At 40.2% G+C, this 288,358-nt stretch overlaps 1 protein-coding gene and 1 long non-coding RNA gene across 2 annotated transcripts; both read left to right on the top strand.

Moving 5' to 3' along the window:
- Positions 1 to 10,801: 10,801 nt before the first annotated feature.
- LOC105945453 lies at positions 10,802 to 11,826 on the top strand. The gene is made up of 3 exons (XR_001169018.3): positions 10,802 to 11,219; positions 11,375 to 11,451; positions 11,626 to 11,826. It is a non-coding gene; the product is annotated as an uncharacterized LOC105945453 (long non-coding RNA).
- A 46,994-nt stretch (positions 11,827 to 58,820) lies between these two features.
- Positions 58,821 to 220,170, top strand: bsn (bassoon presynaptic cytomatrix protein). Its single transcript, XM_031901109.1, has 12 exons — positions 58,821 to 59,222; positions 88,304 to 88,706; positions 109,388 to 110,536; positions 190,178 to 190,783; positions 191,205 to 197,936; positions 204,653 to 206,858; positions 207,246 to 208,153; positions 208,726 to 208,822; positions 211,591 to 211,734; positions 213,082 to 213,136; positions 213,688 to 213,761; positions 217,075 to 220,170. The coding sequence occupies exons 1-10, from the start codon at positions 59,062 to 59,064 to the stop codon at positions 213,120 to 213,122; spliced, it is 12,447 nt and encodes a 4,148-aa protein (XP_031756969.1). The 5' UTR covers positions 58,821 to 59,061; the 3' UTR covers positions 213,123 to 213,136; positions 213,688 to 213,761; positions 217,075 to 220,170.
- The last annotated feature ends 68,188 nt before the right edge of the window (positions 220,171 to 288,358 follow it).

Raw genomic sequence — 288,358 nt, 5'->3', positions numbered from 1 at the left:
TGGCCCCCGCTAAAGTCACTGACTGACTAAGAGGTTAGAGAGCTGAATGCAGGAAGTAGTATTCTGGCTATTATGTAGACATCTGCTCACTCCAGTCTTTATATCTAGTATAAATAAATTTAAAGCAACTGGACTTGTTTGGTAATCATTGAAGACGTTTCACTACTCATCCGAGCAGCTTCTTCAGTTCAACTGTCTGGTATGGTATTAACCTTTCATTGTCCTTTAAGTCTGTACACTTGAGTCTCTATCCCGAGGCGTTACATCCAGGAATCTAATCCTTCTACTTTTCCTCGTACAAGCATAAGGCTGTTAACGATAATAACTTATTTATTGGCAGAAATGTAACACTGATCTCTTGGGGAATAAGCACAGATGATACAATACAGCTGTTCCACATGACTCACCTCTCACAACTCTGGTCATGCCCATTCCCACACCTTGTGTCTCAACCCTTTCTCCTTGTAGATTGTAAGCTCTTTTGGGCAGGGCTCTCTTCACCTCTTGTATCGGTAATTGGTTGCTTTATATGTAACTCTGTATGTCCAATGTATGTAACCCACTTATTGTACAGCGCTGCAGAATGTTGGCGCTTTATAAATAAATGTTAATAATAATAATAATAATAATGACTCACATATAAAGCCTTCAGAGGTGTTTGCCCATCAGGGAGCAGTTACCAGTCTGTGGAAAGTCAACTTGCAAATGTTCAACCCCAAGCTTCAAGTGAAGTTTAGACATAAACTCATCTGCCCCTAAGTCTGTAGGCTTGAGTCTCTATCCTGAGGTGTTATATCCAATCCAGGACTCTATCCTTCTACTTTCCTCGTAGGAGCATAAGGCTGCTCACTAAATACCCTGAACCTTGCTTTTACACTTAGGGCAAGCTATAATAGGCACATCCTTACAATTAACTTTCCCTACTGGGCCTATCTCCCCACAGTGGGGTTGCCAACTCTCCAGCCTGGGTACTCTGGGCAGGGAGGAACGGTGTGATGTCACGGGGCAGGACGTCATATCACGGGGCAGGGCTATGACATGGTGATCGGCCAATGCTGCAACAATCTTTGAGAATCGTGCCTGGTTTTCCAAATTGGAAAAAATGGACAGGTAACAACCCTACCCCACAGGCTCCAATCTTCTTCCACCTACCTGCCTAGGTAGATGAGCCCCATCAGCTTCCCTCCTGGTCAGTTATAAAATGGCCAGAAGCATACTTTTACATGGAACTGAGAAACAATTTTACCTCCCAATTGCGATTTAGGACCCAAACTTAGCCATCTATAAACTATAGGAACCTGCCTGCAAAATAATAAGTAACTAATTTATCAGTAACCTTACATTTATATTATCCACAGAGAAAGTTGCCCACTGCTCTCTCTCTCTTCTCTCTTTTTAAGAAAATTCCCTCTTGAGTGCCGCTGAGGAGAACCTGCTCTAGACATTCTTCAAGGGGATTCCCTACCTAACAGTGCCATCTAGTGACTGGAATAAGAAATGCATAACATATGCAGTCAAGGCCAGCACTCAGGGGACTTCAAAGCAATATTAACAGAAAAAATAAAAGTTTTACAAAACGTATTGTAGCATGGTTTTTTATTTATCCAACGTTTCAGTTCCAAACAGGAACTTTCTTCAGGGATTTTCCCTGCATTTGTTTTGTATTTTTTGCATTAGCACCCTGGCATTTACTCCTTTGTATGTGGTGTGCTACCTTTGCTGGGACTATATACTGTATATATATATACACACACAGTTAATGACATAAAAACCTTATGGTGCTGTAATTGCTAAAATTCTAATGCATGCCACCAAGTTGTCTGCTTTTTGTAAAGGAGCTGCCATATCAGTAACACTTTAGGGCACATGTTCTTCTGCAAGTACAGTGACCAAAGTACAATTATGAGTGCAATTGCCATGTTTTTTTCCCACAATGCAGTGTTTTCTTTCCCCCAGAATCCAAGTGTCATTGTAGTTGCAAGGGGCAAGTATTTGGTGCAATGCATGCATTTTACTACAAATCGGATGCAATTTGTATAATTTCCAGTGTTCGGCAAGCAAGTCATTTCTGCACCTGATTCTTTTGATGCTCGGTGTGAAGGGAACCCTGGCGCTGCTGCCTGGTCAGTAGGCAGAGGTAGTTCTAGGATGCCCCTGGGTCAGTAGGCAGAGGTAGTTCTAGGATGCCCCTGGGTCAGTAGGCAGAGGTAGTTCTAGGATGCCCCTGGGTCAGTAGGCAGAGGTAGTTCTAGGATGCCCCTGGGTCAGTAGGCAGAGGTAGTTCTAGGATGCCCCTGGGTCAGTAGGCAGAGGTAGTTCTAGGATGCCCCTGGGTCAGTAGGCAGAGGTAGTTCTAGGATGCCCCTGGGTCAGTAGGCAGAGGTAGTTCTAGGATGCCCCTGGGTCAGTAGGCAGAGGTAGTTCTAGGATGCCCCTGGGTCAGTAGGCAGAGGTAGTTCTAGGATGCCCCTGGGTCAGTAGGCAGAGGTAGTTCTAGGATGCCCCTGGGTCAGTAGGCAGAGGTAGTTCCAGGATGCCCCTGGGTCAATAGGCACAGCAGTTCTCGATTTGAAACAGAATGCAAAAAGGGCTGCGTTTAATGAAAGTGGCTTTACACAGAGCTTACTCCAGGGAGATTGTGGGGACAGCACTTGAGGACATACATGAGCCTTTTTGTATCAGGGCCATTTCACCTTTTACCAAACAACCGCTTCCAGAATGCTAGAGTGTAAGCTCTAGGGATCAGTGCCCTCCCAGTTTTGCTGGGTATCTGTATGTAATCTGCATGTTTGCTGGGTGCATCCAAGGCAGCCTGGGACTGGGGGAGGCAGTCTCACTACTCAGTGTTTCATCTTTCAGTACTGAGTGGCAATTGCATGTTGTGTTCATGTTGTGTTCAGCTAGCAATTAGCCTTCTGCATGCAAATGATCCCTTATTTCTTCCATGCTGATTAGATCCATACGACAACAAGTCTGTATCAGGCTGCTCACATGGCCATGATGGGAATGAGACATTTGCATACGGCAAATCAAAAGGTAATTTTCTGTGCTCATTGAGAACTGACGGACGCGGCAATCTCTCTCTCTCTCTCTCTCTCTCTCTCTCTCTCTCTCTCTGTGTGTCTCTCTCTCTCTCTGTGTCTCTCTCTCTCTCTGTGTCTCTCTCTCTCTCTCTCTCTCTGTGTCTCTCTCTCTCTCTGTGTCTCTCTCTCTCTCTCTCTGTGTCTCTCTCTCTCTCTCTCTCTCTGTGTCTCTCTCTCTCTCTCTATCTCTCTGTCTCTCTCCCTCTCTCTTTCTCTCTGTCTCTCTCTCTCTCTCTGTCTCTCTCCCTCTCTCTTTCTCTCTGAGGCTCTTGTACTTTTAACACAGAAATGCAAAATAATTAGACCAAGCCACAGTTCTGCGTCTTTTCAGCTGCCCCACTTGCTTATCTGCTAATCTAACTGGCATGGTGGCTTTATAGGGGTGAGATGCTCAGGTTTGGGCCTCTTCAAAATGTAAAGGAAACAACCCCCTTGCTCCCAGTAGGGCCTCCTGCTAAATAAATCAGTCTTTCTTTATAACTGAGACTTGACATAACATTTACTAGTTTAGTTGCCCTTCTTTGGACCCTGTCTAATTCCATAATATCCTGTTTGAGCCAAAACTGCATGGTATATTCTATGTGGGGCCTTATCAGTTCTCTGAAAGGGCAGGAATTACATTGTTTACACAAACACAGGGTCAGACTGGGCCGCCGGGGCTCACCAGCCCAGACCCGACCCTTGCCAGCTCCCCCCCAGCCGACCATTCCTCCCCTGTGCCCCTGTGGGCCCTGCACCCCCCAGTCCGACCCTGCACAAACATAAAGTCTGGTTTAGCCACTGTCCCATCAGTGCAGCTATGTGGCTTCAACAGATCAGAAAGAGGAAGGGGCGGTGCTGAGGTGAATCATGGGTAAAGGTGGGCTGAATAGAGGACAAGGTTAAGCACCACCCGGGGCCCTAATAGAACCATTATGTTCCTCCAGTTTAGCAGTTCCACCCACCTCCCCTATAACTCCCTTTCAACTCCACTTTTGGTGCATGGACAAGACCAGTGGCAAAACTACAGAGGAAGCAAACCCTATAGTTGTGGGGGGGCTGGGGAAAAGGGGGGTCCGGGCTGCAGCTCCCCTACCTTCTCAGCGCTGTCTTACCTTAAAATGTGTGCACCTGCTGTGAATAAGCCAGGCCTGCACAAGCAAGCGGGTGGCAAGGGGGTGCTGAGCGTGCCAGGCCCCTCCAAAGGTTTCTTGCAGGGGGTGAATGGTGTCCCATAGTTACGCCTCTGGACAACACTGTTGTAACTGGGACAATGCTTGGTACGTGATTCGGGAATACAGCTATAAAGCCATAGAACATGGAAAAAAAAAACAATAATTGGTACAAAGTGTACAAGAGTAGTTGACCTTTAAAATTAATGCCTGTCTGTCAGGGTTAATTGGACCTTAGCAAGAGTCGCCCTCTTGCTTCTATACCCAAGGTAGATCGATATTGCAGACACATTTGTAGGCGCAGACTGCGTCATGGTGGACATACAGTGGCGTTCCTGGACTATGCTGGGACCCCCTGCAAAAAAACATTTGGAGGGGCACGGCATGCAACTCAAGCACTTCACTCGCCCCCTGTACTGAACCTGCCTCTGAGGTCCCCCCTCCCACCCCTTAAATCTACCATTCCCGCCGCTAGCTCTCAGGTAGGAGAACATTGGGGAGAGGGGTTCACTAAAGCTATAGGGAAAGCAAGCCCCATGGTCTGGGCCTCCTGGGCCCACCTCTGACCGCAGGGTCTGCTTCCTCCTCAGTTACACCCCTGTGAATATACATTAATAAGGGGGGTTACAGTCTAACCTGGAAAGAGAGAAATATGTGATTTCCATTCCCTTTAGCATAATGCTAACCTCCTGTTTATATCTCGCCCCCTCCCCAGTTAGAAGCCATCACTGCACTGCAAATGCCCAGACCCTCACCTTCCATTTGCTCTGCATATTGTTTAGTTGACATTTAAATTACACAGCATGCTCGGAACACTGGTGAGATGTGAGTCACGGGGAAATGTGTCAGAAATGCTCTGCTCGGCAGACGCTGCTGCAGAAGTTTCTCTTCCGATATCCTACACATCTTCATCAATTCATTTTTTAGCTTTAGTTATTCTTGAAACCAAGCAACAAAGGATAAGTTCACCAAAGTTTTCTTTTAGTATGATGTAGACATTAGTATTCTAAAACTATTTGCAACTGGTCTTCATTTTTTATTTTTTTTATGGTCTTATTTACTTTAGCAACCAGGCAGCAGTTTAAACTAGTGATAGGAATATAAATAGGAGATGACTTGCCTAGAAAGATAAAAAGCAAAAAAAAAAAAATAAAATCGTAGCCTTACAGAGCAATAGTTCTTTGCTGTCGGTGACCCCCATTTATAAGCTGGAAAGAGGCAGAAGGGGAAGAGGAATAATTCAAAAATGATACAAAATAAATAATGCAAAGCTGCTAGCAACAGAGCATTCTGTAACATATTAAAAGTGTACTTGAGTGTACAGATTTCAATATATATATACAGTATATATGTAAGAAAAAATGTCCAGGTAGGAGTATTGCTGCACTCTGCATCTCACTCTGAATAAAAATTGGGTACATGGTACAGGGGACAAAGTCGACAGGTACAAGCCACCCCTATGCACCCAGTGCTCAGTGGCACCCCCACAAAATCAGTACTGAATTTCGCACCCTGATCTGCACTGTGTGAAGCCTATAGTCTGTTCTGCCTGCAGAATAAAACACAATCACAATATGTTGACCAATCCTAATTGCATGTGTCCTATATCAGTGCTTTAAACAAAAGACCAGAAGATGAATACTTCTTCTTATTTGTGAGCCACAGTCAAATGTAAAAAGACTTGGAGAGCAACACAAGCACCAAGTTCATGGAGGAGCCAAATAAGGGCTGTGATTGGCTATTAGGCAGCCTCTGTGCACACTATCAGCTTACAGGGGGCTTTATTTGGTAGGAAATATTGTTTTTAATCAACCAAAACTTGCCCCCAAGTCAGGAATTCAAAAATAACTCCCTGGTTTGGGGGCACTGAGAGCAACACCCAAGGGGGTGGTAAGCAACATGTTGCCCTGAGTCGGGGTTGGGGATCACCGCTGTAGGCTGTTGGCAGTGGCATAACTAGTGGCGGCCGGGCCTGGGCGCACATACAGAAGGCCTTCCTCCGGATTTGCACTCCAGACGTATACACACAAATACTTCCCTGCCTTACTGCCTGCAATAAGCTTTTTAAGTAGTTATGCCACTGCCATTGCCTGAAGAACAGAAATAGCGGAGCTTGTGCTGTAATACCCAGGCATACACTGAATAGAGAAGGCCAGGCTTACAAACGTGCTTTATGCAATAAATGCTTTATGAAGGGAAAATGCACAAGTTCCTAAGAGTCCACCTACTCCTGGAAAGTAATTAGAAACATACATCAGTGCAAGTTGCAATAATCCTTTGGGTATCTGGGAAAGAAATTCAACTGACCCTTATTTGTCTTCAGGATAGGCTTTACAGACAGGCTCTCCCTGATGTAAGCTGAAAAGAAATGGTCTCCCACAGTAACAGATCTGTCTCCAGCTATCAGAATCACCTAAAACTCAACATATCCATCCTCGGCAGGGGTGGAATGGGGGAGGGTCAGAGGCCGGCAGGTATGGCCAAGATACCCCCAGATCACTTTGGATTATTATTATTAACATTTATTTATAAAGCGCCAACATATTCCACAGCACTGTACAATAAGTGGGTTTCATACATTGGACATACAGAGTAACATATAAAGCAATCAGTAACCGATACAAGAGGAGAAGAGAACCCTGCCCAAAAGAGCTTACAATCTACAAGGATTCAGGTTAATATCTCTGAGTTCAACAGCCATTTCTTCATCTCCTCTGATGCAGGAGTTTCAAATAAACCTTATCATACATTTATATATGAATATTTATATGTATGTCCAGTTTAGTATTATGCTCCATATGTGTAATTCTATGTTAGATATATTGTTTATGTCATGTATGTATGTATGTACAATATGTGCGTATAACTTTATTTATAAAGCGCCACAAGGGTACGCAGCACTGTACAATCTTACAGAATACAAAATTACACACAGGGAGGACAAGTGTTATAATAAATAAATACAATAAATATATATAAATACACAGGGAATAAGTGCCATGTGGTATGAGACACAGTAGGAAGGAGTTCCCTGCCCCGTAGAGCTTACAATATAAATGTTATTTATATAAAACACAGGATTGGGTCTTTTAAGTACAATACATTTGCCTGCCATAGGAATTTGCTTTCTGTAACAGAAATGGACAAGGGGTATCAGCATCCTTGTAGGCTATTGTTAGACTTTGCTACGCGACAAGTAGTGAGTCTATAGTGTTGTTGTGTTACTGTACTGTATGGATTTGAAGCTTTATGTTGAGGGTTAAAGAGAGGCAGTTGGTCAATGGCTGGAAGAAAGGTTACACAGTATGGCAATGATATTGGGGCAATGTAATAACAGTCACAGTTTATTCCAGGTCTAGTGTCACAGAGCAATCAGATGCTTGCTTTCAGATAATGTCACATGATGCCCTTACTGCCCAACTGCTGGCAGACAGTTGGCTGCAAAGCTAGAGATCCTGCCTGTTGCCTGCTCTCTCTGTAAGTACATTTTCCTGCTAAATATGGAAAGAATCCTGTTATTACATTGTTAATTCCTTAATAGGGAGGCATTGCCAGTTCTTGGGCTGCATTGAATAAAAACTAAATGCACGTGCAAGTATGATTTTGTCCATATCCAGTGGGCTCACTGGCACGTGACTTTCTATTATAATTACAACAATACTGGCACTTCTCTATACATTTTTCTTAATCCCGATAATATTTCCTCCTCATATTTTTACTTTATATTATATTTAATGTAATATTAGTGCTGATTATATCAAAGTTATGGGTTCCCTATTCTTTAGCCATTACTGATAATGGATGGCAGGTTGGCAGTTAATGACAGTTAGGTGCCTGCAGGCTGCACTGGCAATCTGGAAACTCTGGTAAATGCCAAAGGAGCTGCTGTAAGCTGCCATAGACTGATGCTTTATATTGTCTGAGGGGAGTTGTTTGGACCTTGGTGTAATTGAAATGCCAGAGCCTATTTTGAATCCCAGCCCAGACATGGGCAGCTGGGTAATGATTGAAAGAAAGGGAATGCAGTATGGCTGCTTTATTAGGACAATGTAATAATAGTCACAATGTTTGTAATGGGTCTATCATGACATAGCAACCAATCAGATGCTTACTTTCCAATAATATTCCATGATGCCCCTAGTGCACTAGCTACAGGTGAGTGGCCAACTGCTGGCAGACAGCTGGCTGCAAAGCTAGAGATCCCTGCCTGTTGCCTGCTCTCTCTCTCTGTAAGTACATTTTCCTGCTAAATATGAAAATAAATTCTGTTATTACATTTCTAATTCATTAATAGGAAGGCATTGCCAGTCCCTGGGCCAGTGTACTGAGACCGACACTAGAAATATGGTTTTGCCCGTGTTTTGATGCTTTCACTGGCACGTGACTCCCTATTGTAGTTGCAGCGATACTGACACTTGTCTATATATTTTTATTAATCATATTCATATTTTTTCTGCACATTATCCCTATATAATATATTTAGTGTAACATTAGTGCTGCTTATATCAGAGTTATAGGTTCCCTATTCTTTAGCCATTACTGATAATGGATGGCAAGTTGGCGGTTGATGACAGTTAGGTGCCTGGCAATCAGGAAACTCTGTGTAACCTTTGTGTAATTGAATACTAGTCTAGACATGGGCAGCTGGGTAATGATTGGAAGAAAGGGAATGCATTATGGCAGCACTTTTGGGGCAATGTAATAACAGTCACAAAGTTTTTACCAGGTCTAGCTTCACATGGCAGCCAATCAGATGCAATCCAATGATATCCCATAATGCCCCTAGCGCACTAATGTGAGTGGGCAACTGCTGGCAGACAGTTAGCGGCACAGATACAGGTCCTTGCCTGTTGCCTGCTCTCTCTCTGTAAGTACATTTTCCTGCATCATTAAGCAGTTTCCATGAGCTGTTTTTAATTCCATGTTCTTTTCTTTTACAGGAGAAAAGGTGATGGGTTGTTGTCAAACTACTTCATCTAAATCCAAGGTAAAGGGATTCTCTTCTCTTTTTCAATATATGTATGTAAGAGAATGCCCGTGCCCACTGTCTTAATGCCCATAATGGCACAGGGCAAAGTGTGCACTATTCACATACAGGCATAAAACTTGCACTTATGTTATAGCAAAGCTTGTGTATAGTGGCAAACACAACATTTTAGTGGGCAAAAATTAACATGGTCACTTGCACAGATTTTTTTTGTACTCAGCACATTGCCCACATTTATAAATGAGCCCCTGTGTGTTTGTTTAATATTCTGCCTGTCTTCACCTCTACAGAACTATTCCAAAACTGAACTTACATTTGTGAAGATTCATGAAATAACTGATGTGTGGGAGCCTCCGGTGGAGTTCATTGCCACTGTAGAGATGCCCGAACACCCGGTGCCATTATTGGGTAAGTGTGATCATAAAGAGACTAATATGCACCTGTAATGTTTATACTATGAGTTCCTGGCTCATTCACTATTGATATTTTTGGTAAAACAATAAGAAATGGGGTGACATTATATATAACAACCAGGTTTAGCATTCACTAATCTTTCTTATATATTGAGTAATATCTTTCATAGCTCAATACTCATCCATTTATGGGAATATTATAGTCTATTATTTCCTGATTATTTATATTTTTGTGGGGTGTCCTGGTTACATTAACAATCACAGGGTACATTGCTAATGATGCCATGTTGTTTAATTGTTATAGATTCTCCTGAAGTGATTGAGCCACCTGATGTTGGAATGTCTCACACTGTTGGACAAATGATCCTAGAACAGGAGGAGGGTGGATTTGAGCCGGAAGGGGACACGGTGGCAAACTTCACTGCCACCTCCTTTAGTGTCCCCTCAGCTGTAAGTACATTCCATGTATTCTTCAGAAATGATTCACATATATATATCGGTCTTTTTATGATATATAATTCCCTTTGTTCTTTAACAGTGTGAAGAAGCTTCCAATGGCTCAGAGTCAGTCACCGAGCAACTAGGTGCAGAAGGACCCTCTGATAGGTATTAGTTTGGACTATATTCTCACTATTATTAGTATTCTGCTGTTATTTTTTTACCATTATTATTATAAAATAACTATAACTCTCTGCCTGTAACTCTTTTCATTTCAGCACCATGCCCAACTCTCTGGAAAACTTCAATCTGGGAAAAGTATTGGGCGAAGGCACCTTTGGAAAGGTGAGTTGCTGTGTCCCTAATAAGGGTTAGTACCCTGCTAAAGCATAGGCACTGACCTTACTGTCTCATTCCAGGTGTTCCTGGCAGAGTACAAGGACACAAAACAACTGTGTGCCATAAAGACCCTCAAGAAAGAGAGGATTATTGCCAAGAATGAATTCGAAAGGTCAGTTAAAGAGTGGTCATTACCTGCTCTCCATTGTCTAATGATATTTTTAATATATTTAGTCATATAAATATAAATATATATATATATATATATTTGATAATAAATTGTCAGTATTATTAATGTCGATTGCTACTTTCAACAAAGTGTAAAAAGTGGTAAATGGTCTATTTGTGTACAAGTTCCCCTGTTCAGGGTTCATGTGGTCATGTAATATAGTTTTATACCCTCTCCCCCCAGTGTTTTCAAGGAGAAGCGAATCCTTCAGAAGGTTACCAGCGCAGAGCACCCATTCCTGGTTTCCTTATACGCCACATTCCAGAGTGAGAATCACCTCTTTTTTGTAATGGAATATCTTCCTGGAGGTGATCTGTGCCATCTGCTCGAGCATCAAGGAGCATTTGAGGAATCAAAAGCCATGTAAGTGGGATGGGATTAGGATTTAGGGTTGATCCATGTGAAATATTGGGGTGTCTGACTGGCACACTGACAATCACATTCACATAGGTAGCACTCACATATATGTCCTGAATCTATCAAATCACTTACTGAATTATTTTCCTCTTTATGTAGGTTTTACACTGCCTCTATAGTGCTCGGCCTGGAGGAATTGCACCGGAACAATATTGTTCATAGGTAAGTGTTACAGCTCTTATAGCACTGTACAAACCACATTTTCCAATATAAAATAAAGAATAGTGTGATTTATCTGAGTCTTTATAGCTAATATATCTGTCTTTCCTCACTATGGTGTCTACTATTGAACAATGTTCATTTTTCTTTAAATTCAGAGATCTGAAACTGGAAAATCTAATGGTGGATGTACATGGCTATCTGAAAATCGTGGATTTTGGCCTGAGCAAAGATGGTAATGTTTGTTATAATTGCAAAGCATATAATGGAATAGTTGGGGTTTATTTGGATGATTTATATATATATATATATATATCTGTGTATGTGCAGTATGTATGCAAGCAGCTGAGGGAAGTCTCTCACAGATAGGGTATACGGATCATCTTACTGTGTTTTTTTTGTCTTTAAGATTTCAGATATGGAGATCGCAGTAAGACCCGGTGTGGAACAAACTGCTACATGGCCCCAGAGATCATTGATGAGATGGCATACAGCAGGGCCGTTGACTGGTGGGCCCTTGGGGTTGTGTTATATGTCATGCTCATGTTCCAGGTAAGCATAATGCCTAGAAATCAGCTATCACTGTCATTATAGTGATAAATGGGATTTTAAAAAAACTTTATTGATATTAAATTAGAACACTGGTTTAATAAAGGAATAATATTTTATGTTTCAGTTCCCATTTGATGCAGAAGACGACATGGAATTATTTGAGAGCATCAGGAACGACAAACCTGCCCTGACAGAGGAATTGTCAGAGGAAGCTCAGTGCCTAATACTAAGAGTAAGTCAATGATGATTTGGCTGTGGGACTGGGATGGGGCCTGATGGTTCTGTCAATTTAACAATTTTACATTTATTGTAGTTACTGGAGAAAAATCCATGTGATCGCCTCGGATCCAGAGAGGCCGGTGCTGAAGAGGTTAAAGCCCATGAATTCTTTGAAGTAAGTTTATATTGTAATTATTGTGCATCAAGCCAGGAATACAGTAGGATCTCTAATAAACATAACCCTTTATACTTCCTGTATCTGTCAGTGTTTGTATGTAATCTGTATGTTTCATGTGTATAGGTATTTAATATCATCTATTTTACAGGATATTGATTGGGAAGAATTTCTTGAAAGAGAACTGGTGCCTCCATTTAAACCAGATGTCAGTGGCCTTACAGAGAGTACGAGGCAATCTGAATGCCAAGCCTGGGGATTAATGCCACCAGCTGAAGCCATATCACCAGAGGCACAGGAGCTATTTGAAGGATTCGACTATTCAGCTGAGTGAGAGGCAATTGCAAGGGGCAGATATATGACTGGAAAGGGCGGGTGGAGGGCCAGTCCATATACAAATCAGAAGCCCCATTGACGTAAAGTTAATATCAGATGCCCCAAGTCATCAGTTTCTGAAGAAAGAGTCTAATGGTGGTGCCAAAGTATCTGTACGTCAGCCCTGAAGAGCAGAGTTCTGGACTGAGTTTGAAGAGACCCTGGCATTTCACGTACCAAGAGATCCAAACAGCCCCCTTTGGCATTTGCCAGAATTTACAGATTGCCACTCCTGACCTGATTGTGAAGGAACAGCCTAATGGTGGAACAACAGTATCTGCAGGTGGCTCCAGAGTATCTGTATATCAGCCCTGAAGTACAGAGTCATTCAAGTGTCACTGAGTGAGCTACAGGGGCTAATATATGACTGGAACAGTGGGAGGAGCCACCATATATCAATTTTGGACTGAGATTTAAAAGAAACCCTGGCATTTCAAGTCTAAACAGTCCCCGGTGGCATTTGCCAGAATCTACAGATTGCCACTCCGGGCCTGCCCCAGATACACATGAGAAGCCTCATCGGAACAAAATGGATTTCAGATTCCCAACATCAACAAGTTGTGAAGGAACAGCCCAATTGTGGAACAACAGTACCTGCAGGTGAGCCCACATTCTTACAGATAAAACCTTAGTTCAGTTACTGATACACAATAGTAGATGTACATGTTATTAAACAAATTATTGCACCATTTAAAAAAAACAAAAAATGTTTCCACAGCAAAAATGTTGCAGATTATGTCACCATCTGTGTCAGACAAGAAATGTCTAGTAACGAGGTAAGAACCAATGCTTTTGTTTCACAACAAATATTTCAAGTCAGTCAAAGTGTATTTTCACATTGGACCAATTTGTATCTCAGGTTTAATGGGCGTTTAGTTGAAATTCTTGCTGTGTTTCTGTTTTTCAGACGTGAGATGGAGCGACTGGGTCCAAAGGGAATCTCATGGAGTTCTCCTCTACGCTCTCCTAGGAACCCGGGACAAGAAGGAGCTGCTCTCATATATTTCAACATTTTCAGAATGAATTTTCTATTAGATCAACCTGGGATATAATTAAAGGGGAACTACTCTGAAAACTGAAATGTAATATATAAGCTTTATCTCATGGAAATAAGAAACTTTCTACATATAATAAATATGGTACTTCTTCTGAAATTACCAAGTTACTCTTAACTATCCCTCCAACTGCTGCATGGAGAGAGACATATTGCTGAGAGGGGGATAGAAAAGAGGACTTGTCAGAAACTGTTAATATTTGAAATTGATTGTACTTAAAAAGTTTCTTATTACAAAAAGTAGAAGCTGATATTACATTTTCATTTTCACAATAGTTCCCCTTATTGACCATTTATATGTAATTCTTGCTGTTTGTTTTCCAGGTATGGGACGGAGCAGCTGCAGGCAAAGGAAATCTCATTTAACCCCCTACTGAGCTCTCTGAGGAACCTCGGCCAGGAAGGAGCCATTGCTGCCGAGCTCCACCAGGCGTCTCATCTGCAACCCCATCCAGAAATGGAGAGAAATGACAGGATGTGCTGAAGAGCTACGTCACCTGATTAATATGACAAGTAATCTGTGGGTGATGCTGCATTTAAGTGTTATTTCAGATAAAAAAAAAGTCTGTGGTGGCTGCCCTATCCTGATGGTGATCCTGATGCCTGTTTATTACACCTAAATGTATATTTGATGAAATAAGAACAATGTAATTTGTAAAAATAAAAAAAACTTGTTTTTGAAGACTTTGCTCTTTGTATTTACTTGAAATCTCAGGTGGCATCATAAGGTGCCAACCTACCCTGCAGGGAAACAGAAAGAGATGGCAATACATTTACACTGATACAAAGGGAAGAGTAAAGCTTAGTGTAAAGCCCAGTGTAAAGCTTATACTTATCTTATACAGGAAGTGCAGGGGTAAGAGGGAGTTTTATGGTGGAGGCAACAGGACACTAGGGGTAGGCAACATATGTATGTGCCTTTAAATGCAACTGGGTAGGTGGGGATGCAATACCCAGAAAAAATTTGTAGCATAGTTTCCATATTCCCCCACTATACCAGGTGGGCAGGTGGGTACAGGTGCAGCCTGGTAATGGCAAGCAAAGGTGGGGTGGTTTAGGCAGGGACTGGTGGGGTAGAGGAGACAATGGATGAAGGTACCTCCATTTGCACATTTGCCCGGCACAAAACCCTCATCCTTCCCAGTTCCTTTTGCATGTTTGTTTAAAGGAAAATAAAGCCTCCCAGGCAAACTTTTAGTTTTAGCAGCAGTGCCCCCTCTTTAACCACTTCACTGACATTTTTCCCAACTTACTGTATCTGCGCCCCCATAGCATGTCCAGAACTACAGAGCTGCTTGACAACATTTGCCCCCACCTGTTCCCGGCAGCCATCTTGGTGATCAGCAAACAGCAAATGCACACTGGCACCCAAACTGGGACACTGGGGTACAGGGTTGGACTGGTCCAACAGGGCACTGGATAAAAACCCGGTGGGTCCCAGTCCTGTTGGACCTCTTTTTACCGGGCATGTTGGTGTGTGGGCCGGATTGCTGCTGCCCAGTAATGAGTAGGGGCTAGAGAAGAAGGTATTTAGACCCTTAAATCTCGTTACAGAAGTGGAATTACACAGGGATATAGAAAACATTGGAAAGCCCAGATTGTCCTGAAAAAAATGATGTATAGTTTCCCTGGGCAAACTAAAATGACCCCTAACAGTATTATACCTATTACTGGCAAATGGGGGGGTTTAAGTGGATTATGATCTATGTAAACCTATGACCTATACAAACCAAGCCCAATTTACATTAGTGAGGAGAGAGGATGAGAGAGAAGAGACTAGGAGAGAAGGCCAGATGGAACATCAAAGCCTCAGAACAACATCAAAGTCATGTAATATAATAGGCCAGGCAAGTTAGAATACCTTATTTATGTGCCAATTGAGAACTGTACTTTGTTAGTTATATTCCATTGATGCCTAAAGGATTAAAATATTCTTCCTGTATTAACACTCATAACAATTCATTTTTTAAACTTCATGCCCCCTGGGGGTGGGGACACCAGTGCCTTACCGATGTCTTACCAATGTCTGAAATTATGCCAGTGACGTAGTGAAAAGTCTTTATTTTCCAGCATAGCTGGGATTTATGCAGTTGTGGTCAATAAGGTGTTTGGATTTTTCCCAAAATCCACCTGATTTTAAGACATTCCTAAGTGACTAACATTGGCATCAGTAGCAAGTCTATTATCTAAATTGCACCAGTGCAACAGCCAGATGTGGCTTAACTCCTCATTAGGAGCTGTGCTTTCCCCCCTCCCTACCTTAACCAATGACACTGGGCTCCCTGGAAAAACCTGGAATGATTTCTGGACAGGGCCATATTTTTACATAGGCACCTGCTATGAAAGTGATGCCACACACCACCGGAACGTAGGAGGCACATTTAAGCCTGGTGTCTAGGATGGCAGCAGACCTATATATAGCCCTGTACCTGGATAGGACTAATGAGGGTCCACAAAGGCCAATTTCATTCTGCCCATAACTACCAATCACATTATTGCGTTCTGTCTCTAACTGGTAGGTGACTGATGAAAAGCTTTGTTAGTAAATGAGCTTTAAGGTGTAGGTGTCTTGATTGACAGGTAAGAAAGCCCCCTATGGTCATGGTTCTGGGGATCTGAGTCCATATTCAGTATCAGAGGCACGCATACTGTCTTCCTGCTACAAAAACACTTTTTATTACCTCCACACTGGCGTGCTCCATAGACCTGCGCTTGGTTTTATGTAGCTTTGATGTAAGCGATGCTGCCGTATGGAAACAGAGGGTTGCTCCTTCAAAGGCATCAATCATTGCTTAAGTATTTATGTGCTGGGGTCTTTCTTTCTGCACCTTTATTGTCTGAACAACTGCTTGTACTGTAGTACTCATAAAGAATAGATGATTTCTCTGTCAGTAGCACTGAGCTACAGTTTGCTGCCGTACAAGGGGGATATGAAAAATACTAATAAGTTAAGCCTTGCCCAGATAGATGTCTTTACCAAACGGGTCATTTATCACTAAGGGGTGAAAAAGTGAACACCATAGTGCACAATCTAAAAGCACTTGCCTCCAGGCTTTGCTTGCATAAAAGCTGACATTTTATTAACACCGGAGACAAACATCACCAGGGATGTTGCCCATAGCAACAGCATCAGATCTTCTCATCGGGTGAGGCACCAGTGTGTGCAAGGAAGCCGTGTCATAGGACAATGGGCAAATGAAAGGCTTTGTTGCACCCTGTGCCCGCATCTTTATAGTATTGAGTGAAACTGCCCAATTTCACTTGGCTGAACAACTCCTGAAAACTGCTAAAAACAATTTCCTTGAAATTTTCCCAAAGTCAATGAGCATTTTGTTTCATATTGTTTCTCCAAAATCTTTGGAGTCAATGGGCGTTTTTTCTAGCACCAAATGCATTGGAGTCGATGGGCGTTTTTCTATCACATCAATGGTGCTTTTTTCTATCACCAAAGGCTTTGGAGTAAATGGGAATTTTTTTCAATCGCCAAATGCACTAGAGTTAGTAGGTGTTTCTTCTTGCGTCACATGATTTGATGTCACGTTTTTTTCTTGCACTTTCTTTCCCATGCAAAAAAAAGCCATTTTTTTTGCCCCTCTGAAACATAAGGCATGTTGGAATTCTAGCTGTAAATCTGGATCAGTTGGAAAAAATTAATCTCTTCAGCTGACACTCAAGCTAGGAGACTGGCAAGGTGCCTCCACCCATCCCTTATGAATACAGCACTGCCAAATGCAGGTAGCTCTGTATTCATTGTGGGAATGTAGATCTCTGAAATCCATTTTGGAATACACAGACCTTTATATATCCAGATAGCTCGGCAGGCCCCACAGTGCAGAAAATTGTCAGAATATGCACATTTTTTTTCCACCTTGCACCCTGCCCTGAGCTTAGTAAATAACCCTTTCTTTCATTAACTGAAGATTCCAATCAGCGCAGAGAGAACCCAGGCACGACTTGTTAAGCGCTTGGAGCAAATGAATCACCCTCCAGTCTTTAAAAATATCAGCAGGTTTTAAGTGTTAATTACATTCTCAGTTTGATGCTTTCTTAATAGAATATAATTGGCTTGGTGCAAGTTGTGAATAAGAACTATAAATATAAAAGGGCAGACACAATTAAATACATATATCCAGGTTTCTTTTTATATTAAATAACAATATATAGGAGACATGCAGACATGATAATATCTTAATATGAAAGGATAATTACCCTACAATCTATTATTAACGTGCAGACTAACTTGTCTTCATGTTTATTGGTGGCTTCTGCGCTGTTTTACTTTCTGTGCAGCTCTGTCCCTCTGACCCTAGCGACCAGGTTATGGTTTGAATAGACAAAAGGGGGGGTTGTAAGGTTCCTGACCACCGATCTTAGATTTAGTAATCCGTGGGAGCCCTCCTGCCAGGACAAAGACGTGTACGGGAACAAGAAGGACACAACCAAATGGAAGTTCAAACTTGTTCAATTTATTGTTAGGTGATCATCACTTTTATAACCTTTGGTGCACACGTAACTACATAAGGGTGTGTTATAGCAAATAAGAAAAAGACTATTGTTGCTTCAAAGATGGCCTTCAAGGATGGCTAATGCGGGACATGAATTTTTAGGAGGACACAAGGAGTAGAAAAGGCGTCAGTGCATAGATAAGATTAACTTGTTTCTCAAGGCTTATATTTCGTAAGGTGCAAGCTGTGCCAAGGTACTATTTGGGAAAAACAACTATTATGGGATGTTCAAACCTTGCTGTTTGCTGTTACAAAATGGAGGTACATTTCTAAAATGGAGTATGATATGCTAAGCATCAAAGTGTATCAAAGTATCAAAATACATGCATATATGAATATATGATTATATGAATATGAGAATATAGGATATTATATCAAACCTCACAGGGGTTGGTGATGAAGAGAAAGATAGGAAGCACAAAAATGAATACAATGAATACTTTACTTTTCAAAAAAGGAGAAAAGCAACTGAAACTTGACTTGGGAATATCAATACTAAAATAACTCATTTCTGTATGCAAGTTCAGTTTGCACATTGCAGACATAAAAACCTAATTAAAATAATTAAACCATAATTAAAGTCCTTTCTTAAATACAAATAAGAATCCTTTATGCTTGGCTAGATCCATTTCTACAGGGGGCCGGTTGAAAGACCACCCTCTCTACTAACTCACATCAAATGCTTAGCCTGCAGGATGTGCCATCCCATTTTGTGCATTGCAAGGAACACAGTGTTTACCCAATATGAGGCCTCTCATTGATTGCAGTGAGTGGCCACTGTTATGGGTAAATCTGTTCAGCAAGGGTTAACCTGCAGATTTGTGCACCCCTTCGCTGGTCAGCCTGCATTCCTGAGTATACGTATCTCCAGAGGGGGCCTTATCAGCTACTATGTACTGTGTTATTGTTTTACTGTTGTAGAGCCCAGCTGCAAGCACAACCCCCCTGAAACCCCTTTTAGTTCCCAAGGCTTGCTGTACTCCTACAGGTACTCCCTATACTCCCTTCTGCAAAGCCTTGGTATAACGTGTGTTCGTAAGAGGTACAAAAACCCTCTCAGTACTTTGATTATTCTGACTCTGAATCACACAGAACCCGCGATGAATAAACTTCTTCCTCCCCAAATGACCTTAGGTGTGAGAATTTCCATAACATCACAACTGAGAAGTAAGATAGAATAGAATATGCTGTAAATGTGAAATAAAGTAAGTTGGACTGTCATGCGATATAATCAGCCATTAATTCCTTCCCTGCAAAGTAACGGGGCTGTACGAATGTCTCCGCATTGCCAGGGAACAATATCAATTTGCAAGTGACGTAGGGAATATGACAGATTTTACAAGACAGTGACATTGTTCCAGAAGGTGGTGGGCGTATTTCACATGATGCATTTTAACTCTGCGAGTCTTGATCCCTCTTCTGAGCACTCACAGCGGATTTTAAAACCCAGTGAAGATATTCTATAAATACATGTTCATTTCAGACTATATCAGCTCTCATCATGACAATTTCATTGGCCTTAATGGAAATGCAAGTGCAATGTACCGTACGTTCCTGTAGGTTTCAAAAGTTCTGAGATCATAAAGGAAAGTTGGATTTTTCTGCCAGACAGAGGGGTGAGCACGAGTGCAAAGGTAAATATCTCATGAAGGGTTATTTACAAAAGCAGCTGAAAGCATTGGCACTAAAATGTGGCACACATCATTCATTAACATTCATTGTGTCCAAACCCGCTTCCTGCCCTCTGTATAAGTGCCATTGCATTCGTTCAACATCTTCAGTTGCATTGGGAACGTGTCCCTACTAATGCTGGGGTGAATGGGGTCAATAAGTGTCCCTTCTAATGTTGGGTGCAATAGGTGCAGCAGACTTGTGCCAAAAGAATCACTCACTATTACATTGCAACACACTCACAACTGCAATTGCGGAACAGGCGGAATAGAGGCAGGTACAGCTTCCTGCACACAATTACACTGGAATTCTGGTTAAAAAATACTGCATTGTGGGGCAAAAAATGGTGATTTGAGTGCAGTTTGGCTACAAATCCCATGTTTTTTTACCCACAGTGCAGGGTTTGGCTCATCACTATTTAAGAGCAAGTGTGCTGGGTCAAGAAACACAGGCCGCTTTGGAAACCCTGGAGCTACTGCCACCTCCAGACACACTTAAAAAATTCAAGACTGGAAGTGGGGGTGGAGGGAATGGTGCTGACTGCAACTATACAAAAGTGCAAGTAGATTATGTATTTATTCTTTAATAAATGGCAAAAATTCATACAACAATTGTGCCAAAAGTTGTGTGAGTGAAATTGGAGAATTGACCGCTTTAGTGTCTGTTTCAAGAAAGACCACAGAGCTCTGAAAGAGAAAGTACAGTATGGAGAACTGAATTGGAATTGGGAATTAAGGATTCGGATGGGTGTTGGCACCCAGCACTGCTGCTGACCCCCTAACACCCCATAGAGCTAAATAGTGTCCAACTGATTAAAGCAGCCAAACACATTCTGACAAACATCAATCTGATAAATGTTCCAATTAACACTTTCCTAAAGGTCTGGATTCTTCAGTTCACATATGAGAATGAGCAACTCATTAAATTGCCGGCTGAGCTGCTTATAAAAAGCCTATGAAATAAATCAGCTGGGTAATTTTTCCCATTTTGCGTATGGCCCTTAAACTGCCTTGAAAATCCATACAGTGGCCTTCATATTAAATCATTTGCATGCTGGGATCATTCCTGTGCAGTCTCGCCAGGGAAGTTCCATTAGAATGCTAACAAGGAATTATGTGCTGACCTAGAGGATTCTATTCTGAAGGGTGTGGGGGGAGCAATGATAAAAACAACAGTTTTATTGGGAGGGATTGCACTTTAACTCTGTTGTCATACCTCATCATCACATTCACATTGTCAGCATATACATTTGTAACGGTATTTTGGGGTAACAGTTCATAGCTGTTTCACTCTAGAGCAGAAAATTGACCGGCACAACGAGTGTGATGCAAGCGGGGCTTAGCCCCTGCGAGTTTATTCAAAGTATAGCAGAAATGCTTTGGGGGCATTTCGGGGGGGGGGGGGTGTTTTGCTCTAGAACACCATGCTTTACATTGATCTGCTAACACACAACATGGAGTAAGTTGATAGTCATGTATAACAGTTTAGGCCTATAACAGTTTAAGAGATAAATATGGGCACATTAGGGCAGCATGGAGGCTCAGTGGTTAGCCCTTCTGCCTTGTAGCCCTGGGGTCCTGAGTTTGATTCCTTTCTAGGGACTATCTGCAAGGAATTTATATATCCTCCTGTGCTTGTGTGGGTTTCATCCACATACCCCGGTTTCTAAAAATATACAGGCAGGTTAGTCCTTTTTAAGATATTGACCCTAATGTGTAGGGAATGTGATAGGGACCTTTGTGGGCTCCACTGGGGCAGGGACTAATGTGAATGATGAACAAACTCTGTAAAGCGCTGTGTAAATGTGTCAGTGCTATATAAATAATATATAGAGAGTGGTTTAAAGGTATGATAGGCAGAACATTTGGAGCATATGAAATAGATTTTTGCCTGATTCTCATTAATTGTCATAAAAGAGGGATTAAAAAGACTAACTAGGATTCAAGTTAATAGAAATGCCTGTCCCTGATGGACTCCTGATTGGGCAGAACACCCATACATTTATAAACTGGGCCACCATTCTGGGTCCTGTGCTTTATTTAGTAAATAACATTGTAGACTGCCAATTGACCTAAATTGCAGCTGATATCCCCTATGTTTGCCTTTAAACAGGTAAATGCTTCCTGCTGATTGGTTGCTATGGATTACTGCTCCTGGGCAGACTTAGTGGGGCTCATTTTTAAACACTGGGCAAATTTGTTCCTGGGCAATAACCCTTAGCAATCAGTCAACAATTAGCAATTTCCATCCTGCTGCAGGTAGAACAATGGAAGCAAACATCTGATTGGTTGCCATTGGTTACTGCCCAGGGGCAAATTTGCCCAGTGTTTATAAATAACCCCCATTGAGTTTTATTACATAACCCTGTTCTGAGAAGCTGTAGCATCAGAGGCTCAGAGCTTGACTATAATAAGACTTGGATGCAGCAGAAGGTTTGGAAGAGCTGAGGCCATAATAACAAATGAGATAATAGTAGGTAGCAACCTTGATGGCAGCATTTGCCAATGAATTGACATGCATTTGAGTCAGTAAATCAGCCCCACATTATTCTCCAGCGCCAGGATCAGCATTTGGTATTAGTCTACAAAGCGGAAATAATATAAACATCATATGTAATTCCTGCCAAGCTGTCAGCCTCAGTGACCATCGATGAATTCATTCTCATCTACATAATTTCCCAGAACGATATTGGCCTGTTTAATATGATTAATACTCTGTTCTTGTGGATTCATTTCTATGCAGGAGGCAGTAGAAAATACAGAGATACTTGCTGAAATATAGCTATAGTATTTAATGAAGGTACATTTTCATTTGCATCGCTAAGACTAGTTAGTAAATAAACCCATTTGCCTTCATTGTATGACTGGTGCAAAATGAGATAATCTGGCGGATAGAATCCATAGCTCTTTCTTGGAAGCTGCTTCTACCTAATTAGATTTAAAATGCCTGGTAGCCAGACTTAATAAACAAGCTCGGAGGTGCTAAAAACGTAATTATCGCTTGCATCTCCCTCAGAATCCCCTCTGTTTAGCAGAGACTTTGCCTGTGAAAAAAGTAAAAATAGTTTGATGAACCACCAGAGCACAGAAATATACCAGGGAAAGCTACTGTACTGGGAATGTAGAGCAGATTGTTACATTCAGTTTAATCAGGGCCATGTTGGACATCTTTATTATAGAACATGTAGAACTGACAAGATATATACAGGAGGGGATTATATTGTCTGTTTGTCATGCACAATGCACTCCATTTGTTTTAATGGTGGAAAGGGTGTGTATTTGTGCACTGGATGTTTTACTTAAACCTGCTACATTTGTAACCTACCCTAAGGTAGCTGAGAAGAACATGAGTTGTATTCCATCAATAGAACCTAAGAATATATATATTTTTTTGCTTATACTTTAATTTTTTCTAATAAAACCTTCTTCAAAAAATGTAGCTGCACTGGTGAAGATTCCATCTATAGTTGCACTGTACCAGTACTGCAGTAATATCACTTCATGAACTAGAGCAGGCACAGTTGCCCCTAATTGTACTGTGCTTCTAGCAGGTAAAGGCCTAGAAAACGAGGGGTTGGTGTAGCAACTCCAGGTGGGATGTCAGCTTCTGTTGGTGTAGATTTGAGATTCATTGGTGCATTCAGGGTGTTCAGGAAAAGTTCAGCTTCATGGACCCCACTCAGTGAAAAAGATAAATGTGTTGGGAGTCTAGGGTGGAGCATCCTCACAGGGCTAGAGATTCTGCTGAAGGTGCTTTAGTAACATGATATTAAAGGAGAAGGAAAGACATTTTGGCATTGTACTGCCAATAGATTCGCCACATTAGTGCCACCCAGAATGCTATATTTATTCTGCCGAAAGCTTTATCATACCTGAGTAAACAGCCCTATAAGCTCCCTCCATTTGTTTAAGGTAGCAGCTGCCATTTAAGCTTGGTCTCTGTAGCTTCCTGCTGTAGCTCAGATCACACATTCTGATGGGAGAGGGAGGGAATTATTATGAATTCTTATGGGAGAGGGAGCAAAAAAAGGGAGGTGGAGAGGGAGAGAGAAGAGAGCTGTGCCGACTCGTGCCCCAAACCTGAAGGAGCCCTAAAGGAGAGGAAGTCTCATACCAAAGAACATGTTTACATAAAAGAAGACAAGAAATCCTGGTTTTTTTTTGATAGAGAACTCAATCCAGCCTTTCTTGGAGTGCTTATGGCTGTACTTACATAGACCTTTCCAATAAAGCTTACTTAGATTTTACCTTTACTTTTGCTTTAAGAGGGCTAATGAGCTGGGCATCCCCCAAAGAACCAATGTGTCCTTTCCTCCCCTTCCATTGCCCCTAGCTGCTGTGATCCTAACCTTATCATGCTGTTATTCTAGTTGTGCATTTCTTCCACAGAAGATGTTGGGTGGTACTCCAAAGTAGGAATACATACATGCATGCCCACTGCAGAGATATTAATCATACGCTTGCTGATTAACAAAGCAACAAACATCATTGGTTACTAAGGGTTTCTGCTCCTGTGCAAACATAGTACCTTTTATTATGAATGGGGACCACGGCGGGGGTCCCTTGGGGGTGCGGGGCCCCTGCAGTGGCAGCCCCGGTGGGCATGGTAGAATTTTTAGAAATGCAGGTGTCAGGGACCTGTTACCTTGCTACCTTCCCATTGTTCTATTAAAAGGTTACTGGGGGAGGAAGGGAGGGGGGTGACATTACTCATCATATCAAACTTGCAGCACAGCAGTAAAGAGAGACTGAAATTAACAGAGCACATGTCACACTGTTGAGGACACCTGGAAAACTAAGAACATGTCAAACCCCATGTCAAATTTCACAATTAGATATTAAAAACAAACAGGGTCGGAATGGGCGGCACAGTCCGACCTTTGCTGGCACTCCCCCTTCTGACTGTTCCTCCCCTGACGCGTTCAATTTATACGCACTCAGGGAGGACGTCAGGTGGGGGCCCTGCAGGGGGGTAGGGCGGCCCCGCGGGTGGTAGGGGACACGGCTGGCTGGGGCACCTGCAGGGTGGGCCCTGCACCCCCCAGTCCGACCCTGAAAACAAATCTGTTAACTCTTTTAAAAAATGGATTTCAATGCAGGATTCTTCTAGAAGAGCACTATAAACTGAAGCGTTTTGTAAAACAACATGTTTTCCTGTGACAGAATTCCTTGATGTAATGCAGTCTCTTTACCAGTTTCATCCAACAATTTGAGTGTGAGGAGGTACACTGACAGCTTGTCCTTCTCAGTGGAGTGTATGGGGTTCCACTGTTACCAATAGCACTTCATAATAGGGGTCATTTAGAAAGACTATGGACAGAAATGCAAGAGCCTACATGCCTCCCACCCCCCCCCCCCCTTTCCCGCCGCCTCTCAGGAATACAGTGCTGTCAAACACAGGCCTCTGTGGAGCTCAGAGACCTGTGGTAACTCATCTAGGTTTAAAAGCAGGGTGCAAAGGGCAAAAACATGGCAGATTGTCCTTATTTTTTGCAGTGTCTTCTATGTCATAATTGGCCCCTCATGTATACAGACTTGCACTGATGTTACTACAGAAATGTAGAGCTGATCATTGTAGATATTTATAGTATGTAAAGTGTCTTCTGCCTCAACAGTTTGAACTGCAGTTTGCCTGGGGTTGTGGCTCAAATAGCTGCCTGTCCCTGACTAAAATAATCTGTTCATTACAGAATTGAAACATGAGAGCCATAGATTTATAATATAGCCCAGTTCTTCAGCTGGAATTTCAGACCGGGCATCTCAAGAGCAGGTAATGCTGTGTCAGAGGATCTAAAGCGCTTCTGAGAAATTCTGCAACCTGGTGTCATTTTACCCAGGGATCAATTCATGAAATATTAACAATTAGTATAGATAGACATATAGTTCATACTGCTCATTTTCCATATTCTGATCATAAATTAAAAATGAGGATATTTAATTTCTAAGATTATATTTTAGGATACAGCATTAAATATAGCAACAATCTGGGGAAAATAGCTCAGAATATACTTACCTGTTGTATGAAAGAGCATTGCTCTGCTTCTGAAGAAGGGCTGAATGGCATATGCACTGTGTACAGCAGGGATCCCCCACCTTTTTTACCCGTGAGCAACATTTAAATGTAAAAAGAGTTGGGGAACAACACAAGCATGAATAAGTTACCTGGAGGTGCCAAATAAGGGCTGTGATTGGCTATTTAGTAGCCCCTATGTGGACTGGCAGCCTTTAGAAGGCTCTGTTTGGCTTTACACATAGTTTTTATGAAACCAAAACTTGCCTCCAAGCCAAGAATTCAAAAAAATGAGCACCTGCTTTGAGGCCACTGGGAGCGACATCCATTGGGTTGGTGAGTAACATGTTGCTCACGAGCTACTGGTTGGGGATCACTGGTGTACAGTATATCATACTGACCTGCAACTTGTAATAACCAAACCTGGGTCTAACATTACTGAGACTGGAAACAAAGATCTATTCCAATCCCACATGTAGACTTCAGTCTGTTGGTTTGTGTAGCACAGGTAGGCCCATAAAAATGATCCATCTACTTGTTTATCCCCCTGAACTGCTGCAAGGATATCCAGATTACATTCTGTGTTGTTGAGTCTTGGGACCAAACTGTTGAGACCAGTTTGGTTGCCTCTTAATAAGTGTAATAGGAGAACTTGAAAAAAAAAAAAAAAAAAGATGTTTGCGTTGAGAGGTCACCCTATCCTGTCTATGGAAAAGTCATCATACCAGGCAATACTTTTATGTGTAGTGGACCAAAAGTACAGAAGCATATTGTAGTACTAAATACTACAAAAGCTTAAGGAAATAAGGGCACCAGTGGTTCTTAACCATGAAATAGATGTTAGTTTAACATAATTTATCATAAATTGATCTATATAAGGTAATCACCTTATATAGAATGTAGTGACAATCAAGTAAACATGAAAAAATGCAGAAACAAGCAGCGGAAAGGAGATGGAACTTGGTAAAAAGTTTGCCAGTTGAGGGACGCCTGGTATTGGTCTGGATTCCTTCCACTGGAAACCTCTGAGGGATTAAAACTAGTCAGGGTCTGACTAGTCTCTTCACTTTAGTCAAGGTATCACCTTGAAGAGCTGCCTCCAGTCTATCAGTCCTTGTTGCTGCTCTTACTAAACTTTACTAACAATGTACAATTAATGGGTCACTACTTTAATGAAAGCCACAGTCCAATCATTTCCTAGAGTTGTCACACAATACTTTCCTTACTCCCCCTTATGGTTCAATCCACATATTCCCCATTTTAAAGTAATTCCAGATCCCCAAATGTGGGCTGCCCATAAAATCAAGTACCTTGGCGATATTATTGAAGAGAGGAAACTCTTATCTTTTACGGCTCTAGGGGAGAAATGGAATCTCCCACATGCCATGATTTTTTGGTACTTACAATTGAGACATGCTACGGCAGTTCATTTTGGTAATGGCAACATTGACATAACACCTAAGTAAATTAAAGTGTTAATCCATCAGGAAGAATTCCGCAAACCTATTTCAAATCTCTATAACCTCCTACTTAAATCAAACCCTTAGCCTCTACCAAAGTTGAGGGACAGTTGGATACAAGATATATCCACAATTACCCCCTTGAATCTGTATCATTGAATCCTTGACCCCACACAGGTTGCACCTGATGAATCATAATATACCTGGGAATTGTCCTAAATGTGATGATTCCCCTGCAAGCCTATTCCATATGGTGTGACAATGCCCTCTAATTCAACACTTTTGGAGATAAACAGAAACAAAGATAAGCCAAACCTTGGCCCTCATCATCCCCCTTCATCCACTGATATTATTACTTAATTAAATAGGGGATACAGCACCCTCTACTCCCGAGAAACACTTAGGGGGGAATTCACAAAAGTGGAGAGAGCCCTTTTTTGGAGTAAAAGTGGTGGAAAAACTGGTGGAAAACACTTTCTCCAGATTCACAAACAGAAATCCGCCTAAATTCCGACTCAACCGCAACTTTTCTGTTTTTGGTGAAAGAAAGACAGTTTACAGACACCTTTGTGAATTTGTCGTTTAAACAACATTTATATAACGTTTTAACGACATCTTTTCCCGACATTTTTCCCCGATATTTTCAAAATGGAGTAAAGCTCAGTGTAACTCAGTCAGACCAATTCTAAGCTCTTCTGTTTTGTTTTTTTTCCCCCAGTCTCCATTTCACACCTAAGGTAGGGGCCCCATTGGGGGATCAGTAACATATTAATGGGGATTAGCCTATTGTTAGAGGACAAGTTTCTGTCTAACCCTAGAACAATAGGTGCAAAAAGCCTCATTAACATTTTATAAACAAGTAAAACACTGATTAAAAAAAGTTCAATTTATATCTTATATATAAAAAGTTTTTACCTCACATTTGCATTGCTACGCTAGTTTTAGCTTAATCAATGAGGCAATAATACAAATTTTGTGTGAATATATTGTAAACATTTTTATTAAAAGGAAAAGTAAAGCCTCCAAGGCAAATTTTTAGTTTTAGCACCATCAGTGCCCCCTCTTTAATCCCTTCACTGACATTTGCCCCAACTTATCTGTGCCCCCATAGCCTGCCCAGAACTACAGAGCTGCTTGACAACATTGGCCCCCACCTGTTCCCAGTAGCCATCTTGGTGGCACATGCACACTGGCACCCAAACTGGGATATTGGGGTACAGGGTTGGACTGACCCCAACAGGACACTGAATAAAAACCCAGTGGGCCATAGTCCTGTTGGACCTCTATTCACCGGGCATGTTGGTGTGGGGGCCGGATTGCTGCTGCCCAGTAATGAGTAGGGGCTAGAGAAGAAGGTATTTAGACCCTTACATCTTGTTACAGAAGAGGAATTACACAGAAATATAGAAAACATTAGAAAGCCCAGCTTGTCCTGAAAAATGATGTATAGTTTCCCTGGGCAAACTAAAGTTACCCCTCAGGAAATGCCCCAAAGTGAAATGACAAATGCTATATGAAATGCAAAATCCTGCTGGTAAAATCCTTACCCCAAGGCTCCTGTAGCTGTGGGACTGGGGTTGATGGCACCGACAGCTAAAGGCAAATTCATAAAAAAAATGTCAGGAAAATGACAAAATCTGAAAACTGTCTGTTTAAAAGACAAATTCACAAAAGTGGAGATAGATGTTTGTGAATTAGGTGGAAAATCCGACAAATCTATCTCCACTTTTATTTTGTCGGAATATCACCACTTTTGTGAATTCCCCCCTTAGGGTCCAAGAAAGAGCCACAGGCTCCCTCCCATTATATTAACTATGGACAGGAATTTGTCATAACACCCCTGGTACAATAGAGAATACTTCCCTCCCAAAGGGCATAGGTAACAGTAACTGGGACTTCCTGAGCCTGATCCCTATGAGTCCCTACAGTTCCCAGTGCATAAATGTGCAATAGGTGTCCATAAACTGAAAAGCACTGTATGAATTTCTAAAGTATAGTTTTGCCTTGGTCTACACTAAAATTAAGGGAACAGTCCGAAAGCTTAATGAAATCAAATATTTTTGAACTAAATATTGTTTGGGGCAAGGGAATATAATTTTGCTGCCTGGGTGGGTGCCAAGAGGACACAAGCGTTCAATTGCCCAAAAGTAGTAAAACGACCAGTCTCATATTACCCAGAGGGAAAACCTGTTTCTTCTGGTTTTCAAATTCTTATAAGATAAATGAAATGACAAATAAACTTAGGGGGAAGTTAATGTGATCACATCTGTGTAATTCAAAGACTTCTAAATGTCATTCTAGCACATAATCAATCTGCCAGAGAGTAAAGCTGCCTATGATATTTTCAGCTATTGCGCTGGGTCACAGCCCTGTGTTGTAATGACCTTGTACTGTACGTGTTTTACCAGAAAGACAAATCATGTAGAAACTAACATCTAAAACTGTAGGCCATTAGGTGTCAAATGACTCCATATCAGCCAGCCTATCTAAATACAGAATGAACAGAACATTTAATGGTCTGAAACACCGGCGGTAACTGCACGGTTTAACTGTCTCTGAAGCAAAGTGCAAAAGGTGAACTGCAGCTTAAGATCAGATGGCCAGCTAAACCCGTAACTTGTTAATCCAAGAGACCATGCTCACAGATGGAAAACTTATGGATTTTAAAGTTGAATGAATCGAAATTCTGAACAAGAGCACAGCTTTTCCTTTGGAGGGAAGGATGTTTCAAGAAACATGGTTCCGCCAAGTAAAGCCTAAAGGGGATAAAATGATCTCACTTTAGTCTATTTCATTGCTCAACAATGCAGAGTCAGGCAGAGTTTATACAAACAAAGTGTAAGTATTGTGGTTACGGAAGCCACAAATCAGCTGGCTTGTTGAGAAAATGTAATTGGCTGATTTAGAGCAGGGCAAAAGGGGCATCTACCTAGAGACCACTGATTTGGGTGGCCTACCGTGCAACTCTTTCTTTTGTTTTCTCTCCCTCCTGCCGCCATGGACTCTTCTGTGTAAAGAAAATCCAAGATGGCCATGTGTTTCACTGTGAAATGCACAGCCATCTTGGATATTTCAAGCTAGCCAGGTAGGTACAGAGAGAGCAATCAGTGTGGGAGCACAAGGTATTCTGCTCGTGCAAGTCTATCCACTGACTTACTGGCATGTCTGGAATAAATTGAGTGCTTATTGGTTTTTCACTGGTCTTGGAGTAACTTAATAAAATAATATATATGAATTCCAAAGCTTTCATTCTTACATGTGAATATTAGATTATAATTATTCATAGAGCTGGTTAAAGTTATTACCTGTTTAAAAGCCCTACCAGCCAAAAGGTGAACCATTTGGGAATAATTATGGGGGAGTTTCTAGAATTTGCTAGAGGTTTCCTTGAATAAATTGTTCGCCTGAAATAGCCCATTATTTCTAAGATTTATTTTCAGTTGGTTTATGTGTCAGTTGGTTGTGGGTTGTTAAATTTGATATCACCTCAGTGCAATACAATCTAACCTTTTTATGTTCTTTTAATATGAAGCAAATATTATTAGCTCTTGCTTTGATTCCCACTAAACATTTATAATATTACAAAATTAAAAACACTTTAATGGGCACACGGAGAAGAGGGAATCCTGCACAAAACACTACAAAAGCCTGTTCAAGAGAAGAAGGTTTTGGGCTAGCTCTGAAATGTGGCAATACCATTTCCCTTAGGGGCCTATTTATCAAAGTACGATCAGCTCCGAATAAAAAAAAAACATATTTTTTTCTAAGTTTTCGTACCTTGCGTATTTTCACTGATTTTTTCGTTACTTTGCGTGACTTTTTCGTACTGTGCATCAAAAATTATGTGACAAAATCGTATTGTCGCAGCAAGTATGAAAGCTTCAGACACATTCAAGCTTCGGTATCATAACTTTCCTTAGGCCAGGTTGGAGCTGCAGAGTGCCATTGAGTCCTATGGGAGACTTTCCTTGGGCCGGGTTGGAGCTGCAGAGTGCCATTGAGTCCTATGGGAGACTTTCCTTGGGCCGGGTTGGAGCTGCAGGGTGCCATTGAGCCCTATGGGAGACTTTCCTTGGGCCAGGTTGGAGCTGCAGAGTGCCATTGAGTCCTATGGGAGACTTTCCTTGGGCCAGGTTGGAGCTGCAGGGTGCCATTGAGCCCTATGGGAGGCTTTCCTTGGGCCGGGTTGGAGCTGCAGAGTGCCATTGAGCCCTATGGGAGACTTTCCTTGGGCCAGGTTGGAGCTGCAGAGTGCCATTGAGTCCTATGGGAGACTTTCCTTGGGCCAGGTTGGAGCTGCAGGGTGCCATTGAGCCCTATGGGAGGCTTTCCTTGGGCCGGGTTGGAGCTGCAGAGTGCCATTGAGCCCTATGGGAGACTTTCCTTGGGCCGGGTTGGAGCTGCAGAGTGCCATTGAGCCCTATGGGAGACTTTCCTTGGGCCGGGTTGGAGCTGCAGAGTGCCATTGAGCCCTATGGGAGACTTTCCTTGGGCCGGGTTGGAGCTGCAGAGTGCCATTGAGCCCTATGGGAGACTTTCCTTGGGCCGGGTTGTAGCTGCAGAGTGCCATTGAGCCCTATGGGAGGCTTTCCTTGGGCCGGGTTGGAGCTGCAGAGTGCCATTGAGCCCTATGGGAGGCTTTCCTTGGGCCAGGTTGGAGCTGCAGAGTGCCATTGAGTCCTATGGGAGACTTTCCTTGGGCCAGGTTGGAGCTGCAGAGTGCCATTGAGCCCTATGGGAGACTTTCCTTGGGCCGGGTTGAAGCTGCAGAGTGCCATTGAGCCCTATGGGAGACTTTCCTTGGGCCGGGTTGGAGTTGCAGAGTGCCATTGAGCCCTATGGGAGACTTTCCTTGGGCCGGGTTGGAGCTGCAGAGTGCCATTGAGCCCTATGGGAGACTTTCCTTGGGCCGGGTTGGAGCTGCAGAGTGCCATTGAGCCCTAAGGGAGACTTTCCTTGGGCCGGGTTGGAGCTGCAGAGTGCCATTGAGCCCTATGGGAGACTTTCCTTGGGCCGGGTTGGCGCTGCAGTGTGCCATTGTGCCCTATGGGAGACTTTCCTTGGGCCGGGTTGGAGCTGCAAAGTGCCATTGAGCCCTATGGGAGACTTTCCTTGGGCCGGGTTGGAGCTGCAGAGTGCCATTGAGCCCTATGGGAAACTTTCCTTGGGCCGGGTTGGAGCTGCAGAGTGCCATTGAGCCCTATGGGAGACTTTCCTTGGGCCGGGTTGGAGCTGCAGAGTGCCATTGAGCCCTATGGGAGGCTTCCCTTGGGCCGGGTTGTAGCTGCAGAGTGCCATTGAGCCCTATGGGAGACTTTCCTTGGGCCGGGTTGGAGCTGCAGAGTGCCATTGAGCCCTATGGGAGACTTTCCTTGGGCCAGGTTGGAGCTGCAGAGTGCCATTGAGCCCTATGGGAGACTTTCCTTGGGCCAGGTTGAAGCTGCAGAGTGCCATTGAGCCCTATAGGAGACTTTCCTTGGGCCGGGTTGGAGTTGCAGAGTGCCATTGAGCCCTATGGGAGACTTTCCTTGGGCCGGGTTGGAGCTGCAGAGTGCCATTGAGCCCTATGGGAGACTTTCCTTGGGCCGGGTTGGAGCTGCAGAGTGCCATTGAGCCCTAAGGGAGACTTTCCTTGGGCCAGGTTGGAGCTGCAGGGTGCCATTGAGCCCTATGGGAGACTTTCCTTGGGCCGGGTTGGAGCTGCAGAGTGCCATTGAGCCCTATGGGAGACTTTCCTTGGGCCAGGATGAAGCTGCAGAGTGCCATTGAGCCCTATGGGAGGCTTCCCTTGGGCCGGGTTGGAGCTGCAGAGTGCCATTGAGCCCTATGGGAGACTTTCCTTGGGCCGGGTTGGAGCTGCAGAGTGCCATTGAGCCCTAAGGGAGACTTTCCTTGGGCCGGGTTGGAGCTGCAGAGTGCCATTGAGCCCTATGGGAGACTTTCCTTGGGCCGGGTTGGAGCTGCAGAGTGCCATTGAGCCCTATGGGAGACTTTCCTTGGGCCGGGTTGGAGCTGCAGAGTGCCATTGAGCCCTAAGGGAGACTTTCCTTGGGCCGGGTTGGAGCTGCAGAGTGCCATTGAGCCCTATGGGAGACTTTCCTTGGGCCGGGTTGGAGCTGCAGAGTGCCATTGAGCCCTATGGGAGACTTTCCTTGGGCCGGGTTGGAGCTGCAGAGTGCCATTGAGCCCTATGGGAGGCTTCCCTTGGCCGGGTTGGAGCTGCAGAGTGCCATTGAGCCCTATGGGAGGCTTTCCTTGGGCCGGGTTGGAGCTGCAGAGTGCCATTGAGCCCTATGGGAGGCTTTCCTTGGGCCGGGTTGGAGCTGCAGAGTGCCATTGAGCCCTATGGGAGGCTTTCCTTGGGCCAGGTTGGAGCTGCATAGTGCCACTGAGCCCTATGGGAGACTTTCCTTGGGCCGGGTTGGAGCTGCAGAGTGCCATTGAGCCCTAGGGGAGGCTTTCCTTGGGCCAGGTTGAAGCTGCAGAGTGCCATTGAGCCCTATGGGAGACTTTCCTTGGGCCAGGTTGGAGCTGCATAGTGCCACTGAGCCCTATGGGAGACTTTCCTTGGGCCGGGTTGGAGCTGCAGAGTGCCATTGAGCCCTATGGGAGGCTTTCCTTGGGCCAGGTTGGAGCTGCAGAGTGCCATTGAGCCCTATGGGAGACTTTCCTTGGGCCGGGTTGGAGCTGCAGAGTGCCATTGAGCCCTATGGGAGGCTTTCCTTGGGCCAGGTTGGAGCTTCAGAGTGCCATTGAGCCCTATGGGAGACTTTCCTTGGGCCAGGTTGGAGCTTCAGAGTGCCATTGAGCCCTATGGGAGACTTTCCTTGGGCCAGGTTGGAGCTGCAAAGTGCCATTGAGCCCTATGGGAGACTTTCCTTGGGCCAGGTTGGAGCTGCAGAGTGCCATTGAGCCCTATGGGAGACTTTCCTTGGGCCAGGTTGGAGCTGCAGAGTGCCATTGAGCCCTATGGGAGACTTTCCTTGGGCCAGGTTGGAGCTGCAGAGTGCCATTGAGCCCTATGGGAGACTTTCCTTGGGCCAGGTTGGAGCTGCAGAGTGCCATTGAGCCCTATGGGAGACTTTCCTTGGGCCGGGTTGGAGCTGCAGAGTGCCATTGAGCCCTATAGGAGACTTTCCTTGGGCCAGGTTGGAGCTGCAGGGTGCCATTGAGCCCTATGGGTGACTTTCCTTGGGCCAGGTTGGAGCTGCAGGGTGCCATTGAGCTCTATGGGAGACTTTCCTTGGGCCAGGTTGGAGCTGCAGAGTGCCATTGAGCCCTATAGGAGACTTTCCTTGGGCCAGGTTGGAGCTGCAGAGTGCCATTGAGCCCTATGGGAGACTTTCCTTGGGCCGGGTTGGATCTGCAGAGTGCCATTGAGCCCTATAGGAGACTTTCCTTGGGCCAGGTTGGAGCTGCAGGGTGCCATTGAGCTCTATGGGAGACTTTCCTTGGGCCGGGTTGGAGCTGCAGAGTGCCATTGAGCCCTATGGGAGACTTTCCTTGGGCCAGGTTGGAGCTGCAGAGTACCATTGAGCCCTATGGAAGGTTTCCAAAGTCATGCACAGAAGGATCAAAGTCAGAAAGGTTTTCCTGCCGTTTACGATCGTTCGGATACGAAAATTTCATTGCTTTCGAAACGCCAATACAATATTATCGTGACTAATACAATTTTTTCGTAAGCATTTTCGTGACATTTGCGATCATCAGAAATTATTGTATCTAATCTGAATTTTACCCATTTTGGGATTCCAACTCGTACTTTGATGGATCAGCCCCTTAGTGTCACTACAGAATCTAATAATAATTCTTTTTTGATTGCTTTGCTTTTTCTCAGTAAGAATTAGAGAGTACCTTGCACTTGATGTTAACAAAGATTTGCAATATCGAGGGCAGTTGCCATGTTTTTTTCAAAGACTTGACCATGGTTCTAGATTAGTTGGGTTGCTGGGGGAGATAGGTCTGCCTTTATTTCCCCCGATGCATTCAAATTAGCAAATTGCACTTCAAAGCAAATTGATGCAATTTGAAAATTTTGTATGGTTGGTGTAACGATGTTCGCCGCTCTAAGCGCTTCCTGCACTTGCGTCCAGTAGCCGGCATACAGGTGCGAGCGTGCGCGACGGAAGGTTGCGTGCGTTTAGTGGCATGCCGAGCGATGGAAGGTTGCGCGCGTTTAGTCGCACGCCTCACGGTGAAAAGTTTCGCGCATGTATGCACGCTCCGCCGTGCGTCCTGGCGCAGCACATACTTGCGACTTGTCGTTAGCCTGTAAATAGTCGCCATGTACATGCATTCTTTGCTTGGTTATCAAGTTTACTCTGGTGCCTGGCGTTTTCCCTATCCTGATTCTGCTGTTGTTGAACTTCTGCCCGAAAACCGCTTTTGAACCTGTTCTGCCTGCCTCGACCCGGACCTGTCTGACCATTCTCCTGCTTGACTGTTTTGTTTCTACGTTTTGGCTCTCTGGCCTCTCTCCACTTCCGTGCTTCCTGTTCTCATCCTCTGGCAAGCCTCCAGTTAGTGTGAGACGTTTGTGGGCTTGCTCGCTACGACTGATCCTGCGGCTTGAGCTCCACCTCTTCGGCCTGACAGGTTGGTGTCATTTCCAGTATTTGCTGAGAGAGTGATGTGTATGTATTTGTGCTGCATCGCTGTGGGAACCATTTAGCTACCACCTTGTTTGGAGGTACTGGTAGCTTCAGGGTTCCTATAGCTACTTACATTAATAGGTGGAACACTGATGTTCCACCTATTGACGCACTAAAGCACCACAGAGAGCAACTATAGGGTTTGGGATTTTTTTGTGCAACTGGCTGTGAAGGTGGTTGCTGGAGTCCACCTGTGACATTGTAAGTAAATGACCCCAAGGACCACTCTGTTTGTTTTCTGGGGTCAGTGACAAGGAGCCACAAAGCAGACTCATTGTGAGGCTAGATTCCCATTATCACTGTCCTTTACTTGTTATCTTTCTTTGCAGGCCCTCTTCTTTCATTTTGTAGTCTGGTATTTGAGCTGCTCTTTTGTTGCAACCTCGTAGGAAAATGTTGATGAATGGGGAAAATATAAAACTGCTGAGATTCCTCATTTCGATATTTATTTACTCTGTCTCTAAGTGTTTGGCCACATCAACAGCTAAAGAGTTGCTGATATTTTTCTCTAATTATCACATGCTGTATGGGTAAAAACCAACTCAGGCATGGGATAAGCGCAGTTAGCCTCAGCCCAGTAACCAATGGTGACTAATAATCAATTAGCTTTGGTTGGTCTATTCCAGTTACAATAATGTGTAATAAATGGTACTCTCTCTGGCCTCTCCCAACACCTGCACACATATAACAAACTACCTTTGAGAATCAAGTGGGGTACCCCCAGATTTATTGATGGTGATAACCTCTGCTAATGTTGCTGAATATGGGGTGCAGTGCATATAGACTCTTGAATAATGATTTCCAGTACATATAAAGAACACTGTATATGTGTGTATGATTGTTCTTTTGAATAAGGGTCCTATTGAATAAAACCAGTTCGTACATAATATATCTTCTATATGTTTTTGCAAACTGTGGGTAATGCAAGGGACCAGGTTCAGTTGAATTATTTATATTTTTGTAATACCCCCTTATCAACTATCCTTTTAATGACAATATGGCAGTACTCAGGGATGATGCTGCACAGTACTTGCCTATGGAATGTTAAAGTGGCTTGAGAAATATTCATTGACTTTGCCTTCTCACAGAAACTGGTTGTAAAACACAGATATATTATGAAGGTACTGTCTTAATACATCATTTTAACTTTCTCACAGCACTATTTATTTATATCCCCCTTCATTACGCTGACAAATGTTGCATATAGATACAATACATCTGTCTCTGTGCTGCGTATCTGCGAACGGTCTCTGTTCTGCAAATAATGTGCTATTCCTCATAAAGATGATTAGCTTTCAGCCAGAAACTGTGTGAAAAAAAAGAAAATTACAAGATATTAATGTATTCATTGTTTTTAGTTATTATATAATCGCCCAGCAATACCTATATCTACATTCCCGACAAAAAGCTGAAAGGGATAAAACAATTAGCTTACAGACAGAAAACTCTGATTCAGTTTGTCTTCTATTGTCTTCTAGTGGACAAAGTTCTACTTTTCTTTTTTTCCCGAAAGATGCAATGAGGCCTTCACGGGCCCGGGGGCAATCACACCCCCTGCACCCTCGGTAGTTATGCCCCTGCTTACTAGCAAACATGGTGGTGCTATCTTTGCCTTTTGGAATAGTTCTTATTTCTTATGTATACAAGGAATACATAAATACAAGAGTCATCTACAACCCCGGGGGGAGCAAGTGCAAGAGCGCACCCCTAAGTGCTCATTTATTTTCACCCCCCCTCCCCCGGGTTGTATCTCTCTGCATGGAGCGCAAGATCAAAAATCCAACAGAGTCCCGGGAGGCGCAGTACAGCCCTTACAGGTAGGTAGTAAGGACAGGACTCAGAGCGGCTGGGCCTCAGAATGATGAGCAAGGTGGGTGATGCTACAAGGCTGCATGAGTGTGTGGGGCATTGTAAATGAGCCGTATAGCCTTTTAAAAGCTAATTTATGAGTGCCTCCCACACAACAGATTCTTACCATATAAAGCTTGAACATCTCAGCAGCCTGGCAGAACACTTGCATTTCCACCCACTTCTGGGCTATAGGGCAGTGGGGATTATTTATAGGGGCAGCTGCTCCCCTTTCCATTCTATGCTCCTCTTTACCACCTCCTGTCTCCCATGCCCTTCTCTCTGCTCCCAGCACGTTCTTTGCAGCCCAGATGCCCCAGGCCACTTTGACTGCCTTTGACACATCAAGTCATGTCACCGCTAGCTCAGAGTGTCCGCTGACATGTATAGAACACCAGGGAATGCCACCACATAGGTGGTAAAAATAAGGGCATTTTAGATATTCAAAAAAACTTCCTAAAGCAGCAATGTGAGGCAATCATTGCTGCAGATTCATAAGGCTATTAACAAATGAACCTATTGTATGGAGAATGTAAAAATGTGATTTCTGTTCAGACGTTGAATCCTACATGGCTACACACAAGTCAACAACACTTGTATCATAGAACATGCCCAAAATGACAGGGGGGGGGATGTTGATAGATCGAATAAGCATGAAAGAAATGTCATACATAGCCCCCCATTTGCACACACTATTTATTAGCATGTTGCTGTCACTTAGTGCTCCTTATAAATATCATTATCCCAATATAATCCCCCCTCACATAAGCATAGTATTCTTTCCTTGATTGTGAATTAATTACCTATCTATAAATCATAAGGGCATGGTATTCTATTGCCAAAGAAAGAAGCCACATTGCTTGTTATTCAGACTGCTTGCTGCCTGCCATACACACAAGGTGCAAGCTTTAATGCACATAAAAGCTCTTTGTGGTAACCACAGGCATTTCTGTAGTAAGCGTGCATGGTTACAGCCATCATATCTGTCATAGGTCTGAAATAGGCTCCATTGCTTAATAGGAAGATTGTATCTGCATCTCCATTGCACTCACCAGCAGAACTGTGTCTCCTTATCCGTAAGCTCCATCCTGAGCTGGCCAAGCCAGGTTTTGATTATCACCGTACATTTTTCAAGTAACTATAATGGATTTGTGTTTATTCAGCAGAGCTGGAAAATGTCGAATCACATTAACACAGTATCATTTGGGCAGGCTTTGTGTAGGGTAGGTGAGTGATGCTGCCTGTAGAGCCTGCCTTCATCTGCATCATTCTGCTCTGTTTTCTTTAGACAATTGTGCATGGCGTACAGTCACCCCCCTTCCCCCCCGGACATTCACTCTTGTCTTGTTATGCTCATTTCATCTAAGCAGCTAATGGCTTCTGTGAAAAATATTACATAAAAATGCTCTTTTGTTACTCAATCTCATTGTGTCCTCAGATATGCCATAAACACACACATACAGGCATAGAGGATATTGTACCCCCTGCAGAAATTAGTAATTAGTTTTACTAAATGGTCATTTAAATGGTCAAAAAAAATACATTTAAAGTCCCCTATTGCACCCGAAGGCCTTCAATCACATTAGCACAGTAGTAGCTTCTGGAATAGGTAGTGAGTAATTATTGGCACGTCAGTCATATCACTTCATAGGATAGTGTCAGTAACACATACATTCAGGAAATCTGCCTCAAAATAATATACAAAGCTATGTCTAAGCCTGCATTGGGATAACTAATAAAATGTTTGTCATCTTTTTTCTCTTAAAATAACTGGTCTGTGATGCGTTATAGTGGTGCTTCTATCTTTATAATTAAGCATTGTGCTGCCCTAGGCCACAAATCCGGGCCTGTATAATGCAAGGTAATATCAGTCACAGGCCTAGGCAGGCAACAATCAGCATACTTAGGCAACAAGACCTGCATCAAGCACTGAACCCAGCTCTGGATGGCCTTTTATTTCGAACTTGGTACCGAAAGTGCTGAAATATTTGGGCCCATATAGTGATATCAGTGGGTTGCGACAACTGGCAAGATTTGCTACAGCTAGCTGAAACGAAGTATTCACAGGGTTAATTCACAGAGTAACCAAAGTAAGGAAGCTTAACAAGGGCAAGGAAACACCTCCATGGTAGTTTTGGTGTTCTTCTAAGATAACTGAATATATTTATTAACAGAAGAATGTTTGGTCCTAACACTGCCCAGCACTAATTGAATGTGCATACAAATTAAAAAGAAATATACATCAAGTATTATAAAGTAATTTATTGCATGTATGTGCAGACGTTCATGAGGTTCTCTAAGGTCCATACAAAGGGTGCAAGGGCAGGATGGGGGCTTGGAACGTTTTAGAAGTAAGGTCAGAATATTATTATTACATGGGGAGCTTTATTTATAAAGTTTTTTTGTGGTAATTGAATCCCTGTGATGTATTTTTGGCACCCTTTTCCTTACATATGTATGTTGATATAAACACTTTGTATTTACTTGTATACTGTAAATATGTAAAAGACAGAGTTTCCAGCTCCAGTTGTGGCATATGATAGTTGCACTGTAGCAATTGTGGCCTATAATAGGTAAGTAGAGTCACATGTTCAGAGGACACTTTAGCCACATATATTATCAGGGCCAGAACTAGGGGTGGGCAGAGGAGACTCAAGCCTAGGGTGCAGTGGTAGGAGGGCACTAGGCACATACCACTTCAGCACCCCATTCAGCCCATTCATAAGTCATTAAAACATTTTAGAAATATATAAACCCCCCATATATAAAAAAAAGCATTAAATTTGCTCAGGAGCTGTATCTCATAGTGACCAATAAGATGTTTGCTTTTAAACAGGTAACCAGTAAATGCTTCCTGCTGATTGGTCGCTGTAGGTTACTGCTCCTGGGCAAGCTTAGTGCCTCTTCTTACATAATCCTTAGCAGTGTAACTATAGAGGAACAGACCCCATAGCTGTGAGGGGACCTTGCTCTGCATCCTCTATACCAGCGATACCCAAGAGGTAAATAGCGGTAGATTACTTTAAAGTTTCTGGTAGACCACAAGGCGGGATGCCATCCTTCTACTTCTTTTTTTCCCCCAAAATACCAAAGTTGCTATATGTATTTGGTTATTAAACATCACACAACCTGTTTATCTACTATATCTAGAGGCATATTTGGCTTTCCCCAGCACCTACAATACCAGTAAAATGCTATCCATGTTCCTGGATGCAAACTCTTTATTTGGGGTTTGTGCAAGAACCAGTGAATTTCATAAACTTAAGGCATCAGAAATATCTCATTTTTCTTACATTTTTTTTTATCTCTTTAGGGCAGTCCGCCCGCTAAGTTACTGTATTTATGTTATGTATTTGGAAAAAAAACAATAAATAATAAAATACTTTGATTGAAGGCATTTGGCCCCTTGGCCTGCTGCCACTGGCTTATTTGTCATTCTGCCACGCTGGGAGATGATCAACAAGACAGAGCCGTGTTTCAGTGTTCTCCCAGCTCTTGTAAAAGGCTTGTAGCGAGATTCATGAACAAGTTTCTCCTTGGTGCTGACACTTGTTCATGAATTAATTTCTTAGTGGTTTTTTAAGGATTACAAAGAGGAGATCAAACTATATGAGACAGTATGTTTTACTTGTTAATATATCTATTATATATATATATATTACAACCAAGGCTTGCCTGCTTCCTTTTATTTGTTGTTTCATTACATAAACAGCATTGAGTGAAAGGTGCAACTGCAACTGACACTTTATTATGGAGCAAGCAAAGGTTGGCAATCAGGGGGAGAAGGGGTACTGGTGTGCCGGGCCTGCTGAATTCTGCTTCTAAATGGGGCCCAGCTGCATCACGAAAGTTACGCAAATTACGTAAGTTAAGTATAGAGTTATAGCACTCAATTTATGTAACTTCCACAAAAACTAAACATAACCTGCCTAGAAACTTAGGAAACATGAGTATCAAGCAAAATACAATGCAGAGAAGCTTGATAGGGGCAGAAAGAGGGCAAAATCCACTGACCCCCAATGAATTAAAACCTGAAGGTAAATTCCACTGCCCCCAATGAACTAACTGACTTATTAGCACATTAATTATTCACTGTAACTATTTATATGAACTGCTTATTATAGAGTAACATCAGCTGTTTATATTGCCATCTATTTACTGAATTTTATCAGCTTCTACATGAACTTTCCAGAAGGGGATTGACTGGTTATTGGGCCCCATCGCAACATCATTGGGCCCCCACATGTACACAATTTACGTAACTGACGCAAAACTGTACGTTTATGCATCTGTAAAAAGCTTATGCAACTTACTTGTGAACCCTACTGACCCGCCCCCAATTAAAAGACTAACTTATTAGCACATTTGCTGTATTTATGTTATGTTTTTGGAAAACAACCAATAAATAATAAAATACTTCATTTTAAGGCATTTGGCCCCTTGGCCTGGTGTCACTGGCTTATTTGTCATTCTGCCACGCTGGGAGATGATCAACAAGACAGAGCCGTGTTTCAGTGTTCTCCCAGCTCTTGTAAAAGGCTTGTAGCGAGATTCATGAACAAGTGCTGTCCTTGGTGCTGATACTTGTTCATGTGCCAGGCCCTATAGGGCTACAGAAGTCACTTGCCCCTGGTCTATAACACTAGCCTTATATTTGCTTCTGCAGTACTTCTCTCACCAGATGGCCTGACAGTAGTGCAGCATCTCTTGTTATTGCCTCCATTCTGCTTTCTCTCTTGTGCTCAGAGCATCTTGATATGGAAAGGTAGCTATGAAGTTAGCAGGGAAAACAACACACCGCTTCCTTAGAGTGAGACCTTGTAAGCAGTGAATCCAATGAGCTTTTTATTGCAACTAAAGGAAACCAGCTCTGTATACAGGCCGGGATTTGTGGAAAGGCCATTTGTTGGGTGGCCAAATTATGGGGGGCATGCCACCCAGCTGCTTCTGCCAGTCTAATGAACTGGACACACAGGACTTTCCAGCAGCTGCAATAATTAGCATGCTATTGGGTGGGAGCGCATGTGTGGGGGGTGGACAGGCAGCGTTGGGCTGCTAGGTTACAAGATTACTAGAAGGGTGGGCTGCTTGTTTGACAATGGACTAGGGATGCCCATTTTAGAAAAACGGCCCTGTCTGTATATGAACGCCGTCTTATACTGTATAACACATCTTGTTCCCTTTTGCAGAACAATTAGATTTGTGTTCCATTTTATATTAAAATAAGAATGTTTGGAGCTGGGTAGGCTGGAGCCATAGAAATGCATAGGAAACAAATGGTCTTTATTTCTAAATACAACAATTTCCCCACAGCAACTTAAATATATTAATCTAATTGTAATTTTAACAAACCTATCAGTTCTGAAAATTGGGGTGATCAGCAGTAGATTAATACAGTTAAGGTGGCCATACTGCCTACAATTCCAATCTTTCCTGCGTCAGTGGTGGCAGCAAAGATCGTTCCCACTCTCCACTAACGTTCAGGGCTGAATATAGATATGGAGGTAGAAACAATAGGGATTCTACCTGTACCAGACCATTCAGCCCTAAATGCAGATTTTGCGCCTTCAATGGCACCCAAGCAAAATCTTTTTTCCCACCTAATGAACAAGACGACAGATATCCGAAGCTTTTGCAATATCAATTGTCTCACTGATCCGCCATACACGCACTGAATATCGTAGGAAACTAGGTTTCGTACGATAATATCTGTGCATATATGGCCAACTTAAGCTTACCAGATATGTTATTTGAAGGCCCTTGATTCCTTAAAGGAAAAGGTAAAAACTAAGTAAGCTTTATCAGAAAGGTTTATGTAAATACAGCCATAAGCACTCACAAAATCGCTGCACTGAGTCATCTATCAAAAGAAACACAGGATTTGTTGTCTTCTTTTGTGCATACATGTTCTTCAGTATCAGACTTCCTCTCCTCAGAAAACCTTTCATTCTCTGGGCCAGAGTCTTCCCAGCTTTTTCCTCTCTCTCTTTCCCCCTTGCCTTCTTCTGCTCCCCTTCCCATAAGAATTCACTCCCCCTCCCATCAAAATGTGTGAACTGAGCTACCAACTGCTAGAGCTTCAGCACGGAAGCTACAGAGACCAAGCTAAAATGGCAGTTGCTATCTTAAACAAACAGAGGAAGCTTCTAGGGATGTTTACTCAGGTATAATAATGCTTTCTGCAGAATAAATAGTGTTCTAACTTGCACTAATGTCGCTAATCTGTTGACAGTAAAATGCCAAAATGACTTTCCTTCTCCTTTAACATTCTCTTTGTCCTAAATGTAAAGAATGGAATATACATATTTTTCATTATTTCTGGTCATGCCAGCAGATAATTTCCATAGATTTTTGCAAGTAGCAAACACATCTGCTCTAGAATGTCACCGTTATTTTGTTGTTGCTGGAAAAACGCCCACTGACTCCAATGCATTTGGCTTGAGACAAAACACTGTAAAAAATGCCAATTAACTCAAATGCCTTTGGTGTTAAAAAATTGCCCATTGACTCCAATGAATTTGGAATGAGAATAAACGCACATTGATCTTTGCATCTTAAATCTGTTTTCCTTTCTATGGTTCTTTGGGTTTGTGGTTTAGTAGGTTATAAAATCTCTGAATTCCGTGCCTTCTCCAGCTTTGTGGTATCCCCAGGGATTAGACAGCCAAATGAAAGATAGGATTTACTTTGGGGATAACTCTACCGCCTGTCAATTCTCATTTCTAAACCCTCGGCTCAATCAAGGTGGCTGTTGGTATATGAACACAAGATATGCCTTTGGTATATTGAGTGCAAATTAGTTTTTAGCATTGCAGTGTGTGTTTCCTTTTTTCACTTTTTTTAAATTTGCAACTGTATTCATGGAAAATAAGCACTGATGCCTTTTAGCATGTTGGAGAATAAGTCCAGGAGTTTTAAGCACTGGTCACCGTACAAAGATTGATGAATTAAGCATTATAAGGCTGTAGATTGAGGAGGGTTTGGAAAAATAAAAAATCTTTCTATGAATTTATTCTTCCTTAATATTTGCTGGAAATAGCAGAACGTTTTAGTTATGGAATAAATGTCTTGTTGTTACACAGAGTAACTGTATAAAGAGGGTTGTCTATCTATTTGTCATTTTGATGTTCATTTATACCCTCAGCAGTTATTCTCCATAATAGTAAAACAGTACCTTGTACAGCTATGGGGTATGGGACCTGTTATCCAGAATACTCGGGACCTGGGGTTTTTCCAGATAAGGGATCTTTCCGTAATTTCTAGCTCCATAATGTAAGTCTGCTAAAAATTATCTTAGCTGGGATCAAGTACAGGTACTGTTTTATTATTACAGAGAAAAGGGAATCATTTAACCATTAAATAAACCCAATAGGGCTGTTCTGCCCCCAATAAGGGGTAATTATATCTTAGTTGGGATCAAGTACAGTTCTGCCCCCAATAAGGGGTAATTATATCTTAGTTGGGATCAAGTACAGGTACTGTTTTATTATTACAGAGAAAAGGGAATCATTTAACCATGAAATAAACCCAATAGGGCTGTTCTGCCCCCAATAAGGATTAATTATATCTTAGTTGGGATCAAGTACAAGGTACTGTTTTATTATTACAGAGAAAAAATAAATCCTTTTAAAAATTAGAATTAATTGCTTATAATGAAGTCTATGGGAGATGGCTTTTCCATAATTCGGAACTTTCTGGATAACAGGTTTTTCAGATAAAGGATCCCATACCTGTACCTGATCCCAACTACTGTAAGTACTTACTAACTATAATTAATTCTTATTGGAGAAAAAATAATCCTATTGGGTTGATATAATGATTAACATTTTACCTGTATTTTTTTGTGTTTCCAAATAAGTTAAATTTAATTTCTTCTTTCTCTCCAATTCTAATTTCCGCGTTTTGCCATTGGCAGATTTTTTTACGAAACAGGCGACAAAATTTTTCTGTGGGAAAATTCGGCACGCAACAAAAAAAGTGTTAAAAAAAATGATGCATGTCAAACAAGCGATGCATGTGACACTTTTCTTTTGTTGTGTGTCATTTTTGTATGCGTGCAACACTTTTTTTGTCTCGCGTCAAATTTTCCCACGGCAAATTTTCTCGCCCATTTCACAAAAAAATCCACCAATGGCGAAACTTTTTTTTTTTACATGCAACGGGACAGATTTGTTCATCACTATTTACAAAAGACATAGACATAGATTGATCATGGGCAGTAGGTCCACTTATGACTACATTTTGCTTGACAAAGTTATAAATTTAATTTACACTTCTTGTCTCCTTAGCCCTACATTTTCTGGTTCTTCATTTGAACTGACTGTGAGTCCTACACCCAGACTGCGTTTCTTGTAAGCCATATAGGAGAGAGTATGCATGGCCGGCCCAGGAGAAATTCCTAATGGCACAGGCACAGTTTTTAAGTTCCATGTTCTAACATTATATGAACTCTGCATCATGGGCAAGATTTTGCATGGATTTCATTTAGCATTGAGGGAAAAACATGGCAAGTCCATGATCCTTATTAAACAAGGCACTATACATCCTTTGTACTCTTCATCTACATTTTTCCTCTAGGGACCCTCTCTTGCTCATGGCAAGGCTCTATCTACGATGGAACCAACTAAGAATATTTATTGCTGTAATTAGTAGGACGCACTCAAGCTTGTACCTCCACAATCGGACAGCGGGGTGTTTGCAGCTCCCAGCAGCTGGATATCTGGATGTTTGACCTTGTTATCAATGTCTCTTAGAAATTCTCATTTTAAATTTACAAATGTAACTGAAATTCATATTCTTTATTTTATGTAACTATGTAACCCAACTAAATAACCTAACTTATTTATAACCTAATTATTTTGATTCTCATCCTGATAGCTAGTCAGTGACAGGTCGGTTTGTTATGGAATATGTCTAGTTTAGCTCTACTTGAAGGTAAAGCAGATACTAATCCACTGAACCCAGTCTGGAAAGCATGGAGAGCTCCCCACCAGATGGGCCCCAAAATGGCCTTTTACACTGAATGAATACAGCAATGCTCAACACAAACAGAGCTGTATTCATCAGGAGAAATGTTGGTCGTTGTGCTCCTTTTTGGTTCACAGAGACCTATGGCATTATTAAAAGTGCAAGGAAGGGTGCCAAGTTCAGAAAACACAAGGGACTGGGCTTGTCTTATGCCATTTGCACCCTTCACTGCACTTGATAAACAAATGGTATTTAAGTGTTTGCAAATATTTTCCAATGATTGCAATTCAAAATGTCTCTTTAAACAGAGACTGTAAAGAAGTAACAACATTCAGTTTTCTTTAGATTTGCAAGGCAACAATAGAGGTTGGTACAGAAAAGCCAACCCCTCCCCCAATAAAAAACAGTGCCAGGGTCCAAGGGGCATGGGCTCTACTTATAGGTAAAGAAGATACTAGTCTACTGAACCCAGGTGGGCCCCAAAATGCCCTCTTATACTAGACCTAAGAACAAATTTGTTGAGTTGTTTAAGGTTCATTTGCAAACATTACTGATCCCAGCCCAAATCTTGTATCACTCGCACAGCACCAATAAATGTGTCAGTTAGGGCAAATCTCCAGGTTGTAGGGCTCCTGTCCTGCACAGAGAACCTGCTGTTGTGCCATCATATATGACAGTAACTTATATATCGTGTTTTGGTTACATTCTGTTTGCAAAATCCCAGGGGGAGAGATGTTTATCATGAGATCCTGCTTATTTACTTATCCTTTCTTATAGTGGCTACTAAATTATTCTATATTGGCCACCATTTATTTTTTATTTAACAGCAGACAGGGTGCCTTTTCAGTGCAGGTCCTATTTTTAAGGTTTGTGTTCATTTAAGCTGCACACTGTCCCTTAAAGGAACAGTAACATCAAAAAATTAAAGTGTTTTAAAGTAAATAAAATATAATGTGCTGTTGCTCTGCAAAAAACTGGTGTTTTTGCTACAGAAAAGCTACTATATAAATAAGCTGCTGTGTAGCCACGGGGGCAGCCATTCAAGCTGGAAAAAAGGAGAAAAGGCACAGGTTACATAGCAGATAACTAGTAGATAAGCCCCATATAATGGGGGTTTATCTGCTATCTGCTAAGTAACCTGTGCCTTTTCTCCTTTGAATGGCTGCCCCCATGGCTGCACAGCAACTTATTTATATAAACTATAGTAGTCTTTCTGAGGCAAACACACCAGTTGTAGCAATGCAGGGCAACAGCACATTATATTGTAATTATATTGTATTATATTGTATTATATTGGTGTTACTGTTCCTTTAATGCAACATTTATTCATATCCTAGTTTGATTTTTTATTCTTTTCCATAATTTTACTGTCTATGTTACTTGTATTATTTCCCTAATGGGAGATGACTTGTCAATGCCGTCTAATGTAATCCTACCTAAGGGAAAATTACAAAGAGCTGTAAGTTATCTGATGGCATACTAATAATATCTGCTGTCTTTTATTAATCATGTCTGTGATATCTATTCTCTTTGACCAACTGGTTCGATCCCCAGCCATTAAGAACGACTCGTGCGCAGTTACACTTTAGTTTTTGTAGCAAGATACACATTTATTTGGTTCTATTTTCTGTTCTTATATTATATCTGGCAATATTCTTTGTGGAATATCCACACAACAAAGACACCCATAATATACCTATCACTGAAATTTGTTCCTTCAAAAAGTATGAATACATATAATTTTTATATGCTGAAATCCAGCTGCAAAACAGTTTTGTCTTTCTGCATCATTTGAAATCCTGGCAGGGGAGGAGGGACTAAAACACCGATGTTACAAATTGTAGCAACTTCTCCACAGCTTACAGACAGCATGCAGGAACTACATAACCCACAATGCATTGCACTGTGATGTTGTGGAGGGATTTGGAGGATGCAGGCTGAAGGCAGGCTGAGGACAGGTGACTACTGTTACATTTTATTTGAGTCTCAATGCAGTCAGCCAGATCAGCAGGGGAACAGGGGGCCAGGCTAAGGTATCTGTTCCAAACCATATCATTACATTAAAAATCATAAAAGGGTGCATATTATTTAACTGATGTATATTGAAACGTTTCTTGAAATTATGTTTACTTTTCAAAAAACATATTTTGTATTTGTATGGAGTTCCTTTTTAAATAACGATGCAGTATATCTTCTTGTGCAGAATGAGTGCAATGAATAGGGCTTTTCCTGAAAATACCTTTTAACTACTGTTATCACACACAAGTATGCCCCTTAGTACCCATTTAAAGACAACTTGTATCCAGGGTCTGGATGTGCTCTGCACCTTGTACCAGGTTAAAAATGATCAATTAATTAACTTATCAATTGCCAATGGCTGCGTCATAGCCCTGCCCCGTGACATCAGCGGCCCGCCCCATGATGTCACACCATCTCCTCCGTGCCTGGAGTTCCAGTGCAGCAGTGGTGCTAACCCTATCTACACTCCTGGGGCTCCATGCAGCCACAGGGTCTGGTTCCTCTGTATTTATTCCCCTGTCCAAAAGCATAACAGTGACAAGGCTGATCTACTGTGCCCTATATACAATTATATACACGCTAACTCTATGTCATTACATGTTTCCAACCTTGGACAAACTCAGCGACTGCCATTTGGGCCTAGAACTGTACAGAACCCACATTACAGTAATATCCAAGTCTCACCATGCCCTGGGATAAAAAGCAGCTGTAACAATGCTTGCCTCTGGTGTTATAGGCCTGGAATAGGCTAATAACATTTTTCTAGGGACCTATACTCTTAAGGCACCCTGTATAAAGATGTAGCTGAGCTGTGCGCGATTCTGTATATTTTAGTATATTTTCTTTCCAGAATTTAAATGCACCAAATCTTCCTTTTAGATTTGCTTCTAGCACGACCGCTTTGTCAACAACCTTCAGGTGACAGATTTATTTTTGCTGCACATTGCTCCCTTTTGTGTCTGTGCATGAGTTATGTGACTCTGAGAATAAAAGTGGAAGCCGGAATTGCATTCTCCACACTTGTATTTATGCTATTCTCATTGATAGAAAGGCACTTCTTTTTTCTCTTCTGACACAAATGATGGACTGAAATAAAGGCATTGTTGGGCAATTTTAAAATGCTAACTTTTTTATACTGCTATTAAAGGCAAATAGCACCAGAAAAACTAAATGCAATTAAGGGCACAGGGCCAATTAATTCTGATTCATATTTATGCTTGTGACTTTCTGCCCTACTCTGTACTTGCACATTACCTCACTGATTTGCCTGCTTTGATACCTATGAAAGTGCAAGGAGTGCTGTTTAACCAAGAGTTAGATGAGAACTAATTACTAAAAACAAATATGGCTAGAAATGCAATATTTTATATACTGAACTTATTGCACCTGGCTAAGGGCTAAACGCAACAGGAGATTTTGTAGGATGACAGACAAAACACATCCTACAAGTCGGACATAGTTACAAGGGCTAAAATATAATGGAACTGATAGAAAAACCTGATGTGTAAGCTACACCAACTTTTTTTTCACACTGAATTACATTAACTGCTGAATGTAGATGCAGGAATAAAACACACCATCAGACTGTATCTGATCCAGCTTTATATTACAGCCTATGTAAATCAAATTTTGTAAGATCCTTCAAAATCTTGTGCTGTTGCATGAAGGATCAGATTAAGTCTGACCCACAAAATCTGATGAAAATGTCCTTCAAAGTTAAAACAGGAGCTCCTCAACTTGGGTTAAAAGTGATAAAAGTGTCAGTGACAATGTACATGCTCAGTGAGCTGTTGAGAAAGTAAGCTTAGGGGTTGTCACAAATCAAGCAGAAAACAAGGTTTGCCTGTAATATAAGCTGATGCTACTGGTCTGATTATTACATTCTGATGCCAATTGCACTGGAGTTGCCAATTAGTAATAAACTGTATTATTTACTAGCCTTATAGTGTGACATTTATATTCTATATACAGAATGTGAGTGGGCCCCTAAGCTCAGGTAAGTGCCAGCAGCACAGAACATGTGCAGGGAATCAGCAGAAAAGAAGATGGGGAGCTACTGGGGCATCTTTGGGGGCACAGATCTTCCCTGCTAAAGGGCTGTGGTTGCCTTGGGCTGGTACAGAACATAACGTACAACATTTCTGCAATACTTCTTAAGTTAAGCTTTAGTTCTCCTTTAACTCCAATGCCCCCTTTGCATGTTGCACCCACAAGTGCTTCCATGTTGGGATAACTGAATTGCATACAAACAACGTTCCTGAAGCCACTTGCTCCATGCAAGTGCATTTCCATAATGCCCACACTGATGCTGAGGCCACTTACTCTTAATTCGCCAAACTGGCATTGGTGCATTTATATATATATATATATATGTGTGTGAGTGTGTGTGTTAATATATGACAGTTGATCTCTTTTTAGACAGGCTAAGGGGCTGATTTACTAAGACACGATTTCGAATCCGAATTGGAAAAATTCCGATTGGAAATGAACATTTTGCGACTTTTTCGTATTTTTTGCGATTTTTTCGGCGTCTTTACGATTTTTGCATAAAAACGCGAGTTTTTCGTAGCCATTACGAAAGTTGCGCAAAGTCGCGATTTTTTCGTAGCGTTAACACTTGCGCGCAAAGTCACGCCTTTTTCGTAGCGTTAAAACTTAAAAGGCGCGACGTTTCGCGCAAGTTCTAACGCTACGAAAAAATCTCGACTTTGCGCAACTTTCGTAATGGCTACGAAAAACTTGCGTTTTTACGCAAAAATCGCAAAATTACCGATCATTACGAAAAAAACGCAATCGGACGCATTCGGCCCGTTCGTGGGTTAGTAAATGTGCCCCTAAGTCTTCACTGTTCTGTCTTTATGGGTGATTAGGGCTTAGTTAGTAAAATAGTTCTGCATGCAGAGCCCTAACTGGGCACTAACTGCATATCTTTTGGCAATGCAGTATTTTGATTTATTATTAAGGATGCAAACCTTCCGCCCATTTATCAAATATGGTATTAGTTGCAGTGGCGATGCTGTGACCATGTCATAGCTAGTAAGTTAATAAGGCATTTGTGCGCTACTGAGTTGGTAGAAATAGTAGTAGTGCCTATTGGTGCAAAAGGCAAAGGGAATACAGGACCTACTCAAGGCAAGTGTAATGTACAGGGCACCCTTGTGCATAACGTTGCTGCACCTTGTATCCAATTCTCCCAAGCAACAAAAAATATATTTTAGGTATTTAGAAAAGCACTAAAAAGGCACAATTTTACTTCAGGTTTTCCAGCTACCACTGTCGCTTGCAACAGTAAATTAAACTTTTGTCTTATTAAATGTTATGATTTAGCAATTACGTTTCTCTTTCCCGTTCAGTAAAGAATTTGAACACTAATGTTCTGCACTTTATACCCAGGTGTGACTTCATGCCATTGTTATAGGTATTTAAAGTACAAAATAAAATCAGCTCTTCCTCTTTCATGGCCATGTTGGCAGCATTTTGAGAGAAAAACGACCTTAAAGAACACAGCGTTACACAGTTCACCTTACAGCACACATAAGGTTACCCTGCTGTCCAATTAATAAAGAAACTGAGACCATGCTGGGCCAAAAATAGACAGAACCTAAGCCCATCTATTATTGTGTTGATAAATCCTACAGTTGGACTGCACACTGCTCTGACAGGAAGCCAGCACAGCAAGATTCAGCCGTGATAATGTCAACTGGAAATGAAGAATAAGAATCAAAATCACCCATGAAACTCGGCATGCTGCCTCCTGAACAAAAATAGAGTGGCTCTACAGTAACAATATGTCATTAATCCTGCCATTAACTGAAAATAAAGGGACAGAATGAGTATTAGCCATTTTTTAAGGGATATATTATCAAAGGATTCTATTTAAATAGGTGATTTATCCTGAAGGCAGACAGTATTATTGGCTAAAGAACACCAAAATGTCCCTTTTATCTGCAAACTGGTTATATAACCAGTGAATCTTGGAAATACGGTATGGTTATTTGTAAGAAAAACTGGTGGGCAGGAAACATTGCTGCCACTGTGAATCTATCCCTATTATCATATTGAATATATACAAATAGTTTCATTCATTTTATTTCACAGTTTATTGTTCATTTGGGCCAAACTGGTCAAAAATGTCAAACCTGCTTGATGAACCCAAGAACTAATATCCATGGAATGAGGGTGTCTGTTCTTCTTATTATTTCAACACCCAAGTGGCAAAAATTAAATGAAACCTTGTACCTAATGCCAATATCTGTACATGTAGGGCCAGTTACAGGAAGGATTGTAGTAAGGAGCACTAGCATCAAAAATAGGAAGAGTGTGCTCAAACATGGAACACAGACAGTTTTGTTTGCATTTCTTGTGAATGTTTCACCTCTTGTTTCACTCTAATACATTTAATTACACCCCTCCCTTAATTTCTGCTTGTGTATATTGTGTAGCACATAAACATAGACTAGACTGCATCTGCAGCTTCCCCTAGATGGAGCTTGTTGGGCTGTGAGATAAGAAGCAGCTCAATGTACAGAGGCTTCTCAGTGGACTGCTGTTTTGTTTTGATTGTGCTTCCATTAACCATGAAGTTGAATCTGCAAAAACCATAGATATTTCTAATTAAAAATGCCCTATTCATTGAACTAATGTTAATAAGGGTATACTGCACCGTTAAAGGGACAGTAACACCAATATCAGTTTAAATGTATGATGCTGTTCCTTTAAATGGCTTTGGAGGAGAGGGATAATGTGAGGTATACTGTAGTTAAGCTGCACATGTTAATAAAGAAGCCTCTCTACTGACTTTTGCTTTAGCCCTCACAAAGGAACGCAGGCTGCCTGTTTTCGGGTTCTGTACCAGCCCAAGGCAACCACAGGCCTTTAGCAGGGAACATCTGTGCCTCCAAAGATGCCCCAGTAGCCCCCCAGTGCCCCCCAGCTGGCACTTACTGAGCTTAGGGACCCACTCACAATATTCTGTATATATAGAATATAAATATCACACTATAAGAATAATAATGCAGATAATTACTGCATGGCAACTCAGAAAACAGTGCAATTGGCATCAGAATGTAATAATCATTCCTGTAGTATCAGATTATAAAACAGACAAATCTCTTTTTCTTCTTTTTTGAGTTTCTGACAACCCCTAAGCATAGCTCTCAGCTGCTCAGAGCACACTGAGAAGACACTTTCCAAGATGGGCAGCTTCTGTGACAAGTTTGAAATCCTGGATCATTGCAGCTATTGAGATGCTGAAACGTTAGGCTGGTGTAGTGAGTACAGTATGTAAAATATGGCATTTTTAGCTTTATTAATTTTTAGTGTTTAGTTCTCCTTTAATGTCTGAAGTCTTTTAAAGGAAACTGCTCCATGGCATTGCATTAACGCAGAAGGAAAGGCTAAGTCACTTGGGGGTGCCAAAATGTTAGGCACCCCCAAGTGACTTTAATCGCTTACCTTGTACCCCGGGCAGGTGCCCCTGTTAGGAGAAAACGGCAACAGCCCGGGGTACCTGTAGCGAGCGCTTCCTCCTTCCTTCTGTTGTCAAAATCCCCGGGCCGGCGCATGCGCAATAGAGTAAAAAGCCGACTTTTCACTATACTGCGCTAGAGTGCGAAGAAGGAAGAGGAGACCACGCTCGCCGCTACCCCTGGCTGGTGCGGTTTTCGCCTAACACGGGCACCAACCCGGGGTAAACATTTTGGCACCGCCAAGTGACTTAGCCTTTCCTTCTCCTTTAACCTGGAGGGAAGTGATACAGATATTAAGAGGGGTGGTCTCAATGTTGCCTGGGGCTTTTATCAAGTTTTGTCTGTTGTTAGTTTTAAAAGGATAAAGGTAATTCTAACTAGTATAAAGGCTGTGTTAGATTTATAATAGGCTATATTTTATTAATCAAAAACCTCAGTATTAAATGGATTGTCCTCAAGCATCCTTATACAATACTGATAATGGCATTTAGAAGTTTGAATAAGGCCTTAAACTTATCATAGCTCTATTGTAGTCCTTGGAGCTCCAGCAAAGCCATGTTCATATCCATAAAATAAGACACAATGATAATGATTAATCTATATATATATTTATATAATTATGAAACTGCTGCTTAGGAACACATTGATTGGAATGCTCAGGAGAGTCTGCTCTAGGAGGGAAGAGAGAACATTCTTACTTACAACCACGGGCCATTCCGTGCGCTAAAACCTTCCCAACATGACAAAGTGCCCTCATATCACTGAGTTCCAAAAGACCAATTGCAATGTACAGTAAAAATTAAATAAACCAAGCAATTAACTGGTCTTGGTGAGCACTAAATTAACAAACATCCACTGGTATTTAAATTAAATTCTGCATTTTCAAACAGTTTCTCTTTAGAAGAAACAAGTTCACCCCCCTCTCTCTGGGATGACGGTAAGAAAGTGAACCCAGTAAGTGAGGCAACTTAAATATTGCTGAAGGGAAAATAACAACTTATAACTTAGTTATTTGCTTCTGTGTAACTACAACTCTACATGCAATTTCCAAATTCAGATGTAGAAGACCAGCATTTCTTTAAGACACTTTACTCTTTCCACTAAAATGCTGCACGAGGTGAAGAAATACAAGAACAGGTCATACATAATTCACATATTTTCAACACTGTGTGCATTGCAGTCGCTTTCATGTGCCATTACATACACTGCATCAGAATGAGGGGATTGGGTGGAGGTGGGAAGGCATTTTTAGGTGGCCCTAAAAATGAAACGGCAGAAAAATTAATCATCTCCAGCATGTATGTATTGCAGTAAACCTATTAACTTGATGGTTGAATAACCACTGCCGACACCATGGTTGGGGCATTAAACACAAGCAAGGTTTATGCATACTTTCTTTGTATGAATTTGTGTTGAAGCACAATATTCTTAGGTGCAGCTGTGCCTGTTGACTGCAAAGACGCTGGAATTATGGGAAAAAAATCCCTCTGTTTTTCAAATCCAATTTTCTACCTTTGCACCACAATGCAAAGTGCAAATTTCTGACGTAGTTCAAGTTTCAAGTTTATTGTCATATACAAATAACAATGAAGCATCATTACTGCAATTAAATTTTTTTGACCCGTGTTCCTCCCAACTTTACATAGACAAACAAAACAAAAAAAAAATACAAATATTAAATATAATAAAAGTGTGCAATAAAGGTACAAGTATTTACAATAATAAAATGCAATGCAATATTTGAAATTATGCAGTGAGGATTTAAAGTGGCTTTGCTTAAAGTGACACTGGGAAGAGTCCGGTAGTTATGGGGAGTGTGTGTTGGTTTGTGCAGAATGTCAGCAGTTCAGAAGCCTGATGGCTTGTGGGTAGAAACTGTCTCTGTATCTGCTGGTGCGGGTCTGGATGCTCCTGTACCGCCTGTCTGATGGTAGGAGCGTGAAAAGACTGTGGCTGGGGTGGTCGGGGTCAGAGAGGATCCGCTGCATCTTCCTCCTACAGCGCTGTCTGTACAGGTCCTGCATGGCCGGCAGTTCAGTCCTGGTGATGCGCTTTTTAGTTTTAGTTTTACCACGTTTTTTACACACAAGGCAGAGGGATTTTCTTCCCATAATTCCAGCATCTTTGCAGTCAACAGGCAGAGCTGCACCTAAGAATATTGTGCTTCAACACAAATTGATACAAATATCATTTCTGCTATTTGGTGTTCCCACCTGCAGCCGATAACAAAATGCCAAAAGGATGTGCCACTGGAACTCATAACAAGATTTGTTACAATGTTCCCATATTGAAACTCATATTAAGCCCCAGTTGCCCTTTACAGGCCAAAGAAAGTAAAGAATCAATTAGTTAGATGTCCTGGTGACAAATATTCCCCTTGTAAAACTGTCACACGTAAAGAAACGCGCTGTTTTCTTTTGGAAACAGGCAGTTTGTTTGTAAGCCCTGTGCAGGCTATGAAAACTATGGGCTTACAAAATCTTTGGTCTAGAATTTCTGAATAAAGTCAATACTGATGACAGAACTCATTCTAACAGAGCGCAGAACTACAGCCTTTTTTAACTAAGCTTAGTCCCCCCTCTGGCATTTCAGCATGGGGTAATTACCAATATTTTAGAAGGTTTGTTGTAATCCTGGCTTTTGTTCTGCTTTCATGAAAGTTCTACCTCCCAAAGAAATCAAGGACATTTCCCATCCAAAACACACAAAGCCTGTTTCTGTCCCACAACCCCATCACGAGGGCATAAAACTCTGGGATTTTAGTCGTTGCTCTCTGTAGCGCCCACTTAAAGCCCAAAATAGCTCAGTCTATCAGGTTAATTAAGCTTAAATTGGTGCTATTGTTGGGTATTAGTGGCCACACATGTGGAACACAGTTACTAGCAGATTCAAGAGAGTAGTTGGCAAAAGAATAAATATTTCCTGCTGTTCAGGCAGTTCTTCTAGCACTTCAGGCCAGTGAATGATTTGGTTACACTGATGGCCTTGTAATTAGGGGGTGTAACTGGTAAGATCATCTCTAAGCAAAACAGAGGGTGAAGTAAATAGGAAGGTTCATTTAAATTCTAAGCCAGACAGCAAGTGAAGCGGGTTGGGCAAAGGCAAAAGAGGTCTGAAAGTCTCTAACCCCTGTAGAAGGTGAGATTGGGCGCTTGCAAGAAGCCCAATAAGAAGAATCTTCACACTGAGAAGTAAAGGTCCCTGTACTGGTGGCTCTCTTCACCTCATTAGTTTAGATGCCAGCCCTTTACTTCAAGAGCACCTCAAACAATCTTTGGGGCCTCTTCTATTAGGGTCAGTCAGGTTATGGCTATCCAGATATTAGTTTAAGGGCAGTTATTTTAACTAATGGAATCTTTGCCCCGTACCAGGAAGTGGCTCATCGGTGCTAGAGTCAACTGCATTGTCACACGACTGTGCCATTTGCTCGGCTGAGTAAGCCAGTGCTTGGGCAGGTAACAATACATGGCTCGCAGCACCTTACAGATTGGCTCCTTCGATAGTGCCCCTTACAGGTGCAAGATAGGGCAATGTAACACAATGGAGCCTTTCTGCACCTAAAGTGAAGATTCATTTGCTACAATCATGGAAAGTGGCTAAGAAATAGCAGCGCTTGCCAGGAGCTTTGGGGCATATATTGGTGCCAGGCTACTAGCTCCAACCCTCAGCTACTAGCCCCATCCCTCGGCTACTAGCTCCAACCCTCAGTTACTAGCTCCATCCCATGGCTGCCACCTCCATCCCTTGGCTACTCGCTCCATCCCTGGGCTAATAGCCCCATCCCTCAGCTACTAGCCCCACCCGTGGGCTACTAGCCCAATCCCTTGGCTATTAGCTCCATCCCTCGTCTACAAGCCCCATCCACTAACTCCATCCTATGGCTACTAGGTCCATCCCTCATCTACTGGCTCCATCCCTCGGCTACTAGCTCTATGGTCCATCCCACGGTTGCTAGCTCCATCCCATGGCTGCTAGCTCCATCCCTCGGATGCTAGACCCATCCCCAGGCTGATAGCTCCATCCCTCAGCTACTAGCTCCATCCCTCGGCTGCTAGCTCCATCTTCAGGCTACTAGCCCCATCCCTCGGCTGCTAGCTCCATCCCTCGGCTACTAGCTCCATCCCCAGGCTACTAGACCCATCCCTCAGCTGCAAGCTCCATCCCTAAGCTACTAGCTCCCTCCCTCAGCTACTAGCTCAATCCCCAGGCTACTAACTCCATCCCTCGGCTGCTAGCTCCATCCCCAGGCTGCTAGCCCCATCCCTCGGCTGCTAGCCCCATCCCTCGGCTACTAGTCCCATCCCTCGGCTGCTAGCTCCATCCCCAGGCTGCTAGCTCCATCCCCAGGCTGCTAGCTCCAACCCCAGGCAGCTAGCTCCATCCCCAAGCTACTAGTCCCATCCCTCGGCTGCTAGGTCCATCCCCAGGCTGCTAGCCCCATCCCTCGGCTACTAGTCCCATCCCCAGGCTGCTAGCTCCATCCCTAAGCTACTAGCCCTATCCCCAGGCTGCTAGCTCCATCCCTAAGCTACTAGCCCCATCCCCAGGCTGCTAGCCCCATCCCCATGCTGCTAGCCCCATCCCTCGGCTGCTGACTCCATCCCTAAGCTACTAGTCCCATCCCTGGGCTTGTGGAGGACGCGGGGACAGACACGTGAGACTGTAGGGTACGCGCAGAGCGCCGTGCACGCGCGCCGGGAGCAGCAGCAGAGTCGGGAGCGCGCCTGGGGGCTGGTGATGGCGGAGGACAGAGTGAGTGAGTGAAGCGCTCGTCTCTTGCTCTTTAGCAGCAGCCCGTTCGGTGTGAGTGCCGCTCGCCTCCCGCTTCCCTCCGGCCCCTCTCCCCCTCTCCCCGCACACACTGACTGAGGCATGGGGAATGAGGCCAGCCTGGAGGCGGGAGAGGGAGGAGGGGGTGTCGGGCAGCCTCTTCCCAGCCCCGGGCCCGGGGGTTCAGCACCAAGCCGCGGACAGCTCCCAGGGCCCAGCAGCGCCGGAGCATCTCCTGCCGGGACTCGCCATGGCGAAGCCAGGTAAGGGGGGGGGGGGGGCTGGTACCCACACGGGGGGGGGGAGAGGGGCATCAGGCTAGAGATGGGCAGTGGGGCATCAGCCAGGAGGGCAGGAATGCTCAGCCCCTAACCCTCCGCTTATACAACTACACCTTCCGGAAGTCTCCTGCTGCTGCTAGGGATGCTGGGAGTTGTAGTCAGTTGTAGCTTGAGCAGCGGAGTGGGCACATTCCTGAATATACACCCTTTGGTACTTCCAGGAACAGGCACATTGGCAGAAAGGACAGGGTTATGCTCCACCCTCGGTGGGAAAGTGGGGCACCGGGCTGCAATCCAATGGCAGCTTCATGCCAGCCAATGTGTGTGAGCCCAGCAGGGCTGAAAGCTTCCATTACTCCTAATGTATCAGACGGTAGATGGGAATACTAACCATGAACCGAACCAGTACTGGGCACTCTGACAGGGTGGAACGATTTTTAGGGACTGAGGGATCCTACAATTTTGCCCCAGTAGCTGTCACAGGATTGTAATAATGTGTGGCCCCTCCCCCTCTCTCTGTGCCACTGCCTTATCCCAGTTATGGGCCTTCCACCCCCACCCATACATGCAATACTATATTATCTACACACATGGGCCTCAGCCCCCACCCATACATGCAATACTATATTATATACACACATGGGCCTCAGCCCCCACCCATACATGCAATACTATATTATCTACACACATGGGCCTCAGCCCCCACCCATACATGCAATACTATAATATATACACACATGGGCCTCAGCCCCCACCCATACATGCAATACTATTATATATACACACATGGGCCTCAGCCCCCACCCATACATGGAATACTATAATATATACACACATGGGCCTCAGCCCCCACCCATACATGGAATACTATTATATATACACACATGGGCCTCAGCCCCCACCCATACATGGAATACTATAATATATACACACATGGGCCTCAGCCCCCACCCATACATGCAATACTATAATATATACACACATGGGCCTCAGCCCCCACCCATACATGGAATACTATAATATGTACACACATGGGCCTCAGCCCCCACCCATACATGGAATACTATATTATATACACACATGGGCCTCAGCCCCCACCCATACATGGAATACTATATTATATACACACATGGGCCTCAGCCCTCAATAATCTACTCATGGGCACTGCATTCACTAACATACACATTCTAGTTATATTCTGCACATTCACTAACATACACATGCTAGCTAAGGCTCCTCCCACTATCAATACATTCACTCACACCCATGCTAGTTATGCAGTATATCCATTGACATACACATGCTAGTTAGGTCTCCTTCCGCTATCAGTACATTCACTCGCACACATGCTAGTTATTTCACTCCTCCACTATCAGTATTCTCTTTTCTTTTAGTACATGCAAGGGACATACATACAGACACAGACTGCAAGCTCCGCTAACCTACATTATGTCATCCTCCATCCATCAATACATTACTCATACACACATTCTAGTAATATCATCCTCTTTCCGTCAATACACTCACTCACATACATGCTAGTTATATCAGCCTCTCTCCAGTAACATGCTCAAGGCTCATTAACCTCACTATAACCCACAGGCAACTATCTCCATTTGCACCGAGATCAGCTCCCATTATATTAGCTATTACATCCATTTATATAAGCAGGTACACTCCCTGCATTTACACAAGTGTTAGTGGGGTGGGTAATGTGTAGGTTTGTGGGGCTCGGTTCCAGTTGCTAGTATGTCTATATCATGTAACACACCCAAGGATCAGCACCATACAAAACACCCGAGTAATTTCTCTCCCCAGTGCCAACAGTAACTGGCCCCACACCTTAATATAATGTGCCCATGTTTGGCACTGGGACCTTCTTTATAGGCAATACAATAAACACCATATCACCATTAGATTATTTCTAAACAAATCTCTTTACAATGCTGTACAGTTTTGTGTCTATCTGTACACATCCCCACACTGCGCAGGCTGTGTACTTCAGTTTACACACACCTACACAAACACACAAGGGTGCAGCACAGAGATGGGTGCCTTCTCTGGAATGTGTTTATATAACTGTCCAGATGTGGGGTTTGCTACAGGGGCTGGCCTGGCAGTGCCCAAATCATACCAATCGCTCCTGGTTATTTTGTACACTCCTCAGTTCCATACTGAGTATTTACCTTGCAGCCATAGTGTTTGGAATTTTTCTGTGACAGTGTAAATGTGCATATGAAGTGCTTACTGTTTCCTATTTCTAAATCCTTTCATGGCTATCAGAATATGTTATTGGAATAGCATCTCTCTCATTGGCAAATCTACTTGCAATTTGTTGTCATCATTAAGCTGAGCGATTTCCACTGACATCCATATGTTTCACCTGAGCTTTATATGTGCAAAGTGTCCCTTTAATATGGGCTGTCAGAAATCCCATCTACCATTGTACAGTGAATTATCAATACTCCAAAGAGCTTGTTTTTTTCCCAGATGACCATTAGTGCTGATTCAACAATTCTGCATAGAGGCAAATCTGTTGCATGTTCAGGGTTAATCATGCATATTAAATATGGTATAGTCCTGTTCCATAGGCTTTTGACAGTATTAGAGCGAGCATCGTACTGATTCATAGGTTGGGTTCATTTGTTCAGCAGCCAAGCTTTCAGATGATGGATCCTGGGAAGTGGGTTGCGGTGTAATCTCTCCTTTATCCCTCTCTTGATTTTTCCATTCATTGGATTTTTATGGAACTGATTGTTGACAGAGGGAATTAGCCCACGGCAGTTCTAAGCGAAACTGGTCAAATGCATGTTCCATTTCCTTCATCCCTCTGAGCCGGATGGGAGGGGGCTGATATTTCATTTGCAGGGAAGAAAGACTGAAAAAAAGACCGAAAAATATAAAAAGGAGGGGAAAGAAAATGAACAGATGAGAAACAGAGAAAAGAACGAGTAGAATTTACATGAAAAAGAGGAGAGCGAGGGAGGAGAGATCTGAAATGCATTGGTAAGCAGATAGTGTAGAAGCAGAATTAGATAGCACTAAAGGTACGGACAGATATATATATATATATATATAGTAAAATAAAGGATAAGCGGCTTAGAACAGTGACATCGTGAGTTATAGCATAATGATATAGCACTCATGCCTTAGCTACTATTCACAATCCAATTATAAATATAAAAACATGGTTTATGTTCAGTTATAATACCAGGTAGTGTTCTGGGATCAGTGAAAAGGCTGCTGAGTTGCCATACAGAGCACTAGATCCCACTGAGATCTGGTTCTGATATGTGATCACATCATTTAGAGAGCAAGAGACATTTCAAAAGATGAACATTGCAGTTGGACTTTATTAGCCAGTGCAGCCATTCAGCTTTTTGCCAGTAATGGGAAAGAGATCAGAGAACGGAATGCCTTTAAAGCAAGTCACCTCCATGCCCAGCCCCCCAATCATGTATTTGGAATCTCGTATTTCACTCTCCCGTGTTGGTGCTATTGGCTGTCCATGCTGCAATTCGATGGCTATTTTGTCCACTTTCCATGCTGCGTTATCTATGTCTTATTCACCCACCCAAAGATTTCTTATGTTATTTGTATGGCTGTTTACAGCTAATACCTAAAATGTTTTTGAAGATTAAGGTAAAAAAGTGTTTTTTGTAAAATAAATATTGGACCCTTTAGAGCAGGGTTCTTATGTATGTACTGCGGTTAGCTGGGGAGAAGGCTAATGGGAGAGAGTTCTGAGAGTGGGGCCGAGGCTGCCTGGCTGCAATTTCAGCACCTCTCAACCTCCCTGCTTTTGTACTTGAATTGTAATTGAAGTGAACAGCTACTAAAACTATAACAAGTATGTTTATTGCCTATATGGTCAATCTGGAAATGGTACATGTATGGGACCTGTTATCCAGATTGCTTGGGACCTGGGGTTTTCTGGATAAGGGATCTTTCCATAATTTGGATCTCCATAACTTAAGTCTGTTAAAAATCATTAAATATTGAATAAACCCAATAGGCTTGTTTTGCCTCCAATAAGGATTAATTATATCGTAGTTGGGATCAAGTACAAGGTATTGTTTTATTATTACAGAGAAAAAGGGAATCATTTTTAAAAATTAGAATTATTTGCTTATAATGGCGTTTATGGGCGATGGCCTTCCATAATTCGGAACTATCTGAATTACGGGTTTCCGTATAAGGGATCCCATACCTGTACATGTTGTCAGAATGTTGTAACTCCGGAAAGCCTCAGTTAAAATCCATCCACTTGCTTACCGCTACAGGAAAGCTTCCATCTTTAAAGGCGTTGTTTACCTTCAAATTCACTCTTAGTATGATGTAGAAAGCAACATTCTGAGACAGTTTGCAATTGGTCTCTGTTTTATATTATTTGCAGTTTTTGAATTATTTAGCTTTTTGTTCAGCAGCTCTCCAGTTTGGAATTTCAGCAGCTATCTGGTTGCTAGGATCCAATTTAACCTAGCAACCAGGCAGTGGTTTGAAAAAGAGACAGAAATATGAATAGAGTAGGGTCTGAATAGAAATAGTGATAAAAAGTAACAATAATAATAACATTGTAGCCTCACAGAGCAATAGTTTTTTGGCTGCCAGGGTCAGTCACCGCTTTTTGAAAGCGAAAAGGAAGACAAATAATTAAAAACTATAAAAAATAGAAAATGAAGACCAACTGAAAACTTGCTAAGAATAGGCCATTCTGTAACATACTAAAAATTAACCTGATGGTTTTAACATGACATTGAACCGATACTGTCACGAACCTTAACATTAAACCCTGTAAATGGGTTACATCACAAAAGGGATTGGGTAGTGGGATGTGGGGTGCGTTTTGGTCGTGCCTCAATATCGTGCCTAGCTGATTACCAAAGTCCCCCAATTAAAGTTGCATAAATTGGGGCATTGAAATCATATATTGCTTTACACCAAAAGATCCACTCGTTTGGCAATGTCGCCAAGCGAGTGGATCTTCTCCCGATATCCCCCACCTACGGGTGGGCGATATTGGGAAAATTCAGGGTAATTCGATCGTTTGGCCCTGGGACCAAATGATCGAATTATAACGGCGGGTATAGGAAAAGTCGGTCCAGGGACCGCATCAGCGAGCCAATGCGGTCCCCGATCCGACTTGATTTTCTATCCTGCTTGATTGATATCTGGCCCATTTCAGGCCAGATATCGGTCGGGCAGGCCTGTCGTGAGTGCCCATACACGGGCTGATTAGCTGCCGAATCGGTCCAAGGGACAGATATTGGCAGCTACTATCGGCCTGTGTATGGGGACCTTTAGGTCGTGTATATATTCTAGATTCACTAGAATCCTACCAATAAGGGTGTGGCGCTTACTTTTCTACTATAATAGTGACCTGAGCTCATCTCTGATTGCAGGGAGAAACAATAGCAGTGTACCACCTCCATTGAGAGCCTTTATATTCTGAAGAACACAAAGAGGAGACATCTGCAATGTGTCATTGTTTAGCATGCATACAGTTGGTATTATGCAAAGAACCAGTATAAGGGGTATCTTTATTGGCTTTAGGACATAAAAGAGGGGAGGAAACATATATTGTACAGGTATGGAAACTGTTATCCAGAAACCTATTATTCGTAAAGCTCTGAATTATGGGAGAGCCATCTTCTGTAGACTCTATTTTATTCGAATAAGTCAGATTTTTACAAATAATTTCCTTTTCTCTTTATTAATAAAAACATGTACTTGATCCCAATTAAGATAACATTGATTCTTACTAAAGGCAGAACAATCCTATTGTGTTTAATTAATGTCTAAATAGTTTCTTCAGTGGAGTGGAGTTAAGGTATGGAGATCCAAATTACAGAAAGATCCCTTATCTGGAATATCCCAAGTCCTGAGCATTGTGGATAACAGGTCCCATACCTGTACTATAATGGGTAGAGTAGATTCCCCTGTGTATGGTGCCTGGGTTGTGTAAGTAAATGTGCCTACAGGAAGTATGTTCAGCTGTAATGGCTTTACTGGGCATTTATGAGTTTTCCTGTAGAATTTCCTCTAGAACAGTGCTGTCCAACTTCTGTTGTACCGAGGGCCGGAATTTTTCTGACCTGCATGGTGGAGGGCCGATAATGGAAGCCAGTTTTTACCACTCCCCTTTTTGAAACCGCACCCACTTGAAACCACACCCATGTTATCACATGACCATACCCATATTAATGGTTGTAGTACAGCAAAAACCTGCCATACTCTGCCTGCCTGTGTGCCATACTTGGCTGGTTTGCGCCATACTTGGCCTGTGTGTGCCATACTCTGCCTGCCCTACCCTGCCTGTGTGTTCCATACTCTGCCTTCCCTATCCTGCCTGCGTGTGCCATACTTTCACTGTGTTTGCCATTCTTGGCTGGTTTGTGCCATACTTGGCCTGTGTGTGCCATACTCTGCCTGTGTGTGCCATACTCTGCCTTCCCTACCCTGCCTCTGTGTGCCATACTCTGCTTGCCCTATGATGCCTGTGTGTATGGCACACACAGGCAGCCTACAGTGACACAATGCTGGCACTGTTCCTACAGTCTGCACAATAACTATATATTAAAAAACTTTATAATTGCAGTACCACCTCAGTATATGTTCTTTTTGTAGTGTGCAGGGATTATTTGTGGGTTTCTACTGCTCCTGAGGTGTGAACAGGGGAACAATGGGGGTGATTACAGCCTGAGCCTGAGGTGTGAACACTGCAGGGGGTGAACAGTGCAGAAACTAAAAGGTGTGAACAACACAGGGGATTACATATTTAAACAATACAGGGGGATTACAGCCTGAATCTGAGGTGAGAACCATGCAGGGGGGGCAGTTAATCACAGTACTGATACCATTTAAAGCTTACACAAGAGTAAGCCATCAAAGCAGCCAGACAGGTGGGGGGCCACACAGAGGGGGGTCGCGGGCCGCATGCGGCCCGCGGGCCGCCAGTTGGACAGCACTGCTCTAGAATAATGTGCTGCATACAGTATGAGCTGTATATCTAGTATCTGTATAATCTATGAATATTCAGATTTTTAAAGATTATCTTGCTATCAGTGGGAATGGAAAGCAGCTGTGGAAATTGCAGAGAAAGGCCGTCAATGTCATGGCACATTCAGTGCATCTTAAGCATCTTTATCAAACTTTAAATAGCTATTTAGCGTGTTGTTGATTTGCATATATTAGTATAACAATGTCTTCGCAGCTCGTTGAAGGAAAAAAAAAACACAAATGGATTTTGTAAAGTGTTTTCCAGAGCCATTGGGGCCGTGTGATGCTTTTTATACATTAAATGGCAAGCTTTTAGGCAGTGGCATTTCCAAATGAGGAAAGGAACACGCACTGGTAAACATGTTAAACATTATAGTGTCAAGGCTTTCTGTCTCCCCTTGAAATGTTTCATTGATTATGAAGTAAGGAGCTAATGATGGGTTGGGAGGGTAAATAATGGTGCACTTTGGGATGGGGTAGGACTTGTGAATGTGCATGAATGGGAGTGGCAAGTTATTTGGATGTAATAATAAGTCATTAGCTTTTTTTTATATGATTAGCATTAATATACTGCTGCACAGAATAGATATTTACTGGATAACCCACTGTGATCACAGAATACATTATTCCGACATTTTTTTTACAGATCTTGGCTACTTATGGGATTTGATATTTACTATAAATAGGAAAGGGTTATGTAGGGCATGATGCCAGGTTTATTTATTAGCAGATTTAAGTTGTTTTTGTAAATAGGCTACCTTTCTTAGGGCTGTTCCCTAGAATTATCTTTAAAGTAAAGACACATGGAGCTACTAGTAGCAGCTACTTGTAACGGCTACAGAAATAGACAATGCTGATCATTTACAGATGACTGTCTCTATGTGTGTTTTAGCAGAGGCAATTCTCAGTATTGTCTATGGCAGGGCATTTTCTGGCATTAAGTAGCCGTGACAAGTAGCTACTACTAAGTAGCTTCGTGTGTCTTCACCCTTAAGATCAAAAGTTAGATTGAAAGGCTGAGAACGGAAAGAAAAGAATGTAATTGTAAATGTAATTACTGTAACATTGATATGACAGGCTGCTGCAGCTGACCCAAGAGGTAATACCCCCACCTCAAACTCTTAGTGACACAGAGAATGCAGACCTTAACCATGCTGACCCCTTGTTATATTCTCTGATCCCCTCAGTACCTCTCTATAGAGTTGTCCTACAGCCCCTGTCCCATAATAATCACCAACCATATATATATATATATATCCCATAATAAACACAAACCATATATATTCCATAATAATCACCAACCAATGTATTCCATAATATTCACAAACCAAATATATCCCATAATAATCCCAAACCAATATATCCTATAATCATCACCAACTAAACATATCCCATAATAATCCCAAACCAATGTATCCCATAATAATCTCAAACCATATATATTCCATAACAATCTCCAACCATATATCCCAAAATATTCACAAACTAATTATATCTCATAATAATCACCAACTATATATATTCCAAAATATTCACAAACTAATTATATCTCATAATAATCACCAACTATATATATCCTATAATAATCACCAACCATATATATCCCATAATAATCACAAACCAAATATATCCCATAATAATCACCAACCATATATCCCATAATAGTCACAAACCATATATATCCCATAATAATCTCAAACCATATATATCCCATAATAATCTCAAACCATATATATCCCATAATAATCTCAAACCATATATATGCCATAATAATCTCAAACCATATATATCCCATAATAATCTCAAACCATATATATCACATAATAATCTCAAACCATATAAATCCCATAACAATCTCAAAATTCCATACAATGGAATGGGTTTCATGTTTAATTTGTAAAGGACTTTTATTATACAGCTTTTTATGTGGGGGTGACAGGTCCCGTTTAAGATAGAAATCACTTTACAATGTCCTACTTTTTTCCAGCGGGGGTGGGTGCAATACATGAAATTAGCACAGAATTTCTCTTACATAACATTTGGGGGGGACATAAATAAAACTGGCAAGCTGTTTACTCTGGATGTGACAGGGAATCCCAACCTTTTTGACCTGTGAGCCACATTCAAGTGTAAAAAGAGTTGGGGAGCAACACAAACATTAAAAAGGTTGGGGATCACTGCTCTAACATAACTCGTATAATCCTGCATTTCATTTGATAAATTGTGCCTGGTGGGGGGTCAGTACCCACTGCCTTAAGGTTCATGTGTAGTGCCCGGTGTGTCAGTGCCGCTGCCTCTAACTGTACATAAAATGCTTGTATCCACTGCATTTCTTAGTATTCTTTGAAGGAAAAGTAAAGGCTAGGAAAGTTCTCTCAATAGTGCCCTTAAGTCTCCCCATATTTCTGCCGTTCAGATGATCAGAAGCCTCATAGGAAAAAAACACTGAGCTCTGTAAAGAAAGTTCCCATAATGCCTCACTCCTGCACCAAGACCGGTGAACATATGCAGTTAGTAAGACTATGAGGAAGCTTCCTGCTGATTGGCTCAGATCCACATTCCTAAGTGGGGGAGGGAGTTCTTAGCATTCTTGAGGAAGGGTGGAGCAGGAGAGGAGAGAGAGGAGAGAGCTGCATGTCTCTGGCACAGGAAAACAAAGAGACAAGAAATCCTGTTTCTTTTGGGCACTATTGAGAGAACTGAAGGTATGTCTGTAGCTTGAGATTAACTCTTTATTAGCCTTTCTTTCTCCTTTAAGTCAGCCCATGTATGGCCAACTTTAGCCTCCCCAAACAAAAAAAAAAACACCTTCCGCCTATGAGTTACATAGAAGGGAAATTAGGTCCTTCAGCACAAACCATTTCATCATCAGAACCTAAACTCAAACCGGCACCATCTCTGAGCTTTGTCGGTGGCTGAATTCATTTCTACCCGCCCTAGGACCTAGTTTAGTATCTTTACTTTAAACCATTCTCCAGTCCTGGGGAAAGTCTGTGTCGCCTATACTGTTGAATCCCCCCCCCCCCCCCGCCTTCCTTCCCGACAACAATTTATTGGTGTCAGCAAAACTATCCTCTCTAGAAAAAGCTTAAAGTCTGTTACTTTTGTTCAGCGGCACGTGACTAAAAGGGTAAAAGTCAAAGGATCAATATGAGGTTGGCTCCACCATTCAAGCAGAGCAAGATGAGAGGAAAGACACTCAGCTGCATGATGTGGAGTACATTTTTTCAGTTACAAATAAACACTATTTCAAGTGATAGAAATGGCAGTTTGAAGGTACCAGACACAGGGCTGATTTGCTAGGAATCCAGTTGAAGCTTCAGTAAAATGTGTTCCAATGGTGCTTTTAGTGGTGGATACCATAAAACAGAACAACCAGCTTTCCAGAACACTGCATTAAAGGTGAAGGAAAGTCATTTTGGCATTTTACTGCCAATAGATTCACCACATTAGTGCCACCTAGAACACTATATTTATTCTGCAGAATCCATGACCATACCTGAGTAAACAGCTTTAGAAGCTTTCTCCCTTTGCTTAAGACAGCAGCTGCCATTTTAAGTAGCTTCCTTCCTGCAGCTCTAGCAGTTATAGCTCAGATCATACATTCCTAAGGGAGGGGGGAGGGAGTTCTTTGCATTCTGGTGGGAGGGGGGAGCAGGAGAGGGGAGAGAGGAGAGAACTGCGCAGACTCTGGCACTGGGAATTAAGGCTGTTTCTGAGAGAGGAAGTCAGACACTGGAACATCATGTTTACAGAAGAAGAGACAAGAAATCCTGTGTTTCTTTTGATAGAGGACTCAGTGCAGCGTTTCTGTGCTTATGGCTGTACTTACATAGACCTTTCTGATAAAGCTTACTTAGTTTTTACATTTCCTTCTCCTAATACCATCTTGCCTGTTAGTTGTGTGTCGCACTGCCAAAAATAAAGTTTTACCAACATAACAGAAAATATTGCAACTTTCTACTACATTTATTGCAAAGTTTCAACAAGTGTAACCATATTTGTAATTGCAGTTGAAAGCAACTCCCATAATGCCTTGCATGCTACTTCAGAGGGATGTTAATCAGTTGGCTTTCAGAAGATGCAGTACAGACACTAGCAAGGGAATTTAAAGCTCTATAAGTGTGATCTTCCCGTATATCTTAACTGACAGCCGTGGCCCAACATGATTTTAAAGGATGCCATTCTAATTTAAGTTTTTCTAATCTAAGTTTTTTCTATAGGGGATCTAAAGTTCTTTGCCATTTACAGTGATTTAGCTCTCTAGTTCCCGTGACAGTGGCTGTAGGCTTAATTCAAGGGTGAACACAACTTAAGCTTTTTGGAAAGTAAACATAATTTCAAGCAACTTTTCATTATACATTAATTAAAAATATTCAAGTCATGATTTTTAATGTAATAATATGGTTTGGAACAGTTACCTAAGCCTGGCCTTTGCGACCCCCCAAAAATATAACAGTAGTCGACTCTTCTCAGCCTGCCTTCAGCCTGCATCCTTCAAATCCCACAATTCCCTACACATGTCATGTCAATAAGGAAAGGAACATTGTGTGTTACATAGTTACATAGGGTTGAAAACAGACCAGAGTCCATCAAGTTCAACCCTTTCAAGTAAACCCAGCACATACAAACCTATACTTACCTATCTATACACTCACATACATAAACTATATATACAACCAGTAATACTAACTGTAGATATTAGTATCACAATAGCCTTGGATATTCTGCTTGTTCAAGAACTCATCCAGGCCCATCTTATACGCATTAACAGAATCTGCCATTACCACATCTCTAGGAAGGGCATTCCCCAACCTCACTGCCCTCACCGCGAAAAACCACCTACGCTGCTTCAAATGGAAGTTCCATTCCTCTAATCTAAAGGGGGGGCCTCTGGTGCATTGATTGTTTTTATTGGAAAAAAGAACATCCCCCAACTGCCTATAATCCCCTCTAATGTACTTGTACAGAGTAATCATGTCCCCTCGCAAGCGCCTCTTTTCCAGAGAAAACAACCCCAACCTCGACAGTCTCACCTCATAGCTTAAATTTTCCATCCCCTTAACCAGTTTAGTTGCACATCTCTGCACTCTCTCCAGCTCATTAATATCCTTCTTAAGGACTGGAGCCCAAAACTGCACTGCATACTCAAGGTGAGGCCTTACCAGGGACCTATAAAGGGGCAAAATTATGTTCTCATCCCTTGAGTCAATGCGCTTTTTTATACAAGACAGCACTTTAATTGCTTTAGTAGCCACAGAATGACACTGCCTGGAATTAGACAACTTGTTATGTACAAAACCCCTAGATCCTTCTCCATTAAGGAAACCCCCAACACACTACCATTCAGTAGATAGTTTGCATTTATATTATTCCTACCAAAATGCATAACTTTGCATTTATCAACATTGAACCTCATTTTCCAGTCTGCTGCCCAGTTTTCCAATTTTGTCAAATCGCTCTGCAAAGCGGCAGCATCCTGTATGGAACTTATAGGGCTATGTAGTTCCTGCATCCTGTCTGTAAGCTGTGGATAGGTTGTTACAATTTGTAATATCAGTGTTTCAAATGATGCAGAAAGATAAAAGAACTATTTTGCAGCTGGATTTCAGCATATAAAAATGGTATCTATTCATACTTTTTGAAGAAACAAATTACAATTATAGGAATATTATGGATTTCTGTGTTGTGCAAATTTTGCTTCAGAAGCTGGAGTTCCCCTTTAAATATGCAGTGAGATGTGATAAATCACTAGTGCTAATGTAACATTGCTGCTTCCTCCTGGCTGTAGCCCAGCGCTAACATCTGTAGAGGGCAGACAGAGCAATATGGAGAGCAGTGCCTCACTGGGGGACACCACCTGCATATAAAGGTAACCCCTAGTATAAACACCAAACTAGAAAGAACACATTTGCTCACCTCTAGTGCTGCTTAGTGTGTCTTCTAGCTAGCTTGGACCTGTAAAGGGTTAAGGTGGAGCAGAGAATTGTATTGATTCTAGAAAAACTGAAGAAATTGGCATTCTGCTCGGAGGCAGTATAAACTCTAAACATTATACATCTGCTGTGTATCTTTACCAAAACACCAAGGGACGGTACAGATGTGACTCGCATTCTTATTTAGCATTTAACTGAGATTCCTGTGTGGTTCATTGTTTTGCTGAAAATCCTTGAATGACCCTACAGAGCCCAATATCATTTTAAGCTGTGCGTGTATCTTGCAATAGTGCAGGACTATTTTCAGACCCTCAAGGACAATTAGAGACAATGCAACAGATTCACCGGTACGGTAATATACAGCACAAGGTTCTGGGTTTTTGTTTCTCTTCTGTACTTTCAAGCAAGGTCACCAGCTTGCAGGGTTTGAGCTATTTCATCTTCTCCCTCAATCACAGTTTCTCAGGCTTTTGATTGAAGCTGAATTGGCCCAGAGACAATACAGAATACCAGAGTCATTGTAATCATATGCATTGATATGGTATTCAGCCCACTGGCAATGAAAGGAAGGAAAGAAATGCCTTAGTACCCTTAGTAGTTCTTATGTGTTGCTTTCAATGTGTGTGTGTGTGTTTGTGCTGAAGAGCCACCATTACTCCAGATTTATCTTCAGAGTTATACTTTGTCCAAGGTAATACCTTAACTGACTAGATTTGTCATATACAGGTGTAAGATCTATTATCCAGAATTCTTGGGACCTGGGAATTTCTGGATCACTATACTTTAGGGGGGAGTTTTATCAACTTTGAGTTTGATTTTTTTTCACAATTCAAGTTTTTTTGTACTAAAAAAAACTCGAATTATTGTTCAAAAGCTCGAATGGCTGGTATTTATTAAGTGCACAAAAATTCAAATGTAAAAATTTGCCATCTAAAAGCTAGAGAGTTTCTATAGAAGTTAATGGGAGTTGTTGTTGGCAAATCAAGCCATATTTTCAGGTTGAGATATTTAAGTTTTGTGCACACTCAAAAATATGAGGTATTTGAGTTTTTTTAACCACACACATTTTCCTTATTGATAAATAAGCAACCATTCAATATGCAAGTTTATTTGATTTAAAAAAACACAAACCAACTCGAATTCACAGACTCGAAAATTTATAAATAAGCCCATAAGTCTACATAATATATATAAACATGAACTAAACCCAGTAGGATTGTTTGACCACCAATATGGATTCATGCAGCTTTGTTACCATCAAGCAGAAAGTACTGTTTTATTGTAAAGGAGGTAATTTTTTTAAAATGATTTGCTTTTAATAAGCTCTATGGGAGATGGCCTTCCCATAAGTCAGAGCTGTCTGGATAATGTTTTTCCTGATAAGAGATCCCACACCTGCACAAGCTCTGAGAAAAGCAAGGAATTTTCCAGTGATATGTAGAGTTCCACCTATTGCCCTAACCCTGCTTTTATGCAAACCCCCTGGCTTTGATGGGAGTTTATAAAGCAGTAGAAGAACCCTCAAAGGTGAAGGGCGATATGGCCAACATGCTCTTCCTTCCTATATAGGATATGCCTTATTTGTAATAAGAATTTCCTTTTCCCCCAATAGGGTACTCCCATTAATAAAAAAAATATTATGGTTGCCAGCACTTAAGGAGTTGAAGGAACACTAAAATATGAATTAATTTTATATTAATGAATTATTTCTCATACACTATCATTCGTAATAATTTCAATCTTTCTATATATCACCAGATCAGATTCTTCTGGAATTGAGGGCAGAAGTCTTTTTTTAAATTGCAACTTATTATATATTTATGCATCTATAAAATTTGCTTATTGAAGAAAAATTAAATTTTTCCAATAAATCACTGACTTTAAAGCTATTAGTAAATGCAATTGCTATTAAAGGGGCTTTTAGTATGATGTAGAAAGGGCTATTCTAAGAGAGGTTGCAATTGGTCGTCATTTTTTATTATTCGTGGTTTTTTAATGATTTCCCTTTTTGTTCAGGAGCTCTCCCGTTTGAAATTTCAGCAGTAGTAGTTTGAATGAGAGATTTATATATGAATAGGAGGGGGTCTGAATAAAAAGATAAGTAATAAATAAATAGTAACAATAACAATAAAACTCTAGCCTCACAGAACAGTAGTTTTTTGGCTGCTGGGGTCAGTGACCCCCATTTGAAAGGTGGAAAGAGTCAGAAGAAGGCAAATCATTCAAAAACTGTAAAAAATAAGAGTAACTGAAAAGTTGCTTAGAATTGGCCATTCTATGACATACTGAATGTTCACTTACAGGTGAACTTCCCCTTTAAAACCAGTATCTGCCTGGCTATTTTGAGTCTCTGCACTGCTGGTTCTGATTCCTAAATCAATGTGGCAGAAGCAGCTCATAAATGCTGCTTTCAGTATCAAATATATTTACAAATAGCTTTAAAACCATTGGACGTACTTAATGAATGTATATTGGAAAGTAGCTTAGATTTTTATTTTGGTGTTGGGCCCCTTTAAAGCAACTATGACTATTATTAATGCAAGATGTAGGAATATAGCAGACTACAGAATCCTGTAAAGAAGCCATACCAACAGCCTGTAGGACTTTTGTTGTAAATCTGTTTGAGGAATATAATTAGGCTGGCAGTGTTAAAAATACCTCTGCTTGTTCTATTCACTTTTTATTAGGTCCCCAGAGATACATATTGCATCTGTAGAGTAGGTGTGTTAGAGAAACCGAGCCAACATCCCTCATGGTTTTATTGTACAAAAATATATTCTAATATGTGAGGCTGGCACAGAGAGAATGAAACATTGCTTGTTGGGCATCATAGAGCCTGACTCCCACATTAAGGAGACGTCAGCATTGATGATTAAAATGCAGCCATGATAAACTCTTCCTCCAGTCATTTATTGTGTCATAACTGGAAGTTGCAGAATACAGGAAATTACTTTTATGGAGTTTAAATTGTCTCAATTATAAAAAAAAAAGTGTTATAAGTTTGTGCATTGCAGAAAAAATGGTACATCTAAGTCAGTGATCCCCAACTAGTGGCTCAGGGGCAACATGTTGCTCACCAACCCCTTGGATGCTGCTCTCAGTGCCCCCAAACCTGGTAGTTATTTCTTAATTACTGACTTGGGGGCAAGTTTTGGTTGAATAAAAACAAGATTTCCTACCAAATAAAGCCCCTGTAAGCTGATAGTGTGCATAGCGGCTGCCTAATAGCCAATCACAGCCCTTATTTGGCTCCTCCATGAACTTTTATGATGCTTGTGTTGCTCTCCAAGTCTTTACATTTGCGTGTGGCTCACGAGTAAGAAAGGTTGGGGATCCCTGATCTAAGTATTGCCTTTCCCTGTTATTTTTGCTAAAAAATAGCTGTATTACAAAGCGCCATTAACCTGAAATAGAATAAATATGGGAGTGAATGGGAGACTTCATACAGCTGGTGATTTTAAATACACATAGGATTTATTACCTGGAATAACTGGTACCCAGGGCTGTCTGGATAAAGGGTGTTTCACTAAAATGGAGCACCATTCAAAAAAAACACCCACAATAGAATTGTTTTGCCATCAGTATGGTTTTGAATTAGCTTAGTCCACATTAAATGCAAGGATCTCTTATTTGGAGACCTAATATTCAGAAAGCTCAAAATTAGAGGGAAGCCATCTCCCTTAGAGTCCATTTTAAGGTTCTAATTTCTTTTTTTTTTTCCAGAAGGTTATGTATAGAAACAGAGAAAAAGATATTTAATACTCTTTTAATTAATATTTTCGTACAGAATATATCCTTATTAAGGAATTGTGTTAATAATGGTGCTCTGTATTGTGATACTTTACCGTAGGATGATATTTTGAAGAAAATATAGTACATCATTTGTTGTGTATCATTATGTCATTTTTCATTTTGAAAGATTTTTCTGCACAGCTAATTAGTGCTGGGCAGCTCTCTGTTTCTAAATGTAGCAGTGTCCATTAATATTTTAAAATATTATTGAATGTTTGGGCTCACTTAATAGGAAAAAATATTGGAAACAAGCAAGCGATTATATTTTTGACCAATTCTAAATGGGCATAGATTTGCCACTACTGTAAATGGCATGCTGGCTGCTTGATCCCAACATGTAAGGGGCAGAACATGAGAAGCCAATAGGTGTCCACATGAATGTTCATTAACTTCTAACATGCAAATACTTGCAAGGTTGTACTTGTAGTGCTACACTCTGTGCCTGTTGTAGGATGTGCCAACAAAGATGCAGCTGACACAAGGGTGGAGCATACTTTGTACTCTACCAGGGATATGGGCAAGTGCTAAGTGCATGGTGCTATAGAGGGGGGGGGGGCATTTTGCACCTGTCCTTTATGAAAAATAAGCTTTAAAGTCACCGTATTGTCTTATTCAAGTAAGCTTTATCAGATGAGTCTATGTAAATACAGCCATGTTTACAGGGTAACCCTTTTAAAATAAAAAATAACAAAAGTGGTATAAAGGTGATACCTTTATTGGCTAACTAAGATAACCATAGCAAGCTTTCAGAACATTTTAGTTCCTTTTTCAGGCTGATTACCAAGCTAAATACAGCCATAAAGACAGAAATGCTGCTCTGAGTTCTCTGTGAAAAGAAATACCACATTTCTTTCCTTCTGTTCTGTACACATAACCTTCTGTGTCAAGTTTCTTTCTCTCAGCAAAGTCCTTCAGGGCATGGCAGGAACCTGTGCAGCTTCCTCCTCTCTCCCCTCACCTTCTCCTCCTTCCCCTACATTCTCCATCCTCCCTTTTCCCATTAGCAGAAAGAGAAACAGACAGCAGGAGAGATGCAGGCAGGGAAGTGATGTCAGAACAAGCTAAAATGGCAGCTGCTATCTTAAACAGAGGAAGCTTCTAGGGCTGTGTACTTAGGGTTGGTAAAACATTCTACAGAATAAATATACCATTCTAGCTTGCACTGTAGTGACTAATCTATTGGCAATAAACTGCCTCAGTTGCTTTCCTTCTCCTTTAGTTGCTTGCATTTGACAGAAAGAAACCTTTTGTCCCTAAGAATTTAGGTTATCTTGAGCCTTTCTAAAGCAAGCTGTTATAGGGATAGCTGGGTGCAATAGCCTAAGATATCACTCTGAATAACCATTGTTCCATTTGTATGGGATAGAAATGGGACAATACTGTAATAGTGCCATAAATTCCATGATAAAGCAGTTTATCTGAAAGACATTTTGAGTTGTCTACATCTGTATTTACATAATTGTAACCAAGACAGCCTAGACTTTAAGACACAAGACTTCTCTGCTTAACTGTGCTGGTCCAATTTTTTTGAATTTTAAATTTATGATTGTTTTTTTGCACCAAATGACTGTTACATGTGTGATACTGCCTGCCTACCATTTGTTTTACTATGCCTGGGCCATTTATAATTTTTTTGTTCTCCCGCTCTGCAGACAGTGAGCAAACATAGGGTTTTGTGTTTGTATCACTTATGTTTGCAGCCTGCCATTTTTATGTTTGTCAGCTTCCTACCCAGTTTGTTCTGTATAGAGGTGTTGTACTGACAGGAGATAAGGTGAATTATTGTTATTGGACAAAGGAAACAAAGGCTCTCTAGGGCAGACTAAATAAATGTGTATATAATATTATATATATATATATATATATATATATATATATATATATATATATATATATATATATAAATATACACACATACACGTGGATTGCACACACCAGAGATACTATTATATATATATATATATATATATATTATCCTCCCCCTTATCCTTTAATCACCAGCAGTAAAGCATTAGTGCCCCTTAGGACATGGTTTTGTATAAGTGTTGGTGAGGGGTGGGGAGTGGTAAAGGCACAACATATAGGACGTGTCTTGTGACTGGGTTTGATTCCTCTTACTAAGGAGGATACATGGTTCTAGGAGCTTAGGGTGGAAAGAACGCACCAGGTATGAGTAACCCAGGTTAGAAAAAAGGCTTCATTAAAAGTTATTAAGAGAGTACCATATTAATGAAAATTAGCTAGAATAGGGCAAGATCCCAAGTTCAGTCAGCAGTCTAAAGCTCCATCATGTGCGTAACTAGTTAGTTTGTTTCACCATTGCCATTACTCAAATGTGTAGTAGTGTGGACTGCTTTAAAGAGGTTATTTAACTCTAGTATGTTGTAGAGAGTGTTTTTCTGAAAGAATTTGCAATTGGTCTTCATTTATTTGTGGTTTCTGAATTTTTTAGCTTTATATTCAGCAACTCTCCAATTTGGATCTTTAGCAGCTATACTGCTGCTAGGTTCCAAGTTACCCTAGAAACCAAGCATTGGTTTGACTGACAAACTGGAACATAAAAATGAGTGGGTCTGAATAGAAAGATAAGTATTAAAAAGTAACAATAATAAAATTGTACCCTCACACACAAATTTTTTTTGGCTGTGTCAGAAAGGCAAATAATTAAAAAGCAATAAAAAACAAAGATCCTTTGAAAAGTTGCTAAGAACTAAATGTTAACTTAATGGTGAAATCTGCCTTGTCACGGGCGACTAATCTCCCCGAACTACCATCCCACCGCCGAAAATGTAAGACGATTTTGGCAAATCTCCGAAATTGCCTGCGCAGCGTGTGCCATCCCACCGGCGACTTACATTTTCGGGGAGATTAGTCGCCCGTGACAAGGGAGATTTGTCACTAATCTCCCCGTGTGCCAGAGCCCTTAGTAGGTTGCACTTTGGAAGTCTTTATTATGCTGTGACTGATGAATTCTGTAAAACTGCCTGGGGTATTAAAAATATTGGTTCTTTTATGGGACCTGTACTTTCCAAACATTTGTTAATAAAAAATTTTCACCACTGGTGCCCATAAGTGTGTGAATAAAGTTGTATGAGGTCCATGGAAATCCCTCTTCTAGGATTTGTTAAATAAATGGATTTATATCAATATGTTTTATATGAAAACCAGATCTTGCCATGCCAGATATATCACTACATAATTTACATTTTCACAAAAGGTGAATAGTATAGAAACATTCATTTTATGATTTAAAAGTATCAATTCCAGGGAAAAATGAACATAACCCTTCCTTGCACGATTTTCCGGGTGTCTGGGTAATACTCTTTCATGGCATCAGCAGAATATATTGTCAGTATAATTACATGCACACAAATAATCAGCCAAGTCCTAAATTGGCATAGCTTCTCTATTATTGGGGGCCCTTAAGGTTTAGCCTCCAGGTATTCTAACCCAAAGCTTGAGCTCCATTCAGCCAAATACCACAACATTTTTTTCACATGACTAATGACTTTGCCTGTAACCCTCCCCTGCAGATGTGGTACAAGCTTAGACCTCCCCATAAACCTTGACAAGATCATGTATAAAAGATATCTTCCTCTACAGTAGCCAAGAGGGGGCTGAAAGTCATGCTGATTAATCCAAATGTGTTCAAAAGAATAAAAGATTAGCCCACGGTCGATAATTTATTTCATTTAATAGCAGGGATATTTTTGGAGGCAGAAAATGTCATTCTTAAGCACGGCAGAAAATAACATCCCTGGCATATTTTTAAACATGGATTGAACATTTGGTTTATAGAATTCAAAGCACTTTTATATATATATTTATAATAATGTGACATAATAGCTGCTAGATGTTTACATAGGCTGTGGATTTTATTAGCCTATTGACAGCGTCTCCTGAATGGAAAGGCCGATGAACTTTAATATAATTACAGTGTCCAAAAGATTTGTTCATTAGATAAATTGGTCAAGTGAGTCCTGAAATAAGGGCTGTGCGAACAGGGTAAATTAGCACCTTGTCAGGCCGAGCGTTAAGCTAGGCAGAATGGCACAAAGGTGGGAAAAGGGGATTCTAAATGGCTAAATACATATTACACATTGCCTTTGGGATCTGTGATTATGTTGTAACCTTGTTAAAGGACCAATGATAAAAAAAATTTGACCACTATATTAGCAGTAAAATCATATTTTTCTTCTTATGGACAAAATCCTGATTTTTATTGTCATATGTTTTCCCACTGTTTACAAGACAAGGCTACCCATGCAATTTATAAGGTAAATGTCCTGTAGGTAGGAGATTTCTATTTATTTTTGTGACTGGACCTTTATAAATGTCAAGCTGCAATCTGAGATGTCTACTAACCCTGTGCCATTTTTGTGATAATGCGCCACTCCAGGCACTTTTGAGACCATATTTCATTTCATCATGGGCAGTGCCGGGCCAAGCTGGCTAGGCGCCCTAGGTAACCCAGAATGCCAGGCTACATTTGAAACTGAATGTTATATATATAGGCAGCCCGAATGCCAGTTAAATTTGAAACTGAATGTTTATATATAGCCAGTCAGAATGCCAGGTTACATGTGAAACTGAAAAACTGAATGTTATATATATATATATATATATATATATACAAGTATGGGATCTCTTATCTGGAAACTCATTATCTGAATTACAGAGAGGCCATCTCCCATATAAGCAAATAATTCTAATTTTTAAAAATGATTTACTTTTTCTCTGTAATAATACAACAGAACCTTGTACTTGATCCCAACAAAGATATAATTAATCCTTATTGGGGGCAAAAAAAGCTTACAGAAAGATCCCTTATCTGGAAAACCCCAGGTCCCGAGCATTCTGGATAACAGGTCCCATACCTGTATACTGTATATATATATATATATATATATATATATAAAAATACATACTGTATATATATATATATATATATATATATACACATATATATGTATAACTATTTTTAGATGTGAAGTTTAATAATTGATTATTATTACCCATTTTAAACACTGCAGGTAATTTATCTGCAGCATCATTATAGAAAAGTGCTCAGCCCTGATCAGAAATAAAGAGAAAACCAAGTCAGCTGCCAAATAATGGCATAATACCTACAGCTAAACAAACTACTGGATAAAATATAACCCTGCAATGAACGGAGGAAGCCAATTTGTGCACTAAGAATTACCACAGACAGATAGCATGAGATCCCACCCACTTGCTAATAACCTCATAGGTCCAGGCTGTCACTGGTCTAAAGTGACAGTATACCCCTTGTTCAGCACAAATGAAATAAATGAGGTTTGTGTTGATCTTAATATTTGCCTATTGTTTTCATAAAGAAACAGCTATGGTTTTTGTTATGTTTTTTTTTTTCATTTTTCTGGTTCTTCAGAGCAATTGTGGGAAAAGGCAGTTGAAGGGAAACTGTTATAAAGAGAAGGAAAAATGTTAGGTTGAGGGTTCACATTAAAAAAAATCAACATATTTCAAACTATAATAAAACCATAATTAAACCTGTTTGTGAAAAATAATTAATAATCATTGGCTTTAATAATAGCAACCATTTCTTTTTTTAATAAAATAACTAGTCTATTCATAAAACCCCCATGCATTGGGAAGACCTGGTTTGTCAACAAATAGACCCACATCTGACCCTAATCGCCCCATAAATATAGGGGGCCTATAAATAGATGCTAATATTCATCAACACAGGAAAAGCAGTAATCTTGGTCATCTTTTTAAATGTGTTAAAAGTGTGTACACTATAAGCTGTTCATCCTTATTTAGAGGCATTGCCAACTGCTTGCAGGGTAGAAGTGATGTTCCAATTGGACTTAATGAACTTGACTTGGAACCAAGGTATTAGGGGTCGCACTGTGATGAGATCTGTGCTATAATGAACCCACGTGGCCAGTCCACTAATCATGCACTCCACTCCTTCATCACACATGAGACTTATTGTGCATACATGCACTGCAGCTTCAGGCAAGGAGGGTCTCTGGGGCCCGGCTGGACGGCTAATGGGTTTAATTCAAGAACAGGCCGTCAGCAGGCAAAGTACCTTGGGTGTCTGCATTGCACAGCAGACACATTGCTTAAGAATAGCTAGATGATTTCTGGCCACGTGCCAGTACTTCCAGCTCTCTATTGAATATGGTTGAAAGTTAGCCTGCAGCCACCTGCTTCATGGGTCCCAATGGTATTGATGCTGTCTCCTTCTCACCTTGCCAGTGCAGCTGTAATGGTTGCGCATTTCTTGAGAAAAGGGAAAGTGATGTAATTGCCACCTCCCACTGCCGGCTATGGGGCTGCACCTATATACATCATCGGGCTAATAATTACATTATTTACTTTGGTGCTGTGTAGTCTCATTGCAGGCAGGGAGAAATAAGTTCACATCAGCTCTCTGTTTTGGAGAGATGTGCATTGTATTATCATGTAGTTGTGTGGGGTATGGTAGAATTAAGCTAAAAGGAACACAAACCTAGGGCAATCAGATGCAGGAACTATTTGCGCTACTAGCCTGTGCTTGTACACAACTCCCATATTAGCTAGACATCAGACCATCCTTACCAACACAGGTCTCTACGGCAAACTTCCACCATTATAGAAAATTATATCCACAGGTCAAATGAAACACCTGAAACACTGGATGACATGGATGCTTTACTTTTAGCCAGAGTTCCGCAGAACAAACACCAGACATGATCCTACCAAAAGGCAGCTGAGTACAATAGCTTTGTTCAGATGGATCATTGTCAGTGGTGCCCTTAAAACATGCACAATGACTGGTATAGTTTGCTGTAAACAGAATAGGTGTAATGATAATTGTTCCCTTTCCTTAAATACAAAGTCTTTTATTCTTCTTTTCTAGCTTAAATTGTTCCCTCTATTCCATTGATTTCATATGTGTGCCTAAAATAGAACTTAATGGATTTTGTATAAGAACAGGGATGTTTCCTAATTGTGGAATCAAAATGACACAGCTGTTGTCAAATGTGAGAGGAAGGGTTCTTCCTGTAGTGTAATCCCAACTGGTATTTTGGTTTCTATCCATAGGTTAAAGGAGAAGGAAAGTTATTTTGGCATTTTACTGCTAATAGATTTGCCACATTAGTGCCACCTAGAACAATATATTTATTCTGCAGAAACCATTACCTTACCTGAGTAAACAGCTTTAGAAACGTTCTCCATTTGCTTAAGATAGCAGCTGCCATTTTAAGTAGCTTCCTGCTTGCAGTCTAGCCGTTATATCTCAAAACACACATTCCTAAGGGGGGGGGGGGGAGGGAGTTCTTAGCATTCTGGTTGGAGGGGGAAGCAGGAGAGGGCTGAGAGAAGAGAACTGTGCAGACTCTGGCACCGGGAATTAAAGATGTTTCTGAGAAAAGAAGTCAGACACTGGAACATCATGTTTACAAAAAATAAGACACAATAAATCCTGTGTCTCTTTTGATAGAGGACCCAGTGCAGCATTACTGTAAGTGCTTATGGCTGTATTTACATAGACCTTTCTGATAAAGCTTACTTAGTTTTTAACCTTTCCTTCTCCTTTAAGGTAGTTAAAATGTAATTTATCCGATGATGTACATCACGAAGAGTAAACTTTCTTTAAAAAATCAACTGCAGAAAGCCAAATTTCATTGGTAACACATTTGTCATTTGAATTTCTCCTTGGCATATCCATGTAAGTCCATGACACACAGCAGCAGTGTATGTGTCCCATTACCAGTATATTATTATATTTCATATTCAGTTTATAGTTCTTTAACACTGAATAAACCTGCTTGGGGTTTCATGTGTCTCATCCACTGGATATAGAAGACAAGAGAAAACCCAAATAGTTACTGGGATGCAAGCCTGCACCCTGATAACACAGATTTGTATGTTCCGTGGAAAGTGATGGTTTCCTTGATATATTCATTGTAATACTTGCATGACAGATCAGAAGGTGAGACACTGTGGGGGGCATTTTGCAGTCTTGTGCAAGGTAATTATACAGTGGTGATACGTCAACACATGGAAGAGTTAGTAGGGCAAAGATATGTAGCAGCTGCAAAAATAGGTGCTGATTATTGGGGTAATGAAGCTAAGTTAATGCACATATAGATTTACATTGCTCATTAGTGTGTTGTTAAAGGAAATGTAAACCCTACATTGTCCTACCATGTAAATAAGATGGTACATCTCCCCCACCCAAACCATCTATACTGCATACATTCCTTCTGTTAACCAGCACCATCACATTTTCCTATAACATACAGTAGCTTTCACCTGGCGGCCATTTTCCCTCTCACACATCTGCAGTAACATATATATCTGCAAGCAGTACATGTGTGCGGCAGAGTTCATGCAATGAAGGATGCGGGCTTACACAGTCAGAACTTACTTTGAAAAAAAGTCCTACTTCTACTGAGCACTATAACGGTTAAACTTAGCTCAGGACAGGAGGTTAGGAGAAAAACATGTTTCTCCAGCAGAGTGCACAGCTAGAGTAGAGTTTCTATGGAAACCAGCAGTGCCATCTCCTCATTGGCTGCTAGACTGGAGGGTGTGTTTGGTAAACTGAGCTGAGAAGAACTGAGCATGCTTAGATAGCCAAGAGCCAAAGTCAACTAAGGGCAGGGGCAGAGAAGGTTAGAGGAGGAAAGGGAATCCTAGGTGATTAAGGGGATACTGCAACCTTACTATTAAACTTTGAACAACAGGAGTGGCAGGTATTTAATGATTTCCAAGAGTCTGTGCACTTTGTAGTGGCTTTACTTGTCCTTTAACATTAAAACCAGTCTTGCTGTACATTGATAACTTGGGAATTTCTGCCGCTCTGTTGTTGTCATTAAAATAAAAAGCCCATGCAAAAATGTGGGTTCATCAAAATTCTGTTGTGGAGGTGCCCTGTTAATAGAGTTGCCATGTGGCCAGTAAAAATGATGCCTGATCAATATGTTATTAATAGGTAAAAACAAATTAGGAAGGCCAGCATATTGGTCCTGAAAAGGTGGTAACCCTACCTGTTAACCAATGATAAAACTGGAAAAGGTACACATACTGCCTTTATTAGTTAATATATCTGGTGGTAGTCCAGTAGTAACAACAGCCCTAGGCCTTTAGGCTGATGGCTGATGGGATGTTTTGTCACACGTGATTTACTCTTCCAGTGCGGGCAACAAAGTGTCTGAAGTTACTTTTCTACTGGCATTAAAGAGATTAAAATCATAACATTGTCTTTGCATGCTATTTATAATTTTACCTTAGAAGTATTTGCCCAATGCAAATACCTATCTGACCCCCATGTTCCTCTATGAGGGGGCGGCCATATTTGTGCAGCAGGAGGCCGTTAGCATTAGAAGCTCTAACTGACAGGCTGAGAAGGGACAGTCAGGTTGGCAAAAAAGTCAGGTTTAGGAACTTCCAGTAACAATTACTTACAAAGGGGGCCTATCAGTGAAAAATGAACTTTTTTTTTTGGTCAAAACCAGACAGATGCCATCCCTACTCAGCACTGTGCCATATGCCATGCACTTTTTATTGCACCTTGCACCATACATTATGCAGCTGGCTCCATCTGTATGCAGCTGAACTATAGTCTCTCTCTTCTCCGCCTCCTCTTATATAACCAGCAGTTCTGCATTTCCCTCCTCTGCACTATATGTTTTGCTTTATTTCAATAATTTACAATTATGATCCCTAGACTCTTTACCTTTATAGCCGATAACAGTAAATCATGATTGAGTTTGGATTTTTTTTTTTGCCTTTTATGCATTCTTCTCTATTTGGTGCCAATAAATTTATTCCTCTTGGAGTTGCTCCAGTTTCCCTGAATCATTCCTCATCTGACCTCCTCTGCTGTGTCAGCCCAGCTGCGCTCAGTTATTGTATACAGACACACCTCATAAATTTATTAGGCAGAAACAAGGATCAAGTATTGGTCACTGAGGCGGGCCTTTTTGTTTTCCCTTTGAGCTTACACCTTGTCAAGTCCTGAACCCTGTAGAATTATATTTATGGCACAACCTTGGTCTGTTGTTGATTCATCTAATTAGTAAAATCCACAACATTTGGCAGGTGTGATCATCCAGCACAAGCACAGTGCCTTGTAATTTGACTATAACATTTATCAAATCTTTTTTTTATATTTCAAAGATAGCAAATGGGATGTGGCCCAAATGCACTCATGTATGTATGTATGTATAACTTTATAAAGCCACAAGGGTACGCAGCGCTGTACAATCTTACAGAATACAAAATTACACACAGGGAGGACAAGTGATATAATAAATAAATACAGTAAATATATATATATATAAGTGCCATGTGGTATGAGACACAGTGGGAAGGAGGTCCCTGCCCCGTAGAGCTTACAGTCTAAGTGGTACTCATGTACCCAATTCTGGGAAAAGCACACAAAAAATTGTGTTTGGAGGTGCAGCCCAAGGAAGGGGGAGTTACGTTTATGTTAACTTTTAATATAATGTAGATATGAAATGCATTATTCCTATCAGCTTTGCAATTTGTCTTCATTATTGATTTTTAATAGTTTTTGAATTATTTGCCTTCGTCTTATACATCTTTACATATTTCAAATAGGGGTCACTCCTCTCCTATTCATATCCCAATCTCTCATTCAAACTGCTGCCTGGTTGCTAATGTAAACAAGACCCTAACAAGCAGATAGCTGCTGAAATTTCAAACTGGGGAGCTGCGGAACAAAAAGATAAATAACTAAAAAAAAAATAACAAGAAAACAATTGCAAATTGTCTCAGAATATCATTGTCTACATCATATTAAAAGTTCAGTGAACAACCCTTTGAAGGTTGGCAGAGGACAGGGAATCTATTAAACCCTTTGGAAGCCACTAATAAAATCCAGCAATACTTCTTTTGGCTCATTCATCAGCACTGGGCAAATGTGCAGCTGGGCTGTGCCCAATGGCATTTTATAATATAACCCAGAGGCTTGAAGCTACATTTACTTCTGGATGCAAAAAATCCATCTATAAAGTGTCAAAGCATATGTCATGGATGATGCCTTGCCCATATCATAAGCCTAACGGCTCAGTTGACCATATTTTTCATTTCTTCTATAAGCATTTACTTGTAATGGAAAAATTTCACTTCTGATGAAAAACTCCCCATTGTAGCAGTTTTAGCATAATGTATTGGCATATTATAGAAACTGAAAGCAGCAGGGTTGGAGCCCTGTAAATCTTCATTATGCTCCACCTATAAAAAGCAAAGATGTTATTGGATGGATGGACAACTGCATTGGTGCTGCTATGTTAGTTAACCTGTCCCATTTATGTCTGTTATGCTGCAATTGTTTTTCTTCAAATGTTGCACCTTTAACTGTAAAATAAAGCTAAAATAATTATTCATGTAATTGGCAATAACTTTGTTACCGTGACTGTACCCCTTTTTTTTCAATGTACTTTTTATTACTTATTATTATTATTAACATTTATTTACAAAGCACCAACATATTCCGCAGCATCAATTAAATGAAGCAGCCGTTGATATACTGTAAGTCAGTGCTCTAATTACTTTTTACAATACATGTAAATCATAATAATTACACTGCTTACTTTATCAATATCTTCAGAGAGAAAAGAAAAACACCATAACTTAACATAACGGTAGCCCCCCCCAAAAAAAGACAAAAAAAACCCCCAGACACATCAACCATAAGTATAAATGATCAAGACCAGAAATTCCATATTCCATATTTTTTGAGCTTTGTATCTGTATCCCTTTTACTGGAAATTTTTCCCCTTTTTTATCTGTTATGTACTTAGGAAAATTTTGTCAAAAATTTGGATTTCTCTGTCTCTTCCTAAATTACAAGGTCCTGATACCTTGGTGCATTTTAAATGCCCTTTTCTAGTATATTTCATAACCTGTGCACTACACCCATCCCAAATACTCCGTTTGTCTTCCAAACTGCACCTACTAAACATAAATCTGTCTGGGTGCATTGATTATTCTCTAGCCTGAAATGTACCAGGCTTATGTAATAAGGCTTGTGTCTCCTATAAAACATTGCCTGCCAGAACTTTCCAGATACTCTTAATATGAAATGCACATTTAAGAGAACAATGACTCACAAAATCCCTGTGCTGAAGCCATTTCTTTCTCAGTACCATCGGGATGCCAACAGTTCACTTCATCTTGGTCTTGTACCTGAATTGCAACTTTACTCTCAGAAAATAAATGTATATTATTTGTTGCAATGTGCTCCTTACAGCTTTTAAGTTAAAGCACACTTAAATTACATTATTAAAGTATGATATTTCAGTTAATTGTTTAAACTGTTTATTTTAGTGCCTCCGGAAGACTAGAAAATCCTGGACGTCTGGCTGGACAGAGTTCAGCTCCGCAGTCTTTTAGACAGACGACTTCAAGCACAGAAAGCACAAAAGATATGAAAAGCCATGCTTCACCTTCCCACCAACAAGCAGATAGCTCCAGGAGAACTCTGCAGGTGGAAAGTAAAGGTTCAAGAACTGGAAGATCACCTGCAGTTTCCCCAGATAGAGGCACCACCCCAACATCTCCGTATTCTGTCCCACAGATTGCTCCACTTCCCAGCAGCACTCTTTGCCCTATATGCAACACTTCAGACCTCACCTCCTCTCCTAACCAGCCAAACTTCAATACTTGTACTCAATGTCACAATGAAGTGTGCAACCAGTGTGGATTCAACCCTAACCCTCATCTTACAGAGGTAACAGTCGTTTTACTTCACTTTTTACTACCATTCTTAACATGTGTGCAGTTGTTTATGGGAATGAAACATTCATGTCATAGGTTACTTGACTGTATTGCCTTAGTTTCAACTAATGTTCTTATAAATCCCGTCCACTGAATTATACCATGCTATCATAAGAATTCTGTACAATAACTCTGTGCCTGAGATACTAACATTAAGATAATTATATGTGCATTTAAGGGTTTTCTAGGACTAAATAAGAAATGAACTCCAAGTAGACCCTTGTAGTAGACCCTTGCAGACTCCATGCCTTACACGTTTGGCTCCTGACTGTGGCTATGACTAAGGGCCTGGAGCCTGAAACATGTCCACAGGGGCCCACTGAAGTGCCATTTCTTTTACCAGAATGCCCTCCATGTATCTTTTTACAATTATGCTATAGTGGTTGATGACCTTTTTTTTACCCAACGCCTACATGCCTACCAAAGGAATTCCCCTGGGCTCATACATCTGAATCCTCACTACCAACAGTACCATTAGGGTTATATTACCACCTTGTAAGTAATTACAGTTGTGGCATTTATAGGATTAGGATTTTGCCAACATATGCAAGAACTGAAACTGCTTCCATCCATTCACAGTACATACAATTTGATTGGAATATAGATTTCTATCATATCTTATGGGTCGTGGGAGGATCGACACAGTTGCAGTTCTTGCTAATCTGTACAGTGCATTTGGATAATGTAATTTTTTGTTTAGGTGCTAAGTTGCAGCAGTACAGTTCCTCATAGCAGCCAATCAGCAACTGGGTTTGATCAGTCAACTACTCTAGACAATGAGCATAACTGCTAGTATATTTGCCCATGACTCTCTGAACCTGACTTGGGGTCAAATCCTAGTGGTAAGAGTGTGCCCCCGGGCCAGTGCCTTGTTATCCTAGTGAAATTATGGTACTTATGTTGGCTGTCTGGATTGCTACAAATTGCTTGTTTCTGAGCCAAATGAATCCTATTGGAGAAAACTGACATAAAACCCTTCCCTTTCCTTTTATTATGCCTAAAGTAGGAGGGGTTTGTTGTTTTGTGTCTGGGCGAGTCAGTCTGATGTTTCTGAAATTGTGAACTAATCAGCCCAATGAAAATCTTTGTAAATCGCATGCAAATCACAGATAAGCACAGACAATCATTGTGATTTGTGCCATTCAAATTGACCCACAAATCGATTTATCTGGCACAAATTGCAGTAATTAGGATGAAATAACGGTCGTCCCATTAGCCGAGCTCTGTTTATGATTTCTGTCAAATACTTAATGACCTTCCTGTATGGTATAATGGCTTTATTCTCAAACGCCTAAGGATGAAATTTTTTTTCTAGTGTTATCTAAAATATAATAACAGACAATTTGCTAAATTATAACAAAAACTCTTTTGGAATTATATATTTTTCTATAGATTTTTATGCCTCTGTTTGTACATATAGTCCGTGCTTAGGTGTATTTCTGTGCATAGTGGCCTTTCCCTTTTCTTCAATAATCAGCGCTTTAGGTACGCCCTTCATGCCTGACAGAACATTCTTGGAAGACTCCATCCAGGTCTTCTTGACAACTCGGTAATTTACTGATTGCGTCTGTAGTCATTACGGCGTGCACATTAACACCTGCTGTTTACTGAGGGAACTGAGAGATGAATGGCAACAAGCATAACGGGGATGCGATTTAATTAAGACTGTTTTGGAGCAAATGTAAGGCCTTTAGCTAAGCTGCTGATTTTTTCACTTGGAAGGAATGACTTTTTTTTTCTTATGCCAGAGAAATTGGTCCAGAAGAAGTGGGAAAGCCAAAATGCCGGCTTAGTGTTTTTTCCAAGAGACTAATTCTTCTGCAGCTAACTGTCCTCTCTCACATGCTTCATTACCGTTTTGTTAGTGGCAAAGGAAGATTGTGTCTGACGGTGTGCAAACCTGCAGCAGAGAGTAGGAAGAAGCATTGCTGTATAGAACAATTGTCTTGTTGAATCACAGACAATCATCAAGAATAGATAGATAGATAATAGATAGATAGATGCTAGATAGATAGATGTGTATTTTGTTACAAGGAGCTTTGGCCTGCAAGTAAATATATATAGCATTACTCTTGAAATTCATTGTTTTATGCTGTAAACACATTACACACAGCTGATCCTGGGCTTCAGAGTTCACTTTGATTCAAGATAAGAATGAGGAAAGGGTTATTCACTGGGGGTGTTAAGCTCACAGCACTTAGGCCATGGGCACATGGAGCATTGCCTCCTCTGCTGTCAGCCTGTGTTTTTTTTCTGCAGACTAAGAGAAGGGGATCTGCTCCCTTCCACAACTCTGGTTATCTGCACTAAAAAATTGCAGGTTCCTTTTGTGTGCAGGTACACACATCATTGCAGAGGTTGGCCCAAGAATACTTTCTTTTGCATTATGTGGGCGACCTCCACTCCACTCCATGTAGCTGCACTTATGTCTTTAAAATTGCTCTAAAAAGTGCCCAGAATAACATACCTTTCTACATACATTCAGTTTCATCTGCTCAAGTGCAGCTCTCTCAGCTACTTCCTGATCTAGCACAGCTCTCTCAGCTACTTCCTGGTCTAGCACAGCTCTCTCAGCTACTTCCTGCTCTAGCTCTGCCCTCTATTTTTTGCTGAGGAGGTGTCTACTGTGCATGCTTGATTGATTGCCATTGCAGCAGAGGTAACAAGCATAGTAACATAGTAACATAGTAAGTTGGGTTGAAAAAAGACATACGTCCATCAAGTTCAACCATAATGCCTATATATAACCTGCCTAACTACTAGTTGATCCAGAGGAAGGCAAAAAACCCCATCTGAAGCCTCTCTAATTTGCCACAGAGGGGAAAAAATTCCTTCCTGACTCCAAGATGGCAATCGGACCAGTCCCTGGATCAACTTGTACTAAGAGCTATCTCCCATAACCCTGTATTCCCTCACTTGTACTGAGAGCTATCTCCCATAACCCTGTATTCCCTCACTTTCTAAGAATCCATCCAGCCCCTTCTTAAAGTTATATAACGTATCAGCCAGCACGACTGATTCGGGGAGGGAATTCCAGAACCTCACAGCTCTCACTGTAAAAAATCCTTTCCGAATGTTTAAATGGAACCTCCCTTCTTCTAAACGGAGTGGGTGCCCTCGTGTCCGTTGGAAGGACCTACTGGTAAATAAAACATTAGAAAGGTTATTATATGATCCCTTTATATATTTATACATAGTTATCATGTCACCTCTTAAGCGCCTCTTCTCCAGTGTAAACAGACCCAACTTGGCCAGTCTTTCTTCATAACTGAAACTTTCCATACCCTTTACCAGCTTAGTTGCCCTTCTCTGGACCCTCTCTAACTCAGTAATGTCCCGTTTGAGCACTGGAGACCAAAACTGAACAGCATATTCTAGATGGGGCCTTACCAGCGCTCTGTAAAGGGGAAGAATAATCCCCTCCTCCCGTGAATCTATACCCCTTTTAATACAGCTCAATACCCTGTTTGCCCTTGCAGCTGCTGCCTGGCATTGCTTGCTACAGCCAAGTTTATTATCTACAAGGACTCCCAGGTCCTTCTCCATTATGGATTTGCCTAGTGCAGTCCCATTAAGGTTATACGGGGCTTGCATATTTTTACATCCCAGGTGCATGACCTTACATTTATCCACATTAAATCTCATCTGCCACTTAGCTGCCCAGATTGCCAGTTGGTCAAGATCCTGCTGCAGGGATGTCACATCCTGGATAGAATTGACTGGTCTGCAGAGTTTTGTGTCATCTGCAAACACTGATACATTACTCATAATACCCTCCCCTAAGTCATTTATGAACAAATTAAACAAAAGTGGACCCAGTACAGAACCCTGAGGGACCCCACTGAGGACCTTATTCCAAGTAGAGAATGTGCCATTAACAACCACCCTCTGTACCCGATCCTGTAGCCAGTTTTCTATCCATGTGCAAACGGCTTCACTAAGACCAATAGACCTTAGCTTAGAAAGCATGGGCTCTGACACATGCAGATGAGCTATTGGAAATGAAAATTTCCATCACTGTAGACTAAGATATAATGGGATTACAGTACAGTCAGGTATAGGTGCCATTGCCAGGCAGTATACATATAGTGGGCCAGACTGCTGAACAAAACTTGTGCATGTAGAATTCTGTACTTTTCTACTGAGCGCTACATACATGGTTCTCTTTAAATCTTCTGTATCCTAATTTGCTTATGAAAATTAGAATTCGGGATTCTGCCGAATATATCACAATGGATCCAGGATTCGGCTGAATCCCAAAATAGTGGATTCAGTGCATTTCAGCAGCTGAGGAGTTGCCTTTTTGTGTTGCTTCAGTGAAAGTGCAAGTGAAATCCAATACTTCTATAAAGGGAAAGTTAAGTGAGCATGATCACCTAACTATTCAGGCAGTATATTGCAGTCCTCGCAACTACAATGCTTTTCAGTTGTGACCTCATTTAGGCAGGCCAAAACAGCATGATACTGGAATTCAATTACATTTCTTTTCCACGACAGTGCTTCTTTACTCGAAATAGCCTTTGAAAAAAAGTCTTGAAGCGACGTTTGGAGAAAGTGGAAACAAGGGAAATGACATCTGACAAGCTAATCATTTATAGCAAGCATATTCTAAAAACTCCACGTATAGCAATAATATAAGAGAAAGTTTAATATTTTTAACCTCATTGCATTGCAGTCAGCAAACCTCTGTCTACCATTACAATATATATTTATAAAAGTCTGGAGAGGCCTCAAAGCATTTTTATCTTAGGCCTATGATTATGTACCCAGACCATGCACCCCATGCATATCTCTCTGTGACCTAGTAAGGCTTTTTAGAGTAAAAAAAATGTGTAGATTTCATAGCTGTGTTATGAATAAGCCTTTAATATAGGCCTCTTTAGGACTGAGAGTCGGTGTACAAAGTGTTCCATTGGCCTTAGGCAGCAGTTATTTGTCATTAGTCTATTATTATTATTTATTTATAAAGCGCCAACATATTCCGCAGCGCTGTACAATAAGTGGGTTTCATACATTGGACATACAGAGTAACATATAAAGCAATCAATTACCGATACAAGAGGTGAACAGAGCCCTGCCCAGAAGAGCTTACAATCTACAAGACTATGGATATTTGCAGCTAGGTTTGGCACCTTCCTATATCTGTTATCTTTCCTAACTATTCCTAAATTGCCATAAAATCTCATTATAAGTGGTCAGTGGGTCAGAAAAGGTGGCATTCCAAGGAAGGTAAAGTGCCAGCCTTTTCTCAGCTGATGCAAAGTAATAAACAGAAGCCATAACCTTTAGTTGAATAAAGAGCTAGCACTCACTACATTCACATTACATTACACTACATTAACATTTATTTATAAAGCGCCAACATATTCCGCAGAACTGTACAATAAGTGGGTTTCATACAGAGTAACATATAAAGCAATCAATAACCGATACAAGAGGTGAAGAAAGGGTTGAGACACAAGGTGTGGGAATGGGCATGACCAAAGTTGTGAGAGGTGTGGCACAGGGTGTTGCTAAACTAGATTAGGGTAAGCTTCTCTGAATAAATGTGTTTTTAGAGATCTCTTGAAGGCAGAGAGATTGGGAGAAAGTCTGACAGTTTGTGGGAGCGAATTCCAGAGAAGGGGGGCAGCCCTTGCAAAGTCTTGAATGCGAGTGTGTGAGGAGGGAATGAGAGAGGAGTTGAGGAGCAGGTCAGTAGAGGATCGTAACAAGCGGGTTGGATGGTACCTAGAGATGAGTTCAGAGATGTAGGGTGGGGCAGAGTTATGGACTGCTTTAAATGTGAGAGTTATTAGTTTGAATTTTATCCTGGATGGTAGGGGAAGCCAGTGCAGGGATTGGCAGAGTGGCATGGCAGAGGAGGAGCGGTTGGAGAGGTGTATGAGCCTGGCAGCAGTATTCATTATGGACTGGAGAGGGGACAGTCTTTGGAGGGGAAGGCCAATTAATAGGGAGTTACAGTAGTCCAGGCGAGATATTATAAGAGAGTGAATAAGAATTGACTACAAATTTATATACACAGGAGGAGCCAATTGGCCATCACAGTGTCACAAAAGGATGTAAAGCAATGCATTGAATTATAGTGCATGCTAAACATTTTGTTAAAGGACAAGTATGAGACTGCTGTAAGATGCCATAGACAGTCACTAGTTAGTGGGCTGATAGGGGGCTGTTTGGGCCTCTGTGTACTTGTTATGCCAGGCCTGAAAGCAGACCCAGTAAAGCTCATCATCAGGCTCATGTTCAAGCCTTTGGTGTGAAGTCTTGTGTATGCTCCATGCTATCCAAAAGCAGGGAATGACATAATTGGCAGGATTAGCATAGAGGATAATAAAACCAAGAGCATTTCTGTTTATCCTGCCCAGTAAATCAGATTTCAATTTGATAGCTTGCCCTTTAAGCACTATTTCTGCACCAGATTGGGGGCAGCCCAAAACAAGCACAAGAATAAATGGTTATTCCTTTCCTCAACATCTGGAGAGCACTGACTGAACCAAGGAACACTAGCACTAGCCAGCCATCCCTTTTGCCCCAAGACTCTCTTGGTAGCTGCTTTAGTACCAGAGATTGTGAAAGTAGCAATAGAATAAATATATCTGCTGTGCACCGTAGCTTTAAAGTAGCCCCCAATGGTTTCCATTAAGATTCATATCTTTACTCTGTCTTTTAGGGAGGTTGCACGTAGTGTGTTGTTATAGCAGCACCACTAGCTCTAAAAATTCATTCTTTCAGTATCAATTATGGAAATATTTGTTTTCAGATGAGTAATTGTAAATGCTTTTTTTTAATGGAGTTGAATTTGTCAAGGCTGCAGCTGACTCCCACATTCAAACGCTTCCTGCTGCGCAGTTTCTGTAATCAATGGCAGATATGGAAATGACAATTTTTCCCCGTGACCAAGCCGTAATAGACTTGAAAGAGGTTATTTGAATTTACGCAAAACATTGCGAGTACCACCTACCTAAATTGTTCTCTCAGTGCTCTAACCTGATTGAGTCACAGCTACTTCAAATGAGCAGCTCCGCAGAAAGCCGTGTAATGGAACTGCATCCGTCCCTGCTCTGCGGGGTGAATGGGAAATCTTTCAATTGCATAAAAAAGCCAGTTTTATTACTTAAATATGCTTTATATTTGTACTACAATAATATATTGAAAAAGTAATTGGTTAAGGTTTGATTAATCAAAAATGTTGTACATTGACCACTGAACATATTAATAATTTTTAGGTAATAAAGGAAAATCAAATATAAATAATGGAACTCATTTCTGTATTGAACCTCAACGTGGATGAAACTGTTAACTGTTTTGCCATTTTCCAGATATAGAAGTTATTCTTTTATTTATAAAGAGCATTATTTTCACCCCAGTAACCACAACCTTTGAGTGACTTCTGCACCCTATGAAAGGGGTTGTTCTCCTTTGAGTTAACGTTTAGTATAATGTAAAAAGTAACATTCTGAGACAATTTGCAATTGGTCTTCATTTTTTATTATTTGTAGTTTTTTTTTTAATTATTTCACTTTTTGTTCTGCAGCTCCAGTTTGGAGTTTCAGCAGTCATCTGGTTGCTATGGTCCAAATTACCTTAGCAACCAGGGAGTGGTTTGAATGAAAGACAGGAATATGAATAGGATAGGGACTGAATAGAAAAATAAGTTATAAAAAGTAACAATAACAATAATATCATATCCTCATATCCACAGTGATGACCATTTAAAAGCTACATGGAGTTAGAAGGAGAAGGCAAATAATTAGAAAAACTATTAAAAAAAAATAATAAAGTTGATTAGAACTGGCCATTCTATACATACTCAAAGGTAACTTAAAGGCGAACACCCATTTAAGCAACCCCAAAGTACAGGGGGAGACCTGTTATCCAGAAAGCTCAGGAAAGTCATCTCCCATAGACTCTATTATAACCAAATAACTAAACATTTTACAAATGATTTTTTCTTTATAATAATAAAACAGTACCTTGATCCCAACTAAGATAGAATTAATCCTATTGGGTTTATTTAATGCTTAAATTATTTTTTTAGCAGACTTAAGGTATTGAGACCCAAATTACAGAAAGATCCCTTATCCGGAAAACCCCAAGGTCCCAGGCATTCTGGATAATAAGTGCCATACCTGTACATCAAAGTGTATAAAGCTTGGAGGGAGTGAGCTATATAAAATGCACAGAGGAACAGTAGAGCTGCCTTATTAATTGTAATAATCATTTGCTATAAATACGACTTTGTGATTCCTATATGTATATAAGGAGGACTGACTCCTTGCTGAAAGGGTGCCTCTAGTAAATCCTTCATCACTTCAAATTATAGTAATATTCCAGCCAAGCTAGAAGATTCCTATATGTATATACGGAGGACTGGCTCTGTGCTGAAGGGGTGCCTATAGTAAACCCCTCATCCTCTTAAATTATACGTGTAGTAATATCCCAGCCAAGCTAGAAGATTTCTATATGCATATAAGGAGGACTGTCTTCATGCTGAAAGGGTGCCTCTAGTAAACCCTTGGTCCCTTCAAATAATAGTAATATCCCAGCCAAGCTAGAACAGAGCAGTTATCTGAGGGGGGTCTCTGGGTGCAACCATAGTGCCCTAAGGAATAAAAACAAGGTCTCAGTTACCAGTCTGGTCTTCTGCACAAAACTGCAGTTGCAATACCTTTATGATCTTTTTTTCTACTGGTAGTAGATGAGGTGCTGCATTTCTACACCTAACATTGGACTGTCAGTTTTTAGGTCTTACTCCACCTTGATCTTATAGCTGTTGTTAAAGCTGGATACCACCATTCATGCATCCTGAGCCCATACTGGGTAAGCAGGAGAAAGCCATTTATACCTCCCCAGTGGTTTTCTGCTCTGTGCATAGGATCTAAACCTTACTAAGAAACTCATTGATACCCCTTAATCTATTTCCAGATCACCAGCCATATGTGTTTTGTACAGGTATGGGATCTGTTATCCGAAAACCCCTTATTCATAAAGCTCTAAATTACAGGCAGGCCATCTCCCATAGACTCCATTTTGATCAAATAATTCATATTTTTAAAACTGGTATTCTTTTTCTCTGTTATAATAAAATAGTACATTGTACTGGACCCAAACTAAGATAAAATTCATGCTTATTGGAGACAACACAAACCCATTGGATTTATTTAATGTTTTAATGACTTTTTAGTAGAAGTAACAATACCCGGTGGTCTAGTGGGGCGGCGGGGACGCCCGGCATCTTCTTTTATTCAGCATATCTTTTCTGGGATATCGTTTCTGGTAGTATGGAGATCCATATTACGGAAAGATACCTTATCTGGAAAAAAACAGGTCCTGAGCATTTTGGATAACAGGTCCTTTTCCTGTACTTTAGTGGGTACTTAAACATGGCCTCCTGACAACTATATTGTCTTTCCTACTATGAATATTAACTGAGCATCTACTCTGAAACAGTTATTTGCTTTCTTTATCCACTATCAGTCGATAGTTCTTGACTGATATATCAAAACACCCAAACTTTTGAATGCCCCTTCTATGCACATCCTGGAAAATAATCCATTCCACCTACCATTGCACAGGACAAGATTATGGTGAACTTTGCAGCATTATTACCCTTATCTCTTTTGAAAAGGAAAATAACTGGCAAACCAGAATAAAGTTTAGCCAGACACTCGGAAATAAATTATTTCTAAGCATAAACAGTACTTACACCTTGAAAGAACATATGTTGTTCATGTACAAAAATGGCCGGCGATTTGAGAAACTGGATGTTTGTTACCAATTTGAGAAATGGGATTCTTGTCTTCCAAACAAGGCCACGCCAGATGGGTTCCTAGTCACAGTAGATCCTAATTAAATATGTTGACTCATTTTCTGGTGGAAAATAATTTAAAAATTGTGTTAAGAGAAGTTATCTTGTAATCTAGTAACGTTGCAAACTCTATAACAGTCCATGTGTCTCCTATGGGTGTTTGAATGAGTGCATATATCTGGGAGCTGCTACACTGAATGATTGTAAAGATATTTCTCCATAATGGCACCCCTAGAAGGCATAAAGACATAAGACAATGCTTCCAGTAAAGGCTATATCTGACATAGCTTACTCGGTTGAACCATTATCTGCTTTAGTGCAGTATTTTGGTTGTTGGGGTTTAACATTGTCACAGTTGCATAGTTTTACCGAAATCATCCTCTCCCCTGCTTCCTTGCGGTTGAATTGATTTCATGTGGCTATAAGAATGGTCCTATAGGCTGTAGACCACAATGGGCAGCAGATGTTGTTGCTTTTTAGTTAAACACTATGGTATGCTCAGTAAAAATGTTGCTTTTGCTTGAAGCCCATCATGCAAATGAGTCCCTTTATGTCTAATCTAAATGGGTTAATGATGCTAGAAACAACCCGGCAACTATGTTCACAACCAAATGTGGCGGAACAGTATCTATCTAAATAACAGTTAGTAACTAACAAAGCAAGTAGCTAAGTTACAAAGTCTATGGTTGTTGAAGCTAGTAGTGATGTGCAGGTCAGGAATTCCTAACCCATGATAACTTAACCTACACCCAACCTAGCCTAACATTTATTTAGCAGCACTATTTATACCTGAGCCTGACCAACCCCCTTTTACCCACCCCAGAGGTAGGTGGGGTATTTACTGACACTTCACTGGTGGGGGTGGGATGTGTGCCTATAGACCTGTCCCCAGCCCACAACCCACAAATAGGGGCCTATTTATTATGCTGTGTAAAATAAAATTCACAGAAAAAATAGTGTAAAAAGCTGGTTAAAATAAATGTTGAATTTTTCCGTCAGAATGCCAGATTTTACGCTGTTATTTTACATAAATTCTTGTGGAAAAAAATGGCACACACAGGCAGCATAGGGCAAGCAGAGTATGGCACACACGGGCAGCATAGGGCAGGCAAAGTATGGCACACACAGGCAGCACAGGGCAGGCAGAGTATGGCACACACAGCAGCACAGGGCAGGCAGAGTATGGCACACACAGGCAGCATAGGGCAGGCAGAGTATGGCACACACATGCAGCATAGGACAGGCAGAGTATGGTACACACAGGCAGCATAGGGCAGGCAGAGTATGGCACACACAGGCAGCATAGGGCTGACAGAATATGGCACACACAGGCAGCATAGGGCAGGCAGAGTATGGTACACACAGGCAGCACAGGGCAGGCAGAGTATGGCACACACAGGCAGTATAGGGCAGGCAGGGTATGGCGCATACAGGCAGGCAGAATATGGCACACACAGGCAGTACTCTATCTGGGTTGGCAAAGGGGGCTTAGCCTCAATGCTAGCTAGGGTGAGATTTGGGTAAACTGTCCATTGCTTATCTCAGATACATCTAAAAGAAACAGTTTGGTCAGTTAGGGTGCGATTTGAAGAGAAATTGTAATTGCTTCCCTAGATACTTCTGGAACTGGAACTAAATAACTAATACAGTGATATATTCCTGTATCAATAAGCTTGTTGTGAGCGACAGAGGCCCCAGACCAAATGTTGGAACTTTAACTGGGGCATTAATGAAACCCTGGTGTTGCCCAAAATCTAATTACTATGTGTACCTTCTGATAACAATTATCATTAATTATGATATGTTTAACACTACAACTTCACTTGTATAATAAATGTTCTGCAGCCTTTTCATCCCACAAGTTGGTGTCGGTTGTGTTTAAGGGGTTGCTGGTGGGCACGTAGTTGGCATGGGCTGGGCAGGATCCAATGATGCCTCTGTCAAGTCGCTTGATGCCTGACATACTAGTAAGTATTTAATATTAGCCAAATTTCTAGGAGTTTTCCAAAGTATTTTAGATATATATATATTGCTTTTAGCACTGTTTTCTGTTTTCTAATGCTACAAGCTGTCAGAAACTGAAAGCAAATAGGCTGCTTGATTGCTCCTTTTGTATAGCTTGCTTAGTCACCTAATGGGTCTGCTGTCTAAAGGGAATCATGGAGCATCCTAGTACAGTAATAGGCCCAATTTTCTTCTGCTACTATTATGCAGGCTTCTGTTCTGCAGAACAAGGTGGGACTTGGCAGTAAAATGCTTTTGAGAAGCGAGAACAAAAACTCTCTTTTTTACATATTGATTGATCTGCTGTGCTGCTGCTATGAGCAATGCAGGTTTTTAGAGCTTGCTTTATAGCCGCACTGGCAACAGTTGCTGAGAAAGCCATTTGCCACTGAAGGCTAGTAACCAGCTGACCAAATACATTCTTAAAATGTTAATTAGATTGTCGCTATATTTGCCCACACCCATGCACATACATTAGGGCCCATTGGGATAGTAGCTGCTTCTTTTCCCCCTACACCTTGTCTAATGCATTGCTATCTGGCACTGCTAATCATATAAGGCCGAGGGACATCAGCAAGCTCTTGGCTTATCCTACAATCATGCTTTGCTTATATTTTGCTTGCATGATCTAAATTATTTATCAAATATGACCCCTTCATATATTTTTTTATCGGGGCTGTAGTCAGGGATGTTTTTTTAGGTGTTGGAGTCATGTCTGCAAACCCGAGCATTGGTTTTAGAATGAATTATCAACCTCATTTAAATTATAAGTGCGTTTTAGGCAGAAATGTCATTATTTTAAAGAGGATTATAGGATCATGGAGTCCGACACTAAACAGCATAGGTACACAAGTTTGGGACCCAAACTATATTTTAAGAATCCCTGCCTTGCCTGTACAGTGGGAGTTATTTTGCTCAAGGAGATTTCTCATGGATCAAATCACATTGTCTCTAGTCTTCTTGCAGGCAGTGTAGGATTGGGGCTTCACACAGACCCCCCATTCTTCATTATGTTAAAGGGGTGCTTCAACTTTATGTTAACTTTTAGTATGTTATATAATGCAATTGGGTCTCACTATTTATTTTCAATAGTTTTTAGTTTTTAGATTATTTGCATTCCTCTTCTGCCTCTTTTCAGCTTTCAAATGGGATCACTGACCCCGGCAGCCAAAAACTATTGCTTTTTAAGGCTTTCATTTTATCATTATTGTTACTCTTTATTACTTATCTTTCTATTCAGGCGCTCTCTGATTCATATTCCCTTCTCTTGTTCAAACCGCTACCTTGTTGCAAGGGGAAATAAGACCACAGAAATCAGATAGCAGCTAAAATACCAAAATACAGAGCTGATGAACATAAAGCTTGAACTGAGTTTGGCTGAACACTAAAGGGTCAATTACGACCACAAGCACAGTCGATCTTCCACACTTTTATCATTAAATCCCATTCATTAAAGGTACTTGCATCAAAACTTGCCCTTTGCACTTAAAAATAGTTTCCAGGCCTGGACTGGCAATCTGTGGATTCTGGCAAATGCCAGAGGGGCTGCTGTAAGATCCCATAGACCAGTAGTTCTCAACCTTCCTAATGCCGCGACCCTTTAAAACAGTTCCTCATGTTGTGGTGACCCCCAACCATAAAATTATTCCTAAGGCCGTTGGAAATATGTGTTTTCAGATGGTCTTAGGGGACCCCTGTGAAAAGGTTGTTCGACCCCCCAAAGGGGTCCCGACCCACAGGTTGAGAACCGCTGCCATAGACAGTCACTATTTATTGGGCTGGTGGGGGGCTGTTTCGGCCTCTGTGTACTTGAAATGCCAGGGCCTATTTTGAATCCCAGTCCAAACCTGAATCTGGATCTGTGGCCAGCCACTGACCAGGCGGTAGCTCCAGGGTTCACTTTGCACACAATGTTAATAGGTGCAGTGCACAGTGCCTAAAGAATCATGCACAGACGTCACTAGCATGGCAAACACCGGAAATAAGACCAGTCTGACTTCCACTCAATTGTGCCCTATTTATAATAAAATTCTTGCACAGTTGTATGAAATTTGTTGAATTACACAGTTGTGTTATTGCTACCAAAATGGCACTGGAATTTTGGGAAAAAATTATGCATTGTGGGGAAAAAAATGGTGATTGTGCTAAAAAATGCACTTTGCTTAATGCACATGCGGATGTTAATGAGTCCTAGGGTTTTTGACCAAATTTGAATCCTGCAAAACATGGTGAAACACCAAACTGAATCCTGCATTTGGTGTATCCCTACTTCAAATATATTTAAAATAAAAAAAGAGAAATTTCCAATGTAATTTTTATTTTCAATCGTTTTTTGTTAAAGTTTTTCATTTTTTAAACATATACAGAAGAAAAAGGAAAGACAATGTTAATCTTATTTAACATCTCACTTACATGGCATTTTTAACAGTGTAGTACAAATTCACATTTACCATATGTTGTTATTTCACTTGTTTCATATTCTCCTTTGTGGTCCTTTCAGCTATCCATTGATATATATAATCTAAGTGAGTGTAATTATAGAGAACGAAAAGAAGGAAGGGTAGAGGGCAGGAAAGAACAGGGATAGGTAGCAGGGAATTTTAACTGGGAAAGAAAAGGGGAAGGAAGGAAAAGAGGAAAGAAAGAAAAACTGAATTAAGTTTGTTGCCTTGCCGTTGCTTTAGCTTATGTCCTATACACTTTGTTCATCTAATATATTCAGCATTACTCATTTTGTTAGATATGTTTTAATAGGTTAATGCAGAGTTACCAAACCCATTTGGGTATCTATATTTTATCCATGGGTCCCATACCTTTATAAATTGTTTCTGTCTGTCCAATAATATGCTGGTTAGTTTTTCCATGGTTAGAACTATATCTATTCTTGCTTTTACTTCTGGGAAGGATAAATGGGGGGATAACCAAGCTTTTGCTATAACTTGTTTTGTTGCTGTAAATATATGCCTGATTAAAATACTTTGTTCTCTGGAAACTGTGTCTATTGTCTTATTCAAGAGAGCCTCCTCGGGCCTTTTAGTTATATTAACTTGTAACACCGTATATATCAAATGGTAGACCCTGATCCATAGGCGCTGCGCTGTACCGCAGTGCCAAAATATATGTGCCATCGTTCCTGGGTTATTACACCCCCTATAACAGTTCGGATTTGCGCCAGAGATCCATTTTGCCTTCCGACTTGGAACTAAATACCATCTACTCAACACCTTATATGCTGTTTCTTGTGCTAAAACATTTATAGAGTTATGCATAGTGTTTTCAATAATTTCTTGCCAGTCTTGTTCATTTAATGTAAGCGACAGCTCTGTGTTCCAGTTCTTCACATACGTTAAGGAACTCACAGGTTGGGTGTTAGTACTTTGTTTATATAAAAAACTAAGTGACCCTTTCATAAGGGGTCGATGTAAACACATTGCTTCGAAAAAGGTATGTGTCGTAAAGGAAAACTTCTTTTGTAAAAGTACTAAAAAATGCTTTATTTGTGCATATCTATATAGTTCTCGGTCTGATATACTATATCTATCTTGTAATACTGTCCAGCTGATAACTTTATTATGCAATATGTAATGGTGAATATGGGTAAGTCCTTTATCTATCCACCATTGGAACTGTCTTGGTTCTAGACCCGTTTCAAAATCCTGGTTTTGAAATAAAGGTGCTAAAGGGCGGTATTTAGATATCCAACCGGATTTTGAGCAAATTATACGCCATATGGTTAATGTATGCTGTATTGTAGGAAAAATTTTATATTGCAGAATTGCTTTCTGAGTCCAGAGAAAATCTCCCAAATTTTCGTTCTGACACATAACTCGCTCAATTTCTACCCACTTCGGGGGGTTTATTTGGACAAACCAATTTAGCAATTGTGTTACTTGCGCTGCAAAGTAATATTCCTGAAAATTTGGAACACTCAACCCTCCCTGCGTTCTATGCCTATACAGAACTTTACGGGCTATACGTGGATGTTTATTACCCCATACAAATTGTAAACATGCCTTCTGCAGGCTAGTCAGTTGCTCAGGTGGCGGAGGTAGAGGCAAAGTACGAAATAAATAGAGAATTCGTGGGAGAATACTCATCTTTATAATGTTAATTCTACCAAACCATGAAACCGTAAAATTTTTCCAGGAGTCTATATCTTCCTTTAGTTTCTTAATGAGAGTTTTATAGTTAAGTTCACTCAATGTGTTATATGAGTCTGTAATAAGAACCCCTAAATATTTAATAAAGGTATGGGACCAGCGGAAGTCAAAGTTAAGTTCCAATAATTTTATCATATGTGAGTCCATATTTAATGGCAACGCTTCAGTTTTAGCGACATTTATCTTTAGACCTGAAAGCATACTAAATTTATCTAAAACATTAAACAGATTCGGTAAAGAGATCAATGGTCTGGAAAGCGTAAGTAATAAATCATCAGCATATAAACTACATTTATATTCTTTATCCGCTATTTCTATACCTTTAATATCCACATTGCTGCGTATTAATAAGGCTAAGAATTCCATCGTTAGGACAAAAAGGGTTGGCGAAAGAGGGCACCCTTGTCTTGTGCCCCTTTCTATAGTGATGGGGTTTGAAAGTATTCCGTTATATTTTACTTGTGCTTTTGGGAAATTATAAAGTGCCTGTATATGAGATAGGAAGCTTAAGGGAAACTTGTATTTAGTTAGAGCATACTTAAGGAAATCCCACGATATTGAATCAAATGCTTTTTCTATATCCAAAGAAATGAGTGCTGACGGTATGCCTTTTGCCTTGGTCCATGCTATTATATCAATGACTCTACGGATGTTGTCAGTAGGTTGCCTAAAGGGCACAAAACCTACTTGGTCTCGGTTAAGCAAAGTTGTAAGAAATATATTAATACGTTTAGCAAATATTTTCCCTATAAGCTTCATGTCATGATTTAGAATAGTAATAGGTCTATGGTTTTCTACTAGGTTGTTATCTTTATTTGGTTTAGGGACAGCCGTGATAAACGCTCTCAGAGAGTCTGGGGCATAATCATTCCCTTCCCCTATAAAATTAAACAGCGCTACTAGATGTGGGACCAGGATTTTAGAAAAATGTTTATAATATGGGGCAGTAAGACCGTCCGGGCCTGGCGCCTTATTTGATTTTAAAGACTTAATTGCCCACAAAACCTCTTCTGAAGTAATCGGCTGCTGCATTAGAGATATTTGCTCTGTATTTAGAACTGGGAGTGATATATTCCGAAAAGTATGTTCTGCTTTATCCTTATTCATATTTCCTTGTCCTTTATATAACTGTAAATAATATTCCCTGAATGTTTCCACAATTTTAAGTGGGTTGGCCGTAATCGCACCAGTTTTTGTGCGTATACTACAGGTAGGGGGGAGTTTATTTAGATGCCTCAGTTTATTAGCCAACATAGTATCTATTTTGTTAGCTTTTGCGTAAAATCTTTGTTTCATCCACCTAATTTGTTTTTCTACATCTTCCATAAGATATAAGTTTAGTTCTGTTTTTAATTGTCTAAGTTGTTGGGATAATCTGTTAGATGGATTTGTTCTATATAACTTGTCCTTTTGTTCTATTTGGGTTGTTAAATCTTTGACTTTTTCTAGTTTTGCCTTTTTTTTTATAGAGCAAATTTTAATAATAATACCTCTAATATACGATTTATGTGCTTCCCAGATAATGGATTTTCTAAGATCAGGGGTATCATTATACTGGAAATACGTTGTAAGTTCCCCTTCGATTTGCGTGCGAATTTGTGGGTTTGTTAGAATTGCTTCATTTAATCTCCATATAGCGGTATACTTTGGTAACCCTAAATCCTTTAGAATTATCTTTACTAAGTTATGATCTGACCAAGAACACATCTGTATTTTCTCTGTAGAGACATTTGCTAATAAAGGAGAACTAAGAAGCACATAATCAATTCTGGAGTATGTTCCATTTGGATTTGAATAAAAAGTATAATCGTTCTTAAAGGGGTTTCGCTCTCTCCATGCATCAGTTAAGCCCATATTTTTTAATTTTGCTCCTATATATACGGAGAGGGTTTCTGAATGTTTTTTACCAGGATTTTTAGGATCATATCTATCTCTGTTTGCATTCAACACTGCGTTTAAATCCCCTCCTATCATTATTTGTCCTCTGTTATGCTTAGATAATGAGGTAAAAAACCTGTAATAAAATGTTTGTTGTTTATCATTAGGGCTATATACTGAGGCTAATGTAAGGAGCGATTCCCCTATAGTGCATACTATTATAATAAAATGTCCCTGTGGATCAGGTACACATTTCAGCAATTTAAAAGGCACATTTTTGTTAATAAAAATACCAACACCCTTTTGTTTCTTATCTGCTGAGGCTAAAAATACATATGGGAATGATCGATGAAAATAGTTAGGTATCGAAGTTTTGGAGAAATGAGTTTCTTGCAGAAAAATAATGTCACTACCTAGAGAATTATAATAACGGAAGGCCATTGAGCGTTTCTGGGTGCTGTTAAAGCCTTTTACGTTATGTGTTACAATCGTAATCATAATTCTACAAGGGAGCTATTTCTATAACTGTATTCCTTTTGTGCTTTACATGGGTATCTCTGTTTGATGGACCATTCTCGCTTAATAATCTGCTCAGCAACCAGTAGGCAAACAAAATATATGAACCTTAATAAATGCTTATAAATAAAAAGGGGAAACAAAAAAACAAAACAATGTATAACAAAAAACAAAAATCTGAGTTGGCTCATCAAGCCCAATAACAACAAAATTTACCGTTCGGTACACTAGAGCCTTGTTCAGGGATGTGCTCCCTATAGACTCTATAGCAGATTTAGGGTGTTTTTATGGGGCACTTCCACCCTCCCGAGGATGTTTTCACAGCATTATTTTGTTAGGCGAAGAGCGCAGAGCTCCTGGATAAAGTCATAGTAAAGTCGCAGTTTGTGATCTATATACTCACAACGATCTCAATCCTGAAGATCTCTCCCATAGCAATGTAATTTTTAACAACAATAAGCATAAATAGATGTAGCTGGTAGGAAGAACATACTTAAAGACAAAGCAGGGGGTACGATATGTAAATATATATGAAATGTATCACAATATATCAGAAGAATGCTAAATGGATTAATGATTACCTGATTCAGAAATAGCAATTAAATCTCTAATATATAATGTGATGAAATACACAGATAGGTAATTTTTCAACTCCCATCCTAACTTGTATGCCTTAATAACATTCCAACTAGGGGGCAGGAGGATGAACATATACTATATGGGTCTCCCTATGTCCACCTCTCATGTATATAGCACTGCCAAATGCAGTCAGAAATGTATTTATATGGAAATGTAGGCCCTGCTCCCACTGGCTCAGGGAAAAGACGCAATATCTGAATAGCATGGGCAATTATCCCCCATATGTAATAAAAGACTCTAAGTTTGCCCAGGAAAAGTACCCAGATAGCTGCTATAATTCCAAACTGGAGAACTGCTGAACAAAAAAAAAAAAGCTAAATAATTAAAAAAAAAAAACAGGAAAAGATAAAAAATGAAGACCAATTGCAAGTTGTCTCAGAATATTTCTGTCTACATTAGTTAAATATGAACATCCCCTTAACAAGGAGACAGTGACACAGACAGATATAGAGAGAGCGCCCTAAGTACTATGCCTGCGAATGTCAGTGACATGTATACATATGTGCCAAGTGTTAATTATCATCATCTGGGATTACTCTTACTTTCTGCTTCAAAATAAATGGTGACAGTTATGGATCATTTGTTTAGAGCAAATTGTGATTGGCTTCAGTACCACTGAGATGCCCAGCTTCTCCGGGAATGAAGAGATTATATGTGGGGCCAAGTATTTTTAAAGAAAAAAAAAACCCTAATTGCTCATCTTTCAGTGAAGTCCCATGTATTTAGTGCTGATTATCCTATAAACTGCATTATATGTCAATATTTGTACATCCGCTCAGCTTCTTGGGGATTATACTAATCAAAAGACTCGCACTTTCCATGCAGCCTCTTTAATTAAGTTAATTCAGACATTAGTGTTTTACCGAGAGAATCTCTCAGGGGGCAAATATTTCATTTATTGCCACTTATTCAAAATGCTTTATACATTTGAATTTGTAAGCAAGTGCAATGTCTTTTTTTCCAGAATGACGATCAGACTTGCATGTTGTAAAGGGGGGCTCGGAATGTATGAAATGTGTGGAACTTATATTGTAATCATAATTAGAGATCATTTTTTTCCACATACAGTGCTCCTTAAATGGGTTTTCGACCTTCAAATTAAGTTTTAGTATGTTATAGATTGAGCTGTTTTTAGCAACTTTTCACTTGGTCTTCGTTTTTTTTATAGTTTATAGTTTTCAAGTTAATTGTCTTCTTCCTCCAACTCTTTCTAACCTTTAAATGGCAGTCACTGACCCCGGAATTCAAAGAACTATTGCTTTGTGAGGCTATTCATATTCCAGTGTCTCACTCACACAACAGCATGGTTGCTAGGGTTATTTGAACCCTAGCAACTAGATAGCTGCTAAAATTCTAAACTGGAGACCTTCTGAACAAAAAGATAAAAATCCACACATAATAAAAAATGAAGACCAATTGCAAATCACCATGAATACAAATTGTTTTTTCAAGTGAATTTACCTACATGCATCGTTGGCTCAAAAAAAAAAAAGGAGCGGTGTTAAGAGGGAGGGTTGTTCCGTACATGTTTGCAAAGCTTTGGTGTCTTCTATTTACAGCATAAAAAAGAATACCAAGTAAAGTATCTCAAAAAGTAAAAATACATTTTTTGTTTTTATTTCAAAGGTGAAGGAATGGCTGTGCTTGAACTGTCAGATGCAGAGGGCTCTGGGGATGGACATGACTACTGCTACGCGATCAAAAAGCCAGCAGCAACTGCATTCTCCAATTCTCTCTCCATCCCAGTCCCCTGCCAAACAAACAAAACCCCATGCTTCCCCTCAGCACACACAGCCGCACACACAGCCGCACACACAGCCGCACACACAGCCGCACACACAGCCGCAAACACAGCAGCAAACACAGCAACAATCACAGCCGCAGCATCAACCCCTGCCCAAATCACAGCATCAGTCTCAGCCTCAACTGCTTTCTCAGTCTCATCTACAGCAGCAAGTGCACCAAGTCCAGCCACATCAACATCCTCCGCAGCAGCCGCCTCAACCAGAAACCCATCAACAGAAGCCCCAGTACCAGTCACAAGTCCAAAGTAAATTGCATGCTCAGAACCAACAAGCTCAGAAACCTCAGAGCCAGCATCAGTCGCCATTGCATATACAAGCAGGTAAAGAAACATCACATGGAAGTGCACGGATAGAAAGCATCCATAGTTCCGCTAGCCCATTGCCTCAACAAGCAAAAATTCAACCAACCCAACAAAGAGAACAGATAAGCCAAGCATATCCAAAATCCTCTGTCCCTCAGGAAGTTCTGCGATCTTCACCCCAACATCAACCGGCAGAGCAAAGAAAAACTGCCGGCAGCTCTCCAGCAAAAACTCCAGCAGCTTCATCACATGGAGCCCAAGATCAAACCCAGGAAGGTCTCACTGGAAAATTATTTGGCTTTGGGGCTTCACTTTTGAACCAGGCGAGCACACTTATCTCTGTTCCAGCAGAAACTGCCCCACAAAGCCAACAGTCCCCTGGCAAAGTGCCTCCAAAAATAGTCTTTAGTGATGCAAGCAAGGACAGTGGCACTAAACCACAGGGACCCATGTCTGCTGTACCGAGCAGAGTCGAGAGCTCCCCTGTTCATAAACAAGGGAAAACTGAACCTGTTAAGCCAAAGGATGTGCCGAAAGTCATGTGCCCATTATGTAAAACAGAACTTAATGTGGGTTTCAGTGAGCCCGCTAACTACAATACCTGCACGTCATGTAAAAAACAAGTGTGCAACATGTGTGGATTCAACCCCACCCCTCACCTGCAAGAGGTAAGGAAAACACATTTACTGAAATCTATTGAAATGTTGCTTCTTTATATATTTATGCTGCAGATTATAGGTCAAGTGCATTTATTTAGACTGTAGGATTTCATGGAATTAATGCTGAAAGGTAAACAAAAACCAGTGTGACGGTATAAAGGGGATTATCAGGTGACACAGCCTTTCAACTCACAAATAATTCACTCACTACTCATAAATCTCGCTGTGATCGACCCCTTACATTTCTTTTCAGCCAAGTTTTCTCATGCATTTTAACATTTGTATTTCTGTGTATTGTGTTCGGTCTGGCTAGATCTAAAATAGGCAAGCTCTGTAGCATTTCTTCGAGTAAAGCCGGGCGCATATAAGTCTTTCCATCCGACTGCTTTTGTGCGTTGCAAGCTTTAAGAAGAGTCGTCATGGATTTATTTTTGCAATACCTAGATTTATTTTCTCATTTGCTGGAAATTCTTTGCAATTTACAAAGGAAAACTATGGCAAATGAATATGAGGAGAAAATGAGAACTGTATGGTTATTCAGGTGCCATTATCTGGAAACCCATTATCCAGAAATCTCCAAATTACAGGAAGGTCATCCTCCATAGCCTCCATTTTCATAAATTCACACTTTTATAAGTAATTTCCCTTTAATAATACCAACTAAGAAATAATTAATCCTTATTGGCGGTAAAACAATCCAATTTTGTTTATTTAGTGTTTAAATGATTTTTAGTAGACTTAAGGTATGGAAATCCAAATTAGGGAAATACTCCTTATCCAGTGGGGTACAGGTCCTAAACACCTCTGTAATGCCTTTGCTCACCCAGAATGTATTATGTTCTGGTACTTTGAGAATAAACTTCTGCCAAATCAGAGGCTGCAGAGCTTTCTACTCATGATTTGCAGCAAAGCATATAGCACTGACACCTACAATAACTCACTTTAGGCACAAAGTGAGATCTGAGAAGCTGGCACTTGGCATTTTGTAGAATATAATGGACTTTGGCCCTTTGTTTGCTTGGATTTTATTTTGTATCCTCCCACCCCATGTCTTACAAGCAGCAGAGTTCTTTAACAGTAATTTCCCAATTTAATTAGCAATTGTGGTAAAGCACTGCTGACCTTTGTAGTAATTACTTCTGATAAGACATGTTAAATTCACTTAGCAGGTCAATATCAAGACTTCAGCACAGATTCGGAAGAGATAACCTAATGCGGTAAAACGAGAGCTGGTCAGACATTTTCCCGCAGCCGATATCAGGTGTTTCCACTGATCATTTTGCTTTGCTACCTTGCAGTGAAAGTAAACTTATTATTATTATTAACTTTTTGAAACTGCACATGATAGATCTCTGGTTCTTCTCTCTGCTCAAGATTCTATATGAATGAAGGAAAGCTTAGGTTGCTTATCAAACATCACTTCTTTGTCCCTTGGGGACCTGGTAATGGAAGAAGACTGTTGCCCCCATCTAAGGGGGGAAATGTATAAACCAAGCATGAATTCATTTCCTGTTATTTATATAGTGTGGACACATTTCCACAGCCCTTTATAGAGATTATACATCAGTCCCTGCCCCATAGAAGTTTACAGTCTAAGGTTTCTATCATATTCACTTGAGTCAATTTGGACAGCAGCCAATTAAACTGCCTGTGTAGTTTTGGAGTGTGGGAGAAAACCATAATACCTGGGGGAAACCCAAGCAGACATGGGGAGAACATGCAAACTCCTTGCAGATAGTGCCTTGGGTGGACCCCAGTGCTGTAAGGCAGTAATGCTACCCAATGAGCCACCATTATAGTCCTTAAGCCTTCAGATGTTAGTTGGACACTGAGAGTTATGAGGCTATGTAATAAAAGGGCACTACATTTGCCCAGAAACAGTAACCCACAGCAATCAACAGGTTTGCTGGTAACCTTTTTAAAAGCAAAGATTTTATTGGTTGCTATAGGTTACTGCACCTGGTCAAACTTAGTGCCTTTTATTACATATGGGGGTATTTGTTTGCTGGGGCCCCAGGGTTGTTCTACTTCACTTGACCATTTACAAAGTGCAAACTTGGTAGTATTTTCAGTTGTGCTTAAAATGCACAATGGAGCTGTGAAGGCCAGTTCTGTACTTTACTACTGTATCATAGCTTGCCCATTAGCACCAGGAATTGATTCTCATTGTGGTTTAGGCAAGTGCAGAAGCTATTGCAGAGAGCAATCTTGGTAGTAAAGGTGTTTACAATGTATAAGGGATGCACAATGGAGTTTTGAAGGGAAGTGATGTAGTTCTGTAGTTTAGTGCAGTCACTGCATGTAAGTATTGCCCTTTTACATCCTTTCCCTTGAGCCACCATTTAGTGATGGGCTGTGTGCTCCCTCAGAGATCAGCTGACAGGAAATAATGCAGCTCTGACTGTAACAGGAAGTAGTGTGGGAGTAAAAAGCAGAACTCTGCCCATTCATTGGCTGATGGGGCCTAGCATGTATGTGTGCCTTTGGTCAGGGCTGTATTTAGGTCCAGTGCCACCCTAGGTACCGGAATTAACAGTGCTTCCAGTTGGCAGAAGTGACATTACACACTTGGCTAGACAGGTATAATCTGGCAGTGGCTGGGGAGGTTTTTCATTCATTTCTTTTGTAAAAAGTTATTAATTATATAGGCTTGAGTGTTTCCCCCTAAAGCTGCCGCTCTAGGTACAGGCCCTTGGGTGCCTATATATAAATATGGCCATGCCTTTTTTTTATTTATGAGCACCATGAATTGTACAGTCCCATGGGGGTGAACATTAGTACTTAAAATGGCAATTTTCTATTTAGGAGTACCCAATGGCACATACTACCTAAAATCATATTTATATAAAAATAGTTTATTTAGATGAAGCAGGGTTTTACATATGAGCTGCTTTTTCCATTTCTTTTAATAAAACCTACATATAGTTTTTCTAGTACAGGTATATGACCCTTTATCCAGAATGCTCGGGACTAAGGGTATTCCAGATAAGGGGTCTTTCCGTAATTTGGATCTCCATACCTTAAGTCAACTAAAAAATCAATAAAACATGAATTAAACCCAATAGGGGTTTTGCATCCAATAAGGATTATTTATATCTTAGTTGGGATCAATTAAAAGCTACTGTTTTATTACTACAGAGAAAAAGGAAATTAGTTTTAAAATTCTGAATTATTTGATTATAATGGAGTCTATGGCAGACGGGCTTTCCATAATTCGGAGCTTTCTGGATAATGGGTTTCCGGATAAGGGATCCTATACCTGTATAAATAAATCTAAAGCAACTGGACTTGTTAAGTAATCATTGAAGATGTTTCACTACTCATCCGAGCAGCTTCTTCAAGAATCAGTGATTACTTAACAAGTCCAGTTGCTTTAGATTTATTTATACTAGATATACCATGACCTGGATGAATAAAATCTTCATAGTCATACATATAGTTTTCCTTTAAAAAGGACAAGGGATGCACAATGGAGGTGTAAAGGCCAGAAATGTACATCATTACAGTAACTTAGAGGTTCGGACAGAGGAAAAGCTTTTGCTCTGAGTTAAGAAAGTCAAGATGACGTGTGTAATGGAGAATGAAGTATCAGTAAGAGTGGGCCAAGTATTCTGATGGTCAGAAGGGCAGAAGGGTACCACATGCTGAGAGCAGATCATTGGCACCTTGTAGTAATGCAGTCCCAGTGGCATTTGGTGAATGGAAAACAGATTGTCAGGGATCAAGTAGAGCATGTGAGGTCAGAAATTGAACTAGCCTTAAGCCGAGTAGGCAGCTATATACTGTATCAGCTTTTCAAGAAGCTTAGAGGAAGCAAACAGATGAACCATTCCACTTCCCCTGTTTGTATTGTATAGGAAATACTGCTCACATAAACCTGGTCCAATTGGGAGTTTCCATCTCCAACCTGTTTCTTAATCATATGTCTTTCCCTAAGCATCAATGGGGATGTGTCATGCTGGTTACTTAAGGTCCCTGCTGGCTTTGCCTTACAATGTTGTTGGTTACCTGACTGTAAAGAAGCACTTTCTGTTGCATAATGCAGTGTCATTGACAGCCACACTTATAGGCATGAAATGTTTAAAAGCACCTTATTCCTCTGTGATACTTTCCCTTAAGGGACTAGTAACATAAAAAAACACAAGAGCTTTGTAAAAGTTATTATGTATTGGTAAAAACGTTTTATTTGCTTCAAATGTACTCTGACATTGTATAAAAATAAGCTGCCTGTAGCCATGCTGAGATTCAGCTATAGTGGAAACATTTCTATAGCAAATATCAGATGACAGATAGATAGATAGATAGATAGATAATAGATAGATAAATAGATAGATAGATGATGATAGATAGATAGATGATAGATAGATAGATAGATAGATAGATAGATAGATAGATAGATAGATGATAGATAGATAGATAGATAGATAGATGATAATAGATAGATAGATAGATAGATGATAGATGACAGATAGATGATAGATAGATAGAGAGATAGATAGATGATAGATACATTTCCTTTGGCATTACTATGGCATTACTGTTCCTTTAATGAATCAAATGACATTAGAAAGGAAAACTTTTTTTAGAATTATTCCCACCCACAATGAATTAGAACAATGAGATGGCTCAGAACATGTTTTTCTTTACAGATAATAAAAACAGTAGTCATTGATTGCCTTCATTTCTTTCTGTATTGAAAGTCTGAGCACAATCAGCTGATTGTCTGCTATTCACTTTAATGAAAGAAAACTCCTAAAATGCTGTTATTTTCTGTGTTGAAATAACTGCAAAGAAATGATTTTGGCAATATACTGTAAAATCAGTTTATCCTCCTGTGTTTTGTCTCAGGCTCACTTATCAGATTCACTCATTTTAAAGTCCATGGACCCCTGAGTGCAATGTCCAGACTGAGCTTCAAAATAGGCCCTGGCATTTCAATTACACAGAGGCCCAAACAGCCCCTCTGCGGGTCCAATAAATAGTAACTGTCTATGGCATCTTACAGCAGCCCCTCTGCCAGTCAGAGCCTGGCAATGTCCTGCCCTTAGTGGATACAGATAATTAGGGTATAGTTGTAGAGCTGTGGAACACTGGGCATAAGCAAACCAACATCTAAATTCACATATTATTTGTAAATATTTTGTATATACTATAATCCGTTAACATCTAGCAACATTTTAAAGGTGAGATTTCCCTTTAATTAAAAAGCCAAGGTTGAAGACTCGGAGACCAAGGGTAACAGTTGTGCTGCACAATCCCCTGACAGCAGGAAAAAAAATCGATGCAGATTAAGTAGTTTAAAAACCGCTCTAGCAGCTTTGTATTCTGCAGTATAATGTGCATCATACACATTGCTGCAACTTTCCTTTGCTCTTCTATTTGCAGGCATGTCTGCCCAAAAGTGACATAGAGTTAGTTCCTTACAGCATTGCTATGGATCATAAAGCCTTAGTTACAGGAAATGCTGTTACCTAAACTCTAGAGCAGTGGCACCAAAAGTGTCTGGCTGGCTCCTTAGTGGGGCCCAGAGCCTTGGCTTGAGGGGGAAGATTATAGGCCACTTGGAGAAATTTGGGGAAAATGCCCATCTTTTTCCTTAGATACTCCTGGAAACCCACCTTAAAGGAGAATGCAAGTCAAAATTTAAAAAGCATACTGCCCAATAGTCCTCCTATTGTTTAGTAACAACGCCACACTTTTGGCTCACCTAATCAAATATTTACTCACTCCCACTTACTTCACATTTTCTAGAACAGGCAGCCATCTCTAAAAAGGTATTCTCCCTTCCTTTCCCTCCTTGCTTCATACTGCACATGTGTTTCATTCACTCCCCCCCTCCCCTCTGCCAGATCCGCTTCTGATTGGCTGGTGGGCATGTGTAGCTCAGAACAGGAGACAGGATCAAGTTACACACATGCTCAGAGAATAGGAAGGCTGCCGCTGGCACCTACAGGAAGGGGAGAGAGATTTCAGTGATGTCACTGTAGGCTTCACACTGCTGTAGGCTGCCAGCACCATATCTCAGAGAAGCAAGCAGGGATCTGGGAATTTAGATATGCAGTAAGTACTTAAAAAGAATGCCTTTAGACTTACTTTTAATTTATATTAACCTTTCCTTGTCCTTTAAAGATAAATTAGAGTAAGATTTGGGGGTTGAACACTTATTTGGTGCCCTAGATATTCGTGGAACTATGGCTGAATGGCTGATACAGTAAAGCCTTTATGTGGCTATAACCTCCCTTCCTCACCTTAAAATTATGTTCCAGATAATGACCACCTCACGGCGCCAGTGTGACAGCTGCCAGTGCCTCATCTGCAGTATAATGTATACATTTGTCTGCTGGAATCTTATTTTTTTTGTTCTTATTTTTCTTTGCTTGGACATCCTCATCGTCAAAGTGTTCTTCCTCCTCCTGCATGCACACTCTCATTTCCCAATCCAATGCTTTCAGCCTTTATTTTCAGCTCTTATTTTCAGCCCAATACAGGATCAGTTATGTCTCCTATTCACCTCTTGAGTTCATCCAGGCAGGTAACTATTCCCATTAATTAGATGACTTCTCTAGAACTGTCTGTCCTTTAATACTGACTGACCATTTTACATAATTTATTAGGCACTGCTTTCTTAAAGGAAAACTAAATCTTAACTAAAGAAGTAGGGAAAAAAATTGTACTTTATGTTTTGGGTTTCTGTACCAGCCCAAGGCACCCACAACCCTTTAGCAGGGAAGATCTGTGCCCCCAAAGATGCCCCAGTAGCCCTCCATCTTCTATTCTGCTGATTCCCTGCACATGCTCTGTGCTGCTGGCACTTACCTGAGCTTAGGGACCCACTCACAATATTCTGTATATATAGAATATAAATGTCACAATATAAGGCTGATTAGCAATTTATTCAGATTTACATTACATGGCAGCCCTAAAAGCAGTGCAGTTAGCATCAGAATTTAATAATCAGCCCTGCAGCATCAGGTTATATGACAGACCAGCCTCATTTTCTGCTTGATAATTTGCGACAACCCCTAAGCTCGGCCTCTCAATAGCTGCTTAGAGCACACTGAGCATGTGCAGTGTCACTGACCCTCTTATTAAAATCCAAGATGGGGAGCTCCTGTGACAACTTCAAGACCTGGATCATTGCTGCAATAGAGATGATGAACATATAGGCTTGTGCAGCAAATTCAGGAAATAAAAAATGGCAGTTTTAGATATATTCATTTTCTAGGGTTTAGTTCTTCTTTAAAAAGACTGCTATTATCTGCCTTCTCAAAAAGTAAGTGACTCTAGGGAGAGGAGAGATAGTTGGGAACATCAGGGACTAAATAGGTGTGGTGTAGGGATAGTAGGGTTGCTATTGGCTAGGGAGAGTTAGCTAACATTCAAGGCAGAAAATTTGCTTCTGCTCTGGTAGAAATTTGTTTGCATTGAAACATTGTTTATATGCATATCTGCAAGTTGATACCCAAGATTTTTCTATCTTGTGGGACCCTCCTACAACACATGCAGTAGACAGCTGGCATTGAGCCTGGGGGCACAACTTTTAATTGTGTATAGCTACTGTTTACTTTGAATACAAAACATGTAGAATAGTGAGGCTTAAAGAAAAACTATACCCCAAAACAATGTAGGTCTCTATAAAAATATATTGCATAAACGAACTCATATGTAAAACCCTGCTTCATCTAAATAAACCATTTTCATAAAAATATACTTTTTAGTAGTATGTGCTATTGGGTAATCCTAAATAGAAAATTGCCATTTTAGGAATTAAGGGCCGCCTCCTGGGACCATAGGATTCACAGTGCACACAAACAAGCCAAGGCACACATACATGCTAGGCCCCATCAGCCAATAAATGGACAGAGTTCTGCTTTTTACTCCCACACTACTTCCTGTTACAGTCAGAGCTGCATTATTTCCTGTCAGCTGATCTCTGAGGGAGCACACAGCCCATCACTAAATGGCGGCTCAAGGGAAAGGATGTAAAAGGGCAATATTTACTGATATATATATTCCAGTTTGGTGAGATTCTTTAATAGGTCACTTACCATAATATAAACTATCTGCTGGTTAGGTATTCATTCTGGGGGTATAGTTTTTCCTTTAAGTGGCCCTTTAAGTTAAACATGTAGGATTGCCACCCTGTTGGTATTTGACTGGCCCAGCCAGTAACTCACCAGCTAGGGCCAGGGTCAGAATTATAAATTTACCGGCAACATAATAGCTGGTAAGTTTGTAATACCCCATAAATCCCTACCTTCCCTGACCCTCTATGGTGCTGGATTTCCCACTGTAAGGATTGCATTGTCCCGCTTATGCCCCGCCCATTTCCCAACTCCATTCATTTCGCTTCCCACTCTGCGGATTTCCTGCCCCTGTGTGACATCACCTCCTATTCCCCCACCCAAATGCTGCCATTTAATTACAAAAACGTGGCAACCCTATAAGCAAGTCATTTGGGACTAGCTGATACTGTTAGTAAACAGTTTTGAGGGTGATACTATGTAATCTAATTGTTAGCATGGGCTATGCGTATTTAATACCATTGGACTGTGGCCTTTCTACCCCCACTGCCTGAGTATTGTAGAGGTGTGTGTCGGGGGGGGTTTGCATATAGACCGTATGGTTGACGTTGCTCCCATCAGAAGTCCCTTAACACTTTATATTACTAAATGGCAATGTGTGGCTGTAGGACCCAGAACAAATGCTGACTCTTTCATGCACATAACTGCAATACCTTCCGAGTGCCGTGTAGGTCCCCAAGGTGGAATCTCTGCTAGAAGCCAAGTGGACTGCTGCCTGTCACTGTTCTATGTGTGGTTGGAGCCATTTACTCGGTTACTTTGATTTCCCCTGAATACTCCATTTTGTCACAAGGTTTTCATCAGATGCACTTAATATATCACTAATACATCAAATGAAGTGAATTCTGTCATCTCTGCCATTTATTCCCTGCAGACTTTAAACTTTGATGCCTATTACCCTTAGCCCCTATTGCATTGATTACCTGCAGTTACATGTCACATCGAATACACTGGCCTTGTAACAGCCTGGTAAATACATTCATGCCTTCCTTTACTGCCTCAACAACAAAAGGAGAAACTAAATAATTGATTATGCTATGTTTATGCTATCTTTCAGGGATGTAGCTATATAGTATTATAACTCATTGCACTGACAGGTAACCTGCAGGCCATAGATATTGTTGGACTACAATAGTAAGTACCCTTAGGGAGCTTATTTCTGTTGTCAACAACATCTGGATGTCCATTTGTTGCCAACTAATCTGGTTATAGGCAAATAAACACACAAGGGCACATACACAGGCTTGTTACCTTGCATTCTGGTGCTTGCCTAATGAGTACCCCTATTACCTGGCATGCTTCGGGGAAAACCTAGTGTTTATGGTATGAACAGTAAGCTTTTCGTTCAGTGAGCCTGGTGATTTAAAGGGCATACTCGGTGGTAGAACCAGTGCATGGGTAAGTGAAGAAGCTCAGTGAGCTGCTCTACAGTATTTGTTCATCAATTCTAATGGGTACTTTACATTCATTCCACCCCACCAAACATTTTTATTGTTTTTTTGGGCAGGTTGTTCCTGATTATTTGCACTGCTATACAATGCACAGGGCAGAGTTGCAGGTAACTAGGCAGTCATACTTACCTCAGCAACAAGTGCTCTATTTTCTGAACTTGTGCCCAATGTAAGGAGTGGCATAAAGACCAACATATCTACTTCTGAAGGATTCACTTCCAGTGAGAAAAAGGTGAATTCTTTCCACTTAGTCGGACCTTGTGTACATATTTATAGTAGCATACATGCATACAGTGATGTTGGGCACCAGTGGTCCTCAGATTCTTTTTTTATAGGTCAACACAAGCATTTCCAAGTTCTGCCACTAGAAATATCCACATAGGAAACTTGAGCCTAACTGGGGAATCCCATTCCTCCTAAGGTTCGCTTACTGCTGCATCTATTGTGTTTCTTTGATGTCTGTTCTACCATGGGTATATGTAGGAGACTTTATGAAATTATAATGCAGCAGATACTTCTGTCTGTGCTTAGTTTATGAGGCTAGCACCATTAAGCATACTATTGGTTAACATCCCCCCCAATAAATTCTTATGGCTTCCAGATTTGTAATCAGTTAAGCTAAAGGGGATGATGTACTATTCATATATAAGGGTGGCACTTGGCGCATGTTAGTGCAGTACTACAGTGTTGCAGGGTTTATGAACACTACGTTCCCTTACAGGACTGATATGGAGCCTGCAGCACAGAGCAATTAGTTTAGACACAGCCAGAATTCCCCATAACTGATAGAAATAAATCTCTGACGAGCAGACATCACACAATCCAATTTATATGAGACCAATATGTTAGACATGTTTCTGATAACAATAGAATGTTGGATAGATATGAAAATGAACAGAGCTTAATGGGGGTTTGAACCCTTATTAACTGCTCCCAAGAGTAATTAGTAGACATTTTCAATAGATATTAGGGTTTAGAATCACATAAAACTACACAGATTGCTGTGGTTCATGTTCCAAATAGGCAAAGTCACGCGTCCATTCTGCAATATCATCTTTGCCCTAAGATGATAGGGCCAAAATTACAGAATACGGGGCCCATGGAGATGCTATAACTGTGCGGCCCCCTGTTAGCATCACCCAGCAGCCTTCAGCAGCAGGTTGGATGTTCCTGATGTGTGTACTGGAAATATTTAAGCATTGAATACTTTACTATTTTTTAGTGGCTCCTCTGATACTTAAGGCTCATAGCTTATTCTCCCTCTGACATACATTAGGGGGCAGATTTATTATGAGGTATAAAAAACAGTGACAAAATTTGCCAGACATAACCAGGCTTCGCCTTGTAAAAAACTGCATCATTTTTTAAAGCCTTTTTTCTGTGACTTCTGGCGGAAATTACACAAAGTCTGAAGGGACATGAAATAACAACATCAAAACTGGCGTTCGGACAGCGTTAAATAAAACACATTTTGATAAATTTGCCATTTTCTTAATACAGTTTTTCACCCAGGATTTTTTGTCGAATTTATTTTACACAGAGTAATACATAGGCCTCTAAAACTAGAGCCTGACAATTACCGACAGTCATAGTGTGACAGGTGCCATTTATGACACAGGGACAACATACAGCTAAAACACACTTTTGCTAAAAATTAACACAATAAATAGGGTTTGTGTTGAAATTACATTCTGTCTATTTTAATTAGAATCCACATTGCCCTATTTTCTTTGACATTCTAAAGCACTAATTTAAAAGACTGGGCTATTTTCACTGACCTTTTTCCTGCTTCCTTTATAAACAGGGTTTCTTTTATAAACAAAACAATTTGTTCAGAGCTCATTATCTACATTTGTACAAACAAAGCCCTCCTTTTGAGCATCTCATTATCAGGGGCCTCTCAGTGGACTGATCCCTTCAAAAGTTCTTTGGGATCAGAAAGTGACAGGAGGTACTCAAGTGAAACTAACTTCATATTCTTGTTTAGTGCTAGACATAACAAAAACCATTGATATTTCTTAATGAAATCAATAGACAGTACAGGTATTGGATCCCTTATCTGGCAAGCCGTTATCCAGAGAAATCCAAATTACGGAAAGGCCATCTCCCATAGACTCCGTTATAAGCAAATAATTCTATTTTTAAAAAAGTATTTCCCTTTTCTCTGTAATAATAAAACAGTACCTTGTACTTGATCCCAACTAAGATATAATTAATCCTTATTGGAGGCAAAACAAGCCTATTGGGTTTATTCAATATTTACAGTAAATGATTATGGAGATCCAAATTACATAACAATCCCTTATCCGGAAAACCCCAGGTCCTGATCATTCTGGATAACAGGTCCCATACCTGAACTTATATTTAGCACAAGCCCTATTCATTAAACTCATGTTGAAAAGGGGTGTATACTGTCCCTTTAAGTTTAACACTGATTATCTAATAAAGGTACAGTAATAGAGGATTCCTGGCCAGATTGTGCTAAAAATAAGGTCATAATGAGATATCTATACAGCTTTTTGTCATACAGTTTGTGAACACGTTTTATTGTGATATTAGCTTATGTTTTGAGCGAGAACTCACCTTCTTCAAGTGCCCCTCAAAATATCACTCCCTGTGGACTATCACTTGTGGTTGTGATGCCCCTAAATGCCTTACAGCAGTGATCCCCAACCAGTGGCTCATAAGTAACATGTTGCTCACCAACCCATTTGAGTTGTTCCCAGAGGCCTCAAAGTAGGTTTACATGGGGCTACCAGATAGCCAACCACAGTCTTTATTGGCATCCCCTAATAATTTTTTTCATGCTTGTGTGGCACCCCAACACTTTTTACATCAGAATGTGGCTCATGAGTAGAAAAGGTTGGGGATCCCTGCCTCAGAGGGTCACAACTGACCATTCATTGTTCCAGATACACGTCAGGGGTGTTTTGTGCTTTTTAACATCCATGTTTGTGATTTTCTTTTTCAAGGGTTTCATTTGGGAAAACATGACCAAGCGCACAATCCCACTCATATCCGCGACTCCCACTGCTGTAAACAAAATATGTGCACCAGTTCCGAAAACCACCAATAACAATAACAAAAAGCTCTAAAAATACATACGGAAAAAAAAAACACAGATGGAACAGAAGCAAATAACATAGGAATTTCAAGCCATGATACTAATTAACTAATTAGTGATAATATTCAGTTATCGGATGACTTCATATTGTGTCATCGTTTGCAATAACCCTGTATTTAGTTTTTTTTCCCATCATTCTCTAGGCCACATAGCTTTATGCCTTTCTGTTCCTGTGCCGTTACTTCTCCAGTATGACGACTCCTCGTACAAACGATAAAACCTTCACCCCAATCATTGTTTTATTCCTTACACTTTATCATTATCTGTGGCCTAAATACATACGGCTGTTTGACTCCGATAACAGCATTAAAAATGAAAGGCAACGGCAGAAAAGAAGCTGCGGGATTAAGAGGAGCCATATTTTGCTGATGTAGCTATGAGCTTGAATGGCAGCCTCATAACCAAAAGCATTTAAAGCCTAAGTATTCACACACACAGATTCATGGCTGCCGTTAATACTTTCCTCTCTGCCGTTAATACTTTTCTCTCTTTTATGACTGAATTCTTTCCCTAGATTTTTATCTGAAATGCAATTACTATAGTCTGAACTGAAGATACATCTAGAGATAACACATTGCATGTCATAGAATCCTGCCTTTATGGTGGATATTGTGCTTCATATTGATCCCCCAATAAATACACATAAGGAATAGGCAACCAGGGGCCTTTTGTGTCTGCAGTGTAGCCGCTTTTATGTTATTATGAGCTACACATATTTAAAGGCACTTTTTATAAGTAGGTACAATCTTGCTTTTATTTTTCTATGGATGTAGCCAGGGTTATCCCCAGATAGATATCTATGGTTATGGCTGATGGTTATAGCTGTAGCCATTTGCTAAGTTACACAACTAGGACCAATGTGATAGGTCGGCAGCAAGCTGTATGTACTGGTAATGGATCCTGATATCCAGAAACAATGAAATACAGAAACTCCATTTTCTGTAGTGTCACAGTTTAAATGTATATGCCAGGACAGGTGTGGGACCTGTTATCCAGAATGCTCGGGACCTGGGATTTTCCGGATAAGGGATCTTTCCGTAATTTGGATCTCCATAACTTGAGTCTGCTAAAAATCATTTAAATATTGAATAAACCCTATAGGCTTATTTTGCCTCCAATAAGGATAAATTATATCTCAGTTGGGATCAAGTACAAGGTACTGCTTTATAATTACAGAGAAAAAGGAAATTTTTTTTTTTTAAAAATTAGAATTATTTGCTTATAATGGAGTCTATGGGAGGTGGCTTTTCCTTAATTCACAACTTTCTGAATAATAACTTTTCCGGATAAGGGATCCCATACCTGTATATAACTTCCCAAACAAATCTGTATACTCAGATGTGCGGAGAGGAGGAATGAAGACAATGATGTGACCTCATACAACTGGATAATCTAATGAACACTTTAGTGAATTGGAGAATACTTTCCCATAACATGAAAGTGCTTATAGGAATGGTGACGTTATTCCACTCAGCTGTCGCCCATGGGGATTAAAAGAGGATGGACCTCAGGGGAAGGGCTACTGTTTGCCTGGATATCAGTGACATTTGAGCTTGAACGGGTTTCTTTTGAGACAAAATTTCTGATTTTTTGCATCAACTTCTATAACAAAAAGCAATGGGTAGGAAAAATAGAAATCTATATTGTATACAGGCATTTTACTTTGCGCAGATTTGCATCATATTGAAAGTGCTGACCGAAACAGTGTAACTGTAGCAAAATAATTCATTTATTCTGCGTAATCATATTCATATTGGGCAAACAGCAGATGGAGGGGAAATTCAAGCTGGATATCAGGTGCAAATATGGTACATACAGTATATGGCATCTGTTATACCGAAACCCATTATCCAGAAAGTTTAGAATTACAGGGAGGCCGTCTAGCACAGGCTCCATTTTAATCAAATAATTCACATTTTTAAAAGTATTCTGTGTAATAATAAAACAGTGCCTTGTACTTGATCCTGCTTTGATTAAAGATTTATTTAGTAGTTTATTTATTTAGTTTAGTTTATTTATTTATTTATTTAGTAGTTTATTTATTTAGTTTATTTATTTAGTATGGTCATCCAAATTAAGAAAAAATCTCTTATTCAGAAAACCCCAGGCCCCAAGCCCTCTGGATAACAGGTCCTATACCTGTGTTTTTCTAACATTTATTATGTGCCTACCGCTGTCCTTGGGTGAGGAATTGGCCTTTGCTGCACGTTAGATATGATCATTTGTGTGGTAGGTTAACCTTGCTATATAATTGTGTTCAAATATTCTCATTTATAAACAAGTAGCCATAATTTTAGTATTTAGGCCTGCAGAAAAGAGTTTTCTATAGAGTGACAGGAAGCTGGGCTATACCCCAGGGTGATGGGAATGGAGAGAGGAAATGCAGCGGGGATTTGTGCGAGAAGAGGCTATAAAAAGGGAGTTATATTTAGATTGAGTAGAAATCCCTGAATGAGAATAAAGGATTAGGAATATTTAGTCGACTGGAGAGTTTGCCGGAGAGATATGCTGAATATAATGCACTGCTTAGATTCATGCTGTGAGTTTTATAGAAGGGTGGGCTTTACTGCAGCAGGATTGTGTGGTATCTGGTGTCCAGTGATGGGTAGCAGATAATCAGGTATAAAAGGCACTACACAAGCTGTTCATTCCCTGAATGGAGGAGTGGCATATGTGTCAGAGAGCAGCATAAGCTGGTGCACGTGGGCTAAACATTGGATTATCTGATCAGGCATCCCTTAGGCTCAGCAGTCACACCATATATACAGTTTAGCCACAAGCACAGGGATTCATTTGCATTGAGCCCTCAGCACACAGAACTCTATTTGCTCAGTCAACTCCCAGCTCCGTCCATTTGAAACAATACCATCATTTAGCTCTGTGATAGTCGCCTATAGGTTGTTTTTTTTTTTGTTTGTGACTTCTATGAAGCAGGGTCTTATCTTAACCTTCAGCTGTGAGGACCCTTATTCTTCCTGGTGTCAGTCAGGCTGCTGTCAGCAGAAGTAAGTCCTTCAGGAAAGGGAATTCTAGGGAATAGTATCTGACCTCCATTTACAAGCACTTGGCTAGGTTAAGGGCTGTGAGAGCAGTATACAGAGGCGGAGGCTGATAACAGGGACACTTCCACTTATATGACCCAGCACATATGGCATAACCCATATGACAAAACTCAGAACACATGACAAGATAATAGATACATCCCAGAATACATGGTACAATAAATGCAGAAATACAGTGCCAATTCTATATATAATACTCAAGAACGCTTTATTATTAATACATTTACATATATAATAACCCCAGAACAAATGGTAGTATAAACAGATAGTTTCATATATAGTAACCTCAGAACACATTACAAGATAATACAAACATCCCAGAACACATGGCAGGATAAATATAGTGCCAAATATATAATGACCCAAAACACATAGTAGTATTAATAGTGGCAATTTGATTATAATGTCCCCAGAGCACTTTATAGTAGAAACAGAGAGTCAGTTTCATATATAATAACTCCAGGACACAAAGCAGGATAAATTTAGTGCCAGCTTTATGTAAGAATATTAATTAGTGTTGGTTAGGGTAGACTTTGCCTCCTGAAGTTTCCATTAAAACTTGCCTGTAAATGTATAGTGGGTGAAAGAACAAATTGTGCTAGAAAGTATACCACTCATGTCAGTTAACAGGGGAAAACGAAAAGAATTGCCTAGTATTGGACTAGATATATTTAAGCCATCTTTAATAAAGAAATGTTAGCATGCATACATATACAACCTTAAGTACTTCTCTTATATAATGGCGGCTGTTCGTTTGTAAGATTGCTATTTCATTCCTTTAATGCCAGCCTTGTGAAACCCACATGCTGTATAAATGATTATATCGGTTCCAGTGAATGCTAGTGTAGCCTGCAGCATAAATCATTTCTGCTGATTATGTATTAGCCCTTCACTGGAGAATACTAAAGGGATATATTGCAACCGTACATGAATGCCTTACTGTAACCTTCTATAATCCCACCAAAGACCACTGATTATAGAATGCATAATCTGTGCAGGGGGTTAGTTACCAATACTTCTAAAAAATGAAGTTAGGGGATTGTTTAGAACCCAGGCCAATCTGCACTGGGCATATTTTATAGACATCAGCACATAAAGGGATGAGTTCTCAGTGATTTAAATAGATATTTACTGTTTAGCAATGAAAAACGCAGGTCTGCAGCTTCATTAATTGCTGAGATGCCATGCAGCTTGTGGGTTTTATATCAATCTGAAAAGTCTGGAAACACTATGCAGACATGCTAATGCTAAAATATATCTAGCCCTACATAAGGAAATGTAATATAATTTCCTCTGTAGTATAACCTTACTTGATATATATATAGTATACTTTACATATCCTGCAACATTCCTCTTTAATAACGGACATTTTTATAAAAAAGCAGCAACACAAGGGCTTATTTACTAACACACATTGTACCTAACTTGTTGTAAATTGGTCAAAACTAATTAATGAACGGTTGCTATGGGCAACCGCCCTTGTTCAATTTACCATTTACAGTATGTTAGAAAATGGGCCCTGTGGTGTGGTACAGTCACCACAGCCCCCAATATGTGTTCTGTTTATTCGTTGTAACCTTATCACAATACACCTGATTATAGATTAGTAGGAGGCATGTGAAAGCTCTAAAGCCCTATAAATAAGTTTATATCAGTCTTACTTCCACTGGCAGTAGCTTGACACCAGCCAGAAGAGGGTTCCCTTACATGAGCTTTAGGTATGACCATGCTTTATGTTAACCACGAAAAACTTCATAGAGGCTACAGTATGTAACAGGATGTTCACTGTTGACAGTATCCCTGTACACTTTGTACAGATTTACTGTTTTAATATCAAAGGAAATTACTATTCACAGGGGGCTGTTATGAACCCCTCAGCCCAAAACCTTGGACCCAGGGCCAGCTCTTCTGCCTTTGAAAAACCCACCAATCTTGGGATCCCTGGTAGGGACCTAGGAGATTTTACTATACTGCCAATGTGAACAGTCCCAGATGGCTGTAGCTTATCCTTGGGAAATAGGGTTGCTTGTTAAACACCAGCCAGGGCCGGTATTACAACTACTTCCCTTAGTTTGAGCACCTGGCCCACCCCCATGCTCCCCAATCTTGTTTTTTTGTATTCCCTGATCGCTGCAAAATCTGGCCTCCACCCATCCATTATGTCATTGCTGCCCTCCCTGTCATCATCACCCTGTCCCTTGGTGCCACTGTCCCACCCCATTACTTCACCACCTACCACTCTGACTGCTAAAACTATTTCTGGTGGCAACCCAATTGGGAGTGTTGGCTGAGGAACTACTGAAAAGGCAAACTGGACAGCTCTATGTTGGTCTGCTTTCTCTACTGGGCAAGGGCCAAAGCCACCACATTAGGCCATGGATCCAACAGGTCTGCATAGGCCTCTGAAAAGTGTGCAAAGTCATCATGTACCTAAATCAACTGTTATAAATAGCACTTATGTGTGCAAAAACCACAATACAAAATATGGCAAGTATCTGTTAACTTGCACAAAGCAGTGCGTGGGCCGCACAAGCAGACACTTAAAAGAATAGATTAAGAAACATTTAAAATCCATTATTAAAAAGGATGTCAAATCACCTATAGGCAAGTGTTTTGCATGTTCTCTGTGCATGTTCAATGCAGGGCAAAGGAAGGATAATTAAATCAATTAGTGATGGTGATTAAAAATGTGCCAACTTAGAGCCTTCTGTATCCATTAGCTTGTAACCACTTATTTATTCATTGGTGCTGAATATTCATTATTTATTATTGCTATTTCATTATATTTTTTCTAGCATGGTTTCAATGTAGTAAGCAGAATCTGTCTTTGATTCAGGATATTGGGGACATCCATAAAGAACACAGGGATTTCCAAGTTTTAAATGGATTATTAAAGAATGATCTTTATCAGAACAGCTTAGCTTCCTGTATTTTTTTCCCTACAGTCTCCAGATCATGACTCCTGTCCTATAGATTGTAATTTACGACCTTCAGTGCCACTTAAACACTTGTATAATCGGTATGAAAAGGAGCAGGGGAATGGATTTGGGAATGCAAAGAAAGATTTGGCAATAATTCGTCAAGGGAATATAGTTACAGGTACAGGTATGGGACCCCTCATCCAGAAACCCGTTATCCAGAAAGTTCCAAATTACGGAAAGCCCATCTCCCATAGACTCTATTATAAGCAAATAATTCTAATTTTTAAAAATGATTTCCTTTTCCAGTGTAATAATAAAACAGTGCCTTATACTTGATCCCAACTAAGATATAATTACCCCTTATTGGGGGCAGAACAGCCCTATTGGGTTTATTTAATGGTTAAATGATTCCCTTTTCTCTGTAATAATAAAACAGTGCCTTATACTTGATCCGAACTAAGATATAATTAATCCTTATTGGGGGCAAAACAATCCTATACTGTATAACAAGACTTCCTATTTCCAGCTCTCCTGTTGTGGAAGTCTGAAGCCAGATATCTTGTTAGATATATTCATTGCATTGGATCCATATAAATCTTAAGACGTTATTCATATAAATCTTGAGATGTTATGGAGTCATATAAATCTGTAATGGGTTCCTATACATCAGGACATTATTGGTCTTAAATTGTGCTTTTACAAAAGGTAGTGACTTATGGGGTACCTTTTAAGTTAGAAATGTTGTATAATCAGTGCCTTTACCAGCTATTGTATTGGGAATGTCCTAATTATCAATTATACTGTAGTGAAGTCCAACTTATTGCTGTTTTGAGCTATGCTACCTGAGTAATGACATTCACTACTGAGCTATAGATATACATATATGTTATCTGAAAACAAGTGGATGAAAACCAGTCAGATATCCAGCTAAGGATGATGAAAAGAAATATACATAAATATATAATATACCAGCAGCTTCCATGACCTTCACGCTCTTTCAGTATACTTGAAGCTCATTTACTTGCAGCCGTTGCTCAATGCACATTGCAGATTGTGATTGGCAAGTAATCATGGAGCGTCAACCATATCCCTTGGTAGCAGTGACAAAGTCTTCCCATTTCTGCCTCACCTTAGGTTATACAGTGCGAAAAGCATCAGTTACATGATTTAATTCTACACTTAGAGAGATACAGGATATAACGAACTCTGGAATCCCAGAATTCCCTTGTGTCAAGAGGCACATTTTAGTGTGAAAGTTCAGAATTACGGAAAGACCATCTCCCATAGACTCCATTTTAATCAAATAATTCACATTTTAAAAATGATTTCTTTTTTCTCTTTAATAATAAAACAGTACCTTGTGCTTTATCCCAACGAAGGTATAATTAATCCGTATTGGTAGCAAAACAATCTTATTGGGTTTATTTAATGTTTAAATGATTTTTTTTAGTCCACTTAAGGCAGGACATGCGAATTACGAAAAGATCCGGAAAACCCCAGGTCCTGAGCATTCTGGATAATGGGTCCTATACCTGTAAATGGGCCTTCTGGTCTATGGAGAATAGTGTGCCTTTTGTAATTTAAAATCAAACTTATTGCAAATAGAAGGGGTACCATCCTCCAAAGTTTGGAAAACACATGCCTTTTCGTTACGATGATAATTTTAGTGACTTTTTAAAAGTAAGTAGAAGGGATGCGACATGTAACTATTTCTGAATACTAATGCAGAGCTATCAATTTACCATTGGTTATTGGGTTGAGGATTATGCTCTTTGCATTTTTGAGACCTTAGCCCTGCCTGCATTCTGAGGAGGCCGTTTACCATATTTTCTGCAGTGTCTTAAAGGGGAACTCCACCTAAACACAATTGGCTAATACTTTGAGACTCAAAAAAAAAATAAAATAATAGTAGTTGACTGTCCTCAGTCGGCCTTTAGCCTGCATCCCACAATTCCCTGCACAAAGGAACATCACAGTGCAATGCATTGTGGGATATAATGCAGCTGCATGCTGTCTGTAAGCTGTGGAGAAGTTGTAACATCGGTGTTTAAGTCCCTCCTCCGCTGCCAGGATTTCAAATGATGCAGAAAGAGAAGAACTGTTTTGCAGCTGGATATCAGCATATAAAATGGTATTTATTCATACTTTGTGAAGGAACAGATTACAGTGATTTTGTGTGATTTTTTTGTGTTTTGTGGGGCTGTTTAACAAATTTTGGTTTGGGAGGCGGAGTTCCCCTTTAATACTTTTGATAACAATGATACATTTTAGGGATGCACAGAATCAAGGATTCAAATCCAAATCCTTAAAATTAAGTGACTTTTTGACACATGAAAGCGGAAAGTTGAACATTTTACACCCCGCGCACAGCACACAGTTGTCTTTGGTCCTTTCTTGGCCTAATTTGTATATCAGATTTGGGTTGGGATTTGGCCAAATCCCAAAATAATGGATTTGGTGCATCCATAATACATTTTAGGATGTGCTCTCCAGAACAGAATCGGAATTAGGATCCCCCTCACCCTACTGAATCATATCCCCATACAAGCTAAAGTCCTCCTCCCATCTTTTATTGTATACACATTTGTGAAATCATAAACACTACTTTTGGACCAACATGTCCTGTATACCTTATTATATACTTTGTGGCATTCGTGGTCCACTCTGGATCCTAGAGTTGCTAGGCAACATATTTGTTCCATTCATATAAATGGAATGCCAAACCATAGAATTCATGTAGCTTTCTTGCCAGTAATATACTGTAGATTCCACTTATCGGCAGGGAATGTGTTAAGAAGCACGAGAACCAATATAATTAATTCCTTTGGCTTAATAAGAGGTGTTCTCAGATAAACTAAATGACAGATATTGATATTACTTGCTTTATCCTGTGTAATTCCCTGTTATGTACCGTTTGTGCACGTGCCATGCATGTAAGTTTTCTCTGCTTTTCATCCATGCTCTAGGATTCTTGGGGATACCTATAATCCTTGCTAAGCCCCCTTGATATAATTTACACTCTCCTCATGTTTACCTGCTCTCTGGCATCATTTGTTTGTTTTAGATTCTCATTTCCCCTGTATGTATGTCTTGCATTCTTTCATTTATTTACCTTATCAGTCTCTCTTTATATTGCAATATTTGTTCTTTTGGTTCATCCATTCATCCCATTTCTTCTCTTTGTTTTGTCATTTCTTCTCTTTGTTTTGTCTTTTATCCCATTTCTTCTTTCTACCTTCTCCTTTTCTTATATATCATATCCATTTTCATTGCACATGTTTTCTTGTCCTGTCACTGTCACTGTTCTCTTCCAGTCTACATTTTCCCTTATCATTTTGTAAGATGCACCCAATCTTTGCTACAACATATTGGTATTGGTTTCCTTATATCGGTGAGCCTCATTCAAATGTAAAAAGTGTTGGGAGCAACACAAGCATAAAAAAAGTTCCTGGGGGTGCCAAATAAGGACTGTGATTGGCTATTTGGTAGTCCCTATGTGGGCTGGCAGCCTACATGAGGCTCTGTTTGGTTGTACACCTGGTTATTATGTAACCAAACTTACCTTCAATCCAGAAATTCAAAAATAAGCACCTGATTTGAGGCCACTGGGAGCAACATCCAAGGGGTTGGTGAGCAATATGTTGCCCCTGAGCCATTGGTTGGTGATCACTGCCTTATACTATGGCAAATGTATGTACTGGCGTTAGCAAAGTTGCAGAACTCCGTAATCTAAGCTGAACCAGTGAATGTTGAATTCTAGGCTAAATCTGGATTTATACAAAATGACTCACTTAATTCATAAATGTATGAAGTTATGTTGGGAAGTTCCAGATTTATGATCAGCCAGAGAAGGGGCTCTCATCATTTTTTAGCACCAGCACAGGGAATCAGGTAAGCAATTTTAATTACTAGGGAGTGCCTTATACTTTATTTTGGCTCCCCCCAGTGATTTAACCTTTAGTTCTCTGTCAAAAAGCAGGTTGTTGAGGTCTGCCAGCAGACTAATTTGTTCCAGTTTCAAAAGAAGGACCATACATTTGTTATTCTGCATAAGTTGTATGAATTGAACAGTGCCCTATGTTGCGGAAAACCTTACTGTGAATAAAACACAAGTACATACCTGCATTAAAAGCAGTTTGGCTGTCACTGTCTCCTCCTTTGGAAAAGGTATGGCCGCTTCTGGTATTTGAGTAACTTAATTGTACTACTGGAGTATACTTTATTGAGCCATCGTGAGTACACAAAGCATATGGAATACAATTCCTTTCACAGAAAAATGGGATTGGCTATTTACACCGTTTCTGGAGCCAGGTTCATCTCATCTCTAGAGGAGAACATAGATTCTTTAAATGCAACACTAGGCTCTTCAGCTGCTCTTGTAATTCCCTGCTCCTAGTGACCGGGAGGCTAACTATAGGGGTCCTTAATGATGGCCCCTGCCCAACAGCGCAACAATATGTTACTCCACATAGAGTGATAAGTACTATTTATCTCTTCTATATTTTGTCATGCAAAAATAGATTTTTTTTTAGGCCCACTTGTGTTTGTTATACAATACATTTCACTGGGTGAAAAAATCTGGGTACCCCTGCATTTATGTTTGGTTACCTCTATAACTGATTTTTTTCAGAGTCTCCTTAGATCCCCTTGGTTCGCAGTTGGTTTAGTTTAGATTCCAAATCTATTTAGAAGCCTGAAGGATTCCCATCGCATTATTTTCCCATTTAACAAAACATTTCTGGAACATTGATAATAAATGAACTCTCCATCAATTATCCATCAAATTATTTAATATCTCTGTCAATTTGTCATACATAACCCGTATTAACTGCCCTATGATAAATATGTACGTTGTCTCAGCAACTTCAGTTCCACTTGGGCAAAACAGCTGTTTGGGCTCATACACAAATCCAAAAAAATAAGAGGAGTCAAATACATTTCTGCACCAGAGCCAAGTAATGTATTTGTTTCTGCTACTGTCTATTCTCAATGTGCCTCTGACTTAATTCACCTTCACTTCCTACTGTTTCTCTGCTTACTGAAGGTGATTGATTCTTCACTCCCTTAAATAAACCCTTGTTTTATCTTGCTGGCATGCCTGAGTCTCTAACCTTTTCCAAAAATGAGATGTAAGGATGAATATATATATATGATGTTGGTTGGAGCTGAAGACATTTCAGCACAGTCTTGCATATAGCATGTTGTTGCTATGGGCTATCCAATACATACAGTAATGTATAGCCAAGATTTAGTTCACATGACTGGCTCCCACCACCTTCACCACTAGATCTCAACCATAAGCTTGCCCTTACATGCAGTATTTGCCAGACATAGCCTAGCAAACTGTGGATTCAGGCAAATGCCAGAGGGGCTACTGTAAGATGCCACAGACAGTCACTATTTATTGGGCTGATGGGGGACAGTTTGGGCCTCTGTGTACTTGAAATGCCAGGGCCTATTATCAATCCCAGTCCAGACCTGGTATAACACAGCTACTTCTTTACACAGTGTACCAATGGCACTGTAGCACAGAGCTAGATTTGCCCCAGGCCAGTTTTGACCCAGTTTTCAGAAGGGATATAATCAATCAACAAAGTATTCAGTGAAATAAACAACCATTTATTGAGCCAATAAATGGTTGTTTATTTCACTGAATACTTTGCTGATTGATTATATATATATTCAGGACCTATCAGTGGGATATAACTTACAGATTCTCTTTCTTAATCTACCATTAATATTATTTCAGAAGGGATATCTGGGTCAAAACTGCCTGTACAGTTTTCCTAATTTGGAAAACCGGATATAACTTTCCTAGACTGATATGATCAGCCAATCACAGATTGCTGCGGCATAACCTTACCCCAATAACATCACTGTCCCGCCCATGACATAATTGTTTCTGCCCCTTGACGTCACCGCCCGCCCCCCTATCCGGCTTCCAGCAGGCAGAAAGGTGGCAACTCTATACAGAGCAATGCTACCAAAGGCCTAGTGCAGTCTATGTATAGTAGCACATCCCTCTCAAGTCATGGAATTGGAAGACAAGGTAATGTATTGTACCTGGATTTGGGCATTTGCACCCAAATATGCATTGGGTTGTACTTTACCCTCAGGAATTATAAAACAAAGCTTAGTTGGTCATCTTAATTCTTATCATTAATTTACTAGGAAAATCATTTTGATATTGAAATTTGATCAAGCGGTCACAAAGCAAAGGTTGTTTATTCTTGAGAGTGTGCCTGTACGGTAGCACCAAAGCTAGAGCCTATAGCAACGGCACAAGGGGATGTGATGTCTGAGTGCCCATGTGAGTCGCTGGATCAGACGTTCCGTGGGAGCCGCCAGTCCAGCTGCATTAGCTTATTGGGATAAACCTCAGTCATTCCCTTTGTTAAGCAACCTTATTTTTTATTATGCAAATATAGCTCTGCCATGTGACTTCTTTGTAAAGCCCTGATTAGTTAATGCAGTTGCCTGCTTAATGTAACAACTCTGCCTTTAATGTGTCCTCCTGTAAATCACTGTCGCCAGGTTTGAAATAATATTGGCAGGGAGTGTGCATTTAAAGTAGAAGATAAAGGTTTCATGATTTATCCACAAGTGAAACTGCAGGCTGCTTCTTCCCAGTCTGGAGGCTGCCGGACCCATGGCGGCGCACACGCTTAGCGTCGGGGATACCGCCAGTCAGCTGGTCTAATGCTGCTCAGTATGGATATTAATGCTTATCTTGGTAGCCCAGTACACATTATCAGATCAATACTGTAAGTATATTTTGATATTTTGTCGTTTTCATGTCACTGAATCCTTTCACTGTCACGGCATTAAACGAAAGTGTTAATATTTCACGTTGGAATTATTGAATTATTCTCATAGCTGCAAAATTCCTATTGACTTGGCCAAGCTGCGCCGGGAGAGAGATGCCTTTAATTTGATGTTGCGGAAGCTAAAATCAATTAGTCATTAGCAAGGAAGCAGTAGCCGCTTGGCTGGGCACTGGGAAGGTTCTTTTAATTATCACATATTATAGTATTATTGAAGGGTAACTGGTTATTATATCTGCAACCCAATGTTTTTCAGCTGCAAACGCTGGTGTATTGTATCCTTTTTCCTGTGCTGGTTGATTTGGGAGTATTTCTGCTGAATCATGCCCTTTTTATAGAATTGTGACTGAAATACCCCCTTTTGTTGCCCATTTCAGTGCTTTAGTCCTGTTCATTCAGAAGCAAAATCCTTGATTATTATTATCAGACAATTGGATGTGATTAGGTGGAGAGTGACAATGTTCCCCCCCAATCAGTAATATGCAGAGATCTGCTGACTTTGTTATTAAGCTACAAATCCCAGCATGATACTACAAGGCTTGGTTGTAGGTCAGTTAATAGCCCAAAGTCTGTGGGTTAGATACTTCTGCCTTAGGCATGGACAACCTGGGTCCCCAGATGTTTTTAAAATATGACTTCTAGTGTAGAGTCCTGCAGCGTGCCAGAGACCCACAGGTTACCTGCAAGAAGCTGCACGTTCCAGGTAGATTTTTCAGATGCAGGTATAGATGTGGATCGGCGGTTGCGTATCTGCGGTTCGCAGTTAATGGTTCCTATTCATATTTCTTATATTACCTGTATTATCTATATTCTACTCCTTTAAACATTTTTATAAAGGTTTTTCTTGTCTACCCCTGCCTGCTTCGGATGATGTCACTTCTGGTTTGCAGCAACAGGACTTCCTGTTTAATTGTGGTCATCGGGTTGCGAATTGGGTTGCAGATCGGTTTGGGTAGCATGTCTAAGCGAGTAAAAATAAAGTCCGGGTTGTGGGCTGTGGGTCCGGGTCTCAAAAATTGGCTCCATGTGGGACTCTATTCTAGCGTCTCACTGACAAAGTTTTTTGGGGGGCTGCACTGGGAGCTGTAGTAGGCTAATACTATATGGAAGTTTCCAATCACTGATATGATATTGGCTGATGGAGAAAATCTGGCTGGTTTGGTTTCTCCGCCGACACGTACCCTGTTTGCGCATGCGCAGTTTAAGCAGATTTCCTGCTGCCTCCAACTGCGCATCCGCAAGCAGGTTTGTATCAGCCAAGAGACCCGAAGTTGGTAAGAAGATGTCGGGCAGGGACGCGGCTGCACTACTTTGCTGTTTTAGCTTGGGGTTAGTGATGGGGACAGTTTAAACTTGAACTATGCAATAAGGAAGAGGTGAGGGGCGTCAAGGCAGTGATAGTTAAGGGGGCTTTTTAGGGGTATAGTTCTCCTTTAATGTAATAGAAGTCTCAAAGTTTGCACCAGATGTATTAAAAACACATTTTTAGCCACAGAAAATTGTTCACTGTGACTCACTCTGGTCTAATTATTCTTGAAAACCATCAGAATTTGCTCAGAATCTATATACCATGCAATCAATATACCATGACGCAATTCCCAGGCTTACACATTATGTTAGACATTTTGCTCTTCCCTTTCTACTCTTTCAAGTTTGCTCTATTGGTGTCTGTGTATATCTTGCCTGATGCTCTCCATATAATTCCAACCTGTTCAGTGTATTGAAAAAGGCCACAAGTGCAATAAAGTATCCTTGGCAACTGTTTCCAATCATCCTACAAGTTCCTTAGCTGCCCATCAACAGCTGCATCTCATAACTTGCATTTATGGGGGTTGGATCATTTTCTGACAACCAAGTGATTTAAATCAGAAGGCTTTTTCTTCTGTTTGTTAAGCGTTTAGGATACCTTTAGAAGAGTTTTACCCATTAGGCAAAGTAGGAACTCTGGCAACTCACTGAATTGGCCCAACCCTGTGCCTTATATAAAACCAACCTTATGCTGTACCTGAAAAACTGTTAAATTGGTTGCTCAACTTTGAATGAACTTTTAGTATGATGTAGAGAGTAATATCTGGAGACAATTTTTAATTGGTCTTTTTTATTATTTGTATTGTTTTATTGTTTCACTTTTTTGTACATCAACTTTTTGGAATTTCAGCAGCTATCTGGTTGCTATTGTTCAAATTACTTTAGCAACCAGGGAGTGGGTTGAATGAGAGACTGATATATTTATAGCATTTGAAAGTTAAAAACAGTCAGAAAAAGAAGGCACATAATTCAAAAACTTTAAAAAATTATGAAGACCAATTGAAAAGTTGCTTAGAATTGGCCCTTCTATAACATACTAAAAGTGAACCACCCCTTTAATAGAAATTATAGGGAACAGCACAAAGGGAATCATGATGAGCACTTCCATTTGGTGGTGTTTGGCCTGCTTCAGGGACCACTGTGGTTCAAAATGTCTTTCCCTGTCTGCCAACACTTCCCATCAACATGAATAGGAAGCGATTCATTGGGGGCCTTGTAGTGGTCAGCATGCCCCATGTGCCATTGCTGTAAGCTGCCCTTTTACAATTTTCCCTTGAGCCACCATTTAGTGATGGGCTGTGTGCTCCCTCAGAGATCAGCTGACAGGAAATAATTCAGCTCTAACCGTAACAGGAAGCAAAAGATAGAATTTTGTCCATTCATTGGCTGATGTGACCTAACAGGTAAGTGTGCCCTTGGCCAGGGCTGTATTTAGGTCTGGTGCCACCCTAGGCATTAAACAATTGTACAATCCCAGGAGGCGGCCCTTAGTACTTAAAATGGTAATTTTTTATTCAGGATTATCCAATGCCACATACGTCTAAAAAATTACATATATATTTATATAAATATATATATATGGTTGAACGTGGTGATGGACGTACGTCTTTTTTCAACCTAACTTACTATGTGAGTATTGTATTTAAATGAAGTAGGGATTTACTTATGACCTCTTCTATGTAATATATTTTTATAGAGGTCTAAGGCTGATGCCACACCAGGCGTATGGCCTATATTTTCGACAAGCTGAGAAACACTTGCTGAATGTGCCGGAATGAATGGAATACGCTCGGGTGCAGGCACATGTAGCCAATATCCGCATAAAAATGTGAGACTTTGCATTCTCTCGCTTTTTTTGCGGATATCGGCTACATGTGCCTGCACCCGAGCGTATTCCATTCATTCAGGTGCAGGCACAGGTAGAGGCATATGGCGCATATTTTCGGCAAGCGTTTTTCAGCTTGCCTAAAAAATACGCCATATGCCTGGTGTGGCATCAGCCTAAATTGTTCGGGAGTATAGCAAATGTCAACTTTATTGTTCAGAACCTAACCCATCCTGAGACTGGAGCTTAAAAGCTTACACCTCTGACCTTGCACTAAATAAATAAGAAACAGACAATGAGATTGGCAACAAGTGACTTTGTGAGTATATACCAAGTGAGAACATGCAAGGTGGTTTTTTGTGTGCTAAACGTGCTTGCCACAAATCCACCCCAGCTGTTTAGAAAGTAAATGTGAGCTTTTGTAGGATTTATATTGCAGAGGTTACATATTGAGTAGTGATGCTGAGAAAAAAAATATAGCAAAAATTCAATAATTCAACCCCTGTTCTAGAGAAAAATCCAGTAATCCTGATGCTTTGCAGTTGGAAGACTAGCCTTACAGGAGAAAAGTGATATCTCTAAGGTCAATTTCTGGTATAGCATAAAATATTTTAAACAAAGGTACAGGTACAATTTTTACAATTTTTATTTGTTAAAAAAAAATCATTTTTTTCTCTGTAATAATAAAACAGTACCCTGTATTTGATGATAATCCTTATTGGAAGCAAAACAGTCCTATTGGGTTTATGTACTGTTTAAATTATTTTTTAGTAAAGGTATGGTTTAAGGTATGGAGATGCAAATGTCGGAAAGACCTCATATCTAGAAAACCCCAGCTCCCAAGCATTATGGATAACAGGTCCCATACCTGTTAATAAAATCGAAACAAAAAACACATCAGGTTATTTACTTACTCCAGAGTGCAAGTGCTGCCCCTCACCAAGTCAAGTCTGTATTCATGGGGAAAGCCACAGCTCCTGTGCTTCAAAATGGTAATAGCCAGCGGCCATTCATCTAGAGAACCAAGCAGTGTGCAAAACAATACCGTGGTGCATTCTAAATGACCACTGACTTTTGTAACACACATTAAAGAGGTTGTTTACCTTGTTTACCTATAAAAAAATGAAGACCACCTGAAAAGTCGCTAAGTATCAGCTCTTCTATAACCTACTAAAAGTTAACCTGAAGGTGAACCACCCCTTTACTGATACAATAACATATATATTAAGCTACAGTACATGATCAACATCATTGATATGTGTCTTTTCAGAATATTAAATGGTTCAGTGATAAGGATATTCCTTTAGACTGTAAGCTCTTGTGAGTAGGACCCTCTGATCCCATTTTTACTCCCTAAGCATTGTTTGTAAATTATTGTAACACCCCTGTTCATTATAAATAAACTTGCTTTTGCTATATTAACAGTTATGATGATGATCAAGGGAGTAGTTGGTTTGGCCCACACAAACCAATGTATAATGATCAATGGATGCCTTATATGCTCATGTTCCATCTGCAAGTAATGCAGTTCTACCAGTGGCATCATTTTTTGTTACTGGGCCCCACTGCCAAACATGTTAGGGCTCTTCTAGACTTTGGGAATAACATATTTTTATAAACAATTGTTTAACTGCTTATCAGACAGTGCCCACTGAGCACCATATAGCTACTGTGCTCTTGAGCACTGTCTGGATTAGCTTTCTCTTTAGTTGTGCCCCTGTGTTCTATAACCCCCAAATGTAATAAAAAGCAAGTAGCAGTAACTCACAGCAACCAATAAGATGTTTGCTTTTAAACAGAGGACCAGTAAATTCTACATGCGGATTGGTTGCTATAGGATACTGCTCCTGGGAAAATGTATGGCCTTTTATTAAATAACCCCCTATATGTCTAGCTGCCTTGAGGTGTACATTCATGGGATGGTTATAAGGCTTACTGATCCAAAGGAACAGGTCTGAATAGAGAGAGGGAGAAGTGGAGCTCTGAGGAGTCGGTTTTTGGTTTGTTAATTTGCCTAAGTATGGGTTCTTTACAGAAAAAGAGCTATTGAAGGTCAGGCTTATTGATGGACCTTACAAACTCTGTAGGTGCAGAGACCACACTATTATTGAATGGAGAGATCTGCTTCTGTGAACAAAAGTCCTTGCAACTCTTTATTCTGTCAGACAGGGACATAACACGTTTTTTAATACACTGCTATGAATGCAAGAAGGCTGGTTGGATAATTCCATTTCAGTACAAACACCCCCAAGATTATTTCCTCAACTTCCTTTATTGTGCATTTGTGGTTGAGCCTCTCAGGCTCTGTAATTGAACATTTCATAAAATATATACTCAGGGCAGTGCAGCGTGATTATCCACAGACGAATAAAGAGAAAACATGAACCACACTAAATTGCATGGCTTGAACTAAGTCTGTTCAAACATTATTGCTGTGATGGAGCCTTCTGTGTACAAGAACCTTCCAATCATTTGGTGCTGATGGATGGGAGAATATAATAAGTGATTAGAAGCCTTTTGGTGCTGGCGGGTGGATGACAGCAGAGGTTGGCAGAAATCTAGATCACATATGACACATGACATAATGTATAACAATATAATGTTCTTAATATTCCAAATTCCAGCAGATTTAAGACATTTCATGTTCTGAACTGTAGACATTAAGCTGGATTTTAAAATCTGATTCGTAATGCCAGATGAACAAAAATTCAACAAAAATGGAGTAGATGGCAAGCTTTGTGACTACATGCTATGCCCAGAACTTGATACACTACAGGTATGGGACCTGTTACCCAGGATTCTCGGGACCTGGGGTTTTTCGGGATAAGGGAACTTTCCGTAATCTGGATCTCCATAACTTAAGTCTGCTATAAATCTTTTAAATATTGAATAAACCCAATAGGCTTGTTTTGCCTCCAATAAGCATTAATTATTTCTTAGTTAAGATCAAGTAAAATGTATTGTTTTATAATTACAGAGAAAAAGGAAATCATTTGTTAAAAATTAGAATTATTTGCTTATAATGGAGTCTGTGGGAGATGGCCTTTCCGTAATTCGGAACTTTCTGGATAACAGGTTTCTGGATGAGGGATCCCATACCCATAAGCAAATCCATTCAGTTTATAGACATTTAGTAGTCATTGCTTTGACTATTCAAGAGAAATACTGTGTGAGCATTAGAGACCTTTCTTATGTTTGGACATAATAAATAAATAAATGAATGGAATATAAATATCAATATTTTTCACCCAGGGGACCTCATTTCTTTGAAGGCAGAGAAAAATAAGTGCATGGGAATTCCCATTGGAAGATCTGGCTCTTCACACGTTCTAATATGCAATGTAAATGAGTTCTAAGCACTGACAAGCTGAGCTGTGAAAAGCCTTTCGTTTCTTCTGTATTTTGAATGCTCCGTAGAGTTTTCAGTCATTAGTGTGTTTTGCAGAATGGTCTTGTGCTTTACTTAAATTAATGAGACTGACCTAGGGGTGGCCGACAAAAGAATAAGTGTGAGTAATGTAACCCCAGCATTGGTTTTGTTTTTGTTTTAATTTTTGGTACATTAATTGGAATTTTGTATATCATTTCTGTTTACTCATGTGTTTGCAAATTACAGATCAAAATATAGTGTAATACAAGTCAGCAATCACTGTGGGTCGAATAGTTTGCAGTTGGGAGGGCAGAATACACTCTTTTCCATCTGGCTTTGTTAAAGAGCCCCACACAACACAGAAACACCTAATATACCTATCACTGTAATCTGTTCCTTAAACATTATGAATAAATACCATTTTTATGCTGAAATCCAGCTGCAAAACAGTTCTTCTCTTTCTGCATCATTTGAAATCCTGGCAGGGGAGGAGGGACTTAAACATTGATGTTACAAATTGTAACAACTTCTTCACAGTTGCAGACAGCATGCGGGATCTACATAACCCACAATGCATTGCTCTTCAATATTTCTTTTTTGACATCATGTGTGCTGGGGATCTGGGAGGATACAGGCTAAAGGCAGGCTGAGGACAGTACTACTGTTACATTTTTTTTCTTAATCTTAAAGTAGCCAGATAAGCTGGAGAACAGGGGACCAGGCTTAGGTAACTGTTCCAAACCATATTATTACATTAAAATCCAGCTGCATATTTTTAACTGATTTATATTGCAAAGTTGCTTGAAATTATGTTTACTTTTCAAAAAGCTTAAGTTGTGTTTGGGTGGAGTTCCCCTTTAAATCTTTTATGGTCTCTCCTTGATACAGTGGTGTTGGGTTTCCTACATTTTCGAAAATAGGAATCACTGATTTTGATAGCTTGCCTCATATGTTGTTCCCTTTACCTTTCAAGTAGCCATTATTCATGCTATTACTATAAAATAACCTTACTTTTGTAGCATACGGTTCCCCGTCGGAATGGAAATGACAGTGGGTGGTCGTAGTTATTCCTTCTTCGATACAGTAGCCCTCCTGCTGTTTTCATCAACCATTTATTCCTAGCTGACCCCCCATTGGTTAAGTAGCTTTTTACTGCAAATTTCATAGTAAAACAGTGTTTCTACATTCACTAGCAACTGTATGCTTTTGCTTTCTGTTTTTCTTTGAGACGGCAATTTATATGCACCACTCGATTGAGACAAGTCGTGACACTGACCAGGGTGGGGTTGAAATTCTGAAAAATTCATTTAAGGACACATTAAGTGAGGATTGTGTTACTCTCAGAGTTAAAACTGCATTCATTAGCCAGTGTCCCGGCGGCCCAGTCTGACCCTGTTACTGGGTGCGAGTGAGTTGCTATTCTGGCCTGTGCAGCTGGTTCCTGACTTTCTGCCTTGTTCCTGACTATGTTGATTGCTGCCTGCCTCTACCTTTTTGTCTGAATACTACTACCCTTTGGACACTGCTAATTGGACTTTCTGTGTACAAGCTTTCTCCTTGGTCCGGACTTTGACCCGGTAAAGGTCTTGACAGGAATTGGCTTGTTTGATTGGCTTCTGAAGTAGTGGTAAGACCTGCCCTCTCTCTGTATTGTTCTTAACATTTTTGAATAAAACTGACATGACTGACACATGGATCCTCTCGCCAAGCATCTCTTGGTAGGGTCATTTGGACCCTAGCAACCAGGTAAATGCCAAATTCCAAACTGGAGAGCTGCTGAAAAAAAAGCAAATGCAAATAATGAAAAATGAAGACCAATTTCAAATTGTCTCAGCACATCCCTCTTTATATAACAGTAATAGTTAATTTAAAGGTGAACAACCCCTGTAACTGTGGCAAGAGACACTCTCCCTTCCAGTTGGGTTTCTTCTGAATAAAACTTCATTATTTATTAAACAAGAAGGAAAGGCTAATAAAGAGTTAATCTCAATAGTTCCCTTAAATCTCCTCATATTTCTCCCGTTCAGATGATCAGAAGCCTCATGGGAAAAAAAACGCTAAGCTGTGTGAATGTTCCTATAATGCCTCACTCCTGCACCAAGACTGCCGTACGTGACTATGAGGAAGCTTCATGCTGATTGGCTCAGATCACAAATTTCTAAGGGGGGGAGGGAGTTCTTAGCATTCTTGAGGGAGGGGGGACCAGGAGAGGGGAGAGAGGAGAGAGCTGCATGTCTGTGGCACAGGAAAACAAAAAGACAAGAAATCCTGTGTTTCTTTTGATAGTGCAGCTTTACTGTAAGTGCTTATGGCTGTATTTACATAGACCTTTCTGATAATGCTTACTTAGTTTTTACCTTTCTTTCTCCTTTAAGGGAGAGACAATCTGTGAAAGATACAGTGGTGCAATGAGATTATGATACAAAGACATCAAACTTTGCCTCTCCAAGTAATTTCTGAGGGGTATGTATATATATATATATATATATATATATCAATGCCTTGGGGTGTCCACACTCTAATGCCAAAAATAATTATTTGGGGGTGCACAGCCAAATTGAATGTATACCAAAATGATTTCACGACTGGCACACCCTATGTAAAAAATCACAACTTTACTGTGAGTAAAGCAGACTGTGCAATGTTCACAGTAAAGTTGTGATTTTTTACATAGGGTGTGCCAGTCGTGAAATCATTTTGAGCTATATATATATATATACACAGGTATAATATTTTTTGTTTTATTTTGGATTTTTTTGTTGTTTAGGTTTTTTTTAAAAAAAAAAAAATGTTTACACTGTATAATCTGTGGAATGTACATACATGATTGTGCTTTCAATGTCATTAAGCAAGCATGCCGCCAAAAATGAGAGGAGCAGATCACAAGCAGCTTAGCTGGGAGAGAGAGGGAGAAGCTTGTGATCGGCTTATAAATCACACTGTTCACACTAAAGCATCAGTCTGCCTACATGCATGTTCCCAGCCAGCAGCAGTGAAAAATGATTTCATTTCCGACGCTCCCCACTGGAAATTTTATATTGAAATTGCTTCAGGAGCTTCTGTAATTGATTATAGAAATCAGACAAGCGTTGCTGTTAATTAAGGGCTGCCTCTGATTCTCTAGATAATGCTGAGCTGGGTTGCCGAGCCCATACACTGTTTGTTGGCTATCATTTGCCATATCGGGGTTGTAAGTGTTACCAGATTTCTGTTGCACGGATTAATGGGGGTTTCAGGTAACTCATGTAGATTTCCAGTTAGAATACTGCGCATAAGCACACTGCGGGCATACCAACCAATGGGATCCCTACACCGACTGATGCAGCAGTCAAGAGATACTGCACTTTTAGATGATTGATTATCTGCTTTGTGACAAGCTAATCACATGGCTTGAATTTACAGTGAAGCAGAGAATCATTTGATCATTTGTGTAAATGTTCTTTTTATAGAGAGACAGATAGATAGATAGATAGATAGATAGATAGATAAATAAATAGATAGATAGATAATATTTCACCAGGGGGCAGAGCTAATGACATAGGGGTGGAGCTGATAATGTTCAGGGTTAGGCCAGTGATGTTGGTGGGGTGGCTATGACATGGTGGACTCTATTTGGCTGAAAAGCACGTCAATCAAAGCAGAGTCCTGTTCTGGTTTTAGACTTTCGGAAATTGGTTTCGAAAGGAGACATATTGGATAAATGTGAAAAACCATAATTTTGTAGGCAATTATGAATAATATACGGTGCTGGTTTCCCTTTGGGCTAAACATTAATCCTCTCTGTAACAATGGCCCCTTTATTGCAGCTCCCTATAAATCCTCTCACTTCTTTGTGTTTTAAATGAAGGGTAGGTGTGTCCTAACAGTCCCTGCCAGAAGCACAGTAGGAGGGGGGAGAGCCAATCACAGCCCTGCACTCACACAAGCAAAGACAGGCTGCAGTTCCCTATAAGGTCAGCCTAGCTGCTGATTGGTTCCTATCCTACAGTTCAGTGTACTGAGAGCCGCCGGCTCCCCAGCTCATCCAGAGAATTCAGCCAGCAGGAAGTGGAACAGATGGGCGGGGCTAGTGGGGTTTTGGGGGAAATTCTTAATAAATCAGTCAGAAACACAACTTTTTAAGCTCAATCCTTCTATATTAAGAGTATAATTCACTGGTATATTCTTAATTTTTATATGATAGGTCTCCTTTGAACAGAGCAGCAATGTATGAACCAGACAGATGGCAAACCTATTAGCTAAATACATAAATGATAGATAGAAACACAGCCCCCAGAATAACATCCCTTTCTCCCTGCAAGCAGATTTATTTTGTTTCTCTATTACCAGCAGATGGACAGCAGCTCTTTTACTGACTTCCTTGTCTAGTGTGAAGCTCCACCCCCTTTTGCTTTCTGAGCATCATGCTAGACAAGGAGTTCAGTAAAAGATCTGTAGCTAAACTGGCTGTAACAGTGTAACAAAATAAATCTGAATGCTGGGATAAAGGTGTATTATTCTGGGGGCTGTACAGAGTAAATTTAGAGTTTTAAATAAACCTGGGCTATGTGTGCGCCAGATGCATGTGTAAGATCCACCCATCTGCAGTTATGAATTTTGTAATGTCATTTTTGTAAATTCATTATAGTAAAAATCTTACAGCAAAACCAGTCAGGCCTGTTATTTTCCAGGGCAGAATATTTACTGTATAATCAGAGCTTTTCTAGTACTCTTCATAGTACTGCATTTCTCTGCTCCTCTCAATATATCTGCCCTCATCTTCCCATACACTTGCTCCTGGTTTTTATGCTCAACTCAGGAAAGTCTATAACAAATTAAATATATCAATGTAAATGTGTCAAAATGAATAGAGAATTAGCGCTCAGCACTTCACTGGAGCAGAGCAGAGCACTAACACCCATCTGGATGCGTTTCACAATTATTTTCCGAACTGGAATAAATCTGTTTAATCTAAAAGGATTGGTTTTAGTTTAGTAAGTAGTAATGCGCAGTACTCAGGGGTGGGCAAACGTTTTGGCTCAGGGGCCACATTGACTTACAGATGGGCCGGGCCAGCGCTACACTGTTTCGATGTGTCAGTCCCCAGGTGCCAAGTCTCGTGTGATGAGACTTGTGGAGTCGGTGGGCCGGATTACAAAGGCCAACAGGCCGTAGTTTGCCCACCCCTGCTGTACATGGATATATAAATATTTATGTATGATGCACTCATAGTTGACTTTACAAGGAAGTTTCCTGCGGAAAGCTAAACTCATTTCTATGAATGTTAGTCATTTATCGAAAGATGCAAATTGAGAAAGCATGAACAAAAAAAGATCAGAAAAAAACCCAAAACCCACAACTTTTTCTTATTGTTGTTCAAATGACAGAAAACCCCCAAACCTCTAAAACCATGAAGCAAAAAAAGATCTTCCAGTTTACTTCTACATGATCTCTACAGGTCTTAGATGGTATAGTTTTACTTTTGTATTTGTGGAAGCTTTGTCACATAATAAATTGTGAAAAATTGTGTCTTTTCTTGGCAAAGTGAAATTTTGGTGCAAAAAAAAAACACGAATTGTGAAAAAAAAAAATCGAGCATTAGTAAATCCCCCCCTAAGAGTGAAGTGATAGGTTAAAGGTTTCCATTTAGTTTTGGGTGAGACTTGCCTGTTACTACAGAGAAGTAGGGGCTGAAACCAGGAGGGTTTGGAAAATTTTTAGCTTGCCTGATTGTAGTTACCTTAGGGCTCACACACTGATCTACAACCAGTCAATATCAATATCAAAGACATCTCTTGTTGTTAAAAGAGAACAAGTACAGAGCCCAGTACATTCAATCAGCTGGATGCAGTTGAATCAGCACCATTTAAAAGTTTAATGTCTCAGTCTTGCTCAGCATTGTCACGATAACTTTAATGACTTGATGGCGATGGTTTAGGTTGCTACATAATATATATCAGGTTGGCCTGTTTGGTCACCTTTAACAAACTGGTCCTATATCTCTCATTTGGTCTAAAATAGAACATTTCCCTGATCAAAACCAGAATGGGACATGTCTGACATGTCTTTATTAGGTGCTAAGTTTGCCCAGGAGCAGTAACCTGTAGCAACCATTGCTGTATGGTCACCTGTTTGAAAGCAAACATGCATTTTTTTCTGGCCTTGAAACTCAATATGGTATAATGTTCATATTCTTTGCGCAAAATACATTTTTTTCGTGGAAATTTACTGAAAACCACGAAAAACTAGTGGAATTTTACAGAAATTTTTGCATACATTGTTTTGTAAATGGGTACCTTAGTGTCATTTACTACATATGGGGTTAAAGAGCTATTCATAAATAGGTCTTATTAGAAAATTGGTTCCGATATGAAATCCCTTATCTGGAAACCTGTTATCCAGAAAGTGCTGAATTACAGGAAGGCTATCTCCCATAGAGTCCCATAGATGCGTGTCACAAGCGTGATGTGCATGATGTCACACACGCAACATAAGGGCATATTTAGTGCAGCCTACAGCGGCGCCGGATCTAAATACACCTCTGGGTTTCAGCACAGAAAACAGCAAACTGCAGCAAAATACGAATAAACCAGTTACCATTTCAAAACCCATAAGTTCTAACAAATGGGGATTAAATGGTTGCTGTAGTTTGGGCATATTATAGCAGCTACTCTTTAAGCCAAGTGTGTGAATACAACACATAGGAAGTCCCAGCAGGATGATTTTGCATCTCCAATGTGTGTGGAGCTAGGGAAACTAGGGCATTAAGCTTCATTTAAATCTTTACCATTGGCAGCTGAATTTATAGCACAAGAGAGTTTTTTCGGCAGTCAGTGCTTTCCAGCATAAGGAAATGCTAAATTTGGCAGAGACAGAACAGAGTAAGTGCTCCTGCTCATTAGAAGTCAGTGGCTCAGCTCACGTGCAGCTTAACCTCACATTACATACAGATTGGAAGCAAAATATCAGTTCTAAAATGAGTTGATATAAACTTATTAAGAGTAGTCTTTTTTAAATGGTTTCTAATATATTTGCAGTTTTCAACAGATTTAGACTGCTCATGCCAGGCTTTCAGTGTCTTGAAAAGTGTCAGAGACCCTAACAGTCTGTGCACTTTCTATTCATTTCTCCAGTAGTAATGAGGCTACAACTGTTCTTTATTGCCAAAATGCCTTCCATGTTTCTAATTTTTGTCAAACACAAGGCCCGGACAGCTCCTTAGATAGACATAGGGAGAGCTGGGGAGGGCTCTGATCTGATTGGTTGATGTAGATGTAAGGGGCGCATAATAATGATGTCGGCATTTTTTCCAGCACATTGTTTATTTTTTTGGCAAAGCAACAATTTAAGCACAGATTCCTGAAAAGTTTTGCTTGGGAAACAAAGCAAAGATAAGAGGGTTGGGGGGCACAGGTGGAAATCCTGCACCAGGCCGACACCACCATAGTTACAATACTTTACTGAGATTTACTAAATATATTCAAAAATGTGGTCAATTTTTGTTACCATAACTGTTCTTACTTACAGTACTAAAAGGGTGTACCTGTCTAAATTGTAAACACCACAAAACTGTACCAGGCAAAAACATCACTCATCCCTAATATTTAATTAACCCTAGGGTCTTTGTTAGTTAAATCCCTCAATATTTGGTCTGGGCCTCCTATAACACACAACAAAGTTACAGTTATATGACAACTCCTATCGTTCTTTCAAGACAGCAAAGTTTACCAAAATTTACCTTCAAGCTAAGCTTTTAGGAGTATCTAGGACAGGGATCCCCAACCTTTTATACCCGTGAGCCACATTCAAATGGAAAAAGGTTTGGAAAGCAACACAAGCATGAAAAAAGCTCCCGGAGGTGGCAATGAGAGCTATAATTGGCTATTTGATAGCCCCTATGTTGACTGGAAGCCTACAGGAGGCTCTGTTTGGCAATTACACCTAGTTTTATGCAATCAAAGCTTGTCTTCTAACCAGAAATTCAAAAGTAAGCACCTGCTTTGAGGCCACTGGGAGCAACATCCAAAGGGTTGGGGAGCAACATGTTGCCCCTGAGCCAATGGTTGGGGATCACTGGTCTAGGAGATCGAACAGGCAGTTCCTAACTGGCCTTTAGGCTGAGCCCCCATATAGAGTGTTGCTATTTTATTCACTGCTATGTCACGAGGCCACAGACACATAAACAGATACACATTTCTTGCCTGAAAATGTAATTAAAAATGTAAATCTTATTCACATTTGAAATTAAAATGTTAATAAATTAACTGGGTGGCAAATAGTTGGATTGCCTTTGTCTTCTGGGGAGGTGCTTGATAATACCTTTTTTTCTTGGCTCCCTTCTATTAAGAGCTACTTATTTTCTGGTTATGAGTCCATTTTAACGTTTCATTTCTAACATGTGGTTCTGGGAACTGCAGAAAATGGGATTAAATGTTCTTGATTTCAGTAATTAGAATTTTTGGATCCATTGCTTTGATCTTATAAACCTCTTCGAGCATTTGAATGATTAATGAGTCTCAGTTACATGATGGAATTTGTGGGGGCTGGCTGGCATATTTTATATAGTTATTTTATGAGGAAATGAAACCATTGGTTAAAGGCTTTTCAACTGTGACGTAAGGTGCTGGAGGTCTGGAATATAAAACATTCATAAATGTGTTGTTAAGTCCTCCACACTGCTTACCAATCTGGGCAGATAAATGAAAGATAACACAAGATAAGGGCAAGTTGCAAAGTACTGAGCAAACCTAGGGATTTGTTTGTGCTGTGGAGACCTCTAGTTACGGCCCAGTTCAACTGACCACATGGGTTGCCAAATTTTCTGGAAAAACACCTTTGTCTTTTAACAATATTAATAACATTGGCAGCAAGTTTGATTTTTTTGTAGTTAGTAAAATACTGACCAGGTGGAAAAACTATGGATCAAACCTAAAATGTTATCAGGCCATATTCACATGAACTATGAAATAAAGTACATCACTGGAATCATTTATGCCCCACACAACTGAATGCACCCTCAAATGATAATACTATAATAATAATATATATCTGAAAATGATTCATACTAGAGTGGGAGCAAGGTTGGCACCTCACTACATTTACAACATTGGAATTGCAAAGCTGCTGTCATTGGGAATAGTCGTTCGATGTTTGTAGCTGCAGGACTGAAGCATTTGTATGGGAAATGAGTAGCAACTGCACCGTAGGCTGTACAGCGTCTCTTCTCTCCTGATATTTTTCTCATCGGCATTTTTTACTTCCATTTTTCCTTGTTTCCACTTTCCTTCCCTTTTTATTGCTTCCATTTTCACTTTTCTCTTTTTCATTCTGTACATCTTTCCTTTTTGCTCCTCAGTTGTTTCTCTCTTACATCTCTTCGTTCTCTGCATTTCATGGTTCCTTATTTAACTCTTTCATCATTTTTATTCTCTATTCACCTTATTATCACTTCTATTCACCTTACCATCCATCCTATCATGGTTTTCAGTCATTTAGTGTTAGGAGTGATGCTAAATCTGGCAAAAACAACTGGAGAAAATGCAGTTTTGTTTAATTCTCGTTTCTTCCTCTAGGTCTTGGACATTATAAGTAGGGATGCACCGAATACATTATGTTAGGATCCGCCAAACTCTAAATCCTTTGTGAAAAATGTGGCCAAATACTGAACCGAATTTTAATTCGCATATGCAAATTAGAATAAGAAAGGGTTAAAAGTGAAACATTTTCAATTTCTAAGTTTATGTGACAAGTAAGGCTGAATCTTGGCCAAATCCTGAACCGAATCCTGGGGTGCAGTGAGGCCTGACTATCTTATATTTATTTTTATATTCCATTACAGACACGCATATGTAAATTTTCTAAATAGACACTAATGACAAAATTTGTATTATAAAGATAAGCAAGAATGGCACACTTTTTTCCATTTTCAATATACCATAGACATTGTTCCTTCTAGCTCTCATGCTCTCTATCATGGTCCATCTGTAATGAGATTGATGCACATTGTTTGTTAATTAAGCCTATGATTAAAGGAGAAGGAAAGGTAAAAACTAAGTAAGCTTTATCAGAAAGGTCTATGTAAATACAGCCATAAACAGAAAGAGTTCTGTATCAAAAGAAACACAGGATTTCTTTTATTTGTTTGGGTACTCATGTTCTTCTGTGTCAGACTTCCTGCTCCCAGAAAAATCCTTCAAGGCATGGCACAAGTCTGCGCAGCTCTCTCCCTTTCCCCCTCCCTTCTCCTGCTCCCCCTCCAATGTCAACTCTCTCCCCCTCCCAACTGTGCTGTGTAATCTGAGCTACCAGCAGCCAGAGCTGCAGCACAGAAACTACTGAGACTAAAGCTAAAATGGCAGCTGATATCTTAAAGAAACAGAGGGAGCTTCTAGGGCTGTTTACTCAGGTATGGTAAAGCTTTCTGCAGAATAAATATAGCGTTCTACTGTAGCTTGCACTATTATGGCTAATCTATTGGTAGTAAAATGTCAAAATACCTTTCCTTCCTATTTTACTGGGAATTTACTTAATTATTCAAGATAATTGAGTTTTAGAAAAAAAAAAAACAAATTTTCATAATTTGAAAATTTAGTTAAGCAGTCTTGAGGGTAAGGGCTACTGTCACTTACAGAACACGATTCTCTCATGATAGGAGAAGTGTGAAATTGGAGGGGGAAGCACAAGTGTTTCTTCTCTTTAATGTTTGTCACCTCCTTGGGAAAGGCAGACACCTTTGTTCCTGTAATGTTTTTCACTGTATGTGAAAGGCAGAGAATTATGAAATGGCAGTGTTAGTAAAGTGAAGGATATGTCTAAAAACAAGTTGTTCCTGTTTGGAAGAAAAGCACAGAATAGACAATACAGTGGTTCATTGTCTAGCAATAAACTCAAAGCTCAGATTCATCATAGAAGTTCTTTTTTTCCAACACACTCTAGACCAGAGTTATAGAATGATCAGCTATGCTGTCTGGCCAATCAGCCCACAGTCTGATCACATGGAGAGTGTACTTGGGGCCACACACTGCATGGCCACTTTTCTGTTGTTCAGATGCAAAGGGCACCAACAATCAGAACTAAAAATTGTGAAGAGTATCTGGGACTCCTCTACACTTCCTCAAGTAAAGAAATGTTCAAACCTACCTGATCCCCAAACTGACCCATATCCATAACACATAGATATCAGTCTGAATTGGTGCTCCCATACATGTGCAGTTAATTGTATGAATTGTTATTTACTACTGTCTTATCTGTTTGATTATAGCTATATCTTAAAGTGATGCCGACACTGAGAAACCTATAGGTCATGTATTTTTCACTGATAGGGTTGCTTTTATTTTTTACTGCAATTTCCAAGACTGTGGAGACTTGTTCCCTCCCATTCTCACACTTGCCCCGTTGCACCTAGCTGACAAAATACGCAATGACACCGTTGTGTGAGTGGAGTTCGGCCACAGCTTTATTATAGGATACAAACTCCAGAATTAGTCCTTGCCATGTACAGTATATTCAACTTTTTCAAACATGTTAAACTGTTTTGTTAACGAATGCCGGCCACTGCGAACGCAGTGGGCATGTAGAAGCCATAAGACCACATCAGAGCTTAAATGGCCAAGGACTACCCCCCGCCATTTGCTGTGACAACTCAAATATTTATATTGATATGATAACTTTTTTTTTTTTTTTTTGTGAACAGAGTGTACTTAAACAGGGAGGGTGGGAGGGGGTTGCCGCTCGGTGGAAGCTGGAAGCAGAGTGGCAGCAGCAGCGCGGGAGATGCAGGCACAGAGGGGGAGGGAGGAGGAGCGAGCAAGGGGGGCTGCACTTTCCTGACTGCACTGGCTGGATGAGTTAACCCCTTACAGGCACGGAGGGAACTGAGCCACAGCTGGCTCCACGTTCCCTCCACACTTTCATTATTTATTTCAGCGCTCTCCAAACCTCACTGTCACTTCTCAAACTGTTATAGCTTCTAATAGACTACTGCTGCACAAATATGGTAGCCCCCCATAGCTGAACATGGGGGATCAGATAGGTAATGTAATAGCATCAGGCAAATACTTTCATGGCAAAATTCTAAATAGCATGCTGGTGTCGGTATCTCTTTGAGAAAAGCAGTATAAGTAATATTCCTTTTTAAATTCCATTAACAAGATTAAACCCAACATTAAAGACATTAGGAGTAATATAACTGTTAGAATGCACTTTCATCATAAGTGGATTAAACACTGTGATTGCTCCATGTAAATATTATCTGTATATGCGTTCTATACATCCCCACCCTATCAGCAGTTCTGGTTACCAGCTCCAGTGTATGCAGAGTTATAGATGACAAATAATAAGTACGTTTCAGGAGTGGAAGCCATATCTGTTATTATAATTGGTAATCGATCTGTTCAGTGTCAGGCAGGAGTTTGCATATAAGCCCTCTGAGACAGCAAGGTAAATTGAAATATGTTCAGCTGCCAAAACCCGAAGTAGTCAAATAGATAGGAACGGAATAGAAGAGATTGCGGTAGGAAAAATCAGTCGGGCTTCTGCTGGGTGAAATGAGCAACACTGGTAGAGAACAGGGGATTAATTGATTACAGATGCTCCTGTTGGGGAGGGGGCAGCATCCATCACTTTGTACCTTACATGTGAAATGGTCTGGCCATGTAGAATTAAATTAGTGTCTGCTGTACCTTCCACATGTTTAATTGCTTCAGTGTTACTGCTGTTATAGAGTCTGCTCTGGCAAATGGAATTTTATAGTCTTAGTGATTAAACATGCTTGCTTTACTGAATTCCAAGCACACAAACTCACATAACCAGCCGCTTCAGACCAGCTGTCACCACAGATGTGTCATTGATGATTTTTCCTTATACAGGTATGGGATCCATTATCTGGAAATCCATTATGCAGAAAGTTCGGAATTATGTGAAGGCCATCTCCCATAGACTCCATTATAAGCAAATCACTCTAATTTTTAAAAGTTGTTTCCTTTTTCTCTGCAATAACAAATCAATACCTTGTACTTGTTCCCAAATAAGGTATAATTAATCTTTATTGGAGGAAAAACAATCCTATTGGGTTTAATTAAGGTTAAAATGATTATTTAGCAGACTTAAGTTATATAGACCCCTAATGTGGAAAACTTCAGCTCCCAAGCATACAGGGTAACAGGTACCATACCTTTACTAATTAGATTTGTCCATGTGTTGTGACATTTTAATATACCTGGTACATTAATACATTCTTTTTTCTGCCGCTAGTGTGACCATACCCCTTTAGAATCCTTGGAAAATGACACTGCTGCAAGAGGAAAATCAAACCCGCCAAAACGATTTTCAGCCAGATATTGGTTGGGTAGGCCCATCAGAGGGCTCCCTACACAGACCAATAAGCTGCTGAATGGGTTCGTGGGGGGGATTTAATTGACCGTGTATGACCACATTTCAAAGTCCAGGGCAAATTCTCTGTCTCCCCTGCAAAAAAACGAAATGGTCTATTCATGAAATAATCAGTGTTGTGGGATGCTATATGCCTTGTTATACTTTGTACATACAAATAAATGGCAGACAATCCCTGCTTCTAACATTTCCATATAAGTAGCACAATCTCCCAACAATTTGGCACAATATCTCCAGAGCATCAGTGCTTAGAGTCAGTGGTTTTGCAGTGATGTTGATTCCAAAATGACAAGCTTCTTGGCTCCTCTGACTTAAGGCTGTGAGGAGAATATCAACTTTAGAATTGCTATCCCTCATTTTAGACGAGATGTTTCTACATTATTCCCGAATAAGCCGTATAGCTCTGAGATAGTTACCATGGGCAACAGGTTTGAGCTGAAATCTCTGCGACATTCACTGGGTTTGTGCTTCATTCATTCAGAAATTGGCAAGAGCAGAGAAATGCTCTTACACATCCTTAACCCCAGAGTGGGAGATTTTTTTTTTTTTTTAGGGAGACTAATAATATCCTTCCTGATAAATGGCAAGACCGTGCTGCCAAGCCTCCTCCAACTTTGATTATGTTATTTTATTCTCTATCCCAAGTTAACCCCTTGGAGTAGAGTTGTCAGTCAGACTTCTATATATCACCCTATCTATCCTATACTGTTCCCTAGGTAGGTGCTGTGTAATCAGCCCACCCCATGGGCACAGTTGGGATGCACTGCCTTTCAGTGGCCTTTCAGTGTTAACATTCACATCTCTGATTTCAAAAGTAGAAGACTTGGGGCTCAGACTCACAACCATATACAGTAACCTTATATGTACTGTATGTAATGCACCCACTTTATTCCATAATCTCCACTGCCTTTTCCTATTCTTTGCTCTTTCTACTTGCCTTTCTCTTTACTATTGTCTTTCTTAACTCCTTGTGTTTTCTCTCCTTTCCCTGTTGTTTTTTTTTTTCTTTCACCCTCTTCTTACATTCCTCTCTTTGATCCTCATCCCCTAGTGCCATATGTATTCTCTTCACATATCTCCTATTTGTCTTAAAGTTTTAATGTGGAATTTCCCACTGTATAGCCAATACTTGTGTGGCTCACTGCAGCCTGATATTAAATGCTCTTAATAGACACTCATGATTGAAAGTTAGGTCTAATATAGACTTTGGATGTGGGGTGCTACTTTTGCCTAGAAGATGTATTAGAGCTCACTCTTTTAAAATCATCAGAAATCCTGTCTCTCTACATGCAGGAAATGTGCTGGAGTCGGTTATTTTTGTGAGCGCTAATACAAAGAAACGGGGCCCCCACAAAAGATATATTGGTTCTCTCAATTCAAACTTCTGCTTGAAAAGGGATAGAAGAAAGATAGATGCTGAGATGGAGATAGCGAAGAGGAACCTGGTTATTTCAGAAACAGTACAGAATTTTTAATTGATGAGAAAGTTTATTATTTGACTGTTATGAAGTTCATTTTTGCAATAGCAAAATGCAGTAACAAAATGCTCTGTTGCATGCCACATAGCCGAGGAGCAGGGGCTTATAAACTGAAATATTTAGCCAACGCCCAAGTGCCCATTTCCACTGATGCCACAAAGTCAAAATCAGTCAACATCTGTGAACAAAATAAATTTTGGAATGTTACAATGAATTCTGTAAACATAAATATAAACATTCTGTAAACATACAAATGTTGGTTTGTCAACAGAATTTCCTATGTGACAGTAAATTCATTTTGTATTCACAAATATTCATAGGCTAAAAAGATAGTAAATGGAATATTTCAGGCATCATTTTGTGACTATAGATTATCTTAATGTTCACAAACTTTTTTGACTTTTTTTTATTTTTTTGAACATTTTGTGACCTTGTTTTCATAAAATTCCTATTATGCTGAAAAAATTAATTTTGTGATTTAAAAAAATAGGAAGCAACTAAAAAGGAATTCATTTTGAGGTACTGTTTGAAAACCACAGAAATTGAAATTGTGCAATAAACCAAACTTGCTAATGTGTAATAGTTTTCTTTTTTAACCTGTCCACCTAGGTTTTACAATACATACAATAAACATATATTATTATAAAAGCCCAGTAGTTACTTTACATATAAGGAAATAATCATAGATATCTATTTTGCAGCCTGCAGAAAGTATATATTATCCCGGAGATCCAGATTGCTCGCTTGTCTCTGTGGAGCTCTATACATATTTGAATGAGCATAACATGTATATAAATGATCTGTTCCAGGAAAATATTTGCCATTGTCTCTGTATGCGCTGTTTGGCATAGAGGGCATTATTTGACCTGCCTGGCAATTTCAAAGGCAAAAGTGTTATCTTATATCTGTAGCTCTGCCTAGAAACATTTATTGATTACAGAAGTCAGAGTGAGTTATTTGTGAAGCTTGTCAGCTGTTTGCTGGAAGACACAGTATTATATACCCAGGGCTGCCCTCCAAATAGATCCCTTCTCAGAAAGAACATATATATATATATATATTATGCTCATACAGAATAAATGCCTCACAGTTTTTCTACTGAGTCAAGTATAATTGTCCACATTATTCCATCTGTAGTCATGACAAAGGTATTATTTACTTCTGACATTCTTTTATAAAAGTAATTAGCCAATCTACTAATTTGGTCACTCCCTGCTTTACCTCTTAGTTCAGTTTCACTTAATGGAGAAGAAAAGCTAGTGAGGCAGTTTATTGCCAATAGAGAAGCTACAATATTTATTCAGTAGAAAGCATCTGCCATATTAGCTTGGTCTGACATCACTTCCCTGTCTGAATGCCGCTACCTGGAAGTTCTCCTCTCAAATTACAGCAGGAAGGGGAGGGGGAAGGAGGGAGAATGGAGAGGGAGTAGGGAGAATATGGGCGAGAGGGAAACTGAGCAGGCTTAAAAGAGAAGAAAGTGTGATACTAAAGCCCATGTGTACACAATAGAAGCACAGGAACGCACTGTTTCTTTTCACAGAGGATTCAGAGCAGCAGTACTGTGGCTGTATTTCCATAGACCATTTGATAAATCTTACTTAGTTTTAACCTTTCCTTCTCCTAGCAAGGAAGCTAGTGTAGTGGAGCATCCCCTCCAAACAATTTAGAAATAGCTCCATCAGTACATATTACATTGCAGGGTATGGTGTTATCCAGAATGCTCGGGACCTAGGTTTTCCAGATAAGGGGTCTTTTCATAATTTAGATCTCCAAACTTTAAGTCTAAAATAAAAAATGTAAACATTAATTAATTCCAATAGGTTTGTTTTGCCTCCAGTAAGGATTGATTATATCTCAGGGTCAAGTACAAGGTACTGTTATATTATTACAAAGAAAAAGAAAATAATTGATACAAATATGAATTATTGAATTAAAATGGATGGGAGATGGCCTTGCTGTAATTGGGAGGGTTCTGGATAATGGGTTTCTTGATGACAGATCTCATACCTGTATTATATGGGCTGACACAGGACCTGGCACAGAATCTCTCCATGCCAGCGGGCAAATCATTCTAATGCGCCTCAGTTACAGAAACAGTTACTGACTCACACAGAAGGTACAGAGGGCCCTGCTCAGTAGTGGCCACTTCCTGCCTTAGCCACTCTTCATTATCAGCTGACAACGCCCATTGTTATTTGCAGTGATTGGGGCAGTGGGGACTACATTCAAATGGGAGTTACATATCAAATATAAGACCCTAAATTGTTGCTATGAGCACATATAAGAAACAGGGCCAGGCTTGGACTAGCAATCTGTGGATTCTGGGAAATACCAGAGTTGCTGCTGTAGACCGTCACTATTTAGTGGGCCGGTGGGGCCTTTTTGGAACCCCAATCCAAACCTGTTTAGGGCTCAAGACTACACCCAGGCCCTGGACCTTTAGGTTATACCTGAAAGCACCAAGCATTAGGTCTTTAGAAATACAATACAATAAGAAATGTGCAGTTGTTGGAGTATACAGATGGATAGTGGGTGTTGAGCATGTGTGTTTGGAGGCAGGATACACTGGGGCCTCTCCCACCAGCCCCTGTGAAAAATGACCTATAATAAAGGAAAGCAGTACAGGTATAGGACCTGTTATCCAGAATGCTCGGGACCAAGAGGGTCTTTCTGTAATTTGGATCTCCATACCTTAAGGCTACTAAAAAATCAATAAAACATTAATTAAACCCAACAGGATTGTTTTGCATCCAATAATTATTATTTATATCTTAGTTGGGATCAATTACAAGGTACTGTTTTATTATTACAGAGAAAAAGGAAATCAGTTCTAAAATTCTGAACTATTTGATTAAAATGGAGTCTATGGGAGATGGGCTTTCCGTAATTTGGAGCTTTCTGGATAATGGGGTTCCGGATAAGGGATCCCATACCTGTACAGTGGATTGTACAAGCAGTTTCCCTTTAGTTGTGCATGTTAAACCCCCCCCATACCCACATTACTCTTGAGACAAGCAGATACTGAGTTTTTCAGCTGAATCACAGCACTTCCCAATGATAGCTATTCCTTTCACTACTTACAGAAAAGCACTAGTAATTCCTGTAAGCTTTTGAACAACACAAATAACATTTTCCTTTATGTATCTTTTCTGCCAGACCCAGAACAATTGAGTTATTTTGCTGGCTGACAGAGATAATGCTTGTTCACAAAGGATCTCATGTATAGTTTTGTCTATGCTGCAAATGGAAAGAGCATTGAAGTGAATGAGATTATTTTGCACGGTACAGCTCCCACTGTTCAGAGAACGCTTCTCAAGCCGGGTCTACATCTCTTTCATCTGCTCGAGTCTAGGACTAACACAGTGCGGATCAGTAAGGCCATATAATATAAAAAGCAGCCCCCCGTTCTTTCTTTGCTCTGCTCCCCTGCTTGCTAATCAAAGGGAACATTTCCAGGCTGCATTCAGCAATGCTACATTTATGAAAAATTACTTTGACAGAGAAAAAAGCATTTAGCAATCCATAACATAACAGCCTGCCAGGTACTTGCGTAGGAATCAGCAGAGATGTTATCTGTCCCTGCGCTGTGTCTTTTTCGTTATTCTTTTGTACTTTCATTGGATCCGCCCCCTTCAAGTCCATTTAATTTCAAGCAGGCGCCTTCTAAATATAGACGGATATACAGATATGCGCATTACCGTATGAAGAAAAGGAGGGAAAATGATTCACTTTATCGTTTACCCCCCACCAAAGCTAGATAGAACAATTAAAAAAGGAATTATTGAGTTAATTATAATTAAATGGCTATAATTTTCCCTAAGGGCATCTTTGATCATTAATCAGCAATTAATTAAGTAAATAATTAAGTATTAAAGCTGCCAATTGCAGTTAGTGACTGGCAGTGAGAGTGAGAAGCAGTGTCAAAGTGTCTACTAAAGATAATAAGTACATAGCACAATTTTGCCTCTGTATAGATGCCTGGTATAGCCTCACCCTGAATATAGAGTGCAGGTTTGGCCAATGCAACCAGTACATCACCTCAAGGGTGGTGAGGCTATCCAGTGGCCTCCCTGGAGAAGTTGTGATTACATATTACCCTTCTTGCTTTTAGGAGGAGCTTGAAAGTCTTACTAGACAGGCAAACTATCCAGGGCTCTAGTAATATACTGTATACATATATGTATATATATATATTTGAAAAATTATGGGGAGGTTGACAACTCAAAAACAACACAGTATAAACACACATATAGTTTATGATGGTTGAAGATCCTATAGTTCTGCCAGACGGGTCAAATACACTGGAGATCCCATAAAGCATCTTTGGTCTAGGACTGTTAGGGCCATGGCCTACATTGAGATTAGTCGCCTGTGGTTAATCTCAGCTACTGTGGGTGATTTATATCCCCAATATACCTTACCTGCGTGGATCCACTTGTTACGGCTATGGCCTACATTGAGATTAGTCGCCTGTGGTTAATCTCAGCTACTGTGGGTGACCTATATCCCCAATATACCTTACCTGCGTGGATCCACCTGTTTGGGCCATGGCCTACATTGAGATTAGTCACCTGTGGTTAATCTTGGCTACTGCAGACAACTTATCTCCCTAGTATACCTTACCTGCATGGATCCACCTGCAAGTGAATCGCCAGTGGAAAGGCATATGTCTTGCTATATTTTCCGAAGTTGTGTTTCTTCCCTCAGGAAGCTTTGCGCAACTTCAGAAAATGGAATGACGCCTATGCCTTTCCACATGCGATTCACTTTATTGCTGGTGGAAAGGTTTATTGAGGAGATAAGGCGCCTGCAGTAGCCAAGATTAACCATGAGCGACTAATCTCCCCAGGACAGTAGCTCATGGATGCTATATACTATGGGGGATAAGTAGTATCAGGTCAACTATGTGTATTTACTAATGGATTTTGAAAGCCATATTTAGTTTCACAGCTAAGGGTTGACTAGGTGTTTTGAGGTAGGTTGTAACTGCCCCCCCATCTGTCCAGCTGTGGCTTATGAACTGCAGCCTCCATAGTTAACTACCTGATTGCAGTGGCTTTCATGGCTACAGCTGTACCTGGCCCAGCATTTTAAGCGATTTGCTCACAGCTTTTTAAACACTATGAGATAAGTCTGGCCATAGCCTAAATGCTATTCTATTTACCACTGGGACTTTAAATATTCTTCTGCAGATATTATGTTCTCTTATATAAATGCAGAAAATGTTTATGACTGTTCTGTACAGATAATTGCTGAACAAATTCAAAAGATGAGTTTCCGTGTACCCTAAATGCTTTATACACAGCCGCTATGTGAGCTGTCCTGTCTTCCAGTTGCTGTAGAGATTACACAGCACCAAAGAAAATGACAGCTGTATAGTAGGAAATTGCATTTGCCTACACAAATTATTGCCCCAGGGAACATGATCATTAATACACTTTCTGCAGAACAGCAGATAAAAAGCAAGGCTGCTGCTCTCCTGACACAGATAAAAATCACATTTATTTAAGCAAATAAGGAGAATCTGAAGAAAACAATTAAAACACGGCTCCCCAAAGTGATTACGGCGCATTTAGGTGTTTCGCTGCTACGTAACATGACGTTAATTGAAAGAAAAAAATGGTGGGAAGGTTTAACTATGGGCTATTTTTGTCTTAATCTGGCACAAAACTTGATTTTTAAGCATTTTCATGTTGTTTTGCAAGACAGTAAAAAGTCAGGAGGGCTCATTTACAATGGAACGGCAAGGTGCAGTGCGCACAAAGAGACATTTTCCCCCATAGTGCACTTTGCCACCCCCAAGTTGTGTCTGGTTCTCATATGTGTGAATCTTTGCCAAGACTGGCACCTCTCTCTGTACATGGTACTGCCTGTGCCTGCCAGTAGTGCATATTTGGATCAGCATACACCAATGGCATAACTCTTTCTTGCAGGATTCAGGATGCTACGATACAAGGTGTAAGAGATTACTACTCCCTCCCTCACCTTCAAGCACAAGGCTTAGAGCTCAGTAGCACTAACCGTGGGTTATGCCCTTAGTAAATTATCCCTATGGTCATTAAGTGAATGTATTGTATTGCAAACCTGGGGTTCAATGGCATGGGAACTTCCCAGAGAAGATGAATCTTCTTCCAGCACTATATCTTATAATTTAAACCCTTTTAAATATGGCCCTTACTTGCTTCCTTGCTTTAAGGGACTTATTGCCACAATATGATTATTACTGAATATATATACATGGAGTGGTAGAATCCCAGTACCCCAGGAGTGCTCAGTCCATATATATATAATTAAGGGCAGGAACTGAAATTATAAACCTCCCTATCCATGTGTATCAACAAGGATCAAAGTGATCCAGTAATACAGAGTGTTCTTCAGATTATGGGAATATGGTAAAATGTTGGATAAATGGGTTGGTCAAGGGGAAGTGAGCCAGTACTTTGAGTACAAGACAAAATAGAAGCCATAGACAGTTCATTGTCTTTTTAGCTTAATTTGCCTACATCTCTGTCCATTGGTATCACTTGATTTTTACTAAGCAGTAACTTTCAGTTACTAAGCAGATGGAATATATGTAGACATTCAATATAGAAACAGCTACAACATGCAAGTGCATATAGTTATTTTTTAAAAGACAAGGTTTATATACCCACATATACTTTTCTTTGACTTTTATATTTCCATGTCAACTCTGTCTTAGACCTTTGCTCTTCATGTTCCTGTACAATAAGCCAACTTTGTACAACTCAAACCATACTGACAAATTTTTATCTAAGTGCCAGTGTATCTCTTTGTCCACAGTCAATGAGGTTGCTTTTTTTAGATTTGTTTTTATTTTGATTGGTACTGCTGGGCTGCACCACCCACCCAATCTCTCACCTTGAGAATACAGCTGATGAAGAGCTGGAGAGCCACTCGTGGGACCTGCTAGTCCCCAATATAATACAATTTACAACAGCTTTTTTTATTTGCAAAACAACGTCCAGTATGAACGATACCTTTTAGCACTCATACCATCTAGAATAGAGGCCTGGGTATCAGATACTCTGAGCCCTACACTATCGGGAAACCTATGGTACTAACCCTTTTGCTGCCCTGAAGAAGAGACAGGACTGTCTCTTCGTCACTGAAACTTCCTTTACCTCAGGTGCCCAGTTCCATCCAACCTTTCCCACAGTTATGAGTTTAAAGATCTCTAATATGACTGCTACCCTATCTGTTATAACCTGGGGGACTCTTTCTAACATCTATGTTCCAGTTGGGCAAACTAGGATTATATCTAACAGCAAGGAAAAGATAAATCCCTACACTCCTACAAAATATAATTATTATATATAAAACTGTTTTATTTAACACCTAAACAGTTCAGTGACTTTTCAATTACAGTTGAATATCTGTATGACTGTATTAATATTTTTATAGCGGTTTTTATGTACTGGACTGTGACTGTAAAAATAAAATGTTCATGACATCTAACTGGGAACCAACAACAGAGCAGTAACCATGAAGAATATCAAGAATATCCCAGAACGTTGACATTCACAGAAGAATGTTGCTGGGGCCATAGAAAGTGAGATGTCAGAATCATCTCAGTCCAGAAGTAAATAATGGCATTTGGCATTTCCAGTGCATCGATCCAGCAGCCCCCTTGCGAGGAAACTTTGGGCGACTTTGGAAAATTAAGCATCTGGCATCAAATAAAAGCAATCAGGGGAGATCTGCCATCCACAGTAGCCCAGTTTTAACCGTGGGCAACAAATCTTCCCATGTGCCATCACCCTAATTGCCTTTATTGAACTGTTACATTTACTCAAAGGCTTTTTTTCTTATATAGAGTACCTATCACAACATTCAGATGGGGAACTTACCATGCATTGTTGAGACATCTACCTAGAGGTGTTTCTAGGTGGGATGGTACTGTGTGTGCACCCCGGGGGCGATACCTGGACACCCCAAAGAAATAGCTCTGTCTTGCCTTGGCACTCTTCTTCTGTTAGCAGCACAGTTCTTTGTACCGTAGATGTTTCTATAAGAATACTAAACAGTGTGTGTGGGCTGGTAGATGAGTACAAATAGAGTTATACATAAGGCTTAAAGGCTAGACGCGGCCATTGATAGGGATAGATGTTTTCTAACAAAATGCCTATTTGCATTAATTCCCATTCCCAGTGTTAAGGCATCACAGTTTATTGCAAGAACACATTTATATTAATGAGTTTTTGTCTGTGGAAGGCACTTTGATTTCCATAAACATATATCAGGAAATTTGATGACTGCTGCAAAACAGTGGTGAATAATATTTATGAGGGGATAAGACTTTATTGAAATTTGTATTTGTATATCAAAAGCCTTTCGGAGAGCGTGGTGAATTAATATCCTGTATCCTAGTTATGATGGCCATGCAGTCAGTTTTGCTGTAGAGTAAAATATGAATTTAAAGGTACAATATAACATTCATATGTAGAGTTCATTAGCTGTTACATTTACCATATAAAGGCACAGCTCTGATTTGTGGCAGCAGAGTCCAACAGGGCAGATGCTGAAATAGTAGAAAAATTAAAGGCAAGTTGGTGAATGATATATTCCTGATATATTCCTGTGGTTGCAAGGTTGATGCTGCTAGTTTAACCATATTGCATATTGCAGTATCATTTTGTTAACCCTACTACTAACCCACTGCCAATATAACCCTACTCCTATCCTACCTAACCATCAGTATCGTGTGTGTTATATTATGGTTTTTACGTTTAATAAATCATGAAAAAATTGTGCTTTTTGTTTAAACGAAAAATAATCTAATTGTAAAAGGAAATTTGAAAATAAGCAAATGCCCCCTTAGTCTGCTTGTATGATGGTTAAGATGGTTCTTAATAGGGATGAGAGAATTTTTTCACCTGATAAAGATTTATGGCGAAATTCTAATTTTTACAAGTGTCACTAGAATGTTGCTGTACCTTTTGTTTTTTTGCAGGTGATTGGTTGTTCCAAATGCCCATTGACTTTAAGAAATTTTGGCATGAGAAAAAAATTGTTTCCAATACTTATAATACATGAAAAAATACACACTTAACTTAAATTTCACTTGTTGTGAGCAAAGATCCCAGTGACGCCGATTCATGTAGTGCGAAAAATAAAATGCTGTGAAAAAATATGTGGAGGAAGGGTGGGTGAGGCGGGGAGAAAGGGTGGCTGAGGCAGGAAGAAAACGCGTGGAGGAAGGGTGGGTGAGGCGGGGAGAAAGGGTGGCTGAGGCAGGAAGAAAACGCGTGGAGGAAGGGTGGGTGAGGCGGGGAGAAAGGGTGGGTGAGGCAGGAAGAAAGGGTGGGTGAGGCGGGGAGAAAGGGTGGGTGAGGCAGGGAGAAAGGGTGGGTGAGGTGGGGAGAAAGGGTGGGTGAGGCAGGAAGAAAGGGTGGGTGAGGCAGGAAGAAAGGGTGGGTGAGGCGGGGAGAAAGGGTGGGTGAGGCAGGAAGAAAGGGTGGGTGAGGCGGGGAGAAAACGCGTGGAGGAAGGGTGGGTGAGGCGGGGAGAAAATGCGCGGAGGAAGGGTGGGTGAGGCGGGGAGAAAACGTGCGGAGGAAGGGTGGGTGAGGCGGGGAGAAAACGCGTGGAGGAAGGGTGGGTGAGGCGGGGAGAAAACGCGTGGAGGAAGGGTGGGTGAGGCGGGGAGAAAACGCGTGGAGGAAGGGTGGGTGAGGCGGGGAGAAAACGCGTGGAGGAAGGGTGGGTGAGGCGGGGAGAAAACGCGTGAAGGAAGGGTGGGTGAGGCGGGAAGAAAACGCGTGGAGGAAGGGTGGGTGAGGCGGGAAGAAAACGCGTGGAGGAAGGGTGGGTGAGGCGGGAAGAAAACGCGTGGAGGAAGTGTGGGTGAGGCGGGAAGAAAACGCGTGGAGGAAGGGTGGGTGAGGCGGGAAGAAAAGGCGTGGAGGAAGGGTGGGTGAGGCGGGAAGAAAACGCGTGGAGGAAGGGTGAGCAAGGCGGGGAGAAAGGGTGGGCGAGGCGGGGAGAAAGGGTGGGCGAGGCGGGGAGAAAGGGTGGGCAAGGCGGGGAGAAAGGGTGGGTGAGGCGGGAAGAAAACCCGTGGAGGAAGGGTGGGCGAGGCGGGGAGAAAACGCGCGGAGGAAGGGTGAGCGAGGCGGGGAGAAAGGGTGGGGGAGGCGGGAAGAAAACGTGTGGAGGAAGGGTGGGTGAGGCGGGGAGAAAGGGTGGGTGAGGCGGGAAGAAAACCCGTGGAGGAAGTGTGGGCGAGGCGGGGAGAAAACAGGTAGAGGAAGGGTGGGTGAGGCAGGGAGACAATGCGTGGAGAAAGGGAGGGTGAGATGGATGGACAATGTGTGACGAACAGGTACAGTAGGAGAGTCTGATATGACCTTGATGTCCACCTCATTCACTGCAGAGCAATATGTTAGAGTTTCTCTTCATTTCTCTGATATGTTAAATGTTGTCTAGTTAACAGAAAACATATCTAAATATTCAGCCAATAATCCCTGCGAGCTATATCAATAGCCTAATGTTACCAGCTCTGCCCTTGTCCCAAATAACTTGCAGATTGCTATCTTTAGTCCAGTTCGATGTCCTAATGAATATGAATGACTGCACTATGATCTAAATTAATTATTGACATTCCTTCTGAAAAATGGCAAGGGATATTGTAAGCGAGGGCAACAATGGAAGCACGCGGGGTGGGGAATTTAGCGGCTTGCATTCAGGCCGTACCATCTCTCTCTATTTGATTAAAATGCATGGCTAAGCGGCTTTTGAAAAGCTGCAGGTCATCTATTGACAGTTGTCCCTAATTTTAAACGTTAAAACAATACTAGCTAATTATTGACAATATTGTCAATACGTATAATTCTGAAAGCTCCCTAGTCTAATAAATAAATATGGAAGGAGACCACTGGGAAGTCAATACAGCCATGGAGTAAATTTCTGGAATGTGAAGCTCATTAACTTCTTTTGCAGTACAAGCTACATAAGGGCCTTCTCATATAATGAAGAAAGATTTTCCACCGAAGATTAGCGCTAGAAACAGTTTAGCACCTAAGCCTCTAAGGAAGGGAGACAGGAAGCCCCCAAAATGTTTTACACACCACTGAATATTTCTATTGTGTGTAATAGAAGGAGAGACCCCCCCAATTTGAAGATTAGAGTTCCTGCCTCTCGTCAGTTGTTTCACAAGGGACAATATTTACCACAGAGCCACATTTTTGCTCAACTAATTTTATCACGGTTTATCTTATTGACTAAGAATCATTAATACACTATTGCAAAAGAAATGTGGTGAATTTTCTGCTGGTGTAAAAATTCACTGATGTATTTTCCCCATACAAATGAGATGCAAAAGTGGCAGCTCCATCTTTATAATTAAAGAATATTCATTGGATAATTTTCACCTGAAGAAGACATAGGAATGTATGCCATTGGGTACAAAAAATACTCAATAACTTCATAACTTCAACCATGGTTGCTGTTTAATGCCTATAGCTATACATAATCTCTTTGTAGCCACTCTGGCTATGATTCACTTCTGAATGTTTGCCCAAACTGTGCTAAAGGCATTTCCATTGTTTAGGATAACTAGGTGCCACTTTGCTATATATGTATCTACCTTGACATGTTCCATCTGTTGGATTGTATATTATAGATCCTACAGTTTCATAAACAAAATATCGGTGTGTCCTGGGATACAAATAACAGTGTAAGGCAGGGATCCCCAACCTTTTTTTTTTTTTTTACCCATCAGCCTCATTCAAATGTAAAAATAGTTGGGAAGCAACACAAGCATAAAAAAGTTCCTGGGGTGCCAAATAAGGTCTGTGATTTGGTAGACTCCATGTAGACTGCCAGCCTACAGGAGGTGATTTTTGTCAGTACATCTGGTTTTTATGCAACCAAAACCTCCCCCAAAGCCAGGAATTAAAAAATAAGCACCTGCTTTTAGGCCACTGAGAGCAACATCCAAGGGATTGGGGAGCAACAGGTTTCCCCCGAGCCACTGGTTGGGTATCACTGGTATAAGGGGCACAAACAGATTAAGAGAACTACCCAAGGGAATGTGCATGATAAGCCAGTTAAATATCCATATAATATGTGGATTAATAATCTGGCCCACCAGCAATGCTGGCGTGCTATTATATCCTTTTTACGGTTCTATGCCACGTCACTTACATCCATAGATTGGTATAAAATATGTATAGGTATAAGATATTTTCTGCCCATGTCTTGAGTGAATATAATAGTACAATGATAGACTCAATAAACAACTGCAGCCAAGCAAACATTAATAGTCATTTGCGCCACTAAATCTCGAGAGAGAGGGTTCAAAAAATTCCATCTGAAGTTTACTCCAGACATATTTTCCGTTGGCATTCCATTATCGAGTAAACCAGCAGAGCTCCTATAATCTCCTTTTTTACATTTTTTTGGTCAAAATGGAAATGTTGATTCCCTTTTTGAAAGGCATTGTTTAGGAGCATAATTGAGTTGCTTCAAACAGATGGGTTTGTCCAAAGGGAATATTCAGTGCAACGCACATAGCATGCTAAATAAACTGTCAGAGACTTTCCATCTTTCTTTCAATCACGCCGCGCAGGGACGGAAGTAAAATCAACACAACTTTTACTAATATGCACATACTGGCAGAGGGATACAAATGCACTATTTATAAAAGACTTATATCAACAGGTGCCGTTAAATCAACATTTCTTCCTTCTGTGCTTCACTTGCCCAGGATCAGTACAGGAAAATATTAACTCATTATGAGTTTTGAATTCTGCAGTGATTGGCCTGAATAGAAGGATCAGCGCTTCCAGAGCACCGCTGCATTTGGACACAAGCCAGCTGATAAAAATAGCCCCGTGGCTCGAAGGAAAAAGCAAGTGCTTTGGATGCATTAACAAGGAGCTGGGTACCTCATCCCTACAGCCATTCTGCCACTTACATTCTGAATCCCACAATGCATTAGGAAAAGCACAGCTCCTTCAAGCAAAGTTTCCTATAACATTAGAGGCACTGTTGGATGCTCCGGTGCGTATTGTTACAGGGGGGCCCAATGGCATATCATTTTAACACTGAATGTTTAAATTAATTTCTTAGTAGACTTAAGGTATGGAGTCCCAAATTAAGGAAGGACTCCTTATCCGGAAAACCCCAGGTCCCGAGCATTCTGGTTAACAGGTCCCATAACTGTACATATATAATTCCAAAAATGATGAAAGTTGTTTTGAAAAATGTGAATCTTTACTCAAGTGCCAAAACAACCGTAGTGCTGCTGTTTTCATCATTTTTGGATTAATTTGCCCGGGCAGTGGGTACAGCGTGTACCTGGGGCTACAAGAAGCTTTTTTCACTGTGTAAGCACATATTAACTGATTCTATTTGTACATATATAATTGGTTCCAAAGTACATCTAGAATGAAAATGAAAGGACAAGGAAACCCAAATGAACAATAATGTAGTGAATACAATTAAGGACGGCACACAAGGATATAATGATGTATTCACTATAAAGGAGGGGTACCCATCCCCCCTGTACTGTGCACCAGACCTAAGAGTGCATAGGAGCCTGGGAGCCTTCATTCCTATACTTTTAATGTTTCCCAGCAGCGGCTGGCCAAGCGACAGTGCACTTGGTCGTCAACTCTCTAAACTGACACAGTTTGATTCATTTCTAAGCAACAACTCTGAAATGCCAGCAGCTAATGAATCAAATTGTAACAGTTGCACTGTAATGGATTTTAGTGTGTCATGGCTGCATGCCCAGTAGGGGCTGAAAATATTGTGGAGAAATGTCAAATTGTAACAGTTGAGTGGAAAGCAAGTCTTATAAAGCGTGTCAGTTGTAGAAGAAATATAGAAAGTGATTGAAACACTTCATTATTTGTAGTGTATTATGTGAAAACTATAAGGAACTGATACTTTTTTTACCCCTCAGTTAAAAACAAAAATAAAGCTTTTTTTTCATATTTAACCGTTGCTGAATTGATTTGTTCAGTGGTAAATGATTTATAGTAGTGTTAGAGTTCAGCACTGCTCTAACACCCCATAGAAGAGAACTGTGTTCAGCTGTTCAAAAATGGATTTGTTTTAATTAATACATTATGGGTCATCTATGAGTATCTAATAACCTGCTCCAGTGGGAACCTGTGCTCCCTGACTAAGGAATTACAATAGCTTGTCAAAACATTACATTTCACCAGCTTCTTCTTATTCTTCTTTTACTGTTGCCAGATTTGATGTTAGAAATCAATTTGCATGTGCTGTAGGTGAACTAGAATTGCTGTGTTGTATTGGCTTAAGTTGCTTAAGGGGATAGAGCTTCTATGGACAGAGCTAGGGGCTTTCTGTTGTTGTACTCCTGGAGCCCAAGGGAGTTGATGTATGTCTTAGCAGGTATCCAGCAACTTCAAGGGTTTAGCCTTTGTTGAGTAATTAAATATTCCAATTAAGGGTGACTGGGACCTCAGAGTAGTAGAATATTGGACCTCAGAGTAGTAGAATATTCATCCGAAGATGCAGGTTCGTCTGGGGGGACCCTGATTGAGATCCTACAGTATATTTAGCCAGGTCCATATGTATGTATATATATATATATATATATATATATATATAAAAGACTTTGTTGTTTCAGCCATTAAGCCTTAGTTCTTTTAGTAGTACTGGGCTTCTAGAGGTACCTAGAAGACAAAATAGGCATTCTCCCCATATCATACCCTCAACTGATTTCTCTTTGGGTGCATCAGACACTGTTATGGGCAACACCAAGGAGGCCAGTCTGCAGTTTTAGTAGTACCTTTAAGGTAGTAGTAGTAGTAGTACCTTTTCTTCACTACATTTCTTCACTGGTCTCTCTGCACATTCCTGGTCATCTCCTCCGCTCCTCTCAGATCCGTCTTTTTACACCATCCACACCCACTGTGCTCTCTCGTCTTAAACCTTTCTATCTCGCTGCTCCTTAACTCTATCCCTGAATCCCTCCGTAGGGAACACTCACCCACTCTCTTTAAGAAAAAGCTCAGCTGTTACTTCTGGAGCACTAAAACATTATTTTGACTAGTCCTGCGCTTAAGGGCAAATGCCCATACCTGGTGCACTCTTACCTTCCAATTTGTGCCTGTATGTTACCCAACCACTTAGATTATAAGCTCTACGGGGCAGGGACCTCCTTCCTACTGTGTCTTATAACACATGGCACTTACTCCCTGTATACTTATTTATTATAACACTTGCCCTCCCTGTGTGTAATTTTGTATTCTGTAAGATTGTACAGCGCTGCGTACCCTTGTGGCGCTTTATAAATAAAGTTATACATACATACAAGTACCTAGGAGACCAAATAGGCATTCTCACCATACCTCACCCTTAATTGATTTCTGTCTGGATCCATCATGGGTCAACCTACAGTTTGGGAAATGCTGCTCTAACTATTGAGTATTAAGAGATCAATCTGCAAAAAGTGCATTTTAGACAGAAGTGAAGTACTAGTTTAAGTACCACTTCTGTTGTCATGGCTTGGTATTTTTTTCAGGTCAGATGAAGCAGACTGTTGCCATATTTATTATTTTAGTTCTCAGTTTTCAGCCAGGACTGCAGTAACCCTTTGTGCCAGCATGGGGGCACATGTGAATATGGGTACTGCAGTAAGGAGATGAAATGTATATGAATGGCATAGAAATATTAAATCATTGCCAAGTGTTGTCAAAAGCTCTTTATTCCTGATGGTTGAAAATTCAAGGTGGTGAGTGGGAAGGACTGACACAGATCTTGTTAACAAAATACCAAAGCCTCCTCCGCAAAACTGGAAATATAACCCTTTGATCAAAAGCAACAGCAGTTTCTTTGCAAAGAAGGCTTGGAAGGGAACACTGTGTTCTGTAGTATCTTGAAAGCAATGAGCGACTCCTAAAGTGCCAAGTCTTTTCCATCGCTTTTACGAGCCTGCGATGGTCGGTTACTCATGGAATTGTAAGAGGTTTTTGTGCCGCTTACCTGAACCTACCTGAACGCATTTTATACTCCAGCTATAATTATGCCCATTCTTCCAGAAACGGAAGCGCTGTGGGCTGCACTGTTCTTCATCATACTTCATTTGTTGTTTAATTACGCACTGAGACTATTATTTTTAATTACACAGATTACATCTGTATCTCCGTAATAACACCTTAAAGCGTGCATGAGGAAAAGCAATGAAAACATGAAAATGGGTTTTTTTTCTATTCTGTCTATAACTCAAAAGCTATTCGTGTCACCACCCCAGTTCAGGCTTTGCCAACAAATTAAAAGATAAAATAAATGCCACTAAAACGTATTATCGCTCCAGCACTAGTTATGATTAATGATCCTTCAGTTTACCTTGAAAAATTGTTTCAGCTGCTTATTTTCCAGCAGAGCTGAGCGAACGGTCCCTACAACTATTTCATCCTTAACCCTCAGCGTTATTTCTGATGCCTATTATCCTACAGCCACACAATTTCTTATATTTATAGAAAACTATATTTAGCTATAGCCAGCTATGTTGTGTATATAGATATATATTTACACTCACCAATCTGTATGGCATACAGTAGGTTGCTTGTGGAAGAGCCTACTGCCAAACTGCACTCTATAAATAGTCCCTTTAAAATACACTCTAACACAAACACACTGGTTTGGGATCTATTACTTGGAAAACCATCAACCTGTTGAGACAAATGAATAGATGAACAAAAAGAAGCTGTTGCTCCCTCGCAACCAAAGGCCAGTGACCTCCCTCCAAGTCCTGAAATTCTAGGGTATAAAGTCATCATCACAGCATTCTTTGCCCTAATGATCTTTTTCCAGGCTGCCTACTGTTACTTATGGGAGAACTGTACTTTTTGTTAGTCAGCCAGTGCCTGTGAAGTCAAAATAGGGTTGTTGTAGTTGGGTGCTGCAGAACATGGATTGGCTTGCAAGGTCATAGTCAAAAATCAGCAGAATTCATGTTGGAAGTGGTTGCCTTCTCTGTTATGGCTTGTCCATACCTCAGCCTTTAAATGAATGTCTAAAGAACAAGCCACCAGAGACCTTACAGATAAGGAAAATATCACAATTTCCATGGCCAACTGCTAAGGACTAATGTAGAAACCCTACAGACAGTAAATTATCTGTAGAAAAGGAGTCCCAGTTTTATAGATGTGCTAACAACATATTGGGGCTGATTTACTTACATTCTGTTGGGCTAAATTGCTCCTCACAGCCACCAATAATAAGCAATCAGCAATAATGTTGATCAGTCTACCGCAAGTTAAAAAAAAAATGAAAGCGTCAGTCTGAATGGTCACAGTGGGTAACTGCACTGCTGCAATTTAGCAGCAACTTAGCATTTTAGCAGCTGTTATAGGGACCAATTGTGTTATACTGAAGTCCATTCTGATTCTCCTTCATACACGCTTTTAAAGTAACTATCTTACAACCTATCAACCATTTTAACAACTTTCTTCATTTCTTATTTTCTTTACTCTTTTTTTCTTCTCACATGCTTGGCTACCTGGATCCTGGCTGACACTCGGAGTTCAGACTTTATTAATTGAGATAGCCAAGGACATGCTCACAAATAATCAAACAGCCATTTATCTTTCTGAGAACTCTGATCACTAAGCTCTATTTAACACAGCTGACCCTGCCATTCTACTGCATACAAGATACTCTGATTGCCATTGAGACTCAACCCACACCTCATTCACAAGATTTCTTTCAGATCACTCAGTCAAGTGGCCTCCTTCTGTTGGCGATGATTCAATTATAATAAGCTTTATAGATAAAAAAAAAGATAATAGACAATCCTTTTCTTTATATTATTCTAATTTCATATATAGATATGTTAGATAGTTACATGTGTGGTTTACCCATATTCGTACATTAAGGTTAAGGCAGGGTGCTTTTAAGACCAACATATTTTGCCCTTCCTTGCTCATATTCAAATATAATTGGTGTTTAGCCTCTATTTCTAAAAGAGTTTCTAAAATTTCCCAGCAGCTCTGAGCTGGCCAAAACCATTATAACTGATGACCAAAAGTGTTGCAAGTTTATAACAATCAGTTGATTGAGTAGAAAAGGTGTAAACATTCTGTCTATGCTTTCTAGGGTCTCATAGTGGGCTTCAGTGGGAATAGGGTTGGCACCTTTCATGAGTGGAAGGTCCAGGCAAGAGGTGGAGTGGATGATGTAAAGGGGTGGAAAAGTGATGTTTATGGGGTGGGCTGGTGACATCAAGGGATGGGCCAGTGATGTAATAAGGATGGGGTTACAACAGGTATCCACCCCCTTTTGATTTTTGTGAATCTTGTGTGTATAATATGTGTGTGTATATGTTATTACAAGTGTGTCCTTGTTCTACCTACAGTACTATCTATCCAAAGCTGTTATGGCTTATTTATATTATATACTCCTCTTCACTTATAGGTTTGACATGAATCTATTATGACATGCTACACTATATTTACACCGCTTTGTTCCAAGCCCCCTAGTTTTAGTTTTAAGTAAGACCTTTAATATTTAAATACATTTTTTTTTTATTATTCATACGCTGCAATGATTTTTATCTAGCATACCCTCACTTGCGTAATACCTCTGTTGGCTGAACAACCTTTTCAGTAAACAGCAGCATTAATAATGCATGGGGTCAGTGTTGGGTACTGGCTCATTATTATTCTGTGTGTTTATAATTGCTTGCAATTGCATAATATGAGTAGAGATCATAAGCGCATCATCATTTCCATTATATTGATATTTTTTGCAGTCTTGCTGTGGGAAGGTAGTACAAATCCTTCAAACCTGAAATGGAAGTGTTTTATATTATAACAATGTTCTGTTCTGAGTGTACTCAGCCCTTTATAAAGGTACATAGCAAAGTAGGTAGAACCAATCCTGCAGTCATAAGGAACCAAGGAAATGCCACCTGATGGGTTCAGCTTATAACATGATCAGGATAAATAGAACCAGCTTGCAGGGACTGTGTTGGCATGGCCTGTGAGCTCCACAGCTCTGTAAAGAAAACAGTGTTACCAAAATCCCTGTGTTTGGATTATCACAAAACAAAAACTGTTGTACCGTGTTAGTCAGTGTCAAAAATAATAAAAAAAAAACACAAATACAAAAGTATTGTAGAAATGATACCTATATTGGCTAACAATAAAAATACATTGCAAGCTTTCGGAGCTCTAAGGCCCCTTCATCAGGCAAAATGAAGGGGCCTTAGAGCTCTGAAAGCTTGCAATGTATTTTCATTGTTAGCCAATATAGGTATCATTTCTACAATACTCTTGTATTTGTGTTTTGTTTTTATTGTTTTTGGATTAGAATACATGAACAATGGCCAGGGAGGGTGCATTGATCATGATTCTGTTTCTTCGGCACTGATAGAAATTGTATAATACTGGAATTGATCTTCTGTGTTCTCCCACAATTCTCTGGAATCAGACGTACAGACAAAATGCTTAGTATTCTGCTGGTACAATATCCCTAGTGTCTTTCCCTTAATAGCAGCAGTTTCTTGTTTTTTTTTTTTATAAATAAAAGTCTTTTTAGCCTATACATATCTGTCAAGTGCTAGCTGTTGGAAAAAGTGTTTTTTGGAGGACGTTAATATTTGGAAAGTTGGAAATATCCTCCAAACTATTAGAAGACAACTCTGATAATAAACATACTTTGACATGTTATGTGCTTAACTTTGAGTCAATAACCATTATATTTTACCAACCATGCAATATATATAGAGATATTGCTTTATTGTCACTGCATAAGATAAGGGACGTACGCAGGAACGTCTAGCCTGCACTGTTTCATTTATATCATTGGCTATCTGTTGTCTTGCTAGATATCCTCCGAGTAATACCTTGATTTTTTATATGAGCAGACCTGAAGACTAAATGCCAATGGTTCATTTTTTAGAGCTCCTGCCTGGGTGCGATGCCTAGCATGCATAGAAACTGTGAGAATATTAAGATAAGACAGAAGTCTAATGTGTAAAATGTGAAAGCTAGATTTCAATTCAAATAAAGTTGGGCACTGTCTATTAACTCTTTGATAAAACAAGTTCAAATATGTTTTATATATGGTTTTAGTAAGGTGAACATATAGTCCCTTTTGCTAAGGGTCAAGGTCTTCTATATAAACATCCAAGGGTCGGTGCCAATAACAGCAGCTTTAACATGGCAACCCTCTGGTGTAGAAAACGAATTCCCTCTCGGCTCCGCTTCTGGATTTACATCCAGCAGCATGACTAAGGGAGATTACCCCTTCCTACCATAATCAGCAAACACCAGTTGTAAGTGGGCATTTGGTGGTCCATTGCCTTGGACAGTACTGGACCCAAAATCTAAGGATACTTTTAAACAAGATTCTGGTCAATCCAAAATAACTTTGGAGTTTAACTACACAAATAACAGACCAACTAACCCTCGTCAATCAGCTTGGAGCCCACATCTGTGCTTCAGTTAAGTCAATATCCTCTTAAATTATTTTGAAATTAGCTTTAACAAAATCAAACCTTGGCCATAGACCTCTATGGGATTTGACATCTCCAACCACTCATTATTTTGGGGGTTTGTGCTAACGAGTCTCCAGTGGCCCAGATAATGACAAATTACTATTGTTTTGGAATTGATCAAATTCTGTTCTTCCCTTTAGTTCTTCCCCTCCTCCATCAGTACTTCAAATCCATTACATCAGGAAGATGCCTAAAGCTGCACATTTGGCAACAATGTGGATGCCGTTTTTCAGCAGGCAGCCGTTAACTGGCCCTGACATATGGGCTGCAAGCATGAATGCATTTATAGCTTGTTCTGCCCTAGGCTGTATAGAAGGTGGGAAATTGTTGTTTCCAACCTATCTTGGTTCTTGGATGTCCCCTGTTCTTCCAAGAAAACAGAAGAGTAATAAAATGTCTATTTGTAAATGTAGAGTAAAAGACAGGCCATTCAGAGTTGCGGTTGTTCATTATTAAATAAATTGTACAACTGATCTATTTTTCTAAGGATAGTGATAGTTTCAAAGAAAAGAGGTGGGCTTATTGGGGTTAATAACATATACTCCTTTTGGTTGAGTTCAGATCTATATTTGTTCACCAGAAGGCAGTGCAACACTGAGAACCCCCATAGTAAGATAGGTTCCAGCAAAATTGTGTCCCCCATTGTCAGTCAGGGGAAGGGTTGTGCTCTGAAAAGATAGGGGGTAATACAAAAGCCATCTTTGGCTGATGTAATCTGGGGAAGAATAGTAATACCAAGGTGCCTGCGAAAGCACATCGACATACTGGTAGACAGTCTACTTACCGTAAAAAGGACTCCTAAAGGGTAAGAGTTAGGAAAAATAGTCAGCAGGCTGAATATCTTAGGTTTCCACATGAAGATTAGAGGTCTACACCCCAACGAGAACTGTGTCTGTACCATAATAAACCACTCCCACTTCTTAGTTAGCATTGGCTGGAAAAGAAACCCTTGTGGGTGAGATGGGGCCCTGAAAAAATTAACCACAGGAACCTAGCAGTGTAGTACTGGCAGGGTGAGCCCAAAGATAGGGGACAGTCATACTGTTTTCTATGTAACATCTAGAACATTGAGTGACAACTGTAAATTGGAGAAACTGGTGACAGAGTTGCTAGCAAGAAAAGGTTCTTGTGTTTATCTGTTGTGTTGGCAAGGGTTGAGCAACCTCACTATGCTTTCTATACTTTGCTACATGCTGTTCAAAGCCATCTAGAACCTTCTGTTTCACTTCAAAGCTTATAATTACTGCTTGCACTTATTATGTTAGAGGAATTCTTAGGCTCATATTTGTCTGTAGAGAGAATAGCAGAATCCCAAATCAATAGGTTATATGGAAATAGATGAGGTGAACACATGGGCAGTAGACCATTCAAATCCTACCTTGCATTAATCCTTCATATCTGAATTCCCACAGGCATTGGGATTTGGCGCTTGCAGGGCTGGTTATAATCAATTACACAGTATTAACTGAGGTTATTATTTAAATGTAGGTTTAGAGAAAAGGTAAGAATAAACGAGTATAATCCTTCAATGAAGAGTATATGTTTTGGTTAGAGGTATATATATTGTAAAAAAACTCACAGTACATTAAAAAAAGTCACATTACAGTAGTTGGTGTTAACTGCAGCTCCCATTCTCCCCCTGCCAGTGGCGCTGCAATGAAAGTAGCAGCATTCCTGGCCCAAGCAGGTCTCTGGCTATAAACTGAATACATGTAGGTATCCTTGCCATGATGATCCATAAGCATCAAGCCATCAGTCATACTTTCAGTGCAGACACATTTCATTACTCATAAATATGTGTTCATATCACTGTGCTCTGTTTAATTGAAAATAACAACATTCAAGGTTGATTTCAGTGGTTTATATATGCAGTAGAGAGAATAACATTAAACACAAACAATATGTGTGTGGTTATACTGAGTATAGGTATATATATTATCCTCTCCACTGTCTTAATAACAAACCTAGTGTCCATTAAACCCCCCAGGATACTCTGTAGGCTTGATGCCAGGTTACTATGGAAAATGCCCCACTTGGCTTTGGGAAATCTAATGCAGTGGCATATGCCAGAAATAGCATATTGCCCATCTTGACCCATCTACCAGTATTAGATTGTATGTGCATTCCCACGTCTCCATCTTGGTTGCTCTTATCTTTCCCTTTGTTTATAAACCAGAACAAAATGATAGTATGAAGTCATGTTCCTTGTGATATTTGATTAATGGCTCAATGGCCTGATTATCCCCCTTTCCCATGCCTGCGCTACATATTATATATCCCTGGTGGGTAACCTCCCCCAGCCCATTAGGGGAAGAAGGACAGAAGTCAGCAGCCAGGGAGTTATACCATTGATTACCCTGCAGCCCAAAGGATATATATATATATAAAACAGGAGATGAGTTTTATAAATGCTTATGTGGAACAGCTGTAGGAGCCAAAGATAAGGCGGAGGGATGAAAATTGTTCTATTCTTAACAGTGGCAGGATCAGCAGCTTTTGATAAATAAGGTTGTTCTAGGCAAGAATAATCACTGCTGGGTTCCCAAATGTAATGAAACTTTTAAAGGCTACGCAAGGATTTGGAGGATGCAAAATGAAAGAACAAAGGAGTTTTTTTTACACGTATTCTTAGCTGAAGTGTAAGCCGTGCAATTTGTGTGACTTGTTTAAGGGACACTGCTGTCTATGTGAGGGGAATGAAAGGAAATCACTAGGGGACCTAATGTAGGATCAGGTATCTCCATTAGCTCCGGGCTGCATTGTGCTGTCATGTGGTGCTCTTGTTTAGCTGCATTGCAGTCATAGAATAACTGCTGCTTCTTGCTAGTATGTCTTCCTGGGCCTTGGGCATAGGGTTAAAAGAGGTAAAATGCATAATAAAATAGATAAATAATAAATGTACTGCAAGTTGCGATGCAAGCATTTAGTGAGCATATAAGCAAATGCCTATTATAGATAACAATGCAAACTGTAAATCTGAAGCCTTCAGCAAAATAGCTCACTACCAGAATGGCTCACCCAACAATAGCTCACTACCAGAATGGCTCACCCAACAATAGCTCACTACCAGAATGGCTCACCCAACAATAGCTCACTACCAGAATGGCTCACCCAACAATAGCTCACTACCAGAATGGCTCACCCACACAATAGTTCACTACCAGAATAGCTCACCCAACAATAGCTCACTACCAGAATGGCTCACCCAACAATAGCTCACTACCAGAATGACTCACCCAACAATAGCTCACTACCAGAATGACTCACCCAACAATAGCTCACTACCAGAATAGCTCAACCTCATAATAGCTCACTACCAGAATAGCTCACCCTCATAATAGCTCACTACCAGAATAGCTCAACCTCACAATAGCTCACTACCAGAATAGCTCACCCAACAATAGCTCACTACCAGAATAGCTCACCCTCATAATAGCTCACTACCAGAATAGGTCAACCTCAGAATATCTCACTACCAGAATAGCTCATCCACACAATAGCTCACTACCAGAATAGCTCACCCACACAATAGCTCACTACCTGAATATCTCACCCTCATAGTAGCTCACTACCAGAATAGGTCACCCTCACAATAGCTCACTACCAGAATAGCTCACCCACACAATAGCTCACTACCCGAATAGCTCACCCAACAATAGCTCACTACCAGAATGGCTCACCCAACAATAGCTCACTACCAGAATGGCTCACCCACACAATAGCTCACTACCTGAATAGCTCACCCAACAATAGCTCACTACCAGAATAGCTCACCCTCACAATAGCTCACTACCAGAATAGCTCACCCTCACAATAGCTCACTGCCTGAATAGCTCACCCACACAATAGCTCACTACCAGAATAGCTCACCCACACAACAGCTCACTACCTGAATAGCTCACCCACACAACAGCTCACTACCTGAATAGCTCACCCACACAATAGCTCACTACCAGAATAGCTCACCCACACAACAGCTCACTACCTGAATAGCTCACCCACACAACAGCTCACTACCTGAATAGCTCACCCACACAATAGCTCACTACCAGAATAGCTCACCCACACAACAGCTCACTACCTGAATAGCTCACCCACACAATAGCTCACTACCAGAATAGCTCACCCTCACAATAGCTCACTACCAGAATAGCTCACCCTCACAATAGCTCACTACCAGAACAGCTCACCCACACAACAGCTCACTACCTGAATAGCTCACCCTCATAATAGCTCACTACCAGAATAGCTCACTCTCACAATAGCTCACTACCTGAATAGCTCCCCCATACAGTAGCTCACTACCAGAATAGCTCACCCACACAATAGCTCACTATCAGAATAGCTCACCCACACAATAGCTCACTATCAGAATAGCTCACCCACACAATAGCTCACTATCAGAATAGCTCACTCACAGAATAGCTCATTACCAGAATAGGTCACCCTCACAATAGCTCACTACCAGAATAGCTCCCCCACACAGTAGCTCACCAGCAGAAACAGGTCAACACCAGAATACCTCGCCACCATGTACTTTGCAAAGCTAAATATAAAAATATGAATTTGGGACTTAAATAGTCAGTTACAAGCATCATCAGAAACACCACCATATATGTGCTCATAGTCTGTACATTGAGGTAGCAAAGCAGAAAAGCGATTTAAGAATTAATTTGTACAGCAGCATTATTTGTGATATTGACCCCTTGAGGTTAGAGTGCCTTTAGAAATTGCAAGAAAGCTTCCTGACCCTATTGCTATTGTATATTGGTAAATGTTGAGCTGAGATGGCTACAGTTCTCCTGTGTATCCCCCGCATAAAATGTATGGAGACATCAGTAGAAATCTCAGCTAGGGAAGCTAGGAAATGAGCAGCTTCCAGCCAACAGGCTATGTGATTGGAATACAGTGCTTCTCTTCAGCTTCCCTTGGCTGACATTATGCAGCAGTGTACTTGTTTTCATGCAATGTCTATCTATTGCCTTGCATTATGAGATTAAATGAACTACATCAAATACTTTATAGATCAGATAAAAGATCTCAACAATAAATAAAGTACAAGATGAGAAAATGGAATATACATTATGCCAAAATATTTAGATTTTCAGATCTGTATGTTTCTCAGGGACAGTAATGTTGTGCATCTAGCCACTCAGCCATGTATGGCCAATAGACAGCCTTCTCTTTTGTAAACTGCACTAGTATCTTTGTACATACTAAGCATATTTTTGTTTTTAAGATTTTTATTTTTGATTATTTTTTCATCTTATTCATTTTTAGTTTATTTTTAAGGCAGAACCATTGACTCTATTGACTCCTATTCTAGAGATACTCAACTATTTGGTGCCTATGACTATGTTTGCAGCTTTTTTTCACTGACAATACTGGCCTTTCCATTTGGGGAGAACAGTGATGACACTTCAGGGTGAGACAATATAGTAGCAGGGCGGGAAATTGGTGGATGGGTATAGGAAATGGGCAGGGCAAGGAATGGGCAGGGCAGGCCTCTGCTTATAAGGCATGATCAGCAGCAGAGAGGGTCAGGAAATTTAATGATATTGGCACCGGCCAGTGATTTTCTGGCTAGGCCGGCAACCCTACCTAAGATACAATAAGAAACAAAAATTTCAAAAGTTAATGAATTGTTGTTAATGCATGTTGTTTTAGGATGTCACCTAAAAACTTAGAGTCCACTTGGGTTGAAGGTTTAAGAAAAAGACAACCCTTAGTGTCAGTAAGGAGTGATGTACCCAGGGATGTCCACATAAGGAAGTAAGAAAAGGTGTTATCGTGTTAGCCAGTCAAAAATGTTTACAGGGTAACCCTTTTGAAATAAAAAATAACAAAAGTGGTATAAAGGTGATACCTTTATTGGCTAACTAAGATAATCAATCAGGGTTACCCTGGAAACATAAGGAAGTTTATGGACCAGATTCAAGGTTGGATATAGAGGTAGGACTCCTAGTGCTGCAGTCTCTGCTGAAGTGCTGAAGAAGTAAGAGTGGGTTAGTACCCTGGCATCTCTTGCCAGTCATGGTCACAGGTTCAGGCGGTGGTATATAAAGAAGGACACCTAGTGCTGCAGTCTCTGCTGCTGAAGAAGGAGTGGGTTAGTACCCTGGCATCTCTTGCCAGTCATGGTTACAGGTTCAGGGGGTGGGATATAAAGAAAGGACACCTAGTGCTGCATTCTCTGCTGATGAAGAAGAAGGAGGGGGTAAGTACCCTGGCATCTCTTGCAAGTCATGTTTAGGAATAAGGCTAGGTAGGGGATTTGTCTCAAACAGGTGGGACCCATTTGATATGTGCTTGCTCCCAGACAGGACACCTGTGTGTTGGGCGGATCCCCTGACTAAAGGAGAGACTCAGAAAGGTAGACATAAGGAGAGGTTGCATGCTTTCTGGTTCTCTGATGCTGTTTATTCATATTGAAGGATTTATATGAACTATACAACAAAAGAAGATTGTGCCTCTACTTTTGTTATTTTCAATATCACTTTGAAAACCATAATATGGGCTCCAGACACCTTAATTTAGCGCCGTATGGTTTAGATTCACTCGGTGGGTTTATAAATGGAATTCATTCTTACAGTGCAGAGCTTTAAATAATTCCAAAGAACAGGCTTAGCTGGCAAACCAAAAATTGAAAACACTTTTTTGGATTGTCCTTTCTAGATGATAAATGATCACAACGTTTTAAAGTACCAAGGGCATACCCTACAGCATATGTTTCCCTGATAAAAGAGTTTATAAATAAATAGATTCAGCCATAAAGTAAACTTTCTGCAAACAGCTTAAAAGGAACTGGCCCAGGTTATCATAATATGGATAATACAAGATTGTCCACCCTTCAGCCTACCGGATTTTATGAGCTATATAGTTCTTCAGTCCTGCTAAAGGATGCAGGGGGCTATAAAATCAGAACAGCTAAAGGGCCTTTTTAAATGAAAAATTATATGGTTTATATATTTACCTTTCATTTTGCAGCTCAGCAGTATACAGTATGTATTGGAACATTTAGCATTTACTGGACATTATGCCACTCTACAGTGGTTCAGTAGGGAATTTTGCACCTACTGATGTTTTGGAGCATTTACGTATAATATTAAATATAATTTTGGAGCTACGTGCTGTCTCCATGAAGGCAAAACAGTTGTGAGCCATGGGTTAGAAAGGGGATGGGGCTTGCCTGAAGGTGGTTGGATTTGAAGGTGTGTCTAAGCAAAGCCATTGTCGCCTAATTGTGACAATTATCAGGTAACTGATGGAATTTAAGTACTGGGCACCATGCACCATGGTATATGTCTAGATCTATGATATCACTCTTAAATTATTTGCATCGTCACACTCAACAATCGTTGCCGTGTTCTTTTGTCCTTCATTGGCCACCCTACCATTGTTTTTTCCATTTTTCTGTAGTTCATCATTTATACTTGATAATGATCCTATTGACTTTCTTTGGATCTTTTTCTTCTCCCTTTTGAAATGTGATATTTTTTTCCCGTTCCCCACTTACATTATTGGATTAAGATGGTCCATCATGTAAATTATTCATCACTATCTTAGCATGCTGGGAAAAAATCAATACAGTGAAAGCAAAGGACCAGCTGTAAATTCAAGAAGCAACGTGTTGTGGCTCCCCTCATTGTGTGTGTGCCTGGCCCTGGGTATACGCCTGACCACAAGAGCTATTAACAAAACCAATAGTGCTTAGCAGAAGTGTTCACAAGCCTGGAGTAGCGCTTAATGAGCTCCCAGCTTGCAGGCAATGGATTTTTAAGTTGTTGCTCTGTGTGACCCAGCTGAGCCTGAAGGGTTTACTTAGTAAATGGTTCTGCAAGCCATTGTTTTGCTGTGGAGTATATGAACCATAGACACCACCCCGGCCTTATTACACTGATGGGGCAGCTACAGGACCTTGTTATATTACTTTCTCATTGAATATTCATTTTCTAGGGTTAGAAATACACACAGACACACCCATACATGGGGAGGCCCATTTATCAACATTCTCATCTTCATGGTTTTAGTGGTTTTTAAAACTTCGATGAATGGAGCATCCAAAAAAAATCCAAAAACCTCTAATACCACAAAGCAAAGAAAGATCTTGCAGGTGGAATCAAGGACAGCTGCCAGTGATTTCTACATGATCTCGGCAGCTTTTAGATGGCATATTTTTTTCTTTTTGGATTTGTTGCAGTTTTGATCCATAATAAATGGTGAAAAAATAAAATTGTTTTGCACAAAAAAGTCATATTTTTGTGCAAAAAAGTATGAGTTGTATCAAGAAGCCACTTTGCTTCTTTAATATCCTGCCAGATGCTTTAAATGACTTGGGGTAATTTAATGTACAAAGGGTTAGTAGCCCACAAGGCAACAAGTACTTCAGATAAATCAGCTGCTACAAAGGTGTGGTTTCAATGCAGGACAGCCTAGTATCTAAATTTGCATTTGGTATGAGCTGATTTCCTAATCATAATCCAATCCATATCCTAATGAACTGTGATAGGTTCAGCTTAATATTGGTACTATTTATACGTCTGCAGGAGCAGTGGGCAACTTGCACTTTTCTCTGAAGTGAGTTGCGCCTAAAACCACTTTCATTACAGTGACACAGGGAAACCCTGGTGCTACCGCTACCTCCTGACCATTTGGTAGCTCCAGGGTTTCCTCAGCGGCCTGCATCATTCGGTGAACGCCAGACACCAGAAATAACACCAGCAAACGCTGGAAATGACACCAGACTTAGAAAATATTCAGCGCCCAATTAGAATCAGACATAACTGTGGTAGAAGTGCCCATTTTCATCCACAATAGCACCAAAATTTTAGGGACAAAACGCGTTGTGGGAGAAAAACATGGCTATTGCCCTTAGTATGGAACATTGCTTGCTGCATCTAGGTAACTGTATGTGCCCTATAGAACATGTGAGTTATATATTCACAACTAGGTGAGAGAGTTAAGGTGGCCACTCATGGGCACATTTCAGCTGCCTATTTGGGTCCCTTAAGACTGATTTGTCAGCTTATCTACACATGGATGGGGCCATCCGATGAGCCCCCCGACAGATATCTGGCCAAAATCAGCCCCATGTCAATCAGCTCATTGCTGTTGCCCCTTCTAGTATCCCCATCTCTAGGCAGAGAATCCATGAAACGCATAATGAACAATAAAGCAAATATTTAAAAGGCAATAGGATTTGTGATTGGTTGGGTAAATGATTGACTACAGATTTTCCTTAAAAGTAAAAAAAAAATCTATGATTCTAGATTTAAAAAGAGAATGTTTGCCTGTGACCCAAGTTCAGTTACAATTTTTCTACCTAGAACTAGTCATAGACAAGGTTTCTTTTCTGATGATACCACTGATACCAGCAAGGGGAGCCAATGGTTGTACTGTTATTGCAATGCCTTTGAACTGGTTCAGATCCTTCAGGACTTTGAAAATGTGATCCATATCTGCCAGATGTCACATTTCTCATGAAACTTTGGTCAGTTCAGGGTTGCAAAATTGCACTGGGAAGCTTGAAAGATACAGACATCAATATGATTATTGGCAGTGGGATCCTCCTTGTGTATCTTTTCCCATAATGAGAGGCAAAGGAAAGGTAGTCATGGTTAAATATCATTTCAATATCATATATAACATGATTTTTATTATTTTATTGAATGGACCAGGATTAGATAGGGTTGTGTCTGAAATGCTACATGATATAACCAACTGATTTTTCGACCAACTGGAATTATTCCACTGAAAACCCATTACCTTCGGAGAAAGATAAGGAATTGCTTTTCGCTGAATTTTGATCCACTACGTGGTTTCCTTTCCAAGGGAGTAGTAACTTTAACCCAATAAAATCATTTATGGAAAGTCTGAGAATGAAATGTAATTTAGATGTTTATTAGGACAAGGAGATTATTTCTTACTTCTGTGGGGACATATTTATATAAATGTGTAATTCATTTTACACAAAAAGTGTAATATTTGTCATAAATGACTTGGAAAATGGCATCATTTATATTAATGTTGAATTTTCTCATTGGTATGTATATTTTTAAAGTGGATTAGGTAAAGCCAATTGTATAGAAAGAGAGCTGTATTCAAAATGTATTCAAAATCCGGTGCATCACTGTGAGGCACAAGGGAGCTCTGTACTTTACTGCCTGCTGTAAATAGGTGGTAAATACAGTACTTTTTACTGCCATGGGTCCCCCAGTGAAGTACCTCAGGGAGCAAGGGTCAAATTCAACTGGGGCAAAATGTAAAAAATGTAATAAAGTCTTACTGGCTTTGTACACAGTGATAGGATAGCCAGCTCTTTTTATACAACGTTCTAAATATGCAACTCTTCTGCATGATGGGAATTCTATTTTATTGCCTGTATGAAAAATAGAAAACATTGTTTGCTTTGTCTACAGTTCTTAAAGCCTAGTGCGATATGTTATGTTCTGAAGTTGGATCAATAGTTGAATGTAAAGCCATCCATCTTACATAAAGCGGTATAATAATGTAGAATGCAAGTATTCTTTGTGTCCTCTTGCACAACATATAAGTCAAGGAAATACTCAGGGACATATTTATCAAAGAGTTAGAACAGAGCTTGCCACTGTTTACCACAGGGAATTGTCACAAACCTTTAATAAATATGCCTGTTAAAGTACTATACTAGGAGATAGTGGTGAACTGTGCTGAGCCCTGTTTGCACTTTTTTTTTTTTTTAGAAATATGTCTCCATAAAATAAGTCCTGATATCCGTTGGAGTGATTTTGCTATCACCTATGCTATGTCCAGCCATCGTTTTATCTGTCTAAACCAAGCCCCATCTACTATTCAGTTAAGCTTCCAGTGTACTGTAGTCTTTCTCTAAATGAGATCCAAGGTATAGAAACGTCCAGGATAAACATTTATTTCTGTAATTCTTGCCTTTGAGAAAGGAGGTTCTCCAAAATAATCTGCATTTCTACTTCAAAGGATATTTGAACAGAATTAGCAGTGTTGAAGTTTTACTATTTAAAGCCTGAAGGACACTATTTATATAGAGAGATACAGGTATGGGACCTGTTGTCCAGAATGCTCAGGACCTGGGGTATTCCAGCTAAGATATATCTTTCCGTAATTTGGATCTCCATAACTTACGTCTGCTAAAAATCATTTAAATATTGAATAAACCCAATAGGACTGTTTTGCCCCCCATAAGGATTAATTATATCTTAGTTGGGATCAAGTACAGGTACTGTTTTATTATTACAGAGAAAAGGGAATCATTTAACCATGAAATAAACCCAATAGGGCTGTTCTGCCCCCAATAAGGGGTAATTATATCTTAGTTGGGATCAAGTACAAGGTACTGTTTTATTATTACAGAGAAAAGGGAATCATTTAACCATGAAATAAACCCAATAGGGCTGTTCTGCCCCCAATAAGGGGTAATTATATCTTAGTTGGGATCAAGTACAGGTACTGTTTTATTATTACAGAGAAAAGGGAATCATTTAACCATTAAATAAACCCAATAGGGCTGTTCTGCCCCCAATAAGGGGTAATTATATCTTAGTTGGGATCAAGTACAAGGTACTGTTTTATTATTACAGAGAAAAGGGAATCATTTAACCATTAAATAAACCCAATAGGGCTGTTCTGCCCCCAATAAGGGGTAATTATATCTTAGTTGGGATCAAGTACAAAGTACTGTTTTATTATTACAGGGAAAAAGGAAATAATTTATAAAAATTAGAATTATTTGCTTATAATGGAGTCTATGGGAGATGGCCTTTCCGTAATTCAGAACTTTCTGGATAATGGGTTTCCGGATAAGGGATCCCATACCTGTATACTTGTTGAAGCAGCCACAATAACTCCAGTCTTGATGACGATTCTAGCACCATATTTTAGGAGTACCCTACAAACATGTTAATATACAAATGTACCAGAATGGCAAAGAGAGCTGTATTCAGGACATGTGAGCTGACAATCAAGATATTTAACTCTTTCAAACTTCATGTAATATCTACTGTATTGGCAGACCAGTAGCAAGCATTCCCATTTGCAATCAAAGGGAGGGCCCCTTAAGTTCTTATGGAAAAATGATCGCCGGTTCTGCACAGAATACAGTATTCGTTTGCTCCCTAAAGTATACTGTTATAGTAACTGTCATTTTGTTTCCCAATATATTGTGAAATTTCGCTAATTTGTCATTTTTCATTTGGTTTTATAGCAGTGGTGCCTACATTTTAATTTTGTAACAGTCAAAAATTATTTCGATGTAGTTGTTTTTTTTTTTTTATTATAAAGTGTATATTATATCATTGTTCTTTATTTATTTATTGTAGAAAAATGAATGGCTGTGCTTGAACTGCCAAACTCAACGGCTGCTGGAGGGAAATTTAGGTGACACGCCACCTTCACTGCCACCGACATCAAAGCAACAAGGTTCTCCTCGTCATCTGCCGGCACTTCCAACAACTGGAACACCTAAGCATTCACAGGGTGCCCCAACAACAGGATCGCCAAGGCACCAGACTCCCAGTCAGACAGCATCACCCCAGCACCAAAAACCAGGACATATGCAGACATCATCACCCCAGCACCAGAAACAGGGACCTATATCTACAGCTTCCCCTCAGCATCACATAGGACCAGCAGGGCTGCATCAAAAATCTGTCTCACAAGCAATCACAGGGCAACAGCCAGGGGCTACTCAAGACAAACACATTTTTCAATCTGACCACCTCAGGAGCGCTGAACAAGGCAAAATTCATACTCTCAATGAAGATAAAAAACATCCAGATGAAACTGCTCAATCCAAAGCTTTTTCAGACTCTCAAACGGTGTCAAAACAGCTGGTGCCAAAAGGAAAAAACTTGGGAAATAAAAAGGAAACTGGGGCAAGAAATGGCAAGACACCATCTGAATTGCATAAAGCAAAAGATCAAGAGGTAAGTTCCTTCTGACCTCATCCTGTATGCTTCAGTTCATATATTTATTTTCCAAGGTTTCATACATTTATTTTCCAAGGTTTTCCAACTTAATAATAGAAATAATTTTTTATCTGCATTCCTACTTAACAATTTATATAAGTGAAAAAATATCAGATACTATTTCAGATTATTGCTAGCTATTGAATATCTTATATAAAGTTTCTAATGACATTAAGGACAATTGCCAACAAAGTTCACTTGTTTATTATATGTACGTTTGTTCTTGTTCTTATATATGTATATTGTTTAGTGGCAAGAAATAAATCAGAATGTAACTACATTTGCTCATAGTATGAACAGTAAAATACAATTAAAGATGCCAGGTAAAAAATGTCATATTCTAACACTATATTTTTGTTTTTTGTTTTTTTTTCAAAAGGACTTAAGCAAGCCTTATTCCCATGACCTGTCCCGTAGCCCACAAAGCCTAAGTGATACTGGCTACTCTTCTGATGGAATTTCTAGTTCACAAAGTGAAATTGCAGGACTGGTACAGCAAGAGGAAGAGAAATTGAGTGGAACTGGTATTTCCCAACGTAGTCCACCAAGCCCATCTGAACTCACTAAGCTAGAAAGCTCTGTAAGGCCTCTCTTAGAATCAAACAGCATCAACCAGGGAAGCAACGGAAAAATGTTACATGGTTCACGAGAAGATCAAAAGCAAAAGCTGAGGCCAAGATCATTGTCTATTACTCCTGAAGCTTTTGATTCTGATGATGAATTGGAAGATATTCTTGAAGAAGACGAAGACTCTCTTGAATGGGAAAATCAGAGGGACCAGAGAGATATTGTGGAATCATCTGATGATTTTGGTAGTAAGCTGCGCCATGACTATGTGGAGGATAGCAGTGAAGGATTTTCTCCATTGCCAACTAGGCAACAGAAGGGGGAGTTCTCTGCTGAAGACTTTATGAGGAGACAAATTTTAGAAATGAGTGCAGAAGAAGACAATCTTGAAGATGAGGAAGATGAGTACAGTCATAACAAATACAGCAGTGGCAAGAATGGACAGAAGGCAAATTCTGAAAAAGTTAAAGGTACATCTTCTAAAAGACGGCTTTACAATTCAAACAATATTTATGATGAAAGCAGAAAAGAAACAGAGGAAGAAGAAGAAGAAGACATGTCTTCCTCACAGGGAGGGTTAAGACGTTTTAAGACCATTGATTTAAATAGCACAAACAGTTATAATAGAGATATAGACCTTGAACATGAAAATGACATCTGTTTAGAAAGAGAGCCAGAATTAGAAATGGAAAGTTTGACTGGATCACCAGAGGAAAGATCTAGAGGTGAATATTCATCAACTCTTCCTGCAACAACACCCAGTTATACATCTGGTACCTCTCCCACATCTATGTCATCCCTTGAAGAAGACAGTGACAGCAGTCCAAGTCGAAGACAAAGGCTAGAGGAGGTTAAACAGCAGAGAAAAGCACGACACCGCTCCCATGGGCCTCTGCTGCCTACCATTGAGGATTCCTCAGAAGAGGAGGAACTCCGTGAAGAAGAAGAGCTTTTAAGAGAGCAGGAAAAAATGAGAGAAGTTGAACAGCAGAGAATTCGAAGTACTGCACGCAAGACCAAAAGAGACAAAGAAGAACTAAGGGCACAAAGAAGGAGAGAGAGATCAAAAACTCCACCAAGTAATTTATCTCCAATCGAGGATGCATCTCCAACTGAAGAACTAAGACAAGCGGCAGAGATGGAAGAGCTTCATAGGTCATCTTGTTCAGAATATTCACCCTCAATTGATTCTGAAGCAGAAGGATTTGAATTGATTGGTTCAAAGTTATACAAATCAGGCAGTGAATACAACTTGCCGACATTTATGTCTCTGTATTCTCCAACAGAGAAAACATCAAGCACCGCTAGTAACAAGCCTTTAAAAAGTGCTGAAGAAGTGTATGAAGAGTTAATGAGAAAAGCTGAAATGTTTCAGAAACAACAACTACAACAATTGCAACAAAATTCAATGTATGGCAACAATTATCAACAAGTAAATTACATTGGTACAGAAAGCCAGAATAATTTTGAATATCAGTACATAGATGAGTACAGCTATGACAGTGGTCAGATTGGGTCATCCCAAACCGAATACCACGCTGGTTTATCCAAACCTGGGACAGTATATGATGAAATTTTACAGACCTCACAGAATATCTCAAGAATGCACCAGTCTTCCTCCCAAGATTTATCTTTACAAGAAGATAAGAAAACAGAACAGTACCCAGAAAAACAGTTTTTGAATGCAGAAAATGCATACAATGATTTGATAAAGCAAACTAGTGGATCCCTCACTCCTGGAACAAGCCCCACACAGCTGTCAGCACCAGTGTCATTTGCATCTTCTGATGGTCATGCAGGTAGAGTTATACCAGATGTGCGTGTTACACAGCATTTTTCTAAAGATGGGCTAGCTCAGACAAAGCTGCAAAGCTCCTCAATTGCACCTAGTTCCAAAACCATATCATCTAATTTCCAGTATGGTAAAGGAGCTACAACCACCACTACTTCAGTAGTTCAGACAATATCATCTGGTGCAGGTATAACACCTCTGCATTCAGGTGCCACACCTGGACCTCCTACCCAAAGGAGTTATGGACAGTGTAAAAGCGCCAGTGATTTTAAGGCAAATGAGGAACAGCATAGAAATAGAATTGCTGCAGACCTCAATGCAGCATCAAAAGACAACACACAGGGTGATATGAGGGCAAATGTATCTTTGACGTCTAAAGTTATCTCCTTCTTCAAGAGTTCAAGTCCTCCACTTTCTCCTTCCTCACCAACACAGAGCCCCACTCATTCATCTCCAAGAATAAGTCTGGTGTCAGGAAGCAAATCTACTGCAGAATTTTCATCCCAGACTCAAACTACCCCTGCATCATGTGATGGCTCTGTGCCCTCATCTGTAGTCTCCTCACCTATGATAGCTCAAGGCACACAAACACCAGAGCGAACCAGAGCACCCCGTATTTCCAGGCAACAGTCATCACAAGAAGCTCCTTTTATGGTCATTACATTAGCATCAGCTTCGTCAAGCCAAACTAAATCTAAAAGTGTAAGTTCTTCTACCTCCCCTGTCACATCTCCAACCAGGCTTAATCGTCAGCAGACTCTACACAGTTATAGTCAGACATCTGCTGCTAGTTCACAAACTCCCCAAGACCAAAGTCAACCAAGCTATAGTAAGGTGCACACAGGCATCGATAGAGTCCCTCCTGCAGGGATGCAGATGGTCACTCCTAAAGGCCAGCCATCCTCTGTTGTAGATGGCTCAAGTAGTACTTATGCTTGGGGCTCTTTACCACCAGAAAATATATCATTATGCAGAATTTCCTCTGTTCCTGGAACTTCAAGAGTAGAGCCTGGTCCTAAACACAGTGGCAGTGCTGTGGATTTGCGAACTGCAATTAAACCAGCCCCAGTCATTATGACTGACCAGGGAATGGATCTTACATCATTAGCTACAGAAACCAGAAGGTATTCACTTACCATGGACCAGTCTCCAACTCGTCAATCTACAACTGTGCAGCCAATGATTGTAAATTTGAATGCTCAAGAACAACCTCATGCAGTTATTGCGACGGCCACTACTGTTAGCATAACTGTTGCTTCTTCCATGATTGTCTCACAGCCAAAACAGCCAACAATCTATGGAGATCCTTTTCAAAACAGGGTGGACTTTGGTCAAGGAACAGGAAGTGCAGTTTGCTTAACTCAAGTCAAGCAAGTGGATCAAGCAACTGCTACTATGTGTAAACCAGATGATGTTGTTGGTATCCAAAAAGACATATTTTCAAGATACAATCTTGCTAATCAAGTAACTCCCATAGTTAAAAGAGACGGGGTTTCTCAACCCAATAATATTCAAGGCGTCAGTAACGTCAGTTCTGTTCCAAGGCAGTACCAACAGGATCATAGCACAGGTCCTACAGAAGTATACAGAAGTGCAACAGAATCTAAAGCACCACATCCTTCATTTAATATTCCTGGTAGCCAACCTCATACCATGATGGTCCAGTTGGATGATATGGCTTCTGGAACAGTGACAAACATTTTGCGGGAAGAGCAAGCATCAAATGCTTTAGACCTAACGGGAATAAAACCTGAAAGCCAGGTGGCATGCTGTGATATGGTCTACAAGTTTCCTTTTGGCAGCAGTTGTGCGGGTACATATAACTCTTCCAAAATTCCTGAAACACAAACTGGAGAACCATCTCAGGCTGCAAGATCTGGGACTCAGTATTATGGGCAGAGAGAGCAAGACATTTCGGATAACTATTCCTATAGAGAAGCAAAGCCTGTTTTACCTGCTGCACCTCCCCACAATTTGTACGAGGAGCAGAAATTTCATCCTTGTGGACCACCAGGAAGACTGCATTCATCCATGTCAGAAACTAACCTATCTGATATTGGTTTGTATCAGCCTTATCATGGGACTGGAGGAGAAGCTGCTATGGACCTATCTACAATGAAAAATTCATTTAGTATGAACTTCACAGATGGAAGCTATTTAAGTCAAGGAATGCAGTATGGGTCATTCACTGACCTACGCCAACCCACTGATTTAATAAACAGTGCCCTACCCATGAGAAGATACAGTTCACTGTCAAACATTTATTCTGATTACAGATACTCTTCTAAGGATCTGTCTAACTTTCAAGAATCAAATCTTGCTCAGTACAGTGCAACAACGGCTCGTGAAATTAGCAGAATGTGTGCAGCCCTAAATTCTATGGACCAGTATGGGAGCAGGCATCCTAATAGTGCAGATATGTTGCAGTATGGGGCTAGTTCAATGGGCAGTGGTCCTGCAGCAGGAAATATGCTACCCAATCAACAGGGAATGGCATCTGTTCGACAAAATATGATGTATGGTCAGCAATTGCCAGAAGCAAGGCAGGGTTTTGGAAATTTAACGCAATACAATATTTCTGGTCTACGAGCAGGAACCGTTAGACAGATGTTCCCTCCTGCTGCCACTGTAAGAGCTGCTGATGGTATGATTTACTCAACTATTAATACTCCTATAGCATCTACTCTTCCAATCACGACACAACCAGCACCTGTTTTAAGGCCAATGATTAGAGGTTTATATAGACCATATGGACCCGGAAATATTACAGCTGTGCCGCTGGCAAGTCTAACTAGGGTCCCAATGGTTACTCCAAGAATGCCATTGGCACCACAAGGAGTGTATCGTTATCCCGGAGTAAGCAGATTTCCTGCACCTTCTACAGCTTCATCCATGGATACCCCAGTTTATTTGGGAAAGCCAGCCGAAGCTGTTACAACTAGTTCAGCTCCTATCATTAGTAGTTCAGCACCTGTCCTTTCTGTTTCAACAGCAGTTTCAAGTGTTCTTGCATCCTCAACTGTACGGACAGAGCATACCACTGCAGTGACTCGTGATGATATCACACCTTCTGTGGTTCAAAGTAATGCTTTCAAAGATACAAGTCAACCACAACAACAAAAGCCTGCTCCTGAAGTTCCTTTATCTACAAGTGCACAGAAGCCAGGAGCTGAAAAAGAGGAAAAAGAAGAAGAGAGGCAGAGAAAGCAGCAAGAACAGATGCTACAGATAGAAAGAGAAAGAGTTGAGTTGGAGACATTGAGACAGATGCGTCTGCATGAGGAATTAGAGCGGGAACGGATAGAGTTACAACGACATAGAGAAAAGGAACAGATGCTGGTTCAGAGGGAATTGCAAGAGTTGCAGTCTATCAAACATCAAGTACTGCAGCAACAGCAAGAGGAACGACATGTTCAGTTTGCTCTCCAAAGAGAGCAATTAGCACAACAGCGTATGCAGCTTGAGCAAATCCAGCAGTTGCAGCAGCAGTTGCAACAACAGCTGGAAGAACAAAAAAGACAAAAGAATGTGCCCCCTGCATGTGAGCAAACTGGGAGGCTCCCACCCCAGACTGTATCTGAAATAGCAATTGAAATGCAAAGGACCCTTGCACAATCTGGACAATACTGGCCACCAGTTAACCAACCTTTTATTGCTATGGCACCCACAGTGCCAGATGCCCAAGGACAACCCCGTTATCCTCCACCTCCAAGGCCACTTACTAATTCTGCTTCAGAAATGTCCCTCCAAACGGATGACCAATGGGAGCTTAATAGAACTATCAAAAAAAGAAATTCAATGCCACGTCTCAGGGATGCTTATAATGCAGATGAGAATCATGAACCGTATATAGTTAAGAAGATAACTGACAGCAGTGTACAGACCGATGATGAGGATGGTGAAGATAGATTTTACATGTCAAGAAGGCGCAGAACAAAGCGCAGCACTGACTGCAGTGTTCAAACAGATGATGAAGACAATGCTGATTGGGAACAGCCAGTTCGCAGGCGCCGGTCCCGATTTTCTCGACATTCTGATTCAAGCTCTGACAGCAAACACGATGCAAAGGGAACGTCAAGTATAGCTATCCAGACAATTAGTGACTGCTCTGTACAAACAGAGCCAGATCAACTTCAAAGAGTTTCTCCTTCTATTCACATTACTACACCAGATCCAAAAGTAGAGATTATAAAATATATATCTGCCCCAGAGAAGACCCAAAAAGGAGAAAGCCTTGCCTGTCAGACTGAACCAGAAACTCAGTCTCATGGGATAGTTGCACCTCAGCTCAGTGTTCCTACAACTATAACACCGTATTCCTCCAACCTGCAGACTGTACCCACAGGAACCCTGGACAATACTAGACAGCCAGGACTAGCAAAATATGAAAAAAAGAAGCCTGATCCCCTTGAGATCGGTTATCAGTCTCATTTGCCAGCAGACACACTTTCTCAGCTAGTTACAAGACAACCTCCCAAGTCTCCTCAAGTTCTCTACTCTCCTGTATCTCCGCTTTCTCCTCATAGATTGCTGGAGTCCACCTTTGCTTCTAGTGAAAGACTGAACAAGGCCCACGTGACTCCTCAAAAGCACTTCACAGCTGACACCACTCAACGACAGCAGATCTTACCTCGTCCTCTTAAAACCATGCAGAGGTCCTTGTCAGATCCCAAGCCCATCAGCCCCACATCTGAAGACTCAGCCAAGGACAGGTTCTCTTTATATCAACATCAGTTACTACAAGGTAGCCAGGTAAGTGAAATGCCATTTTACATAAACATTTAAACCCCATGAATAAAATTGTGTTAGCTTTGTAGATAAAATCAAAGCAAAATATTTTGAGTTTAATCGAGTTATAGTGTTTTAACTAGTCTAGTTTCTTACATGTAGGGGCAGATTTATTTGTTTGTGGGAAAAAGACGCAGGCGTGAAAAAACTGAGACAAAATTTGAGAATGTATCAAAATTAGAGTTTGGGTTTTTTAAAAAAAAAAAAAAAAAAACAGTGGAATAAAACGAGATCGCAAATATACTCAAGAATATACTTGGGAAACATAAATAGTCAGTATTTATTAAAGAAAGGAATCCTCGAGAAATGACCAGAAAAAACTCGGCAAGTAAAAGCCGGTGAGGTTAAATAGAAGTCAATGACCATTTTTTCTAACAATTTTATTTATTTATTTTCCCAGTTATTAAATCGAATGAGTTTTTTGGAAATTGAGGGTGATTCTCGAAAAAGGGTTGACTGGCACAACGAATATAATGCAAACATTGTGCCAGTCAACTCATTTTCATGTTCTACTGAGGGTGCCGACCCTGTAGGCCAGTGATCTCCAACATGTTGCTCCCCAACCCCTTGGACGTTGCTCACAGTGGCCTCAAAACAGGTGATTTTTTTTAATTTCTGACTTGGGGTCAATTTTTGGCTGCATAAACAACAGCTGTACTGACAAACAGAGCCTCCTGTAGGCTGCCAGTCCACATAGGGACTATCAAATAGCCAATCATAGCCCTTATTTGGCATCTTTTACCATCTTTTGGCATCTTTCTAACAACTTTTTGCATGCTTGTGTTGCTCCCCAACTCTTTTTACATTTGAGTGTGGCTCATGAGTCAAAAACATTGGGGACCCCTGCTCTAGGCTGTGCACTGGGTTTATATTTGGTGGAGGCACAGGTGTGCTGGTGAAATTTCTAGTTACGGCTAATGCCACACGAGGTGTAGGGCGGATATTTTCGGCAAGCAGAAAAGCGTTTGCTGAAAATTCCACCCTACGCTCTCGTGTTTTCATGTGTATATCGGCTACATGTGCCTGCACTCGAGCGTATATGTCTCCTTTCCTTTTTTGACCTGGTGATTTCTAATAATAAAGAACTCATCTCTAACATTTGTGTGGGTGAGCATTTGGGGAACAGTGATCACAACATGGTCTCCTTTGAGATAATGCTGCAGAGACAGCGCTATAAGGGAGTAACTAAAACGCTCAATTTTAGACGTGCAGACTTTGCCAGTATAAGGGCATCACTGCAATGTGTCAACTGGGAAAGGCTTTTCATGGGGTTAGACACAGAAGGAAAATGGAACATCTTTAAAACATTGCTTTGTAGGTATACACAACAGTATATCCCCGTAGTAAGCAAGGAGAGGCATCGCAAAGCAAAACCTTTATGGCTGAATAAAATTGTTATTGTTGAGGTTGGTAAGAAAAAACGTGCTTTTAGGGCATTCAAGTTAGCTGGGACAGCAGAAACTTTCATCAGGTACAAGGAAGCAAATAAAGCATGCAAAAAAGCTATCAAGCAAGCTAAAATAGAAATGGAAAGGGATATTGCAGCTAGGAGTAAAAAGAATCCTAAATTATTTTTTAATTATGTGAATAGTAAAAAAATTAAGCAAGAAGGGGTGGGAACTTTATTATCACTGGGGGGCAAGTTGGTTGATGAGAATGGGGAAAAAGCTGAAATTTTGAACTCTTATTTTTCATCTGTCTATACATCTGAGGAGCCAGATAATGAAGGCTTCCCTTGTTCCCTTGTATGCCCAGTTCTAGTAATTTAGCTACTGACGCATGGGTCACTCAGGAGGAAATTCAAAAGAGACTTGAACATGTAACGGTAAACAAAGGTCCAGGGCCGGATGGGATTCATCCCAGGGTATTAAATGAGCTGAGCGCTGTGATTGCCAAGCCTCTTCACTTAATTTTTCAGGATTCATTGAGGTCTGGCATGGTGCCGAGAGACTGGCGGATTGCTAATGTGGTGCCGTTATTTAAAAAGGGATCCCGTTCTCAGCCTGAAAACTATAGGCCTGTTAGTCTGACATCAGTAGTAGGAAAGCTTCTGGAAGGGGTAATAAGGGATAGGCTACTTGAATACATTGCAGTTCACAATACTATTAGTTTGTGCCAGCATGGTTTTATGCGTAACAGATCTTGCCAGACTAATTTAGTCGCCTTTTATGAGGAGGTGAGCAGGAACCTTGATGCTGGAATGGCAGTTGATGTAATCTACTTGGACTTTGCTAAAGCGTTTGATACAGTACCTCACAGAAGGTTAATGATCAAATTAAGGAATATTGGCCTAGAACATAATATTTGTAATTGGATAGAGAACTGGCTGAAGGATAGATTACAAAGAGTGGTGGTAAATGGAACATTTTCTAATTGGACCAGTGTGGTTAGTGGAGTACCGCAGGGGTCAGTCCTTGGTCCTTTGCTTTTTAACTTGTTTATTAATGACCTGGAGGTGGGCATAGACAGTACTGTTTCTATTTTTGCTGATGACACAAAATTGTGCAAAACTATAAGTTCCATGCAGGATGCTGCCGCTTTGCAGAGTGATTTGACAAAATTAGATAACTGGGCAGCAAACTGGAAAATGAGGTTCAATGTTGATAAGTGCAAAGTTATGCACTTTGGTAGAAATAATATAAACGCAAACTATCTACTGAATGGGAGTGTGTTGGGGGTTTCCTTAATGGAGAAGGATCTAGGGGTTTTTGTTGATAACAAGTTGTCTAATTCCAGGCAGTGTCATTCTGTGGCTACTAAAGCAAATAAAGTGCTGTCTTGTATAAAAAAGGGCATTGACTCAAGGGATGAGAACATAATTTTGCCCCTTTATAGGTCCCTGGTAAGGCCTCACCTTGAGTATGCAGTGCAGTTTTGGGCTCCAGTCCTTAAGAAGGATATTAATGAGCTGGAGAGAGTGCAGAGACGTGCAACTAAACTGGTAAAGGGGATGGAAGATTTAAGCTATGAGGTTAGACTGTCGAGGTTGGGGTTGTTTTCTCTGGAAAAGAGGCGCTTGCGAGGGGGCATGATTACTCTGTACAAGTACATTAGAGGGGATTATAGGCAGATGGGGGATGTTCTTTTTTCCCATAAAAACAATCAACGCACCAGAGGTCACCCCTTTAGATTAGAGGAACAGAGCTTCCATTTGAAGCAGCGTAGGGGGTTTTTCACGGTGAGGGCAGTGAGGTTGGGGAATGCCCTTCCTAGTGATGTGGTAATGGCAGATTCTGTTAATGCCTTTAAGAGGGGCCTGGATGAGTTCTTGATCAATCAGAATACCCAAGGCTATTGTGATACTAATATCTACAGTTAGTACTAGTGGTTGTATATATAGTGTATGTATGTGAGTGTATAGATTGGTAGGTGTGGGCTAGGTGTGCTGGGTTTACTTGGATGGGTTGAACTTGATGGACACTGGTCTTTTTTCAACCCTATGTAACTATGTAACTATATGTATCTCACTCATTCAGTGCAAGCACATGTAGGAGGCGTATCCGCTTTTCCGCTTGCCGAAAATATCCACCCTACACCTCATCTGGCATTAGCCTACAATGTGATTCTCAAGAAGAAAAGTCACACATGTTTTAATTGCAGTTATTTTTTTCACATCTGCGTGTTTTTTCCGTAAACTCATATTTTCCTAAATCTGCCCCTTAGTCATTACATGACTTATCTCTTGTGATAATGAAACAGAACTGTGTTTGTTCCTTCATTAAATTCACCATTAATTATATATTTTTAAGCTCCCACTTCAAGGTGAAATAAGCTTGGGAGTAATTACACTGCCCTCCCAGTCAGGAAGTTTTTAATAAACATGTATAAATACCTTGTGTTGCTTGCGTTCAGAGAAGCACAGGTCCCGTAGCACAAAGCAGTTTACTGTTTGGATGAGGTAAATGTTTAAATGGAAACTGAAAATAAAACAGATTGCAGACAGAAAGGTAATTTTTAACACTAATGGGAATGAGGAAAGTAAGGAGGCAAGGCCGTATAACAGAGTGAAAGGCAAAGCAATCATATAGTGGATGGTGTTTAGGAAATGACATTAGTAGCAGAAAGAATGAGGTTATGCTGCCACTTTATAGGTCAATGCTTAGCCTTTATTTTAAATATTGGCTTTATATACAGATAGCTGTGAATTCATTAGAAACTGAAGAGCAAGTACATGGTGTGAATAACTAAATGCTGATATGTAGGAAGCCTTCATCTATCTTAGGGAATTGGAAGACTTCAGGAAATACATACAGTCAGAGAAACAAAATGAAAGGTGTTTATATATTAAGATGAGTGCTTTTTTGTAGAATGGAATCTAAATATATGGAATACATTAGTGTTCCATCACAGGGTGAGGGGGCTCGTTTAGTAAAGGACATAAATCACTTGTGGGATATCTATAAAACCATACTAAGGGCTTATAGGGGGTTCTATACAATGTAAATCTCTGTTAGTAATCGAACAGAAATGAAAGTAGAAATAAAAGAGCAAATGCCTTCGTTATTATGGATCAGTTCTGATGCTACAGATGTCACTGATTTTATGCAGTCATTCTCTTCACATTTGAACCAAGTAATAATTAGTCCTAGAGGTCTGGTTTTAGAGGGATATGGCTTGTACTTATTCCTTTAGTTACTTTTAATTATATTCAATGCTGCATGAACATCGGACATAAGCTAAACATAATGGTGTAACCAGAGATACATAAGCAGGCACCTTGAAGGAGCAGCAGTCATTTCAGTGTAGCTTTTAGCTGCAGTTTACAATTATCCAAGTACCCATCAGCCTATATAAACACACCCAAGGAAGGGTCCTTGGAGATCCCAAACAGGGTTGGATTTATCAAAATTAGAATTTGCATTTTTTTCCACGATTCGAAAAACACAAGTGTGAATATATACTTGAGAATATTCTTAAAAACCACAAATAATTTGCATTCATTTAAGGAAAAAACCACGAAAAGTCACCACCAAAAATAGTGAGGTTTAACAGAAGCAATTAATAGGGATTAGGGATGCACCGAATCCAGGATTCAGTTTGGGATTCGGCCAAGATCTGGCCTTTTTCAGCAGGATTCTGATTCGGCCGAATCCATTAAGGGGGCGATTTATCAACATTCAAATTTTTTCCACGATCCCAGTTTTTTTGCCCTAAAACTCCCAATATTCAAATTATGATTCAGGAACTCGAATGTTAATATTTATTAAGTGGAAAAACCCCAAAAACTCGAATGTAAAAGCTTAAGAGTTTATGTAGAAGCCAAGGGGTGTAGTCTTTGGCAAAATCAAGCTATATTTTCATGTTTTTCAAGTTTGTTAAATTCAAAGTATCCAGATTTTTTATAAATAAGCAAATATTTTATTATGCGCGTTTATTTGAAGTAGAAAAAAAACTCTCCAGTTCACAAACTGGAAAATGAATAAATAAGCCCATAAGTATATAAAGAGAGGCTAGAGATGCCATCCACATAAGTACCCAACATACAGTAGACTGACCCTCTGCTGGATGGAGGAGACATGCTGTGCTATTGTACCTTCCTCTCTAATTACAGAGACCAGGCCTCCTGTACAAGTTCGGAATGGGCTGCTGGGACACGGGTAAAAAACCCGGTGGGCCCCAGCCCGAGTTGCTGCTCCCCTGGCCGCTGGTTTCCTCTCCTGTCATGTTTCACTTATACACGCTCAGAGGAGGATGTCAGGAAGGGGTCCCTGTGGGGGGTTTGTGGGGAGCGGCAGGGGACACGGCTGGTGGGGGGTGCGGGGCCCTGGGGCGGTAGCCCCGGTGGGCCCTGTACCCCGCAGTCCGACCCTGCTTCTGTAGTGCCAAATTAGAGTAGCTATTATTTTATCTGTGTCCATTTTATTCCAGACACCTAGTAAATCCATATGCTGCAGATCTGATGTACAGTGCACTGCTGCAAATCCAAGTCGGGCAATCTGCAACAGATTAGCTTGTGGATTTTATAGGTTGAAACATATAAATACCTGAGACAGAAACTGCACTAAACTGAATGCCGATGTTTCTTTGTTTTATACAACCAAGACCAAACAATGGCCCTTCTGCTTATTTTGGCTTCCAACTGAATTTATTCAGTGTCACATATAACCTCGCTTTCTGCCCAGTCCGCTGTTATTCAACACTTTCTAAGTATAGAAGCAAGTACATGGGTAAATCGATGATTTTGTGTCAACTTGATGAAGAACGTTTTCCAGAAAGACAGGCTGAGTATTCTTTCTATGTGCTATTTCCATTGTTTTCTTGGAGGTATTACAACTATGTATTGAGCATGTAATAACTAAAATCACATTTTTAGTTACCGTCTATATACTTTAGGCCAAAATGTACATTTTTTGCACATACCTGTGTCTCATAAGATATTGGAGCTGTCAAAAAGCAAAATCTAGGAAAAGGTACACAAAATGAAAACCCAAGGATAGCAGCCTGTTTCATCTCACTAAGTAATAAATATAATTTCTAAAAGAAAGAGGTCAGCTCCCTAGTCACTACTGATTTTATCTACTGTTAAAAACTACCCTGATGGCGCTAGTTTCTACAGGCCACCCTTTTACTTACATATTTTTAAAACTTATTATCTTAAGGTAAAGGAGCTTTCTCTTGAGATTAAGAAAGTTAATTTTACGGTTGTTGGAAGAACATTACATTTATTTTATTTGTTGTAGATTACAGCCTTCCAGCCAAATACTTTGACACGCAAAGTGAAACGAACTCTGCCCAGTCCTCCTCCTGATGAAGCTCATCTTCCCTTAACCACCAGTCAGGCTCATTCTCAAATGTATATGCCCAATGTCACCCAGAAGATGATGGGAGGCCAAGCTATTCAGATGCCTAAAGTTGGTTTCCTTAAAACCATTGATCGTGACCTAAAGATGGTAGAGCAAGAATCAACGAAGCTCCGCAAGCAGCAAGCTGAACTTGAAGAAGAGGAAAAGGAGATTGATGCCAAGTTAAAATATTTAGAACTTGGCATCACACAAAGGAAGGAATCGATAGTCAAAGATGTAGGTAGAAGAGATTTTCCATACATGAGATGTTTAGGTGAGAACAGGGATTATATGTCTGATAGTGAACTTAACAATGTGCGGATTTCTGGCTATGACACCAATGGTCTTTCAAACAGAATGGGCACCGCCCCTCAATATTCTGATTTTCAGACTACCCAGCTGCATCAAGCATCTACTTCTTCTTACACTCCTAGCACTTATCAGTACACCACAGGCCAACCAGTAACTCCAGCAGCTACATCTCTTCAGCAGACACGTTTTCAACAACCCCAACATCCTGTATCGACTAATGGTCCATCACAAAGTACTTTCCAAAATCAATTATCTGGCTATCCTGCACAAAGCTCATATCAGACCCACAACATTGTTCAAAATACAAGCTATCAGTCAGGCCCAGGACAGCAAAACCATACTGGTTTCCGACCCCCAAACCCCTATCAAACCCAAACTACCTACGCAAATCAGCAACCTTTGCAAACTCCCATTAATTCAGGCTTTCAGACACAGGACAGTCATACAACCCATCAGAAACCTAGACAGACAACATTAGCGGATTTAGAGCATAAGGTACCCACAAATTATGAAGTGATTGTAAATCCTACAGTTGTCATTTCATCTGCTACTCCAGATAGTGCCTTTAGTAGCACTACAGCGGCAAGCAGCTTTGATCAATATAGAGCTCCAGATGTGAGGCCAACAGAAAGGGGCAGTGGAGCTGAGAGCCCTTCAAATAGTTATCCGTCTGATTCATTATATACAAATCTTGAACAAAACATCCCCCGCAATTATGTGATGATTGATGATATTAGTGAACTAACCAAACAAAATCCACCCACAACCGAAAACCAAAAGGTTGAGGCACTGTCTCAGTCACTGCCGCAAACTAGCAATGGGCGCCACATAAAAGATAAAAATGGCCATCATGATATTGACAACTCGAGCAAGCCCTGTTGTTATTCAAGAACTGAGGAAGAATCAGAAGAGGATGTGTACGACCATCACAGTTCTGACTACAGAAATAAAAATAGCTATCAGAGAGGTCCCGATAATAATGGTCGGGACTCTGGTAGTGGTAGTTACTACTATGAAAATGATTCCAGACACTCCACACGTTTGGATAGACATGGACCCAGCACTGTAATGCAGAAACATTCATCAAAGAACCTAGCCCCTGCTGTAGTGTCCTCTAAGCGTAGCAAACACCGGAAACAGGGAATGGAACAAAAGATCTCCAAGTTCTCTCCAATTGAGGAAGCAAAAGATGTGGAGTCTGACCTGGCTGCATCTTATCCAGTTACAACATCAATTGGCAGCAGCAATATAGTCTCTTCCAGAGCAAAAAAACTACAGGATGAAATTACATATGGTTTAAAGAAAAATGTATATGAACAACAAAAATACTATGGAGTTTCTAATAGAGATATGGTGGAGGAAGATGACAGAATATATGGTAGCGGAAGTCGATCTAGATCATCTTCCAGTTATGGGTTGGAAAAGTCAAACCGTGACTCTGGAAGCAGCAGGAGCAAATCTTATGAAAGAGACAGTAGCGATAGGTATCATAAGTCAAGTTCAAAACCTTCTACTCTTAGTATGAATCAAGGCAGAGGAAGGGCTCCAATGCGAACACAGGCTTCAGAAGAGGAAAGTCCTGTAAGCCCACTAGGAAAGTCTGTGGGTGTCTCCCGCTCATCAGGTGGGCATGTGTCTCAATCCACTGTTGATAGTTGCCCCCAGTTCTGTTCTAGTCATTCGCTGCCTGATGTCCAAGAACATATCAAGGAAGTGCCAAGAAACCATACATATAAGCAAGAAGAAAATTACATGATGGATGACTCCCACTGTGTTGTATCAGACAGTGAAGGTAAAGCGTACAAATGGTGATATCTCAGCATGCTGGAGATGATTACCTCGTTTGCATGTGGCATGCAGTTCATTGAACTATATCTCATTGCCTGAGCTTGTATGACGTGCCTTTTCTTTTCATTTTTCCTTTTCCATTTTTTTATATGTCAGCATGGTGCTGTTCAACTTTGTTTCATTGGTGTTTATTGTTTGATATGTGTGATCACATAGTGCTATCAAAATATTTTATTTTGTAAGTCGAGTAATGGTCCTGTGGTGTCGCTTTGACCGGTCTTACATGTTATGAAAGTCTTCCTTTACGTTTCATTGCATGGCTTCAGTATGATCTCCTCTAACATCAGTGGTCACAGATTCCTTGACCATGATTTGTTTTTGGTTTCTAAAGCCTATCATTTGGGTCAGGAAGAAACTGATTGGTTTGATAAACCAAGAGAGGCTCGACCTGACAGATCAAGGTACTACAGCAGCCACTCCTCAACACAGAAGAAAATACCTGTTAAACATACTTACCATGATTATGATGAACCCCCAGATGAAGACACGTGGTCGCAGGATGATTATTCTCAGTCTCGTCACTCTTCGTCAAAAGATCATAGACATCATGGAGAGTCTAGCAGACATTCTTCTTCTAGGCATCCTGAAGAACAACCTAGACGATCATCTAAACAGCATCCCAGAGACCAAGGACGGCATGAATCCCGTCCACATTCTCAGCCTTCGTCATCTTCCAAAAAGTCAGACACGCGAGGTCAATCAGGGTATCCACCAAGCTCTTCAGACTATGTCTCACAATCTAGACAACAATCCAGTTATCATCATTCTTCAGAATCACAGAAGTCAGTAAGGCAGTCGCAGATGTCACAACAACAAAAACCTGATCCACACCACTCAATGTCACAGCAAACAAGGCAACAGCAGCAATCAGGTCAGCAACAGCAAAGACAACAGCAGCCAACACAGCAGACTTCCAGACAGCAAGGAACTGGGACTTCACAGCCCGCTGCTCATCCATCCCACCAAGCACCTCATCAATCTACAACACATCAAACCACTCACCAACAATCCCAGCATCAACAAGGTTCCCAACAACCAACCAGAACACAGACACAACAGCAGCAGCAGCAGCAGCAACAACAACAACAACAACAGCAACAACCACAACAGCTGCAGCAACAACAACAATTAGGAACCCAAGGGCAACCTTCTCCAAAGCCACTGCAACAACAGCAGCCACAACAAGCAATGAAACCTCAACAGACCCCACAGTCCAGTACTACTCAATCAGCAGCTCAAGTAAGTGCAGCCACAGAATAACAATACAGAAAATATTGTGTAACACAACTACAAAAATGAGAGAAATTATATTTTATGAGATTCAAATTTGTAAATATTTTCAGTGGTAAATACTTATGGCCACAGTTTGGCTGAGGGATAATTTAAAGCTCTCTATTTGCTCATATAGAATCATTTATAGGATATTTATCCAATAATGACATTTAGAGTGAGTAGATAGCTGAGGAGTTCCCTTCTCTGTGTTTTTGCCCTGCCATATACTGTATATTGCCAGGGTTCACTGCACATTCATTGTTCCGCTTAAATATATCTGGCACAACCATGGCTGATTATGTCATTTATTTAAATAAGTAAATGAAACGCTTTGTGAAAATGTTTGTTACGTTCTTTAATGAGATTTCCCCTATCTGGCTATAAAGGAAAATTATTACTATTATTATTACTATTACTATGTTCTTATAACAGCATAAGGTCACTGTTCCATACCTAGGAGCATATAGGAGCATATTGAGTTTATATATAGTCTGTAAAAATGCCAACCATTGTTCTTTATTGATATTTTTACATTGTAGCCCAAAGCAGAGCCACTGGACAGCTCAAAGACTGCAGCAAAACCTGTCCCACAACAGGCGAGGGGACCGCAACCCTCAATGCAAGGAGCTGCAACAGGTCAGTAAATGTGTAATCACTGATTGTGGTCTCTGGGAAATGTTAAGGCTCTCAAAGATCTGTTTATTTTGAATGGGGTTCATTTCAATTCAATTTCATTGTGTTTCATAAAACTGAAAAGCTGGTAATTATATCTTAACTGGGTAAAGATACTATGCACTTCCTTTGGGTTTGTGTAACGCCTTACCACCAGAAATAGAATGTAAAGTTTAAAGGAGAACTAAACCCATTTGGCCCCTGTACAGGGCCCCCTCCTCAGCCACCCCCTCCATATTCTCCTGGTTTGTAGCCAGTGCTAAGGAGGCCAAAAACATACGTTGTATGCCCAAACATGGCAGCTGCAAGCCACACTGTACAGCTCTGCCTACAGAGAAGTACAATTGTCTTTTTGTGCAGCTTAGGTGGGGGCAAGGGGTCTGTACCGGGGCCTAAATATTTAAAATGGCTTGTTGGGGTTAGCTCTTTAAATTTGTCTTTTAAAGACCTTAGGGTTGATTCACTAAAGTGCGTTAAAACGAGCGCTATTTATAGCATGCGTTAAAAATTGTATCGCGTCTTATTTTTCGCGTCTTAACGCATGATTCACTAAAAGGATATTTGCGTTAATTTTGGCGCAATGCTGTTGGCGTTATTAAAGTCGCAAAGACTATTTTCGTGCGGTATTTGACAGAACATGCGCTACTTGTTGCGTGTGCTAATTAACGCAGCACGCTACTTGTTGCAAGCACGCCATATTAGCCATACACAGCATTACGTTCGTAAAACTACTTTTTTTGAAAATGCCCATTTCCCTGCAAACTGGCGGCTGCATCACTCTGGGGCCAACACAGACTTGAATAAATCCTACTGCAAAGTCCATATTGTGTTGCCAAAAGCTCATGAACTGTACTTTTCTATAATTACCGCCTGCCTCAAGTAGGTGTTAATTTTCGCACAGACTAATGCGATATTTAGCGCGTCTAAGTGTTTGTGAATCATGTGTTAGTATTATTTCTGCACGCTAATTAACACAATGCGGTAAAATTAACACATGCGGTTGCGCACTAATTAACGCACGCGATATGTGACTTAACGCATGCGATAATACTTTAGCGAATCACGCTTTTTTTGTTGCATCTATTTTAACGCAAAAAACCATGCAATAAGCGTTATTGCACTTTAGTGACTCAACCCTCTTACCGCTATACAGTATATATAGAAATATTTACAGACAGCATTCTTTAATTATGCATTCAGATGCAATACAATATGAGATGCCTGTTTTCCCATTGCACCCTGAGATACAGTAAAACCTGCACCGTCTGTACATTTACATATATCATTGTAGAAATGGTTGGTTTCTCATAAATAAATAAATAAATAATCACATATGGTAATTACATATGTTTAGTAAAACAGTTAAGTGATAAATGATTGAGCTTCAATACATACCCCTGTGGGAGGAGAGAGATTGTTGCATAAAATATATATATATTTCTATATATAGAGAAAGCAGACCCATTGGTGGTGGGGGGGGCAAAAATCTTAGCTTTTACATGTTTTTCACAAAAAATTCTAATGGAGCCATGTACCCCATGCCTTCTATAGGTCTACCTAAGACAGTAGGTATAGGGGACCTATGCACATCAATAACTGCTACGGCAGTTGGAGTCTTCCAATGTTTACATCCTAGTTCACTATCTGCCTTGTTTGTCCATGTTGTAGTTGGACTGGTTGTAGGAGATAGTGCTGATACTGCTACAGCAAGTAAGGTTCATGAGATTGTAAGCTCTTTTGGGCAGGGCTCTCTTCACCTCTTGTATCGGTTACTGATTGCTTTATATGTTACTCTGTATGTCCAATGTATGAAACCCACACATTGTACAGCGCTGCGGAATATGTTGGCGCTTTATAAATAAATGTTAATGTAATGTAATGTAATGAGCGAGTGGTTAATATATTTTCATTTTGTGCCTTGGGAACTATTGGTCATATTTATAGTGACTGTCTTTCCTGTAGAAACATAACCAGTGTGACATTAGCCTATACTAGTTTAGTATCTGGCATCTACCATTATGTTATTTGGTAACTTGCCTCTATTTGAGAAAGGACAAAATGTTTATTGCTGTGCCTTTTAATTCCCATGGCACACAATTCCGAGCCCAGCATTGTATATTTGGTGCAGCAAAATCAGTGTCAGGGTATTACATTGGTGAACAGCTGGATATGTATTTATACCAATGGCCACAACATGCTAATAGAGCCCTGTAACTTATGCATGTTTTGGGGCACACAGTAGGTAATGGGACCAGGGTCACCGGGGCACCAGGAAAATGGTGGGCCCCGGCAGCCCAGACCTGATCCCCTCACGGTGCTTCCTTGAGCCGCCAGTCTCCCTCCCCCAATGTGCTAAAGGTAAGTTTCATTTACGCTCTCACTTGGGAGGGAGTTGGACGGGTGGTGTGGGCCCTGCACCCCAAAGTCCGACCCTGAATGGGACCTTGTGTGCACAATTGCCATGTCCCATAGCATCCAAACTACCAAACAGAGCACTGCCATGACAGTCACTATTTATTGGGCTGGTGGGGGGCTGTTTGAGCCTCTGTGAACTTGATATGCCTTGATATGGGCTTTTTTTGTATTCCAGTCAAAGTCTAGGAACCAACCCCTGCATTCTTATATTTTACATCCTCAACGTTGATCAGTAGTTTCTGTGTAATATTACCATATTTATATATTTTAAGATTTGTTGGAAGTAGTTGTTGGGCTAATAAAATATTTGCTATTAGGTATAAAAATTGGTCAGAAACCACCAACAGCAGCTACAGGAGCAACTGGGGCAGCTGCAGGACAACCTGGCACAGAAGGGGAGAGTGTCTTCTCCAAAATTCTCCCTGGAGGTGCAGCTGAACAAGCAGGCAAATTGACAGAAGGTAAGAGAATAAATCCTAAGGGCTGTAATAGAACCCCTAATGACACAAAAGGGGTCATTAACTATGTGAGGGATGGAAAGTGCAAAACATTGGTACGCCAAAGTGGAGACCTGCATTTCTTTCATGAGTAAAGATTTACATGCATTTGACAGCACTGTACTCATGACCAGCGTTGGGGGGAACAACAAAGGCATCCCTACCTCCCACTCCCTACCTGTACCCTAACTTGCACATCATTCAGACACAGAGATAAGGTAGCCCTAGATAGGTAGCCCTTCAGATTGGAAATTGGTAGGCACAGAGCACAGCCAGATCTTGGGGAGCAATATAGAAGTTTTCTTCCATTTCTTATTGACAGAAAATACAATAACATGTAAACAAACTAATTACCAAGAATACCATGTTTTAATCAAGAGTTCTACAATATAACTATTTTTCATGAGAGTGAATGTACTTGCAGATTAAAATACAGAAGGGTTGGGGGGATCAGAGAGACCTGAGGCTCAGGGAATAAGACCCAATGAGACTTATACTAATCCTCTGGAATCCATACCTGCCAACCCTTATGTCTGTTTTAATCATGGAAACCAAGTATGGGTTTGCCAGTAAGCTAATTTATTCTACACGATAAAAACGAATATTCATTTATAAAAACATATACAGGTATGGGATCCCTTATCCGGAAACCCGTTATCCAGAAAGCTCCGAATTACTAAAAAGCCCGTCTCCCATAGACTCCATTTTAATCAAATAATTCATAATTTTAAAACTGATTTCCTTTTTCTTTGTAATAATAAAAAAGTACCTTGTAATTGATCCCAATTAAGATATAAATAATCCTTATTGGATGGAAAACAAACCTGTTGGGTTTAATTAATGTTTTATTGATTTTTTTAGAAGACGTAAGGTATGGAGATCCAAATTACGGAAAGACCCCTTATCCGGAATACTCTTGGTCCCGAGCATTCTGCATAACGGGTCCTATACCTGTATTATGGCAGTGACTATATGGGTGACACTGCACAAAATACTTTCAATTGATAAAGGAAATATTGGGTGATAGAATGTACTCAATAAAACACATTATAGTCAACCTTGGACTATATCTGATCATTGGATCCCAGTATTTATATGCAAAAAAAAGCTTTTCCCTAGTTTAGCTCATGATTTTTCTTTGCTATTACACTATAAATGTGGCTTGGGAATGACTTACACAATACAGGAGGTGCGACTTTGCTTGGTATTAGATGTGTTTCCTTTGTGCTCGAGGGACTTAGACTAAAATAGCATTTATAATATTAACACCCTGTGTAGCTTGTGACTTACATGTTTTCTTTTCACATCTAGCTGTGTCTGCATTCGGCAAGAAATTTTCATCGTTCTGGTGAGAAAGTCCTGTGCGGTGAGTTTGAGTTCAACATCTCAGCTATTCAGAGGGGGATACGGTATACAGTAGAACATACACAGAGGCAAAGGTGATTGTATTGGAAGAGCTTGCCTGTGAGAATGGCAATGGTTGGCTGCTAAAGATTAGCACTATACAGATGGAGAGTAGACAAGGGAGAATAAGTCTGAAAATGAGAATAGGTATAAGGAGACAAACAGAAAATGGGTTGGTTGTGAATGGAGAGAAGGTTAAGAAGAAGAATTTCCCATGAAGTTGATGGGAATAAAAGTGTAATCCAATGGAATATTATAATGCCCCTCTTTACTTAGCCCCTGTAACCTGTAGCAACCAAACAGCAGTCACCATTTGTGCTCTAATGTCCCTAGAATTTGGCTAAACATGGCCAAATGTTTGGCACTATTATTGCAAGATGCCAGCTTTGCCGAATGTCTGTGTTCATCCTTCCATCAGCTGAAACAACAACACTTTGCTGCTCAAATGAGCATTTCTGTTTCCCATCTCATGTTCACTTATTTCTGATTTTCCCTTTGCCACATGTGCCGTAGAATGGAGACTTCAAAATGGAAAAAATTATGGAGAAACCGTAGACATAATGCAGCGCTGAACTCTGGGTATAAAAGTGAGTGCTTTTGTTGACTACTTTGTAACTATTATGGGGAAATGTAATAAAAGGTGCAAAGTTTGCACATGGTCTAATCAACTATTGCAACCAGTTATCAGGAAGCATTTACTAATCACCTGTTTAAAGGAGAACTAAACCCTAAAAATTAATATGGCTTAAAATGCCATATCTTATATATTGAACTTTTTGAACCAGCCTAAGGTTTCAGCATCTCAATAGCAGCAATGATCCAGGACTTCAAACTTGTCACAGGGGGTCACCATCTTGGAAAGTGTCTGTGGCACTCACATGCTCTGTGTGCTCTGGCAGCTGTTGAGAAGCTGAGCTTAAGGGGCGTAGCAAATTAGCAGAAAATTAAGTTGGCCTATCATATAAGATGATGCTACAGGGGTGATTATTAAATTCAGATGCTTATTGCACTGGTTTCTGAGCTGCCATGTAGTAATTATCTGTATTAATTACTAACCAGCTTTATACAATTTATATTGTATATAGGCAATATATTGTGAGTGGGTCCCTAAGCTCAGGTAAGTGCCAGCAGCACAGAGTATGTGCAGGGAATCAGCAGAAAAGAAGATGGGGGGCTACTGGGGCATCTTTGGGGGCACAGATCTTCCCTGCTAAAGGGCTGTGGGTGCCTTGGGCTGGTACAGAACCCTAAAACATAATGTACAACATTTTTGCCCTACTTTTTTAGTTAAGCGTTAAAAAGCAAAAATCTTATTGGTCACTATGGGCAACTGCACCTGGGCTTCATCCTTCAGCAAGGCAATATTCCTAATTCTAAGGAATGCTGCACAAAAATGTCACCCCCACATACACAACAAAATACAAAAAGTAATTGCTTTCCTCTTTTATAAACATGGATAATACTATAAGCATTTGTTAAAAATTATTTTTTCCCTGATAAATACAAAATATGTGTGTAAGTGCTGGCAATCAAAACTCGCAGGGTTTTTTTATGTTGCAGAACGCAAGCTGCAAAAACATGTGGACAATTTTTGCACTTTGCACAATGCATTCTGCTCTGGCGCAGTCTTCTGCACTCGTTTAATGAAGTTATCCTTACTGGGCCATCAAAGCCAGAACAAGTGCTAAGTTTAGTACATGCAATACACTCCTGTTCATCTTTATACTTGTAATACACTTATAATGGTGCTCTTTGCCACAAAAAGAGAACGTTTGTTACCCACAAGGCATATAGTTTAGCTCAGTGCCTGCTCCATGACTAAATGCCAGTTGACTTGAAGGGCATTTTTTCTGTAAAACATCTCACAAATATTATTTCTAGTTCTTCACAGCAGCTTCTCTCCATACCCCACTCTCATGCTCCGATGGCCTGCAGCTAAGCTTTGTCTGCTCACAGTGTCATTCAGTAGGGATGTTGTGTTCAGTCCCTCGGCCTGTTGGCTAAATAGCTGCCTATTCTCCGGCACAGCTAGGGTTAGGGACCTCTGCACATCATCTTTTAAGTAAATACATTGTTTTTGAGCTTCTCTTAGTCTGGTTTATCTTCCAAACCTAAGGCGGTATATTCTTCTATTGACATTGCCAGTATAAGGTGATAGAGAGCAGGCACTGCTCAAAAAGGGTTTTATATTTTCAGTACCAAACAACATAACAGGCAGGCAGCTGAAGGTAATTTTACATTTTGATGGGATGATGCTACTGACTGAAAATCAAGTGGAACAAATGGGAGCTGCTGTACTAATATAGATACAAAGATATAAATATAAAGAGAAACAAATATAGTTATGGGATCCATTACCTGGAAGCCCATTATGCAAAAAAACAGAATTCCTCCTCACATAGTATTCATTATGAACACACTATTGTATATTTCTGTATGCTTTTCCTTTTTCTCTATAATAATTAGATAGTAACTTGATCTTTATAATAACTGTGTAAGTCCACATTGAGGGCAAAGCAATCCTATTGGTAAAATAGCAACACAGAAACAAAATATGTTAGGCTGAAAAAAAGACACAAAGTCTATGTCCAAGTTCAACCATAATGCCTATATAAAACCTGCCTAACTGCTAGTTGATCCAGAGGAAGGCAATAAGCCTAATTTGCTGCAGAAGGGGAAAAATTCCTTCCAAGATGGCAATCGGACCAGTCCCTGGATCAACTTGTACTGAGAGTTGTTTTCAATAACGCTGTATTTCCTCACTTGCTAATTGGGATGCATTGAATCCAGAATTCGGTTTGGGATCTGGCCTTTCGGGAGGATTCAGATTCACCCAAATCCATGTTCCTGGCCAAAATTCGGATTCTGTTCGGTATTTGGCCAAATCTTTCATGAAGGATTGGGATTCAGTCAAATTCCAAAAAAGTGGATTCCATGCATCCTCACTTACTAAAAAGCCATCCAACCCCTTCTTGAAGCTATATAATGTTTCAGCCAGCACGACTGATTCAGGGAGGGAATTCCACAACTTTACAGCTCTCACTGTTGCCTTTATTTTTAGTAGACCAAAGGCATGTTGCTCCAGATAACAGAAAGATCCCTTATCCAGTAAACCCTATGACCCAAGCATTCTGGATAATAGAATCTATGCCTAAAACATTAGATTTAAACCAAGGCTGACTACCACATTAAATAATCTCTGAACCACTCCTCAGTGGAATGTTAGTATGCTGTCTGTTGCTTTACTGTAAGCGTTATATTGCATCTTTTATAGCTGTAACATAAACACCCTGGCGTGGCTGTAATTCAGATTAATAGCAGGTTTCAATAAATTATTTCCATGGAGGAATATCCTAATGAAATGTCAATATGTATAAGAGAGATGCAGAGTGATAGTTCACTGCTCATTAATTATGAAAACAGAAGCAGAAGCTGTAATTGTCAGTGATGGTGGGTAAACAGATCAATCATGCTGGGAGCTTAAGGTGGATGTTCATAGAAAGATCCATTGATTTGGAAAGGTTGACATATGTTATATATGCCCATTTTGGCCATCCACAGACCGGGTCAACTGACCCAGGGGTCAACAATTAGATCATACTGTGGAACTACAGGGACCTCTTGGACAAGTTCCACATCAATCTAGTAGACATCTGGAGTATTTTTGGTTTTTATCAGTTGGGCAGCCCATTGGGAGACCCACTTACCCAGCCAATAAGCTGCCTACGTGGTATGGAGCAGCTTTTGAATTGTGCTAAATGTGGGGGCTGCAACCATGAGACACTATAATGTAAACCTAAATAATGGACATACCACTCAAGAGTACAGCCTTCTTAGCAACACTGCTCAATAATATAATATACATGTTATAAAAAAGTGTCTACCTATTTTTTTTTTCAGGCTTCCATAGGGAACATGAGAGCACTGACGTATTAGCCACAGGATCATTTACTTTCGACGCACTAGGGAATCTTCAGAGATGACGTTGCATGGGGCAACGGAGAACCAGAGAGATTCCTGAATGAACTGGAAGAAAAAGAAAAAAAAAAACAAGCCGCAATGAACAAAAACCTTGGGAATGAAGAGGATACCAGAAGCATCTTCTGCCGGCTAATATTGTATGCCATATACACGTTCCAGCTTATATTCAGGGTATTTATGTTCCCTTCTTGAGTTTATACTCAGAGTTCTGGGACTTGGCACTTAATTAAACGTGGTTCATCTTCATATTTTTTTCCACCGTCTCTACTAATAATCTTCAGAGGGCTGGAGCAGCATGCTCCTTTATTCCTATAACATTCCACTCCTGACCAATGATACATAGTGATTTCCCATGAATCCCTCTCTGCGTGGGGACCACACAAACCAAATCCTAGGCGCGAGGCGTCTGTAAGGAAAGAGAACTTCAATATGAGGACCTAACACTGTTCATCCTACTGAAACATGAGGCCATAGGACTCTGAAAGGCAGTGTGTTGACTGGCTTGGTATATTAATCAACATTAATACTGGCCAGGCATGTCTGTCAGCTATAAGTAAGCCATCATTTAGCCATACGAATGGCAGTTTTCATGTCTGTCTCTTTCATTTCCTGGCTTTTTTTTTTTCTCTCTTTTTCTTTGGAATTTTATTTCATTTTCAAACAGCCTTAAATATTCAACTTTATTTTACTCATATACCTCATTTTTATTTTGCTCTCCAGTGTATTTACCACATATTGTTTTTTGGTATGTTCCGATTTCCTTTTTGCTGTTGGATTAGCACATAGATTATCTCTAGAAGCAATAGAGAGCAGACAAAGAGCACAAAATAATGCGAGACGCAGAGAGGAGCCCGGCATCCTCAGCTCTCCTTTTCTAAAGACTGTGCAATTAAAGTCCTAAGCCATTGCCAGCGGGCATGCTCAGAGAGATGACAAGGTCTTCAAGAGCAAGTCTCCTTACTTCTGAAGCATGTAAACGTCCAGAAGAAGTCATCCATTGCTCGAACTCTACGACTATTGTGAAGTTGCTCCTGTGTCCGCTTCTTATTGGGCCTTCCTTGTCCTGTTGAGCATGCTCAAAGCTGACAGTCTCATTGGTCTAATCCATTGGCGCTTCCATCCATCTTAGGTTGCAGCAACCGATTATCATGTCTAATTGTCTATGCAATGAAATACAAATTTGGGGGAGGGGGGTGGGAACTACTGTGTTCATAGTTAACATTTCAATGTTATGTATAAAGATTTCTTTCGATATGTTCTATTGGGAAACTGAATTGATATGTTTATATCTAACCCCTGTGTGTATGATGTTTCTGAGTTAGTGGCATGTTTGACTCCTTTTAGGATACTTTGCCAAAGGCTAGTAGCCATATAGCCTGTAAAAATTGTCTCTTGTCCTACTGCATGGCTTGCGACCGCTGTACCTTGCACGATTTCATCTCATTTAAATGATTCTGATTTTTTGCTTGGCGGATTTCAGTTTACTTACTTTTTTCTGTAGTTTCCTCACTGGGAATTGTTTGCCAATCGGTGCACTTGATGTTATAAGGACGAAGGCCAAGCTACACCTGCTGAGTCACCTGATCTGATATGGGTTTTTGCTAGTCGGTATTGATATTTTAAATGGTAGAACACTTAAGTTTATCAACCTGTGTTATTTTCTGTCAACTGTAAATGCGGGGCTATCCATGAATCAGTTGTATGCTACCAGGTTCATCCCTTGAACTCATTTATTATACAGACAGCTTTTGTCCCAAAGGTCCATCCTTACTTTTCTCTTAGGCCACTTTCCGGTTCAAACTAGTTGAAAGTAATGACACAAAAGTAGGTACATATAAAAAAGCAAGTTCTCATTATAGATATTTGTGAGCCGTTTCGTTATCCTGTCAGTTTTACCTCCCCATTAATGTTATCCGTGACTGTTGTATACCATAGACACCCGTATCATTTATAGGTTTATGAAGAGCTCTGCATCGACATGGGCCTCCTGAATATCAAGGCATAAAAGAATTACTTTTTTAAGTTTACAGCAAACAAATTCAAGACCAACCATGTTATCATCGCTGTTAATGTGAGCAAACAAAATGCAAGCTAAATTTCCCCTTTAACCTTCCGATGAATGTAGCATCTGAGAATGTGTCTAAACAGTTGAGTGATTTGTGTCTCTCCTTGCCCAGTGTTCTCTGCATGAATTAGATACTTGTTATGCAAAGTGATCAAATCTCTGAGCATCGCTGACTTATCTAAGGTGTTATTTATCATGTTAAATGCGGGTTACCCAGCATACACTGGGAAAGGTACGGGCGAGTCGGTGCAATAAGTCATCTACGCACCCGCAATGACGTGCATAACTACGGGAATACATGCATCTAAGGGCAATCTGTATTCCTGGCTGTCTTAGTTTTGTTGTCTATGGCTCTTTCTTCAGCCATCAGTGTATATAGTTGTACAGCGTGTAAATGTTCATGTGTTATAAGTAAAGCAAGAACAAAGAAAAACAAAATTCCAGCATGACAACCATTGGCCATGTGTGCTGGTGTGTCATCTGTCTTATCAGTACATCTGCCAACCTTAAGCTTTTTTTTGTGTATAAAAATGGTTAAAAGATAATATATTCATGTAGAGAGAAAAGAGATAATATAGTGGCTGACTTGCTGAGACCAATCAACAGACATTTAGAAATGTTTCTGTCTCATAGAGTTGTTCCCTTGTATACACACACGAGGACAAATCTTAAGGCGGTCAACCAGGGTGGGGTGTGGGGAAAATATATTGAAAAAGAAGGGAGAGAGATGTATAAAATAATATATTTAAAGAAACAAAGATAAAGTTTACAGTTGTAAGTGCAATGACCTGAATCCTATATATGAGCATTGTAATTTGTGTCTGTCCTGCTGTGCCCTTTAAAAACGTTGTAGTATTTCAATGTGTCACATCATGTATTGTGATTCAGTAATCAGCTGACCCCTTACAAGGTATTTCTGTGGCAGCAGAATAAAAAGGACTTGATATGAATGTGTCGTGGCTGTAGATTCGTCTCTTAACCTTGGGAGTGGGATTTGTTTGTTCTTGGATTTAATTCAGCATAGAGAGGGACATATATACTATATATATGTTCTATATATACACCCTGAAAAGTGAATTCCTGTATTTTATAATACAATAGTGCACATAAAATATATATATATGTATATATATACATAATATAAAAGGAAAACTATACCCCCAAACAATGTAGGTCTCTATAAAAATATATTGCATAAACAAACTCATATGGTAAAGTCTTCATCTAATAAACCATTTTCATAAAAATATCATTTTTTAGTAGTATGTGCTATTGGGTAATCCTAAATAGAAAATTGCCATTTTAGGAATTAACTGCCACCCCCTGGGATCATAGGATTCACAGGGCACACAAACAAGCCAAGGCACACATACATGTTAGGTCACATCAGCCAATTAATGGACAGAGTTCTGCCTTTTACTCCCACACTACTTCCTGTTACAGTCAGAGCTGCATTATTTCTGGCCATGTGATCTCTGAGGGAGCACCCAGCCCATCACTAAATAGTGGATCAATCATATTCCAGTTTGGCGAGATTCTTTAATAGGCCAATTAATATGATATAAACTGTCTGTATTCATTCTGGGGGTATAGTTTTCATTTAAAAGAAATGACCAGTAAACTATAGGAGTCATTAGGAACACAAGTGCTGCAGGAAAAATACAACTTTGGATGCAAATCACCATGTTTTTTTACCCATGATGCAGAGGTTTTCTAATGTTATTGCAGCCACACTCTGTGTTGCATCTGCCAGTTGCATCAAAATGGTCTCAACTGCACTTGTGTGGAAATGAATCAGGTGCAATTTTCAACTAGCATTTTCAGAGCCGGTGTTGCATCACCTTCAGAACATACATTCAAAGTGGCGTTTGCATCGGATTCACTGGATGAAGGTCTGGAGCGTCTGTTGACACAACCGATTTCGGGAACCCTGGAGCTACTGCCACATCCGGGGGGTGGGGCGCAGTAGCGTCAGGGTTTCCCAACCTCAATAGTCGATGTTGCACACCATCCATTGAAAGAGGTAAGATGGACACATTGGTAACTGTGAGGAAATGCAAGACTATGTTTGGTGCATTCGTAAATTACCCATTATATGTTTAAAATACAGAAAAGTCATAAATAAATTATGAGATAAGCTTATACCACTGCTAAGTGATGACATTTCTGTCACATGACCCACTGAATTTTGTGTTTTAGATGAAATAATGTAATGCCCTAAAGTATAAGAATACAAGAGTATGTAATACAATATACAGTATGATCTGTACAAAAGGGCCCACTGTGTGGCATCATGTCCTTTATATGGTCTTGGAATTATTTGGTGTCCTTTATTATCCCTATATATTCATTATTACTATTAGCAACTATTTATAAAGTGCCAACATTTTCCACAGTGCTGTATAATTGGTGTATAAACTAAACGTACAGACAAAATACAAAAAACAACTAATATCCAATATAGGAGGTAAAGCAAGCCCTGCCCAAAAGAACTTGGTACTTACCATCGTCCACTACCATCATTACCAACAAACCACTTGGATACTTCTAATATATTTAGATTTCCTTCTAACTATTACATTATCCCTTTTGTACATTTTTTACCATCTTATATAAGGGGCTAGGGAATGAGCTCATCCTAGGAACCTTCCAGATGCCCTTTTTTAGTTAGGTTGAAAAAAGACAAAAGTTAATTAAGTTCCACCCCAGCGTGCACAAATATACACACACTCTTACTGACCTATCTACAGTATATATTCACATGTATGTAAATAAATATACAAACATTAATACTAACTGTAGATATTAGTATCACAATAGCCTTGGATACTATGATTGTTCAAGAACTCATCCAAGCCCCTCTTATAGGCATTAACAGAGTCTGCCATCACAACATCACTCAGAAGGGTATTCCCCAACCTCACTTCAGAAGAATTGGGTAATTGCATGTAAAAAGTCAAAGCCAATAAGCATGATGCTACATATATTTTGTTTTTCAGAGTGTCCATTCTGTATTATCTGTAAATCAAAATGTATGATTCATTTCTTACTTAGTGCAATAATGATACGATATGTATTTATTTATGTACCAGGTTAGTAGTGTAACTACTTCTGCTGTTCTGCTGTTCTCCCCCACCCAAAAAAAAACAATGTATGCCCCCGATCCGCTGCTTCTGCCAAGCCCTGTCCCCAATTCAACTCCTTTGCTGTGAGACTGGTCCGGGCAAATGAAATGAGTTGATAAGAAAATATCCATTTCACTAAAGCTTTTAAAGATGAAGCCTGAGTGGATCATTGACAAGAGACTGATCGCTCTACTTAGATACAACAAGTTCTTTTCTGTCGATTAGAAGATTTAGAAATATAGGGGCTATATTTTTTCAGATAATGCAAACACTGAAAAATGGTAAAATTAAATATTTCTAAAGAAAAAGTTGGACACAGTCATTGAGTTGGGGGAAAGGTAGATGAAGTTCATTGTTAAGAAATCCATTAATGGAACATGGACAATCAAGCTGTCTATAGATCACGATATACAGAATGTATTCCAAGATTTAATGAATTTTACTATTTTCAGCCAGGTCTGGATTCAACCAAATCCTTTTGCTTTTTAGTAACCACCTCCAATCCTATTTGTGATGTCACATTGTACTGGGCTCCTGAGATTATAATTATTTATCATTTATTTCCTTGAAATCAAGAAACTGTTGACATCCAGCAGCTGTTTGGCCCTGAGTGCTCACATCACCTGACCCAGATTCTAACAAGCTTGTCCCAATGTGGAGGAACTGGGTTGGTAAAACAGTAGAGAGAGAATTGAGTGTTGAATTGAGAAGCAAGTGTTGGCCTATCCTGTAACCCAGGAGCATGCCTGACCTCAGCCCATCAGCCTAAGGGGCATCTCCCTACAGCGAGTTTCTACAGCAACACTGTGCAAAGTGTGAGTTTCAGATGCAATTTGCCATATTTTTTCTCCACAATGCCGCACTCTTCCCAAGGTTTTAGTATAATTGTACCTGGTGCAATTGTGTGTAATGTACCAAAACACTGGCTACTGACCTTGCACATTTGCAAGTGAACACAGCTTGTATCTACCATTATCAGAGTAAAGATGGCATCTTCACCACAGCAATGGCATTAACAGCATTGGTATGCAGTTTGCTTGGCACAAGTCTGCTGGGGCGATTCGCACAACCTAATATAAGAGCCCTGGAAATACTGCTGCGTGTAGGTTGGCAGTGGAGATACCATCCCTCTAATTGTATGTTGGAGGTTTGGATCTGTAGCAGAACAGATAAGCTATGAAGTGGTGGTGACGTTCATTGTTCTTTTGGAGTGTTTGCTCATGCTGAGACAGAAGAAGAGTGATTATTAGCAAGAACCTTTATTCAGCAAGGGAATGAATGACATGTAACCCTGGGACAATATAGATAGCACTCATATTGTGTCACCTGCATTAGCTGCTCAGACCATTCCTCCCTGTCTCTTTATAGGGCCTGCAGAAGAACTGTCTCTTTGCAGCAAATTTGGTCTTTCCAGTGCAAAGAATTTCTGAAAGACACAGAGGCACCTAAACTCCTATAGAGATAGGATAAAATATTGTGTAAATGTAAGGGGAAGGATCACCAACTTCTCATCTACCATTCTGTTTCTTGATTGTTAGAAAGAAAAATTCCTATTGTCCCCTTTGCCCTTCCATTCCTGTTCTCACCTTCATGATAGTGACCTCCAGGTCGTGTAACCCCCATGATGCCATTTTCCATTATTTACGAAGGCTCCGCTGCAGAGGTTTTTCTACTCTCAGATTTTTCTCGGTGACTCTCTCAGCAGCAGGGGAAACATGAGAGCATCGCTTTACATGGATTTTGAGGCAGAGGATCAAAAGGCTGACATGGATGTTCAGAAATCTGAGCACTTTAGTAACAAAAACACAGCTCAGACCTTCATACAGGAACAAGAGAGGTGGGCTAACCCATTCCTGGCCAGCTTTGTGCTTTACATTCCAATGCTGTCCTTGGAAGAAAGCTGCCCTTGAAATACAAGCTGCCCATGAAACATGTTTGAGTGCTTACAGCCCCTGTGCAAGGTTCTTTCAGGCATCCTAGCAATGCATTCTGACTTGCATTCTTCATTAATGGCTCAGAAGCTCAAAAGAAAAGTTATTTGCTGGATAAAAAGAAACACACACAATCATGAAAATATGCATTCTGTTAAGCAAGGCTGAATGGCAAATGTACTACTGCCAAGTTCAGTTCCAAATAAACTCAGTACTAGTTGGGCAATATTATAAAATGCATAGTGTTGGGTTAGGGAACATTGTATGGTTCTTGACCTACAGACAGGCCACAGCAGCAAAAAAAACCCTCACTTTGGTGCGTTAGGCTATTGGCGCACAGTGTTTCTCCTCCGGCGTATGTAACGTTTGGCATGAATGGATTTCAGTATGTAAATGTAATTATTACATTTTATATTATGCACTTTTTTTTTATTATTATTACTACATTATAAATATAATACAGCTCGCCTTAATACAAAATCAGTGGGAGACCTGGGCTTTAAGTATTTTGGTCCTTGTTGCAATCAGTAGAAAGCTGGGCTTCACTTAGCTGTTGTCATGGCTTTGTAACACAACGGGGAGCTGGAATTACAAGTTATTGGGAACAGAGGCGCCCCAGTCCACGGTCCGGTGGTTGGGGACCCCTGGACAGAGTAAGGGGATACATATATATAAGACATAAGAGTTTGTACATACAGAAGTGTTTCAGCAGAGCTGACACACATAGTTAATTGTTCTGAGAAAATTGGAGAAAGGGAGACGTGTAGGGCAGGAGGTGCTCAATAGCCAACAATCACCTGTCACTGCCAAGCAAAAAGGAGAAAACAATCCATGTGGTTAATCATGTCTTCTGGGATTGAATAACAGCCTTAATAATGCGTTGTTTTTCTGATTTGCATCAATGTCCCCACAGATCCTTAGTTCTTGTAAGGAGCTCCAGCCTTCTGGGTTACATACCCCAGTCTCCAGTCTCTCGTGCCAGTGGCGCTCAATTGGAGCTAAAGCCTCCAGGTCTCAGGTTCAAGGCCTAATTCTAGGTCATGCCAAGCAATCCCCTGGCAGTGCTAAAATTCATATTACTAATTGATTATCGAGTTTCTGTTCATTACCAGCCCTGACATACAGGACCTGTATACTGGGGATCTTTAACCCCACTATTGGGCTTTGGCCTATTTTTCAGGGTTGAGCTTCCTCCTAAGTGTGGCCCTGACCATTCCTAGTGCTGATACTTTATTAGACATACATAACATATTCTCCTTTTGAATCCCTTTTTAATTGAGCTCTAAAAACATTGTTTTGAGCAAAGCATAAATGCGAAGTTCATTTCCTGCCTGCTTCCCAGTGTTCCGTCTGTATAACTGCTCCAGTACATCACTGTATTAGCTGAATATACAAGGCTTTGCACATTGAGAAATGGAGATTACATTATATAAAATGTAACCATGGTACTGGGCAGCAGGCAAGAGAATAAAGAGAACATTAGCTTGGTGCCAGACAAAGGTTAAATTACCAGTTAGAAGGCGTAAGTGTCTCTAATGAACTCAGCCTCGCTCATTGGGAAGTGAAAAGGTAAACGTGTGCTAAATACACCGACTCATAGACTTATAGCAGAAAATATACGTTTCAAAAATTCTGAAGGAGTCAGAATAGAATAAGGAAGGGGTTATGGTTTACATTCCCTAATTAGATACATTCTCAGTAAGCTGTGTGATTATGTTATTGCTCTGTGGCTCAGAGCCTGTCCAACAAGCGTGAGCGAGCTGTTTGCCATTGTTTTTGCATTGTGGAGTGCTAATTAAAATCAAGAGCTTTTTATAAAAGGTAGGATGCATTCAGGGAAGGAATCAACAGCAGATTATTTTACATACTTACATTGTTACATTGGGTTGAAAAAAGTCTATCAGGTTGAACCTTTCCAAGTAAACCAGCACACACAACCTATACTGACCTATCTATCCACTCACATACAGACCCACACTGACCTATCTATCCACTCACATACAGACCCATACTGACCTATCTATCCACTCACATACAGACCCATACTGACCTATCTATCCACTCACATACAGACCCACACTGACCTATCTATCCACTCACATACAGACCCATACTGACCTATCTATCCACTCACATACAGACCCATACTGACCTATCTATCCACTCACATACAGACCCACACTGACCTATCTATACACTCACATACAGACCCATACTGACCTACCTATACACTCACATACAGACCCATACTGACCTATCTATCCACTCACATACAGACCCATACTGACCTATCTATCCACTCACATACAGACCCATACTGACCCATCTATCCACTCACATACAGACCCATACTGACCTATCTATCCACTCACATACAGACCCATACTGACCTATCTATACACTCACATACAGACCCATACTGACCTATCTATACACTCACATACAGACCCATACTGACCTATCTATCCACTCACATACAGACCCACACTGACCTATCTATCCACTCACATACAGACCCATACTGACCTATCTATACACTCACATACAGACCCATACTGACCTATCTATCCACTCACATACAGACCCATACTGACCTATCTATCCACTCACATACAGACCCATACTGACCTATCTATCCACTCACATACAGACCCATACTGACCTATCTATCCACTCACATACAGACCCACACTGACCTATCTATTCACTCACATACAGACCCACACTGACCTATCTATCCACTCACATACAGACCCACACTGACCTATCTATCCACTCACATACAGACCCATACTGACCTATCTATACACTCACATACAGACCCATACTGACCTATCTATCCACTCACATACAGACCCATACTGACCTATATATACACTCACATACAGACCCATACTGACCCATCTATACACTCACATACAGACCCATACTGACCTATCTATCCACTCACATACAGACCCATACTGACCTATCTATCCACTCACATACAGACCCATACTGACCTATCTATCCACTCACATACAGACCCATACTGACCTATCTATCCACTCACATACAGACCCACACTGACCTATCTATCCACTCACATACAGACCCACACTGACCTATCTATACACTCACATACAGACCCACACTGACCCATCTATCCACTCACATACATACCCATACTGACCTATCTATACACTCACATACAGACCCACACTGACCTATCTATCCACTCACATACAGACCCATACTGACCTATCTATCCACTCACATACAGACCCATACTGACCTATCTATTCACTCACATACAGACCCATACTGACCTATCTATCCACTCACATACAGACCCATACTGACCTATCTATTCACTCACATACAGACCCATACTGACCTATTTATCCACTCACATACAGACCCATACTGGCCTATCTATATACTCACATACAGACCCATACTGACCTATCTATCCACTCACATACAGACCCATACTGGCCTATCTATATACTCACATACAGACCCATACTGACCTATCTATCCACTCACATACAGACCCATACTGACCTATCTATCCACTCACATACAGACCCATACTGGCCTATCTATATACTCACATACAGACCCACACTGACCTATCTATCCACTCACATACAGACCCATACTGACCTATCTATCCTATATACCAACATCAATACTAACTGTAGATATTAGTATGACAATAGCCTTGGATACTATGCTTTTTCAAGAAGTCATCCAGGCCCCTCTTAAAAGAGAAGGAAAAGTAAAAACTAAGTAAGCTTTATCAGAAAATAAATACAGCCATAAGCACTCACAGAAACGCTGCACTGACTTCTCTGTCAAAAGAAACAGAATTTATTGTCTCTTTGTTTTCCTGTGCCAGAGACACGCAGTTCTCTCCACTCTCCCCTCCCTCAAGAATGCTAAGAACTCACTCCCTCTTTAGGAATGTGGATCTGAGCCAATCAGCAGGAAGCTGACTTATAGTCTTACACACTGAGCATCGGTCTTGGTCTTGGTGCAGGAGTGAGGCATTATGGGAACTTTCTTTACACAGCTCAGCATTTTTTTCCCTATGAGGCTTCTGATCATCTGAATGATAGAAATATGGGGAGACTTAGGGGCACTATTAAAGACATTAACAGAATCTGCCATTATCACATCAGCAGCTAAATAGCTGCTGAAATTCCAAATTGAAGAGCTGCTAAATAAAAAACTAAATCATTAAAGAACTGCAAATAATAAAAGATGAAGACCAAATGCATATTGTCTGTGAATAGTACTTTCTGCATTATACTTTAAGTTAATTTAAAGGTGAATAAGCAAATCCAGACTAATTAACAACAAAGTGTTATTGCTAATAATTATCATTATTTCTTCTACATTGTAAAATGGTATGTATGAATTTCCCACAGTATCCCACTATAATATCTTTATAAATGACAGGAAGCCTATAGCCCTTGAGTTAATGTTTAAAAATTATAAGCTCTTTTGGGCAGGGCCCTCTTCACCTCTTGTATCGGTTATTGATTGCTTTATATGTTACTCTGTATGTCCAATGTATGTAACCCACTTATTGTACAGCGCTGCGGAATATGTTGGCGCTTTATAAATAAATGTTAATAATGATAACATAAATGTTTATAATGTAACTCCCAAGATCCCCTGTAAGCCTTCTAACCTTCAGTATGTACCATTTGTGATAGTTATGTGTGCAGACATACAGTATATTATTTCTTAGCCGCAATACAATGCACTTACATTGGTGGCAGAATGAGTCCCACGCCAGCGAGCCCCTAGGAGTGCTTGACTCTGAGCCTTTTCCAGTCGAGGTTAAGGGGGCAAAACATTTTCTGCATGGATGGAACCTCAGAAGGTTTGATTCATCCATTCAGATGATTCTCTGCATTGGAATATGAGTGCTTCATAAAAGACTTCTGTCCCAGAACCTGACCCAGCACTACTTGCAATAACACAGTGTTTTATTATGAGTGAATGTACCCTCAGCATGTGCGGACTCATTGACGTGGATGGTTCTTATCAGTAAAGCTGCTGCTGCTGCTGCTGTTTCATTAAGCGACAGAGAAGCCTCTGCCTGGGATGTGGATAAGGAGCACTGCTGCTCTCTAGCTGGGAATGCTGGGAAAGACACATCAAAAAGGAAAAATAAAAATGCATGGGACCATATGAACAAAACAGTCTCCATTTTTATCTCAAATTGTTCTGCTTTGCCCTTAGGTTGAGATTACATTTTCCTCCCACTGCTCTGTTATCTCTAATGCTGCAACATGTTCTGTCTCTGTATCTGTGATATTGACTTGGAAATGTGATTTAGGGGAACTGGAACTTAGAACCAGAGTGGGACTGGCCTGCCAGACTATCAGAGCTTCTCTCCATAGGCCCAGTCTCGGATCAATTAGCCATTTCTGTTATTTACACCACTGGCATCTGATTGGCTGCTATGAGCAACATCACCAGTCATTTTTACTCCACTTTTTACACAGCATGATAAATATAGTCTTCGGTGTATAAGAGACCAGAGGGAACATTGGCTGCAGGTCACATACAGTATGGCTGGACTATCTATCTGGAACAAGACCATATTATCAATGAAACATATATTTTGGACAAAAGGAAAACATCTCAATATATAGAGAAATAATCTCTTCTGATCTCTAATTATTTCTGTATTTGCACTAATGTGTGATTGTATGTATAAACTGCAGTTAATCATTTCTAGGATCAGACTGGCGAAGGCTTTATCTGCTTTTTCCATTTTCCCATTTTCCCTAAATTATCATTTTCTCATTTGGAATAAAACATTGAAGCCTTTCACAATAGGCAGCACTCACCTGTACTCCAGGCGGAGATGCGCTCTAAATTCCTTTTCTTCCCCACTGGGACATAGGGAAGTGTTTAACAAGTTGAGGAATTTGTCAAAGCAAAATGCGTTATAAATAAAATGAGCAGCAGCGCTGAGTTCTATCACCGCCACCAAATCAATAAGCCCCAAGATTAGCCAACATTGGGCCTGATTCACTAAAGGGCGATAAAACGTGCGCTATTCTTATTGTGCGCTAAAATTTTTACCGCCGCTTAATTTTGGCGATTTTTCGCACGATTCACTATAAGCATACTCGCGCTTTTTTACGCGCGATATTGCAAGCGTTATTTAACTCGCGAAAGACTATTTCAATGCGGTATTTGCCGGTACATGCGCTAAATTACGCGAATAATCGCCGAATATGAATGGTAGCATAGAAATAGTGTATAAAAATTGTCGCCGCATATAAATGGTGTATATAAATATTAGCCACATATAAATGGTATCATATAAATAGTAGATGCTTATAAATAGTAGCCACTAGTGATGAGCAAATGTGTTCTGGTTTCTTTAGTGAAAAATTAGCAAATCTTTCGAAAGATCCACGAAATGGCAAAAATGTTGTGCGGGCAAAAAAATTGTTGCCCGTGAATTTTTGCGTGGCGAATTTTTTCATGCGTTTTGCCATTGGCGGATTGTTTTGCGAAACGCATGAAAAAATCCGCCGCAAAAAAATTCAACGCACGTCCCAAAATTCGCTGCGAATCCATGCCTGCCGAAATATTTCATCACTTTTAGCCAAATAGAAATAGTTGCGCAAATGAACGCACGCCATGTTAGCCATACACGCCAATACTTGCGGAAAATTACTGTATTAAAAATGAACATTTCGCTGCAAACTGGCGGCTGCGTCACTCTGGGGGAAACACAGACTTGAATAAATAACACTGTAAGTCCATATTTTATTGCAAAAAATCATTTACTGTACTTTTGTATAATTTTTCGCCTGCCTGTAGTAGGTGTTAATTTTCGTATAGCCGAATGCGATATTTAGCGCGCAAAAGTTATAGTGAATCATGCGATCGTATTCTTTTCAGCGCGGAAATTAACGCAAAACGGTAAAACTAGTGCGAGAAATACCCCATGCGAAAATGGCGATTTTTCGCACGCAATAATACACTCACATACATACACTATGGGGCTGATTTACTAACCCACGAATCCGACCCGAATTGGAAAAGTTCCGACTTGAAAACGAATATTTTGCGACTTTTTCGTATGTTTTGCGATTTTTTCGGATTCTGTACGAATTTTTCGGATCCAATACGATTTTTGCGTAAAAACGCGAGAAAGTTGCGCATTAAAACTTAACGCTACGAAAAATGCGCAACTTTTCGCGTAAGTTTTAACGCTACGCAAATTGCGCAACTTTTTACGCAACTTTCGTAATGGATAGGAAAACTCGCGTTTTTACGCAAAAATCGTATTGGATCCGAAAAATTCGTACAGAATCCGAAAAAATCGCAAAACATACGAAAAAATCGCAAAGTACCGATCATTACGAAAAAAACGCAATCGGACTCCATTCGACCCGTTCGTGGGTAAGTAAATCAGCCCCTATATATACAACCACTAGTACTAACTGTAGATATTAGTATCACAATAGCCTTGGATATTCTGATTGATCAAGAACTCATCCAGGCCCCTCTTATAGGCATTAACAGAATCTGCCATTACCACATCACTAGGAAGGGCATTCCATAACCTCACTGCCCTCACCGTGAAAAACCCCCTACACTACTTCAAATGGAAGCTCCGTTCCTCTAATCTAAGGGGGTGACCTCTGGTGCGTTGATTGTTTTTATGGGAAAAAAGAACATCCCCCATCTGCCTATAATCCCCTCTAATGTACTTGTACAGAGTAATCATGTCCCCTCGCAAGCACCTCTTTTCCAGAGAAAACAACAGTCTCACCTCATAGTTTAACCCTTCCATCCCCTTTACCAGTTTAGTTGCAGTCTCTGCACTCTCTCCAGCTCATTAATATCCTTCTTAAGGACTGAAGCCCAAAACTGCACTGCATACTCAAGGTGAGGCCTTACCAGGGACCTATAAAGGGGCAAAATTATGTTCTTATCCCTTGAGTCAATTCCCTTTTTTATACAAGACAGCACTTTATTTGCTTTAGTAGCCACAGAATGACACTGCCTGGAATTAGACAATTTGTGATCTACAAAAACCCCTAGATCCTTCTCCATTAAGGATACCCCCAACACACTACCATTCAGTAGATAGTTTGCATTTATATTATTCCTACCAAAATGCATAACTTTGCACTTATCAACATTGAACCTCATTTTCCAGTTTGCTGCCCAGTTTTCCAATTTTTTCAAATTGCTCTATTAATGTGCGCTTGGCTTGAATTTTCGTTTATATATAATGCATGCTGTAGCTCATTTTTACTTGTTGTAATTTATTTATTATCAGTTTGTAATAGTTCAGTTCATGCCATCAATAAATTCATACACAATATACCATAAAACATACCCATCATTGATCAATCAATAATTCATATTAATAATTCATGTTCTTTTAGTTGCAAAGTGCCACACAGAGCAAAAAATATATACTATAGAGTCCATTTACTAAAGATCATGTTTTTTTTTCCATGATTCACATTTCTTTGTGGACAAATATAATGTTTTACAGAAAAAAAAACACATTTTTTTCTCTGTTTATTATGTGTCAAAATAAAGCTTTTGAGGTCATGTAGAAATCAATGGCAGCTGTCCTTTTTCAACTGGCTATTCTTTATTTGCTCCATAGTTTTAGAGGTTATTGGGGTTTTTTGACTAATAGCTCCTAATTGGTATCTGAAAAGGTCAATATGGGTCTGTATGTGAGTGTATAGATAGGTCAGTATGGGTCTGTATGTGAGTGGATAGATAGGTCAGTATGGGTCTGTATGTGAGTATATAGATAGGTCAGTATGGGTCTGTATGTGAGTGTATAGATAGGTCAGTGTGGGTCTGTATGTGAGTGGATAGATAGGTCAGTATGGGTCTGTATGTGAGTGGATAGATAGGTCAGTGTGGGTCTGTATGTGAGTGTATAGATGGATCAGTGTGGGTCTGTATGTGAGTGGATAGATAGGTCAGTGTGGGTCTGTATGTGAGTGTATAGATGGATCAGTGTGGGTCTGTATGTGAGTGGATAGATAGGTCAGTGTGGGTCTGTATGTGAGTGTATAGATGGATCAGTGTGGGTCTGTATGTGAGTGTATAGATGGATCAGTGTGGGTCTGTATGTGAGTGGATAGATAGGTCAGTGTGGGTCTGTATGTGAGTGGATAGATAGGTCAGTATGGGTCTGTATGTGAGTGGATAGATAGGTCAGTATGGGTCTGTATGTGAGTGGATAGATAGGTCAGTATGGGTCTGTATGTGAGTGGATAGATAGGTCAGTATGGGTCTGTATGTGAGTGGATAGATAGGTCAGTGTGGGTCTGTATGTGAGTGTATAGATGGATCAGTGTGGGTCTGTATGTGAGTGGATAGATAGGTCAGTGTGGGTCTGTATGTGAGTGTATAGATGGATCAGTGTGGGTCTGTATGTGAGTGGATAGATAGGTCAGTATGGGTCTGTATGTGAGTGTATAGATGGATCAGTGTGGGTCTGTATGTGAGTATATAGATAGGCCAGTATGGGTCTGTATGTGAGTGTATAGATAGGTCAGTATGGGTCTGTATGTGAGTGGATAGATAGGTCAGTATGGGTCTGTATGTGAGTGTATAGATAGGTCAGTGTGGGTCTGTATGTGAGGGGATAAATAGGTCAGTGTGGGTCTGTATGCGAGTGGATAGATAGGTCAGTATGGGTCTGTATGTGAGTGTATAGATGGATCAGTGTGGGTCTGTATGTGAGTGTATAGATAGGTCAGTATGGGTCTGTATGTGAGTGGATAGATAGGTCAGTATGGGTCTGTATGTGAGTCTGTATGTGAGGGGATAAATAGGTCAGTGTGGGTCTGTATGCGAGTGGATAGATAGGTCAGTATGGGTCTGTATGTGAGTGTATAGATAGGTCAGTATGGGTCTGTATGTGAGTGTATAGATAGGTCAGTATGGGTCTGTATGTGAGTGGATAAATAGGTCAGTATGGGTCTGTATGTGAGTGTATAGATAGGTCAGTATGGGTCTGTATGTGAGTGTATAGATAGGTCAGTATGGGTCTGTATGTGAGTGGATAGATAGGTCAGTATGGGTCTGTATGTGAGTGTATAGATAGGTCAGTATGGGTTTGTATGTGAGTGTATAGATAGGTCAGTATGGGTCTGTATGTGAGTGGATAGATAGGTCAGTGTGGGTCTGTATGTGAGTAGATAGATAGGTCAGTGTGGGTCTGTATGTGAGTGGATAGATAGGTCAGTATGGGTCTGTATGTGAGTGGATAGATAGGTCAGTGTGGGTCTGTATGTGAGTGGATAGATAGGTCAGTGTGGGTCTGTATGTGAGTGGATAGATAGGTCAGTATGGGTCTGTATGTGAGTGTATAGATAGGTCAGTATGGGTCTGTATGTGAGTGGATAGATGGGTCAGTGTGGGTCTGTATGTGAGTGTATAGATAGGTCAGTATGGGTCTGTATGTGAGTGGATAGATGGGTCAGTATGGGTCTGTATGTGAGTGGATAGATAGGTCAGTATGGGTCTGTATGTGAGTGTATAGATAGGTCAGTATGGGTCTGTATGTGAGTGTATAGATAGGTCAGTATGGGTCTGTATGTGAGTGGATAGATAGGTCAGTATGGGTCTGTATGTGAGTGGATAGATAGGTCAGTATGGGTCTGTATGTGAGTGGATAGATAGGTCAGTATGGGTCTGTATGTGAGTGGATAGATAGGTCAGTATGGGTCTGTATGTGAGTGTATAGATAGGTCAGTATGGGTCTGTATGTGAGTGTATAGATAGGTCAGTATGGGTCTGTATGTGAGTGGATAGATAGGTCAGTATGGGTCTGTATGTGAGTGGATAGATAGGTCAGTATGGGTCTGTATGTGAGTGGATAGATAGGTCAGTATGGGTCTGTATGTGAGTGTATAGATAGGTCAGTATGGGTCTGTATGTGAGTGTATAGATAGGTCAGTATGGGTCTGTATGTGAGTGGATAGATAGGTCAGTATGGGTCTGTATGTGAGTGTATAGATAGGTCAGTATGGGTCTGTATGTGAGTGGATAGATAGGTCAGTATGGGTCTGTATGTGAGTGTATAGATAGGTCAGTGTGGGTCTGTATGTGAGTGTATAGATAGGTCAGTATGGGTCTGTATGTGAGTGTATAGATAGGTCAGTATGGGTCTGTATGTGAGTGGATAGATAGGTCAGTGTGGGTCTGTATGTGAGTGTATAGATAGGTCAGTATGGGTCTGTATGTGAGTGGATAGATAGGTCAGTGTGGGTCTGTATGTGAGTGTATAGATAGGTCAGTATGGGTCTGTATGTGAGTGGATAGATAGGTCAGTATGGGTCTGTATGTGAGTGGATAGATAGGTCAGTGTGGGTCTGTATGTGAGTGTATAGATAGGTCAGTATGGGTCTGTATGTGAGTGGATAGATAGGTCAGTGTGGGTCTGTATGTGAGTGTATAGATAGGTCAGTATGGGTCTGTATGTGAGTGGATAGATAGGTCAGTGTGGGTCTGTATGTGAGTGTATAGATAGGTCAGTATGGGTCTGTATGTGAGTGGATAGATAGGTCAGTGTGGGTCTGTATGTGAGTGGATAGATAGGTCAGTGTGGGTCTGTATGTGAGTGTATAGATAGGTCAGTATGGGTCTGTATGTGAGTGGATAGATAGGTCAGTGTGGGTGTGTATGTGAGTGGATAGATAGGTCAGTGTGGGTCTGTATGTGAGTGTATAGATAGGTCAGTATGGGTCTGTATGTGAGTGGATAGATAGGTCAGTGTGGGTCTGTATGTGAGTGGATAGATAGGTCAGTGTGGGTCTGTATGTGAGTGGATAGATAGGTCAGTATGGGTCTGTATGTGAGTGGATAGATAGGTCAGTGTGGGTCTGTATGTGAGTGGATAGATAGGTCAGTGTGGGTCTGTATGTGAGTGGATAGATAGGTCAGTATGGGTCTGTATGTGAGTGTATAGATAGGTCAGTATGGGTCTGTATGTGAGTGGATAGATGGGTCAGTGTGGGTCTGTATGTGAGTGTATAGATAGGTCAGTATGGGTCTGTATGTGAGTGGATAGATGGGTCAGTGTGGGTCTGTATGTGAGTGTATAGATAGGTCAGTATGGGTCTGTATGTGAGTGGATAGATAGGTCAGTATGGGTCTGTATGTGAGTGGATAGATAGGTCAGTATGGGTCTGTATGTGAGTGTATAGATAGGTCAGTATGGGTCTGTATGTGAGTGGATAGATAGGTCAGTATGGGTCTGTATGTGAGTGTATAGATAGGTCAGTATGGGTCTGTATGTGAGTGTATAGATAGGTCAGTATGGGTCTGTATGTGAGTGGATAGATAGGTCAGTGTGGGTCTGTATGTGAGTGTATAGATAGGTCAGTATGGGTCTGTATGTGAGTGGATAGATAGGTCAGTGTGGGTCTGTATGTGAGTGTATAGATAGGTCAGTATGGGTCTGTATGTGAGTGGATAGATAGGTCAGTGTGGGTCTGTATGTGAGTGGATAGATAGGTCAGTATGGGTCTGTATGTGAGTGTATAGATAGGTCAGTATGGGTCTGTATGTGAGTGGATAGATAGGTCAGTGTGGGTCTGTATGTGAGTGGATAGATAGGTCAGTGTGGGTCTGTATGTGAGTGTATAGATAGGTCAGTATGGGTCTGTATGTGAGTGGATAGATAGGTCAGTGTGGGTCTGTATGTGAGTGGATAGATAGGTCAGTGTGGGTCTGTATGTGAGTGGATAGATAGGTCAGTATGGGTCTGTATGTGAGTGGATAGATAGGTCAGTGTGGGTCTGTATGTGAGTGGATAGATAGGTCAGTGTGGGTCTGTATGTGAGTGGATAGATAGGTCAGTATGGGTCTGTATGTGAGTGTATAGATAGGTCAGTATGGGTCTGTATGTGAGTGGATAGATGGGTCAGTGTGGGTCTGTATGTGAGTGTATAGATAGGTCAGTATGGGTCTGTATGTGAGTGGATAGATGGGTCAGTGTGGGTCTGTATGTGAGTGTATAGATAGGTCAGTATGGGTCTGTATGTGAGTGGATAGATAGGTCAGTATGGGTCTGTATGTGAGTGGATAGATAGGTCAGTATGGGTCTGTATGTGAGTGGATAGATAGGTCAGTATGGGTCTGTATGTGAGTGGATAGATAGGTCAGTGTGGGTCTGTATGTGAGTGGATAGATAGGTCAGTGTGGGTCTGTATGTGAGTGGATAGATAGGTCAGTATGGGTCTGTATGTGAGTGGATAGATAGGTCAGTGTGGGTCTGTATGTGAGTGTATAGATGGATCAGTGTGGGTCTGTATGTGAGTGGATAGATAGGTCAGTGTGGGTCTGTATGTGAGTGTATAGATGGATCAGTGTGGGTCTGTATGTGAGTGGATAGATAGGTCAGTATGGGTCTGTATGTGAGTGTATAGATGGATCAGTGTGGGTCTGTATGTGAGTGGATAGATAGGTCAGTGTGGGTCTGTATGTGAGTGTATAGATGGATCAGTGTGGGTCTGTATGTGAGTGGATAGATAGGTCAGTATGGGTCTGTATGTGAGTGTATAGATGGATCAGTGTGGGTCTGTATGTGAGTATATAGATAGGCCAGTATGGGTCTGTATGTGAGTGTATAGATAGGTCAGTATGGGTCTGTATGTGAGTGGATAGATAGGTCAGTATGGGTCTGTATGTGAGTGTATAGATAGGTCAGTGTGGGTCTGTATGTGAGGGGATAAATAGGTCAGTGTGGGTCTGTATGCGAGTGGATAGATAGGTCAGTATGGGTCTGTATGTGAGTGTATAGATAGGTCAGTATGGGTCTGTATGTGAGTGTATAGATGGATCAGTGTGGGTCTGTATGTGAGTGTATAGATAGGTCAGTATGGGTCTGTATGTGAGTGGATAGATAGGTCAGTATGGGTCTGTATGTGAGTCTGTATGTGAGGGGATAAATAGGTCAGTGTGGGTCTGTATGCGAGTGGATAGATAGGTCAGTATGGGTCTGTATGTGAGTGTATAGATAGGTCAGTATGGGTCTGTATGTGAGTGTATAGATAGGTCAGTATGGGTCTGTATGTGAGTGGATAAATAGGTCAGTATGGGTCTGTATGTGAGTGTATAGATAGGTCAGTATGGGTCTGTATGTGAGTGTATAGATAGGTCAGTATGGGTCTGTATGTGAGTGGATAGATAGGTCAGTATGGGTCTGTATGTGAGTGTATAGATAGGTCAGTATGGGTTTGTATGTGAGTGTATAGATAGGTCAGTATGGGTCTGTATGTGAGTGGATAGATAGGTCAGTGTGGGTCTGTATGTGAGTAGATAGATAGGTCAGTGTGGGTCTGTATGTGAGTGGATAGATAGGTCAGTATGGGTCTGTATGTGAGTGGATAGATAGGTCAGTGTGGGTCTGTATGTGAGTGGATAGATAGGTCAGTGTGGGTCTGTATGTGAGTGGATAGATAGGTCAGTATGGGTCTGTATGTGAGTGTATAGATAGGTCAGTATGGGTCTGTATGTGAGTGGATAGATGGGTCAGTGTGGGTCTGTATGTGAGTGTATAGATAGGTCAGTATGGGTCTGTATGTGAGTGGATAGATGGGTCAGTATGGGTCTGTATGTGAGTGGATAGATAGGTCAGTATGGGTCTGTATGTGAGTGTATAGATAGGTCAGTATGGGTCTGTATGTGAGTGTATAGATAGGTCAGTATGGGTCTGTATGTGAGTGGATAGATAGGTCAGTATGGGTCTGTATGTGAGTGGATAGATAGGTCAGTATGGGTCTGTATGTGAGTGGATAGATAGGTCAGTATGGGTCTGTATGTGAGTGGATAGATAGGTCAGTATGGGTCTGTATGTGAGTGTATAGATAGGTCAGTATGGGTCTGTATGTGAGTGTATAGATAGGTCAGTATGGGTCTGTATGTGAGTGGATAGATAGGTCAGTATGGGTCTGTATGTGAGTGGATAGATAGGTCAGTATGGGTCTGTATGTGAGTGGATAGATAGGTCAGTATGGGTCTGTATGTGAGTGTATAGATAGGTCAGTATGGGTCTGTATGTGAGTGTATAGATAGGTCAGTATGGGTCTGTATGTGAGTGTATAGATAGGTCAGTGTGGGTCTGTATGTGAGTGTATAGATAGGTCAGTATGGGTCTGTATGTGAGTGTATAGATAGGTCAGTATGGGTCTGTATGTGAGTGGATAGATAGGTCAGTGTGGGTCTGTATGTGAGTGTATAGATAGGTCAGTATGGGTCTGTATGTGAGTGGATAGATAGGTCAGTGTGGGTCTGTATGTGAGTGGATAGATAGGTCAGTGTGGGTCTGTATGTGAGTGTATAGATAGGTCAGTATGGGTCTGTATGTGAGTGGATAGATAGGTCAGTGTGGGTCTGTATGTGAGTGTATAGATAGGTCAGTATGGGTCTGTATGTGAGTGGATAGATAGGTCAGTGTGGGTCTGTATGTGAGTGTATAGATAGGTCAGTATGGGTCTGTATGTGAGTGGATAGATAGGTCAGTGTGGGTCTGTATGTGAGTGGATAGATAGGTCAGTGTGGGTCTGTATGTGAGTGTATAGATAGGTCAGTATGGGTCTGTATGTGAGTGGATAGATAGGTCAGTGTGGGTGTGTATGTGAGTGGATAGATAGGTCAGTGTGGGTCTGTATGTGAGTGTATAGATAGGTCAGTATGGGTCTGTATGTGAGTGGATAGATAGGTCAGTGTGGGTCTGTATGTGAGTGGATAGATAGGTCAGTGTGGGTCTGTATGTGAGTGGATAGATAGGTCAGTATGGGTCTGTATGTGAGTGGATAGATAGGTCAGTGTGGGTCTGTATGTGAGTGGATAGATAGGTCAGTGTGGGTCTGTATGTGAGTGGATAGATAGGTCAGTATGGGTCTGTATGTGAGTGTATAGATAGGTCAGTATGGGTCTGTATGTGAGTGGATAGATGGGTCAGTGTGGGTCTGTATGTGAGTGTATAGATAGGTCAGTATGGGTCTGTATGTGAGTGGATAGATGGGTCAGTGTGGGTCTGTATGTGAGTGTATAGATAGGTCAGTATGGGTCTGTATGTGAGTGGATAGATAGGTCAGTATGGGTCTGTATGTGAGTGGATAGATAGGTCAGTATGGGTCTGTATGTGAGTGTATAGATAGGTCAGTATGGGTCTGTATGTGAGTGTATAGATAGGTCAGTATGGGTCTGTATGTGAGTGTATAGATAGGTCAGTGTGGGTCTGTATGTGAGTGTATAGATAGGTCAGTATGGGTCTGTATGTGAGTGGATAGATAGGTCAGTGTGGGTCTGTATGTGAGTGTATAGATAGGTCAGTATGGGTCTGTATGTGAGTGGATAGATAGGTCAGTGTGGGTCTGTATGTGAGTGTATAGATAGGTCAGTATGGGTCTGTATGTGAGTGGATAGATAGGTCAGTGTGGGTCTGTATGTGAGTGGATAGATAGGTCAGTATGGGTCTGTATGTGAGTGTATAGATAGGTCAGTATGGGTCTGTATGTGAGTGGATAGATAGGTCAGTGTGGGTCTGTATGTGAGTGGATAGATAGGTCAGTGTGGGTCTGTATGTGAGTGTATAGATAGGTCAGTATGGGTCTGTATGTGAGTGGATAGATAGGTCAGTGTGGGTCTGTATGTGAGTGGATAGATAGGTCAGTGTGGGTCTGTATGTGAGTGGATAGATAGGTCAGTATGGGTCTGTATGTGAGTGGATAGATAGGTCAGTGTGGGTCTGTATGTGAGTGGATAGATAGGTCAGTGTGGGTCTGTATGTGAGTGGATAGATAGGTCAGTATGGGTCTGTATGTGAGTGTATAGATAGGTCAGTATGGGTCTGTATGTGAGTGGATAGATGGGTCAGTGTGGGTCTGTATGTGAGTGTATAGATAGGTCAGTATGGGTCTGTATGTGAGTGGATAGATGGGTCAGTGTGGGTCTGTATGTGAGTGTATAGATAGGTCAGTATGGGTCTGTATGTGAGTGGATAGATAGGTCAGTATGGGTCTGTATGTGAGTGGATAGATAGGTCAGTATGGGTCTGTATGTGAGTGGATAGATAGGTCAGTATGGGTCTGTATGTGAGTGTATAGATAGGTCAGTATGGGTCTGTATGTGAGTGGATAGATAGGTCAGTATGGGTCTGTATGTGAGTGTATAGATAGGTCAGTATGGGTCTGTATGTGAGTGGATAGATAGGTCAGTATGGGTCTGTATGTGAGTGTATAGATAGGTCAGTGTGGGTCTGTATGTGAGTGTATAGATAGGTCAGTATGGGTCTGTATGTGAGTGTATAGATAGGTCAGTATGGGTCTGTATGTGAGTGGATAGATAGGTCAGTGTGGGTCTGTATGTGAGTGTATAGATAGGTCAGTATGGGTCTGTGTGTGAGTGGATAGATAGGTCAGTGTGGGTCTGTATGTGAGTGTATAGATAGGTCAGTATGGGTCTGTATGTGAGTGTATAGATAGGTCAGTATGGGTCTGTATGTGAGTGGATAGATAGGTCAGTGTGGGTCTGTATGTGAGTGTATAGATAGGTCAGTATGGGTCTGTATGTGAGTGGATAGATAGGTCAGTGTGGGTCTGTATGTGAGTGTATAGATAGGTCAGTATGGGTCTGTATGTGAGTGGATAGATAGGTCAGTGTGGGTCTGTATGTGAGTGTATAGATAGGTCAGTATGGGTCTGTATGTGAGTGGATAGATAGGTCAGTGTGGGTCTGTATGTGAGTGGATAGATAGGTCAGTGTGGGTCTGTATGTGAGTGGATAGATAGGTCAGTATGGGTCTGTATGTGAGTGTATAGATGGATCAGTGTGGGTCTGTATGTGAGTGGATAGATAGGTCAGTGTGGGTCTGTATGTGAGTGTATAGATGGATCAGTGTGGGTCTGTATGTGAGTGGATAGATAGGTCAGTATGGGTCTGTATGTGAGTGTATAGATGGATCAGTGTGGGTCTGTATGTGAGTGGATAGATAGGTCAGTATGGGTCTGTATGTGAGTGTATAGATAGGTCAGTGTGGGTCTGTATGTGAGGGGATAGATAGGTCAGTGTGGGTCTGTATGCGAGTGGATAGATAGGTCAGTATGGGTCTGTATGTGAGTGTATAGATAGGTCAGTATGGGTCTGTATGTGAGTGTATAGATAGGTCAGTATGGGTCTGTATGTGAGTGGATAAATAGGTCAGTATGGGTCTGTATGTGAGTGTATAGATAGGTCAGTATGGGTCTGTATGTGAGTGTATAGATAGGTCAGTATGGGTCTGTATGTGAGTGTATAGATAGGTCAGTATGGGTCTGTATGTGAGTGTATAGATAGGTCAGTGTGGGTCTGTATGTGAGTGTATAGATAGGTCAGTATGGGTCTGTATGTGAGTGGATAGATAGGTCAGTGTGGGTCTGTATGTGAGTGTATAGATAGGTCAGTATGGGTCTGTATGTGAGTGGATAGATAGGTCAGTGTGGGTCTGTATGTGAGTGTATAGATAGGTCAGTATGGGTCTGTATGTGAGTGGATAGATAGGTCAGTGTGGGTCTGTATGTGAGTGGATAGATAGGTCAGTATGGGTCTGTATGTGAGTGTATAGATAGGTCAGTATGGGTCTGTATGTGAGTGGATAGATAGGTCAGTGTGGGTCTGTATGTGAGTGGATAGATAGGTCAGTGTGGGTCTGTATGTGAGTGTATAGATAGGTCAGTATGGGTCTGTATGTGAGTGGATAGATAGGTCAGTGTGGGTCTGTATGTGAGTGGATAGATAGGTCAGTGTGGGTCTGTATGTGAGTGGATAGATAGGTCAGTATGGGTCTGTATGTGAGTGGATAGATAGGTCAGTGTGGGTCTGTATGTGAGTGGATAGATAGGTCAGTGTGGGTCTGTATGTGAGTGGATAGATAGGTCAGTATGGGTCTGTATGTGAGTGTATAGATAGGTCAGTATGGGTCTGTATGTGAGTGGATAGATGGGTCAGTGTGGGTCTGTATGTGAGTGTATAGATAGGTCAGTATGGGTCTGTATGTGAGTGGATAGATGGGTCAGTGTGGGTCTGTATGTGAGTGTATAGATAGGTCAGTATGGGTCTGTATGTGAGTGGATAGATAGGTCAGTATGGGTCTGTATGTGAGTGGATAGATAGGTCAGTATGGGTCTGTATGTGAGTGGATAGATAGGTCAGTATGGGTCTGTATGTGAGTGTATAGATAGGTCAGTATGGGTCTGTATGTGAGTGGATAGATAGGTCAGTATGGGTCTGTATGTGAGTGTATAGATAGGTCAGTATGGGTCTGTATGTGAGTGGATAGATAGGTCAGTATGGGTCTGTATGTGAGTGTATAGATAGGTCAGTGTGGGTCTGTATGTGAGTGTATAGATAGGTCAGTATGGGTCTGTATGTGAGTGTATAGATAGGTCAGTATGGGTCTGTATGTGAGTGGATAGATAGGTCAGTGTGGGTCTGTATGTGAGTGTATAGATAGGTCAGTATGGGTCTGTGTGTGAGTGGATAGATAGGTCAGTGTGGGTCTGTATGTGAGTGTATAGATAGGTCAGTATGGGTCTGTATGTGAGTGTATAGATAGGTCAGTATGGGTCTGTATGTGAGTGGATAGATAGGTCAGTGTGGGTCTGTATGTGAGTGTATAGATAGGTCAGTATGGGTCTGTATGTGAGTGGATAGATAGGTCAGTGTGGGTCTGTATGTGAGTGTATAGATAGGTCAGTATGGGTCTGTATGTGAGTGGATAGATAGGTCAGTGTGGGTCTGTATGTGAGTGTATAGATAGGTCAGTATGGGTCTGTATGTGAGTGGATAGATAGGTCAGTGTGGGTCTGTATGTGAGTGGATAGATAGGTCAGTGTGGGTCTGTATGTGAGTGGATAGATAGGTCAGTATGGGTCTGTATGTGAGTGTATAGATGGATCAGTGTGGGTCTGTATGTGAGTGGATAGATAGGTCAGTGTGGGTCTGTATGTGAGTGTATAGATGGATCAGTGTGGGTCTGTATGTGAGTGGATAGATAGGTCAGTATGGGTCTGTATGTGAGTGTATAGATGGATCAGTGTGGGTCTGTATGTGAGTGGATAGATAGGTCAGTATGGGTCTGTATGTGAGTGTATAGATAGGTCAGTGTGGGTCTGTATGTGAGGGGATAGATAGGTCAGTGTGGGTCTGTATGCGAGTGGATAGATAGGTCAGTATGGGTCTGTATGTGAGTGTATAGATAGGTCAGTATGGGTCTGTATGTGAGTGTATAGATAGGTCAGTATGGGTCTGTATGTGAGTGGATAAATAGGTCAGTATGGGTCTGTATGTGAGTGTATAGATAGGTCAGTATGGGTCTGTATGTGAGTGTATAGATAGGTCAGTATGGGTCTGTATGTGAGTGGATAGATAGGTCAGTATGGGTCTGTATGTGAGTGTATAGATAGGTCAGTATGGGTTTGTATGTGAGTGTATAGATAGGTCAGTGTGGGTCTGTATGTGAGTGTATAGATAGGTCAGTATGGGTCTGTATGTGAGTGGATAGATAGGTCAGTGTGGGTCTGTATGTGAGTGGATAGATAGGTCAGTGTGGGTCTGTATGTGAGTGGATAGATAGGTCAGTATGGGTCTGTATGTGAGTGTATAGATAGGTCAGTATGGGTCTGTATGTGAGTGGATAGATAGGTCAGTATGGGTCTGTATGTGAGTGGATAGATAGGTCAGTATGGGTCTGTATGTGAGTGTATAGATAGGTCAGTATGGGTCTGTATGTGAGTGGATAGATAGGTCAGTATGGGTCTGTATGTGAGTGGATAGATAGGTCAGTGTGGGTCTGTATGTGAGTGTATAGATAGGTCAGTGTGGGTCTGTATGTGAGTGTATAGATAGGTCAGTATGGGTCTGTATGTGAGTGGATAGATAGGTCAGTATGGGTCTGTATGTGAGTGGATAGATAGGTCAGTATGGGTCTGTATGTGCTGGTTTCACTTGGGGTTGGACTTGATGGACTTTGGTTCTTTTGTAACCCTATGTAACTATTTAACTATATGTCACTTACAATGATAAACTGTTTAGATCTGGCAGATAAATAACTAACTAACTAATAAGGAAGACATTGTTACAAGTCTACAGGGGCAAGTGACAGTTCCATTTCAATTTATATTTATTATACCAATCAAGTCTATATACTTGCAGAATAAATGTGATAACAGCTATCTAGTGAGTCACAAACATAAATATACAGCACAACTCTTTGCACAGTACTGTCACGCAAATGTGACAACATAAAGTGGAGAGAAAAACTGTGGAGATTGAACAGAGAAAATTCATTAGGGATAAATTAGATTATGAGAAAAATAAAGTATTTGACTGGTATAATAAATATGTAATTCCTAATGAGAAAGGAAGAATTGGTAATGCAGAGGTTAGGGGTAGTGATGGGCGAAATGTTTCGTTAGGCATGGATTCGCTGCGAATTTCCACGTTTCGACCATTGGCGGATTGTTTCGCGGAACGGATGAAAAAATTAGCTGCGGAAAAATTAAAAAAAGAATAGTCTTGGGCGTCAAAAGAATAGCTGTGCGACAAAATAATAGCTGCGGGCAACAAAAGTATAGCTGTGCGACAAAATAATAGCTGCGGGCAACAAAAGAATAGCTGTGCGACAAAATAATAGCTGCGGGCAACAAAAGAATAGCTGTGCGACAAAATAATAGCTGCGGGCAACAAAAGAATAGCTGTGCGACAAAATAATAGCTGCGGGCAACAAAAGAATAGCTGTGCGACAAAATAATAGCTGCGGGCAACAAAAGAATAGCTGTGCGACAAAATAATAGCTGCGGGCAACAAAATAATAGCTGCGGGCAACAAAAGAATAGCCGCGGGCGACAAAATAATAGCCGTGGGCAACAAAATAATAGCTGTGCGACAAAATAATAGCCGCGGGTGACAAAATAATAGCCGTGCAACAAAATAATAGTCGTGCGACAATTTTTTTTGCCGCACGACATTTTCGCCGTTTCGTGAATTTTTCCCTGTTTCGCGGATCTTTTGAAAGATTCGCAAATTTTCCGGCAAAGCGAAACGGAGCAGATTCGCTCATCACTAGTTAGGGGAGATGAGAATAAGAACATTAGAGTGGGAATTAATAGAGGTTTTAGAAACGAGAGGTTGAAAGAGAGACCAGTGAAAAGGGTCATCATAAACTATGGGGGTTCCCTTTAATTGGGGGAGTTGATTATCCCCCTACCTCTAATAGAGTCTCACTGAGCGGGAGACCCCCAGTAGCCCTTCAATGGTACAGCATATAGAGAAATGTGGGTGTGAAACCAGAACCCCCCCATGTGGGGAACTTGGGGAAAAGAGGAAAGAGGGTATGGGAGAGAATATGAGAATGAAAAGAGCCTGGGAAATAGATGTAATAGAAAAAGGAAACATGTTTGAAGTGTGGGATTTTTAACTTTCTAAACACAATTTGACAAAGGATGAAATCTCACTTTCAGGGAAGGACCTAAAGTTTTCCCCAAAAAGTGAGATGAATGTATTTAATGTGTTTACAGATATACAACCTTTAACCTTTTAAACAGTAAATCTGAACTATCTCTATTTTTAGAGTTAATGAGGAATATAAGTGATGACTTTATGGCCCCAGATTAAGGTATTGTACTATAAAAGTGATAAGTGATGTGATTTGATGGGGTTGGGTTTTTTTTCTGCCCCTTCAAGAATAGGAGTATAAAGGAACTGGTAGGTAGGGCTCCTGTAGAATAGCTGCCTGTTAAGGTGAAACGCGTTGCACAAGTTATACAAGCACCCAAACCGGGAAACGCTTGCAGGTTGCGCTTGGCAGTGGGATGCAGGTAGAAGGAAGCGACGCTTGAAGGAGAGAGCGATTCCAGGGGTGTGAGAATGGCTCTGCAGTGGAATTTACGCAACAGGAATCGAGTTTGCGCTCACTCGTTTGGAGGAGAAGGTGCTCAAGAGGCGCAAACTCTAAAAGTGCACCACGGACACAGGAGGAGAGCGGCACAGTGCCGAGAGACTATCCGGTATAGTCTGGTGAGATGGAGGGGACGGCCCATAACCCATTCCTGAAAGTGCCTATAACTCTGCTCTAAATTAATAGTAATGCAGAATATCAACTTGGGACTGTACTGAATCTGATAGAAGACTTTTTACCCTTGGAACTTTCTCCCTGCTTGAACCAACTGAAAGAAGCGCCAGAAGGGAGTGTGTCTTGATTTACTGATCCCCATACCTTTCTAATGAACTGGAAAGCCTGTCTGATTTTTAATGAATTTTACTGTTTCTTATGAATTGAAATTGTTGATTATATCTATATGGAGTGCTTTTAAGTATCGGCCGGCCGAATTATTTTATTTGCTTTTTATTATATTTATGTAAAGGGGCAATAAAGTATAAATTACTATTAAACTAATTTTAATTGGATGTATGTATAACAGTCAGTAATTGGATAGTCTTTCCCACCATCTAATGTTTTTATATATTTTTTTATATAACATAAGCTTCAGAACCAGGGGTAACACAGAGGGCTATGGCCCCTCCAGAATTTTCCACCCTGATTCCAAATATCAATGCTGGGAGCTGGGAAGCAAAAGCAGTATGGCCCCAACAATACTTACCACTGCCCTCCCCCAAGATGACCTTCCGCAGTGCCTGTGAGATACAAGGCTTCATTTGGTTTTATCAGTTTCTTATATTTAGCTCCTTAATGCAATTTCGGTTGGGTTTTGTTTAGGTAGGATTACGCTTAAATTAGGGTTCTTATAAATAAATATATATAAAACATTGGGACATTACGTTACAAATTGTAACACCTCAACAGATTACAGACAGCATGCAAGAACTACATAACCCACAATGCATTGCACTGTGATGTTCCCGCAATGTTTCATTATTTACATCACATGTGCAGGGGATTCTGGGATTTGGAGCATGCAGGCTGAAGGCAGGCTCAAAAGCAGTCAGCCAGATCAGCAGGAGAACAGGGGGCCAGGCTTAGGTAACTGATAGATCTCTGCTATCATGGGCAACTTATCCCTCGAAATGGCTTTTGGCCAGCAACAATAAAAGTGGAAAGCCCTTCGCATCACTTTGTTAATCCAAAGTCGCCATTTTCCCCTGCAGGCAACTTCTGGTGACTTTGCACTCTGTGGGTTCTTACCCTAAATGCCAGAAGATACCCTGCCATAGACAATACTGAGAATTGCCTCTGCTAAAACACATGTAGAGACAGTTATCCGTTAATGATCAGCATTGTCTATTTTTGTAGCCACGACAAGTATCTGCTACTAGTAGCTCTGTGTGTCTTCACCCTTAAACCCAAGTAAGGGCGAAGACACACAAAGCTACTAGTAGCAGCTACTTGTCATGGCTACTAAAAGACAATGCTGATCATTTACTCACAACTGTCTCAACATGTGTTTTAGCAGAGGCAATTCTCAGTATTGTCTATAGCAGGGTATTTGCTGGAGATAAGTAGCCTTGAAAAAGTAGCTGGTACTATTAGCCCAGTGTGTATTAGGCCATGTTAAATGGTATCTGTAAGATAAGGTGAAGCCATACTGAGCTCTTTTTACTATGAGGAAGTTGTATTTTAGATAACTGATTATACCATAATATCATACGAAACCTCATTTTGTACAATATTCGGTGCGTGTATGGCAAGACGGTGAGGTGACCGATATATCACAGAAGGCTGCAGATATAAGACTCGTCGATAGGGCAGGTTAAAAGATTTTGATTGGGTGCCATTGAAGGCGCCCGACCAAAATCTATGTTCAGGGCTGAATCGGCACAAGGAAGTAGAATTCCTATTGTTTCTACCTCCTTATCTGACGATTCAGCCCTGAACGTCAGTGGAGGGTTGGAACGATCTTTCGAGCGAAGATCGAAAATCGCCACGTGTGTGGCCAGCTTTAGGTCCTGGTCTGACACATGAAAACCCTGAACCCAGATTTAAAGGAAACCAAAATTATACAGAAATATCAAGGTCTGAGGAGCACACCTCAGGGGGATTCCACTAGGAAATAATCACACACAATTTTGCAGCAAAGAACAACTATATGGATAAATGATAATCCTGCCCTGGGAAACCTGTGCAGTCTATCCACTCCCGGCACAGGTGTGCCCAGTCCCACACTCCAGATCCGGATAGGCAAAAACCCTTTGTCAGTTCAGTCCCTTCCCCAAGAGCTCTTAAGTCCCCCCAGGTAGCGCTACCTGCCCCAGAGTACCTTCCCCTTTGGAATAGGCAGTTGCTCCCACGTAGCAGGCACACAACTCACACAGGGGTCACCAACTGGAGACTCACACGTTGGTAACAACAGTCACCTGCAACTTGGCAGACCTCTCTCCTTATGGTGTGAAGCTCAATGCAAAGTAGAGTACAGTCCTGGTTATTCACTCACGATCTACTCTCTCTGTCTCTGGCTGGATACAGCAGGGGCTCCATTTTATAACCTGCTGGACCCACCCCTGATTTTTTGCACTCCCTTTCTCCCAGAAGTGCACTGGGGCCCCCAGCCAATCGGGTTTCTCTCCAGTCTGTAACTGGGCTGGATGATGTCACAGACAGAAAAACGGGAACGAGTACTCTGATCCCCTACATTTGTAACTATGCGGTGTACATGCACAGATGGGCGACTGACAAGGTAAGGTAGATGGAGGCCCACTGCTGGCCTAGGTGGAATACAAAGCTGAGAGGTTGAACTTGATGGGCTTTTAACTTCAACCTAAATTAAATATGTAACTTTGTAATTTGCTCATCCAGCCTAACAATGTTCTCCTAGGACAACCAATTGTTTTTCCTAGAGTGTTACCTGGTACTGTTTAGTTATATTTAATACATTTTTGGGTGAGGGGGCTTACAGAGAAACACAATATATAAATCAAAAACCCATAATGAAAAATAAACACTTGTAAAGCCTTTACAAAATTTTCATTAGGTTTATCAGTATTATGGAATAATGCTGCTCTATTCTTCTTACTGCCAGGAGGGGCTTTAAAGAAGAACTAAACCCTAAAATGAATATGGCTAAAAATACCAGATTTTATATACTGAACTAGTTTTATATACGGAACTAGTTTTATATACTGAACTAGCTAGTTGCACAGAGCGGCCATGTAATAATTTTCTGTAATAATTGCTAATCAGCCTTATATTGTGACATTTATATTCTGTATATACAGAATATTGTGAGTGGGCCCCTAAGCTCAGGTAAGTGCCAGCAGCACAGAGCATGTGCAGGGAATCAGCAGAAAAGAATATGGGGGGCTACTGGGGCATCTTTGGGGGCACAGATCTTCCCTGCTAAAGGGCTGTGGTTGCCTTGGGCTGGTACAGAACCCCAAAACATAATGTACAATATTTCTGCCCTACTTCTTTATTTAAGCTTTAGTTCTTCTCTAATTACAGCCCCCGTTGACCCTCTAAACAATTTCTGGGTATATTTAGTGTGGCCCTCCTCCTCCGAACTACTATTCCATGACCTAATTAAAAAGGAGGAGGAAGCTTGCCAGGAGGAAGACAGAAGGTAAGTGGAGTTTAACAGGGCAATTTAAAGGAACAGTAACACCAAAAAAAGGAAAGCGTATCAAAGTAATTACACTATAATTTACTGTTGCTCTGCACTGGTACAACTCGTGTGTTTGCATGTATGTATTTTGAGCTTAAAAATGTAGTTTAATAGATGACTGAATGTATCATGCAGTGCCCATCTTTAGGGATTCTATTAATTAAAAAAACTTTTTTCTAGAAAGCTCAGAGAAGCAAAAGTTTTGCCTCTTTCTAAAGTGCTTGTAACGTGACATATGAATACTAGCCACACAATCGCTGGGTTAATTAGATAAGTAAACACATGTTAATAAACAGTAAGGGCTTCAGCTAAAGTAAGCAATTCGTACCAGACGAATTGATGAGGTCCGGGTGTAAAAACCCCGGACCTGGCGCGGTGCTTGATGTATTCGGAGGCCCAACAGATCAAACAAATAGCATAAAGTCAAAAACGCTCACCAGAGTCCAAAATTGGTCCGGGTGCTCAGGGCCCCGAACCCGTAGCTGGAGGGGAAATTTGCGTGCAAGACAAAAGGAGCTCCAAAACACCTCCGGACAGAATTAGTAAAAACAGGCTTTTATTAATCCATCTAAAAAATGCCTGACGCGTTTCGTGCACTTCCGCACTTACTCATAGGCATATAATACATATGGTTCATATGGTGACATATAATACATATGGTTCAGTTTTAGACATGGGATTCACAAAAAATGACATTGAGGAACTATGAAAATAATTTGAATTAATGCATTGTTTAAATATGGAAGGAGGTGCTTATGGGTGATCTGATCATTCTATACAAATAAAGGAAAAATATTCACTTGCAGATCTTTTCAGTGGAGTGTACCAACAAAGCAGGGGGCAAAGAAATCAGTTTCTAGTCAAACTAACCAAACAGAAAACTGTCCAGACCTACTGTATGTGCTTATGTACCAAACATCATCTCCCTATCAACTGAATTAATGACCTATATTATTATATATATTAACTCTTTGAGGTCTATTATCAAAATCCAAATTTGTGAATTTTTTTAAATTTGAATTTAAGTAAACTAAAACTTAACCAAATGAAAAAAAACTTGTACTTTGTGACATTTCAGCTTTGGGTATATTATACTCTTTTTACCTCTAAAACTAAAAATGTATTAGATTAGGCTCTTTGATACTAGAATTTTAATAATAGGTTCTAGATGGAATAAAACATTGCTGGTAATTGAGGAACTCCAGCGACGATTTCACCAGTAGGGCAAGGGTAGAAATCTTAGGCCAATAAAAACTAATGTTCAGACATGATTATATGCTCTTGAGCAATAATTACCCAAATAATGTATTGTAAGATTTCCTTATTATGGCATTGCATCAGCAATCTTGTTCCATTTCCTTCTCAACCTGTACTTTTCTGTGGAGAAATGTAATGCCTGTGTATGGTGTGGGACAGAAGCATCTGATTATATATGCACTAAAATAGAACTGTTCCGAGCAGGGGTTAAGAGCAGTCAACTCTGATGGCTTTGTAGGTGCTTTGAGACTCCTAGATCTCAGAAGAAACAGCCACAACTGCAAGGAGACAATCAGTTGAGATGTTCCCCAAACATGCACATACCAGGGCCTGCACATGTCACATCTCTCTTTTTCCTTTGACTCTCTCCCCTCTAATATCTCAACCATCTCCTTTCCTAATCAGGCCAGCTCTGTCTACTATTGCACACTCACCTCTGCCCTTAATGAGCTTGTTTCTGCCAAGACTTAAGCAGCTTCAACCTTGGGACACTGCTCATACCAAAGGCCTCCAAAGACATCCATGTACATCTGAGCGTCGCTGGTGCAAATCCTGGTCAGAATCAGACTTCACATCAGCCAAATCTGCTCTTCTCTCCTATAATACCAGCCTCTGCCAAGCTAAACAAATGTACTATACTCATTAACTCCCTCTCTAAAAAACCTACTGTCCCCTTCTCCGACCCCTCTGTGTGCTTCTGACACTGCTTATGATATTGCTTATGATATTACATCAGAAGTTACATAAGGCAATGAAACCCCCCTAGACATTTACCTTCCTCCCTCCACTACCCAGTCTCTTCTTTGCTCCTTCTCCCCTGTGGCTGAAAAGAAGGTCACAAAACTTTTGGCTTCCTCTCACCTTACTACCCTCCCACTTGATCTTATTCTTTACAATCTTCTCCATAATGCTAATCCCTATCTAACTCATCTATTTAATCTCTTCCTCTACTGGAATCTTTCCCTCCCAACTAAAGCATTCACTTGTCACTCCCATTCTGAAAAAAAACCCTCTCTTGATCCCTCCAATCTTGGGGACCTCTAACCTATCTCTCTGCTCCCTTTGATCTCTTAACTCCTTGAGCACCTAGTTTACAACTGACTAAAGCTATTTCTCTCTGACAATAACCTGCTGGATCGCTTACAATCTGGTTTTAGACAACAACACTCCATAGAAACTGCTCTAACCGCCTAACTAATGACTTATTAGTTAAAGCCAAAAACTTCACTTCAAACTCACTACTAATACTTTTTGATCTCTCAGATTGCTCTTTCGGTATCTCTTACAGTGGAACATCATCTTCTCCCTTACTTGTTTCTATTGGGGTTCCTCAAAGCTCTGTCCTAGGCCCCTTATTATTTTCTCTCTATACTTCCTCCCTTACTGTTTCCTTATACTTTTCTCTCTATAATTCATCTCCTTACCTTATTAACTTAAATGGTTTTCAATATCACTTCCACACTGATGATACTCAGATCTCTTTCTCCTCTCCTAATCTCGACCCAGAGCTCTTAACTCTTAATTACACTCATATTTAAAACAGTTCACAACTCTGCCCCACCCTACATCTCTGAACTTATCTCTAGGTGCCATCCAACCCGCTTGTTACGCTCCTCTACTGACCTGCTCCTCAACTCCTCTGTCCTTACACATTCTCATTTAAGACCTTTCAAGGGCTACACCACTTCTCTAGAATTCCTGTTGTCTATCTGACTTTTTTTCCATTAGCCAGAAACCCGTTATCCAGAAAACTCTTAATTATGGGATGTGATATGGGTGACTTCTGTTTTAATGGAAAAACTTCTTGGGGGTGGCACCTCCTTGCCTTGTTATTTAGAGTTGGCACTGTCTCTAATGATATTTCTGACTACTACTAATACACTTGATTGGGTGATGGTCTGAACACATACTACAGTGATGTATTAATTGGGGAAAAAAGAAATGGTGTGTGCAATGTGCCACACTGTAACTCTGCCAGGCCGGACATATCTCTTTTGATTATGCCATGTAGGCAAATCGAATACAAGTCACACCCAAAAAACAGACCCCCAAATATAAGCATGTGTGCCCATCTCAGTGCTGAGGGTTCTATGTAACCACAGAGTTTAGTGGCCGTGCTGAAATGCAAGCTGTATATTTATATTACAGGAAATCATCAAAGCATCATAAGAGACAACATTGAGGTTAATGCTCTTACACATTAAAAATGGTGTGTAACTGATTAACAATATATGTTGGCATATTCTTTGGTTTGTGACTGAATTGCTTTTGATAAGCCTGTACAGAGGTAATAAACATAACCATTAAGTAACATAAAGTAAATGGTTATATTAACTTTAAATGCATTCAAAGAAAATGTGCCTCATTACATTTAATGCTGTGAGAACTAAAACCTGTTGGTGCTTTCCTGTCCAGCTGTGGTTTAACCCTGATTTTGATGTTATCATATTATACTCTGGATACTTGTGCTAATGATTAAAATAACTGTTTTTATTTTACATGATCACATGATAGTATTTTTAAAATTAGGGCCCCTGGCTTTCTGGTATTGCCATGGACTTCACATTTTTGAAAAACTTTAATTAATTGAACTGGTTACTTCTGTCTGAATGAATTTTTAGTAGCAATTCACAATGCCTGCCGAAATGAAACGTTGTGCAACATTTAGTTTACGGATAGGCAGGCAAATTTCTACTAAAAAGTGTTGCTTTCTAAGAAGGGTGGTGGGAATGGGGGTGTTGATGGGCATGGCCACTCTGTGGGTAGCTGGCAGGGCACTTTTGCTGGAGCACCTATGGTTCATTGAAGTGCAGTAGTAACAACCATCTCTCTTTAGTTTTAACCCCAGTGCAACATGAAATGTTATTTGTGCAATTCTGTTTTAACTTTTATTCAGGGAGTCTGAGTCCTATAATATTAGAGGGTGGGGCAACAATTGATCATTTTTTAAAATCTTTTTCTTTATTTGATATAATTTAGCCTTAAAAGTATTTTCCCAATGTTTTTACATTCCCTGTCTGACCCCACATGTTCCTCTGTAAGGGGGCTGCCATATTTGTGCAGCAGGAGTCTGTTAGCATTAGAATGAAACTGTCCGGGCTCAGGCTCCAACTACAATGTATAACACAAGGTTTGAGGACCTCGCTAGGACAGGTCTCTTACTGGGATTCCCAGCAGCAAACAACATATCAATTCAACAAATCATTGTACCTTTGTTGTATAAAAACAAACCACATTCAGCCATTTTCTAGCAGGCCTCTGTACTGCAGCTTTTTCTCCTCTCAAGCTGGCCATACATAGTTACATAGTTACATAGTTACATAGGGTTGAAAAAAGACCATTGTCCATCAAGTTCAACCCATCCGAGTAAACCCAGCACACAACCTATACTAACCAATCTATACACTCACATACATAAACTATATATATACAACCAGTAATACTAACTGTAGATATTAGTATCACAATAGCCTTGGATACAATTACGATCTTTCTCACGACCCTTGGTTGTGGTCAACCACTCCACTCCCTGATTTAAAGGTGCCCAATCAAAATTTTCAGTCCTGCCCAATCGATGAGACCACTGATATCCAAGGCTTTTACTGATATTGGTTGCCTTATTTCCCACCATACACACACCGATCGTGATGCACCACTGTGAACAGTAGTGGGGACCAATATTTATCCTTAGGGTTTCCAAACAACAGATGTGGATCAGGGAGAAGACTATGCCTGATCCCCTTATCATTACTGAGGTCCCTACACTAAGGCAGCAGAGAGACTACTCACAGCTATCTCTCCTGGTTGGAGCAAAGAAACTGCTTTTTATAGCTAATTCCAACTAAATCACTTTTCTAGAAAGTGTTATTACAAAAGATATACTGGGCTTACAAAATCCTTATTTATGGGGTCCCAGCTCCTGACTTCACTTTGTCTAGGGCCAAACACTTCTGGTCTGTGTGGATCCCAGGCTTGCTGGAGCCATTGGTGCCATACAGGGTTATCACACTCATAGCAAAGGTTGTATAACCTTACCCCTGGTAAAGATGGGTCCAGGTGCTCATGCCCCAGACCTTCAGCTTAGGGAGCCATATAGGAAATCACAAGAAGAAAAAGCAGGGTGGCACTCTGGTATTCCACAAAAAGTCAAGAAGCAGTTTTAAAGTGAATAAAAGGGTTTACGGTTTATTTAATCCATACATAAAACAACAAAATGAAGCCTTAGGGGTACTTAATCATAGGCTGCTGGAGCCATCCACACAGGGGAACTGATGAAGGCCAAGAAGGAAGATCCACCCCTAACCAAACACTATATTAAAGTGTGGCAGGAAGTGGTCATACATATGGGTCAATAAAGTACCAAATTGGGCTTCTGCACAGTAAAATGGAAATAAGGAAAATATGCTTTATTTTAAAGTGCCCATTCTCTCACTTAATTCACCTGTCCCTGTACAAAATAGTACAAAGACTTTTTTTTTCATATTGTTGAATTGTAGTGATTGTTTACATTTAGCTAATATGCATTTCAAAATAACTGTGATCAATGGATCCTCTCTAGTTCTGTTTCAACATGATTCTAGTGGGTTTCTGAATAACCAACACTGATATCCATTGGGTTTGGGTTAACCAATGATCCCCAAGTACACTTTCTGACTTGAGGGAGCTGTTTGCCATTGTATGGTAAAGAATGGAAGGATTTATTCAGTAAGGGAACCAACCTTTCCTTAACACAAACAGATTAGGTGCCTTGCATAACTGAATGAATGAGCAGCTTGCCTGCATTTATTTAACGGGGTCAGGTCCCCAAGAACTGAGAAGAAGTTGAAGAATTTTCAGGCAGGTTCTTGATAGGAGGATAGTATATTATTAGGCTGTTGTCCCACACAGAGATTAGTAGCCCATAGTAGATCACTGCTACCATGGGTAATCTCTAGTGATGATCGAATCTGTCCCCTTTTGCTTCACCATAAAATTCGCAAAACGGCAAGAAAAGTCACGAAATGGCGAAAAATTGATGAAACGCATTTGTCGCATAATTGTTTTTTCTGTCGCCCCCCTTTTTATTGTCGCTCGCTGTATTTTTTGTCGCTCGCGTCTTTTTTACGCGACCACGCCCAGTTTGACACGCAACGAAAAAAATTCCACGCAACAAATTTTCATGGAAGTTTCACGAAACAATTCACCAATAGAGAAATGCGGAAATTAACTGCAAACCCATGCCTGGCGAAACAGTTTGGTCATCACTAGTAATCTCTCCTAAATGCCTTTCCACCAGCAACAAAGGGAATCACAGATGGAAAGGCCTACACATTGCTTTGGTTTTCCAAAGTCGCTGATGGAAAGGCCTACACATCGGTTCACTTTTACAAAGGCAGTGAAGTTGCCTGCAGGAGGAAACTTTGCACAACTTTGGAAAACTGAAGCGATGCGTAATTGACTAATCTCTGTGTAGGACATCAGTGCCACAAGCTACACCAGAAAGGCAACAGGAGCTCAGCTAGAAGAATGTAGCATACCTCCCAACATTTAAAAAGTGCAAAGAGGGACAAAAAGGAATGCTACGGGCAGCGTACATACAATATCGGCAGGATTGGACTGGGGGATGCGCATAAGTTTAGGGGAGCATCAGGGGAGAAACGACCGGCCAGGGGAGCACCGGCAAGGGTGCGGTCCAGTCCAACCCTGAATATGGAATACCCTACTTACAATCTATTTTGTTGCTCCATGTTCTCTGCTTTTCTGTATCTCTTATTCACTTATGCTCTTCTGTTCTCCTTATCCCTCTCTGATCCCAATTGCTGCCCTTTTTCATCTCTCTTTTCTAACCCTTGTTCCACTAGTATTCCCATAAAATTTTCTATAATTGTGTGTTTTGATCCTTCCCTTTGATTATACACTCAAATACAGTAAAATCACTGCAGTCTTCCATGCTGCTGGTTTTGCCCTTAAAGGAGAATGCAAGTCAAAATTTACTGCCCAATAGTCCTCCTATTGTTTAGTAAAAACGCCACACTTTTGGCTCACCTAATCAAATATTTACTCAGTCACACTTACTTCACATTTTCTACAACAGGCAGCCATCTCTAAAAAGGTATTCTCCCTTCCTTTCCCTCCTTGCTTCATACTGCACATGTGTTTCATTCCCTCCCCCCCCCTCTGCCAGATCCGCTTCTGATTGGCTGGTGGGCATGTGTAGCTCAGAACAGGAGACAGGATCAAGTTACACACATGCTCAGAGAATAGGAAGGCTGCCGCTGGCACCTACAGGAAGGGGAGAGAGATTTCAGTGATGTCACTGTAGGCTTCACACTGCCGTAGGCTGCCAGCACCATATCTCAGAGAAGCAAGCAGGGATCTGGGAATTTAGATATGCAGTAAGTACTTAAAAAGAATGCCTTTAGACTTACTTTTAATTTATATTAACCTTTCCTTGTCCTTTAAAGTTTGTCCCGGTATAACCATGCAGGTATTGGCTGAAGGGAGGTTCAAAGTTGATCATCCAGCCAATTGGATTTCTGCAAAGCTGTCCTGGGACCTAAGCTGTTCAGATCCTTGCAGGCAGAAGATACTGGCGCTTTGATGTACCGGATGAGAAAGGTAACAGCAAACAGGAGATAATGGCACCACCTCCTCCTGCTCCTTCCCCGATATAGGAACCAGCAAACTAAGACAGCAGAGGGTTTTTTCTCATCCCGTTTTTTTCCTTTTTTTTTTTTTTATTTAAACTATCAGACTGGTTTGGGGAGACTTAGCCTCCCAAGCCTTAATAAAAATCTGCCTATGATGGCTCTGTGTTCCACAGAAGAACACACGGTCATCTTGGATTTTCTCAGAAGAACAGGGAGAGAAGACATCAGGGAGTGAACAGAGACAGAAGCACTGCAGCAGGGGTGAGGAGGCAGCAGCAGAGGCATAGGGGTATGTCTAAGAGGGATGGGGGGTGGAAGAAGGTAAAAAATTAAATAAAAAAAAAGCTATAGTGGCACTAGGGTTTCCACTTTTTCTGAGAAAAAATACTGGCCTTCCTATATTTTTATTTTTTCCCCTATTAATAACATTGGGATCAAGCATCATTTTTACTGGCCAGGTGGCAAGTGGCACAGTGGGCCCCTCTTTTATGATAGAATAACTGTATAGCCAAAAGATTGGTAGGAAATATATTAGTGATTAAGACAGGATGGCCAAGCAAAGGGATATAAATGTATATAAATGTACAGGAGCAATATTTAATATACACATACATCTTCTAAAAAAAAAAATACAGTCTCTAGTAGATTTACTTGTAGTCATATAGCCATCTTTTTACCCTGAGTCACAAAATTTCCAGGATTTCAGGAACTCACAGGTCAATGAAATCTGACAAGTTTCACTATTCGGCATTAACCGACCATTCTGTTCTCACTGAAACTCTCTATAATGTTTATAATCCTCTTTATTTCCTTTGCTTTGGCTCTCTGTCACTTTTCATTCAGTGTTAACGACTACATCCAATACTTACTTGATTTATTATTTAGAGCAAAATTACTTTGCTCTCAAGCTTCTTGTGACTAATTCTTGTCCTACTAAAACCTTTGAAGTACCTTGCGCTAACACGAGGACAGACAGCAAAATGATATTATGTGGGAAATGATCAATGAAGGGTTTTGTATACACTTCAGTATTACACATAGGTATGTGACTGGGTGATTCTGTCAACCCAATTATTTTAGCTGTCTTTGAGATTTCAGGGTTGCCAAATGAGTGAATTTCTTCCAGATTTGTCCACCACCTTTCTAGGCACAATTGGGCTGATCCAATTGTTTTGCTGGGGGGAAATAATTAGATGATACTGTGGGCCTATGGAGACATTTTATGAGTGATTCATAAAAGATTATTACCCTAGACCCTGACCCAGCAACTGCTTGCAATAACACAGTGTTTTATTATGAGTGAATGTAACCTCAGCATATGCGGACTCATTGACGTGGATGGTTCTTATCAGTAAAGCTGCTGCTGCTGCTGTTTCATTAAGGGACAGAGAAGCCTCTGCCTGGGATGTGGATAAGGAGCACTGCTGCTCTCTAGCTGGGAATGCTGGGAAAGACACATCAGAAAGGAAAAATAAAAATGCATGGGACCAAACAATCAAAACAGTCTCACTCACAGGTCAGAGAGAAGAGGGACCCCATTTTTCACACCGAACTCTACACTAGAAGATATGAAATTCTGAGTTAAAAATTAAATTCCAATTTAAAAATGGAAATTTTGGCTCTGAAAGTTACCAGGAGCGGCTTTTTGTTGTCCCTGGAAACATGAGGGGGCACTGCCACCACCTTGCACCATGGCAGCTGTGCCATGTAAATACAGGGAGGGTTGTAAACTAAAGAGCAGAACAGCATGAACCCTGCTTGGCAGCTCTCCCTTAACTCTATACCTGCCAATATCTGTATATTAGAAAGACAGAACCATTTAAGACATGGCAGAGCACACTAAGTGAAGCCCAGACATGCCCCAATCTACTCATGACCAGCCTTTTTGAATGTCCACAGTTTTGGACTGCCCTGTCTACATTTGCTCAATAACTAAATATGACATTTTTGCAGATATGTGTGCAAAATAGATTTAGGGGTTTGAGTGTTAAAATGAATTTTCTGTGGGGTTGAACGCTGGACCAAGATAGATTACTGTTTGTCAGGGTAAGGCTTAGCGTGCCCCAGCAGCATAGATAGTCCAAACCAATTAGAGTAGAGATGATCTTACAGTAATTGCTGAAGGTCACTGGACTGAACTTGGGTTGCATCTGGTCTCTCATTCCTTTGGACATCTCATTGGCTGAGCCATGCACTATATTCCTCTGGTGAGACTGGGGGTCATTTATTAACAATGGGTAAAGTTGCCTCAGGCAGTAATCCATGGTAACCAATCAAATTGTTCCATTCATTGTCCTACCTGCAGCTTGCTGAAAAAGCCACTCAATTATTGGTTCCTATGAATTTTTAGATGGAGTAGATGGAGATGTTGCACCCATGGCATAAGGGAAATAAAAGTGACAATATTATGGATTTTAAGCAATAGTATGGAATCTGTAAGTGCAAGTGATCCCAAACTCCCATAACTGTAAGGGCTGCAGCTGGGGGGGGAAGATTTATCACAAATATGGTAAGAGAATGTCTCCTGTTTAAATTACTTTTTTCTCCTCCCCAAGCTGAATCCCCTTTTTCTTTAAGGAAAGCATCACCCCTACAGCCAGTGGATCCATAGGCAGTGCTAATAATATGGATGAGTGGGGCAGCCCTGCCTGGGTATAATTGTTGACAAATAGAGTTGTTGTTCAGTTATTGTAAAGTAACCAGTTTGTTAGAATGTAAGGAGAATATTGTCCTACTGCCGCTGTTGCAACAGGGTTGCATATATGGTTTCTCCCACCTGGCAGCCCAGGTATTGCCAGTATCCCACCCTTATCACTGAATAATACATTAAAGTTTTTATATATCTATAACCTTGTTATGAGCTGATGGGGCCCTCAATAAAATGTTGGCCCTTAAAAGGGGTTTGAACATTATTAAACCACAGCTTTTTTGGGTTAGGGTTTTTGTCATGACTTTCGAGATTTATTTGACACCTCTCAGGGTTTGATGCGGTATTGTGCCATGAATATTTTGTGAACAAAGAAAACAATGCTTTTTCATTTTGCTTTTTAGTAACTGTACTGTTTCTGTTTCAGAACCACTGGCACCCAGTATACTTTTTGAAAGTGAATGTGAGTGTTATAGTAATCTTCCCCATCTTCAATCCTCCCAGGCTCCCTATTCTCACCACTTGCAGACAAAGAAAGTTTCAGCCATAGTAGTCACTTCTGAGCACGTGTCAGGAGGCAACGGACAGTTCTTTTACCATCCCCTTGAGGATCCTCTGGTTTAAGCTTCGTCACTTTGCCACCACAGTGATGGGCATAGAGTTTTTTGAGCCGTCTCCCCGATGTGGCCTCTCTCAGGATGATCAGGAACAAGGTGCCATCTTCTGGATTCTTGAAGGCCTGCCACAAATTGGTCCTGGAGTAGGCTGACGGGATTTGTCACCACAGCCAAGCCCTGACTGTCTGCTCTAATCAGTTTATTCCACAGATCTCACAGATCTATGGCTAACTGTGTTTTGCCCTCTCTCTCACTTGTATGAAGAACCAGGTACATACTGTAAGTCCATGGCTACAGCAACCCCTCTATACAGCCGTAGGCTCCATGGTGGTGATGATTCCATCCAAGCTGCCCCTCTCTGCAGCTGGTAACTGTGGTACCACTTTGCGGGCATCACCCTCCACCCTCAGAGACCAGGTCTGATATTAGCAAAAAGATCTCCTAACCTCTGCTATTGTCAGTGTTCTCTCTCTAGGCTGTTTATATCATGCACCACAAATTTTACAGTGCACATAAAAGTCAGTATGCACCTACACAACTAAGTGATTGTACAACCACCCTCCTCTTAGCACATTCAACATATTATTGGCACACTCAGTGTATAAAAAATCAAAGGGAACATTGGCTGTATGTCCATGCAGCTGGTCCATCTATTTGGAACAAGGCCATACCCTCAATGAAACTATGAATATTTGTGACAAACAAGAAACATCTCAATGTATTTTCAGATCTCCTCAGCATTACAGTATTTCTGGATTTGCAGTGTTGTGTGATGGTATGTAGTTAATAATTTCTAGGATCAGAATGGCAAAGACTTTGTCTGACCTTCCCATTTGCACTAAATTATCATAAGGCAACGTAAGAAACATGAGTTATTGATAAATTTTCTCATTAGGAATAAAACATTGAATCCTTTCACAATAGGCAGCACTCACCTGTACTCCAAGCGGAGATGCGCTTTAAATTCCTTTTCTTCCCCACCGGGATATTACTTTGTTTGTGTCTCTACCATGGATATATATCTGTATTCTCATGGGATGAACTAAGTAAGTATGAGATAAATAACTTCAAGGAAGGACCCAAACCTAACAAACCTATAGAAATATAACTGTTTGGACATACTAGTTAGAATGACTATGGTGAGTTTTTTTCTTACTGTTTCTAGTTTAACATGGAGATGATGTTTAGACATACAGGTATAATTATTGTGAAAACTAAAATTTGCCAGTGTCTTGTCCTAGGGAGCCCTATTTAAACAAACATTTCTGTTTTTGACAGATTTGTTTATAATGAGTCTGGAAGGCTGGCAGAAATCCATGCTGACAACAAAACCATTCTGGGTCTTTTAATGAGCAACATTCAGCCGTGGTGCCTATACAGTTTCAAAGATCTATAAATTGCAGAAATTATACCCTCCTATCTCTGCCTGTGAGTTTATACCTCCAAGGATCCATCAGCTGCAATTCAGTTTCAGCTCCCCATTCTGATAGATTTATAATGGAATTGTGGGGAGAATGCTACTTTAAGGGTAATTTTTTTGGTTTCCTAAATTGCACTTTACATGCTGCACTTGCATAATAAACTAGAAAGTGAAGTTTGAGAACAAACTTCATGTTGGGTTGAAAAACGTGAAGTCACTGAATGGACTCTGCCCACTTTCTCTAACCTTGGGTCACAGTTATACAGTAAAAACCACTGTGCAAAGTTTGGGGACCCTGGTTTTTATAGTGTCTGAATGGCAGCAATTTAAATTTCCCCACTGAAAGTCAATGAGTGACATCTGATTGGTGGTTGGTGGCTCCACCCCCTTTTTCTAACCTGGAACTGCAGTTACCGAGTGACTCACTCTGTAAAGTTTAGGGACCCTAGGATTAATAGTTAAAGAACGGCAGCAGTTTAAATTGAAATCAATAAAATCAATAGGTAAATTGTGATTGGTTGTTGGTGGCCCCGCCCACTTTTTCGAAGTCACCCAGTGACAAACAGTGGGCACCCTGGCATAAATAATGTAAGAATGGCAGCATTTTAAATTTAAACCAATAATATTCAGTGGATGAAATTTGATTGGTTGTTAGTGGCCCAACCCACTTTTCCTATATTTGAACTGCAGTCCCCCAGTGACCAACTTTGCAAAGGCATAAAAATTGTGAGACTGACAGCATTTTACACTTCACCAGTGAAAGTAAATAGGTGAAATGTGATTGGCTGTTGGTGGCTCCGCCCACTTTTTTTCCACCTTTGAACGGCAAATACCCAGTGACTTACTCTGGAAAGTTTAACAACCCTGGAATTAATATTTAAATAATGGCATCAGTTTAAATATAAACCAATGAAATCTAATGGGTGGAAATGGATTGGCTGTTGGTGGCCCCGCCCACTTGTTCTAACCCTGAATAAACCCTGACATAAATAGTGTGAGAAAGGCAGCATTTTAAATTTAAACAAAAAAAAAATCAATAGGTGAAGTCTGATTGGCTGTTGGTGGCTCCACCCACTTTTCAAAACCTAAAAATTCAGTCCCCTAGTGACCCTGGTGTTAATACTGTGAGAATGGCAGCAGGTTGATTTTCCCCATTGAAAATCAATAGTTAAAATCTGATTGGCTGTTGGTGGCTCCACCCACTTTTTCTAACCGCAGTTACCTGGTGACTAGCTCTGCAAAGTTTGGGGACCTTAGTATTAAAATTTAAAGAATGGCAGCAGTTTAAATTTAAACATATGACATCTATAGGTAAAATCTGATTGGCTGTTGTTGGCCCCGCCCACTTTTCTAAACTTGAACATAGTCACCCAGTGACAAACTGTGCAAAGTTTGGACCCTGACATTAAACTTGTGCTGCAGTTAAAATTTCCCCACTGAAAACAATGAAAGAAATGTGATTGGCTTTTAGCGGACCCGCCCACTTTTTCTAACCTTGAGTATGTCACCCAGTACTGCAGTTTGGGAACCCTGGCATCAAACCAATAAAATTCAATGGGTGAAATCTGATTGGCTGTTGGTGGCTCCACCCACTTTTCAAATCCAAAACTGCAGTCCCCTAGTGAGTAACTGTGAAAAGTTTGGGGACGCTAGGGTTAATACTGTGAGAAAGGCAGCAGGTTGAATTTCCCCATTAAAAGTCAATAGGTAAAATCTGATTGGCTGTTGGTGGCTCCACCCACTTAAAAAAAATACAAAAAAACTTAAATGCGTAGTCACCCAGTGTCTGACTGTGCAAATTTTGGGAACCCTGGCAACAAACCAATATAAATCAATAAGTGAAATCTGATTGGTTGTTGGTGGCTCTGCCTACTTTTCAAAACTAAAACTGCAGTCCCCTAGTGACCAACTGTGAAAAGTTTGGGGACCCCGATGTTATTACTGTGAGAATGGCAGCAGGTTGGATTTCCCTATTAAAAGTCAATAGGTAAAATCTGATTGGCTGTTCACAGCTCCGCCCACTTTTGGGCATCCAACAATCATCCTATTTTTATTCAGGCTGAGCCCATGACTGTGTGATTCAAGTTTGGTGAGTGTAGCCTCAAAGCTGTAAGATTGGCAGCAGTTTCAATTTCCTCTATAAAAGTCAATGGGTGAAATTTGATTGGCTGTTGTTGGCCCCTCCCACGTTGGGGTCATCCAACAAACTTTGCTGTTTCAATTGGGGTGACCCCATGATTATGTGATTCAAGTTTGGGGGGTGTAGCTTCAAAGCTGTAAGAGCGGCAGCAGTTTGAAAATCTTCCCTGTCAAAGTCAATGGGAAAATTGGGGGGTTCAGAATGGCGCCACAAAAAGATGGGGGGCGGGATCACTTAGAAAAGCACAAGCAACCTGCCCTGCTATAGGGTGAAGATGTGTGGGGAGTTTGGGTGCTGTACCCCTAAAACTGTAGGAGGAGTAGCGTTTAGAAAATGGGGGGCGCTAAGAATAAGAAGAAGCGGAAGAAGAAGAAGCGTTAGAATCAGCTGACGTGGAGAAACAGTAGGCGGGTTTTGCAACCATAATTACCCCTATTGTGTTACTAACACTTCTTAAAGCACTTACCATGCCCAAATCTCTTCTTGACACACATAAAGTGATTGAATTCATAGTTACAATGCACTTATTTTCAGTATTTATAACTGGAGGATAATCCATTCCATAAATGATAAAAATCGAAACTAATTCTAAATCTGACATTACATACAGGGCAGCAGTTGCAGCCAGACATTGGATTCATTAGCAGAAAATTGGTGCTATTTCCCAGTGATTACGGACTTTATATGGTGAATACAGATATGAGACCTGATATCCACAATGATGGGGAATTTGGGACCTGGGATTTTCCAGATAAGGGATCTTTCCATAATTTGGATCAGCATACTTTTAAACATGAAATAAACCCAATAGGATTGTTTTGCTACCAATAGGGATTAATTGGGATTAGTACAAGGTACTGTTTTATTATTACAGAAAACAAGGAAATCATTTTTTTAATCATAATTATTTGATAAAAATGGACTCTATGGGAGATGGTCTTCCCATATCTCAGAGCTTTCTGGATAATAGGTTCCGGATATCAGATCCTATACCTGTACTGCAGCATAGTACCCACTTCTTGTGACAGCAGTTACTCTAGAGTTATTGAGATTATGTGACACCTGTTAGTGGTATAGGTGTATATAAGGCACATAGTTATAAACTGTAAACTAAGTTTACTGAGTACTGTAGCATCTCTATACCCAAATCCCTATGCAGGTATAGGACCCATTATGCAGAATACTCGGGACCAAGGGTAATCCGGAAAAGGGGTCTTTCCGTAATTTGGATCTCCATACCTTAAAGGAGAAGGAAAGGTAAAAACTAAGTAAGCTTTATCAGAAAGGTCTATGTAAATACAGCCATAAGCACTCACAGATACACTGCACTGACTTCTCTGAAAAAAGATTATTTGTGTCTGTAATTCCCGTGCCAGAGACACACAGCTTTCTGTTCTCTGCTCTCTGCTGATCCCCCCACCCTCAAGAATGCTAAGAACTCACTCCCCCCCCTTAGGAATGTGGATCTGAGCCAATCAGCAGGAAGCTGACTCATAGGGGCTGATTTACTAACCCACGAATTCGAATCCGAATTGGAAAAATTCCGATTGGAAAACGAACATTTTGCGACTTTTTCGTATTTTTTGCGATTTTTTCGGCGCCTTTACGACTTTTCGGAAATTATCGCAACTTTTTCGTTACCAATACGATTTGCGCGAAAAAACGCGAGTTTTTCGTAGCCATTCCGAAAGTTGCGATTTTTTCGTAGCGTTAAAACTTGCGCGAAAAGTTGCGCTTTTTTCGTAGCGTTAAAACTTAAAAGGCGCAACGTTTTGCGCAAGTTTTAACACTACGAAAAAAATCGCAACTTTTTGCGCAAGTTTTAACGCTACGAAAAAATCACAACTTTCGGAATGGCTACGAAAAACTCGCGTTTTTCCGCAAAAATCGTATTGGTAACGAAAAAGTCGCGATAATCTTCCGAAAAAATCGCAAAATACCGATCATTACGAAAAAAACGCAATCGGACGCATTCGGCCCGTTCGTGAGTAAGTAAATGGGCCCCATAGTCTAACTAACTGAGCATGTTCACTTGGTCTGGGTGTCTGTGCAGGAGTGAGGCATTATGGGAACTTTCTTTAAACAGCTCAGCATTTTTTCTTCCTGTTTGGCTTCTGATCTTCTGAACAAGTGAAATATGGGGAGACTTAAAGGGGACCTGTCACCCTAAAAAATAATTACAAATTGTTTTCTATTGTGTTTGTCAAGCAAAATAAACTTCAATTACACCATATAAATTATTTTAACTTATTTCCTTCAGCTCTGGAATTCATAATTGCAGAAAACAGGCAGGCTCCATTTTGTGGACACTGTTATTAAGGCAAGCTGTGCATCCTGCTAAAATCTTGTTTCTGTGCCAGTATGGGGGGACCTGATGCCCATGTCCATGCACTGGTTACGCAAGTAGATGGTGAGGAGGGAGGGGGAATGTGAGGAGGGCAGTGACATCTAAGAAGTTCTGAATTGAAAGTGAAAGTAACTGTCTGCCCCACCCCTATGTCTAAGGCATAGAGGCAGCTCAGGCAATATATGACTGACAGCTGGGACTTTTATATGCTTATATAATGGGTATAGATGTGTTAATAAAAAAATGAGTTTGGGTTTCATGTTTAAGTTGAAAAGGGCTTTTATTATACAGCTTTTTATGTCTGGGTGACAGGTCCACTTTAAGGGCACTATTGAGAGAACTGAAGGTATGCCTGCAGCTTGGGATTAACTCTTTATTAGCCTTTCCTTCTCCTTTAAGTCTACTAAAGAATCAATAAAACATTAATTAAACCCTATGGGATTTGTTTGCCCCCAATAAGGATTAATTATACCTTAGTTGGGATCAAGTACAAGGTACTGTTTTATAATTACAGAGAAAAAGGAAATCAGTTTTAAAATTCTGAATTATTTGATTAAAATGGAGTCTATGGGAGACTGGCTTTCTATAATTCAGAGCTTTCTGGATACCGGGTTTCTGGATAAGGGATCCCATACCTGTATATTCATATAAGATTTTTTCAAGACTAGCTTTAGCTTTAGATTGGAAGCTCTTGTGAGCAGGACCCTCTAATTTCAACTGTCAACTGAACGCAGTCTTGCAACTTGTTCCTCTAGGGCTCTAACGCAGCAATTCGCTCACATCCACAACAGAGGTAAGCACTTTGGAAATGTTGTTCCACAACTGCATACAGGTATGGGACCTGTTATCCAGAATGTTCGGGACCTGGGGTTTTCCGCATAAGGGATTTTTCCGTAATTTGGATCTCCATAACTTAAATCCACCAAAAAATTATTAAAACATTAATTAAACCCAATAGGATTGTTGTGCCTCCAATAAGGATTCATTATATCTTAGTTGGGATACTGTTTTATTTCTACAGAAAAAAAGGAAATCATTTTTAAAAATTAGAATTATTTTCTCATAATGGAGTCTATGGGAGATGGCCTTTCCATAATTCGGAACTTTTTGGATAATGGGTTTCCAGATAAGGGATCCTATCCCTGTACATGTGGCAGGCTGTGCACTGTGTCAGACCTTCAATGTTGCTGCCACTCATTCTCCCAGTTACAGAAACAGTTAAACAAAACTAGGGGAAAAAAGACTTGGAATAAATACAAACTTTGTACCTTGTCTGAAACTCCTTTAGTTTGTAACTCCTGTGGTTTATAACTCCAAAGTCTATAAGATATGTAGGAAAACATAAAACCACAAATAATTAATAGTTTTTGTGTTTTTTTCATTTTTCATGTTTTTTATGGAAATTAGTTTTTTTCATTTTTCCAAGAACTCTAAAACCCCTAAAATCCAAATGTTAATAAATCTGCCTCTACTGGTTTTTTTTATATGTTTGATGTTAGGGATATTGTTAGAAATATTTATCTATTTTTTTAAAAAAAGATCTAGAACAAGCAGAAATTATGTGTATTGTTTACACAGACTTTGGGGTATAGAGAATGGAGTATATAGAACAGTATATAGAATAGAGTATAGAGAACAGTATCTTGGCTAGGACCTGTTAGCAGAAACCTACCTGCTTTGGTGTGTTTTGCTGGATAAGCTATTAAAATCCTTTTAGGTGTCATAATTGTATTTTGTTATGCTTCTGGTTAAACCCACTGGAAGGAGTCTATATCTATAGCACAGCTGGGTTTCAAGACTGGAATATGGGCTTCTAACAAGGAAGGGGAGGGGCTTGAAACAGCTTTAATACTATTACATTCTTTGAGTATAAACCAGGTTAGATCTGCCTTTCCAATTTTGTAAATATTTGCCAAGAACCTAGGCTTTTGCCAGTTTCTATCATTTCTGGTAGGCAATAAAAAAAAGTTTCCCAACATCCTGTAAAATTATTAGAATTTAAATAAGATTGGATTCTATAGAATTTCGGCATGAAACTGGACATTTGCCAGCAGGTATAATTTCTGTTAGCCCATAAACATTCTCTACGCTAAAATATTTTACTTTTAGAAGGAGGTGGGGGTATCACTGGCATCTCCTCTGCTGTCTCTGGAGAATAGAATGTAGGTATTGATCTCTCTATCTTAGTGTGTCCTCACAAGGAGGTTTCCTTCCTTATCATAAGCAGTTATTGTTATTACTATCAACACACAAGTAGTATAATGGTGATACTTTATTGGCTAACTAAGTTTATAAGCAAAACAAGCTTTCTAAACATTGTATTTTATCAGAGCTGATTACCCCTGAACTGAAAAGTTCTCAAGGCTTGCTGTGATTATGATCTAAGTTAACCAATAAATGTATCACCTTTAGGGCCGTGGTAGACGGGGAGATTCCCGAAATCTCAGAAGTTGCCTTGAGAGACAATCGCGGCACTGCATATGACATCCCACCAGCGATTTACATTCAAGCCGGTGGGATGGCATATTGGGGAGATTAGTCGCCCACAACAAGCCCGTCTACCACTGCCCTTACACCACTTTTGTTATGTTCTATATCAAACGTTTTACCCTAAAATATTTCAACTGGTTAACACAGTACAAAACAATTACAGGTATGGAACCTGTTATACAGAATGCTTGGGACCTGGGGCTTTCCGCATACCTTAAGTCTACTAAAAAATCATTTAAACATCATTTAAACCCAATAGGATTGTTTTGCATCCAATAAGGATTCGTTATATCTTAGTTGGGATCAAGTACAAGGTACTGTTTTATTATTACAGAGAATAGGGAATCATTTAACCATTAAATAAACCCAATAGGGCTGTTCTGCCCCAATAAGGGGTAATTATATCTTAGTTGGGATCAAGTACAGGTACTGTTTTATTATTACAGAGAAAAAGGAATCATTTAACCATTAAATAAACCCAATAGGGCTGTTCTGCCCCCAATAAGGGGTAATTATATCTTAGTTGGGATCAAGTACAAGTACTGTTTTATTATTACAGAGAAAAGAAATCATTTAACCATTAAATAAACCCAATAGGGCTGTTCTGCCCCCAATAAGGGGTAATTATGTCTTAGTTGGGATCAAGTACAAGTACTGTTTTATTATTACAGAGAAAAGGGAATCATTTAACCATTAAATAAACCCAATAGGGCTGTTCTGCCCCCAATAAGGGGTAATTATATCTTAGTTGGGATCAAGTACAGGTACTGTTTTATTATTACAGAGAAAAGGGAATCATTTAACCATTAAATAAACCCAATAGGGCTGTTCTGCCCCCAATAAAGGGTAATTATATCTTAGTTGGGATCAAGTACAGGTACTGTTTTATTATTACAGAGAAGAAGGAAATCATTTTTAAAAATTAGAATTATTTGCTTATAATGGAGTCTTTGGGAGATGGTCATTTCCGTAATTCGGAACTTTCTGGATAACAGATTTCCGGATAAGGGATCCTATACCTGTACATAGAAACAGATACACTTACTGTGCTAAGGTTTAGTTATGGCTAATGTATGCACCTTTGTCTTAATTCCAACTATTCTATTTATTTTCTCATGCTTGAGAAGTGTCCAGTATCTTGAATATTGCAGCACTCCAGTGAGGTTGCTTAAAATTGCTTTTATTTGCATTTTGTATGATCAAAATAACATTTCAGATTACATGAGGCCCTTCACAAGCTCTTTACCAGAGAAAGGACTCTGTTGCTGTGATTGTGCCATATGTAAAATAAAAGAGGTTTTTGCTGGTGAACACTCCTCATTGAGTACCTTTTTAAAATAAATCTATACACAAACATGAGTGTACAAGGATACGTTGTTAAGTGTAAACATACAACTGTAATGGTTCAGTTCATGCAATTGATAATTTCATACGCAATACATAAAAACCATATCTAACATTAATTAAGCAATAATTCATGAACTGTATGTATATCTATGTATGTATATCTTTATTTATAAAGCGCTACTTATGTACGCAGCGCTGTACAGTAGAATACATTAATACAAACGGGGGATTATTAAGATAATAATAGATAAATACAAAGTACAACAATAAATACAGATAGATATAAGATAAATACAGTTGCCACAAGTTAAGAGTCAAAGACACAAGAGAATAGAGGTCCCTGCCCCGTAGAGCTTACAATCTATATGAACTGTACTTGTACAAACTAAAATAAATAATAAGTGCCACATGGAGCATCAATATACTATGTGTAAATCATCCAGTAATTATACAGTAGCTGGTCCAATGGTTGGTTTACAGTGATAAATAGCATGAACTCCAGTCTATCCAGGTGTCTAGGGATTGTCTATATCAGATATGTGATGTGATTAGTCTATATGACTGCATTTAATAGTGATTTGCAGTGATTCTCCTTTATAAGTTCAAGAAATCAAATATATATGGAAAGAACCAGAGTTTTCACATGTAACTTTGCTTTCAGGTGAAGCAGCTTCTCCATCATTACCGATAATCTTTGCCATCACCCCAACATACTCCCGCCCTGTGCAGAAGGCTGAACTCACACGCATTGCCAACACATTTCGCCAAATCCCTGCATTTCATTGGATTGTGGTAGAGGACACAAACAATAAGACAAGTCTAGTTACCAATTTCTTGAAATCATCTGGAATACAGCACACTCAGCTTTGTGTTAAGACCCCTGCTGGGGTGACCAAGGCCAGAGGCACCCTACAGAGGAATGTAGGCCTTTGCTGGTTGCGAGAAACTTTTCAGTTGACAGAAGCTCCTTCAGGAGTTGTATACTTTGCGGATGACGATAACACTTACAATCTGGAAATCTTTGAAGAGGTGCATGTGGTAACACATTCAATAAAATGGATTTGCTTTGATGACATTCCAGGGATAATTTAGTCTAGCGACTGAAGCAATGCAAGTCAAATAGGCCCAGGGAAAACTTTCTTCTTTGTAGATCCAATGTTTGAAATTTCAGATGGAAAGAAGAACTGGAAAGACACAAGATCTCCACCAATAACTATTGTCTCCCAAGGGAAAGAACCAATTTACTAGCCATATAAGCTTCTACTTTAGATGGGCAAGATCTTTGTATATTCCTTATGAAAGTGTTCCCCACTTTACATGGCGAGTGGAAAAAGAGAAAATGACTGGCACTGTATATGTCTACTGGCCCCTTCTGGAATTTTCTTAATACTATGCCAGATATCAAAGATTTTTTTTTATCAAGAATAGTCTTGCACCCAAGATCAAAATGAATATTATTTTGCTTTCATCTCATTACCTTGCTCCCTTCATTAGCCGACATGAAAAAGTTATCTCATGGTTTATCATGTGAAAACTCATGGATGAAATCCAATTTGAGAATAAAAAACTTTTCTCCAAATTTCGTTTTTATTTAGTGTTATTTCAATAGAGTTTCCAAGTGATAAACAGTTAGATAAGTGTTTCTGAATTGAATTGCATCTCAAATTGAACCTCTTCCTTGAGTTTTCATGTGATAAACCTTTTTCTCACTGAATTGAATTTGGCCCATATTTTCACCTTATTCCTATGCCACTCCATATCCATATATCTTCAATTATGTGCAGTAACTTATTACAAAGAGAGGTATGGGTATCATTTCAAAGTCCACTTTCTTAGAGCACCTAAACTTTTTTTTCTCTGTAATGTATTATATTATATGTATATGTTTATATAGTTTGGCCCATTTCTTCTCCATAAGCTCATGCTGCCCCTTCTGAGTAGAGATGAGTAAAACTATTACATAGTTAATCAAACATTATTCTAACAATTACCAATGGTTTATTATGCATGGGCCTACACATGAGGGCTCCACATGATGCACAACCAGGGATGACATAACTTCAGCATGCAATAAAGTAGTGATTCCTGCCCAGTGAAAAGACTGTTTTGGTCCCCATGGTGGGACAGGCCCTGGTACAATCACACCCCCTGCCCTTTGCTAGTTTGACAGATTATGTAGTAGACTTCCATGAGTGGATATCTGATTCTGATATCTGATGAAGCTGCACCAAAGTTTCTGGCAGTAGAGGGCTTGGTAAGTAGTGGGAAATAGTAGGGAAATAATTCGGCAGTCATGAATTTGCTGCAAATTTCCGCGTTTCGCCTTTGGCGGATTATTTCACAAAATGGGCAACAAAATTCTCCACATGACAAAAAAATTGTTGCCTGTGTTGTTTGAAAAAAGTACAAATTAAAAAAAGTTGAGGAAAAAGTGCAAAAAACGCAATGTTTTTGCTTTGTCGCACAAAAAATGTGACTTTTTCATATTGTCGTACAAAAACCGGTGTCAAAACCCCCGAAAACCTTTTAAAACCACAAAGCAAAGAAATATCTTCTAGTTGAGAAAGTGACATCTGCCTTTAACTTCTACATGACCTTGACTGGTTTTAGATGGCGTATTATTGCATTCAGATTTGTCGCAGTTTTGCCACATAATAAATCGAGACAAAATCACAGGGTTTTTTCTGTGACAAAATCAGGTGTTGGTGTCAAAAAACCTAAACCAATAAAATTGAGCATTAGTAAATGACCCTCTTAAAACAGAACTTTGACTGCGTAATGCCTTGGAGTACTTGTGGATAATAAATGTAGCTGTAGCAAACAAAGCCAATCAAAGGCAGCATTAGTAAGGCCCTATCAGGAAAGTACAGCGCAGCTTTGATTTCCTCTATTTGAAAGAGACATAATTGAGAGAGGTAAAGTCCAGAGAACTAGACGCTGGCTATCCATCTTGTTTCAGACTCAGGAAGAGATTTTCTATTGATAAGAACCTGTGTTTCTTATAAGTATTAAAAAAGTTTATTATAGGCTTGTGTGCTTATGTTTTAGAATACAACCTGCAGTTGGGTACAAATTCTATATAATTATTATATTACAAAAATTTGGTAGCTAAATTAGATAAATGTGATGACTGGTTGCTCTTCTCCTTGACATGAAAAAAAGCCAGGTGGGTTTTCTTCCCCATGTAGCATGTCCTCCAATGTCACTGTGCCACTGTATTGTAAGGTAAAACTGTATAACCACCATTCCATCTGAGCTTCCTTAATTTCCTGTTTACAGATGCGTTATACTAATAAAGTGTCCGTATGGCCTGTAGGCTTCGCTGGAGGCCTCCGTTATGAATCGCTGGAAGTGAATGATGCTGGGAAAGTCAAAGGATGGAGGGTGAGGTATGACCGCTCAAGACCTTTTGCTATAGACATGGCTGGATTTGCAGTTAATTTAGACTTGATCCTGGAGAAGCCCCGTGCTATCTTCCGTCTGGATGTGAAACCTGGATACCAGGAGTCTAGCCTGCTGCAAGATCTTGTCACCATGGAGGAGCTAGAGCCAAAAGCAAATAACTGCACTAAAGTAAGATACTGATATTGGTTTCTAGGTTACTTGTCAGATGCAAACAAACAACAAACTCAGGATCTGAGAAGGAGTACATGATGTTGTTATACAGGCCATGAAAGGGTCATCTAGTACAGCCCACGGTATGCATTGGGTAACTAGGTAGTAAAATGATACTTTTCATGTTAAAGGGGTAGTTCACCTTTTAGTAAGTTATAGAATGGATAATTCCAATCAACTTTTTAATTGGTCTTCATTATTTTTTTTTATAATTTTTGAATTATTTGCCTTCCTCTTCTAACTCTTTCCAGCTTTCAAATGGGGGTCACTGACCCCAGCAGCCAAAAAAACTATTGCTCCGTGAGGCTACCATTTTATTATTACTGTTACTTTTTGTTACTTACCTTTCTATTCAGGCCCTCTACTATTAATATTCCAGTCTTTCATTTAAAACAAAGCCTGGTTGCTAGGGTAATTTGGACCTTAGCAATCAAATACCTGCTAAAATTTCCAAACTGGAAAGATCCTACATAAAAAAGCTAAATAATAAAAAAAAACACAAGTAATAAAAATAAAGACCAATTGCAAATTGTCTCAGAATAGTACTAAGAGTTAAGTTGAAGGTGAACAACCCCCTTAACTGTATCATAAACCAATACATTTATCACATCCAATGATCAACTGTTTACATCAGGTAGATAAGTTATCATCTGATAAGGGAGCCATTACAGTTTGTGGTGCTTTAACAAGCAAGCAAAGTTCATTCAGAGCTCATACTGTGCGATCTTCAAATGATATTATCTGTTGTAAATTGCAGCTGCCTGCCAATGGTCTGTTGGACTCTTTAATGCAAAACAAATCACAGTAGGCCAAATGCCAAGTGCAACACACTGTGCCGAGCTAATTTGTATTGTTTAGAAAACAAGACCCTTCAGGTAACTTAGGCCAAGGATGATAGTTCAGCCACACAATGATAAAACTGCCTACTCTAAGGGCTCTGGCACACGACTACCATCCCACTGCCGAAAATGTAAGTTGCCGGTGGGATGGCACAGCGCTGCGCAGGCGATTTCGTCAAATCGCCGAAGTTGCCTCGAGAGGCATTTTCGGCGATTTGACGAAATCGCCTGCGCAGCGTGTGCCATCCCACCGGCGACTTACATTTTCGTCGGTGGGATGGCAAACCGGGGAGATTAGTCGCCCGCGAACAGGGAGATTTGTCGCGGACGACTAATCTCCCCGTGTGCCAGAGCCCTAAACGTTATTATACATTAATCAGGTTTATGCTAAATCCATGATGTTTTCAAGTATTTACACAATATTCATGAAAGTAAATAACAGAATAACAGTAAATTGAGAACATTGTACAGGTACCCCTTATCCGGAAATCCGTTTTCCAGAAAGTTCCAAATAACGGAAAGGCCATCTTCCATAGACTCCATTATAAGCATAATTTTTAATTTTTAAAAATGATTTATTTTTTCCCTGTAATAATAAAACAGTACCTTGTCCTTAATCGTAACTAAAGTATAATTAATCCTTATTGAAGGAAAACCAAGCCTATTGGGTTTATTCAATATTTAAATGATATTTAGCAGACTTAAATTATGGAAATCCAAATTATGGAAAGATCCCTTATCTGGAAAACCTCAGGTCCTGAGCATTCTGGATAACAGGTCCCATACCTGTACAATTAAAATAGATATATTGAAGCTGATCCTAATCCTCAATGCATTTCACATGGACCATCTCTCTTCTTTAGAGGGAATATCCACATCCTCACCCGCACCAACCTTAGAATAACATAAGTTTAAGCCACATATTGTGATCTCACAGCCACAGCTTCAATTGGCTGAGCCCGTGAATATCCTTTACATGCTCAACTAGAGCTTAAACAGCTAATGGCGAGATGGATAATTATACTTCCCCCACCCCACCCATACATCCATATGCATATATAGTGAGGGGAATGTGTGGCTATGGTGGGTTAAACTGGGAGTGTCTCTGTACCTATCATTGCTATGAGAAACATGTATATCAAATGCTTTTATTTTTAATAAGTAGATACATTAAATTAATAAAGATTGAAAGTACAGAGATAAAACGGCAAGTTTTTGATGGTTTGTCCCATTTTGTACTAGGTTTTTAAACGGATGTCTAAAGAACCAAATAAAACAATAGTCTTTTGTTTTAGATACAATAAAGAAGTGGGCATTTGAAACAATTTATTTTGAAACATTGGCATAAGCATCAGATCCCCTACTAAATCACATTGATAAACCTATGGTTAGTGATGAGCGGAATTATTTGGCAGATATGGATTCTGGTGAATTTCCGTGTTTCATTGGATTTTTTTATGAAACGGTCACTTAAATTTGCAGCGGAAAAAAATTAGCTGTGTGTCAAAAACAAGTTGCACTTCGCAAAAGAGACTGACGTGCATCAAAAATTGTTGCGCAGGTCAAAAAAGCCCCATGATAGCCAAGTTTTGTGACTTGTTTGGTGATGTGTGCCAAATTTTCTTGCCATTTGTTACACAGCATAATAAATATGTCCCTAAGTGGTAAGTTATGAATGGCTAAAGTGCTTACCTTTTTTTTTTTCCCCTTAGGTCCTGGTCTGGCACACGAAGACACTAAACCCAAATTTAAGAAAAGACCAACATTTCTCAGACAGAAATATTGAGGTCTGATGAGACAATAGTGTTCCAGAAGCCAAATGTTACAGTTAGACTTAGATAAAGGGGTTATATTAGTAGTAGTAGTTTTGGGAATAAAAAGGCTGTAATAATACTTATGCTTTTCAAAAAAAAAATGTGAAAAAAATTGTGATCCATGCAACAAAACACGATTCAAATTAAACATGGTTAAAATGAAATAGTCATTGCCTGATTGTTTATTCACATGTTATCCAACAACTGACACTGCTTGTGTGATTGGTAATTCCTACCTCTATGCTGTCTGACAGGGACACATTCCAAATCCCCACCCAGGTGCTTACTGAGATACATAACTAAATACACCAAAAAAACACAAGTAAAAAAAAGCAACAACAAGGTGAATAAAAGCAACAAGAAAGGATAAGTATCATCTGAGGGTTGTTTATTTAATTGTTGTGGTTTAATTTAGTCCAAAGATTTCCTTTCCAAGTGCTAAATAGCAAAGTTCGATGAGTTGAAGGGGTTATAGTAAGTTTGCCAGAAACTGTAATACTTTGCATTTAGATTTACTTTAGTTTGAGGTGGTTGGGCTTAGTTGCACCTGAACAGACTGTATAAATAGAAAACCTGGCTGCGCTGTAACTAGCATACGGCTGTGCGGGGCCAGGCAACTGGGGGACTGCTGTATATTACTAGCTCACTGCCGCTACTGGTCACCGTAAGTATGTGGGGGAGAGTGAGGGACTAGTGTGCGGTGTCACCATGTTACTGGTGGGACCCGGAAAATGTGGGGGGTGCTTTGCCCTTCGAAGGTAGACTACTGAACTGTGGGACACCAGTGGAGTTTGTTCCGGTGGATATCCGCTCTGTAAGTGAAGCTAAAAACACTTACGGTACAACAGAAGAGGTTCAAAGCAAGAAGTATTCAATATGTCTATAAAGATTTTCAATCATCCAGATATCTAGTAATAGAGATTGGCAAATTGCTAATGTGCTGGCATTATTCAAAAAGAGATCCCTTTCTCAGCCTGAAAACTATAGGCCCACTACTTTAATACCATGGTAGTTATGTATTTGAAGGGAGTAATATGGGGTAAGATACTGGAATACATGTAAAATTACAATACTATGAGTTTGTGCCAGCATGGTTTATGCACAATGAACCTCGCTAGACAAATGTAATTACAGTACATGCTATGCGGAGGTGAACAGACCCTTAGAGAACTGCAGGTGATATGTCCATATAGCTGTATATCTGAATATTCCATGAATATCTGTGCATGAGTAATACTGCTTGCTCGCTCACAATCCCATCTCAGGGTGGAAGATCCAGTACAAACCTCAAGTTTCAACCGGATAAGTGTATATTGTTCCATAACTGCAGTTCAGTTTACTGTATAGCTATACAAAGGCTTGGCGGCAGTGTTGACATGCTAAACATATATTGCTAATAGTGATGAGCAAATATTCGGCAGGCATGGATTACAGCGAATATCCGCATTTCACCATTTTTCCCAAACTTCAGCAAAAATTTGACATGGAAAAAAGTCATGGTTGAGTGAAAAAAAAGTCACGGTTGCGTCAAAAAAAGGCACGATCATGCAGAAATAGGTGCAGTTGTGTAAAAAAAGACGCGTGCGACAAAAAAGTAGCACAGCAAACACGTTTTTCAGATTTTGCACCTTTTTTGTGAATTTACGGGCAAAGCGAAAAGGGACAGATTCGCTCATAACTAATTGCCATGAAAACCATACCAAGATACAATATCACATTTATCTTAGTTTACACCTGGATCCATATTTAAAAATGTATAGTTGTGTATAGTTGTGTATTCTTGTGTTTGTCACTGCATCAATAGACATTATACAGTTTTTTATTTGGGTGTATACAGAGAAAAGTGTTTTCACACCTTACACTCTGAGAACTAGAACTTGTAGGACCTTTCCTATTCCTGTACTAATGTTAAACTTTTTATTTTTGATGTTACATGATATTGTTCAACACAAAGAACACATAAAGAAATACACTTGTGTGGGGACCCTGCTACATCATACATAGGAGTCATCTCACAGTTCTCCCTTGTGGTTTGCTTCAAAGAACATTTACCCCAAAAAAGCTTTAAATATGTTCTAAGCATTCAGAGATTATAAGATCAATGCAATAAAAGTCACAAAGGTTTCACCAGTTTTAATCAATTATCCAATTAAAAATTAAAAAAGAAAGTGTGCACTCAACAGGATTTCATATTACACTTAAATATTGATTTATTTGTTGTTTAACAGTTAAATACTTGCTTCAAATCTGACCAAATGCCTTTCATATTCCTGTGATTTTCCTTCTTCACAGATCTGTGAAGTCATTGTATTATTGCTTTCATTGTACACAATGTAAAGGAAAAAGAAAGGTAAAAACTTATCAGAAAGATCTATGTAAGTACAGCCATAAGCACTCACAGAAACGCTGCACTGAGTTCTTGGTCAAAAGATTTGTTGTGTCCGTTTTCCTCTCTCCTGATCCCCCCTCCCTCAAAAATGCTAAGAGCTCACTCCCCCCCTTTAGGAATGTGGATCTGAGCCAATCAGCAGGAAGCTTCCTCATAGTCTTACAAACTGAGCATGTACACTGGTCTGGGTCTTGGTGCAGGAGCGAGGCATTATGGGAACTTTCTTTACACAGCTCAGCGTTTTTTCTTCCTGTTTGGCTTCTGATCATCTGAACAGGTGAAATATGGGGAGACTTAAGGGCACTATTGAGATAACTGAAGGTATGCCTGCAGCTTGAGATTAACTCTTTATTAGCCTTTCCTTCTCATTTAAGAGGGGCTTGGTTTTCTTGGACAGACAAACTATTCAGTGGTACAATAATATCCAGGCTATAGATAGTTTATGGTGTTTATGCTGCGTGTGTTGCGTGGGTGGATACACATTAGTATGTACATTTCTTCTTGCTGCAGTTATTGAACCTACTGACACAGAACGATGGGGATTTGCATGTTTAATCAGAAAGGATCGGTATACATGGCAGCATGCAACCAACTGGCAGTTTATGTAATTAAAATGCAAAATTAAAAAGAAAAGGTAATGTACCTATAGGAAGACATATAGGATAGCACAGAAATCAGACCATAGAAAGCACTCATGACATGTTTGGGGCAATGGACCTGTTTAATCCTTGTCAGGTCAATGTTGTTTACATTCAGCCTTAATAGAAAAAATAAAGTAAAATAATTACTGTAACTTGTTCCATGATCTTATTAAGTTGGCCTAATAAATGAAGCCCTCTTAAACTATTTATATTGGAAAGCAGCACCATCAATTACTATACAGGTAGGGTAAGGCCATCTCCCATAGGCTCCATTTTAATCAAATAATTAACATTTTTAAGAATAATTTCCTTTTTCTCTGTAATAAAACCATACCTTGCACTTGATCCCAACTAAGGTAAAGTATAATAAACTGAGGCAAAACAATTCTAGTTCAAAAAGCAGTTGAACACTTGTTGGGCACCAGGACAACGGATTTAAAAGGTTCAAAGATCTTAATTAATGGAAGAACCTGATGCGGTTCGTGTGTCTGCACACGTAGTCATAGGTACAAAGTTAATAGCATACAGCTGCAAATTTAAAAGGCATTCAGAGACAATATCATACGTGATGTCATTTCCTTGTATAATCAAATAAAGTTAAAAACATTATATATTCTGAATAAAGCAGTAAAAGTCCATAAATATCAGTATATTTTATCGTACTGATAACACAAAAAGAAAGAAGAGAAAAAAAAATTGAAGTAAACATTAAGGAGAAACATAAGGAGAAAGAGAGACAGAGGGAATGGACATATAAAAGAACACCGAAAAGAAAGAAAGAGTTTATCAAAGATAACGCAAAGTAAAAAAACTTTTTAAGAAAGGAGACTCAGAGAATCAAACAGAAAACCGTAGAACTAGAAGGGACCAAAAATCGGGATCAACAAAATGATCAACTACACAAACGGAGAGAGACCAGGAGGAATAAGTTCTGAATCTCTCAGAGAATTGACAGATGGGGAAAAGCAATTGCTTTCAAAGGAACCTACAGTGAACTTCAATCTTTTTAAAACCTTGTTAGATGTAAATTGATTTGTTAGGAAATTAGTGCTTAAAAAATCCTTCCTTAATGGTGAAAGAACAGAAGGAGATACAGCTACGAGCGTGAGTAAATCCGCAGAGGAAAATGGCGACTGAGAGTAGAAATGTACAGTTCAGTTTTGGAGAGGAGGTTGCTATCAATCAATTCGAGTCATTAATGAGTGAGTCTAAAGCAATTATTACAGGTATTACAGAAGTTGATTTAGTGAGACTAAAAGAGAAATCGGAATTTTATCCAGGACATTTCAGAGGGAGCGCGGTAGTATTTCAGGAGGTGATAGAATCTGTATTTACGGAATGAGCACTAAAAGTAAGTAAAAATAAATTGTTTTCAAATCTAACTGAGGGGGAACAAAAAGCTTTATCAAGTTTAAAAAAAATATTCTGATCAAAAGGGCTGACAAAGGCGGACTAGTAGTAGTGAATACAGTGGATTATAGCAAGGAGGCGGAAAGACAACTAAAAGATATAACCACCTATGAAGTATTAAGAAATAATCCGACAGGGACCTTTAAGAAAGAGCTAATAAAACTAATTGAGAAAGGCTTTTAGTGGGGGCATATAATAAGGAAATTAAATCAACATTAGTTCCAGATTACCCAGTCACGCCGATTTTCTATCACCTCCGGAAGGGGCAATTCCCACCAGAAGGGAGACCAGTTGTATCTGGTTTTAATTTACTTAATGAAAAGTTGTCGGAATTAATTGACATTTATTTGCAATCTCTTGTCCTAAGACTTGCTTCATATATTATTATTATATTATAATGTTTGCTTCAATTTTTTTTCTTCTTTTTTTCTCTTCTTTCTTTTTGTGTTATCAGTACGATAAAATATACAGATATTTATGGATACTTGGTATATTTGAAAACAGACTTGGTTTACGGGCCAATTAAAGTGGAGGGAGAGAAATAAGTGAGAGGTTGGAGGCATGAAGTTCATGTTGACACAGTATTTGCATTGCTGGTGGAAATTCTATCCTTGTGGAGAAAGTGCAAGTACAGTTCTCTAATATAAACAATAGTTTCTAAGAGCAACTGCTCTTGCTCAATGTACAAATGGCCTGTGATATGTAGGTAAATATATTTATGTATGTATGTATATATTCACAAAGCGCTAGGTTTCCTGTGAATACAATGTACATTAGTGAAAATCTATACTTGGCATGTAATGTAATACAGATGTTTTTGAAAAGTTGTAAAGGAACTTACTCTTTTTGCTTTATCTCCTCAGGAATTCTCTAAATTCTTACTGTGTGGCCAGACATTGAGTTCCACATTTTTGATTGATTTCTTTTATGGTTGTATTGTACCCAAGCTTCCATGCTGTTGGATTGTGGTGATTTACTTTGTAAAACCTCTTTTCCCAGACTTATTTTAAAAGGGTTGCCTCTCTAGAACCAAACAGCTTGACTGGGACTTGTTGACTCTAGGATCCCCAAACACATTATTAACAGATGAAGGCCAAACAGGAAGTGCCACCTCTTTCCCAACAGTATTATAAAGTGTGACAGGAAGTGGCCACAAACCTATGGGCCAATAATACAGATATGCTAATAAACTAACTTTGATACATCTGCTTCTGCCTAGTAACTAAACGGAAACAGAGACTGTAGGGATATATTTAAAGCCATGGGTGCTAGTAACCCTGACGGGTCCCTATGCATCCATCAAGTGCATCAATCAATTATGAATATTTGTCAACAAAAGTCAATGCCAGTAACTGCTTGTAAAATTCCTGGTAGACACCTGCAGAGAGATCATTGGAGAAACATTCGGAGACTTCACTGCCAGCACAGTCTACTTTTGTGAAATAAAGTCTGGATTGTTTGGACGCAAGTACCTTAATGAATTGCATTATTATGTGCTCTGCAGGGATCTGAAATGGTATTAAAATATAATGATTGGAATTTCACAAATTTTTTTTTACTACTTCCATCACTATACTTTATTTACCAGTAGGCCCTTCCAGCAGACATGAGGGCACCCATTCTGATTAGAAAAATAGTGGTTCCATCTAAATATTCGGAAAAGGTTTTTTACAGTGAGAGCTGTGAAGTTGTGCAATTCCCTCCCTGAATCAGTCGTACTGGCTGATACATTATATAGCTTTTAGAAGGGGCTGGATGGCTTTTTAGCAAGTGAGGGAATACAGGGTTATGGGAGATAGCTTTTAGTACAAGTTGATCCAGGGACTGGTCCAATTGCCATCTTGAAGTCACAAAGTAATTTTTTTCCTCCTCTGAGGTATTTTTGAGAGTCTTCAGAAGGTTTTTTTTTTTGCCTTCCTCTGGATCAACTAGCAGTTAGGCAGGTTATATATAGGCATTATGGTTGAACGTGATATACGTGTTTTCAACCTAACTCAGTATGCTACTATGAATGTTACATACTTCCTATCTACATATCTCTGAATATCTACAATATGTCTGAGGAATTCCAAAATGGAGTTGATATATAGGGACTGGAATTTCAGTAAAATTCACTGCATTCATCACTATATGAACACCACTCTTTCTCAGTTACCATTCTTTTTGCTGTATAGAGACCATTCTAGATTATGTACAATATAACTGACAGAGAGATAAATGGACTCTGGGAAGAACAACCATACATTTGTGTGAAAGAACATTGAAAAGTAAAATATAGTAAACCAGATGGCAGTTTTATCATCACAATGGCACCAAACTGGTTTATTTCTGTGCAGGATGTCTTGTACCTGTTGGGCAAATAGAACAGTATCATTATCTGTGATTAAAAAACAAGATAAGTAAGAGTGTGAGCGGATGTAAGACAAGATAAGAAAAGATTACAATACAAAATTTAGCAGAATTTAAAAGGCCAAAAAAACTGTCACAGGACATATAAAAAGATTCATTTGAGCAAATAAAATCCTTTTGTGTGGCGCAGGTCTGTGAGGTTGGTTAATTCCTGTTAATAAATTTCCTAAAAATAGGCTTTGTGCATCTGCTCATAGAGAGCATTCCTTTAATGCCAAATATACAGGTCTGGCATCTGTTATCTGGCAACCCGTCATCCAGAAAGTTCCAAATTACAGAAAAGCCATGTACCAAAGAGCCAATTTTAATCAAATAATTACAATTTTTAAAAATGTTTTTTTTTTTCTCTGTAATAATAAAACAGAACCTTGTACATCTTAACTAAGATATAATTCATCTTTATTGTAAGCAGCACAATCCTGTTGGGTTTATTTAATGCTGAAATTATGTTTTAGAAGACTAAAGGTATGCAGATCCAAATTACAGAAAGACCCCTTTTCTGAAACAAACAGGTCCTGAGCATTCTGGATAACAGGTCCCATACCTGTATGTATGTATGTATGTTTGTATAACTTTATTTATAATGTGCTACAATGATACACAGCACTGTGCAATCTTACAATAGACACAATTACACACAGAGAGGGCAACTGTTATAATAAATACAAATAAATAAGTATAAATACACAGAGATTAGGGGCCATTTGGTAGGAGACACAGTAGGGAGGAGGTCCCTGCCCCATAGAGCTTACCTGTTTATATATTTTCCAATTATTGGCACTCCATAAAATAAAACACATATTTATTATATATATATGCAGTATATGGACTATCTTTATATCATTCTTTGGACATGGGTATGTTCTACATCCTCCAGTTTTCCAAAAGTATATTGTCTGGGTGATCAGTGATGTTTAGTTATTGTCAGTACTGAGTGCATTGGAACATTCTCAGGTCTTGTTCTTGTCACTTCTTTCATGTAAAAGTCACCTAGTATAGGGAAATTATCCTCCCAAACTTTATATATTAAACACCAAAGCCAAAGGACAACATTGAAAACCATTTGCAATCCTTCCCTGTGCTATGGCTCTCATTATTAAAGAGAAAAATAATATCAATCCTACATCCCTGTGTTCCATTAACATAAAGAGTGAATGAGTCCCATGCATGAATCTCCGGGACCTTACATCTCACCTTGACATTCACAGTAGAGAAAAGCAGGGATGGCAATAATAAATATGAGGGCCCCAACTGCAATTCGCATCCCATTCAGAACGATAATGGCTTCTTGACTGTGTGAAACCTCTGTAAAAGACAGTAAAACCAATGTGGTAAGGAAAAAGGCAGGTAAGCTCCAAAATTAAAAACTTCCCCACTGATATAATCCATAAGTATGCAAACATTAAAAGTTCAATCTATGACTTTAGGGCTCATTTACTTTTTAATAGGGCTTCATTTAATTAGTCCTTGTGCCTCTCCAAAAGCGCAGTGCAAAGTGTGTATCACAGCCTGAGCTGCTAGTGCCTTTGTTGGCCTGTTTGGCACAAGGTAATGTGTGCGGTTAAAGGATCCCTGTACTTAATGCTTGTCTTCAGCTGGTGGTGATAGAGGACTCAAAATGCACCTTGGGTGTGCTCCTTCAGTATTAATGCTCAAAGTCAATGTGTGAAAATGGACACCTATGGGAAGGGCCCTGTGGGTATCGTTCTAAGGCCATTGGAAGGATACATTATTGACAACACACCTAAAGGCTGCTGGGAAGCCCAAGAGTTTAGATGGCCCTTTTAAAATGTTTATATACAGTAGGTGCATGTTCATACTGCTCTTGGGCCCAGTAGCTTCTTGTTTCATCATTGGCCATATTTAATAATCTAATCCAATTTCACACATTATAATAAGAAATCTGCAAATCATTAAAGACTTGGTTGAATAATAAATACACCTACTATAATAGAATCTGATGAGGCTGCCTGGAAAGCTATTAAATGAGACATTTTCAAACACCCCTATCCATTTGAAAGTTTTATAAAAAATTGTCTGAATGTTGATGGTTGCATTTGCATATTGGGAAAGCACAGAATAATTGCGGCACATCTTGGCGAAATGTCATAACCTAATATAACATTTATTATATATAATAAAAAGATATTCAGAAAAAAGCATTTGACGTTATATTACTCTCTCTCCTCCCAGTGATATATAACTAACTTTCACATATCAATTGCTGAGAAAAATAGTTTTTATAATAATCAGGCGTATGGATTTCTACCATAAAAGCCATTGTCCTTCCAGTCATGTGTCTTGATAAAGCTCAGGTGAAAAGCAAATCCGCATTCCCTTAATGCCACACTGTGCCAAGGTATCATAATGTAAAGGGAGTAGGCACATACCTAGTCATGAAATACTTACCTGCATATAATTCAAATGTAGAAGTTATTAACTGCTGTGAATATTACTTGTGTTGGGATTAAGTGACTGGTAGGTGCAGCAAGGTAATGGGTTATTGGTTTTAGGTCTACTAGGACCCAATTCCATGTACTGAGCACTCTCACCCTATACAAAATTAATAATGACCAAATTGATAATAGTGTATCTGATATATTATTATCCAAATGTAATAATATATAACAAGTAATTAGTGATGAGCAATTTTTTTCGCCAGGCATGGATTCGCAACTAAATTCCGCATTTCACTATCATCAAATTTTTTTGCGCAAAATTTATCCATGGAAAATTCGCAAATAAAAAGATCAAAGTCTGGTTGTTATCTCTTCAATCGGCAAGGGCAATGTCACGATTAGTGATGAGTGAATCTGTCCCATTTCACTGAAAAACTGCTGAAAAATTCACTAAAAATGATGGCTTTCTCTAGGGCCAAACACTTCTGGCCTGTGTGGATCCCAGGCTTGCTGGAGCCATTCATACAGGTGAACTGATGAAGGCCAAGAAGGAAGATCCACCCCTAACCAAACACTATATTAAAGTGTGGCAGGAAGTGGTCATACATATGGGTCAGTAAAGTACTGCACAGTAACAATGGAAATAAGGAAAGTAGGGTTTAAAACTATAGTGATTGTTAACCCTATAGGTCCCTACACTACTTACAGTATAAACTGTTCCACATTTACCAACTCACAGTATCCTGTACATTATATCTCAAGTGGTATCCTGGTAAGTAAAGTTATAAAATAATTGCCTAGCTCTTCTTCCATTGTGTTTGCATGGTTGGATCTCAAGTTCCGCCATTTTCAGTTGAAGTTGCTTGATAGATTTGCATGCTTTTACTGAATTGACTGAGGAATTTGATGCCTGGGTAAAATATGCTTTTTTAAAGTGCCCATTCTCTCATTTAATTCACCTGTCTCTGTACAAAATAGTACAAAGACTTTTTTTTCATATTGTTGAATTGTAGTGATTGTTTACGTTTAGCTAATATGCATTTCAAAATAACTGGGATCAATG

Source organism: Xenopus tropicalis, chromosome 4, assembly GCF_000004195.4.
Source record: "Xenopus tropicalis strain Nigerian chromosome 4, UCB_Xtro_10.0, whole genome shotgun sequence".
NCBI classification, from domain to species: Eukaryota; Metazoa; Chordata; class Amphibia; order Anura; family Pipidae; genus Xenopus; species Xenopus tropicalis.
Note: the sequence above shows the minus strand (reverse complement) of the source record. Positions and strands in the feature narration are given on the sequence as shown.

Excerpts from the sequence above, each read along its gene's own strand:
- bsn (XM_031901109.1), top strand. The coding sequence starts at position 59,062 with ATGGGGAATGAGGCCAGCCTGGAGGCGGGAGAGGGAGGAGGGGGTGTC. Across the intron at positions 59,223-88,303 it reads ACTCGCCATGGCGAAGCCAG|TGCCTCCGGAAGACTAGAAA; the intron begins GTAAGGGGGGGG and ends TGTTTATTTTAG. Across the intron at positions 110,537-190,177 it reads CCACCCCTCACCTGCAAGAG|AAAAATGAATGGCTGTGCTT; the intron begins GTAAGGAAAACA and ends TATTTATTGTAG.